Source organism: Rhinolophus ferrumequinum, chromosome 8 (genome assembly GCF_004115265.2).
Source record: "Rhinolophus ferrumequinum isolate MPI-CBG mRhiFer1 chromosome 8, mRhiFer1_v1.p, whole genome shotgun sequence".
In the NCBI taxonomy this organism is placed as follows: Eukaryota; Metazoa; Chordata; class Mammalia; order Chiroptera; family Rhinolophidae; genus Rhinolophus; species Rhinolophus ferrumequinum.
In genome coordinates, this window is record NC_046291.1 from 23,049,575 (window position 1) to 23,322,388 (window position 272,814).

At 36.3% G+C, this 272,814-nt stretch overlaps 2 protein-coding genes across 4 annotated transcripts; one reads left to right on the plus strand and one right to left on the minus strand.

The window, feature by feature from the left end:
- Positions 1–29,116: 29,116 nt before the first annotated feature.
- Positions 29,117–147,243, minus strand: CPS1 (carbamoyl-phosphate synthase 1). Its single transcript, XM_033111655.1, has 38 exons — positions 146,964–147,243; positions 130,633–130,742; positions 127,504–127,648; positions 126,452–126,541; positions 124,527–124,583; positions 121,590–121,682; positions 117,652–117,741; positions 115,681–115,809; positions 114,885–114,991; positions 113,885–114,023; positions 113,192–113,269; positions 111,007–111,105; positions 109,266–109,361; positions 105,485–105,674; positions 104,353–104,510; positions 102,704–102,832; positions 99,972–100,116; positions 98,269–98,479; positions 96,704–96,902; positions 92,971–93,147; positions 89,419–89,537; positions 70,300–70,441; positions 68,910–68,975; positions 68,103–68,166; positions 66,202–66,383; positions 59,117–59,311; positions 58,626–58,693; positions 56,822–56,897; positions 51,843–51,920; positions 49,253–49,360; positions 47,540–47,629; positions 45,992–46,162; positions 43,691–43,765; positions 40,736–40,834; positions 33,287–33,346; positions 32,431–32,543; positions 30,964–31,093; positions 29,117–30,222 (listed from the first exon to the last, which is right to left on the minus strand). The coding sequence occupies exons 1-38, from the start codon at positions 147,087–147,089 to the stop codon at positions 30,124–30,126; spliced, it is 4,503 nt and encodes a 1,500-aa protein (XP_032967546.1). The 5' UTR covers positions 147,090–147,243; the 3' UTR covers positions 29,117–30,123.
- A 74,153-nt stretch (positions 147,244–221,396) lies between these two features.
- LANCL1 (LanC like glutathione S-transferase 1) lies at positions 221,397–250,864 on the plus strand. 3 transcript variants are annotated; one of them, XM_033112387.1, is made up of 10 exons: positions 221,397–221,430; positions 221,741–221,837; positions 224,354–224,471; positions 239,650–239,857; positions 243,549–243,684; positions 244,228–244,374; positions 246,683–246,865; positions 248,736–248,912; positions 249,375–249,447; positions 250,049–250,864. In XM_033112387.1, exons 2-10 carry the CDS (start codon positions 221,757–221,759, stop codon positions 250,123–250,125), a joined length of 1,200 nt encoding a protein of 399 aa, XP_032968278.1. In that variant the 5' UTR covers positions 221,397–221,430; positions 221,741–221,756; the 3' UTR covers positions 250,126–250,864. The 3 variants fall into 3 exon arrangements, with proteins under 3 accessions (XP_032968278.1, XP_032968280.1, XP_032968279.1); XM_033112389.1 differs by lacking the exon at positions 221,397–221,430 and adding an exon at positions 221,441–221,626; XM_033112388.1 differs by lacking the exon at positions 221,397–221,430 and adding an exon at positions 221,446–221,532.
- The last annotated feature ends 21,950 nt before the right edge of the window (positions 250,865–272,814 follow it).

Below are 272,814 nucleotides of genomic sequence, written 5' to 3' on the forward strand. Positions count from 1 at the left end.
CAAATCAGTGACTGGCATAGACATATTAGAGGGTTGGCTAGAGTTAGGAGTTTTCAGTCTCTATTCAACATGCTTTTGAGCATTAGAGGCATGATTCTTTTAATACTATACTCTTGCCAATTTGACTACTGCACCACAAATACAATAAGTGCTGTAAATACTCTGCGATTTCTATTAAACTATAGCTTCAAGCACCACCTCTTATCTTGATCTCAAGATGTACATCAGCTGTTCCTCTCTTGGCTTATTGTCTGCATCTGTGTACTAACAACACCCCAAGCACCCATTAGAGTCAATTTTATTGGTAACTTCTGCTTACTTAGGAAGACCGTCATTAATCAGCTTCTGGAAATCAAAGCCAACTGCAGCCTCTGTGCTGACATATACTTGCAGTCCACCAAGTACTAAAACCATGTGGAAAGACAGAACAATTAAAACAAAAATCTTTACAGAGAAATAGCCTTTTTGTGTTGCATTGATAAGTCACTGGCTGCCTGAATAGTTCTTAGCCAGAATCACTGCTGACTCATTGTGTTAGTTAACCTTGAGTAATGCCTTATCCTTGAAAAATTCTCACACCTAAACTTTTGTGTTGTTTTGTTTTGGTTTGTTTTTTTTTAACATTTCATTAATTGATTAGCTGGAGGTTCAAAAAACTAGGTGTGTGAACAAACAACTGAGCTGATTTTATTCCTCTTTTGATTTGCTACTGAGCTATAAACAAGATTACAAAGTCTGCTCTTTTGTTCCATTGCTATTCCTATTTTTCCTTTTTCTCATGTATGCATCGATCTCCTCAAATCTTCCCCTTGGCTAACCCAGTCCTACTTCTTCACACCGTCTCCCAAAGTTTCTCCTCTACATTTTAAAGATAGAGTTTAGAACTACAAATTTGCAAGGATGTACCCTATCTGCTCCTTGGAAGCTGAAGCCACAGAACGTAAAGTAGAAATGGGAAATAAATAATGTATATTGTAATTTGATGTTATGATTTCCATCAGAGGCCACAGAGCCAATACATAAAGGTCGGGGCACTTCCCTGAGAGAAGAGAGTCTGCATCGGGAAGGTTTGGAAGGAAAATGTTTAGCTGGCTCTCTTTCTAAACTCATTGTTCCACTAGTAAAGCTCCACTGACTATTCTGAAATTAAACAAAAACTTTGTATACTGCTGTTCATTAAATATTCTATTAAACTGTTCCTAGAATGGAAAGATATGGTGGACACATCCTAAGGTGACCCCAGTGAGTCATGCTCTCATATAATTACCTCCCCTTCAGTGTGAGTGGAACCTGCAAGTGCTTCTAAAGGATAGATTATGGCCAAGGTGATAGGATGCCATGCCTTTGATTAGATTACGTTACATAACAAAAGTGATGCAAAGTCACTCCCATGATGATGTTACATTATATAAACTCTGACTCAGAAGACTGGAGAAAGAAACTCTCCTGCTGGCCCTGAAGTAAGCTGCCATGTTGTGAGAAGACCTATGAGGAAGCTCACACAGCAAAGAATTGTGGGAGGCCTCTGGCAGCTGAGAGCTGCCTCCAGCCAATAGTGAGTTTGGGCTAAACCTTGATTGCAGTCTGTGAAATCCTGAGCAGAAACCCCAGCTAAGTTCCTGCCCCATAGAAACTGTGAGATAATAACTAATGGGTTTATTTTCTTTTTTCCTTCAATATTTCAGTAATATTCCATTACCTTCTCACAATCAGATTTCTATTGCAAAATGTGTGACATAAAATTGTTTTTGGATCCTTTCTAGGTGAACTACTCTTGCCCTTTTGTAGTTGTTGGAATTTTCTTTTCAACTTAACCAAATTGATGTATAAACAGATTCCACATTCTTCTCAAGAGAACATGGCTAGAGACACTTTTAGAATGGCAACATGAGGAGTTCTGGTGAAGAGTTTTTACTTTGCAGATTTTTTTCAATAATAAAGGCTATGTTGCTATAAATGAACACATGGCCAGGAATTGAGAGGTTTAATATTGCTCAGTGATATGAGGTTTGCTCAGAAGATTCTGAGCCTTAGTAAATAGAATCCATATTGTTTATTCTGTTCCCAAATCAATGGGTTGTTTAATTCATTATTAGTGATTCTATTCAGGCATACAACGTGCTTCTATGCTGTGTTTTGAGTTTAGGAGAGCCAATCTATAAAATTAGACTTATTCACCACTTGAGAACACCGGACCTGCAATTTTAGTTCACTGCATCACATCTGTGCTTTTTCAGAAGGCAGAGTTTAGTCATTTATATTTTAAGAGATTAAACTATATCCTTTGGTACTGAAACATAACTCTTTATTAAAGCAAGTGTATATAAGTAATATTAGCCAATGAAACAATTCTTCTAGAGAAAGATTTCTTTCAGAAATAAAGACTTAAGACATATTTCTCAGTAATTACTTAAAAAAAAACCAAAAACCTCAGACATTTCTCTTTTAACACACATTACACATCTCAGCTTGTGGTTAAACGCCTCTATAGTAGCTTATTCTCCATTGTCATCAGCATTATTCAGTAAAAAAGTGTTAACTCTTCTCTCACAGTCATAGATTATTAATCAGAGTGCTCACGTTAATTAGGAAAAAAGCTGGTCACCTTTGTAACCTACTTGCTTTTGGAAGTTCTAAATCCTCCCCTGCATGTAGTAGAAAAGAGAAACTTCCACACCTTTCCTTCTATCTCCCACTTGGTCACGGTTACTCAGCAAGCCTGCTTTCCTAGGCTCCAGTGCCGCCCTTTTCTTTATATAGTCATTTTAACTCCTCCCTTCAAGCGGTGATTTGACTCCTAAATTGTAGCCAGGTGTAACTTAAGTGATGTAGACCTCTTTATATTTTGAATATACAGTAGCCCCCATCAATTAAAACAAAAAATCATAGAAACTATTCTAAAGCACCAATCTTTTCTAAACGATTATAATATTGTCAGAACTTCAACAGAACTTCTAAACAGAAATAATATTGTTGAGTATGGCAACATGCTGCACCATACTGGGTATTAGTGAGAAGCCTGCTTTTACCCAACCACATCCATTTCAGGAATTAGGCCCTCTCCTGGCGCAACGGAGAAACAATAAATTGATGGCAAAGATGGATCATTAAATTTGGTAATTAGTGGGATATTACTCCGTCTATAAAATTTGAAATATAATGGATTAATCCTTTAACTTTGAGATACGTTACATCAGTTTCTTTTGCTTGTCTCAACAGCAATCTTTCCATGTTCTTAACACAGTTATTTCAAAATTATAGATCAAGCAATCGATACATATTTACAAGTACCAAAAAGGTGTGAGTTATTGTGCTGGACTTTATGGGGCATAAAAGGATAGATAAAATCTCTTTTGGGAACTAAATAATTTAAAGATTTTTTTTTTTTTTTAAGCAGAGAGAGCGGGTGGGGAGAGAGAGAGACAAAGTATATACCAAATGAGTGTCTTGAATGTCTGTTATGCAATGACAATCATATTGGTCCTGAGATTATCTCTCACTGAGTTTCTTATTCATAGGGCTCACACAGACTGCCCGAATCCTTCCACTTAGTTGTAGAAATAAGAATATTCTCATTTCCTTCAAAAATGAAAACTACAAAACAGTCCGATTTTTGTTGAAAAAGGTATTTTTGTTTTGACTTGGTATTATAAAGTATTGTCCTTTAAATTCATGAGACTATTTCTAAAGCATTTTGGTAACCAATTATTGCTTTTGGCATTAGGGTATTTTTTTCATTAGTGAACAGTCTGATGACTATGGCATTAGACACATTTTTAAAAAGTCAATCTGCTAAAACAACTAATCTACGAGATGTAGAGCTGCCTCTACTTCATAGGCCAGGGAAGCAAAACAGTGACAATTTGGAAGAGTATTTTTTTAAAATATCAGGCCAAACTTTGACTGTATGTTCATGGCTTGAGTATTTTCATTTTTATTGTTCTTTTTTTAAAAAGAGAACCTTTCACACCAGATTATTTAATTAATGATGGATGTGTGACTCTGTATACATTTCAGTCCAATGTGACCCCTGGCTTCACAAACCATTCATATCAAGGAAACTGCTCATATACAGGAAAGTGAAGCACTGACCTATACAGATCCATTATCAGTTTCATCTCTAGTAGGTGTCATGTCTTCATTTCTTTTTCCATCTCCTTTTAAATTTGATTAAACAAAGAGCAAATATGTTACTGTTATGCAAGGGTGACACATTCATTAATCACAATACAATTTACAATTATGAGCTACATTTGTTTAGTACATTAAAATAATAGCTGCCATATGAGTAACTAATCTGATATTAAAATTCTATTAAGAGAATTCAACATTGCATTATAAATCTAAACTAGAAAGAGGATTCAGAGGGGTTGGAGTGTTATATTCTTCCAAAATTGAAGGTGTCATATTAACTATTGTCATGAGATGATCAATAAAAAATATATAAGCCACGAATTCTATTGTAAAGATACCTGTAAATAAACACAGAAAAGAAATCTTTTCTTTTATCCTTATGGCATCTTTCTTTCAGTTATAAAAAGAATTATTTGAAAAGTAGATGAAGGCTTGGGGTTATTAAAGTAATATGTTTTATGATATGTGCACAAAGATAAAAGAAACTACACGTCTGACTTCTAACTTATGTTGATAACTAGGAATTTTCTCTTTCTTACGAATTCATGTTTCGTGTAGATAACAAGCCACCCTGGGGGAAAAGGCCCTGGAGAGAAAAAGGTAGTAGCTGTTACTGGGAGTTTACAGATTGCTGTAGTCTCTTAACATTTCTCATTTCCTGGGTGCCTCTATCTGACAGCTCCCAAAGTTCAGCACTAACAGGTACATGATGGAAGGTTATACAGGCACTGTGGCATGCTGAAAATCATATAAATTTGGAATCAGATCTGGGTTCAGATTATGGCTGCTAACTACTGGCTACGTCGCCTTGGGCAGATGACAACTCCTCAGTTTCAAGTTTCTCTTACGCAAAATAAACAGAATATTATCTGCCGTCAACATAAAATGATGTAATGCATATAAATAGCTGGTAAATCACAGGTGTTCAATTGATTATAGGTAGTGTTTATTTGAAATATTTAAGGTCTACCATGGAGCAGACACTATGCTTGGAGACAGTGATGTATGAGACAGATGGTGACTGATAGTGGTCAACTGTCCTAGTTTGTCCATGACTTTGCTGGTTTCAGCAAAGTCCAACAGCACGGAAACTTTTAAGCCACAGGCAAACCAAGATAGCTCATCCTCTTACCAGAATATTCAACCTAACAAACTATATCTAGATGCCAGCAAGGATATGACCACAGTGTGAAACTGTCGTTTCAGAGAGTGGTCAAAAGGGAGAGCAAAATTATCATCCCACTCGCTGAATTGAAGTGAAAGTAAGAATTACAGGATTCTGAAAGGGTTTGTGAGTAGATGAAGAACACGATTACAAACAGGGAGTGCTAGGTGAATCAGGAGCGTAAACAGCTGACAGAGCCATACAAGATTCCTTTAAACTCTAAACTGTCCTTGAAGAAACCTTGTTTCTTCACAAGAGTGTTTGTGACCTGCATGTAGACATCCAAGAGAGGAAGAAGGTATATAGGAAGCCAAGCACGTGTGTAGGTAACCATACCACTAAGGGATGAGCCAAAGCATAGAATATTTTCTATGGAAAACACATGACTGGACTACATCCTTGAAGCATCACATAGTCTTGGATGATACTCCATAGAACCCTCATCTAGTAGTGATAGAAACTAAGTAGTGATAGACATGATTTTCAGCCTTATGTTCCTGAGCCATTGGTCCAAATGTAAGCTCCTCTGAGTGTTCTTCTTTGCCTAGACTTCTATCCCAATACTCTTCCAAGGTTTCTCCTTCCATTGCTTCCTCTTATGCCTGCCTTGCCAGTCATATCTTTCTATAGCCTCTGGAACCCACTATATTTATTGGGAACTCCCATCAGATTCTACCTACTTTATCAACATTTCTCTTGCTTATCCTCGCCTCTTCATTCCATTGGTGCTGTTTTAGTTCACGTGTGCATGGCTGTGTGTAAATCCCATAGTAGCGTCTAACTAGTCTCTCTGCCTCCATCTCACCCCTTTCTAATGTAGCCTCTGAAACTGGTAAACCTGGCAGCATCCGAAACTGCCAGAGAGAGTTCTAAAATAAAAATCTGATCATGTCTGTTCCCTGCTTTAAAATCATTCAGCTCAAGGTATTTTGTAATTCCCCTTTTGATTTCTTCTTTGACTCAGTGGTACCAAGAGTATGTTGTTTAAACTCCATGTATTTGTGAATTTCCCAGTTTTCTCTCTGCCGTTGAGTTTTAATTTTATTCCATATTGGTCAGTAAAGATACTTGATATGATTTCAGTCTTCTCAAAGTTGTTCAAACTTGTTTTGTGACCCAGCATATGATCTATCTTGAAGAAAGTTTCATGCACATTTGAGAAGAAAGTATATTCAGCTGCTGGAGGGTAGAATGTTCCATATATGTCTATTAGGTAGACTTGCCCAAAGTGTTGCTGAAGTCTTTTGTTTCCTTATTGATCATCGATATAAGAACTTTGTAATTAATATTCTGTATAATAATGGATGATATTTCCATTATTTTCAGTAGGATACTGAAGTGTCCTATATTAATGTCTTGCTGTCTATTCCTCCCTGCTGTCTGTCAATATTTGCTTTATATATTTAGGTGGTATGATGTTGGGTGCATGTACCGGGGGTGCCAAAAAAATGTATATAAGTGGACACTTTGGTCAATGTTGCTCAAGCAATAGTTCACTGTAATCAGAAGTATCTGAATGCTAACCACTGATGGTAACCACTTTGAATACCTCTTGTAATTGCAGAAGTCAAACGTGACTTGTATCCATCTTTTGTTATTGGTAATATTGAGTATTACAATTTTAAGACAGTTTCCCTTTCTTAAAATGTGTATACAGTTTTTTGGCACCCTCTGTATATTTATAATTGTTATATGTTCCTGTTAAATTTACTCTTTCTATTATTATATAATGTTATTCTTTGTCTTCTATGACAGTTTATGACTTAAAGTCTCTTGTTTAATTATAGCCACACCTGATCTCTGTTTGTTATCATTTGCATGGAATATATTTTTTATTTCTGTACTTTTAGCCTATGTGGGTCCTTAAGTATAAATTTTTTTGTAGACAACACATACTTGGGCCTTGTTTTTTCAAATCTATTCACCCACTCTCTGTCTTTTGATTGGGGAGTGTAATCCATTTATGTTTCAAGTAATTATTGATAGAGGATTTACTATTGCCATTTTGTTAACTTTTTCTGGTTTTGTTTTGTTTGCTTTTTCCCCCTTCCTCTGTATTCTTTGTATTTCTTGGTGAATTGATAAAATTTTTGTATACCTACATTATGACTGGGTGGGATTATCCCTGGGATGCAAAGATCATTCAACATACACAAATCAGTTAATACAATATATCACACTAACAGAATGAAGGATAAAATTCATGTGATGATCTCAAACACATTTTCATGAGAAAAACTCTGAACAAATCAAAACTTACCAGAACACAAACGTCATATATAAGAAGCCACACAGCTAATATAATACTCAATGGTAAAAAAATTGAAAGATTTTTCTTTAAGATCTGGAACAAGGCAAGGATACACAGTCTTGCCACTGTTATTCAACATAGTACTGGAATTCTTACCCAGAGCAATCAGGCAATAGAAATAAATAAAGGCATTGAAATAAGAAAAAGAAGAAGTACAATTATCTCTGCTGATGACATGCTCTTATATGTAGAAAATCTTAAAGACTGCACCAAAAATTGGTTAGAAATAATAAACAAATTCAACAAAGTTCCAGGATACAAAATCTATGTACAAAAATCAGTTGCATTTTTGTACACCACAATGTATTTTCTAAAAATAAAATTAAGAAAACATTTCCATTTACAAGTAGCATCACAATCAATAAACTGTTTAGTTATAAAGTTAACCAAAAAGGTGAAAGATTTGTGCACTATGAAACACTAATGAAAGAAATTAAAGCAGACACAAATAAATGGAAAGAACTTGCAAGTTCATAGACTAGAAGAATTAACATTGTTAAAAATGTCCACATTACCCCAAGCAATATACAGATTCAATGCAATTTCTATCACAATGGCATTCTTTTTACAGAAATAGAAAAAAACAAATCTAAAATTTATATGAAACCAAAGAAGACAGCAAATAACCAAAGCAATTTGAAGCAAGAAGAACATACCAGGACACATCACACTTACTATTATAATATAAAGGTACAGTAATCAAAACACTGATACTGGCATAAAAACAGACATATAGACAAACAAAACAGAATAGAGAGCCCAGAAATAAACCCACACATATACAGTCAACTGATCCTTGACAAAGTTTCCGAGAATACACAATGGGAAAAAGATAGTCTGTTCAGTAAATGTTGCTGAGAAAACTAGGTATCCATATGCAAAAGAACGAAATGGGGCCCTTATCTCACTTCATGCTCAAAAATCAACTTGAAGTCTATTAAAGATTTAAATATAAGACCTGAAACTAAAACTGCTAGAAGAAAACAAAATAAAATCTTCCACACATTGGCCTCAGTGATGATTTCTTGGATATGACACCAAAAGCACAGGCAACAGAAAACAAAATAGACAAGTGGGATTGTGTCAAACTACAAATCTACTGCACAGCAAAAGAAACCAACAACAAAAAGAAAAGTGAACGTATAGAATGAGGCAAAATATTTGCAAACCACATATCTGGTGAAGAATTAAATACAATATATATAAAAAACTCTACAATACAATAGCAAAAACCAAATAGCCAAATTAAATATGGGCTAAGGACTTGATAAATGTTTTCCTAAATAAGACATATAAATGACCAACAGGCATATTGAAAAGTGCTCAGCATCACTAATTATCAGAGAAATTCAAATCAAAACCATAAATAATAAGATATCACCTTACCCATGTTAAGATGGCTTTTATCAAAAGAACAAAACAAACAAACAAAAAAACCCAAAGAGAGCAAATGCTGGACAGGATGTTGAGTAAAGTGACCCCTTGTAAACAATTGGTGGAAATATAAATTGGTGTAGCCACCATGAAAAAAAGAATAAAAACGCCTCAAAAAGTTAAAAATACAATTACCATATGATCCAGCAATCCCACTTCTGGGTATATATTTAAAGGAATTGAAATAAGAATCTGGAAGAGATGTATCTATTCCCATATTCATTGAAATCTTATTCAGTATAGACATAGCAATAACTTAAATATCCATCAAAGGAGAAATGGATAAAGAAAATGTAATATATATACAGAGGGTATAATTTGGGGGTATATACATATATGTATATATATACATATATGTATATATATATATATATACATATATATATATACATATATATACATATATGTATATACAGTGGAATATTTTTAAGCCTAACAAAGGAAATCATATTTGTGACAACATGGATGAACTCAGAGCATATTATGTATGCTAAGTGAAATATGCTAGATGCAGAAGAACAAATTATAAATGCATGATACCACTTAGATGATGAATTTAAAATAGTCCAACTCATAGAAACAGAGGGTGGAAAGGTGGTTGACAGAAGCTGAGGGGAAGAATAAATGGGAGGGTATTAGGTAAAGGGTACAATGTGTCAGTTATACAAAATGAGTAAATCCTAGAGATTTACTGTATAGCCTAGTGTGCATAGTTAATATTGTATTATAAACTTAAAAATTTGCTAAGAAGATAGGATCTTACATAAAGTGTTATTACACACACAGGCACATACACACAAATAATGAAAGAGTAAGGGGAAACTTTTGGAAGTGTTGGATAGGTTTGTGGCACAGATTGTGGTGACAATTTCAAAGGGAATACACATCTCCAAACTCATCAAGTCATGTAATTATGCACAGCTTTTCATGTCAAAAATAGAAAACTTTTTTAAATTAAAAAAGCTTTAGAAGTTTATTACCAGGAGAATCACACAAGAGAAAAATTTAAAGGAAGTATTTTAGATTAAAAAATATATATGATTCTACATAAAAAGACTAATATGCAAGAAATAATAATAATAAAATATATTGCTAAATGTGCTGGGTTAATGTAAAAAAAAAAAGAAAAATCGTTCAACTGTCCCTCAGTGTGTTCAGGATAAAGGCTGAAGTTCTTGGTTTGGCTTAAAAACCAAACCATCACGGCCTTTTCTCCCATGTTACTTCCACATTTCCCAAAGTTGCGCAATTTCTGTATAGTGAAAGTATTGTGTTAAAACAAGAAGGGGCTTTGCTACAGCAAGTTTGGTACAAAATAAAGTTTCCTTAAAAAATACTACAGTATTTTTTTAAATGATACTATAATCATATCTTTCTGAATCTCCATGAGAAGGATATAATTTACTTTGTTTCCCCAAATCAACAGAGTCTGGAACCGTTTTTGCAGTGCTTCTATGTTAGGACTAATACTCCTCCAAAGCTATTTTGGAAAAGGTGCTGCAGCCTCACAGCTCACCATTCCCCTAGCTGGAGTGGCCAGGGCATATGGAACTCCTGTAACCCATCACACTCTTGACACCCTCTCATCTTTCACGTGATCTTTCCTCCTCGGACATACTCAGCTTTTACTTTTACTCCTAGTTAAGTTATACCACACCTTCAAGACGAAGTTCCCATTCACCTTCTTTGTCCCCCTGCATCTGGATTAAGGGCCTTTCCCCAAACTCCCAGGGCACCCACTTCACTTCGCTTAGCACTCTGTATTTTCACAAGGAGACAGGCCCTCTTATTTACCTTCGTTCCTTCAGTGATTAGTACAGTATCTGACATATACTAGATATTTGCTAACGGTCGAATAAATGGGACATTGAAGGTAATAGAGAAGAAATCACTGAACCAAAATGTAACGGGGTAAATTGGGTCAGCAGTATTCCAACTGCTTATATGCAAAGTTAATACGAAGAAACAAAGCTGTCTTTGTAGAGTTCTCTAAGTACAGGAAAATGAACTGCACAACCTCTGAGGTCCTCTACTTGTCTTTGGAATCTGTGAAGTTCTGGGAGAATAATACATATTCCTACCAGTTTGATCTACCGCCTTCAAATGGATTTACTGTGCTTTATTTAAATAATGTATGACTTACCCTTCCAGCTGAATATCAATAGGAAAAACAAATCTGATCTTAGATTTCCTAATGTCTTCAAGTTAGAATCACATTCATATTCAATAAGATTAAAAAGTCTTAGATAAAAATTATTAGGGATTTTTCCCCACTCTTTTAACTGTCTCACATGGTCTTTTTCATGTCTATTTTGACTTTCTAAATCCTCTTGTGGAGATTTTAAATTATCCTTTCTTGACTTGTTTAGTGAAAACACTAGACTCTACAGAGACAATTTGTTGCATTTATAACCATCTCTTTTTCCCTGTCAAAATTTTTTCCTTGTTCTTTTATGGCTTCTTTTTTCACTAATCCAGTCTGCCTAGGATTTTGGCAGCTAAAATATGTGATTAGTACCATTTTGCAACTCAATGTATGGACTTAAATTTAGTCACAATTGCTCTAGTTGAAGTTTTGATTGGTCAAAATATTTTCGTCTTAAAGAAAAGCTACCCCCGCATGCCTTTTATAAAAACAGTTCTTGCCCAAAAAAGATTTCCTGTATTCCTCCTTCTTAGTAATTCTGAATTGGTGACCAAAACTACCTGAAAACGGCAGGTTTCATTTCATTCTCTGTGTTTTGGGTTTGAATAAGCACAGGAAAATTTTTCATGCTTCCCAATACTTAAGACTCAATAAAGAAGTTAACTCTCTTGCATCCTGGAAAACAGTGTCCAATAAGTTTACTGCCTTCACTGCCTTTTTCACCCTTCAGTACACTCAAGTGTGGCCTGCAGTGTACCCCCTCATGAGAACATGATTTTAAGTGGTTCGTTTTGTTTTCTTTTGTTTTGCTTTGTTTTTACCCTTTTGACATTCCTCAGCATTGCTTGAGAGGTAGGGAAACATAAAGTCGTTTAAATTTGACACAGATAAGAAAAAAGAATTTTGGAAAATTGGAAATTGGTCTCTAATGAAATATATATATATATATATCTCCACATGTTAACCCCTTTACTTATGTTCTATAGTTTGTTTGTTGCTTTTTTTTAAGGAGAAATGTTACAAAACTACCAGCAAAACCAGAAATTTCTAAATCTGGTTTGTTAATAGAGACAATGTATTATAAAACTTAGTGCCCTGTAAATGATTTGTTTCTACTCTAAACACAGCTTTTATACATGTAAATTTAATATTTGAAGAATTAACACATTTTAAAAGTTTTCATAAGAATATTTAATAAAATAGCCTCTTAAAACTGTACTTAGAACACCATGAATTTTTTTTTGAAGGAAGGTCTAGATTCCATGCTGCTTTCTCTCTTATGTCTGCTACACAGCTAGGCACATGTTAGGATTTAAAAAACACTTTACATTGAATTTGAAGTGGAGAATTGAGGCAAATGACTACACAATCAATGAAAGGCAGACTTTAATTTCTTACTTCAAAATCTACCTGTTGGCCTTTCCAGTCACTTTTCCAGAAGAGATTTTATTGAAGAGAATAGAATTACTTTAAATGGTGTACGTAGCAGAAAAATTTCCTCAGTTAAGCAACAGAGGGAGTTACTCGACAGTAATCGAATGATCTTCCCTGTGGTCAAATATTAAGTACATAGGAGAGAGACAACAGAGAAACTCTTTCTGCCAGGCTGAGATACCAGATACCTTTAATCTTTCTTTTCTAGATAGTTCTAAATTGCTGGAGAAAAATAATACAGTGTGACCCATTTATGGTTTTTCAATTTATGAAGGAATTCAAGATTACCTGGCTTGCTTTCCAACTCTCCATAATGATCATTTCAAGACTTTTGCGTGATCCTTAAATCCTGACCCTTCTCTATCCTCTAGAATTTCAGTGAGTAATACTCTCTCTGGTGGTGATAATAATCAGAACAATCATAAGGGAACACGTATAATTGTCATCACTAAATACACAGACCTACTCACATAGGCACCTAGACACATCTTTTTCTAATTTGAAAATGGAGATATATCCCTCCTCCTAAAACGGGCCTTACCTGCCATCTTCTCATAACTCCATGAGTAGAAGTTATCTTCTTGGCCTCTATGCTGAATATTTCTCTCTATGAGATCCTCTCCTTTAGCACTTAAACATGCCTGTAGTCATTTCCTTAAAATAAATAAATAAATAAATAAATAAATAAATAAATAAGCCTTACCTTGGATTCCACATTCTCCTAAGTTATTCTTCTACCTCATTTTGCTCCTTATCTATAAGAGTTCTTTACCTTCACTATCTATATTGTCTATTGGCTCTTCAACCCATTCCAGCGTGGCTTCTGCTATAACACCAATGAAAACGTATTTAATAAAACTAACACTCTTTGTGACTCAAAAGAAATTTTTGATTATTCATTTTACAGAACTTCTTAACAGTATTTGACATAATTGGCCTCTCTCTCCTTTTTAAAATACTTTCTTCCTTGGGTTCTGTGACATCAGATACTCCGTGGTTTATTTCTACTTTCCTATGAACCAGCCCATCTCAATTTCCTTTGACAATTCGTTCTCCTCAACCCAGTCTTTAAATGCAAGTGCAGGATCGAGAACCCCAGGTTCTCCAGAGCATGTCTCAATTTGTATCTATTCCTAGCCAATCTCATTCAATTCCTACAGCTTCAATTGTCTTATATATGCTAATAACATCCAAAATTATGTCTCCAACTCAGACATTCCTTCTAAGCCTCAAATTGCCTGTCCTACTTCTTAAATGAGTCTCTACTTGGATATCTCATAGGTCCTGAAACCTCAATGCCAAAACTGAACTTGTGGTTTTCACTCCCAAACCTGATCCTCATCAAATATTCTTTGTGCAACATGAGCACTATATCCTTCATCTTATAGAGAAATGGTAGGATAGTCAAAGACAGGAAACATTTTTACTGGAAAATTAATTTTCCTCACCTAACAAAATATACATATGCCCTGATGTTAAGGGAGAGGGAAGTTATGAAGTATAGAGTACCCTTTTTCAGGGACTGTCAAATAGAGAGACAGAGAGAGAAAAAGAGAGAGAGAATCCAAAACACACACACACACACACACACACACACACACACACACAAAAGAGCTCCCATATTTCAAATAAGTTTGAAACTTCAGCTTCAAGTAAGGATTGAGGAATGGTGTGCTTAGTCTATCTTTTCCAAACACTGTGGAGGACATCACATGCATAGTCTTAGAGGTGACCAACAAAACTATACCCTTTCATATGCATAAAGAACATATCTCCTACGCTGTCTTGGAGGCATCAGTGCTTTTTAAGCTCTATTCACTCTCAAAGTCACAATATCTTTTTATGCTGCATCCTCTAGCAAGGTTGAGTCATTCCCTATCCATTTCCACTGCTACATGAAGGAAGAATATTTAGATCACCAAGTAGAAGGACATTGGGGAAGATTACATCGACTTGTTTATACTTTAGGAGGAAAATATACACATTTTTTGCTTGTCCTATTAAGGTTATAATCTTGTTGACTGACCTCCTTAATGAATAAAATATGTGTCAATTTTACATTATAAAAGAAGTAAGGTGAAGATAAACTCATTGTTGTAGAACCACTTTCTTAGCAGATAGAATCAGCATTCATATATATTCTCATGCCAGAAATATGGGAAACATCCATATCTCTCTCTTACCTCACCATGTCCAATCAATTTGGACTATTTTTGGAATTCATACACTTCTCAACATTTCTATAATTACCACCCAAATATAAGGCGTCGTCATCTATCACCTGGAATACTGCAATGGCCTCCCAAAAGGCATTTTCATGTCAAGTCTTGTGTTCTTGCAAACCTGTTGTCATACTGCATCCAAAATGATAACTGAAATAATCTCTTCCCTTTTATCGTGGAATCACCCAATATAACATGAGATGGGTTACACCCAATAGGTTACTAGCAAACATGATGCACACAGAGGCCTAAACATTAGGGCTTCTGTTTTTTGGGGGGTTTTTTTGTGGTTTTTTTTTTTTTTTGGTCCTTTTGAAACCTAGTCACCATATGGAAAAACACAGGCCAGACTGCACACTGCTAGAAACTAATGTCTCCATCATTTCCATTGACCCACCAACCTCCAAACATTTGAGTGAGGCCATCTAGGACCAAATAGCCATCAGCTGACTGCAGTCATGTGGAGAGACCCAGGCAAAACCAGCAGAACTGCCCAGCTGAGCCTATACCAATTGTTAACCTACAGAATCTTGAATTAATAAATGACTATTGTTTTATCCATTGATTTGATGGATGGCTTGTTACACAGCAAAGGGTAACTGATACAAATGGAAATCGGTACAGAGAGAAATTTGTCTATATCTATCAAAAATAACCTACAAATTCATTAATAAGGAATAATTAAACATAATATAGCTTTTTAAAATATTAGTATTTTACGAAATCATTAAAAAGAATGGGGCAACTCTCAATGTACAGATATGAAACAATATCTAAAATATATTCTTGAATGAAATAAAGCAAAGAATAGGACAGTAGACTGAGTTTAAAAGTATGTTGTGGTATATGTGTGTACCTTTGAACATTATCATAAAAAAAGCTGATCTGCAGAAGTGAAATGACTATCCTAGGGGACAGTTATTGGAGGATGACATCCTATTTCATCATATTCTCTGGTGGCATTTTAAATTTTGCACCATGTGCATAAATTACTGATCTTAAATCAACCCATTTTTAAAATCATGATTCTTTGCTTAAAACAGTATCTTCCCGTTGCTCTTGAGATATAATCTAAAACTTTATTATTGCCTGGCCTGATCTTCCTCTCAGCTAGCTTGGTGAGGCTGTCAATAGCTGGAGCCCTCTTATTTGCTGAAAACCTTTAGCTGGACTAGAATAATTATCTAACTCTTACTCCCAAGGAAGCCCTCTTTATCAAGAAGGCCCAACGACCCAGGTTATAGAAAGCAGATTTGTCTACTGGCTGACTTAATTGGTGAGAAAAATCAGTTTTCTCTCTACGCTAAGGAAAAGACCCAAAGTGTGTGTGTGTTGGGGGTGAAGGGGAGAATGTCTATATATGCTGATCATGTGTTTTATTGTCATCAACTAAGAGTGGCCTCCATGGATAACTGACCCTGTCACCTAATTACTGTCAGAAAGTATGGCTTAATAACATCTACTCAAAAGCTTTAATAATCATTTGGCAGACTTCCAAAGCTTAATTGACTTATAGTTAACAAGTTTATATCATAGGTCAATTCATTTAGTTACCTAAGAGTATATTTTTGTAACCCGTTTATGTTGGAGATGTACCAGAAAATGCCTTCAATTAATATTAGGCATTCTGTTGTTTCCTTATTGATATGTTTATGACTACCATGAAGAATTGGGAACACCTGCTCTGATTTTTTCATTATAGAATTATTATCACCATGTTATATAGTTCTCTGGCATAGAATTTTGGGAAATTGAGTGCCACTCTATTCATTTGTTGGAATAGACCTAACACTAAAAAATGCTTTGGAATCATGGGGCTTGCCAAATATTCTACCCGAATTCAAGGAACACCCCTGACCTTAACTGAATTTCTGATTTCCAATATTTTCAAATCATCTGATGTTCAATTTCTTTTTTAAATTGATGGATGAGAAATAAAACTCAAAGAGGATTTTAATTACCCATTTCTTTAGATATTCCAAATCATATCACCTATTTCCCATTGCCCTTAGAATAAAATCTACCCACCATAAATTAGTATGCCTACTTCTCATTTAATTCTTCTTCCTCCCATTCACTATATTCCACCCACACCAGCATTCCTGTTCTCTCTCCAACTCACCAAGATTCTTTTTACCTGTGGGATCTTGCAATGATTGTCCTCTCTGCCAGTAATATCTTTCCTCTTACTCTTGTTATGACTGGTTCCTTCTCATTTAAATGTGCCATAATTATCATCTTTCAGAGAGGACTTCCTCATTCTCTTAGTTACTCTCCATCACTTAATCCTATTGTGTAATTTCATAACATTTATCACTATCTGAAATGAGGAGTGATTTGTTTGCCGCCTATTTTCCAAGCAATATGTCACCTGTGAGACCCTATCCATCTTGTTCACCAGTCTATCTCCAGTGCTCAGAACAGTGTCATAGCAAGTGAACAATAAATATTTTAAATTTCTTAATTGACTACATAAATAAATGGAGCTAGATTAGCAGAGTAGTAACCTACATTGAGGGAAAAGTAGCCATAAAATCTACCTTTTATAATAAAATTTTGAAAATTTAATCCATCATGTCCCTCAGCATTTCTCTAAAGGATTCATAGGAGATAATCTTGCATATTTATATACAAGAGCAACAAACAACTTGTGTGCTGTGATGTGGGATCGTATATCTCTTATACTCTATCTTGTTTCTACTCCTGGCTGACCAAAAGCACAGGACCAACTCTGAGACCCATCTCCAAAAGATAGACAGAAGTCCATGGTGCACATTTGGAGACCTGAGCTCACTCTTGGAGTCCTTGCATAGTATCATTTTTATCCATCTCTTTATTTTATTTACCATGTAGAACTGTGTGCGTTTCAGTAACTTGTCTCAAATCCTATTTGGAATGAGATAACTTGGGGGAGGGAAATATATATACGTGGTGCATGCCTGCAGACAGCCTCACTCAGGATCTTCTCTAGAAATCCTTCAAGTATTTACCCTCCTCAGAACTAAGGTAGCTCTTAAAGTCCACTATAATTCAGCATTAGATCAAATACTCTCTTATAATATGCTCTAGTTTTTTTCTTAATATAGACCCCATAAGAATTTCCAGTCCCTATGTATTTATATATGTTCTCCACAGCACCCGAAATAGTACCTGTCACATAATAAACCTTTATTAAATTCAATAAACCTTTATTAAATTAATGAACCAATAGCTCAATATAATGTGTCACATGGCTCAATAAAGAGGGAATATTGTTTGTAAAACCTCTAAAAAAACATAAAATCAGTTCAGTCTTCCTAATATTCTGGAATCATACCTATCAAAGCAATGGGAAATTGGGGAATTTTTGTCTAGTAGGTTTACTACAAGACCAAAGAAAGTACTGATGATTTTCAACTACATAAATATTAAGAGACACAGTCTATGCCATGCTTTCAGGATACAGAATTTTACTAGATACAAATTCATCAAATATGCAGTGGTTTTGTATTGATTCTACGGTGCTTTTTGGATGAACTTTGAAAGCCATTTGCTGAGTGTGAGATTTTGTAGGCTTGGGGTTGTCAATAAATGTGTTTTGCTGTAATTAATAACTATATGTTCTTGCACCTGTGGGGAAGATGAAGCATCTTTCTAATTTCATGTTCAGCAATAAACATGAGCAACTGTCTGCATGATTCCTCTTTTGATTCCAGCTGCCAACAGCTTGGAATGCTTTGAGTCCAGCTAACTCTACATTCCCTCATTATCTGTTGTCCCCATTTATTTTTCTGCCGAAATGGGTAGAGATGTCATTTTGTTTAGCTCATTCGGATCTGTTGAGAAAGATACCAGCATATCAACACCTGTCATTTTTCAGTAAATCCTAAGAGGAACTGGAGTTTTATTGCAGATTTGCCTTGGCAGGAAACAAAATGCTGAAGAATTGCAATAAGTGACTGGATTCTATGAAACGGCCATCTCCTCCCTTAAACAGGGGAATAAGCAACAGTCTATCATGGACATAATTAATCCAAATCACTTATAAGACAATAAAATTTAATTATGAATTCTTAAAAACTAAGAATCCACCAATTATTGTTAATGGGCTTTTCCTTGATCATAGCTAGTGAGTTAAATTTGTTGAGGCTATTTTTCCAAACAGTTAATTTTTTTAAATATTATTTTAATTTTAACTAGGTAGTTTTTGTATAACAGTATTTTGTAGTGGTAGATCAAATACATCCATGACTTATTTTAGTTCTGTTCCTATATTTTGGAAAACAATTATTTAAGAAATAAATTCTTGGATGCGTCTTTATATAATTGGCATTCTCTTTACCTTAGAGACCTTCTATCTTTATTATCTGTTACTATAAAAGAAGTCTTTTCCTCTCATCTCTGAACAGCTGGATATTTGTCTCTACATTGATTTTTTTGGCACCTCTGTGCTTGATAGTGCAAACAGGGCAAAACATTTCAAAATTCATTCTGATTTTGTCAGAGTCTATAGGGGGTCAAATGTTGTTTGTAAATGAGAACTTCATCCATTAAAAGTGTATTAACAGGACATTATGGATTTAATGACCCTTCTATCCACAAAGGATTAAGCTGTTCCCAGAAATCAGCAGTTTATTCTTAAAAAGTAGTTATAAGAACTAATATTTATTGAATGTTTGCTATGTACCAGGTGCTTTTCTATAGCAGTCTTCAGGGATTATCTTATATACCTGTACTACAATCCATAAACTAGGTACTGTTAGTGCCCCATTTATTAACAAAAGGAAACTGAGGCACAAGAAATTTAGATATCTTGCCCAAAGTCACACAGCAAGTCAGTGGTTGAGACACACTGTAAACCCAAGAAATTCTGATTTTAATCATTATGCTCCAGTACGCCCACTTAACTAGAGGGTAGAAAAGAGTGTACACATATATGCGCGCTCATTTTTTAAAAGTTTACCGTGTGCTTACTGTTGCAAAACATTGTGATCAATACCATAAAATCTTATATGTGTATATACATATGTAGGTAGATTATGTCCAGATAGTTTTTGCCAAGCAGACGTAGTCTGTTCCTAGTTGTAGCTATGCAACTGCATCGGGACTCCCTGCCTGTCTGTTTTCTAAACCTCATCCAAATAGGTCTTTCCAGCAGATTTTGTTTCTCTATAGAGTCAGTCAAAATTACTATTATTACAGATCTTGACCCCAGTTAACTTTAAAGTACCACCTAGCCTTTAGCAGCAAAATGCTATTTTGTGCTGTGGGAGACCTAGGTACCTGTCCAAAGAAGAAAATGTTCCTACACTGCTGATGAGATTTGCACTGTGAATGGTGATTACAGCTGTGATGGTGACTGAACAGAAATCTTCAGACTTTTGGATCAATTGAAATATTTAACAAGTTATCTACTTAAAGTTAGGGGGGCATGATTAGTTAAATATGGCTGCAAATTCTTTGTTACTCCTTCCATTGAGAAGTGGAGTTTAATTTCTCTCCCCTTGAGTCTGTACTGGCTTTAATGATGTATTTGACCAATTTCAATGCAGAGGAAGTGGCATTCTAGGAATCCCAAGGAAAGGTCATAAGAGGACTTGAAGCTTCCACTTAGGTCTTTGTCATGCAGGGTTCAGGTGGGTCTCTCTTCCCGTTCCCCACTTAAGAATGCAGGATATGGTGAGGCCAAAAAGAAACACCCATGGAGCCATAGAGAGGGGAGTCGTACCACTATATTCTCGCTGGCAGCTGGGTTGGAGACACAGGAAACAGGAGCCACACTATCTGCAACCTGCCATCCACTTCTCTCTGCCAACCAACCCCACTTGCTAACGGCAATCCGCGCTTGCTAGCTCAGCCACCATCTTCTTGCTAGCCCCGATTTGCTGCCACGGCAGTTATATTAGTGGCCAATGGCTCACTGGTTACAGCTGAAAGCCAGCTAGCCACAGCTGATGGCCATCCAATCCCAGTTGATGGCCATTTACTACCCTAGTGAACACCTTTCCACATGAGGGCGAGAGCTTGGAAACTGCACTCCTGGCTCTGTCCCCACAGTCTTTCAAAATGCCAACTACCATGTTAGAAGTTTGACTGCCCTGAGACTACCATGTTGGAGAGGCCAAATGTAGGCACTTTGGTCAACAGTCTCAGCTGGGTCCATTCCTTCACTCATCCTTCCCAAGGTACTACACATGGGAGTGAAGCCATCTTGGACCTTCGAAACCAGTCCAACTACCAGCTGAGTACACAAAATGACCTCAACCAATACCACAAAAGCAGAAGAATTATGCAGCCAAGTCTAATCCAAAGTTTTAACCTATATAACTATGAGACACAATAAAATAGTTATTTTAGGCCACTAAGTTTTGGGGTCGTTTTTCATGCAGCAAGTAATGTGTAACCACACAGAGTATGATACATGGCTCTGCCACAAGGGACTCAAACCTGACATGCTAGTTTCTATCATCATATAATCCTAAAGTCCCCAGGTTCTAAAGATGTCATTTCATAATTATAAGCATATTTCACTTACATATTGGGATCCAGCTAAACACGGACCTCTGACTCTTCCCTATAAATTGCCCCTCTGAGTGCATCTCAAGCATATTCAGGAATGAGTCCATGAATGCTGGCTGCTCTCCAAGCAGACGTCTTTATCCTCTGGGTCCACTGAAAAGCCAACCGCTCCCACTGCTTTTGACTGTAACTCATGTTTTCATTAATAGCTTCACAACAATCCAAAAATCAGTTCATGTGACCAAACACATATGCAGACAACATCCAACTCTTCCTTTATCTCTCTGTCCATTCCTCCTGTCCTCCTCTCTCAACTCCTTTGATCTGCCCCTTGCTCTTGTTTACTGTCTCCCCTGCAACTCCATCTCCTTCTGAGACCTACTGCTTCTCTTACACCTCCTACCTCTGTATGACCTTGGGCAGTTTACCTCTCTCCATACCTGTAAATTAGGAATGGCATGAACATTAAAATGAGATCACATAATGTAAATGTTAGCATAACATGGGATACAGAGTAATGGCTCAAAATATGTTCACTATTATAATAATAACATTACCATTATCCTTTAGCCTAAAGCAATAGTGGCCCTAAGAGGCAACTCATACCAATAAATACCTGTCTGACCACCAACTACAACATGCCATCACTCCTTCCCATAAATATCTAAAATATATTTGGGCTTATTTTGGACCACTGCTACCATAATCAAAACGTCCAAACGAAAATTATAGCACATCATGTTGTGAAGAAGTATAACATCTAATCCCGTCACACAGAGAAACTGTCTGCCGAACTACAAATGAGGCCATTCCAGAAATCAAAATTTTGCAACTAAATTACTCTTTATAATGTTTTCAGTATAATTATATTATTTCTGATGGACATATCATATTTATTTTAAAGTGGATTAATCTTATCCTGCTATTAGAATATTAAAACTTTGTATCTTAGTCCAAGTAGTAATACATTTTCTAACATATCAACCAAAAGAAATACCATATACAATTTTGTCTGCCTAGAATATATTTTATTCAGCGATCTTTAAACATTTTAACAGTGCATAAATTTCACTTTTACATTGCTAACAGGTCAATAATGACTATTAGAACTTCCCTTCTTAGTACTAATTATTTTTCCAGAATATAATAGCTATTTAAAAAGACATGCACTTCTGATAATTTATCTCTTTCCAATCTTTAAAAATGAGTATACACTTGCCTACTAGACATCTCTATTTGGATGTTCCATAACAATATAACAAAAACAGCAACAATGGCTAACACTTAGCACTTGCTCAGTACCCAGCACTATTCCAAGTGCCTAATTCACATTTTCTCAGTCTAACCTTCACAACAATCCTGTAAGTAGGTATTATTATTCCCATTTTACAGAAGAAATTGAGATCTGGAAAATTTAAATAACCTACTCAAAAATCACACAGCTACTGAGTGTCAGAGCCTGGACTCAAACCCGAGAAGACTGGCTCTAGAGTCTGGATTTTAACCACTGACTACATACCATTTCCATTCTGCCTCTTACGAATACCTGAAACTAACATGTCTAAAAAAATTTTACCATTTTCAGCCATAAACCCCTCCTGGGTCTTCTAGCACCAAGAAACATCATGTGACATCTCACCTATTTGCCTAGGTTACTAGAACGTGGAGCTCTGAATCTCAGTATCCCTTCTCACTCATCCAAAATATCATGCGACTCTCTCTCTCTCTCTCTCTCTCTCTCTCTCTCTCTCTCTCTCTCTCTCATTCAAGCTCTCTCTTTCACTTTCCCTCTGTCTTGGATCACTGTGTAGTATTTTAATATCTCCTAACTAGTGCCTCAGCTTCCATCCTCCAATCCTGGTTGAGTCAATCCATTCTGTAGTCAAGTGACTTTTCCCAAAATGCAAAAGCAATTATGTCACCTTCTACCTTAAAACACTTCAACAGCTTCCTATTACCCTTCAGCAAAGTGTTCACATTCCTTACAGGGCTTACAGGGCTCTTATGATTTAGTGTGTTTTTTCCTTAGACTCTCCATCCACCCTGCACACATGATGCTCCGGTAATACTCAGCTTCCTTCACTTCTTCAAATACTTCTTCAAATAATATGTTTTCCTTGTCTTGTGATCTTCATGCATATTATTTCCACTGTGTGTACACATTGCAGAACACACCACAATTTCTTCACCCCACAAAATTTTACTTATCCCTCATGTTTCAGCTTAGATGTTACTTCCTTATGGAAGCCTGCCCTGATATGCCCCAGGCATGTGTTCATATAGTCCCTAAACTTCCCTTACTACAGCATTAATCACGCTCTATTATCATAATTAAAAAAAAAAAAACAACTCTGCATTGACCACTAAACTGTAAGCTTCATAAGTAGAAAACTCCTCTATTTTATTTAAAGTACCTACTCAATTAAATATTTGTGAAATTCAATAAAGTTTAAGGCACAAAGGGGTTAAAGAAAAGTGATACAGAGATATTATATATACAAGAAACTACATACTCTTAAATTGTCTATTTTCTATTAAAAATATATTTGCATTCATAGTCTGTGTGAAATATTCTATAATAAGAAATTAAAAGGAAGTAAAAGGAATGGTAAGTAGCCATGAAAAAACTACAATGGAGAAAGAATAAATCAAGGTATAGATAAAATATAACTTTCAGAGGTTGATAAATAAATATGCTTATTTAATATAATGGGCATGGAGATATACACAAACATTCACAAAATGACTGAAACAATAACTAAGATGGAAGATAGTTCTATTGACCTATGATAGTCTTGAAGAGAAAATAGATTAAAGATTTGGCAAAATTAATGTTTATCAGTGTTTCCTTTACAAACCACTCCAGCCTCTTGAATACATGAAGAGTGAAATTAAAACTGGAAGTCCTGTGTAATCTGGGTCAAGTTCCCTGTAGCCAAGAGAGAAAATAAAAACCTGTAATTAAAAGAGAGGACAGGAACGTAATCATTCTGATCAAACACTTCTCATCACGATCACTTCTTAGAATCAAAATTTTGAGGATTCAGTAGTTCTGAACACCTACTATAATTAGGTTCTAGGAACACAAAAATTAATAAACCAAATATGTCTGTACATTCCGTAGACCTAAGTACCAGAGACCTGTGACTGGTTCTCAGCTCCAAGTTTCAGGTTGAAGAAAAGGAATACTGAATGATTTGGAATTATTTTTAGTGGGGCGACCTCCATAGATCAACAAAAACCATCACTGATTAAAACCAACCCCATCATATGGCCCGTACAAGTACAGTATCCCAAGAACCTGTGTGTTTCATGTACTTCTGACAATATCAGTTTGAAATCAGCCTTCCAGAGAGATTAGCATAGCAAAACTAAAATAGGGTAAGACAGGGACCATTCCCTAATGAGTCAGTCTACAAAGTATCATTTCTTGGCGTTCAGAAGTCCCTGGGGCCACACACATCCACAGATTTCAACAGAACCAGGCACTAGAGTTAGTGAGCTACTTCTGAGGCAAACAGGATTTCACACAGTACCCTAAGGAGAGATAATAATAGATTTAGCACAAGGTGATTTTTTTCCTCTGGAGGCCCCCAATATTGGAAAAGTCAAGTCAGTGTTGCATTATCTTATTCTGATACAATGAATAAAGCATAAGTCTAATTTACATAAAATACTTATGCCTCATGGTTTTAAAAATCTCTAAAAACTGCGATTCACATTTTAACTGCAACTACCCCATTTTCCCCCTGCAGCTCCCTATATATTTTAATTATGACTGAGAAAGAAAGTACATCAAACCTGGCAAATGATGATATTATGTCTTCAATTTAATTAGAAAACATTTTTAAAAGAATTTATATGTAAATCCTCTTGAATGGAGAGATTAAAATAAGTATTACAGTCAAATTAAATTATTCCATAGAAATTTCATTTGCAGCATTCTATGTGGAAATTTGTAGAGTCATGGAAAACATTTAGCAGAATATTTCTGTTATGCTAAAGACCTCAAAGCCCTGCCAATATTTCATCCTTCAGGATCTCCCATAGGCAGGTAGAAAAGAGGCCATAAAAGATTCCTAAATACTGTTAAATTTCAGAAAGCAAAATATATTCATTTAGATACTGGATATTAGAATACATCTTTATTAATAAAATACATACATCTTTCAAGTTACTTCTCTCCTTTAATAACATATTTTGAGTTTGTTGGATTATCTCCCCTTTCTAGATATTGATATTTTATTTTGCCTGTCTTCATTTTGGCTGCCACCATCACTGAGCTTTGTGTGGCAAAGTGTTATTTGGAGATACAAGCATCTTTAACTTTTTTGTGAGACTCTTGGTGTTGCTTCCCTTTTAACTTCCCTTTTAACATTTTAACTGCAACTACCCCATTTTCCCCCTGCAGCTCCCTATATATTTTAATTATGACTGAGAAAGAAAGTACATCAAACCTGGCAAATGATGATATTATGTCTTCAATTTAATTAGAAAACATTTTTAAAAGAATTTATATGTTTTCTGTGAATTATATGTTTTATATAGAATTTATATGTTTTAGCACTTTTCTGTGGTTTGTGTGTTTCTTGTAGGGAACACCTGAAAGAAATAATTAGCTAGGCTGGCAATTTCAGGACAGAGAAAGTGGATCTTTACTGCTACCAGAAAAGCCTATTTTTTGTTTTGGTCAACAATCGATCATTTTCTTTGTGGATACAAGTCCTTTATAAAATGAAAGTTGTAAAGACTCAAAAATGATCGTTAAGCAACAAGAAACATGCACAAATGGTGCTAATTTTGACTTGCTAAGATTTTTGTTTTTTGTGTGTGTGTTTTTTTTTTCCATTACTGCATTGATCTCAACAGCTGTAAGTACTTAAACTCTCTTTCTGGAACCCTTGCACCCTGCATTATGCACAAGAGAAGAAGGGACAATTATTACCAGTTTTTCAAAGAGCCCAGGGAGCCACTCATGAGGACATTCTTCCTCGTGCTACATTACCTTCATACTCACCAGTGGCAACAGTTTCTTTGAAAATAGCATGGTAAAATTCATTAGGAAAAGCAGAATTTTTACATATAAAAACAAAGGGAATGCAACAGTAAGCGAAAGAAGGGAAAGAAAGTTGAGCGAGTTTTTTTTTTTTCAAGCTAAGGGTGCCTCAAATTATATGTAATGGAAGGTCTTTGTGGATTTGACTGGGTGTCTGTGAGCATTTATGGCACCTGTGCCTGCAGGGGGGCCGCACCAGCAGCCAAATGGTGATACTGGTGTGTAATTACAGAGCACTTAACTGAATTCAGCATGGTTTGTTTCTCTGATAATTTCCACTTTCATTGTTCAAGAGGCTGTGGACACTGCAGAAGCTGAGGTTCAAGTACCTGCAGCTGTTGAGATAAATGAATGTTGTAGCTGTTTTCAAAAGTTTCCAGTAGGAATGCTGTTTAAGAGGAAAGTTTGACAAAAGTACAGTTAAAATATTTGACTTACCTTTCCAAAGCCAGAAAAAATCCTAAATCTATAGCTGGATCATTCTTTATTCCTCTTCTTCATTTCACAAGCTGGCTGAGCTCCTTTTCACCCCACCCAGTGGAGCCAGGCCTCCTGGCCTGCTATTAAATTCTCAGGATGGAAAAAGCGACTTCGATTTTCTACTCAGTTCTACAGACATAGTCCTTATGTTGTCTTCACTAGTGATATATAACAAATTAAGACATTTAAATATGGGTTAGGCTGTTTATATGAAAGAATAAAAATGTTCCAAAAGGACATAGTCATGCCAAATCTGAACACAAATCTGCTTCCATTTTCTTGCATTTCTCTTCTCCAACCAAAGTTCTTCAATACATTGTTTACTTGTCTTTAAGTCTTCTTAAAGTTTGGAACGTTAGAAAACAAGACATTCACAAAACCAAACCAAAAATTAATGTAATTTAATTTTCAGCACCATGGAGAGTGTATATATTTTCTGTTTTTCTAAAGACCCTTTATTTCAGCAACAAAAATGTAGGGTTTATTTAGAAACAATGGTGCTTGATTAATGATTGTAACTCTTGTCATCTTAGTATATTTTACAAATAGCCTGTTCAGATTAATATAAAAATTGAGAAACTTTATTAAATTCCCACTACATAAAACTTAACTATTGCTTTGAACTTTTACTAATTTCAGCAAGAAATTCTGTTTGTTTCAAAGTATGAGTTACATTTCTAAATGGGTCATCTGCAGCCTGCTTACTTTTTGTCAATGTGTATTTTTCCTCTTCCTGTGTGTGTGTGAGTGTGTGTGTTTAGATAGCGAGATAGATGGTAGATAGATGACATAGATTAGACAGATAGATAGATGATAGATAGATAATGATTGATAGAACAAGTGATAATAAATCAAATAGAGTAAAATATTACCAAAAGGTAAATCTGGATAAAAACTATACTATACTTTTTTGTATTTTAAGTCAAAAATTATTTCCAAATAAAAAGTCTTAAAACTTCCATGTGCTTTAATCATGCAAAATTAAGAATGTAGTCTCAACTTCTGCCCCTAGAACTCTCTCTTCACATATACCCTGAGCTCCAGTTATGCAAAACTACTAACACTTTCCTCAAATGAATCCCCTTATCCTTTAGTCTGCCCAGGGAACTATAACACACTGTTCAAAACAACGCATGAGGCCATCTCCCCAGAAAAGCCTTCGCTGATCTCTTCAGGCAAGTTAAGTACTTTCTTCAATATGAGAAATTATTTTTCACATGTCTTTCTTCATTAGAATATAAGACGTAAAAAAATGAGACTACATTTTGTGTGCCCTTGGGCATGTTTCTTAACTTCTATATGCCTCAGTTTCTTTATTTATAATATGGAGATGACAGCACCTGCTCAGAGGGATATATGAGGATTAAATGGGTTAACTCGTATAAAATACACCATTTAGAACAGCCTGAGGAACAAATTACAGGTGCTTCTAATGTTATGGTGGTACTGGTATTGCGATGGTGACAAGTTGCAGAGTATCAGAAAAATACTAGAAGAATAGGAGTAGGAGGGATAATGTTATATCCTATACCAAATATTGCAGAAATTCATTGAATATTTTCAGGTGAACAAATGGATGATCAGGGAGTACATTATTATAATGCAGGAAAAAAGTCTGAAGGTCTCAACCACAGTGATAACAAGGGGGAGAGAAGGAGAAACTGCATTTGAAAAGCCTTCATGCAGATTTATATCAAGTAGCAAGCCCTTAATTTTGGGTGAGAGGGAAGGATATACGCGATGAAGTCCTCATTGTCTTAGGACCTTCACCAAGTTGCATTTTCAGCAGTATTTCTAGGATATGGTGGCACTGTGGCCGCTGGCACTCTCTCCATTAGGCAATATGGATCATCCTCTGATGGAGTTCAAGTATTTTTCTCCGTATTAATCTAGATGTTTGTTTAAAAGCTTATTATATATGTTTGGCAATCATTAGTCAATATGTGATTGTAACTCTATATCCGAAAGGATCCAAATCAAAGGTGGTACACAACCACATAACCACATAGTAAAAATTTTAATCAGACTTAAAAACAATGAGGGGAGGGGCAAGAAAAAAATGTAACAACTGAAGCTTCATTATTTGTAATATTACTTTCCCCCTACCCTGTACATCTTTGCATAGAGAAAAGATACAGTGATGTCATATTGGCCCTAAACCTTGTTTTGTCAGAGAAGTAGAGTGATGTTGTATATCCATGTAAAATAAATAAATAAATGCAAGAATACAATGGCATTACCTCTTAACAGGATTTTATTTAAAAGGTCACAATTAGAGCACTTGTAAGAACACAAAAAGTTTAAAGATACAAAGGCCGCCCTGTAGAAAGGACTTTTCTTACATGCAGAAGGAATGAGGACCTTGAGCTTAAAACGTGTGGAACTCACAGGGCAGTGCGGGCCCCAGTAGATCATCAGAACTCATAATCTGAAGGAAATGAGCATGACTTCCAAGTTATTCTAAAATTGGCAGGAAGGGGGCAGGGCAGGGAGACGGCATAAATCTGAAGATTTCACTTGGCTCAGGTTAAAAAATCCAAAGAACAACAGGAATAAAACCACCTCAGCGGGATCTACCATCTGCTGACATACTCCAAAACACAAAACTGCAAACCAGTGTCCTTTAAAGAAATCCATTCTTTAAAGACCTCTGTCACAATTCTCAAGTTCACTACGGTGGTAAGGAATAATGATATTCCTGGATGAGCCAGATAGAATGAGTATTAAAAAGAAGCAATAAACAAACATTATGCTGAAGGGCTTCATAAATTAAATTCATATTTCATTTTAACAAATCTTTATAGCATTCTGCCTTGTTAAAATGTCCTGAGTGTGGCAGATGCTATTTAAACATGATGGCAATAGTGTCTGTGAAGTATATATAGAAAGAGTTCAGAAGATAGAGCAGCAACTTTTTCTACTTCGATTATCATTAGTCAGCACCATAAAATGTTAGTTAGCTGCAAGTAAGCACGCGGATAAGCTTCGTCCCCCAAATATAAGGCACTAGTAAAGAGATGAATTCTCATGAAGAACAAGTTACTTTGGAAGGACTCCCTATGTACGGTTTTTAAAAGTGACTGACAAGAATTTAATTGTGAAAGAAAAGAACATTAAGGTGTGAGTGAACTGAAATAAGGTTTGGTATCAATATTCATCTCTGGGAAAGGAAGTTGAGATCCATTCCTTTAGATAAAACGTGGCTTAGGCTGGTTTAAGAATGGAGTTGGAGCATCCATCTCTCTACGCCGCTTTTCCAGCACTGTACTGCCTGTAGTGGAAAAGACTCTTGGAGTCCACAGTGCGAGATTTCTGCACAGCTTCAGCAAAAAGTTTGGTCACCTGAAAATATACAGGGAGGAATCTTAGCAACCCACATGACGTGAAAGTGAATGTTCAATGTAGCAGGAGTGAAAAGTCACAGTTTCTGTTCCCAGTTTTCAAAGGGATATTGGATGAAAGAAAAAAAAAATTAATGGGGACTTGCTCATACATCTCAGAGCTCACCATGAAAAAGCTTATCACACTCCTACTACCCTCCCCACCCCTTAGGGATTAAAAGTGACTCAGGGACAAAATAGGATGGGCAGAAAATTAATGAGTCTTGAACAACAGTTCTTCTCCCTGTGATACAGAACTCGGTGAGCCACGTCCAAGTGGAACTGAATATATCTCATGTGATATTTTCTGTGAATTGGACAAATGCTTGCATTACCTCTGATACTCCATTATCATTAACCTGTTGCTTTTATGTGGTGGCTTTTACTTAGGAAAAATGGAATCAAAGCTTGTCTCTTCATTCCATGCCACACCACACTTTTTATTTGAAGGAAGATTGTATGGGTGACGCAGGGCCGTGGCTCTCCGTGGCTTTTGATTATTTCAATTGCTTGATCACCAACTGTCTCAGGCTATGACCTACCATAATGTCACAATTGTTTTAGATTCTGTCTAGAAACTCTTCTCCATTCTGAATGTTACCAGAAAGGGAGGAAAGAGATGTACATAGATCGATGAACCTTCTTCGGGAAGGCAGAGAAATAAAACTCCTCATGCAGCCCGGACTTGAGAAAAAGAGCGTACCTGGAAATTAGTGAGGAGAGCAATGCCACTGTCGACAGCCGTCCGCCGAATCACATAATTATCATGGACAAACTTGGTGTTGTTGTTGGGGAGATTAATCACCAGGTCAATGCTGCCGTCTCTAATCAGTCTGGAGGAATAAACAACATACACAAAAGCTTGCAGGCGGCCATGTATATGTTATTGTTAGTTTCTCAGATACAAATGTAAACGACTCTCGTAGCCATTTAAGTCAACGCTATACTGAGTTGACTGCCATTTGCCCATCTCTGCCCCTAAGTAAATGTTCAAATTGCACCATTTGGGGCTTATTCTTTTTCTTGTGTTCTTGAAAGAATTCTGGTGAAAGTCTAATGGAATAAAAGTCTTGTTTTCTCTTTAACATGCTGTCTATCCATAGGGAGGGTTGGTAAGTTGATCGATTTTTACAAGGAGGTGGTTCCTCCAGCATTGAAGTCCATTCCACCCCAAACCCCCAGCCCCAGATTAACTTTACTTCACTGCCTGCTTCCCAGGGCCTCTCATCTGATGGTAAGAGCATACAGGTCACCTGATTTTGAATTAAAGTATTTCACATTCTTTGGCTAGGCTGCTGCACACACTTGAAGACATTTAAGTGTCAAAAGCATGAAGTAATGCTAATTGTTGTTTCACAGAACTCTAAGAAAGGGCTTATTGCATCATTGGAAGTTTACTAAGGTCTCAAAAACGTGCCCTTCATTTATTAATTTGATAATGATTACAGGTTATCATCTTAAGAGATCTAACAGTATATTGCATAGAATTTGGTATGACTTAACCATTCAATAAGCTGTAATATCGTGGAACAACCGAGAATTATCTCCTATGTACCTGTGCCACATAGTTCTGTGAGAGTTTATGTAATGGTGTTCCTGAAGGGTCATGTAGTGTGCTAAAATGTTTCACAAATCTAATGACGACATAGCCTAAGGCATAATAATAACTAACCAGATCAAAGAATGGCAAATTAATTAACCCAATGGATGACATTATCATAGCTCTCACCATAGTTTCCTACACATAGCAAGTGCTCAATAAATCGATTCACTGATGCATAACCTCAGTGAAAGGCATCTGGTCAATCTTATACTTGATATATACACATACACACACAATATAAAGTGATGCATTGCATTCTTCATACCCATGATTCTCACCACTGAGATCTTGGTGTCCGTCAAGGAAAACGCCCTGACTAGGAACTATTGTGACAGATGCTACATATCACTATGTGCACATTTGGCATTATGTGTTCATAGTAATAGCAAAGTTCATCAGAATGAAGCTTTACTAATCATCAATAAATGTACTCATTTTAAATTGTTTGACTAGGAGGACTTTTAGAGTCTTACAATAGGGTATGGTGAAGTATTCATATCATACTAATTCCCAAAGTTAATTTCCTATCTGTGCTGTTTAGCTCAGACAACTCTGCCCAGTTCTTACTTTCTGATGGAAGAGAGGCTGGGATTCTGTCCTTCCTGAGATGGCCATGCCACTGGGGTGGCAGGGACATTGTTCGCATTGAGCCAGTCCGATGTGGCTTCTGTGGCAAAGAGCTGTGTTTAAAATGGAAAAGTCAGTTACTGTATCACAGGGAAGGCTTTCCTGAAGCAAAGGAGTCTACTGGGTCACACTTGGCATTTAAAACATAAAATAGAAGAAACTGGTGAATATGAGAAGCAATACGATGCCATGAACAGAGATCTGGAGTGAGTATCTTGAGTCATGGGAGTCAATATTTTTAAATTACTTTCAGTGACAAAAAATTCAATAACCTCAGTTGTAACTGCTTCTATAGAGGAAAGGGAAAAAAGTTATTCATGACTGAGAATTTATTGTTATTACATCAACAAAGCCTCATCACCAAAGGCCCACCCTGGGCCTTGGGAGTTATTTTGTTTTACTGAACAAGGCTTTGTGTATAGGTTTCACGGCAATGAAGTTTTCCATGAAACTGTAACAACTGGAAACTATGACTTCATATAGAAACATGAGAAATAAAAAGGGAAAATATATGGCAATGCACTGGAATTTTGCCTGTGTAAAATACACAGAAGGTTATCTGTGTAAGATAAACTTTCTAAGTTTTTAGCTGGCAACTTCTACTGAGTTTGTGATAACTATGTTAAAACTAGTCTTTCTAATTATTTTATTCCATGGAAGCTTTGAAACTATCAAGTTAGTCACACCTTTCAGGTTGAAAGGATGTATTTTGAGCTCTTTCATTCCCTAAGGTTCTTTTGTGGATAGATTTCAATGCTGACAGAAAACAACTTGAAAAAAAATTAATATCACATACCTTGAAACCTTCATTGTGTAATTGTTCAGCCACACCAAGGAATTTTGGACGGAATGATTGCTGAAATTAAGGAAATTAAAAAAGATTCACTTCTAGATATACATGTTCTTTATTAAGTCATATGCAATGTCGTATTCTCTCATGCCATCATAAGAGGCAGTCAGTGAGAGTTGTCAGGTGTTTAGGTGTTTTATACTTAAAGATGACAAGTTTTATCCTTCTATAGTGAGTATGAGTTCTTATTTTCCAATATAGATGAAATTCTATCCACACTATCTTACTCTCTGCTGTCTTACTTTTCATCTTCCTCTCAAATTCCTTCAGTCCATACTTAATCCACTTAGTTTTTGTGTGTGGATGCAGACAGACCCCAGTTTTGCATGAACCCTGTTCCTCGTCAGGGAGTATTTAAAGACACCTGGACGAGGAGCTCAACACCTAGTCAGCCTTGCTGGATGTTTTGCCTGTTCCACCTGTCCTACTTGCTGAATTCAAACATTGTACTGCCCTTCAGTAACTAGGCCCTGTCCTAGTAACTCATGCACAGCGCCCTGCAGTAAGTCAATTATTTAGAACTCAGTTTTGCATTTACTCTGAGGAAAAGAGTAAAAGAATGGGCTCTGGAGCCACTAAACTTGTTTTCCTGTTTTGGCTTCACCACTCATTTGCAGTGTGTGCCCACAAAAGTTAATGTCTTTGAGCTTCCATTTCTTCATTTTTAAAACAGCAACAAGAATAATAGTGTATCTTCTTCTTGGGGCTCCACAATAAACCATGACCTTGAGTAACTTACTAAACTGCTCTACGATGCTCTTTCCTCCCTGTTAAATGGGAATAGTACCAGTATCGGAGTCATAGGTCATTGCGAGTAGTCAAGGAATGAATTTAGAAGCACTACTTGCGTATAATACAGCAACTTAGCATAATTACTGCCCTATTAATAGTTCTCATTAAATATTCATTATTATTAACAAAAATGATTGTTTTTTAACCTTCCCAGAGACTAGATTCATGCCCCAGCACCTTAGTTCCCAATCCTGGGTTCTTCCATTGGCTGTCAAACTTACAACACAAACTAACTTACTCCTCACACATATTTAACTTCCAGACAGTCTTCCTTAACGTTCCATCTGACTGCTCAGATATTTCCTTAGAGTCCACTGCTGTGACCTCCGTAAAGCCCCAGCTGAATCCATCTACTTTCCAGGTCCTGCCTTCCCTGGACTCCTGCCCACAGCCATCAGGGTTCCCCAGTTCTGAACATACCTCCTTCCTGTGGCCAAACGCCAATATTTGCAAGACAGTGTTCAGGATGGAAGAAAGCAAAACTAAATGGCTAACCCAAAGATCAGCCCTGACCTTGACTTCATTAATGTGAGTATATGAATCACCGAGCTGAATCAAATATAAACAATCATACAAAGTTAAAAACATCCATTCTGCTTTAAAGGAGAATATTTAGGCTGTTGTAAAAAGTTTGCACACAGATGACAGAATGTGGTTACTTTAGCAAATGTTTTGTTATCTAGTTAGAAACCATATTAGTAATGGTTGAAAAAAAATAATAGATATGATCTTATTTCAGTTTCAGAGAAATTACAAATCTTGATAAAACATATCAAGGTCCTTGCACAATTTGAATACTGTTCAACCCGTTAAACCTCCTAAAACTTACTTACAGAGGCTTTCTGAGAACAGATCTAAATCCTAGGAAAAGACCCCAAAGACTATGTTCAAATATAAAATCCTTTCAGATTCAGGCCTTCTCAATCCCAGAACTGCAGTTTTATGAGAGAAAACTATTGGCAAATAGAAAAGATAAATGCAACTGGATGAGTCTTGGCTAACCCCCGCACTCAGGAGTTATTAATGACAGTCTTCTAGAACACGAGTTGTAACCATGCCCAGGAAAGTAGCTTTCCATTCTTGCTTAGGACCAAACAGGAAGAAAGGGGCTTAGCTGCAAGAAGCTCATGGTCAGATATAAAAACTAAAATAAGTAAGTATAAAATCAGAGCGTAACTCAGTGACATTATGGCAATTTAACGAGATATGTTCCAATCTCTTTAAGACTAACTTAGACAAAAGAACAGGACAATCATTGTTCAAGTTTGATTCTGCTTGGAAAGCAAGGGATTCAAGTAGACAGCATTTTCTTCATGTTTTAAGGTTTCTTAAATACAGTAAATATACGTGAAATAGTCTAAATTAACTTGTGAATTTTGTCAAACACCCCTAATATGGAACAGCACATTGCGATCTTCTGCTAAACACAAAACAAACTTAAGTAAGCACCAAAGTACATTAGAAATTTCAACATAAAAGTGCCCAATAAACACTTATTGACTAATTGATAAATTAATCACCTACTCTTAATTTTCCCCTAGAAAAAAAATCACTAATAATATATGGCCATGTGATAACAAAATGTTGACCTGGTTTTCTAAAATACCACTTCACAAGTACGGTGGTTCTCAACATGTGGTTCTCTGGGAAATCAGCATCACCTGGAAATTTGCTGAAATATGAAAATGTGGGCCCCACCCCAGATCAGGATCTGAGAGTGAATCCCAGTAATCTTCATTTTAGCAAAACCCCCTGAAGATTCTAACACACATGTGAGTCTAGAAATAGGAGGCAATAGTGAGAGATAGGAGGGCCATCCGTCTCGCATTTTATAATTTGAGGTGAAGGTGCACTAACCTTGGCTAAAGACAGTGAAAAATGTGGAGGGAGGAGTACTAGGATGTAATTTTTGTCTTTGCCATTTTAAAGTAAAATAAGTCAGCAAGTCCTCAAAGACCTGTAGACACCAGTCAGAACCTCATGATGGAGCTATTTCAGGGCTGTCCGCCAAGTGGAAAAGATAAATATCTGACATGACAGTACTGGCAGTTCCCAGCCAGGGAACCACTCCGCCTTCTGGTCTGGGGTGTTGGCTTTCACAGCCACATTATAAGTTTCTATCACATACGTATTGAACACTTGTGACACATAAAACAGCCTCTCTACAAAAAGAAATTACAGCTGTCAGCTTGCATCTGAGTAGCCCCAGATTTAATAGCTGATTGAAAATACCTGGGTAAGAAACCATTTGTAACGAGAGGTGAAAAGTACAAGCTGATTTATTTCCTGGAAAATGTTTATAGAAAGAAAGTCCTTTAAAAATGAAAAAAAAAATCTATATTTATTTCCTCCGATTATCATTTTCACATTACTCTGGCTTCTGGCTGCAGAACAGAGAGCCATCTTAATATTGTGTGATGCCTGTGGACTCTCCAGGGACGTCTAGATTGACAACTCTATGGTTGCTCCTAATGCTTCTGTATTGAAGATAAAAGGTTATTCATGTCACTAGGAGTTGTCTTTGTCAAATAAAATGCTTGCTTTGTGTTTCTGAGCAATGCTGAAGTGCAGATGTCAGGATGGCGCCTCCTCTCCACCAGCATCCCTGAATAGCCCAATCAGAGGGGAACAAACAGTGCATGCTCTTGATCTACTCTAGAGTAAATCGTTCATTGTTAAAGGGTGTTCCAGAAAACTTCAAAATGAGGCAGATTGCCTACTCATAGCCACTAAAAATAAATGCTGATGGGATGAAAGGAGGCTGGAAACATTGCAGGAGAATCAATGATGATTTTGTTGCCATACAAACCTGCATTCAACTTTTCTTATATTATTATAGTATCAATGTCTGTGGAAAGCCTCCTGGTAGACACAGTGTATGTAATACTGTGCTTCCCCGAAAATAACACCTAGCCATACCATCAGTTCTAATGTGTCTTTTAGAGCAAAAATTACTATTAAGACCCGGTCTTATGTTACTATAAGATAATATAATATAATACATAATATTATATAATACCCAGTCTAATATAATATAATATAATATAATACCAGTTTTCATATTAATTTTTGCTCCAAAAGACACATTAGAGCTGATGGTCCTAGTAGGTCTTATTTTCGGGAAACACGGTAGTTAAGCTGACAAGGATCCTTTAGCAAAATCTAAATCTTGATTTTTGTTTTTCCTAAGTCCTAGTTACATACAAGATTGATGTTATGAATATTTCAAACTTCCCATGTAATTTGACCTATAGGATTTAACGTTGGGAGAGCAGACACAGAGGGTCTGTGTGAGTAAAGGACTAGGGTGGGAAAGAGAAATGAAAAGGAGACTGCAGTATAACCAATGAGTGCATGCATAGCCCCCCACACACACACTTATATGATATCTATTTACTAAATGTTGAAACATGGATGATATTTGCTAGTAATAATTACTATTTAAAATATGTGTTAAACTGCCAACAATAAGGAAAAATCTTTCCTGCCTCAGAATCACTTTTACCTCTCCTCCATAGTTCTTTTTCCCCCAATTTTCTCCTGTAACTTGTTGTGAAAAATTAAGTTAAGGTATCTTCAATTAAATCCTTCTACTCATACCAGGCACATCAGTCAGAGTGGGAAAGTAAAGAGAAAACCGTGTTTCCCCAAAAATAAGACCTAGCCGCACAATCAACTGTAATACATGTTTTGGAGCAAAAATTAATATAAGACCTTGTATTATATTATATTATATTATACTATATTATATTATATTATATTATATCATACTATACTATATTATATTATATTATACCGGGTATTGTATTATATTATATTATGTTATATTAGACCTGGTCTTATATTACAGTAAAATAAGATTGGGTCTTATATTAATGTTTGCTCCAAAAGATGCATTAGAGTTAATTGGCTAGGTCTTATTTTCAGGGAAACACAGTATACCTCGAATAAATGGGATAGATATTGACCATCCTCCCTATTTACACACAAAGTAATAATAAGGCGAATTAACTGCAATAATGCTAGCAATCAGGACTCTCCTGTGAGTAAATTCTATACAGCATCATACTAAAGGAATGATTATATTAAGAAATAAAAATGAAATTCTGGACTCTCTTTCTTACAACTTTATTACATAACTCAACTAAACGCCTCCCCTTGTATTTACTGGACCTAACCCCCATTTGTATATTAGCAGTAATATTTTAGGTCCTTTTTCAGTTCTGATTCTATATAGACAAATAAGTGTATATGAATTCTTCTGATCTAGTGGAATAATGTTAAATAAAATGATTTTTGAAAAGTACAATGTATCCTGAAATATGGGACCCTAATTACTTTGTCCACAGTTGCTATGAAGCTTGGGGAGAAAGTTAAGATTAGATCTGGTCCCATTCTAATTAAAAAGATGCCCAGTGAGTTTCACAGCTAGTAACTCTCTAGTTAGTATATTCTGTCATATTGTTCATTTAAATTTATGACTATATATTTTTAAAAATAGTTGTAAATGAAAAGTCTTCATATCATAATGGCAAGACTACACATTAACTATTGGTGAAGTCAGCTTTTCCTTGCCTCCCATATAAAGTAGTTCAGAAAATGATTCTTGTATTTCTCTGAAGGCTTGGAGTCATTCCAATCAAATTTACTACAGCTACAAATATGTTATTAAATGTAATTTTATTAAATATTTATTTAAATATACTTTTTTAAACTTTGTAATTAAAATACATATATGTTTAAACACCTAAAATTATGCACCCACGCACAGGGAGAACATTCTTTGTCACAACTCCTGTAACTGCTAGAACATTGCTTTCTTTAAAAAAGAATACATTGAAAACTAGAACCTCAATGAACAGAACCTCACTGCTCTAAGAAAACTCTTTTCACCCCCAAAACCCTTTTTGTTCCTACAGAGCAAAACTTCTGTGCACTAATGCCAAAATACACAAACATTTCATGGGGATCAAATTAATTTTTGCTTCACATTTCCCTGCAGCACTGAAACCAAACAAAGCACAATTTTATACATCACTGCCTTTTTAAACTGGTATTTTACAATGTGAGCGCTAGTATGATTAGTTTTAAAGATGAGAACTAAGGGCATGGTCTCCTCTGAATGCCCCCAGGTCTCACATTAAACTTTAAGCCATAACTGGAAGTCGGGCAAATACTCTCATACTCGTGACTTAATAATACTTAATTCCCATTTATAATGTAATGAGTCTCTCATATGGTGTGATGTGTCTCTAAACTGCCATTAAGCTTCGCAATTGCAAGTCATCTTGTTAGCCTCGGCTCTAACTGTTCACCATCACCCTTTTGGCACCTTTATAAAGACAAATCCCAAGTTACTCTTTGCAGAAACTTCTTCAAAGCCACTACCCACGCAGTCTCCAGAGTCTAATTTGCTGATATTAAGACACCCTAATGAGATGGCATCTATAATAATCACCCACTGGCTTGAGGATACCTGGTACTGTTCTAATTATGTTTTAATGATTTTTATGTAACCATGCAGGGTTAGAGTTTATTAAAAGTACGGCAGGGGTGATATATAACACCATCTATGGTTTTCATAGGAGCCAAGAATTACTAATCTCAAATGAAAGTGAATGGCCAGTTGGAAGCATCTAATATTTTTCAGGAAATTTATAAACAGAACAGTCAGACATTTTTGCAATAATTATTCCAACTAACAAATGTTTACTGGCTACCATTTTGCACTGATTTACATTTGACTTGCAATAATAAACCAATAACGCCCTTTTCATTATATGAAGATATTCACTTATAATTATTTCACCCTGTTTTGATTTAGAAGACTTACCAAATGGTATTTCAAGAACCTGCACAGTATACTGTGGAATATACTGCCTCTCATAAGACCATTAAAGTCACTGCCCTTCAAGAATTTTCAATTAGTCATAGAGTGTCAGACTGACCAAATTTCTCAAATCATGCCCATGTCTTCTTCAAATTTGAATCTTTGACATTGAGTAGAAATTGAAATGTGAATGAATGACTATAAGAAGGTCAGGAGGGGATAACATGACTTCAGCTTGCAATGTGTTGGGTTCGAGACATCCAGATAGAGGTAGCCAACAGATTGTTGGAAATATGAGATGGCTGAGAATTAAGATTTAAGAGTGATAGTTACAGATAGGAGAGTGGATACTATGACATGGATGAGCTGGTAAAGGGGAAAGTTGAAAAAGAGAGAGAGAGAGAGAGAGAGAGAGAGAGAGAGAGAGAGAGAGAGAGGAAACAAAGTAAGAGCAAAACATAGAAAGATGTAACCAAGGAATAGAAGAGATTTCTTTATAAGATACCCCGACTATCTTTCAGAACAAGTACCCTTCCACTGGAGATTTTTTCTTTCTTTTTTATTTATTCACTTACTCATATTGGCCACTGCAATGGAAAAAGGCAAAAATCAGGGAATATATAGAGAACAAATGATCATTCTTTCTATAAGTTGGTGGTTTCTTTAGAAGAAGTTAAAAAAAATTTCTCCTGTTATATACCACAGTTGAGGATCTTTCCCACAACCATTCCAGCATGTACCCATGGGCATGCACATAACCACACACTGCGTACCTGTATTCCAATCAAGATGCCTTTCTGGGGTATCTTAAATCCTGTGGAAAGCATCGCCTTTAGGAAAGCTGTATGAATACCTTCACCAAAGCAAGCCACCTGTTTAGAATAAATGAAAAAAATAAAATAAAAGGAAGCAAATAATAGTCAACTACCCTTACCAAAAAAAAATACAAATGGCAAGCACTTTACTCATTTACTCCTTGCCAGATTTTATTGAGTCGCCCATACAAGCTGAATCCAGGGATGAAAAGACTGGCCAGGGCAGATGTATCTTATGTTTTTAATTAAGCATAATGAATGAATAAGCAATTCTTTCTCTGTCCAACAACACTCCATGGAACAACATAACTGGATTCTACTGTGAGTTATTTGGATACAAATCACAGCTTCTGGTTCATAATGTGGTTAGTTACCAAATGTTAATATGACATAATGTTTAAATAACAGTGTATATCATGTGTGCTATGCAGCAGTGCATGAATTCACAGGTCAGTAGCACAAATGCATAACTGCTGATCAATTGCTTAGGAGTCGTTTCATATAGCTTATGGAAAACCTTCTGCGAAATTCAATAAACGCATGAAAATCTCAAAGGAGCTTGTTTTCTTTTTATAATATTCATAAAATGAACAAAAATATACTGCTACTAGTTCGAATACCACAGCCATCAATAAAAAAAAAATTGCAAACTAATACATAATGTTAGGAAATACAAAAGCTTCACGGAGGGTAATGTGCTACAATGTAACTACGAGTCAAATGGCCGCCATAACTATAGAACAAGTGGTGGATGTGAGCATGATGGGAGTAGATTCTGCCCTGCACACCATCGTTTGGCACAGGTACAGAACCACCATTATAGTAAATAACACTGATGGTTAAAGTCATTCTTCAAGCAAATGACTTTCTTACTGTGAAAGGAAAGTTGTCATCACTATGACCTTCAGTCCACCACCAGTATATACTCCACAGTGAATGTTTTCTTTGGTCAAGTACTGACCAACTAACTTAAGTAAAGTCAACCTAAGTTAATGGGACCCAAATTCTAATTTGGAAATCTAATTCTAAGGGCCATCTCATCAAAAGTGCAGATACAACAACACATAGAGATTTCAGCAGTTTTATACCCCTCCCCCCCAAAAAAAAAACAAATGAAAAAAATAAAATAACGTAGTCAGATATTCAAGTAAAATTTAGGACTAACACTCCCACCTCACTGCTAGGAAAATAAAATGCCCCATACCTGGATTAGGAGCTAATGGTTCATTCAGTCCCACCACAAGCCATTCAAATAATGAAAATGTCTTTTTGATGCATAATTGAGATTTCACTAAGCTAGATTATTATTCTGATTTCAGTTATAAAATAGACCTTGTAATATCACACTTAGTGACACTTGGAAATATGACTCTAATAACGGAAGAAGCATTCTCTCTCTTTACATTTCTAAAACAGCTACAACAAAAGGGGAGTCAAATTTCTAAGTCTTTCATATTTCAATAACTCCAATAATGTATGCCTGGAGACAGAATAGACTTAGGCCCTGAAAATACGTTTGCCACACTAGAGCAAACAGCGTGAAGAAAAAGAGCTCTTTCTCTGATCTGAACCTTGGACCAGCTGAAAACAGCCCCGTTACTGAGTGATCATGGGACCAAGACGAACCCAGAGAGCACCTCCTTCAACAGCTGAGAAACATAATGGAGGTCGCTCGTCTTAAAGTTGGGTGTTCTCACCTATTAAATTATAAGAAGCAGCAAAAAGGCTAGACAAGGCAATCATCAGTCCAAACACAAACAAGATAGCCATTTATTTCTCACTGCTTGCCTTCCTGTCTCACTTGGCTTCTTATCACAGATCTTGCTTGTAACCAGGCAATCATATAAAACCTCACATCTTGGTTGCAATTAAACATTTTCCCCTTTCAGGTTTTCCTTAATACCAAGAGGAAACAATGATGCCTCCCAGTCTGATGTTGACACTCCGATGTGCACTGATGAGAATTTGAAGGTTGGATCTAGTAAGTCTGTCAAGGCTAGGTGATTCATAAAATGTCCTGACACTGACATGTAGGGAACTTTCTAGGATCTGACAGCTCTCTACAAGGAACACATTTCGCATTCTTAAAGAAACCTCCCGCTGACAAGAGTCCCAACACAAGTGAAGAGGGACATCCAGTGGCCAATCCCATTATAGTTTCTAGATAATCCCCAGGAAGTTAAAGCAGCTTTGAAAGGGGTTCTGGGATTCTGCATTTATCTGCACATTACACAACGTTTAGGTCCATGAGCTTTCTAATGCTGTACATTCAGTCTACATATTGCTGGTAAAAATCCAATGATCTAATTAGAGGGTGCTATTGCAGAGGGACCTGAGAACCTTAAAATAAAAAGAATGACCAGAAGATATTTACTTGTCTAGAGGAGTATCTGAAAGATGCTCTCAATGTGTAATATGGAAATGAATTAGGAACACATGTGTTATAGTCACATGTTCAAATAAGTGAGAATTTAGACTCTGGTCCACAAAAGACTTTTATGTATATATACATATATATACATATATATATATGTAAATATATATATGTATATATACACATATATATGTACATATACATATATATGTGTGTGTGTATATATATATATATATATATATATTCATTTTAGGTGTATGAAACAATGTAATAGTTAGACATTTACACCCCTCGCAAAGTGATAACCCTCCTTCCCCAATCTACTACCCCTCTGACATCGTACAGCTGTAACAGTTCCACCGACTAAAATATTTTTCTTTAGCTCAAAATTCTTAAGCCCTTTCAGATTTACTCTGATAGCAGAAGTTTGTGTCTCCATTACTACTTACCAACTTACTTGACTATATTCAGACTATATATAAAACCATATATTTCAAAGTAGATTTAATGAAAGTGTTCATGGATCATTAACTAGTTACCTCTCCAGTGGAAGCCATCTCACATCGCAGAATGGGGTCAGCATCCCTCAACCGGGGCCAGGAAAACATTGGAGCCTGTCAGAAATAATGGGGGGGGGGAGATATGTGAGAAAAGGTATACAGGAACTAAGAGAGGACAAATATATGATTTGGTGAATTATCTCTCACATGATTTATTTAGTCTACGGTAGACATGTAAAAAATCTCTTTGGTCCAAGCATCTGATTTGAAAAACAGCCTTAAAACTCTGTTCCAAGAATTTCTTGAGTTCTTGGCCAAAATCTTGGGTTAAATAATCACAAATTATTTCTGTAAATAGGGCCCCTGTGACCAGTCTAGGCCAGTGTTTCTAATCTGGCCTATGCAGATTCTTACTGGAGTGATTTCAAACAAAGTTTAAAATTGGCCTCTCCAATCACAGATTTCAAACACATTTTTTCCTTGGTTGGCTTTTGAAACATTCCTCTTCTTGTTCTGATCATTTGAACTTGCAACAAACAAGCCACCTTGCCAGAAATTTCTGTCTGTAAACTGACTTCTGAGACATTAAACTGTTGTTGACACCTCTTAAAAAGCTTTTAAAAAAAACATTCTACTTAGAGACACTTTTACTCAGAACTTTCATATGAACCAGAACATAGATAGGAATGCTTCTTTTTCATTTATTTTAATCAGTGGAACTCACTAAGAATCGAATTTTTGTTTCTTGCTTGTATACATTTATCTAGTCTAGACTGTTGCTCCTTTGATTTTTGGCATGCCTCTAAGTTTTCATGGGAATTCTAGCATGAAGTCATTTCACTGGGTTCTCTTAGTCAAGTTATTATACATTCCTGAACTCCAGCTTCTCAATACCTTCATCTGTTGATATGTATCGACCTCACGAGAGCTATATTAAGATTAACTATGAATAAGAAATTTGAAAAATGTCAAGATTCATATACAATGATAACTAGGAAAGAGGTAAACTGAAAGATACAGTGTATTTTGAAAAATGTATATTGTTTTTAGTTGGAAATTGTCTCACACACATGTCAGTGCATGTGTGCATGTATGTATATATTCCTCGATCTATGAACAAAGAAACATGAATTTGAAACTTATCTATAGAATCTCCAGGGAGAAAATGTTTTTCGGGGCCTTCTACTTGTTGGTCTCAAACAAACAAACAAACAAATAAACAAAAATTGTGTATATATATCTCACTGAGAGCTTTAACAATTTATGTTTTGTTATAGTCTCCGGGAATAAAATGTCACCCTCCTCCAACATAAAAAGTGACATTCCATTTTAATGCGCTATAAAATCCAATGCATCCTATATTACTAACTTAAATAAGATTAATACATATTTTTTGATTTATACCTTCAACTAAACCTTCCACTGCAAAAGTCAGAAGTCAGAGTCTCAGCTGTAACACAATTATGGTTGAGGTCACTAGTACATATAGGAATGGAAATCTTTTGAAAGCATCCAAAATACATAAATGCCACATAACTATATCACAAAATATAAATTAATTTCATTGTGCTCTTCACGTAAAATTTTAAATATATTTATATAATATCTCACTAATCATCATGCCTGTCCCAAAAAGTTGTCATAGTTATATATACTCTGTGCATGGATACACTGAGGCAGCTAGAGGAAAACACTGGCTTTATTATAAGGTACTGTTAGAGATATACAAATATAGTATTGGAAATTAGTGAACAATCCCCTAAATTTTCCTGGTCACTTGTCATAAATGTGCTGGCAATTGCATCACCCTCACAACACCACTGTGAACAGCAACTGCTATCTCAACTTCTTAAGTGGAAAAAATGTGCCCGTGAAGAAACAGAACTAAGTGAAGGTAGCCAACATGGCAAGAATTTAACCAACATCCCAGGGTAAAAACTCTTCCAAGATTCATGCATCCCTGAAGTCTTGGCACAATTCAAAAGTGGTATAATTCAAGTCTTATCCTAACAAAATGTGTCCATGATTTCTAATTACCAACTAAACTGGCACCAATTACATCAGTTGCATAAACATAGTTTATGATTTACTCAGCTAGTTAGTTTTGAAGTTATACAGTTCTAAATAATTAAAAACATTTTTTATGAAATGTACAGTAGTTCACATAAAGTTGACTGTAGTGCAACTGCATTACATTAGTCAAAGGAAATATCAGAAGTCCCAGGTTCAGCCCTTTAGTTGGAAGTTTCATAGAATATCAAGATTATTTTGATGAAAAATTGTTCGTTTAATTTCCTTGGAATTTACAATAATGACTAATAGAATTTTTTCAAATGTTACCTTGATTGCAACATAGTCAGCAGGAATGATGGGATGCTCCAGTGTTGGAAGAGGTTTCTCATCAATGTTCTCTCCAATCATTACCTTTGTGGCCACATCAATGAAGTCTACCCCGAGTGTCTTGGAAACAAAGGGGAATGATCGAGAAGCTCTCAGGTTACACTCAATCACCTGGAGAGAAGATTCAAAAGAGAAAGAATGGTGAGAGCCAATGACAACAATATTAATATTCTCCCTGCCACTTGGGGTCCAGCTGTTATTGACTGGGGATTAGCTCTTGTTTTGTCGGCCTCTCCCTTTTTTCCCCACTGTTCTCCCACTTTTGCTACCTGGTTTTCGTCAGTCAGTATCTTTGAACTCTGGCTGTCTTCCATCCCCTTTCCATAATTCATCCCCATATACTACTGACAGGTTGATGTCAATGCAGAGTTCAGGTAATGCCACATCCCTACCAGAAGCCTTCACTGGATTTCCACTGGCCATCAGATCAGTCAAGTCCTTGACGGCCTTCTACCCTCTTGTCTCAACATGCCTCTCTGTGTCCTTGTATTACCTTGGGCCACTTTCTTGGCCCCAGTCTTATTTTCCATGTTACCTTCCACTATTTCCTGAGAAAAATGATCTTGCTAAACCAAAGTAGTCAGTATCTCCTAAAATGTGCCAAGTTTTCTCATAGATGTTCCATGTGTAATGTACTCTCTACCTTCCTTCCAGCCAATCTTTCAGATCCAGTTCAATACAAGATCTTCATTGGAATCTTTTATGATTTATCCCAATCTAGATAAGCAGACATATGACACACAAATGCATGCTCATGTACATATGTACGTGCATGTGTGCAGAAACACACACACACACACACACACACACACATTCTCACACTAGCATGGTCACTCTATGCTATGACTCCAATATCATTTTATTTGTGCATTCCTTCTAGCAGCTATTATACTCTAGCTTGTGCGATGCTTATCTACAAATTCCTTTCCAGTCCTCACCAAACTGAAGATCTCTAGGAGCAGTGACTGCTTTATAAATCTTTGTATTCACCATATTACTTTGCATAGCAGATGCCGAATCCATATTGGTTACTGATGGGTTAAATTACACAGACTAAATTAATTAAGACTAAGCTAGCTGACTTAACACTTCTCTATTTTTTTGGTAAATAGTATACAAAATATAGCTTCCTGCTCTCGGAAAAGAATAAAGCAACACTACAGTGCATGCAATTTATAACTGCTATACATGTTCAGATTACTTTATGATAGTCACGGTATCCATCTGTACTATACTGGAGATGGCAGACTGTGATCTCCTTTCCAGCAGATCGGAGTCTTTTACAAAGTTGTGACTATCAGTACCGCCGAGCCCGTGCCTTCAAACAAGGCAGGCATTCTCCGCTGTGCAAAATCCCATACTCAGATACGAAGAGCTGCAGAGTCTCAGCCGCTCTGTATCTGTGCTCACAGAGATTACCAGAGGGACACAAATCAACATGACCTAACACAGCAGTGGTGTCCTCTCAAACACCTTGTCATTTCTTACCAAGACATCATTTCCTTTGACAAGAAATTGGACGTTGAATGGGCCAGAGATGGCAAAAGCCTTTGCGATCTTTCGGGTAGCATCCTTCACCTAGATCAAAAGGACAATGATATAATGCTATAAAAAACATACCTTAGTTAAAGAACAAACAAACAAAAAAGTTACAGAACCTTACATTTAGATTTCTGTAATTTCTCTTTACAGAGAGTTACATTTCTAATAACGACAACAACAACAACAATAATAAAAGCCATGGTTAGGCTTCTGTTAACAAAATGATAAATACTAAATATTTATAACAGGATTGCAGGGAAAAGAACAAATAATTTTATAGGATTATCTCTGCCAGATGCCCCTATCTACCTACGATTATATATCCTGGTTTTACTTTGAGAGAGAGAGTCCTTTCAGTTTAGTTCCTTCAGGACCAGAAACTGAAGACCAAACTCTTTATCAATCTAATGACCCACCTGCTGAGAGGTGCAGGCCCCCAAAATTACATGGTAGTGGAAAGAGACCAGGGAGATTACTTTTATGTGCTTTTCTGCTGCCCTGGACTCTACATGAATACATATTATGGTCAGAAAGAAATGGTGTTTCCTTGCAGGGAGGCTCCACATGTCACATATAGGAATTTTGTGTCCTATAACCAGAGGCAGAAGGGGGCACTGACTGCAAGAGCTCCTCATTCATTAGACTTACAAGAGTGGTTCAGCAACTAAATTGGTTATCAAACGAAGTAGAGCCTGTGGCACATTGAGCTCTGAGAGATCTGGAAAAACCTGAGCTCTTGAAGCCATTTATCTTGATATGAGAAACTGAAGCACATTTGAAATCTGGGATGTTGTTCTTTCATGCTACAGACATTACAAAGCATCTTGCTACCGTCACATTCTAGAAGAAGGTCAAACTATCAGAATTCAACTAAGTGTATAGATAGACAGATAGACCTTCCTTGAACCTGATGGCAGGATTATTGAAAAGGCTCACTAAAAAAGCCAAGCCTGACCGAATATAGTTGAAGACTAAAGGAACAGCCACAGGCGTTAGTTAAGATAAGAGTTGCTAGTATACCTAGCAGTACATACTGCCTACTGAGGCCTAGTCGTTATTCAGGGGAAGGTCTTTAGAACATTGGTTCTAAAAGAGGAGTAGAAAGAGACACATCAGAAACTTCTGGTTTGAAGTAAAGTTACGGGTGGATAGCAAAAGCATCAGTTCCAGAAGATTCCCGTGTGACTGCTGCAAACCTGCTTCTAACTGAGAAGCATTGCTTTATATGATGAGCACCTGCAAGTAGCTCTCAAATATTAGCATCACGAGCAGCACTGTTCTCCCAATGTGGTCCCCAGGCCAGGAGCAGCAGCATCACTTGGGAACTTGTTAAAAATGCAAATTCTGGTGCCCCACCCAGAACAGAATCAGAAACTGGGGCTGGAGTCTCGGGATCTGTACTTGAACAGATTCCCCAGGTGGTTTTCATACACCCTGAAATTAGAGACCCACTGCACTAGCATACATCCAAACAGGCTCTAAAGGGCAGTGAAGGAACGTGTTACCTTTAAAATATCCAGCAGACTCAGAGCAAGGAAGTTTCCCTCATAATTAAATTTTACCTGAGGCATGTCCTACATTGCTACTAGTTTTAAAAAAACAAAACCATGTTTTTATCTTTGCTTTTTTTCTCTTCCACTTTTATTTATAAAGAATGACCTTTTCAATGGCTCCTTGGCTGATGGTTTGTGTGGGCAGCATCAGAGTCGCATCTCCTGAGTGGACACCTGCATCTTCCACATGTTCAGAGATGGCATGAGAGATCACCTGGCCAAAAGAGGATTTTAGAAAGAGTCATCAGGCACCTACTTCAATGAAACGGTTGCCTTGCCCACCCCTTTGAATCTGACAGATGCCTTGAGCATTGACCGGTTCCTTTGCTAAGCCCCTGATGAGAGGAGAAGAAATAGCTGCACACATAGACTTGTCAAGGTTCCCTGTGCAGTGACAGATTGCTTCTAGGGGAACCTGAGAGCAGCTGAGAGCTTACCTCCCTCTTCCATTGATTGGGGTGGGTATAAATAATAGGAAAAGAGGACAACTAAACCCAACTCATATTGACATTTAAGAACACATAGAAAAGTAAAGCATGGGGAAGGCACTGGAGATAATCTTTACCGTTTCCTTCCAGGTTAAGTTTTAGACACTGAAAAAGAAAAGATGGGAAAGGCGAGTATCTAGCTAGGTAAGTGTCATAACTTAGGTGGACCCGAAAGAAGACTTCAGATCTAAAGATCAAGAAACCTTTAAATTGAAACTGGAGAGAGGAGGGAAACAAAAGGAAAATATCCTTATCCTGTTATATGGGTAAGGAAACTAAGGTAATACAAGAAAAATAACTCAAGTACATGCGACTACTATGTGGCATGTACTTGTCACATAGTGTACTTGTACTATGTGAGTCAGGATTTTGAACTCTTATCTGTCATATTCCAAAGTGTATGGTTTCTCTCGGTCACTATATCCTGAATGTTAATAACAAGTATGTCTTGGGAAATAAAAAAGCTTAGGGTGGGGGAGAATAATTGGGTGACTGTAAAAGACTTAAATTATGGAAACAATTTGCTTATCAGATTCATAGATGACTTAAAGCAGAGTGACATTTGAGACTCAGTCTTCCTGCTGTGACCTGGGCAAAATACTTTATCTGCTCAGTCTTGTTCTCTGATAAGATGTGAATAACAATGGTATCTGTCTCATAGAATGTTTGTAAGGAGAAAAGAGAACAAGTATACAGTGTTTGGCATGATATTTAGTGTATAGTAAGCACTTAAATTTTTTTTATATTGTCTAGAATGGGGAGGTAATAATCCCATTGAGCTCTGAAAATATCAGAATATATCCAAAGTACTGTGTCCATTTATGAGTGTGACTAGTCAGAAATTATGTGAATAACCTGGAATATTTCCAAAAGAAGGAGCCCAGGATGATAAGCAGTAGTTGATGTCTGAGAAAGGCTCAGGGCAAGAGCTTATTTTACAACTTGGAGCCAAATCAGACTAATTTTACTTTACCAGCACAAAATTTGAAAAAAATATGAATATTTCTAGACCAGTTTTTCATTCTCCACTTCTACATTGGTATGATTACATTTCTCTTATTTTATACCGCAGTCTCCAATAGTTAAAATGTTGAAAAAGCAGAAACACTAAACTTATGCCCTGCAACTCCGGAAGTTAGGAAGTCAGGGAGGAAAATTCTAGGGAAGAAGACCTTAGTTCAAAAGAAGGAATATGTGAGATGTCCGAAAAGAAACCATCCAAAATAAAATATATATAATCTTATTAATTTTTGTGCTCTGTATCACCAAAAGAGTTAAACCGAAAACAAATGACCACCTTCCATGGATGCTGTGAAAAAATTTTTCATCATTGGAGGGCAGGGGGTTGAAATACATGATTTCTAAGGGTGCTTCAACTCAAGATTACATGATTCTGTGGAGTGTTTTTTTTTAAAAAAAAAAAACCTCACTTTGAACTATGAATTTGGAAGACAAAAAAAAACAGGAAAAAAATTAACATCCTCAGTGGTTTGAAATATCTGCAAAGTAAAAGATAAAAGTCAACCTTTTATATTTCCTTAAAGGAAATAAATAGACATGGACTTCCTAAAACATAACTTCCTATATTTCAAAAAAAGATCATAAATGCCTGATTACACATCTAGGAAACTAAAGGAAAACATTCTTCACATTTTCGTTTTTCCCTGAAGTTGAATGCATTCATTGCATTAGGAATCAAGATGTGATATAAGCCGATTTTATGTTATTATCATTATCTACCCTACTCTGTTTGGTTTGGCCTTCATTAACCCAATAAAAAGGGGGTAGTTGAGAAATCAAGGGAGAAGAAAAACTAGGGATTCAATTAGGAACTTCAGAAAGAAAAGCTTTGGATGTTTTTATAATATCCACTGAAACATAAAAGGAAACTCATAGACAAAAGAAAACGAGAGAGAAAATGTATTCACAAAGAATGATGAGTACAGGATGATAATTAATTTTGAATATCATCAAAGAGAAATTCTAACAGTGAGATTCCAACATAAAACACAGGAAATATGGTACCCATGACACATAACTGAAATGTCAGTGAATTTGAAAATTTTTTTGACTGAGCAGCTTATCCATTATTATTAGAGACCTGTTTTGTAGAAATCATGAGCTCTAATCTGTTGTATTTCAAAACTGCCGAGAAAAAAAAAATTGATGGGAAGACAGAGATGGGAGAGATGGGAATAAAGCACTTACTCTTCCTTCTTTGCCGACAGCATCCATTTCTACTTCCCTGGCTCCCTCAATAAATTTCGTCAGTACCACTGGGTGTTCCTGTCACCAAGGAAAACAGAAGGACAGAACCTTTAGCTGAAATTATGTGTGCAGTGTCAAGTAAATAGTGTACCTGAAGTAAATACCAGGGCAATACTTGCAAAAAAGCTTAAATGCTAAACACACTACACAAACTCATTAGCCAATTTGTTTTATAAAAACAAGGTCATTCTCTGCTTATAGTGAGGCAGAAGGTGTTTCTCTCATTTTAAATACTCAGTGAATTGAACATGAGTTCTAAAATTCAAATATAGACCACTAGGTGAGGGAAAAGAGGGCGCTAAATGAGAGGAAAGAATGGGGGTTCCTTTTCTGTTTCCAGAGTTATGGATAACTTATGGAATAAAATATCTCTCTATCTTATTTATAATTATATATTATTATCGATTCAGGTTCTTTCTCTTTTCTTACACTTTTCCACGCACTACAATTTCCTAAATCAGTTCTCTATATGAGAATTGTGAAAGAAATCAGAATAGCATTTTGTATCAGTTTTATTAAGCCAAAGATGGAATCCTTTACCTGAAATTGATATGCCTTAAACCACCTCTAAAGTATGACATTTGCAACTGCAACATCAAACATTTTTTTCTTTATTTATTTGAAAATGTCCTTCCTTTCTCAGCTGTTTCAGACCCTTTAACATTCTTGAAGTTCTTTCCACACTCAGTTCCTTCATGATTGTGTTGTGATGCCCTCCGCAACCTGACCACTGCTTGCTTTTTCCAGACTAAAGGAAGAGGTTGAATGAAGAGCTCCAGGGTAGAGGCAAGTCTGCACTATATCCTAGGCACAAACAACCTGTACAACTTGCTGTTTTTTTTAAAAAAACAAGAAGACCCTGCTGTTTCTTGTCTCCATGCCGCTCTTCCCCAAATGCACTCCACCTTCACTCCTCAGCCTCTTTGAATATCTTTCAAATTTCAAACCATCCTCTAGGACCTAGCTCAAATGCTACCTCCTCCCTTACGCCTTCTCTGAACATCTCTTTCTCCTCTGACCACCTATCCCTTTTCGCCATTGTCATGGAATTCATCATCTAATGCATATGTGTTAAATTTAATATACCTTATCTCCTTTGAGAGAACACTTTAAATAGAATTGAATTTTGTGGAAAACCAACGTTTTATGTCACAAATAAGCTTCTCTCTTCTTAAAATTTAGTACCATGTTTTCCCGACAATGAGACCTAGCAGGACCATTAGCTCTAATGCATCTTTTGGAGCAAAAATTAATATAAGACCTGGTATTATATTACATTATATTATATTACATTACATTACATTACATTACATTACATTATATTATATTATATTATATTATACTATATTAAAGACCCGGTCTTATATCAAAATAAGACTGGGTCTTATACTAATTTTTGCTCCAAAAGACACATTAGAGCTAATGGTTCGGCTAGGTCTTATTCTGGGGTAAACACGGTATTAAATGAAGTAAATTTCCACACTTCTTTTTCTTCAAATACCTACTGGGCATGCAACTGTGTATTAGCCAAAAAACAAACAAACAAACAAACAAACAAAAACACAAAGTCCTCTCCATCTCTAGTCCCTCTTTTAAAATTATTGGATGTTTACTGCAGCAGTCCTGGTCAAGTTGAATGGAGACCTACATGGTTGCTGTTTCTTTCTTTTCTATATTATGGTGATAACACTATTACTTCAAAAGAAGATAAAGTTTACCAGCTGTCTCAGTTACCCTAGCCAAGCCTGAGACAGGGATTCCTGTTCAAGTGATTTCTTGAGGGAGTTGGAAAAGCAGGATGGGGCAGCAGGACAAAGCTAGTAAGCCTGTGGTCTCAGTGGGAGCTGGGTTCAGCCTTACATACCCCCTCTACCCCCCCCCCCCCCGCCCAAGGAGCATGAACTGCAGCACAGAGTAAGTCCCAAGGCAAAGGTTGGTCACTCTCTAGGGTTTTGAGGGTGGTCGTGAGGTGAAGGATCTTGCCTCCCATGGAAGAGTTTCCCATTTGACTGAGAATAGTTACCCAGAGAAGTGCTGCTGGGAGGTTATTATCAGCCAACACAGAAGTTGGGGGATGGATGCTCCCAGAAATAAAGGAATCTGAGTGGGACGACAAAGTATCTACCCTCCAGAACAACTGAAGAAATTTATGAAATAGTCTTTACTACGTTGAGAAAGAGAACATCTCAATAAATTTCCATTTTCCAACAGCATTATACATTTTTGGCTTTCTTAAAACACTTTTTTCCTTTGGTCTCCATGGACTAGCTTCTTATGTTTCTTTCTCAGGCTCTTTCTCAGGTTCTTCTCTTAAATGCTGGTATTGCTCTTTTCTATGCCTTAAGCGTTCCTTTTCCTCTATATTCTCTCCTTAGCGATTGCTTCCATTCTCAAAGCCTCAATGAAAATGATGCGCTATTTATTTTCCAAGTCTATATTTACATCTCTGTCTTTGGCCATGATCTTGATCCACAATTTCAAATCTATATAACCCTCTGTTTCAAAATATGTCCTTTCGGACACCTCATGGGCACCTCATATTTAAAAGGTCAAAAATTAAATACATAACTTCCCCTTCTAAAATTTCTTTCTCTGGTAATCCCTGTCTCAATAAGTGATACCACCACCCATTCAGTTGTCCAAGGCAGAAACTCAGGAGTCATCCTTCGTCCTCTCTCTCACCCTCCACCTCCATCCAGTCACTAACTGCCTTCAATGCACAGCCTCAATATTTCTACGAGTTTGGTGCAAAGGTAATTGCAGTATAAAAGGTTAAGAATAATTGCAAAAACCGCAATTACTTTTGCACCAACCTAATAGAATGCGTGTCCTTCTCTCCATCTTTACTATCATTACTCTGATCCAAGGCACTGTTATCTCAACCCTGAGCTACAGCAACAGCCCCCTGACCTCTTTCCATGAAGTCAGTCTTGGCCCAGAATTCACTCTCTGTAATACAACCGAGCGATCTTTTTAAAATAGAAAATATGACTAAAATCCAAACTTATTATACTGACTGACAAGCTTGTTTTTATCTACTTCGGATCTATGTACTTCTTCTCCATGATTATAATCAACACTTCCCACCTGTTTGGTATCCTACCCATTCATAGAGTGAATGCTTGATCAGTTTCTAGAAACTCCACGCTTTTTCTCAGCTTCAGACCTTTGTACCTGCTGTTCTTTCTTCCTACATACTTCCATTATGTAAACCTTTTCAACTATGAATCAACCATCTTAAATCTATTCAGAAGTCCCTTCTTCAGAGACTGGACTCTAATACTTTCATCTTCTGCCTCAACATCACATATTTTCTGCAATGCTCATATTGTTTAATTGTAATGATCTGATGTCTGATGTCCCTAGCAAAGAGAGTTCTCTGTGAGAGCAGAGATTTCATCTATCTTTTCATGAGTGTAACCTGTGATACTGAGAACAAGGCAGGTTCTAATATGAATGAATACATAGATAGATGAATGACAAATGTCCTCTAGATTCCCAGCTTCTGCTGAACTTTGATGGGGAGACTTGAACCAGAAAGTACTCAATCAGACATCTCTATTATAGAACTTTGGTCCTATGAGGGCTCTATTCAGATGCTAGCTGAAAAAAAAAAAACACAAAAAAAACAAAAAACAAAAAATATTCTTAAAAATAATCTACCAGGTAGAGGCTCTATGAGATCCATTGTTCCCAGCCAAAAAGAGAGGATTCCTGCTGCATCACCCACATAAGACCAGCTACGTCCAGCAGCCAGGTTCTCAAGATGGGAGAGAGACAGGACTGCTGGAAGGGAATGAGATAGAGAAGAGGGCAGCCAGTGTCTCACTCCAGAGCACATTAATGAAAACTGGCCCATTGGAGAGATTCCCTCCTTAATTATCAGTTATGCAAAAGTGAATTCTAAATCTACTTGGCTTTCTTTATTTTACCCTCTTTGTCTCTTCTCACTCTTTATCATTATCCACTCTCTTCACTGCCCAAATATCCTTGGGAAGCAACTATCACACAGAAGGGAGGTCCTGGTTCACTTGTGCAGGAACAATGCATGTTCTTTACTCCTCTTTGAATGCCTCTGATTTCACTCTTCAGTTCCCTCCAAATTCTACTTGCCTAACATCAAACTCTTTTCTCAGTTGTGCTTTCTCTCTCTCTCCCTCTCTCTCTACATATATAAATATATATATATATATATATATATATATATATATATATATATGTATATTTTTAACCACAACTAGCTTGTGAAAGCTTTTAAAAGGGAAACATTACTTTCATCCTCGACAGTACAAGATCTGCAGATCAATAACCCACTGGGTAAATCTTAAATAGATCACATTGAGGTAACGCCAAAGGAGAAAGTAAAATCTGGGGCAGTGGAGGAAGGTGGTTAAATTGCCACAAAATTATAAACATTTATTATTAACTGACAAATGGAATGTACCAAAATGGGAAGAAAAAAAAAATCAATAGGTGAGCAAGGGAATTTACGATAAAATTGCAGGGTTGACTAAGGCCAAGTCTCTCCAGGTGTGAGAATAAAAATCAGGGAAACCTTCACTGGTTCATGATGAGCATGGGTGGACAGCCTTTGAGGCTGGAGATCCCAGGGATAAGTTAACCAGCATCTCACTCATGATCAGATAGGATGCTTATTCAACCTGGCTCCTGGAGTCTAAAGTCACATAAGTCTCTGTTGTGATCAGCTATGCACTGGTCCTCCTCTTCTGCACAATCCCTAAGGATCTAAATATAATTATGCAATTGGGTTTTCTCATTTCCACATGTGGGAGACTAGTGGGTAGAAGAAAAAAGGAAAACCATCCTAACAACATCCTGTGAAAAGAAAATCAACAATACGAAATAAAGTAGCAATTAACAAAAGAGGTAAATGTCACCAGTAGGAAATTGAACACTACCTGAGAGACTCTGGTGGCTTCCTCTAGGAATCTTTTCATCTCATCCTCGGAGAATACCACATTCATGGCAGACCCACTGGGAAAGGAGGGGGAAAAAAAACAGGTCAGTTTCTTTACCAGTTCAGAAGTAAAGCATCCTAGACTTGATGGCTTCTCAGAACAGTTTCAGGCAACCTCTAGGTTGGTCTAGGCTAAGTAAAAAGGTGCCTTTTTATTTATTTATTTATTTATTTATTTATTTATTTATTTATTTATTTATTTATTTATTTTAGGTTGAGACTTTACTCCATTTAATCAACGGGATAGTCAACCAAAGTAAAAACTCTCCCAAGTTGGGGATAAGGATGGGGGTGAGACCTGTGATAAAGCGTAAATAAAACCATGGTAGTTCTAAAGATGGTATGTCTCCAAGGTTTGTCCTTTCTGATTTATGTTTTAATGCCCTTCTGATTGCAGGTAATTCTTAAACCTTAACAGGAGTCATCACAGGACGTAGTTTCTCTACCTCTGTTTCTGCAGAGTTCAATACCAACGGCTGATCTTAATCCACAGGTTCCCAGTCAAAGCAGGTCATTCTACTACTTCAATCAGGTTACAAAACAATCCATTTTTTAAGTAACATTTGCGAATATAATGTGTAGTATCTGACTGAAATGTATTCAAGTCTGTCCTGTCTAAATACCTGAGAAGAAATGCTATGTGAAATCAATTTACTCTGAATTTTGATATTGTCAAAGTAGAATGGAAGGAGGTGAAAGAAGAAGGAACAAGAGGAAGGAAATAAACAAGAAAAAAACAAAAAAAATTACTTTCCACTTCCTTTAAAAAGTTTTTTTTTTTTTCCTTTTCTACTCTATTACAAAATTCTGCATAATATGAGCTTTCAACTTCTTCATCTATTTAAGATAGGAAGGCTAGGGCTATAATTTTGATAATTCATAGAACAGGAACCCAGAACAAAGATACAAAGATGAAAAAGGAAGCACAATAGTCAAAGCTACTGTCTGAGATCCTCCCTTCAATATCTGTGTATTGTTTAAATTAACTTACATTAATACCTCAAAGAAGTAGTATTATTAGACTATGGTTTATACAAAAGTCATCTACATGAAAAGGAAAGTTTTCCACCTCATTTGAAATTTTTCGTTATTTTAAAGAATCCCGTCTCAGATTCCATTTACACTTTCAAATTGTGCACAGCAAATTGTGTTTCTCTTATTATCCCCTGTTCACTGAAGTAGTTCCTTACATGTAGTAACATCTGAAGAGAGTTAGCGATAATTCACAACTTCTCCTTTGATGATAGAACTTGGTTTCAACGTTTAATATAAAAGATCCTCACTGTTCATGTCCTTCACCATTATAATTTACCTATTAAAAATGTGATCTCAAAAACTCAAAAATTCAAAACAGAGGCATCATCAGAAAGCGTTGACAATAGTCAAAGATAAGCTGTCATTTCTTGGTATTAAAAAACAGATATCCCAAGTCTATTTTGTTTTGGGTTTGCATTTTGTCATTTTTAATTGTCCTCTCCTCTACTGTAAAACTATCCTCCCTCAGTTTGGCCAGGAGATGCCCTGCGCCATGTTTCTAAGATATAGGACTACAGTGTCTTTCCATCGCCACTTACAGAAGGAAAAGCGTTAAACTGAAGGACTGTGCATAGGTCCTCAATCTGACTGTGTTTGTTTGGGGATCACTGATGGAGGTACAAATTACTACACGTCAAAGCCTAATGCTATTAGTATACAGCATACAGTTCTCAATTTTTCAATCATTGTTTTGGAAAACAGTATGTTACCTCAAAACATAGGAAGGTCTCAACAAGCAGGGGTAGCCCACTGACTTCGAAAATTCCAATGCTTCATTCTAATTAATAGAAACAATAACAACAAACAAGAATGAATGGTGTAAAATAGTCAATAAAAATGCAGAACTGTATCATTAGAACAAGTGGCAACCCAACTCCTTTTATTCCTTCTCTCAAAACACACCATTAACATGTAAATTGGATATCGAAATACATAAACTTCCCAGCTTCTCATTCTAAATATCAAATCTGATTCAAGCATAGTATGAACTTCTTTTCATTGTCTGAATCTTAATGAGAATACTCCTATCAATTTACAACCAACATTTAACCACAATCAGGAAAATACAGCAACTTTCAAGTAAATTCCCTGAGCACAGTACATTCTATCTGCCTTGCAGTTAACACCTGCAGTAGTTACCATTCAGGTTATGACTCTTCAAAAGAGAACATTAAAAACAGACACATGGTTCTCTCCTTACCAAAGTGTTCACTGCTTTCCAGGGTGCCTGAGCCACCTTCAGCTCATCCAAGACAGCGGAGAAGATGGAGCGATCCTCCGCCCTGTCGATCTGCAGAGGGCTGGTGCCCATGATCTTGACACCATTCTTGTACAGAGGGACTGCCAGGTTGTTTGGAATCTGGCCTCCTACTGAGATGATGCAGCCACTACATGCCTGGAAAAAAAACATTCACAATCTCAGCCCGTGGGATACCTTCATCATGAATGAACAACTGTGCTGTTACTGCCTCCATTTCCTCACTGAAAATGCTTAACCTGACTGTGATATTTTCATTTCTCCTGTCAGTGGATAGTATTAGGTTGTGCCGCAAAGAGATAAAGGGACTTAGTTCTGACTTTCCAGGCACTTACCTGCTAAAATCTACATAAGATCCCATACAACTACACATGATTACCATGTAAGAATTCCATACAACTACACATAAATATTACATTTGCATGTGTGACAATGAGAAAAAGAAAATCAAGTCAATACATATTTTCATCCTATGCTCTACCCTTAGGTCAATTAATTCTTGGACTACCCTTGTAATTTCCTAAATGGATACAGATCTGTCCTTCAACCAGACACCTTTCCTGTTCCCCTCCACCCCAGCACTTCACATTCAGATTAATCATCCCACAAGACTGTTACAACAAATTGCTCCTACACTCAGAGTTTTCCAAAGGTTCCTGTCTCCTAAAGGTAAAGTATAAACTCATCACCATCAAGGCAATTAAGACTTGCTAATCTTATCTATCACCACTTCCCTCAGCCCCAGGCAGAGGACGCTACTGTCCCCAGCTATGGGCATTCCCCCTGGCAAGCTTTCTTCATTTACCATTTCATCTTCCCCTGCCATTATTTCCTTTCTCCTTTTCTCCTCTCCTTTATCTAAACTCTAATCATCCCTGAAGTCCAGTCTAAATCCTACCTCACATTTTAACATCCTCTCTCCTTTTCTGTTACCTTGGCACCTGTCTTCAGGACCCAATTACTGATTTTAGTTTCTATTTCCTTACTATTTATTTTACAAGCATTCCCTGAACCTTTGACCTTAGTCTCCTATTAGCAGTAAAACTTCAAGATTAAAACACACAGACACACACACACACACACTCAAATTTTCTCGACTCTGGTGTTCTAATGCTAGGGTGAGCCAATGTGGAATGTTGGGAACTGGATTTGGAGTCAGAAATCCCTTCATCTTGGTTCCCTCTGTGAAACTCCCCCTGAGGTTCAGACTTCCAGTCCGTAAAATTAGGGTAATAATGCCTGCCTATTTCACAAGGTCACTATAAAGATTAAATAAGATAGTAAACATTAAAGGTCTTACAGAAATATATAAATAAGACAAATATTATATTTTCTACTATTAATAATAATAACAGGCCATTGATCTTGGTGTACTTTGTTTGCTTGATGACCTACTAATGAATGTTAGAATTGCTGAAGTAATAGATATGTGCCAAATGTATTTTATCATTATTTGAAATCATTCTGAAATACTCTTAAAAGAGATGAAGCTAATTTCTCTCTGATGAGAGAAATTATAGTACTGCCTAAGCAAACACCTGCAATTGCATGCTTAAATGCATTATAAACAGTATTGAAAATAATACTCCATAATTCTGCATATTTATAAAGTACTTAAGCTACTTTTATCATCATTTTTATATTCAATATACATATTTTTCAAAACACTTAAGAAGATTTATTCTCTTTACTATAATATTTGTATTTGCTTATTTTTAATTAGTGGTGCTAATATTTTAGAGGCTTAAAAACTAATTTCTCAATTAAATACATACAAAAAGTTTTATGTGAAAACTTCAAAATGATTTCTGAAATTAAAGGAGGGCTAGCAACCTAAGAGAAAAATTTGGAGTCAATTGGACTAAATAGGAGATTAAACTTGAATTAAAAGACTTTAATTAATAAATATACCAATATTTTTCAAAATAGCTCTGTGAAATTGATTTTCATTTTTCAAGAGATTAACAACCTTGAAAACAATAATAACATAAACTGCTACTATTTACTATGATGTTACTACATACCTTAGACTAATCTGTTTGACCTCTGAGGCAGTTATTACTCTCCCCGTTTTACAGCTAAAGCAACTGAGGCTTGGTGAAGGTGAAATGACTTGGCCATATTTCTTTCTAACAAATACAGAGCCAGTACTTGAACTCAATTCTACATATTGTAAAGGTATGCTTAACAAATATACCAAATATTTGAATCTTAAGCTATTTTTCTGGCCAGTTTCAGAGGTGGTTGATGTTAGAGAAGACGAGAAAAGCTATTTCTAAAACATTCTTTTTGAAAAGTGCTAGATAGAAAAACTTTCACTGTAAAACCCTACTCTCATCAGTGACCTCCAAAAATAAAGATCATCACTGGGAAAACAAATCACCCGCACCGGAATGGTTTAGAGAAACAGTGTGATGGTATAGTGCAAGTTCTGCTCATACAGCAAAAGGAATTCAGTAGAAGAGAACATGTTTGTAGGACAAAGTTAATATAGGAAAGTTTTGTAGAAGAATTCTATCTTCAAATGACCCCAACACCAAGCACAGAACTTGTAGGGAGTTAGGGAAGAGAACCTGGTATCTCACACAGGTAAATTATCTTCATCATAATCACTGACCACCTAAATCGTTTCAAGTAATTTACCTGAAGATGTGGTATATATAAACAATGGAATATTACTCTGCCATAAGAAAATATGAAAGACACTATTTGTGATAACATGAGTGGATCTTGAGATTATTATGCTAAGTGAAATAAGTCAGACAAAGTCGAAAACCACATGATTTCACTCATATGTGGGATATAAAACTGAAAGCAACAAGACAAACAAATAAAGAAACAAAAACTTGTAGATACAGACGACAGTTTAGTGGTTACCAGAAAGTAAGGGGCGGGGGGATGGTAGAAGAGGATAAAGGGGGTCAAATATATGGTGATGGAAGGAGAACTGACTCTGGGTGGTGAGTATACAATGTGTTAATATAGATGATGTATTATAGAATTGTACACCTGAAACCTATGTAATTTTACTATCGTCACCCTCAATAAATTTAATTTTTAAAAAAGCATTTTACACAAAATTTTTAAAAAATAAAATAACATATTCTAAAATTCAGATATTGTTTTATAGATATCTAAAATCTTTAAACTAAACTAATTCCACCAGATTCCCAATGTGCCATTGATCTTACTTACAGTTGTTTGTATCTTTTTTACCCAGCTCAGTTTCTTACTATTTTAAATCTGATAAGCTAACATAATACCACACAAGAATAATTCTGAAACAATGTTCAAGCTGCAATCATACCACAAATTAAGGAATTAAAAGAAAATAATTCAAATTTATTTAAGAACATCTTCATTTTTTAGAGAGTAATCACTTTGCTCAGTCCTTATTTTAACCAAAAAATTAAATTCTGTATTATAGACAGAGTGCAAGAAAATTTGCCTAACAGAAATAGCATTTACTTCATTAAAAAGTGGCCCGGGGGGTGGGGGGCGGATGGCTCAGTTGGTTAGAGCACAAGCTCTCAACAACAAGGTTACTGGTTCAATTCCCGCACGGGATGGTGGGCTGCGCCCCCCGCAACTAAAGATTGAAAATGGCGACTGGACTTGGAGCTGAGCTACACCCTCCACAACTAGATTGAAGGACAGCGCCTTGACTTGGAGCTGATGGGCCCTGGAAAAACACACCATTCCCCAATATTTCCCATCCTCACCCCACCCCCAAAAAAGTGGTCCTGAGTTTTGCAATTTCATGTATTATCTCCAATTTATAAAACTCCACTATTTAGACATTTGTCAGTGAGAATGCTCATGCTCTGTATTTTAGTAATTCACATTTCAGTAAAACATATTTTACATTTTAGGCAGACCTTTGGGTTATATTTAATTACAACTAAACCAATGCTAGGAATAAACCCCAAGTCTAGTTTTGAGTCATGCATTCCCTAATGGGTTTTGCCTATTACTAATTAATGTCTGGCACTCATTCCTTCATTTAACTCAAGCTGAGTTACAGAACGTACCAATGTCTATATATACATATACTGTCAGGTATTAAAAATAGGATAATTAAGTCATTAATCAGAGTACTTTTTATGGGGTATGATCTAGTAAGTTACTGATTGTAAAAGCAAAAAAAATAATTTAAGCAGGACTCAAACCAGACAGGGACATCATAAGGTATCAGATATGTTGCCTGGTATTTTTAGACTCAATCTGTTTTTTAATGAACAAGTACCAAGAGAATTCAGAAATAGGTCCTAAATAGGGCTTGGATGCAGAAGAAAACAAATCTTGTTTGTTCCTATAACTTTTCAGACCATGAGTCTCCAAAGAAAGGAGAAATGTAAATTTAAGACAGGATCTGTGTGATTCTTATTCATTGCTGTATTCTGTAAAGATTATTGCATAATTCACCCCCCGCCCCGGTAGTAGATCTAATAATGGATCTAATAAAAGAAAAGTACAGTGTCGCAATCTCTATAAACAATGCAATAATTTTCAACTCATATACCTCTAAATAACTTGAGAACATCTTTTCTCTTACAAGGAGTATCCTAAATGAAACTGTAAACTAGGCAAAATACCATCTATCAAATCCTTGTACATGGCAGACACCAACTTTTCACTTTCACTTTCCTAACCCTTGCCCATACTCACACCTCCTCCAATCCCCCCCAAAAAAAGGTAATCAGAAAGTAAATCTTTTCAGGAAGCAGAACCCATGTACACAATCACAAGGAATGAATGGCAACTTTAAAGTTTGCCCTTTATAAAGTATATTTTAAAAGTCTGCAGCCAAAGGAATATATCATTAAAACATTTTCTATTCAAAAATGTTCATATATATGAACAAGTAGGAAGGATATTTCAGCCCTCCTAGTGTCCCCGCTTGCTAAACCTCTGATCAAGACTTCCCTTCAAAGCAACCAGCTTTAGTTACAGGGCATGTCACCTTTTTGACTTCCCCTTAATATTTTCTTTAGAAGTGCTTCCTTGATGCCATGGAAACAGCTTTGGTCGTAGACCAAGAGACCTGGACCAGGAGACACATCATACTTTCTATCATCCCAGGTAGTGATGTATCCTTGGGAAAGCCCATTGCCCTTCTAGATGACTCAAATGTGTGCTTTTCAATAAGTTTACATGTGCTTCCAATTTTCTGCAAATTTACTACTGAATGCCTCAGTGCCTTCAGCATCACTAGAGGCATCCAAGGTCAGAAAAGTGTAGTTCCCTGAAGGTTGAAACACCCATTACGAAAGACAGTGAAGCCTGTAAAGCCTGCTACGAGGAGATGCACAAAAACCTCATGAAAAGAAACTAACATACACATATATGTACATGTGTGTATGATTTGTGTATATGATCTATAACATTTCCTGTGGGACAGTCTAAATAATACATCGATAGAATTTTGTTCTTATGTTCTCTAACATAACATTTAAAATTACCTTATAATATATAGTAGCACTATAATTGCCAATTAGCTTCAAAGAAGGGCCAATTTATTTATTTCTATTATACTGAATTCAGTTATTGTAAAAGGATCTCATTAATATCCATGTGTAACTATATCCAAAGGCAGTTGTAGACATTTTTAATCTTGCCTTAAACCATGTCATGGGGAAATAATTAATTATGTGTAAAAGGCCTGCTGCTATTTCCTGCAATGGTTGTTAATATTTTTAAACAATTATGTAATTTTTCACATATTTATGTCATAAATCCCAGTTTTATTTTAATGCCTTGAAGGTAGAGACCTGGTTTTATAGCTCTCTATCCTGCTGAACCTGGCATTTTAAAGCTACTCAAGAAATATTTGTAGAATGCATTTATTTTGATCCCTATGTATATGAAATGAATACTAAGGAATCATTAGAAAAAAACATGTCAGAGAGAAAACTGAAAATTATGCATGTTCTCCCTAATGGTTCAGTTTTGTTATATAAAAAGATTAGTAGGCCAGGTATAAATAGTCAACTTCGATGATACATTCATCCTAAATTTGCCTATTTTTCTTTACAATAATAAAATCATCACATTGTTCTACCACTGTACTTTATATTTTACAATGTGGTTTCAACCACAAATCTCATTTTACCTTCATAGTACCTGCATGTAGCACCTCATATGATTCATTAACAAGAAGAGATGAAGCACAGAGAATTTAAGTAACGAGTTCTCAAGATAAAACTAGAATTGAAATATTGTGCCTCCAATTCAGTATTATTTTTCCTAAGTCACTATGATTTTCCGGGGGTGAAGCATTAACTGTAACAACATCAAAAAGCACAACTACTAAACAACACTTTGAAATTTTCCGGAAGTTATATTTTGAATGGTAAGATAATTTAACTTGTTCTATAGACATATAGTAAACTATGATCATCTCAATCCAGCATGAAGATGCCCTCAATGTTATTGGACTGGAGGTGGAAGAGCAACTGTGAGAAAACACGACAAAGGTGCCCAAATCATACAGAATGGACTCGTTGATCTTAAATGGAAGACTAATGGCTTCATCAGATAGCACAAAGAATTAACAGGTCCTTGGTGAACAACTGACTTCTCTCCTCTGGGACCTGTTCATCATTAAACCGGAGCAGCACATGAACTAGAGAGAGGCTCCCTATTGTATGTCAAGATAACCAATTGAATCATTCTGCAAAATATTTATTGGGGTTGTCTTGTACTAGTTAACGTATGCCTGGCGCATGTTACCAAGGAGTGTTTTTGGTATAGCAGAATGCTTAGAAAGAAAAAGTGAATTTTACTTCAAAAACAATCACTCTGTGCCAGGGCCTCAAGAATCTAAGTCTGGAGCAATTTTTGTCTTAGAGTTTTCCTACAAAATTAGACACTAGAAGACACCGGCAGTTCTTTTTCCGGAAGGGGATTACAATATAAATCTACATACAGAATACACACATGTAAAGTGTGCACTACATATATTTTTCTTCTGTTTTTTTCTTTCCATTTTCTTTCTTTCTTTTTTTTTTTTTTTTTTTTTTTTTTACCTCCTGCTGGTAGATATCTAGGATTCTCTCCAAAGACAGCTCTTCAAAGTACAGTTTGTCGCACTCATCAAAATCTGTGCTCACAGTCTCAGGGTTGCAATTCACCACCACTGTCTTCTTGCCAAGTTGACGCAGTGTGCGGATACTGGAGACAGCACACCAATCAAATTCCACACTGCTGCCTGCAGAGACAAGGAGATTGGGAAAAGGGGTAAGAGAAGCAGAAACGTGACACTACAACACAGAGGGAAGCAGACATATATTGCCAGCCAGTTCAAGCTAAAGAAGCTAATGCCCTTTCAATTCAGTTTTTAAAACTCCAAAATATAAATTTCAGGTCCCTTATGTACGGTATATTCATAGTAGGAAAAAACAGGGACTAATTAAACAACAGTGCCATGTTGGCTTGTTTTATATGCTAAGTTCTGCAACAGGTAATAATATCCCTATTTGAAACATTCAGAACCTCACAGTTAACGGAAGATAATTGTAAGGATAAAAAATAGCCCTCGTCTACTGAGAAGAAATTCAAAGTGAACATATTGACCTTAGTACACAAAAGTAGTTAAGTTAGCAATCAGAACACCTGCATTCTTATTTCAGTCCTTCCACTTACCCTGCTATCTGAAGGCTAAACCCAATGATCCCTGAGGTACCTTGTAGCTCTGACATGTTTTGATTGATTGGAAAGTCCTATACTTTCCAAGCATATCCTTTTAAGCTTGGCAAGGCCACTCCGTGCAGAGTGAATGACCTTCTAAGAAGTAATTTGAAGTATAATAATGGCCTAAATGCCTCAAAATATCACCTCTACTGGGATGCCATAGAACTGAAAGTTCGGGGATTTGTACTAATCCTTTGCATTAGGACTTTGTCTTCTAAAAATTTTTGTCAGAATAATAAGCTATCCAAATTTAGTAGCATACTAATTCTTACTATCAATTAAGTATAGACATGATTGTCATCTCAGCTAATCTTCCCTGGGCCCCAAAGTAATGCAGAATTGTTGAATAAATTAGGTACAATTTGAAGAGGAAGAAAGAAAGGTCTTGAAAAGAGAAGGGGAGGTTCCTGGTAAAGGTGTTCAGGCCAGTTAGCCATAAGAAACTAAAGTGATCAAGGTATAAAAACACTTTTATCCTTCTTTGGCCAAAAAATTGGTAAACTAGCATATCCTGAAGCACTTAGTTAGTTGTAAAAGCTAAAATAAACTATGCTTAAAGTAACAAGACTACATACAATTAAATCATATATTTCATCATTTCCATTTTAGAATACTTTAAAGAGACTAATGGTTAATACACTTGTGTCTAAACATATACTTAGTAACTATAATAGATCTTGATTCATTATTAAATATCTAATTTTAAGTGACTTAGAGGGATATATAACAATTTCTGGTGAGAGTATTTTAATTAAATCATATAATACTCTATGCACTAATGAGAAAACTTCCTTGCGTTTGATGTCAGCAAAGACCATATGTTAGGTCAGAGACTGCATCTATACATGTAATTCTGGCCGATGTATAAATTTCTTGAGCAAATATAGAGCTTTGAAATACTATGCTAAAAGAAAAAAAGGCAAAGAATGTAATTCATTCATTCCTCAGTCCCAGTGAGAATCTCAATTTAGTTCATGAAGATGAAAATGATAAAGGGATGACATGATGAAATGAAAGGAGATAGAATTTGTAATTGAGACTGCATTTGAGACCCACTTCTACACTTAATAGCTGTATAAGTTTGGGCTTCATTTCTCTGAACCTCAGTTTCCTAGTTTGCAAAATATTTATTATGACAGCATTTGTTTTACATAGTTTTTAGAATAATAAAATTAACATGTGTGAAAAGTACTGTATAAACTGTAAAGTCCTATGTAAATATAACTTATCACTTTACCAATGTGATATGGACCACAACCCAGCACCATCATTCCATGGTCATCGAATTTGATATCATGCTCCTGAGGGGGGAACAAAAATAGAAGATGTGAAAATTATATGTTATTCTTCTATCGAATTAAACTATGTGTCCTATCTTTGAGCGTGCCTTTCTCATTCTTTTTCTTGTTGACATGCATCTTCTCTTAGTCTCTGGGAACCTATAAGTATAAAGTGTTATATAAGCTCTACTTTGTGTAAAAAAAATTAGTTCAATATTTTTTAATTAAACAATCATTAGAATATGGCATAATTGTATGGCTCATGTAACCAATGTTCTTCCCTTTTCACTTTGTGATTTTACCACCTTAAGGCAGTTCTTAAAAGATCAGTACAGAAAGACATCATCACATCTGATCCACAGGATATCATTTTTATTACCAAGATCACTACTAGATAACCAAAGACTCTCTCTCTCTCTCTCTCTCTCTCTCTCTCTCTCTCTCTCTCTATATATATATATATATATATATATATATATATATAGATATATATATAGATATATATATATAGATATATATATAGATATATATATAGATATATATATACCATGTTTTCCCAAAAATAAGAGTGGGTATTATATTAATTTTTGCTCCAAAAGATACATTAGAGCTTATGTTCAGGGGATGCCATCCTGAAAAATCATGCGAGGGCTTATTTTCCAGTTAGGTCTTATTTTCGGGGAAACACGGTATACATATGTAGCCCCATGTGGAGTATCTACAAAGTCTAGAGGTTTTTGATATGGCAGTTCGGCAGTTCCTACCTGACCATTGTAGGTAATATAGAGGTAGTTTGTAACTGATGGGTATTCTGCAGCCAGCGTATCAATCTGCAAGAGAAATCAATAAATAAATAATAAAATTATTTTACTCCCTTTGTTATCTATTTTTTCAAGAATGATTGTAGATTTTTCCTTTTTTGTGCTGCATTTCTATTCCTTTAATGCCTATTACTGTGAAAAATAAAGACAAGAAAAAGGTACAATCCAATTGCTTTCTAATTCTGAAAGTGAGAGGGAGAAAGAAACCCAGTGACAAAATCCAGTTATCACTTGAGCAATAAATGATGATACCCATTCCAGAGCATTATTGTATCTTATGGTGGTACCTCTCATAAACACAACAAAGTGATCATACGAACAACTGGTTACCAAGACTTACTCAGCCAGCTGTCTAAAGCAGCTGCAAATAAAATCTGAAATCAGAGCAAAATGAATGACCTCTATGAAAGGATGCCTTTGGGTTGCAAATTAATGCATAAGATTTAAGTTACCTAGGCAATGAGCAATTAGATGACACACATTCCATAAAGCATAGGGATGAGGGGAAGGAGACAAGATCTCACTGAATGAGAAAGTAAAGGAATTCAGCTCTCAAGGGCCAGGAGCTCAGCTTAGAGAGCAAGAATTTGGGGGCCAACAGGGCAACCTATTGTAAAGCAAGTGAGAAGGAAGAAAGGTAACAGTTACTGAGTAGAAAATATTTGGCATCAAGCCTGAGTCCTAAGGGTATGCATGTGCCCCCTGAGCACACTGGGAAAAGTCAATGCTTTTAAAAGACAAAAACCAGCTGGTGGTACTTTAAGCCAAGCCATCTCTTCCACTAAAGACCAAAAAAAAAAAAAAAAAAAAATCACAATGGCATACTATGGAAAGTTCTTGTGTGATTGTCATGAATACTAGATGAGCTCATTATGCCCAACCCTATCACAATGAATACTAAATGAACCATAATGACGGGGCACTTAAAATAAAGTATTTCCTTGTAAAAAGTTAGTGCCAGAAGAGATAACTATTCTTTCCAAGAGCATCGGCCACTGTGCTAGCGTATTTCAAGTCCTTCTATTACACTGAGGAGTTCTCTTTTACAGATATATATGTATATGGTCAAAAAGTAGAGGAGAGATCATTTTGATTTTGTTTGCCTTTAGGCCAAGAGATTCATATACTCATTCTTACCTTTACATCCCAGCACCCCTCCATCCTTTTCAAGCCTAAATAAAGACTGTGCTGAATAAAATTGGAGACATCCTGGGCATAGACTGGACAAGTAGAGTCACTTTTAAATCCCACCTGTCTTTTTATTGACAATGACTATGAGTTGGTGCCTACATTTCACTTGAGGAATCTTGAGAAGAGAACAAAACTACTTTACCTGTTTAACCCAAGGGTGGATGTTTTTCTTTAACCTCAGTTCCCTGGTCTGGGCCTCCGTCAGCCTGAGGCATTTTGAAATCTGCTTGTCTGAGAACCCAATCTCCTTTGCCTTTCTCAGAGTTTCTTCTGTAACAGACTCACTAGGATTGAATGAAAAAGAGAGATTCAAGTTTAAACCAAACACAATAAAAAGCAGTAATGTATTCAACTTCAAAAACACCAAAGCCTCCTTATTTCCTATCTTCAACGTGTTTAGATCTTTTATCTTTCAAAAATACACAAGTAAGCCACTAAAGCCTCTATGAAATCTACTATTTGCAATGCTGACCTCAAACATGCAGATTCCTATTTTGCACCTTCTCATTTGCTGAAAAATGGATTCTGCATTTACCGTCCAAATGAATTTCTTCTTTTAAAAATAGACGCCTCCCTCTTACTAAATCGAGGAGCCCTTTCTTAATTTTCATCTCCTGAACCTGTTTGGTGTGCTGTTCTTTAAAGATATCATCCCCTGGCTTCTGGTAAGTTGCTTCTACTTTATTACTCACAACAACCATGCACTGTTTTGTTTTGTTTTGTTTTTTCCCCAAGGCAATAATCTCTGTTACGTGTTTTAGTGTGGCTACTTTCTCTCCCTCTCTAAATGTAGTCACTGTCATCAGCTCACGTAGCATAAGTAGTCAATAACGCCCAAATCTGTAGCCCTGTCTCTGGTGTCTGACCTGTGCTCCAGGCCTTTATGCATGCTAACTTGTTGAGAATCATCTTCACCTGGGCACCCCGACATTGCATTAGACTGGCGATGCCCCCCATTAATTGCCTCTATTTACTAATATTACATATCTATCTATGTTGAGAAGATTGTTTCGTGGTTTGATGATTATTTTCTACTGAAACCAGATGTATTTCTTTACTTTCCCCACTCTCATTTCCAGAGTGTAGACTGCATTCATGTTGTTTCTCTCACCTGCAAGACCTTTGACATTCTAGCTATCTACCCAGCTGCTCTCCAACTCCCAGCCACCCTTCTGAGGTCTGAGAAAGCCAAGCCTCATCCACAAAGCCTTCTCAGTCTGCCCTCATTGGGCTCTTAACTGACTCTTATATTTGGAACCCGGGGCATAGTAGGAAGCATGTTGCTTAATATGTCAACATCACCTGCTGCTTTTCATGTATCTTAGTTTTTATTCACCAATCAGACTTTTTTTTCCTACTACATTCAAGTTGCATAAGAGCAGAAAATACATTTGGCTCATTTACCAGATTATTCCCAAAGCCTAGCATATTGTTTGTTATTCAGTAAACATTCATTAAGTAAATGAAGGAAAATACTTCTATAGCTTTTTATTTTATAGAAAAGACACAGAAGCTATTGAAATCAACTTGTAACTAGAATTCAAAATGTACACAAAAATAATTTTAAAAGGCCCACAGTTCAGAAAAATAAAATACTACTGTAAAAGCATCTTCAACCAAATAGCTGTGGGCTACCTATTTCAAACAATAGTCAATACAATAAAATTCAATTATGACAGTCTGCTAGTCAATTCAACAAAATTAAGATATAACTGTGCTGTCAGAAGATCTATAATAAATAAAATATTTCACTGAAATTCTGCAGTTGAATGAAATCTATTGCATTTTGGTCATTCTATTCTTCAATCCTCTTTATTTAATTAATTCATATTCTGAGTTTAGAGAAGAGAGAATCATGCTGGTAATAGCTATTTCTCTGGCTTTTTGATATCAGCATTAGTCTGAATTTTTTGCAGTTACAGCTTGTCCTAATCAATACACTTTTTCTATGGCACCTAAATTCCCTTCTGTGTCTTAAATCAATTTGTTATTTTTCCCATTGAATTTAATTTCTTCTTTTTGTATTCCCCTTTTGACTTTTTAAATCTTACCAAGTATTTGATAAGCATTCTCCCAAAGCCACACATTTTCCTGTCAAATTCTTGAACACAATCTGATTATTAAGTTTTATTAGTTACTTACTAGGTGAGTCAAGCATTGTGCTACATGCTCTAGAACTATGTTGTCCAATATGGTAGCCACTAGCCACATGTCACTATTTAAATTTAAATGTCAATTAATGAAATGTTTTTAAAATTAAAAATTTAGATCCACTAGCCACATTTCAAGTGCTCAATAGCCACATACGGCCAGTGGCTTCTGTACTGGACAGTGCAGATTATAGAATGTTTTCTCATCACAGAAATTTCTACTAGACAGTGCTACTCAAGAAGCTACAAAACAATATTTGAGACAATGAAATGATAAAGTGATTCAACACATTTTATAGAGAGATAAGCTAGGTGGTACAGTGTGAGGGCAGAGAAAAGATAACAATGTGAGTGGTTATAATTGAGAAATACTATAGCAGTAGAGGGATGAGAATAGAATTATAAAGAAAATTCAGCTTAATATAGATCAAGGAGTTGACAGATGTACTAGAGGCAAGGGTAACTGCGTTCCCAATAATTTGAGGCAGCAATGGGCACGGCGGGTATAGAAAATATACTGAGGATTTATAGTCGGAAACAGTAGGAAATTGTGGATGGTAAAGGTGGGGCTACATGCATTGTCATTCTTTCATTAGTGCTTCAACACAGTGAACATGTGCTATGTGTCAGGTGCTGTACTACCTATTTTAAGGATGGAGAGATACAATATTGAATCTATACATTCAAGGAGGTCATCGTATATTAGGAGGTAAATAAACAGCCATAGATGTGTCTACACTGTGAGAGATGCTCTGAGAGAATGCCATATATTTCTGTGTGCCCAGCTTCTGCTGGGGAAGTTTGAAAAGGCTTTATCCAAGAGGTGACTGCTGAGCTTCTGCAGGTCTTTGAAACACCCAAGTTTATCTTTAGCTTTGGGGGAAAAAAAGAAAAATCTGAGACAAAAACAGAGAAGACATTTGTTGTTGCTATTTGTTTTAGTAATATATATTTCCACTTTATTTGCCAAGACTATGTTCCTAAACCAATTGCTCATTTGTTTATGTGCAAGTGTGCATTCAGCCTCAAATTGGAAGTGCTTGACAAATAAGCTATTTCTCTAAATTAGAACATTGGGTGATGTTCTTTTTGAATAAATATCTTTAACTGCGAGTTTCGTGAGTGCTCTCAAGTCATATTAATGTTTACCTGCATGGGGAAAAGCTATACATTTTTTCTGTGATCTGCAATTATACTAAAAACATAGACATGTGAGTTGAGTTAGGTAGAGAAATATTGTACATATAACATTGAGCCAATTCTTACCTACAGATTTTTCTAGCTACTTGCTAGAACATTTTCCTATCATGTGGGACAGCAGTAAAAGAAAAGACAAGGAAAGAATAAATAGATCTTCAATAAGACATTTTATTATTGCAAAAACTATCTGAACTAAAACCCATATTATGTTAGTATATTGACAATCACACTAACCTAAATGATTAAACCGTAACCCTGAAACACAGCACTCCAGATACACTTAAGAAACATGCCTTGAAAAGAACTATCATGGCTCTAATTTTGACTCTGGACTAGCATAAATGCAAGTTCTTTAAGTCCAGAGATAACCAGAAGTGATATATTTATCTTTAGCTCTTTGGGTATGTTTTTTCTTTCTTTCTTTATCTCTTCCTTCCTTCCTTCCTTCCTTCCTTCCTTCCTTCCTTCCTTACTTCCTTCCTTTCTTTCTTTCTTTCTTTCTTGTCTTGAATGATTTATTTTTATTTCTGCTGAAATGGAATATTAATCAATTCTTCAAAGGTTCTATATTGCTTTGAATGAAAATTTTAAATAATGGTATTAAACAAACAAACAAGAAGCCATTTAGATTCCTCACATTTCTATTAGGGATGGAATACATTTGCATTTGTTTTGTCCCCATTCAGCAATGCAGTCTTTTCTGTTGCTGAAATATGCATAATTCCTCTTATTCTTTTCCACCAAAAAAAGTTCAATAGAGCTTATAAAGACATTTCCAGCAAATTTACAAAGTCTTCCTCCTCCACACACCAAATAAAATTGGATTCTTACCAACAAACAAATTTTAAAAAAGAAAAGAAAGAAAGAAAAAGAAAGACTGATTGAAAAAAACTGGCCTTATGCATAAAAAAGTAAGGTGAATTAATTTTGTGCTCAGCTCTGGTGGCAAAAAATAGCTATCTGTCATAGGACTAACTCAGTCATTACTGCTCCTCATAGTATATCCACCCCAGAGAGTTTTCATTATTTAAATGGGATGCCTGAGAAGAACAACAGTAATGTAAAATAATGAATCATGAATGATAGAATTTTAGAATGGGGCTGAAAATTATTTCTCCATAGGTGCCCCCCTCATATCACACCAGGGGAGAATTCTGAAATGGATGCATCAAGCTAAACCTGCAGAGTGCATGTTTTAAGCTGACAACCTGATTCTCAGGATATTTCCTTGGTGAGCCAAAAACTGCTTTAACTTTTGCCCAATATTCAAATAATTATATCAATAGCATGATATGATATTTTTAAACATCTTGAAAATTAGGATGTATTAAATTGGAATAACATGAATATATTCATGTTCACCTATCTTAACTTGAATGCAAATATTGGGTGGTATGTTCATATAAAGTTCAAAGTGATGTATCTTCTATAGCATTTCATTCATGATCTCTCTGGTTATTAATATCTAGTCTTTAGACACATTCATGAAATAATGCAAAACAGTTTGCAATTCTCCTCACTGAGAACCAGATGTTGGCCTGACCCACTATGACAATTACAAGGACAGTGACAAGTTATATCCCTTCCCGTGTTCAGTGGGGCCCTAAATTGGTGAGGCACCCCGAACTCTAAGACAGGGAGCAGGTTGCCTCTCTCTCTCTATTTCCCTCTTTTGCTCTCTCTGCTGTTTTTGTATAACACAAGGCTGGCTGGCATATCATTACACACAGAAGAAAACCGACTTTATTCCCTACTTGTTCTGATACAAAATTTTATTTTGAGTACCATTATGATAAAAAAAGAGACAGTATGAAGACACGATTCATTAGCTTTGGACTAGTGGTTCGGACAAGGTTAAACCTCTTCAGAGTCAAATACAAGATGAATAATCTTAAGTTAACATAAAGCTCATTTAACAACATGGAGATTCAAATCCATGCACCTCATCTTTATCTGCCCCTATAGGGCTGCCTTCCATTTTGTCTGCTAAAAAAATCTTCCATCAGAATGAGAGTTTTTATTATTTTTTTTTAAATCAAGCTAGATGAAAGCTTATTTTAGGGACAAGGTTATAATATTTCTATTTTTCCAATAGAAAATGAAAACCTTTACTTGGAACAAACTCAAAACAGAATAATTACTAAAAGAAATATAAACACTGAATTTGTTATTCAAAATTGCTCTTTGAAACCTCAATAGGGAATGTCCCATTTATATTATATTGTAAATCAAGGGAGCATTACACCAAGGGAGAAATGTGATCAGCTGAATGGAGCCTATTGAACTAAAGCACACAGTTTTAAAATATGCATAATAAATAAATTACACTTCTGTTATTTAATATGAATTTGTGTGTAGTAATATGTTTATCTTTACTTTTTGAACATGAACACATTAAATCTATACATTAGCACTGTATCCTCTATATATCCAAATTTTCTTTCCCCTACCAGCTTTCCTTCCTTTCAAAGTACAAGGACAAACTCTTCATACGTTACACTTTTATCATTGTATAACAGAATCTAAAGAATAAAACAAAGAAACACCAAACAGCTATGATGCTGGCCTTTTCATAATCTTCAGTTTCACTCTACTTAGCAGCACAAAATGACAGTCTGAAATTTTAGAGGGGGGAAAAAAAACATCTTAAAAGCAGACAATCAGACTTTTACACACGCTGCCATAATCTTTTAATGGTTAGACAGCACAGTTCAGCTTCTATAGGGGGAAGTCTCTCGAGTGTTCTCTGGTTTTATAAACAATACAAGCCTTTCTCGTTTCTCTCGTAGACTTCCAATTTAGATTCTGTTGTTGTTTAAAATTCTACCCTGTCATCTCCGAAACATCCTCCACTCACACTTAGTCTTCAATAATAAATGATAAAAGGAAATGGAATAAATTCCCCTTAATGAGGGAATTTTCACCTGGAATAGAGGAACTGGGGAAATCTATTAACCGACTGGAGGAACGCCTGCAGCATTGCAATTACCAGGGGAGCCAGCGTACTTCACACAGTCCTCTCTTCCACTTGACTGGCTTTTATCTGATCCACCAACTCACAAGTAATACTAAACAAATTTCCCTCCAGATTGCAAAGCTCTAATGTGAAAATGAGCACTCCACTTGGCCTGCAATTATGGGATGGGCTTGCAATTTTATTATTATCTTCTTTTTAAAAATGCCCCAAAAGGCAGAAGCTGAGACAAAACCCTAGGCCTGATGCTCAGTAATGATACCTGCTTTAATGAGAAAAGAGAACTGAGTAAGAAGATGTATGTTCTCTGCCCTGAGACCCTCACCAGCCTCTCCCCTGAATTTCTCATGACTTCACTGATTATTTTTGGCATTTCGCAGGTTCAAGACCACGCCACAATCACAATAATGCAATCAGTGGAGAAGTTATTTGTCTTCTCATCTTTTCTTTCAAGGAGACAGGTGGTTACCACTTTCCTTAAGAGAAATGCAAAAGACGTTTTTCAAAAGCTGTAGTAGCATTTAGGAAAAGCAAAGGATAAAACCCAGACAGTTGGGTAAATAGTACTCTTTGAATTTCTGAGAGCACCATGCCTTGATTATGTAAAGCAATGAGGTCTTTGAAGGAATTAAAGAAAACCTCCATCTTTATCTCTCATGTACACGAGAAACAATATCCAGATCCATGTTTTTGTGAAAGCCCGCCATGGTGAAAATTATCTATTAGGATCTCAGTCCATTTAGCACTGTCATAATAATGCTGTAATATCACAAGTGTGGATTTTCAAAAGACAGCACACTTAAAACTATATTCTACCTTAAATGCTATTAACAACAACAAACTCAACCTTATGAGAAATCGATACTGCAGATATTTTAAAGTATGCAATTTTTAATACCTGAATCCTATGTTCATTTTTTACCAATCTTTAGCGAGCCCAATATTTCAGAAATATTGTTATATTACTTTCAATCTGGTAAAGCAACATATGTATTATTGATTATAATATCATAATCATATTCTATGAATACCAAGTAATAATAATAGAGAAAACAACCTAATATAGGTTAATTGTAATTTTGAGCTTTAGTGAATCGCGATTTGTTTCTCAGTGAGTTTTTATTGAAAATGCTATGATTCTCTCTTGCTCTGCCCTTGAATTGGTAACAATAAAAAACAAATGGAAACCATCTGATCATAGTAGTAAATTATTTCTATTAGTGTATAAAAAAGTGTTCGGTTACATTCCAAAAAGCACACTTCTACAAATCAATTAGTTTTCACATGATCACTTGAACTAAAGGGCAAAGTCCATACTATGAAATATTGCTTTGGTGACTTCTGATTAATACATTCATTTTAAATCCATTTAATATATTCTGTCCCAAAAAGTAAAAGGATGTAGTCAGTAAGCAAAATCCTGGGTTTTGCCATGAATATAGGTTTGTTGTATGTCTGAAAGTTAAATCCAACAGATCTAAATAAATATTGTATGAGGACTTTGTAGAAAACTGAGGTTGAATGAGTATTCTTTGATGTTTTAAAATCTGTTTTTTCACAAATAAACTTACTTGTCCTACATTAAAACCTCTCTTTGTTTAAAGCAAATCATGTTTCCACAAAGTAGTTTTCCAAATATCACATATATTGTCCCAAGCAACAAATGTATAACTTTCAATATGTAACCTTCTTTGATTTCTAAAAATTATTACTTACAATCTTATTAAAAATGAATTACATAACTGAATCCTATCTACTAACTGCTGCATAGATTTTTTCTTGCTAAATGTAACATACATAGAAATAACTTTTGACCAAATGTTTTTAGATCTTGATTGAGAAACTATACGCCTTTTTTAGAAAGGGAAAAAATTAGAAGCCATTTCTAAGAGGATGTGGGAAAATTCTAGACTTAAATTCTTGGTGGCATATCACTTTAGATCTATGTTAACTTGAGAATTACTACCTATACAGAAATCAAAAATCTTTATCACTGAGTTGTTGTTTTTTCAGAAGAAGACATATAAAATGCACATTAAAAACCTTATAGCAAACATTCTCATGAACTTCATACTAATGACTTCATACTCAAGAAAAAATGGAGTAGCTCATTCTTCAAGCTGTCTAAAGTACAGTCAATTAAATTAGTCATTGGCTAAAGAGTAGGGGGTGAGGGTATGAGGTAGTATGTGCAATATCAACATGGCCACTTTGACATTGATGTGATGGCCATTACATTATCATTATATTTACATAGACAAATAGTGCCTAACTGCCGATTTCAACCTTAGATAGGCAAACACCACCAGCCACATCTAGAGGGGAAAAAAAAATGACCAATCAGATGAAATGATAAAAGTGTAAAGTGGTCATAAGTAGCTACTAAGTGCTTCATAAGTGCAAATACCAGAAAACAAGGAAGAGGGGAGGAGCAGGCACAAGAGAAGAGGGAAAGGAAAAGGAGGAGTTAGCAGAACAAAAATGACAAGTCACCTATCTGGCCCCAGCACCTCAGCTCCTCTCAGTCTTACTTCTCTTCTATAGCATTCCTGTCTCCATACCTTGAGGTGGTGAGGGCCACTTCCTTTGAACTCCCTGAAAATCACACATGAACTTCTGGAGAGAATGTGCCCCAGGCGTTTACTCTGCCATCAGGAGGCATAGCCACTGCCTTATCCTCCTTAGGATAGAAATCACACACCTCATCTCCAGCGGCAGACTCGGAGGCTCTGCCCCCATAAAGACATCTCAGGTATGAATACGTGAAAAAATTCCGGGAGTCAGTGAGTGATTACCTAGTTTCTGTAATTATAGCTCAGGGAGCCTATGTGGCTTAAATTTAATTTTCATTGTACACTTCAGATGTTTGTTTCTGTGTTTTGGGTTTTTTTTACTCACACCTGCATTAACATTTAAGATAAGGTATTTGCATTTTATTTAAAGAAAAAATATATGTATATGTATATGTATGTATGCATGTATACATACAGTCTTTAATATATATAAACACAGATAATTTTAAAAATTCTTATCCTAGCTCCTTGTACCCTTGAAAAATCTGTTTACATCTTTTAAAGGTGACTCGCTGAGGCTTCCTCCCTGCCAGGCCCCCGTGTTTTCCCCACAAGAGTTCTAGAGAAGGGCACATCTCTTACAATGTTTCTGCACTAACTGGGGTCAACAATTCAGGCAGGAAAACACACAGCTCACAACTTGACAGCTAAGGAGAAAGTGATCTCCAGCTGTCTGATTTAAAAGTCATATCTCTAAAAAGAAGCTTTTGAAAAGGGTTAGTGACTACAACCACAGGCAGAAGCCCTGGGCTAGCTTTCTTGCTTTCCTTTGACATAAAGTATGACACACATCTCACTGTGACTCAGTTTCACCATTCACAAAAATAAAATAGTGATTATTTTCTATCTGTATTACAACAGAAGTGAACTTAAAGTCACCAGAAAAATGTAAATCTCTTTATGGTAAATACTATAACTATATATGTATATTTTTTTGCCTTAACCTCCTTTGCTGGTTAATGAAATCAGAGCCTTTGCTATAACTGTGAATATTTATGAATACTTCTCAGAAAAACTCTAAAAATTTCCAATTTTGAAAGCCTGAATAATTTTTTAAATCAAAACTATACAACTGTTGCCTTGTTCTCAAAAGGCAATAAGATTTCACATCCATAAAGTATTATAATGCGTACAATGCATATAATTCCTATCTGACAAGATAAAACAATTATATAAATTCCCTTTTATTATGGAAAAGTTTACTAAGAGCCTTCAGCTAATTAGTAGCCACTTAAAAAAAATGAAAACCTCGAGATGCTAATTTATAATATCTTTCACTACAGAATGACTTTACATCTTGGACTATACATTTCTCAATTAATAATTTTGTGGGTCCCTTTGAGCAACCAGGAATTTTAATGCATTTTCCTCCACTTCAATTTCCATTCTTTGCCATGAAGAAATTCTGATTTTCACTTCCTACCAAGAATAGTTCTTCATTTATTTAATGGGCACAATATCATGGAAATATTATTGAGTACTTACTCTATGGAAAGCCAATTTCCAAGAAAATATGTGGTAAATAAAGAATTGGAAGCCAGTCATATCTGTTTCAGAACTGACACTATACTTTAGAATGGTAAACTCTATCCTGCATATACACAAATTAGCAAAAGCTCTTAAGAAAAGCTTATAATAAAAATATATTAAGACATGGTATTTAGAATTTGTCCTCATGGGATTTACAGTTTAATTGGAGGGTGCTACTACCATACATGAATAATGACAGAACAATGAAATGAAACTGTGTGGCTCCAAATGTACACATTGAGCAAATATATAATATCCACCTTAATTTCTGTTCCTAGATTCATTTCTTTATAAAAAGATTCTCATTTTTGTGAAACAGAAGAAATACAACAAAACAAGAGCAAACACAATTCGTCATGTCCTAAGTAGAATTCATCCATTTATCTATTCCTCTTTCTCATTGCATATTTGGTCCTTATAGTCTAGCTACTACTACTACCTCTCTATAATCATATTTGGTGCACTTGCTCAATTCTCTTCCTTTCTGCTCCCCTTAAATCATGCAATATTCTTGAAAGTGTCATCCTATTTTGTTTGTTTTGATTTAAATTCTCTCTTCCTTTGGCCCCTATGTCACCGGGATATATTGAAGGAAAAATACTGTCCTTGGATTCCGAAAGTCCTGAACTCAAATCCTGGCTCAAACATGTACTACCTCTGAAATCTTAAAAGTTTACTTAAACATTCTGAGCTACTGTTTCATCTATTAAATATGGGGTAGAAATGCATACCTTCTATACACTCTTAAATTGAGACTTATGTGAGATAACATACGTAAAGGTCTTAGAGCTTTTGTTTTTTGCCTCCATTAAGTTTTCATGGCTTTGAGTTTTGGCCTTTTGTTGGTCCATTAACAACATCCTGTCTTATGTATAGCTACATGTATATACTTCATCTGCAAAAATATATTACAAACCCATTGAAGGTATGTTAATAACTACCAATTACTCATCAGCAAATGGCACTGGACCTAGTACCATGTCTAGCACGTAGTAGGTACCCATTAAATGTTAATGGCTAAACAGATGAATATGTAGCATTTTGTCTAAAGAGAAATGTCATCAAATAAATAATAACCCATCATGCTGATATCAGAGCTATTGACATAGGTACAATCTATTAATTCTTGACTATTAATAGACACATACATACAAGTTACGAGTGTATGTTATTTAAATCCACTTAAAATTTTTGGAACAATCGAACACCTAAGAATCAATACTAAGAAAATATATGAGTCATTACATGAACGATCTGAATATCACTCTAGAAACATTTTAAGTGCAACATTCATCTTACCCATGCCAGAATCAAGTACTCTCTCACTTTCAAAATGCACATTTGTTAAAACTATGAAAAAAATGATTTAAATAGTGCATTCAAAGAAGGTTCTCAGAACATTAAACATTTGATGTACAATTTTGTTATATCTGATTCAACAAATTAGTTAAAAAATTAATGGAGGTCTATCAAATCTATGACATCACCTACAATATCCTATCTTATCACATAAAGCATAAAATCAAATTTAAAATAAAACGTATTTTTGGCATGAGTTCACAGAGTCATGGAAATTCCCACAGCAATCCTCCTCTTTTATATAGAAAAAATAACTTTTATGTAGGCCTCAATTTTTAGTATTCTTGAAGACGTTCATTAGATAAGTGGTTTAGGGTATGAAGACTACAACCATAGAATGATAATATGTAGTAACTGACAAAAGTGTTTTACTTTAGAGTTAATCACTTCACACATAATATATATTCATCTAGCTGCATGGATGCCTCATAAAATAAGAAAAGAGTATTTTTCTTCTTTGCTAGAGTAAAACTGAGACTTAGAAATACTGTATGAGTTGGTATTGAGGTCAAAGGACATAACCTATTTTCTGCAAATCAAATCAATGGGTTCCACTAAGTATCCAACCATCTCCATTCCTATTCTACATTCAAAATAATAAATGCTCATGTATTTAGTATATATTTGAATGTCCACAGACTAAAGTGAAGAAAACAATAACATATGCCACAAGCAAACTATCATAAAAATTATAATATGCAGTATGTTATATATAGGAAATATCTGTATTTCTTCCCCTACATTACTTCTACATTTAATACACTTTAAAAAGTTCTTCATTGTTAATTTTTTCCTACCAGAAAGTATAAGTTATCATTAGAAAGAAACCCACTGGCTCTTCTGTGTCTTATATCTAAGTTCAACAACTTTTAGGTGACATTTTCCCCCAAAAAAACTTAAATCAAATATAAGCATAAAATGTTCTTGTCTGCTTTTGTCAAGCTTCATGAACAAGTTAAATAAAAAGTCAATAGAAACTAACATGTGTAGGAGATGACTTTCAAAGGGAGTGTTCCAGCTAAGGTGACATCTGCATTATTACATCTGCCAGAAGTTTGTGACTGCAGGGAAATGGCCAACTTTACTGAGCTCAATTTAGCACTTGAATGCCCAAGTGGAACTCACCAGGCTTGCCCTAAATTGTTTCCCTAAGCCATAAGTACACCTATGATTTTTCAGCACTAACCAATGGATGTAGTTTATCACATTGAACACAGTGCTAGTCCTATGAAAATTAGGTCCTTTGAAAGTACACTTACTCTTTTTTACTACATTAAATCTAGCAGTAAGTGGCAGTGAAGGGGGAAGAGAATGTTATTATCAGAATTAAAATAGTGAAAAAGAAAGGAAGGAAGGAAGGAAGGAAGGAAGGAAGGAAGGAAGGAAGGAAGGAAGGAAGGAAGGAAGGAAGGAAAGCCTATAGAATATTGAAAAAAGCAATTCAGGGATAATTTGTACAATCGTCCATAGTAAATTAAGTTTATACTTAAAAATTAATAGAGAAATTGATCCAAATCTTAGCCTACTATATTTACATGGGATGAACTGGATCACAATGGTCATGTCCCCTACTTTTGAACATCTGAAATGGATGAAACTAGATTTTTAAAAAAATAGTTATCCACAATGTTAACATAAGTAGCAGCACTGTACAAAAACAAAACAAAAACAGAGACAAAAAGGGACCATTCCAGGAAAATTGTCCAAATGGAATGAAATGCAAAAGAATACGCAATCATCATAAATGACGGGAATCTTCCATTTGATAATTTAACATGGTACAGCACAAGCAGAGTCTGGTTGTCTTATTTAAGCAAGAAACTTGAAGGAAGAATTCAAAACTTAATTCAATTTAGTTTTATCCAGGAAAAGAACAAAATTATACAATTAAGCAGGTATAATAAAATCCTTGAGCTAGGCATGTCAGTCAGAAATAGCTAAATACCCAGAAAAATCAAAAGAAGGAAATGAAAAAATTAAAAAGAATCACAGGCAGAAGATAATCAGATGCCCGAGACTGGTAATTGGCTTTCTCACTTTTTTTTTTTTCTTGCTTGTTCACTTTTTTTTTAAGTATCTTGATTGCCTCTCAATCTAAAATCCTTAGTCCAACTTGATATAAATAAAAATATTTGGAGCGTAATGTCCTGAAATAGTTCCTGCTCACAAACAAGCCTTAATATAGTTGACTTCCTTTCTTACTTATAACAAGAGGGGTTAAGCTGAAAGTTCCTTGTGCCTGTGCTTATCAATTAATTACTAATATAAGTGAAACTTTATAATATGTGCTGTTCTGTGGTAATAAGACTATCATCTTTTTATTGTCTACTGTTATTATACTGAAAGTGTCTGTTATATATAGTCTTACTTCCTCCAGATGTTATATATAATTTGCCTTTCCACACACCTAAACATATATGTATGTGTATATTCATATATACGTATACATATGGATATACATATATATGGATATACATTTATGTATATGTATATATATATGTATTTATCTGTGTATACATATATACACATACATATGTGTATATATATATATACACACATACACACATATATCATATAGAGATTAAATATCAAATATCTTAGGCTCTGGAGTACTACTCAGGTTTGATCTCAGTTCTGTTGTTTATTAGCATGTGATGTCAAGGAAGTTTCTAAATATCTCAGTGCCTCAGTTTACTATCTATAAAATCAGGATAATTATTACCTTTCGTAGGTTGTATTAAATGAAATAATGTGCTTAGAAATGTGCCTAATATGTAGTTGATAAATTTGGTGGTTATTATTTTACACTTGGAAGGCATTCAGAATTGTTTGATTGATTCAAATTTAATTCTCTGTATTAACAGATAGAATTGTGAATTATTTTGTTACTTTCAGGAATCAGCTATATCAGGAGAACCTAGCTGATGAAGACATTTCACATATTTATTTGATTTATGGTACTTGCAATTCTTCCTTCCAGGCCAGATTGATTTGCATGACCAAAGTTGAATCTGTCAATGTAGTAATGGAGGAAAGGACTATAGGTAAGATTTTTGTAGTTTTTGATAGAGAAAAATAAGCATATTTCCTTCGGGTAAGTATTGATGAAAATGCTATGTATGATGAGACTTTATGTGTGAATCGGTGTTGGTAGGGTAAGTAAATATGGAGAAAATAGGAATATTAAAGTTTGGCTAGCTCAGTAGTGAAGCCTAATGGATAAGGTTTATGCAAATGTACCTCCACTAAAAATTCTGACAGACTTAACTTTTCTTAACTTCTTGCAAAGTGATCTGGTAGCATGATGTTAATAGATCCAACATCTAAATCCCAATGCCTATACATAACAAGCATTGGAATCTCACATGATACATCTCACGTCATACTGAGTAAAGAAAAACTTTGCAAATCCTAAAGAAATCTACTGTAAAATATATTATCACTCTAGGTCGATTAATACCACTATATCAGCTTATAAATTGGGGGAACTGCCTAGAACAGTCAACTTTCCTAGCATGCCCTTGGGCAGCAATAAATTGTTTAAGAGGAAAAGGAGAAAGTCAGTGAACTCAAGTGGGAAAGAAAAATTTTTTGTTGAAACTGTCTGAATAATGGCTATCAAACTAACTTGGTAAGGATGGAGATTGCTCTGGGAGTCTCTAGGGGGTTGCCATTTCTATGCTCATGTATTGAGGATGGCAAACTGAGTTCTAATGGGTGCACATACTCAGAGCCAGGATGCTGTGTGGTTTACTCTAACAGCCATCTAATTTGTCTCATCGCCCTAAAGAAGGCTGGGATTGCATTCATCATCCTCAGCGTGATACATGTTTATCTCCACCCTTCAAGAAAAGGGATTTCTTACAGTAATTTCCACTTTCTCAAAGTCATGGAAAACTCATCAGTTATTTCTTTAATGCTGACCTTGTTACAATCATTGTTTTGTTTTCCCCACTCCAGTCTGTGAACATTGACATATAGACTAAATACGTGGGTATGTTCAATTTGGGAGTCAAGTTCTACACTTCATTTCAGGTAAATACAAGTTATAGACCACCTGTCAATTTGAGTGATATTCTCATCCTCTGCTAGTGAATGTGTTTATTACATATTAGAAGAATTTTAGCATGATTAACAACTGTAGAGTGAGAATTTGTGTTTATTAGCCTAATGGAGTGCTATCGATCTTATCATGAGAATAGCATTTGCATCATGAGTTATCATTGCTTCCTTTAAAACAGTAAGTCTGGTATTAACACAAGTAACCATTCATTATAAAGAAGATTAAGAAATGATACATTGCAAAATATATAAGCAGATGCAAATCATGACTGAAAATGAGTCTTTAAATGCATCTATGTAAAATCACAAAATACTCTTCATTATAACAAGTAGCATTTTCATTTTCGGGGGAAAGAAGGAAAACCTTCTTGGGCACTCAGCACATGCCAGATTTCCTTTACACTCATATCATTTAAGCTTCACAAATGATAAAGTAGTAGCAGGAAGAATATGAGGCTAGAGAAGCCAATCTATCTGATTGGGTTCACAGTCTGCTCCTTCCAGCGCACAAAGAAGGAACCAGGTAAAACTTAATGCACATCTAGCATTCTATACTTTATCCTCTCTTTAAGTTTCTCCTTATCTCCCAGTTGAGATTCTCATTGCCTATTTTCCCGGGAACCTATAAGAAAAGTGCAAAGGGACCTGGGCACATTGGCACCAGAGATATGTTGAGGCAAGAGAATGTTGGGGTCCTTCCAAATCACACCAAATAAATAGCTACCTCCTAGGCCTATACCTAAAGCCAACATTTCCAATACTGAAGCAGTTGAGACCTTGAAACAAAGTGCACCACAAACAAATGCAAGTGAAAAAGAACAAGTGATCTTAACCTATATCCAAACTGGCAATACAGAATTCAGCCATGTAATGCTAACTCTTAATAGAGAGATACCATCACTATTGGAGCTATATATGACTTGATGAGTAAGCCTCCCTGGATATTTAGAGACTGAGCAAACGCAGACATCATCAAAAAAGCAGAAGCTGCTAATGGTGAAGATAATCAAAATAGGGCAAGAAAGTTCAAGTCCTACACACACGCCATCAGCTGTGATGTTCTTTCAACTTCAGACCCCTACGTGCCACAGAATGATTGACACAGGTAGCTTCAGTGGCCATCTATTTTTATTTTGTTTTGCTTTTTTGTTTTGGTTTTGGTTTTCATTTCATTTTTTAATTAGTTTCAGGTCTGCAAAACAATGTAATAGACATTTATACCCCTCACAAAGTGGTAGCCCCCCAGCCCCAATCTACTACCCCTCTGATATCGTACACAGCTATTCCAATTCCACTGACTCTATTCCCTATGCTGTACTCCACATCCTGTGACTATATATGTATATATATACATATATATATATATATATTAAATTATAGTCAACATTCATTATTATTCAGCTTCAGCTTCAGGTGCACTGCAGTGGTCAGGCATCTACACCGTCCATGAAGTGGCCATCTATTTTGATTTTATTTATTGAACACCTCTAAATAACAATCATTATCGAATTGCCATGTGTGCGTCTAGGACACTCCACAAAGAAATAAATCAAACAGTAAAGTATCACTCAGAGAACAATAAATTCAGGGTTTAGGTTTACTAACACAATGACTCTGTTGAGTTCTTAAAAAAAGAGAAAATTTTAAGTATAATTTCTTAGAATCTTTTAAATTATTAATAGCTTTATATAAAAAGGGTTTAATGTAGATAATTATAAACAATAGGAAATAGACTTACAAATATACTTATGCAAGAAAATGAAGACTGAAAATGACAAATTATCAGCAAATAAATGCAACAGGATATGGAAATCAGAAAGATATAAGTGACCTGTAACAGTGACTTGTTCTAATCCTCCAAGGACCTTTATCACTATAAATATACAGTTATTTCTGCTTAGCTAGAATCTCAACCTGCCTTCTGGTTGTAACAAAAAAAAACTATTCAATTAAAACATCGAATTTGTCCAAAAATCAGAATGTTTATCAAGTGGAAATTTAAATCACAATAACATCTGCTATTTTTCACCCCAGGTCTCTTCCATTGCTACAACTGGCATACTGTATGTTTCTAGCACCCTCATGTGGTTTAATTGGAGCAGTTTCATAGACATTTAAAAATCAGTTTTCTGAAACTGAAACTGGTGGAACAGACTATATAATTCAACATGGAAGTTCTGCGGGCATCATAAACCAAGAAAGGAAACCCCAAGTCAGCAAAATTGTAAGATGAATGTATAGGCTTGACTCTTAACTAACTTGCTATCTACTGTTCATTTTATGTGAGCGCTAGAAAGGATGACTTACAAGCAAGATTGGAAAATGCCAGTTTTTACAACCAAGCATTTGTTGTAGGCAATTGTTGAATATATGAAAAAGAACCTCATTTTTCTCAAAAACAAAAGCAAATGTTTTTAGTGCCCAGTTTGTATGCATCTTGTTTAGATAAACAAAACAACCCAAGTATATGTCGCAGTCACTAAATAGTTGAGAAATCAAGGCTTTGAGACCTTCCACTGTCCTCAACCACATTTTTAATGATTACTTTTTCCACATTTTCTCAAATCACTTGAGAACAATTTATACAAACAAAAATTTCCCCCCTCTCTAAATATATGCCTAGGCTTATAGGTGAGACTTCTTTCCAATAGTACTATATTTCAGAGCCCTCTTAAAGGGAAGAAGCTAAAGAGGATTATACTTTGTCCCTTATATTGATAATAAATGCTCCTCTTATAAAAAATACATTTTTAAAACCTACCTGTGATTTCATAACCCAAGATGCCCCAACAGTCTTTTCACAAAAAATTAGAAAGTAGATCTTAAACCACTGACATTATCAGAATAGTCGGAACATGAAATGAAATTTTTAAAATAATTGGCCATGAAGGAGATAAAAATGTAAATTAGTAAGAGGTAAAGAGTCCTCCAACAGAAACTTGAATGTAGCTTATTTGTATGCTGAACTGGAAGTCCAAATGTTAAAAATATCAGTAGAATGCAAGAGAAATACATATGTTCATCAATATACAGCAATGTGTAGGTTGATATTAAAAAAGAGAAGTCATCTTTAGAACTCAGAAAATGTATAGAAAACAGGAATATTACTTTATTGATTATTCAGTTTAAATCCAGGTATTGTTGGATAATTAAATAGCACATGAATTCATAAATGTGGACTGATTTTCATTGCAAGGGTGGGGGTAAAAGACAGTTCAAATAGTAATAGATACCTTTCAATAGGTAAGCATTTAAAGACTACCATTTCTTCTGGTTATGGCTACTGCGTTCCAACTTTGGCACCACTTACCTCGTTGAAGCATAATTTTGGTTGAATGCTTAAGGATAAGAGGAAGACTATTCAAGAATTGCGTGGAAGATATCGGAGTTTAGCCAGAGTCATACTGCCTTACCTGTTGAGCCCCTTCAGTGTTTTTTCCATGTTTAAAATGTCACGCATCTTATACAAAAACCACTTGTCAATGTATGTGAGCTTCATAACCTCTTCAAGGGACATGTTGTCTTCCAAGGCCTGCCAAAGGGAAAAAAGATACTTTTCTTTGGCAAATATTTTATAAACGTCTATGTGATTGAAAACATCCAGCAGCCATTCCCCTCCATGTCATTCACAGAGCCTGAGGCTACAGACTGAAACATGGAACTGATAAAATATCATTGATGTCGTTCCCAATAAACCTACAGATACTGTCAACTATATCCATAATGGCAACACAGAGGAGGTGCCCATAGTTAATCAGAGCCGTGTGTGCTCAGAAAACCCCCCTAACAAGCTCGGCTTCCTGCTCTTTATAGGACCAGGTTACCAGTTATATCCTAAATTTGGGACATCTCTTTGGAACTAAAAGGAATCTCTTGAAACTACAGTTAAACCAAATAGGTAAGAAAATCTAGAATCATTATAATGATCATTTAATTTGTATTTTGGATAATTACCCATTAGCAAATAGCATACTTGCATCACCTCATTCCACATTAACACAAACTAGTCAGTGAAAATGGATGGATCAAATCTGGACTTACGTTATTTCTCTAGAATACACAATCACAGAAGACTTCAAACAAAAGCTATTTGCATCAGTTACTATGACTTTTGTGCTAAGCGAGGCATTTTACAAAATCCTAATATAGTCCAAAACAATGTAATAATAACCTCAGTATTTTTCTGAAGCTTACTTTAGCAATTTCTGAAAAGCAAAATTACAGCTGTGAGTCATTAGGCTGCGTAGATAAGGCAACCGAAAGAAGAGGTAAATTTTCAAAACCAAAACCTTCATCTTTAAAAGACTTCTACTCTTATTACTTATTTTATATAATATAAATATATATATAATATAAAATATATATAATATAAAATAAAGAATATATATGTTATATATATATTCCTTGTTATAAATTTAATCTATATTTTATATATACATATGTACATATATATACATATATACACATATATATCAAATGAAAAACAATGATGAGATAATATTTCAAATCAGCATATTTTAGAATGGCACACTATATTTTTATATCCCATTAAAAACTATATGTAATTAGTAACTCTGTTGTTATGTGTCAACCTAGGGATCTTAATTTTTTTTTTTTAATTTTTACTTAGATCTAGTATCAGAGAGATCATAATTATAGGTGTTGAGATATAGCATAGCTCATAATTTTTTGACTAGAATAAGATGATATCTAATGGAAATACTCAAAGGCATGTTCACTTCATAAGTCTACTTATGTTTCTTTTGTTTAATTATCCCTATAGTTATAGCCTGGTCCCCAAGTACTTAATATTCTGTCTTATTTTCCAAGTGATTAAGACACAATCAAATGTTGGCCATCAACACTGTGAGTGGGACAGAACCTGAAATTAGTGCACTTTTGACAGACCAAAGGACATTTTCACACAATCACACCTAGTAATCGCCTTGCAATTGACAGAGGACCTAAAATCCTGTAACCATTTTACAGTGAGGAAGGACAAATATAGTCACATCTGCAATCTCAAACAGAAAACAAGATGCTGCCCATCTTGGGACTTCATCTTCAAACATTGCAGCCTCACCATGACACACGGCTGTAATGAAGTTCATGATGACTCCAAGCAAGTTTGAGGTGACTCTAATGTTCCCCAAATAAAAAATAATGCCCTGTTTTCTCCCCAAATCAAAAGAGGTGATGATCCAGTCATCCTGAAATAAGACTGCTGCAAAAAGAAGGCCTCAGAGCAAGTTGCCCTTTTCTAAGAATTATGAAAGCAAGCGAAGATTTACACACTCCCTTCACTCTTTTTCGCCTTCAGCCCTCCACAGTTCTTACACTCTTTGTCAAAATCACCAAGCTCTTGGTTGCTGTGGAAATGAACAGTAATGATGACCTCTAACAAACAGAAATCAGTTCCTTCTCCCGGCACTCTGGCAGACAATAACTTATATCTCAGACCCTGTACCTCTTGCTTTTATATAGGGTACTCTGTGCAAGAAAGAATCTCCACACATTTTCCCTGAATTCACATCCTTTATAAGTCTGTTAGAAAAGAATGAGAGATTTGTTTGAGTTTTACAGCCTTGCTGAGAACTTGGAAATACTTCCCTTTTTCATCTGCCTCAAAATGGCAGAAGCGTGATAACTAGACTTAAAGAAAAAATCTATTTACTGCCCTTTGTCTGGAAAAAATATATATGTATATAGCCATACACATATGCATATGGATGTGGTAGCTTTTTAAACAAAAGACTGAAACAGGAACAATAAAGAAGGTGAAATGGCTTTCTCTAGTAACCTTTCATTACTACTCTCTACCACCCCCACCACCACAGAAAAATGTTAATTCTCTATTACCTGGAAATTCAATACTGAGAAATGTCTATCAACAGATACTAGCATATCCCAGAATTTCAACTGGAATTAAATATTCTGCATTTAGAAACCATAAAGGTGAGGAGTGTATACATTGTATGTAATGAAGGAAATATGCTCTCCTTTTCTTCCTCTCTGGAGGACTCTGAATATACGGACGTAAAAGTTGCAGTGAGTTCAGAATCTCTAACAGCATTTTTCTATTGTGACAAACGCAAATTACAAAGACAGATTCCCCTTTTAAAGACAAAATTCATATTTTCACTCACTCATCCCACATATGCACACGCACATATAAAATGGGCAGTGGGGCTTTGTAGCTCCAGTGTGGTGTGACACTGTTGGAGGATTAATGCCTAAGCTTCCTTAAATGTCAAAAAGCCATTCAGGGATTTCTGATCAGACAGATCCCAGCTGCCCAAGTCACCTTTTATAAAATCAGATAAGCTGAAACTTCAAAACTCTAAGCATAGTAAACATGAAAGGAGATTAATATGGCATTTAATTTGCATAAAAGGGAACTAGTGAGTGGAAGTGAAAAATGTGGGCTTTTTTGTTCTAAAAGTAAGACCAATAAAATAATTACAGAGAAAAGCCTATAATCATGGAAGTTCTTTGTAGTCTGTTGTTGCTTAAACACAGACAAAGAAGCAAATAAGTAAAAGAGTATTCTAGAGTCTTAGATCACCCGTAATAAGTGATAATATTTTATGCATCCTTCTTTTTAAAATACAATTTTACACATTTTCAAGGAACAAGTAATGAGAGTGATAGGAAGTGACAAGCCAATATTACCAAATCTACTTAACAGTATTGATACTCTATATACTAAACAGGAGGAACATTCTATCTATGTGATCATCCCTTAAAACCACAATGTGTCCTGAAGTCCTGCCTTCAAGTCAAATAAAAAAGGGTAATTTTTCATTAATTAGAGAAGTCTTCAGTTTCATATTATTGAAGATAATTAAAATTTTTCCAAAAATCCCTGAATTCAAGATCACTTTGTGATTCAGTTTTATTTTAAAGTCCAGGCTGACTATATTTTGAAAAAAAATAGTAGCTCTGGGCCCCTTGTCATATATTACCTTGGCAATGGCATAGATGCGGGTGCTGGATGGCTCAGCCAGCTCTCTTCTGAGATCTAGGTTCGATGGCCATTCTTTGTTCATGGGGAGTTGGGAAGTGAAACCATTTATAGAAGGGTGACACATCCTTAAAGCCTTCTGGAAACTCTCCTCGAAGGTGCGACCAATAGCCATGACCTGTAATACACATTTAAGAGCTCCGATTTAAAGAAAGAACTTACTTTCTTTTTTCTAATTTGTAACAGACCTAGAAAAGGAATGTTTTTCGGAAAAGATTTAGGAATAAGACATGTATCAAAAGAACACTACTTAAATTTAGGTGTTATTTTTCTTCCTCTCTCCTTCTCTTTATGGTTTTGATATAACGAGTCTTCAATATTAGGTCAGTCTTCTACCACTTAGGCAATTTAGCTATATTTGCGGAGACTGATGTGGAAATCACCTGTACCTAACTTGGACCTTAGTATTAAAATAAGGAATCTGTGGCAGAGCATATAGACTTTTGTGCAGATATCTGTTTAGAATAGAAAGCAAATGAAGAGAAACCAGACATATATTAGCACAAAAATTGAACTACTTCTAAACAGGTATCAGTCAGTGTCCAAGACAGGTTGGCTTTTTATATAACTAAGCATCAATATTAATAGAACCTTGAGAATAGTAACAAATACCAAATACTGACAGATTCAGATTTTGAGTGTAGGTAGAAACTAAATTCCCCGTGACAAATTCAAAACATCTTCCCACAATCTTTACAGCTGATTGTACACTAATCAATTAGAAAAACCATGCAGAGATTTACTTTGGACAAGTTACAAGTCAAAACTAAACTTAAATTGACTTTGAAGCCTACCCAGTTATTTTCAGCGGATAAACACAATCTTTGAATCTTTCCATAAAATAATAGATTGCTATGCATTTTGGGTCTCCAATATAAAATAATAACAGTCATAACCCTGTCACCAGTAAACTTTCATGATTCCTCAAATAGACCTGAATTCTGATGAATGTCAATTTAGTAAACTTTCATGTCAATTGTGTGACAAGATACATATTCAAAGATTACAAAAGCCAAACAGGTAACCTTTTCACACTGCTCCAAATTTAATTAGAAGTAAGGTAAGATTCTCAAAAGCCAGAATAAATAAAATGTTAGTCCAATTCAGACATGCAATTTTACAGGCATAGTGGTGTTTGAAGATTTAGACATATCTTTATAGCTTTGCTAGCCTAGGCATGGGAGAGAGTGCCAGAAATAAGATGTTTTATGGCACTGTCAAATTAAGAAAATATTTTTGTAATATTTAATAAAATATGTAAGTATTACATTTTTAAAAGTTGGCCCTAAAGTATTAATAACTAGTTCTATAAGTGACTCACCATAAATTTGTATTATTATTTAAGTACACTGTCCATGATGCTATATGGAATAAATGCAATAAAAGAGAAGAAAACATGCCTATATATTAATAAAGGAATATGTAACTGTGTTTGCTCAAATTTCTGCTTTTTAATGCTTTATATTATTAAAATTCACATTCATTAAGTAAAAATGTCACCATTTTTTTTAGTGGAATAGCTATTATGCATCCCCTTTGTATAAAAATAAATTTCATTGTATTCTAACAGCATCTGTATATAAATAGTACTATATTTTGACTTTTACCACAGTTTAATTCATATTATATTTGGTTCAGTTTATATATTCTGAACTTATCAACTACCAAGAATGTCTCACAATTAACATCTGATTCACTGTTTTATCCTTCCAGTGCCTTGCATGAAGTAAGATCTCAGGAAATGTTTACTAACTTGAGTTGAACTAAATGTAAGGTGTTAAAATTAACTGACAACAAAAATCCCTCAGGTAATGAACTTTAAATAAAAACATACAAAATTGTCTCATATTCTTTGGCCTACAAATTTTACTGTGAACATTTGAAAAGGGATACTTCACACAAAAAGTAAACTAAATAACAGCTGTTTATTTGACAGAAACACTACCAACAAGACTTTTCATGGCATTTAAGTTCTAATTCTATTATGTACTTTGAAGCATGATGGAAAAAAATAAGACTTAAAACAACTATGAAGGAAGAAAAACTACCACTTGTCTTTTATAACTAGTAAGACATTTTCATTTAAAAGGTCAAGTTGTTCCTTACCTATCATTACTGTAAAATATTCCCTTAATATCTTGGAAAATAAGGAAACCAAAATAGTAATAGTTCAGCCTTTCACATGTGAATATGGTTAATCAGTAAAATGTCTTTTTTTTCTCCCTTTTCCCCTGCATTGGTGATGGATTTAAGCTGTATTTCCTGTGATTAGTGGCGTGCATTTCTGAAATGGCCAGTCTGAGTTTAGGCTATGTCATGGGACAAATGAAGTCCAATATAGAAAAATAGGTTGTAAATAGTTTTTGCTCTTGCTTAAACACCTAGACATAGAGCTTCTACATTGATCATAAAGAGACAGAGATGAAATAAAGTTAAAGAGATAGATAGATGATAGATTGATAGATAGATAGATGATAGATGATAGATAGATAGATAGATAGATAGATAGATAGATAGATAGATAGATGGATGGATGGATGGATGGATGGATGGATGGATGGATGGATGGATGGATAGATAGATAGATAGATAGATATTGAGATTCGTGCATACTGCTGGTATTCAAAAATTCTACCCATAAACAATGGAAATAATACCGACTCAATACTTTTATTGGAAGTGTGCTATGAATCTACCTTAAAAGATGTTACAAAACATTTACATGTATTAATCCTAAACATTATAAGAACCCCACAAAGTAGGTATTACCATCTCCATTTTTCAGATGGAGGACCTGAGACTCAGTGTTTTGCATGAGTGTTTCTAGATAGTAAGTGGCAACACCAAAAGTAAAACCAAGTTCGTCTGGTTCCAAGGCTCATGTTCTCTCTACTATGCTAAGCCTCCTGTTTGCAAAGTGAAATGACCCCTCAGTGGGTGAGGCAAGAGACTGAATTTCAGAGGTAGGGATCTGAATTCATTTCTTTACTCCTGCACAAGGAGCATTGTTTCTTTGAAGATGGAATAATCAAAAGCTAACTTTAACTTAAAATAGAATGTTATGTAAAATTGAAAAATCCTAAAAGCTTAGAACATTTCAGAACAATAAAAGGGGACTGAATATTCCAACGTGCTCTTCTCAATTTGAGCTACAATGGCCATGAGAGATCTTCTAGTCCAGCTCCTTTCTTTTCTTTTATAGATGTGAAAAGTGAGGTCTGCAGAGGTTACAGCCACAACTGGCATAAATGGACTAAAGTTGAATTCTTAACCTCAGTTCAGTGATCTTTTTGGTACACCATCTTGTCTTTTATATCATTTTATTTTCTTGAATTGGTTATGACATATATAACAATTCAGTTACATAAATATAAATGTGTTTTTACATACGTGTATATATTATATACCCACATATATAGTCTCTCCTTTTTAATGCTCTTAGAATGCTAGAATGTGTAGATGCTCTTACAATCCATTAAACAGTCATTTAGCAAGTACCTTATGTTAACAGTCCAATAGAGAGATGTTGAAACACTAGGAAGAAAATGAAATTTCTATATATCATCCAATCAAGAACCCAGTATCCAGGCAAACTCAAGACTTTCAGCGATGTCAAAAATTTGACAAAATAACTGAGAACACGGATGAAATAAAGGAATAAACCAAGGACTCACCTCTCCTACACTTTTCATAGAGCTACCAATTCGGCTAGATGTTCCATGGAAGCGATCGAGATCCCAGCGAGGAATCTTAGTCACCATGTAATCCAGGCTAGGTTCAAAGCAGGCTGATGTCTTCCCTGATACAACGTTCTTGATTTCTGGAAGTGGAATTCCTAGGGCAATCTTTGCAGCAATGAATGCCAATGGGTAGCTATAAAGGAGAAGACAAATTTATTTATTTTTTTATTGTCTCAACAATAAGAATTAAGAACAGTTGAAAACATAAATTCATCCTTCTTAGTCATTCTGGTATTATTCCACATCAGGGTAAAAAACACACCTGATTCTTTGTTTTGTATGAATATTTAAATAACATGAGCCATAATAAAGTATAGAGGCACAGATCCTAAGAGAATTCTTTCTCTATGTCTGACATACAGTGCTACAATGCCAAACTTTCACTTCTTCAATCCAGAATCAATAGCTTCCTTCATAAGTAAAGAACTCACTTGTTAAAACTTCCACTAAGATAAGAATCTACAAAATATTCTTTTGAAAAAAATATATATGTGTCTGCACCTGGGAAAACAGTGAAGTTAGCTGATACTATGGGGTATGTAGTTATCGAAAATGTAAGCATTGCAAGTTTAGGTCCTTGCTCTGTCTCCAAATTATCTTTGAATTTTGGATTCTTCACAAATTGTCTGGGAACATGACAATTCTCTTCTGGAATGTCAGTTTTGGTAATCGTATTTGATTAAATAATTCATAGAACTGTAGAATTACATCTGAGTCCTTTCGTACAACGCCCCCATCTAATGGGTGAGGGAACTGATAAAGACATAAGTGATGTGTTCAAAGTCACAGTCAGTAGAAGAAACCGAAGGAGAACTTGGGTCTCCTGACTCTTGCCTGGGGCGACATACCTTCTACCACTCCATGCAACACTGTGTAGCTACATAAAAAAATCTTTCGTGGTAAATATTTTATTCATTTAAACACCATACAACTTAAATGCCAGATGCTAAATATATTAATAGAAACAAAAGGTATTCCCTCCAGTTATGCTTGCTAGCAGTTGTTAAATGGATAGCAAATGTATTTGGTTGCAACATTCACCTATAGGAAAAAACCCTACATTATTTGGTCTTGTGGAGCTTTGCTAAAATAAAATAATGTGTATTGAATGCTTGAGTGGAGTGAACTATATTATTTGTCTACCATTTGCTACACCTGAAGAAGTCAGTTGAGAACTAAATTTAAGGATTAATTTGCACTTTTTAACAACATCTGCAAAGTTTAATTAAGAAGCAGATTTTTCTCAGCCTCCTTTGACCACCCAGATTTTGATTAGCTTATGATTAGCCAGCAAACAAAGCCAGCTAGCAATGCCATTTGCCTCAATCTGGCAGCAAGCTCATTAATAACCATGTCCTTAGAGTCCTAAATGATTTAGAGCCAACACACAGAAATGGGGATGATAGTTTGTAAATGTAGCACAGTATTCACTAGCTGTCAATTTTCCAGTTTTCTCTGTGAAGAATCTGCAAACCCATGGACTATCATTCTGGTCTTACCCAGTGGCCTTTGAGGCCAAGGCAGAGCTTCGGGACAGTCTGGCATTCACTTCAATGATGCAGTACTCCATTGAGGTAGGATGAAGGGCAAATTGAATGTTGCATTCACCCACAATGCCCAAGTGGCGAACGACATTGACTGAAGTACGTCTCAACATCTGAAACTCCGCATTGGAGAGTGTCTGGGCAGGGGCCACAACAACTGAATCACCTGTACATCCAAGCAGCACTTGTTATTTGGTAGCATATTTAAACAACCAACTTCAGCGACTTAACCTATTTGTGTGATACAAGACACAAAACTGTCTAATGCGAAAGAATTATTTTAAGGTAATAGAATTACCTTAAGGTATAGAAGGAGTATCAGGTAGAATTTCCTCTGATTCTTGTTTCACCTGTACTATTCTGATACATTATTTACAGAAACCCCATTTAACCTTTCCCAAACTCATCTAGTTGTCAAGGCCTCAGTCATCTACTTACTAGATTGACATTAACTTCTTCCATTTTTTTTTCTTCATCTCAAATTATCTCTCTCTCCCTCAAGTTCCTCCTTCCATAAAATATCATCTCTTCTCAGACTTGCTCATCTGTTTTCAAAATCTCATCCTTTTTCATTTTCTCACTCCTCTCCAATTATACTGCCTTGTATCTTCAATCTTAGTCCTTAGTCACCATCCTTTCTGCCTACAAATATAATCAGATCTCTGTAGGCTCAAGAAGCCCTTCCTCTAACATTGCCAGAAAATTTTAAGAACCATCTGTCTTTCTTTACATGGCTGAGTTTCTTGAATGTCTACCACTTCTGCTTATCACTCACTGCCATATAATTCCTTTCAATATGGCTCACATAACCAAAAATGTGGTACTTTTGAACATCCAAAAGCCATATTAAAACTTCATTCTTGATCTTTCATAGCATTTAATACATCAAAAACTAAAGTTCTTACATTGGTTTACTTGGTACTGTACTCCCCTGATTTTCTTCCTAAACATCACTCCCTTCTTTTTCTTCAACACCAATTCTTCCTCTTTCTCCTGCCCTGTAAATCTAAATGTTTCTCAAGGTTCAATCTCTAACCCTACTCTCTTTCTTTCTATGCCTATGCCCTTCAATACTTAGTGTATTCTTCCAGCTTCAATTATTTCCTTTATACCAATGACTTCCAATGACTTGGAATCAAATTGTTTCTATCCCCTTTTCTTGAATTCCTGTTCCACATTCTTAATCCTCTTCTTGAGAATTCCACCCATATGTCAAATTTAGCATTTCTAAATCCTAAGTCATCATGTTTGCCCTCTAGTCTAATTAGTTCCCCTTCCTGGGAAATCATTTCTATTATTCGTGGCTATTTTTGTTTTGTTCACTTGGTGACTAACCCCAGTCTGCTTTAAGCCTTCTTAGCCTCACTCCTTACTTCTCAATACCAAGTCTTATAGATTTTACCTTTACTATATTGCTTATATTTGACCACTTTCTCAAATAAAATCAGGATAATAATATCTGCCTTACTTCATAGGAGATCAAATTACATGTGAGAGTATTTTCAATACTGTAAAATACTATAGGTATATAAAAGTTTATCACTAGACTGTCAGCTAAGAGTAGTAATTTAAAGAAAAGAACTTAACGAAGACTGCTATGGGCCATCCGAGACATGAACTGAAGGCATTACTGTGATTCTTGAGGATTCTTTGCCTACCTGTATGAACACCCATGGCATCAACATTTTCCATGTTACAGACAGTGACACAATTGTCATCAGAATCTCGGACCACTTCATATTCTATTTCTTTCCAACCTGTCACTGACCTCTCCACCAGAATCTGGTTGGTCATAGCAAAAGCCTGAAAATTGGTGACAAAATATGTCAAAGAGTAAGAAAAGGCACTGATTTAAACATGGATGTTATACAAAATGCTCTGACCTATGTCCTGGTCAGTACTGAGGTCGCAAGCCTAGTCTCCATCCTCCTCTACTCTCCAGAAGGCACGATGCATCAGAAAATCAGTGATGTACCAGGAATAGCATCATGCAGTGAATATGCTTGATTTACATTATTGAGGCTTGCCATTCCAAGTGCTGATATGACATTAAATCAAACTAATTTAGGAAAAAAAGAAAATAATTGAGCAATCAGGCAGAGGGAAATGAAATTATTTCAGCAGCTAGGTTTCTGTGAAACCAGAAAATGTGATAAGTGTGAATAAATATAGAAAAATAAGTCTAAAGACTCTGGCTTTCGCTAAAATAGCTGAGGGTGCTTCATACAGTGACATTCACAATAAAAGTCAGTTGCTGTTGATGAGGAGAAGAAAAGAGATAATGATGGTTCTAAATACTTAGCCAAGATGGCATATGAAACTTGGGAATTAGAAGAATCATATGCAACTATTATTATGGTTAATCACTGACTAAGTGCGTAAGTACTCTGAGTCATATATCATGTGTGCCTGATTAAACAGATATGAATTAGTATAATTATCATTTCATATTTACTGAGTACCCACCAGTAGGTAGAACTGAACTCAAAATATGAAAGAGGCAGTCTCTGTCCTTAGGATATTTAGTGGCTGAAAATCCAAGACAGAAGTACCCCTTATCTCTTAATAGAGTTGATATGCAATGGCAGTGAAAAGAAGAGAATGCAACGGGGGAAAGTAATTTGAATTTTTTTCAAATTTTCGCAGGTAGTGAGATGAAATAACTCAGTATACGTTTTTTTTTCATAATGTGTCTCAACACTATTTTTTTTAACCTCAGTCAACACCACAAGCTCCTTCATGTGCAATTGAAAATATAACACATTAGTCCCCACAGCTGCCCGTGATGGGTTTTCAAAGTGGTTAGGAAACTCTGCAGCCATAATACTGATTAATTTGTCATTAGAATTGCCTCCTAAAAGACGAAATCTGGGAAACAGAGGGTATGAATTTGGGAAAACTTTTTGCATTCTATTGGGGTATACTGGATATTTGGGCACAAGGACCATTGAGATCATCTTCACCTGTTGCCTCACCTTCTTTTTTTTCTTTCTTTCAAATATCAGATTTTATACAAAAGATTAATTCAGGGACCTGGGTGAGTTAATGCAGTTTCTAATGGTACACAATATAATCTCTAGAGAATAGGGGTAGTTTAGAATATAATGAAACAAGTAATTATTCTCAAGGGGAAAGCTAGGTTTTTCAACAAAGAAAACCATTCAGCAGACTGCTGATTGTTTTAAAGGAATGTAAATAATTAAAATCAATCCCATTCCAAAATTATCTTCATTATAAATGTTTTTAGACAATTCAGTATTCAGAATGGTTTTTTATACTGTAAAATGTATATATATATATATATATATATATATATATATATATATATATATATATTAATAGAGAAGAAATACAAATTTTCACTGCTGGCGGTAATGATAATATTAATGCTAATGTTAAAAACATTGAGAACATCGAATATGCTAGAAGGGATAAAAGTCTTACACCTCCATAAACATGTTCTTTTTTTTAAATACATGATTCAGAAGTCCATAATGGAAACAAGAAACATATATGTTAGATTTGTTTCCCTTTTTTGGTTTGTTTCGGCAACTTTAGAAAAACTAAATCTAAGTTGTTTACGTGTGAGTATGTCATTGTAGTTATTTAAATATAGTGCTTTTATTTACTTGTTCTCAAAACCCTACATCAACAATTGAAGGGACTCATTTTGTTTCACTTCAGAAAGTAAGTACTGATAAAGCTATAGGTTGTGCTTAGGTTATATACTCAGCACTCTCCAAAATAACCTCACAATAATTCTGTCAGATTCACTTTCATGACTGCCATCCATGGACTTTACATGGGCCTCTTGGCTGCACATGCATTCATTCATTCAAAGAGCAATCATGGAGCCCCACTACTGATTTCCAGACAATCTTCTATTCTGTGGGAATACAGTACAGGCGAATCTCTTTGCTTTCATGTTTTCTATGTTAATCACTAATTTATTTCTTGGAGCATAGCTTAACTTTCTTCAGATTTTCTCTTTAATACTTACATTATATTCCTATTTTATTTAACCACTAAAGTATATTTTAGCATTATGGACTTTTTGGAGCAGATTTGGAAGCAGAGGGAGGTAAAATTGGATTGACTTCATAGCATTGAAATCAAAAGACGGCACAATAAAGGTGGACATTCAGGTAGAGTCACCATCCATTTACCAAGGACTGTCTGGTTAATGCTGTGTTCCAGTGCAAATAATTGAATTGCACTGTATTTCCCTTTCAATGGCGTCATCTTTTGTACAACACATTTAGAGAATGTGACAGGGATTTAATAAATGGAGAAAAGGTTGTTTCTTATCTATATAACTTTCTCTAATTGAAAGGTCATGTCAAGTCAAGTTTTCTTAGTTGGTACAAATTTGGTCTATGGACATACATACCTTTGTGCTGAGGTCCACTAAGGTATCTTTATTAGGACAGATGCCTGAGCCTAACCCACCCAGGGCATAGGCAGAACGGATCATCACTGGGTAGCCAATGGTGTCTGCTGCTTTCAGTGCATCCTCAATCTGTCAACAAAAACAAGGACTCAAAGTTTCAAAGCTGACCACACTAGCAGAAAAGATCATACCAGTAGAGTCTGGCAAGTAAGGTCAATTCATTTATTTGAGGAGAATGACTATGGAAATGTTCTATTATTTCTCCATCTCCTTCTGAAAAACAAGTGTTGTTTTACAAATTTGAAGTATAATTCTAGAATTTCTTTTTGTAAATATACAGTGAAAGCTCTTTTTCTATCCTTTTGTGCTAAATTTTATTTTGGCATAAAAATGAAAAAAGAAAGAAAACAATGGCCAAAGCTGAAACAATAATCATGAATTTGAGAATGGAAGCCATATTGAATCTTTAAATTCCGTTTAAAAGTCTTCATCTCTTAATGAAACAAGGTTTTCTACTGCTGAAACTAACTTGGTATTACTGTCATAAGCCATTAGGAATATTATCTAGAGAGATCTCTCATTTTACAAGTTCAGTCAGAAAACAGTCTCAGAAGCTTGGAATTTTTTTTTTTTTAGCTTACAGAATACAACATATGGTGGCTATATTTTTCTGTCATGGAATATTATTACACTACCAATGGGAATGTAATTACACCTTTCCCATATGCCTGTTTCTCATCCTGAGGAAGCAAGGATATAATTAAATCTGGCAATGAAAGAATAAAGGATGGCAGCAGCTTTCCAAACGTTCAGCAGAGCTATCCTGGGATTATTACTGATTGACAGATTTGTAACATAGTACGTACTTGACAGCACTCTTTTCTGAAACATACATAGCCCCTTTTTAGTTGGCCGAGCAGTACTTGCCTTATCCCTAAGTATTTGTCTATTTCTTTAATGGGAAGTTACAATAAAAACTGCCTCCAGCACTCCCACTCCACTGACTATATGCGTGAAATCAGGAATAAAGTCCGGGGTAAAAACAGATGTACAGAAAGCTGACTTTTTCTTGGTACCTATAAATAGGCACAGGATACAGTGGGAAATGATTAACAGAAATGCAAAATAATCTATCCTCTTCCAACATCTAAACCACAGATTTCTCATTCGCAAATCTTACTGATTAGACTCAATGGCATTTTTTCTAGATAATTTAATTTTAAAATGTTTATTCCATTTTAATAAGAAAATTTAAATACAGTCATTTCACCTTTGCAGATCATTCACACATACAAGATGTGTGACTGATCAGGGGAAGAAGGTAAAAATTATTTTGACATTGCAACTTGGTATGATTCTTAGTTTCAATTCAGGAAATTTGAGATTCAGTGGCATTGTTAAATCAATTCTTCTCCAGGTTTATGCTTCTTTTTTCATAAAATAAAATACTAATACCTATCCCTAACATTTGAGTATTGAATGTTGAAATTAATATGCAATGTCTCTGAGGTAATAATACATTTCTGGAAGAACATATATGCAATATAATAATTTTAACTATTATTTTTAGTCATGACAAACCACTTTCCCTATAATGTGAGACAAATAATAGTTTTCTGGTTTTTTTCTCCAGAACAAAGATTTCTTACTGATTCCACTGCAAAGCTTGGAGCAATCTTTTCATTAATCTCATTTAGTTTGTCCGAGAACAGTTGCCTGTCTTCTGTGGCCATAATGGATTCAACTGAGGTCCCCAGGACTTTCACACCATATTCCTTGAGCACACCTCTCTTGAATAATTCCACTCCTATGAAAGAATCAAATATAATCAGGTTTTAAAATCTCAAACTCTTATATCTTCCTTAATACAAAATTCTTTAATCTTTAACTCCAAGAAGCTACCACAGTCCACAATTAAATTGCACTTAGGGTAAAAAAAAGAAAGGAAATAAAAATTATGAAGACATTCTAATAAAATATTTTACTGATGCTAGTGTTACTTATACTACCACCTTCTCCAAATGATTTTCATTATCCTCATTAATAAAAACCATAGGACTAGAGTGAGCCATAAGATTTTAGTGTATTTCCTTTCCTTCTAAGGTCCAGTCCTATAATGACATTCTTTTATTTACATAATCCCAGTGATGTGGGTATCTATCTGGGTTAAAAAATCATCAGTTTTTTTGTGTGTTTTCACTAATTTGCCATCGAACTTTAGCTAAGTCTTTTATATTAGTCTTATAAATTACATCACCAACTGCTTACCCAACTAGCCAATGATATTCTCATTAATGATCTAGTTCAAAGGTTTGAAGCATTTTTAAAGAGGACAGAGCACTGGACCCAGCAGACGCATGATGGATAGAAGGGAAATTGATCTATGTTATTATGAAAACATACGTGAAGGTGAAATGCTGCAGGGCCAAGACATAAGAGTACGGCGGCACCTAATCAATGTTAATTCTCACTTTTCATTCCTAATAGTTCTCAGGGCTTCACTGGTAACAAGAAAAGCAATATCCTAGGATAGAGGAGGGAGACCCAAGGAACCTACATGGCTACCCTGGAGCATTAAAGCAAAAGGTTTCTTTATGTCCTTCAGCTAGTCTGTAATATTCATCATATGACATTTTCAGGCTGCTGTTCGCTAACTGCTTCCTCACACATTAGAGAAAAACTTTTATAAACACAGGCAGCACAATTATTAGGTGGATCCAAACAAAAAATATACTTAAGTATATGGGCCAAAACCCTACAATTAAACTTAAAAGAACTCACCACAGTTGAGAGCTGTCTGGCCACCCATGCCTAGAATTAACCCATCTGGCCGTTCCGCCTTAATGACCTCTGTGACAAACTGAGGGGTGATGGGGAGAAAGTAGACGCTATCTGCTTGCTTTACGCCCACCTCATTGGTCTGTACTGAGGCAATGTTTGGGTTCATCAGGACTGTTTTGACATTTTCTTCCTGGAAGAAACAAAAGTTTCCAGACTCTGAATATATGGTCTAAAACAGAGAATTACCATATTCCAATGAAGGGCATTCTTGGGTAACAACAGTTATTCTGTGGGCTTTAGAGATCAGTAATAGGATTAGTGAATGGAAGTTAAAGGGAAACAAACATTTGGTGAAAGGAAGGATGAAATTGCTTGAAAATAAAACTATCCATAAAGAACCGCCTGCCTCATAAGGATCATCCTGAACTCCTTGCCACTGATGGTATCAAGCAAAGCTGGAGATGAACTCTAGAGAATTTGATTTCTACACAATTAGAAGTCCACAAACACAGCAGGTTCTCAAATTGTTTCATTCAAGTTGTATTATTATATCATTAATGAGAAAAAAAAAATCAATTCCTGGCTGGGGCCACTGTCTGTGTAGAGTATGCATGTTCTCCCCATGTTTGAGTGGGTTTTCTCTGGGTACAATGGATTCCTCCCACATCCCAAAAATGTGCACATGAGATCAACTGGTGTGTCTAAATGGTCCCAATGTGAGTGATAATGGGTGTGGGTGTGGGTGGCCCTGCAATGAATGGAAGGGAGTCCTGTCCAGGGTTGAGTCCTGCCTTGGACCCTGAGCTGCTGGGAGAGGCTCTGGCCACCCATGACCCTGAAGTAGAATAAGTGGATTGGGAAATAATTATCTTACTTGTTTTTATTAATCTTTCTTAAATGTCTATATAGAGTACATTTATTTCAATGTTTAATATTAAAAGTGTTTAGGGTCTTTATTTATAAGTTTGATGATGCTTTTATGACCAGAAAGATGCCATAGGAACTTAACTCGTGTTTATATCAATCAGCTGTAGTAAAATAGGTTTCATTATACATTGTTTTGCTTAAAGCCACAGTTTCCAAGAACGTATTGATAACATTAAGTGAGGACTTACAGTACTCCTGAACTTTACAGTTCAATTGACCTTAAAAGAACATTACAAAAATTTTTAAATGAGTAAAATATAAAATGGAACTAGAGGCAACATCAAAGCTGCTTCCCTTTATAATGTTTGTTGGAGAACAACATTGAGTGTACATTTAAAATGCAGGATAATGTGTTCCCTTCTTGCTGGAAGCACTGAGAGCCTTCTGCTGGTTTCTATTCCTTTTTTTTTTTTTTTTTTTTTTTAGATTTTCATGCCTGCTGTAGTGCTTCAACAAAGAGCATTATACAACTGTTTTATACACATTGTATAAAAAGAAAATGACCATATGGCAAAATAAAATAAAAATTTATGTGTGTATGTGTGTGTATGAAGGTATTCATAGCCCAATCTATTCCTGACATCTGGAGAGACCACCAAAATAATACTTCATATAGGCTGCTAAGGATAATAGCTTTATAAACCAGGATGAGGGTGACACTGGCAAAATAACGATTATAAAACGTGGCCAGATGGTTCTTATTATTTTATCTATTAGCATGTCAATTCTGAACTCTTCTAAAAAGTCAGCAAAACATTCAGATAAAAGTATAGAAATCATCCTTGAAGTCCCCACATATCCTTGGGGGAATATCTGAATGAAAAATTAAATGTATTTCATACTACTTTAAATTTAAACGGTGCCTTAAAACTTATAATGTACTTTTTTATTAATTTATTCGATTTTTATACCAAGACTACGGGAGAAATTTCCACTGTACAGATGAAAAAAATTGAGATTCAATAAAGTTAAATGACTTGCCAAAGAACATATAGCTGATAAAACCCAAAATTAAGACTCTAATTCAAGTCTTATGACTCAAATCCTATGCCCTTTTCTCAATGTGAGTTATCTCTCAAGATTTTAAGGAAATGTTTTAAAAAGAATTTACGTGTATTAGCAGAATATTAAATAGATACATACAGATAAGCAAATGCATTTAAAATATGGGTTGGAATTGAAATAACTAAGTCCAAAACAGAGAACACATCATAAACAGAAGTTATAGAAGATCTTGCAACTACAGAAAAGTACCAACAGACTTAAACATATTTGTATTTCCCTGAATGTGCTTTATAATGGATATAGGTGTTTTTATAAATCAAATTCCATAGAAAACGGTCCCATATATGCATGTGATGGGTATCCATTCATTTTAAAACTTTGGAATAATTTCAAACAATTTTAATACATTTTACATCATTTTTTCTAACATAGGTCTGTCTATAATACATTCACAATCTAGTTATTTTAAAATATTTAGTTCATAAGTTCGTCTCTATTAACCTCTGAATTAACTATAATGCTATATCTAATAATTCCTATTCTTCAGTTAAAATATATAACTTCACCTATTAGATGTTAAAGCACATTAAAGATACAAGGTATGGAAATATTAATTCTTTATAAAACTACTAAACAGAATTTAAAAATCGTACGCTAGTGAAATGTGTTCTAAACCCAAAACAAACTTACACTGTGTTCTAACCAATATAAACCACTGGACATCCACTAAACTGTCTATCTAAAGATAAATTAAATCATAAGTATGCTTTGAAAACGTACATGAAAAACGTGTGCATGTGTGTGAACACCCAGGACTATGGAGAAGAGTATTAAAAATAAAAACAAATGGGAAAAAGAGTCAGGTAATTGGGGGCTGTGTTCTGCATTTTTTCAATAGGCATCTATCAGACGAAAATCTTGTACATAGAATACTGAATAAAACGAAAAGTAAAAAAAATAAAATTGTCCAACTCTTTTCTGTGTTTGTATTTCTAGTCTCCTGCTGTCTGCTGCCTTCTGTCCTAGCAAGGTCTCTGATGAATGGCTTTCCACTGCAAAGCCTGGGGCAAGGTCACAGAGAGCTGACCTTGCCTCCAATGGCCTGATTAGCACCAAAATGGGGACGGCCAGGGAAATCAGGACATCCAAGAGAAGCCAAGTTAGTTTTTTAATAGAAATACCTTACATGTACGGTGGAATTTTTACTCTGATAAGCGTTGCAGAGTTCTCAAGAGACTTTGAAGAAATAGGGAGGATGTTTTTCCCAACGTGGGTATCAAATCCTCTTTTCCACTTGAAAATCCAACCATACCACCCTGATAGGTTATCCAACCCAAGTCACAGTTGGGTCCCCTAGTGACAGGTAGACACTTCTAAAGCTTGAACAAAAGGCATTGTATTTTTGGCTGCCCCAACTGGTTTCCCATTTCAAACATCACACCGAGATGCCTGAAGCATACTGTAGAACATTTGAAGGACTTGAGAGCACCAAGGATGCCCAAATTCCCTGTTTCACACAAAAGACAAGTATATTTTAAAAGCTCACTGTCTCAAAAGGAATGAGCAACATCTATGCAGGTGTCTTTATATGTTTTCAATATAAATAGGTGATAACGTAGATTACTTTGAAGATCAGTCTAACCTTAAGTTGCAGGTGTGCACATTTGAGAAAGTTAAAATATCTTGTCTGTGATCTAACTTCTTTTAATATAAGACATGTAAGAAATAGTTAAGGAAATTAATTATAATGACTTTGAAAAGAGGTAGTATCATAAATCTAAATTACACAATACTAATTAGGCTCATTAAAGGGAGTATATTAATTCTAGCAAAGATCATATTCTCTCACCTTCATGGCTTTTACAGCTTGAGACCCTGAGTAATCAAATTCACCTGCCTGACCAATGGACAGACCTCCCGATCCTAGGATAAGGACTTTGGAAACCTGTAAGAAATAAGAAAATGGAATTGCTTTTATTATTAAGATGGGGAAATAAGGCATTTTCAAGAGTGGGGAAGACAAACTATATTGTCTGGGTTATGTGGTGATTTAAAGTACAATGTTTTGAAAATATATGAGTAAAAAGATTCAGAATTTAAACATCTCTAATTTCAAAGCAATTTACAAAGATCATGAAGATTTTTTCACTGAAGTGAAAAAGTATTGGAAGAGGTCTACATTTTATTTAAACACATACAAATATCTAAAAATAACTACATAAATACATGTATGTGAATACTTATATAGGTATTAATATATATTTAGATAAGGATGGATAGATAGATAAATAGATAGATAGACAGATAAGGAATCCCTCAAAATTTAATTGACTAAGTATATTCCATTCAATATTCCATGGGTTTCTTCTGGACAAAGGATTGGCATAAAAACAAACAAGCCCCCTGGCCTTCTTTAACTGATGAAAAGAAAATGCAGGAGGCAAGAGGACATGGGTATACCTTCATGTTTACAGTTCAGTGTCAGAAATACAGAAAACGTAAAATGAAAATGATCATGTCTTGACAACATATCAAAATTCATACATATTGTATATATGATTTCAAGCAAATAATAATACTGCTTATTTTTTAGCCACAACTAACAAGCTCTTCAGAGAAGTAAGATATTCTTGGTCACTGCAAAAGACAATGACTTGGGAAACTTGGTTTGCTTCAACAAATATTTATTAGGTGCCTCCTCTATGCAAGTCAATGTGGAATCCCAAATTATACATTTCCTCTCACCGTTTAAAAAAAGAAAAGCATCTGAAGACCATAAATTGATATTCTGAGAAAAACACTGTACAGTAAATGGCTTCTCTCACTCCTGAAAACCCACAGTTTGACTCCACATTGAACAGCTGGATTACTTCCAATCTCTTCACTTCAGGAAAAGCGGCTGCCATGGAAATCCTTACACCACCTCACTCAACTTACTTCATGTAAACTTATAAATCAATTCTTTTTCACAAAGTGTAACATATACTTGAAAATACAAATACATCCTTCTAAATTTTATGTAATAATGGTGTAGGTATGTGTGTGGTTTAACTATGAAAGAAATGGGTAGACACTTTATATTAACATACACATTCTGACAAATAAGGATTGAAGTCCTATGCTGTACTACTCCTTATCCATTTGCTCTTTAAAGGCAAATAATATCATTCCATTCACGATGTTGAATAATATTCCTTCTCATTGAAACAAAAACAATCTATCATCTATAATGATTCTGTAGTCTGAACTGTATCTCAAGCATAGATAGGGCTATGGTTTATTGAGCAATGGAAAATATATCAAATTCAAAACTAAATTAAACCTTATTTTTATTACATTATTTTAGTACAAATATTCTAGAAGAAGTACACTTTAAAAAGTGTGATCTTAAATCAAAACCTAAAAATGCCAATGAACATCATCAAGAACAGACCAGACAATTAGATGCTAAAATGATGGGAGGTTGCAATATGACCAATCATCTTTCATAGACATTAAGAAAAAGTTTACATATTCAGTTTAAAAAATTTAATCACATGATGGAGGAAATCCAAAATACATAAATCCAAAAGAAGCCCACTTATACTGACCTCAATTCGAGATGCAACTAGGGCTGGCTTTGGTAGAACTGATGTAACGGTAGTACCTTTCCCTTTCTTCATCAGTGAGAAAAAGGAATCAAACAGATACTAGAAAAAAATATAGCCAACAAGTTAGAAGCTTCAAAACTCATAAGGCTGCCAGATAAAATACATATGCCCTGTTAAATTTGAACTTTAGTTTTTTAGAATAAGTATTTCTATGAATTTTTTTTTGCCAAGTCTGACAAAACTAAATATTTACTACTATAAGAAATAGATCAAATAAACTTCAAACTGTATATGTCAAATCCTATCAACAGAAAGTTTTCAGCAGACAATAGACATTTCAGAGGATGCTTTCTGAGAATATGAAGTTTTCAGCCCCTTAATTATGAACCATTTTCTTCTTCTAAATAAAATTCTGGTTATACAAAAAAATTAAATTAAATTAAAAAGCTGAAGCTATATTATATACTTATGCATCCTAAAGTTAGAAATGACAAGATTTTTAAAATTTCTATCAGCTCTAAAATTATCTCTAAAGATTTTTCTTAAACTTTACCAAGGAACTTACTTGTGTTTTTGCAATAGACATAACATATTTCAATAAAGATATTAATTTTGCAACTATTTGGCAGGACAATTAAAAAAAGGATTAAGTGGTACTGGATATTACATATCTTAATTTCAATGTTTCTAATCTGAAGTACTAATATAGGAAAAGAATACATATTTTAAATTTTAAAAAGTATTTAGCATGCCTTAGGCAACATATATGCAACTAAATTTTGAGTTTCATTGTGTGTAATGTTATACTAACTTTGGCTATTAAAAACTATCAATTCTTAGTATTAAAACAAGAAAAAAAAACAAATATCTGAAAAGGCAATTCAAGGTTTACAAAGCAGAGTTTACAGACAGAAAATTTTTATTTTCTTCCTCATTTTACGTAGATGTCTTTTCTGAGAATATCTGTTGACAAAGAAGAATTGTCAGCATTACTATCAGAGGCCCTACGGTGAGAGAGATGGAGTCACACCAGACTTCCCAGACTTTTCTGAGTGTCACTGCAAGCTCTTGTTTGGCAAAGATGTCCCTGAACATTGAACCAACAGCTTTCTTAAGCTGTTCCACAGGCAGAAAGAATAGAGCCAAGGGGAGAAAGGGGAGGAAGAGAAGGAAGAAGTGCCGGAAAACAAAGGAGGGAGGAGATAAGATTATCCCTAAGAAAAAGTGCAACTACCAGACCAGCCAAAACTAGATTACAGTGGCCCAGTGCAGGATGCCATCTTGTCCCTCAAGGTGAACTTTAATTATAATGGATGTTATTATTATTAGCATTGCAGACAGGGAAAATCTCCACCATCTGTACTGCCATGACAGTTCTGACTAGAGGCAAATAAAGAAAAGAGAATCTCAAATCCCACCAGGAAGGAGCAGTCAGTGAGGACCCACCTGGGAAAACCTATAACAACGCCCCTAAAACTTGAATGTTTTGTGCTCTCATTTTAGAATAAGATCCTAAGCCTCTTTGTTCTTTGACACAGTCGCTTTTCTCCTGGCCTGTCCACTCCCGCTATTTTGGAGTGTACTATCCTCTCCTCCTTTGAATAAAGCCACTGCTTGCTTGGCTTACTCAGTGTGTCTTTGAATTCCTTCCTGTGGCGTATACCAAGAACCCATTTTTCAACAACAAAGCCATGTGACTCATATGTATGTGTGTATGCCCTCTCGTTTCCCCCACACTCCTGCCCTTCTTCCTTCTGCTGCTGTTTATTCTCCCTTTGTGGCTACACAACTAGTTGCCATAGGGATTTTGTGAAGTCACAGATGGGGGATTAAAATTTCATTTCAGTTATGAGAATGAGAGAGCAAGAGGGAATTCATTTGCATAGTACAACTGTAAATTTCAGAACTAAATATATTAGAATGATAATGATTTAAATAAAAATAGCATTGCATCAGGTTTCTTAAGGGTTTTTCCCATTTTAAATTTATAAAAATGATAGACATTTTCTCCACAACATTTATGGGGAAATTTTTAATACGATGTGTGTGTTACCACAGCGCCCTTGAGAATGTTCTATACCAAGATCAGCTGGAGTGATTATTTTGGTTTTTCAAGTTTTCACATAAATACATTTCTAATTAAAAAGAAAAAAAGTATATAATAGGCCTCATCTTTCTGACATACCTCCGTGTCTGTTGGTCCTGGGCTGACTTCTGGGTGGAACTGCACACCAAAGAAGGGTTTGCTCTCATGCATAATCCCCTAAAGGAATAAGAAATGGGAAGAAATTCTTTCTGCAACAATGAATGTCAACCGTTATGTATTATTCAGTGGACAATAAAGTTCAAATTAAAAAACTGAGTTAAATGCTTAAGAACATTCAAAGAACTAACAGTACTAATAAAAATAGGCCAATAAAGACTCAATTGAATGTTGTTCCCTTAATAAAAACAATTGATTTGGTTTATAGCCTTTGGAGCCCCTCTAAGCTCTGTTCAGAATGAACCCAAATCCTCTTCTTATCTTCAACTCCTAAATTACTTCTCCAAGGGTCTTCTCAAAGGCTACTGAAGTGCTTAGCCCCAGAGGCCCCCACAGACTAGGTCCAAACAGATCTCCACCTATCCCCCATTAAAAATGAATCTGTAAGACAGTCACTGAATGGATCTTAATGAGGCAACTAATAAGAGAATAAGACAGACAGAAATGACTTTTTAAAAAGCAGAGAGTTATGGGAAATAACCTATAAAAAGAGTTTTTTTCTACCCACATACCCCAAATAGCTCACATAAACAAGGGAAAGTTATCTGTATAACAGAGTACTAAAAGCTCTGCATTTCTCATCACCAACTAAACAGGTTTTTTGAGAGCACTTACCTCATTTGTTTGATCATTGACATTCACAAAAAGTGGCTTCCAGCCAGCAGGAAGGGTGTTGTCCAGGGCATAGCCATGATTCTGAGCAGTAATGAAAGCCTGTCTGTTGGTCACATTCAAAACAGGCTGATTCTGCCCTCTGGAGAGAAAGGGAGAAAAAGAAGAGGGAAAAGGAACAGTGAAGAGAAGAATATAAATGCATTCGTTGTAAAAGAGTGAACAAGAAAAAAACTGTTAAAATTCAAAAGCTTCAACTGCTTAGTGAAAATTGCTCTGTGAGAAAAGTCACAGATTGTTAATCCCAATAATTTTTGCAACAAAAATCAATTCAGGAAGCTTTGTTGTGTGTTAAATATCAGGTCTATTAAACTTCGATAGTCCATTTTAGAAAAGGGGGAATTGCACTGATAACAAAAAGTTAAGAGTTGCTCACTAGCTTAACAGACAAATATAAGTGACTTTATTTAAGGGAATTACAGTAATTTTAAAACCAGAGAAGAATTCATGGGGGGTAATAAAGAAATGACTATTCAGTCCTCAATCATTTTGAATTATGCTTTCTGTGTTAGGTGGGCTTTGGGGGCAGCTCCATGTTGAATAAATTAACATCATTTGCAGTAAGGAAGTAAAACAGAGAGGATCTGAAGATTTCTCCCGTTCTGAAGTCACACAGTCTTACAATGTTATCCATGCTCTGAAATCAAGCTTGAAATCAGAACTTCCCTTGGAATATTATTTGATTGAATATTATAACCTCAATTTATGCTGAGGGAGGGAAAATAACTTTAAACTACAGCAAAGTTATTGTTAGAGAAGGCTGACTTCCATAAAAGCAGTAAAAGTGGCATCACGTAGTCAGACAACTGTGAACCATGTAATAGCGTAGTTATCTATTCATTCTGAAGAAAATGGCATGTAAGTTCTCTAAGTCTTTTGGATTTAGTTACTAATAGTAAGTCAGAGCTAATTCGATCTGCAGACAAAAATATAACTGCCTTACCTGTTAGCCATGGACATCTTATAGGATTTGGCACCAGCAGCTAATCCTGTTATTATATTGCCTGTACTGATTCCAAACAATGGCTCCTTACGGTCACTCTCCAAAACCTAAATCCGGGAAAGTTTTAATTAACCCAGAAGTACAGTTGCAAAAAATGCTGTCTCTGAAGGAATAAAAATGAAGCACTCTTTTTTTATTTAATTAACAAAGTAAAGAGACTAGCAGTTGAATAAAAAGTTACATTATAAATAAGAAAATGACTGACGAATTTGTAGCATTAGATTTTAATAAAGTATACTTAATATTCTGACTAAACTAAATCTAATTTAATATTTGTTTACAAACGTGAGGGTCTTATAAGACTCTAGGTTATGGTGAGGAACATGAGTTGTCATTTCACAAGTGTATGGAAAGACACATTTGGAGATTCGACTCTGAACTCGAGGATACAAGCCTAGTTACTTTGCCTAAAGAAAGGCTCTCTTTCTTCTGGTACTCTCTCTTCATACATATCTTGCTGACATTGTCTCAGAGGTCACAAGTAGGAGTCATAAAAAGTTCCTGAATAAATAAAATACCAAGGGTGCCAAAAAAAAGGTATACACATGACTTGTATTCATCTTTTGTTATTGGTGTATATTGAATATTACAATTTCAAAACATTTTTTTTTCCTATCTTAAAATGTGTATACGTTTTTTTTGGCGCCTTCTGTATAGTACAGCCTTTTCAGCAGTACAGACCAGCAGTACAGACCACTTCTCACACATGTACACACCACCCCCAGGTTCACTGCACCTTTTTGACATTCTGAATTAGTGGTTGTGCAAGAGCTGGGTTCCCAGGTCCTCCGGCAATTAAAAGCCCATCATACTCCATCTTGGTGAAATCATGATTCCAGGGAACTAAATGCACTTCAGCTCCTCGCTAGAAGAGAAACGTTATCAGAAATGTTATCAGAATTTAATAACATTTTTCTTTGCCAAAGTGTAATTTTACTAGACCTTCTTTTGACTACTCCCTAAAGGGAATGGGAAAATAGCAGGTGACTCCAATAAATAAAGCAAAGCAAAAAATTCTTTGGTGGCTCACTGTATTTTGTGTGATGTAAATGGAGCCAGTGGTCAATAGAAAGTGGAGGGAAAAAGACCATTAACGTTTCGATCCTGAAAAAAGAGATAACCCATTTTCCTGCATTTTGGAAAGTTTCAGAGCTTAAAGGCTTCATGACTAGGCATACAGGAATACAGGTTATCTTACCTAGAAGTATGGGAGAAAGAGTTAATAAATAAATCAAAAAATACAACAAACAAATAATAAATAAAACAAAAATAAATAAATAAACAAAACAAAAATAAATAAATAAATCTGTTTTCTGCAAAGCTTGTCAGCCCACGTTTCACCTTTTTCAATTTTGCCTTTTTCTGCCTGACCAAATTTTAATCACCCTTCTTTCCTAAGGTTCTCTCATATTGTCTATCATATTTATATTCTGACAGAAAAATTAGTACTTTTCTATATAAGGGTGGATAGGAAGATATCTTTGATGACTTCCTAGAAGCATTTCCTGAGAGATTCGAGAGAAAGAAGTTTATTTTGAAGAGTTTCCAAGATAGATCAATAGAAAGTGACACTGTGAGGTACCCTGATAAACTATACATTCCAAATAGTTACCAGTCTGGACAAATGGAGCTTCAGCCCACTAGGGAACTCGAAGAGCCAGTGCAGAATATCCATCTTAAAGACAGCCTAGCCATAGGGCAAAGGAGCTGGGATATTTAGTCATTGGTTGGGGTTGCAGCAGGGATCATTCATTCTATGGCATTTCTGCATGCCAGCAGGCTCCAACCAACCATAGAGAGCCCTCAGGCAATGAGATTCAGACACTTGCATTTGGAAGCTGGGCAAAATGCCTTAGTGGTAAAAGTGGTAAAAAAAAAAAAAATAGAGGAAGATATAGATAGGCCATTCACAGCATCTGCTACTAAAGAGTCCATGCACATTTTTGTTTAAACTTGAACAGAATTTGAAATAATGATTTGGATATTTATGATATTCTCTAACAAAGAATTGAAGAATTCCCCTATACCCATACTAATTTGGTATTACGCAAATGTGTGTGTGTGTGTATGTGTCTGTGTGTGTGTGTGTGTGTGTGTGTGGGAAACAGAGACAGAGACATTGAAAGACAGAGACAGAAAGAGAATGAGAGAGGAGGGAGGAGAAGGAGAAATCACAACAAAAATATTTAAGAAAACACTGTAATAATGGTTAAATTATCCTTAAGGATTTAAGGTTTAATTTTAATTGGTTGACTAAGAGTTGATGTAAAGCAATGTGAAAATCTGCATTGTATCAGGGCATGACCCCTACATACATGTGGTACACAATAAATGTCTCCCGAAAGAGTTCTCCAACTGAATCTAGCTATTTGGTTATCTTTAAACCCCAAGAAAGTGAATGGGGCCCTTTCTCAGAAGGTCAGTCAATAGGTGATAAGAACAGTCATCATTTTCTTCTCTGTTTTTGTGGCTTCCAGGTGTTTTTTTGTTTTGTTTTGTTTTGTTTTTTAAACATAGTAGTCTACATCTCTAATTTTAACAGGGATAAATGTATTATGTTGTAGATCAAAGGCCACAAGAAGAGAGTAGATTCCCTGATGTACTGAGAGAATGCACAAGCATTCTCTGAAACAGATAGAGGAAAACAGCTTAACACTAACGACCAATATTACAAACCCTCACCCTTGAGACGAAACAATTTACTTACCTTTACTAGTAGGCGGATTACATTGTTTTTTATCCCACAGTCTACAGCTACCACTTTTGTGGGGTTTCCTTTGCCGTACACCTTGACATCCTGCCATTTTAAAAACCAAAGTGAGAGAGAACTTCCAGCTATGAGCAACAAACACATCACTGTCATAAACATATGTGAGCATGCTTTGCACTTAGATTGGTGACAGAATGATTGCTAACTACTGGGGAGTGATTGGCAATTAATAATCAATTTGCAAGAAAGGCTCAGCAAGTGCCACAGACTATGTTTTTTATGAGACAACAAAGAACTTTGCTGTTTTATGTAAAATGTTGAATAGAGTAATAACAATGATCCCTAAGAAATTGGTTGCTTCCCTAGTTATCGACCATCTTACCCATATTTGCCTCACTAACAACCAGTGGCAATGGAATTTTCAAGTATTATTGCCTGATTCAGCACTAGATAGATGTGGTAATACATACATCGTGCTTTAAATACCATTTGATCCTCAACTTGCAATATACTATGAATGGGGTAGAGCTATTGTGCATTAGGCTTATGCAGTGGGGCTAAGGGATAAAATCAGTATAAGAGTCAGAGGAATTGCGAAGCTAGTGTACACCACTGGTCTCTCCAGGTTACTGAGCAATCATTTGCATTTAAATGGTAGACTTCATAAAAGGATCCCAGGGCATATCATAATCATTACCTACATCTTAAGCACTGCTTGGAGTCAGATCCATTTTCACAGGCATTTACCCAAGAAGCAGTTCCCCAAAATCATAAAAGGAAAAATGATACAAATATAGGGAGATAAGGCCTAGAGAGCTGTGTGCCCATACTATGCTAAAATTCTATCAGCTTTGAGAGTAAGCTAACTCATTCTGAATTTAGGATGATTTCAACGATGACAAAAGGTTTCAGATGAAAGTTGCAATCTGGATGTTTGAAAGAGCATTTTACTTGAACTGAAATGTCTATCTCTTCACAAAGTCTATAGAATGTGGAAAAATTTCTAAAGGAATGTGAGGAAAATCCTAAAAGAACTCAAGGAAAAAAAATCTAAAAGTTTATCATTTTTTTCTCTTGTTGATTACTCTAAAGAATAAATACCCCAGTTCTTCCATGATCTGGGGGAATTATTGCTGAACTGATCCGTAAATGTTACAGTAATCTCTTTCATCAGATAATTTGGAAAAGTATATGTTTATTCTTAACCTCAGGCTCTGCTACAAAATAAAGTGCTACTACCATTAGTTGTAGCTACCTCAAATTGCAATTACAAGACAATGAATTAAGTTACCAACCACACCCCAACAAAACTCACAGAATAAATACAATCTGATAAAACTATACATTTTATCTCAGCTAAAATTAAATCATTTAATTGCACTGGCATTAAGAAACAGAGTCAGCTTTCACCATTGCAATCTCTCCCTTGATTTAATATTGATAAAAATACAGGTAGGCTCCTTTTGATGGTATCTACACAAACTTATTATATATTCTCTATATAGAATGACAGGAGTTAAGCAAGACTCATAGACACTTGAATATATAAATTTGCATTAGGATTCTCCAAGAGAACAATATATTATACAGTGTTTTTCACCCTTATTTGACTATAGAATTTTTTAATGTGAATTTCTCCAGGACCAATGTTCCTCACATTCAGAAAATGCTAGACTAAATCTCCAAGGTAGTTCTGAATGCTAAAATTCTATCATTCTAAAAGGAAAAATAGTCCTCCCTCATGCTGTGTCTCTAAATCATTAAATCACTTCACAGAAAAGTGTGTAGAAACCAATAGAAGGAAAACAGTTCCAGGTCATGTGAATGGACCAATTTTAGAAATAAAAACAAGTGACTATCACATATGAACAAATTCCAAATATGTAAAAAAAACTACAAAGTCAACTTAAACTTCTCTTTAACAACTTGTATTTCTTATGCTTCAACATGATGTGAATGCATGTGCATGTCCAACGTAAGCATCAAGGCCATATAATCAGATACGTGGCACCAAGGTAGAGACACAGATAATACTAGTGTGTGTTTTCTGAGTTTTGCATGATACTATTCAGGCTATTTTATTCTTTTAATAACCCTTTCTTAAAAAAAAAAAAAAGCCCTGGTGCAGTAACATTCTCGTGGCTGGAATTTTTCATGAAGTGTTGTTCTCCATAATCACTCTGACTGGTGCTAGGTCACAATACGTATTATTTCACAAATGAACAGGTAGCAGTAAAGTGTGTAGGGAGTGGGGGCGGAAGGGAGCATCCTTTCTAAAGACTATCAATGAGAAAGTTTTGTCTCCCGAGGGTGTATAATACTCCATACAACCAGTGTCAGTTCACTATTTCATTACCCACTGTCCCATCATATGTTTTGCAGCTTCTGATTAGATGTCCTTGAATCTTCACTTTACAAAGGTATAAAGTAGATGGTGTCAAACTATTGAAACATCTTTGAATATTATTCCGTGATAGTGTTTCTATGGTTATTAATAGTTATTATTTCTAGTATGTTGGAAGGCCGTATGACAAAATGTTTCAGAGGTAGACACTGGAACAATCCTTCCTAGGTAAAAATTTTGGTAGCTGTTCACCCTGAGAAGGGGATTTAATCTCTCTATACCTCAGTTTCTCCTTTGGTAAAATGAAATACTAATAGTACCTATCCCATAGAATTGCTCTGAGGATTGAAAAAGTTAATCAGTGTAAAGCGTTTAGAAAAATGTGTGGTACATACTAGGTACTTAATACAACTAGCCTATTATTAATTTTACTAATAAAATCCATAATAGTTATTGGTAATAATAAATTTTATATTAGTAATGGAGATAATAAAACCATCAGAAACACTGACTAAAGTAATCAAGGTTTGAAGAAAGAATCTGTAACATCTTTACCACCAACTCTGACTACTTTCACTGCCTTTGTTCATTCCTTTATTCATTCATTTACTATTTATTGAGTATGTATTCTGTGAACGGCGCTATGGTAAGTGCTGGGGATTCAGATAAGTAAACCATGGCCTTTTTTCTCAAAGAGCTAACCATAGACAAGTGAAAGAGACAATCCATGAAAAGAACTAACACAATTTATTTATTTATTTTTTTAATAATAAAGCTACTTATAAAATGACATGGGATATAAAGGAGGAGTAAGTCAGGAAAGGCTTCACAGAGGAAAAAATGTGCTGACCCTTTAAACTGACTTCTTGAAGGTAAGCAAAAGAGAGAGCGACAAGGAGGGAGACCCCAGGCAGAAGAGCATAATATGCAAACATGTTCTGATCCTGCCAGATGTGGTCGAGAAGAATCTAAATTCAATCAAAACCAACAGACGTCTTCCTAAATTGTATTCTATTACCGTCTTGTAATTATGCCCTAAATAGATCTCACTTTGGGGTCACACAGTCATTATTATGAACACTAATCTTAATTGAGTTATAATACAATAAATCTTCAATGTGTGAAGGAATACTTTTCCCTGCACAAAATGACCCCAGACTCTGATTATTGTGTCTGAGTGCTTTAAAGTGTTCTTGGCTCTTTGGCAAGCAATTAGCTCTGACTCCTGATTGTCACTATGCCTATCTCTGGCAATTCCAGAGATGGCCTTTTTATTTGACATTGTTAAAATTTTGACCTAGGGAACCAGAAACAGTAAAAAACAAAACAAAAAAAGTTAAAATAATACTAAACAATTTCTAAATCAAGGCATGAAGGTATGAAGGTTTCCCTGTAAGTAAAAGTTACTAACTTTAGATGCACTGATTTGTAATAAATATTTTAGCTGTTTTGAGACCCTTTTTTCTCCTCAACTCTAGTACTTCTAAAAGATGACCTCTGCCTAAACAAAGATTTTGATATTACAAGAAAGGAAGATCTAAAGGGAATAAAAACAAAACTATAAAATAGAAAATAAAAAAAAATCACTTACCTTAGTTGAAACCTCAGCAATCAAATTCTGCTTATTTGGATCCACAAAATTCACAGATTGACCTTCAAATTCAATCTTCCCAAGCATGGTGCCCTATCGAATTAAAAAATTAGACAGTTAAAAGGGAGAAATGATGAAAGTGATGACAGGATAAATCCACAGGGACTTACACAGCTGCTCTGAGCTTTCGATGTCTTTATAACTACTCATAACCAAAAGCAGATCTTCATCTTCTCAACCTGGAAAGGTGAAGTAATTTGCACAGCACATTCTGGGAAGCTCTCTGAGAAGTTGTTTTAGGGGTGAGACAAATATCTGGGGTAAGCAAAGTCAAAAGCATCAGAATTTGGGTCTCCAGTTTCCAGCCTAGTTACAAACTGGAGTAGTTAGAGTACCTGCTCCTTAGTGTATCTGACCTAAAGATATTTCATGAGAGATGTGGACAAAACAATCTACCAAGAAAGAAAGAAAAAGAAATGTAAAATTTTTCAGAAAATTAAAAAGAATGGAAATTTATTATATTGTGATAGTAAAGTTCATTCACAAAAAATGTGAAATGCTATATAAGTCATAAACTTTGACAACTGGCATTGAAAATATTCACTGCTTCAGACATGCTAATGTCTAGGTATACTGAAGGGCCTGAACTTTGAAAAAAAAATATTTAGCCTCCTGTGAAGTTTTCACAAATCAGCCTTGCTAGTTTGAACATGGCAAATGTTTTCTCCTTATTATTAGCTGTGTCTTGAGATTTACTTGTTAGTGAGTCTTGTTTGACCTATTTAGGAAAATGGCATATTATATTTAGTAAGTAAGACTTTATTGAGGGGGTTACAAAAAGTCAAAATAATTAATTGATTTGCCTTTTCCCAAAGAAATCATTGCATTGAAGGAAATAGAAGGAAGTCTGTACTTCCCTTTGAAAACTTATTCTTTAGGGGAAGAATTCAGACAGAAAAAGTCAAGAACCATGTGTCTTTACCCACATGTGGAATATAAAACTGAAAGCAACAAAGGAACACAACAAACAAATAAAGAAACAAAAACTCATAGACACAGACAACAGTTGAGTGGTTACCAGAGTGTAAGGGGGAGAAGGGACAGTGGAAGAAGGTAAACGGGGTCAAATATATGGTGATGGAGAACTGACTCTGGATGGTAAACACACAATGTCATATATAGATGATGTGTTATAGAATTGTACAATTGAAACCTGTGTAATTTTACTAACCAACGTCACCCCAATAAATTTAATTTTAAAAAAAGTTGTCACCTGGGAGTGAGTGAGGGTAGAAAGTGCCACATACCATTCAAATATGATGGTGATTTCAGTATGTTTACTAAAACCAGAGTGGGAAACTATGGTGAAAAATAACCAAAAAGTATCTTTCACTCCAACTGGATTATTAATTTTCATGATGGTCTCTACTTACTTTAATAATCCAAATCACAAATCACATGACTATATTTATGGACCCTTAATTTTGAAATTTGTTAGTGTTCTCATTCTCTTTTTCTTAAAGCATGCTGAATGAAATTCAATCTTACTTTTCAACTGAAGATTAATAGACTGAAAACTACAACATACATTTTTAATATGAACCAGCATCACTCATAATTAAATATAAGTGACACTAAAATTTTGTCTGCGCTAGCATATTCAGCCAAATTTTGAAATTATAATTGCCCCTGATAAAAGAAGTGTTCGTTTTAAAGTAGCGTGAACACTGTATGGTCTTGTAAAATATTTTCCCAAATTGATAGACCTGACTACATTCTATTCAACCTGCCAATTCTGCAGTCCAAATTGAATTTCCCAATTTTATTTCCTTCCCATTCTGGTAGCTTCATCATTGTTTACTGCTACAGAATATCACTGGACTAAGAAAACATCATCGCGCTAACAAAACACCAGAATCCAGTGGGATATATAATCTCACTAACATCTATTTTGAGGAAAATCATGGAGGAGAGAATAAAATCAGAGTTGGAGTAGAAGGATCTCATAAACTCTCACTGTCTTCCTTCTGGTCATGATTATGTAGCCATGTTCGTATTTTTCAAAGCTATTCTTTCCTTTTGTTTACAGACATCCTGTGTCAGTATATATGCTAACAAGAAATGTACAGCACATTTTCTTGAAGAATCTCTTTCACTTTGAAATTGCATCATTTTTTTATGTAGTATTATTCAACGAGACCATTTTATTGGCATTGGGGAATAACTTTAGTGAGATAAAGTTTCCTTCTGGTCTGGGATATAAGGTTTCATGTAGGGGGAAAAATAGTGTCTAACTCTTAGAACAAGATGAAGAAAGCCAATGGTGAGGAGATATTCTCAGAGGAGGGGTCAGATGATTTACCAACCAGATATGAAAGCAAAAGATAAACTTGCCTGTTATCATCTTGTTCATTGGTACAGCCTCAAGAAAGAGTATGTAATTGATGTAACACATGCAGGCTCAGTTGGCACACTCATGAAACTATATAACTCACTAATTTCACAGACAACTCCCCCGAGAGGACTAAACAAAGAACGGCCCCAATGCTGTACACTTCCTGGTTTGCAGTTTCCAGCACGTAGGTATTCAGTTTCGGTAAATTGTTATACACCTAGTCAACATTCTCCACTTGGTTCACTAGTCCTGTCCCATGAGCTGACTTATAAGAGCCTTGACTTGTTGGGATAGTGAACACATAATAGGAACTCAATAAACTGCTGCTGAGTGAATTAATCTCAAGTCTATTCAGTAATAAACATCCCAATCATACATTCAGTCTTAAAAATACATCAGAAATAGTAAAACAAGATGACAGAAACCCAAATGGCAGAAATTGGCCAGATTTGTTCTCTTACATACTAATGGATTCCTTGCGCACTGAGGAAAAAAATATATATGCAATGAAACATACATTTGGCTAAAGATGATGATCATACCTTATCCCGAATTATTTTAGTCAGCATTCTTGTATCCACTCCATAAATTGCAGGGACCTATAAAAAAAAATTGTAGTGACAGTGAAATTGGAGGAAATTAGATCCAGCGTATTGTTTTCAAGTTACAAACTTAGCATCATCTATCTTCTTGAGCAGTAAATAATTTCCCTCTTCTTTTCTCTGACCCAGGGTGACTGTGTTGTCAGAACACGGTAAATTGCTGTTCCAGTTGGGCACAGGACTCTAAATACCCAGGCTTTTACTCAGAATAAAAAATGAGAAATTCTAAGCATCAATCTTCTGCTATAGTTTTTTTGTTGCCTTTAACACAGGATGCTATATATATATATATATATATATATATATATATATATATATATATATACACACACACACAAACATAATATATATATTTTGAAATAATGGAATATGTGAACTTCATAAGCAATGATATGTAAATAATATGCAAATCCATATTTTCAGCCAAATATTCCTGGCACATGGTAGGCACTCAACACATTTTTCTGAAGGTGCTTGTTAAGTAGTCAGGCTGTAATAACATTTGTCCATCTTTTTATTAGATCAGGCAATACCACCATTTGTTTTATTTTCTTTGACTAGGTTGGATAGAGACAGATGTGGTATAATGAGAGAGCAATGAGTCAGGAATCAGGAAAACCAGTTGTAATTGCTTTTTTCCCACCAATTATCTGAGTGATGTTTTGAGCAGGCTGTTTTTCCTCACCTGTACACTGAAGGAGGCAAACTGTTTTTATCTTATACCTTCTTCTATTCTCTGTTTTCGTGATCATGGAAGAAGAGTGAAAGTGCACTTATAAAACAAACTAACAAGCCATCGATAAAGCTTATATTTAAAGTTCTGACACAGAGGAGCTGTACTATCAACTGCCCTAAATAACACAAAGGAAACATGGAAGGTGGAATGGGGGTTGGAGGGAGTCTCCTGAATGATCCTCACAAAAATTAGCTCTCTGGAAGTAATTTCAGATGGTTGAGAAGAAAAGCGTAATGATCTGGGAGATGATACAGATGCTTTCTTCTCTCTTTTAATATTTAGAAAGAATGAGAACAAGGAAGCCAAGATCAAGATTTTTTGATTTGTCAGAAAGAAGCAACATTTAGCCCCAATTGGTAGACACTCATAGGAGAGGCAGAGCTTTAGTAGAATAATATTCTGTCCATTACAAACCAGCAGCAATTCAACAAAAAGCAGCTATAGCAACACCAAAGATAAAGCTAAATATATAGCAGGTCCATTAACTTTAAATATGTCTGACATTCAACCCAGGAGAATCCTCTTATTTGATTAGAAAATAATAGTTAAAATTAAGGAAAAATAAGATAAGGCTTATAATCTTTTTCATTTATTACTTCAAATGAGATTATTTCTAACTCTATGTTAAAGACTCATAATGTTTAAACCCAAAGAGACTCAATGGCAATCTGTTTACACTTATTAAGAATTAAAAATGAAAATGTGGCATGATCATATAACCTGCACAAAGTCACACAGCTAGCTAATGGCAGAGCTTGTACTAGAACCCAAGACACATGTTGTGTATCTAGACCCTAGATAAAAAATGAGGGAGAGGTTAAGTTACTTGAAAGAACAGAAAATTCTAAAAATTTCTCTAACCCTTTTTCAGGATGAGAAATGCTTCCAAGTATGTATGACTGCCACCTAGTGAATAAACTGAAAATATGTGGTGCTAGGTGTTTAGAAGGTAATGAGTCCAGACAGTTCAGCCTGGAGTAACAACAGAAGGAATTGCTCTCTGAAATAAAAAAGATCCCAAACTGTATGATCTACTTCATCTGCTTGGTCCTTTCAATTACATACACATTTCCACAGATCCTACCTATCGTCCTTAGGTGATGCTGGATGCCCTGATCATATTTCTCACCTTTTCCTCCTGTAGCCATTGCCCTAAACTCTTGGTAGCCAGCCAGTGGTTATAGTCCTCACTGTAATTCAGCACCAGCAAACCTGCAACCTAGAAAGATAGGCAGTCGTTTTAAAGGGGTGATCACAAAATATTATCCAACTCTTGTGACCTTTCTTAAGAGTCAGTTTGCATTTTCTAAAAAAGCTTTATTACATCCATTGATATGAGACTTAGATTTTTGGAAAGTTGAAGAAAAAAAAGATGATCAACACTTTTCTCTTAAAATATGTCATTATTACCTTAATTATCTCTCATGTGGGGGAACAGTCTTACCTGATTTGCCAAATCTTGAGACTCCTTCTCGGCACCTTCCATTTTTCCTCAATGGCATTTATCAACAATCTAATTAACACTTACTTAATGTACATGAAGAATAAAACTATTTTTAATCTATATTTAAAGGTGACTGAGAAATTTTGGTAAAATTATCAGAAATATAGCTAAACTAAATGATCAGACCAAGTCATTCAAAAGTGGAATGGTGAGAGAAAAAGAAAAAATAGCGTGGTGAATTTAGTATGTAAATTTTTGAATTTTTTATATGGTCCACATTCCTAAGGTATTTTCCAAATTTACCATGAATAGAGCATTTTAATGTGTTTACTTTTAGACTGGCATATAAGCTAACTTTCATTCATCTCCTGAAAAGGATAGATTAAAAGGCAAAAAGTTAACACAGAGTTGATCATGAAAATCCTTTTAAAAGGTGATTCATCACTACTTCTTGTATCATAGTTATCACTTGGATTTATAATGACATTTTCCCCCCCAAATAAAGCCAAGTTTCATCCAAGGCATTAAAGAACAAATCCAAAGTACCCTGAGAAATAAATCTCAAAACAGTATCATGCTAAAGATTTTTCTCATATACCTAGGAAGAGGTTGAAAACATGAATTTAATGGTTTGTACTATTAAAATCATTGAGGAAGAAACTTTGCCTAACCTAGAATCTTAAATTAACTACATCTCTTCAAATTGAGACTTTTTAAATAGTCATTAATGGTACTACCTTAATTCCATCAGACTCCATATATTTGCTAAGTCCCAGTTCATCCAGTGCAGTAGTGTCAGGGGCTCCACCATTCCCAATAATAGGATTGGCCATGGTGAGAATCTGTCCCTTGTAGGCGGGGTCAGTAATAGCTTCCGGGTACCTGGGCAAAGGTGACAAAAAATTACAAACAAATCAAAAAAATGTATTTAACTACAATCTACATACATGCTCTAAATTATTGAACCCTTGAAAATTAGAGAACATAAAATTAAAACCCTACAAACCTGTCTCTAGATTTTAGCAAATCTAGGGCAATTTCATTACAGAATATGGAAATTTATTTCATGATATGATTGATATGAAAAAAACTGGCATAAGTATTAAGGCATAGTCTCATACGATTTTCATTCCCTCGATTTCTTAAAATTTTTAAGTCCTTATCGGGCCTTAATTTTGAAAATATTGCTCTAAAGTTTGCATATCCTAGAGATTCCCTACTAGACATGAGTGAGTCCAAACTGATATTTACTGTTAAGGGCTGCCAGTTTTACCAAAATATTACCTGTCAAAAATTGAAAGTTTTCTTTAAAATATCTTTTAGGATACTGAAGAGTATCCTGATTGTTAGTGGTGGTTGCATGGGTGCACATGTGTTTTAAAATTTATTGGACATGTAAAACATTGAGCTAATTTCTATGAAATATGTATTTAATATAGTTGATTTTAAAAATAGTTTAGTTTTAGAAAGAGGTATATATTTAAGAGTTATTATATTAGAAAAAACTCAATTGACCTGAAGCATTTCTGACTTCTAAATTAAAAGATTCCAAATAACTGTTTTGAAGTACTGATGTGGAATTAGGGAGTAATGCAAGAGGGCTTAATTTTAATGTTTGCCGAAGGAAAAAAATAAGAATACCTGTATTCTTATTATATCTATATCTATAGATAAGCTTTTTATTATATATATATATGCTATCTATGTATATCCATGTATATGTATAGACATTTAGATATTTATTATATATATAATAAAAAGCTTATGTATAGATATAGACATAGATTAAATATAGGTAGAAAGGTAGATACCTTATTCTTAATAATAAGGAACATTATTCCCATAAATGCCAGGAGCTATCGATAGCTTTTCCACACATTGGAAAACATTGTAATGAGGTTCCCCGCCCCCGGCTCCCCCGACACACACCTCTTATTTCGCTTTCTGCAGAAAGAGTTAAACCAAATCTTTCTTGTAGATTACTACTGAAAGTGAACTTAGGTGCTCAGAGGGACAGAATCTACAACCTTGAAACCAATAAAGTTCAGTTCAGCCAGTAGTCAACATAGATTCTTCAACCCCCATCCACACTAACTACTCCTAGAACTACCTTTGTTAGCAGAACACTTAGTCTTTCAGCTCAGCAAGCCCAGGTGACTAAAATGCTGTGAAATTTATCCACACCCCCATCAGTTAATTTCTCAAATGCCTCTCACTTGTCAGGAACTGATAATTTTTTAGCCAAGTCTTACATACAATATAAATGCATTTCTTAAAGATGAAAAACAAAATACCCCCCCTTAATTATCAACCACCTTACTGAGAGAAGCACACAATGAATGAAAACAGCATTTCTCAATGAAAAATAGGGTTTGTGGACTAACTTCATTAATGAGTGTTTTTTCCTACATCAAGAAAAAATGTTTAATTTAATTTTACTTCCCTTTCTTCCTTCTCTCTGTAAAAGAACTGGCTGTTTTCTTTAAACATATGCTTACAATACTCCCTCCAGTAAATGAATAAATACAGCTTGTCCTAGAGAACTGCAGTGTCGGAAGCAAATTAATCTATCAGTTCCTGTTTGACTTTTGTGATGTGACAAGATTTATTACCCGTAATCTATCACACAGAAGAAAACTCTAGTGCCCTCCATCACTCTGATCTATATTAAACAGTTGTTTGTTGGCAGGTATATTAACACAGCTAGTAATTAGTGCTGTCAAAAAGCTTAAATAATTGCCTGGTGAAGCAAAACTTTGCAAACAGTTTTCATACACTGTAATTTAATGTTCTCACCAGTGGAACTATTTTAAAAAACCATTTAATATTCTTCATTCCAGAGAGCCAAGAGTTTAGAGAAGAACAGGCATTAATAATATAATAGAAGTTTGGTAAATCAATGTCTTCAATATCAGTTAAGGCAATGTCCCCTTGTCTTTATAAGGCTAACTGAATTTACCGAAAGAATGTATCAAATATTTTATAGTTTAGTCTAGTGAATCTCTAATGGAAACCTCTTGAAACCACCTAGTCATTATATATATATATTTCCCAGATATAAATTATTATCTAATACAGCCCCATTACTGTTTGTATGTGGATTCAGAAAGCATGTGATTTTCTCAATATTAAATAATCAGTTATCATTAGAACTGAGGTCAGAAATTTCAGCTCCTGGTTCTCAGTGAACAAACGTTTGTCAACTAGATAAGAACAGCTACAGGATTTCTGTAGCAACTCTTACCTTCATTGCAGTACGTTTCTTAGCAGATCGTAAATACTAAGTTGGGTCTCAATTGATAAATTTTGAAAATATCACACCTGCGCACCTGCTCTCCCATACATTAAGATGATGAAATGTATCTGTTATTTCGCCTTATTTATTAAAGTGCAAAATTGCACAAAATACCTAAGGACTTTCTCAGTTCCTTATAGTAGTTCATATTAGATGTGCAAGGTTGATTCTTAACTTCACTAATGGAATGGCACTAGAGTGTGCTAACCATCCTTTTCCCTGCTCCAATTTTCACCTTAATCAGACCTTGCCTGACAGAAGCCATTGGTCATTTGGTATTCTCACAGAAGCTGTGATCTTGCACCCTACATTTCTGGAATACATTGTGGTTTTTTTTGCAAGGGAATACCACTGTCCATGTTCTTGTTCATTTACAGCAAAAGGAAGGAGGCTGTGTCTGTGCCTCTTTTCAGGGGTGACTGCAGTAGTATACACACAGCACAGTGCACTTCAGGACAACATATAGTATTATTACGATGCAGTAATTTTAACTTCCCAGTATTAGTAAGATCATCCTGTTATTCCTCTATATAGAAGAAGAATAAAGCCTTGGAATAGAAACATTACTTACCCTCCCAGGCCAGTATTAAAAACCACTTCACCAGCAACAGAGGATGGATGGCCAAAAGAGTAACCTTTCATCTTCGTTCCATCTTCCAGGACAATGTGTGCTGTCTGTGCCTAAAGAAACAGATTCATAATTCTTAGCAGAATACAGAACATGAAACATGACTAGTTGAAAAAAATCCAAAGATACAATATACTAACTTATTAAATAAATACACAATATAGTTGATGAAACCCCACTGCCTAGATTCGGAGTTGCTCTTCTGTTACTTGTCACTTTTCTTTAAATATATGGCTCTTGTCACTGGCAGGTGTTTTATTTTATTTTGCCTAAAAGAGAAACTGACGCATGTCAGTACATTGTCTATTCTACTTGTAGAATTATTGATAATCTAGAAATACTTCAATTTAGCTACGTGTCTATCTTTTCCCTTTAAATATTCCCTAGATTTTCTCAAGTATCGCTTTAAGGGAAGTTCATGAGTTTGCAGAAACATTGTGAATTGTATCATACAGCTCATCATCACGCTGAGGTTTAGAGATAGAAAAAATCTTTAAGGTTATCTATTAAATTTTGTTCCACAGAGCTCTTGTGTTTGATGGAGTTATCCCAAGGGCTGCCCCCTCCATCAGCTTTATCATCATAAAGAAGCTGAAACTTTATTCTGTGTTAATACCGATACAAAAGCAAGTACTAGGGAACATCTAAAAATATATTGTATTCTGCGTCATAGTTGAGTTAATGATACCTATGTCTGGTTCTCTCTTTAAACTACAAGGCATTCTGAATTTGATTACTTTACCGTACTAATCTTTGAATCATCTTCTATAAAATTCTTGGCTTAGAAGGGGGGCAGTTAGAGAAACTTATCTAGGAAGGAGGCATCAGTCAGTGCTCACAAATACTCTAAATTTCACTGTTGAAAACATTTAAATCTTAATATCCATAAAATTCATGAGAGAGAGAGAAATACGTTAAACTACATACCTTGGGGTACAAAAGCTAGACTCTAAGAAAGTGTATAGGAGAAAATAATTGGAACATGGTGAAAAAAATAAACTATAAGATAACTACAATAATTGAGAAAATCTGCATAATAAATTTACATTTTATTATGTTTGGTATAATATTTTTTAGGATTGAAGATGATATTGTGGTTATATTTTTAAGAGCCCTTGTATTTTGAAAGATACACACTGAAGTATTGAAATACTTAAGGACAAAATAATATGATATCTGAGATTTGTTTCAGAAGAATCAGGGATTGGGGGAATGAGCAAGAGTATAGGTGAAACAAGTTTGGCCATAAATTGATTGAAGCAAGGCAGATCATTGTGCTGTTCTCTCTGCCAGGATTAAACGTGATCATTAAAGACTGACACATACTAATGCTCTGCTTTCCTTGCCTTACCATTTTAGGACTGGATCCACAGTGTGTAATCCTTTTGTATCCTGCCACCAACCTCTACTCCCACCACACACACACACACACACACACACACACACACACACACACACACCCAGACACACACACACCTCGGTCTGTAGCAGGAACTCAATAAATAATTTCTAAACCTCTGTTTCTATGATCTTCTACCTTTTTAACATGCATTCAACTCTTGAAGTGTTAAAATGAAAAAAAATATCATTCTTCTGTAGTAATCTTCTCTGTAGAAATATAATGTCTCTTTTAGATGCAAAGTACACAAGTCTCTTGACATTGGAATGGATGCTCTTCAATGTAAAGTAATGTTTGATTGTCTTTAAACCAACATACATGGGCCTAAATATTGTTTATGTGTGAGTGTGCATACACATTAACTTATATATGCACAAAACTATTTTAGAATTTCCTATTAAAAATGATATGTATAAGGTACTCCTTTCAACAGGTGAGTTTATTTTCTTTAATCTGAGGTACAATGCATAGACTTTATGTTTATATTTCTGACAAAGATTGGACAAAGTGCTGTACTGCCCATTTTATATGTGTTTGTGTGTGGGAGTATGTATATGTGTGTGCACACATGGGCAGAGTTAGCCAAAAGAATTTTGCCCTCTTCGTGGCATATCAAATTACCTTTGAGGTAAAGTTTTGTTTTATCTATAGCCTTGGAATCAGTGTTTGAGACCTCAAGCTTGACATTTATCTTTAAATAGTTATGGTTTTTCTTCTCAGTTACTAAACTAAACAAGCTTTTTTAATTACTCAGCACAAAGGTAACACAGTAATTCGTTGATGTAACTTGAGTGGTGACAAGACTTCCCTGGCAGAGATCAGCTTAACACACAAGTTCTCAATTCTGCTCCTATATCCAAGAAATCAATCACCTTTGCACGTCACTTGTTCTACTGACATGCTATTCTTATTTTAGACTTTATTTTGTCAACTGTTGTTTGTTTATTTATAATTCAAGACAGAGGTTAACGATTTTAGGGAGTAAGAGTGAAAATGCTCAATATATTTCCAAAGACTCTCATAAGCTCTTCAAATATCTGTAGGGTATGTGTGTTGAGAAAATTCCCCCGGTAACTCTGATATGTTTCACTAGGTGAAACTCTTTGGTCCAAGTAATGGAAATTCACTGTCAAAAAATATTTTCTACTGAAAGTATTATTTTCTGTTCTCAAGGAAGTCATGAGTAACCTAAATGCTATCACAAAATGGAAGGAAAAAAGGAAACGTTTTTCTTAAATAATATGTAACTTTAGCACCTAAAATAACTGTATTTAGTTCACAAAACTTGTGTGTGAACTGTAAATTTCAATTGTTTTCTATATACCAGTTTATCCACCCTACTCTGAGCTATACCTGCCTAAAATATCACCTCTCTTTATATTTTTCTTTTACTTTTCTCTATCCTCTACTCATCTAAGAATTTCAAATTGGCTGATCTATGGGTTAGCTACCATGCAATTATTTTAAAGAAAGGTAAAAATTAACATAAGCAAATCCAACTCCTGTTAGCCTGTTTCTAAAATTCTATTTGGTATTTTTCTTCCTCTCTCCATGGGATTAGTTTTCAACTTTGCTTTCCACCTTTTAAAGATATATTTGAGGAGACATTTACTGTTGCTGAAATAGTCCCTGAGATTGTGTTCAATATGTCTTTTTGCTCCTTTAATTATGTTTTCTGTTCTTTTTTGGCAGCTTTTATAGATCTTCCAATCCTCTTTCCCACTACACATTATATTGTTACAAGGTTTCTGTTTATTGCCTATAGTATCCTTTATATTCCACTTAACTACACTGGCCTCCAATGAGTTTAAAATGATGAGTGCCAATTGACTTATCTATGAATTGATGGAGGAACTCTGAACAAAGGGCTATTATTTGGAATCCCTTCTTCTTGCTAACAGTTCCCCAAATGCTATTTCATTCCAATGGTTCCAAAAGAAATCACCTTGTTACTATTGTAAGATATTGTAGTAGCCTCAGCCCTAGTAGAAAGAGGCCCATAGCCTAGGAATTAGACAATGATATTGAGTTATAATTTAAGTGCCTACTGCTAGAGCACTGTAGCCAAACAATTATATATAAATATGAGTTCTACAAAATAAAGGACCTCTATCATGACATGGCCCCTAAGTATTTAATAAAAATGTATATGCAATAAGACAGTTTAGACATTCAAGTTACAACATGTGCCAAGTACCATGTTAGGCTCTGGAAATACATGGGTAAATGTCTCCAGTCCCTCAATGTGGTAAAAGGGATAGATAGGTGCATGGATGATAAAAACAGAGGAAACCTCAAGAAGAATTATCACTGAAGCACCTGAAGATACAAAGATACATAAAATATCATTATCTTTGGGAGATTTCATTTTAATAAAATAACCCATCCTTTCTTTTCCATCCATGCATTAAACAATAAAAATAAAAATTTTAAGAGAGAAAGTCATGTCATATTTTAAATTTTAAGTCCAAAATTAAAAGATTCCTTCAAGTCATTGCTCAAATGTCATCCATTTTCTTGGCAAGACCTACCTTGACCCCTATTTAAAATGATAATATGCTCCCCACACTGTATCTCCTTAGTCTGCTCTTTTCTCATAACACTCATGTCATCCAATGTCTTATTTTTTTTTTTAAATCTGTCTTATCCCACTAGAAAATGAACTTCACATGGGCAGAGTATTGAGTCAGCTTTGTTTGCTGATGTGCCTCCTGGGCCCACACCAGTGCCCGGACCATTAAAAAGATGGGTAGACCATCTTTTAATTTTTGTTGGATAAAGAATCATTGAGGATCAGTCTGAAGAAAATAACATTAAAAATCCTGAAAAGTATTATAACACTTTTAGTGTTTAGTTTGTTCTAGGTACAAATTTAAAAATAAGCAAATGCTTGTTTTGAGTTGCCTTTTCATCATGTTTAACTATGTGTCTTTCTATGTTTAACAGTGTCTTTCTATAATATCTTAAATGCAGTCTCATAATGCAAAGCTATTATGGCGGGAAAAAGATGTGTCTTTGAGGGTAAAGGACTGAAGAAGATAAAGGTCAGTGGATGGCTACACAAGGATATGCCTGTTAAGTATACTATATATGAGAGTTCAGATACATTCTATGCAGAATTAAGCCAAATAATCGGAAATTCAAAACAAAAGCATTATTTATATCAATTTACTATGTATTTCACATGAAAGAGGTGACAGTGTCTGAAATACATAACAAACTGTTTCATCCCTTATTTCATCTTGCAAAATAGACAAAGAATAAGAAAGTTCCCCTTCCCTAGTGTATTCTAAAATGTAAGAGTAAGAGGGGGGGAAATCCTGTATCGTTCTACTTAGTTTTAGAATAATTCACACAGAGGAATCCTGAAGAAAATTTATTTTACATTTCTCATATTATTCTCACATATTTTTGCCATAACAAATTCAAATGAAAGGTCTAAATCGAGTTCAAAGTGATCCAAGAAAAGTTATTTTGAATTCTGAAAGTTATTTACTTTTTATCACCAAAATTATCTGAACAAACATGTATTATTCACCTTGCTTAATTTGAAATGTGACTCTAAATTGCTGCTGTCTATCTCTTGGTCAATGATTACAGAAAAATACAAGTAAGCAACAAATTCTAAGGTGAGTTTAATCTTGGTAGACTGAGAAAATTTTTTACTTTTATTTACTCTCACTAGATATGGAGAACAACTTTTCTTCTTCCGAAATATGAATAGTTATAGGACTGTTATTTGCACCTGTCTAGCTTGGGATTTTTTCTTTTGTTTTATTTTATTTAATATGTCCTTACAGCTCTTCGTTTTACTTTTTCTTCTTTGAGTCTTTCACTAATATTTGAATAACTTTTCTTAGTAAAACTTTCATGTAAATTAAATCCCATGTGTGACAGGATCCACTTAGTGGCTTAATTTTAACTGAATACTCATTTTCATTAGAGTATAATTCTTCATTGCTAATTAAATGCATATAAAATCATATAAATATTCTTCAAATCTCAAACTCATAGCCATTAAATAATTTAACTTTTAATTCATTATCTAAGTTTAGATTCAAGTGCCTCAAAGTCAAAGGACTATTTAGATGCTGTCAGTGTTGCATTTATTCATATTGACTCAATCAAATTGACGATAAAAGACTGAAATATAACAAAGAAGTTTTGGGTTGTATGTATTAGTCTTCAGCTTAGCAGTTAAGAGATATTTAAATGGCTTTATTAACCAAATGTAAAGCAATCCTTTTCTTCCACTTACTATTATTTATCAACCCAAACATACATAGTCCACTACTAAAGGTAAAAATGAGAGGAACCTTACCACAAAGGGCAACAGAACATGAAGTTTCTATTTGGAAATCTTATTTTGGTGCAGTCAGGCACACTGGGTTTGGCAAATGCTTAGATCACAGATTTTGAAAAATAAAACAACTATCCATTGGAGGGGAATACATATTGAAGGGGTATATATATATATATATATATATATATATATATATATATACATATATTTATAAATATATATATATATATATATGTATATATACAGTTCCCTAAATAACGATTATGGAAATGTGCTTATATACTCATAATCTAAATTGAAACTAGTTCACAAAGATATTTTAGGGTAAGAGTACAGTATCATTTTCTATCCATTCAGGGGAGAAATTATTTTAAGTATAGAGAAGGCAGACTTCTGGAGAAAAGCAGTGAGAAGAGCAGAGGCTTTAGGGGAGAAAAAAATTATAGACTCCCCTGGCCCTATCTATTATAATCCTTGCATAGCTCTACCCTTGGGGACTAGCTGAAATCCTGCTCTGTGGAAGGGAAAAAGAGAGAATATAAGTGAGGTTGGGCTGGAGAGAATGATTTTGACCATCTCTTCCACTTTTTACCATTTGGCCTCTGTCCTCCCATATCCTGCCTGGTGAAATGGGGATTTCACTAGTTTTTTGGTTTGTTTCTTTGTTTATTTGCTTACTTTTGGTTTTGGTGTTATACTCTTGATCAAATATTTATTAAAGATCAATTCTTCACATGCCTCTGAAGACTTCTCAGATAAACAAGCCTTGAAGTGCCACTAGGCATAATAACTCAGATTTCAACCTCATTCCTGCCCTCTCTTCCTTCCTCCTATCTAAGTTCTACCTTTTGTTAGAAATCCAGGCTTGATCATCTTTGGACACTAATCACACAAACAGTGAAGGACTTGTTCCTTCCAAAGTTAAGGTTAAACAAAACTTGGCACTTCTAATTCACTGCCCTATATTCAAGTATGTGACTAATTTATCCAGTAAGATTATAGGCAACATCAGAGTCAAGGAGAGAGGGCCTGCCTTCTCCGTCCAACACAGTATCACCAGCACATAATACAGCATCTGGGACATAGTGGGTGATTGGGCAAAACATGTTGCACCTCTCTGAATTCATACCTGGGTCCACAAAGCTAATTTTCAGGGTCTTTGGAAAGGTCATTTAACCTAACCCCTGGTCCACACAGGACAAGTAATAGGAGTGATTGGTGACTTTGGGAAATGGAATTGAGCAAAACTGGCTCAGCCCTTCTTAACTCTCTTTTCATTGAAAGCTGTTTTCAGTTGTACACTGAGGCAGTAAAGCTGCAGTTGTGAATGAATACATTGGACTCAGGGAATGGGAGTTCTAAGAAGCTCATTTGGTTACAGATCTCAGCCCTGTGTTCCCAACAGGTGTAGCAGTACTAAAGCTGATACTCAGATCTCTATGTGGATATGTTTGAATACCATGTTTTATTTCTTAATTGATTCTAAATTTAGAAGTTGATGGAAAGGTGTGATGAATTATCACCCCTAAAATCTTACCAGTAGTAAATACCTAGCAAATATGAATTGGTTGAATGAATAAGTGAATGGTTATCAGGTGGCAAAAATGTTGCATAATTCTATTTTTGTTTCTCTGGGACATACAGGCTGCCTTGCAAATCATACTCCGACTTTGTTCCCAGTCATATTCAGACTATCCCTCCTACGCTCTGTTCACAAAGATGAGAAGTGATGGGCAATTTATAGCTGTATTTAATACCATGTGATCTGTTTCCCGGGAGACTAAGGGAATAAAGAACACCTGCTTCAATCGTATTTTCTCTTCCATATTCCACCAAGTAGAGATGTCAGTGTGTACAGCAATTCCTTTTTATAAAGCCATTACATCATAATTAAGCTTTATTCACACTCTAGTAAAATTGCTTCAGTCAGATAATTTACTAACTGTTTAGCAGAGTACTGCTAAATGATTAAATAATGAGATCATTAAAAGAGGGAAAGTTACAACAGAAAATGATATAAGCATGCCCTCTCTTCCACACACATCTTCCCCATTATTTCTTTAAATACTGAAAATATTAAACATTTATTTTTTCACTTGTACTTGATTTTTTTTCCTTTTAATCAGATTTTAAATTCTTTATCTTATTTTTGATGGAACGGTTTTCTAAAACGTAGATTACTAATTCAATATTTTTCTAGTAGTAGTTAGTCTGACAAATCTTTTGAATCCCAAGATATTAAGTCAAATAGTGGGAGATTGGAGTTTCAGTCTCTCTCTCATTGGCATCTTTTCCTAACATCTCTTGGGAGTAACAACTTTCAAATCACATCTGGTCCTAAGAATCCAAAGTCTGGATAAGAATCAAAGGCTTTTAACAGCCTTAAAAAATGAAGTCTGTTATTTATGGGGTTTCTAACTCAGAAACTACTAGATGTATGTAGGCCACTGCCGGACACCTGAATGCTTTCCTTTCGTCACCAATCCCTACAACATAGGAATTAGCCAAGGCTTCAAGTGAAATTGACACAGTCCCTAAACATTAATCAAGGTCCAAGGTCCTTAGTCCATAGCTAATGGTGCCCTCAGTTTGCTCAGTGTTCAACAGCAGACATTTACTTTTGGGGACCCACTAAGTACATGGTTAGCATGCAACTACCTAAAATGAAATTCAGAGAGAGAGAGAGAGAGAGAGAGAGAGAGAGAGAAAGAAAGAGAGAGAGAGAGAGAGACAGATCTATACCTTCTAAAAAACCTGATTGACCTTGAAACACTGTATAAATTGTATCTGCAATTAATACTTCCACCTCTTGAGAATTATATTTTTCTCCCGTCCATGTAATTATGTGGCAAAACATATAAATAAGCTCCCCTCAAAAAAATAGGTCAAGGATTTGTAATCAATACGGATAGCAAGGAAAATGTATTGAAATGAGTTAATACTAATAGTTTGATTTCTTTTAGCCTGGAGCATAAAGATATTGGGGGTCTGAAAGCCAGTTACATTATAAAATAAATAATCAAAAGTTGTGTTTCCTGTGACATTACATAATTTTGAAGGTTAAAGATTGAAATTAGTCATCTCCATGTCCTAGTAATACTAAGTATTACTTTTATCTGCAAATTTAAAAGAGGAACATCCGTAAGATTGTAGATTTTTTTCACACATAATATTTAAATGGACAAAAGTGAAATTTTCCTGTGCACATGTAATTAGTCCATCTTTAAATCTTTATTTTCCAATCTTATTTTTCTCTATATAAATTTATATAAATTTCTATATGATCCCTATTATATTACTTTTTAAACGAGCATTTTAATAAACTGAGCAGTCCTTAAATGTCGTACATTCTAACATTTGTGAAACCTGGAAATTCTTTCACAAATTTTAAGTAATTTTTGATGAAAATACATTTTTGTGAGGGAGGTTGCATGTATGTTAAAAGTCCTATAAATTCTCAATATTTATGTTCTGGTTTGTCTGCAATGGATTTTGGTATCATTGTTTTACTATATCATACTTATTATTTTTTTTTTTTGTAATGCTTACAAAATGTGATACCGCAAGCAGAACTGATATTTCCCCTAAACATCTCCATCTCTTTAGGGCTTTTAATTTTCCTTAAAAATAAATTTCACTGTAAACCTACATGTATGGGTCCATTTTCATCTCCTAGTAAGATTAGCATTATGGAACCACAAATAACTGACTGGAATTTTGCACTGTAATACTCTCAGTTTGAGATCAAGTTTAAAAGGGTAGATGTTTCAAAGTATTTTCCGGGATAAGAACAACATAACAATTATTAATGGAAGTCACATAGCTAACCTTCCCATCAAAAAGCTTTGAAAATGTGTCCCTGGTGCTATGCTCAGCTAATTTACAGGGCTTAGTTTTAGGAAGTAACAGTCAAAATTTAAACATAATTTATTTTTTAACCTATAAAAGTTTTTGAAACAGCCTGGTGTTTGTGATTGTTGTTAGGCTTTTCCTTTGCATTCAGAATCAAGTTATTAAAAATCATCCGCCCATTGTTTATTTATCGTTTCGCATCCCAGCATCATTCCGGGCTAACTCTGAGAATATTGATTCTTTACTTTGCACCAGTTTTCTTTTGATCCTTTTGTTCAAGACACTGGAAACCAGTCAAAATGAGACTTTTCTTCCACTCTAACATTGCTTATGGTGAATACCTACCACATTAGACTTGTGCATATGTGGAGCTTACAGGACTATATGGGAAAGAAACAAATTGAAAATTGAAAAACAACATGTTTGTGACAAACACATGACAATATTTTGATTGACGTGGAAGAAATATGTCAACTTGAAATAGCACTACCCTAAAATATCCATTTATAGAATTACTAATGACCATAAAAAGCAAGAATCCTTACTGATTCTTTGATTTCAATAATCCATTCTCAAAATGCAACCAAAAAAAAGGAAAGGAAAAAATTTAATTTATTTTATATTACAATAAAGTTCAGTATACATATAGGCTCTAAAGTAAGCAATATAATTACAACAGGAGAACTGATGTAGAGTATTCTAAAGCCAGCTTAAACAACTATGGCTTCAGATATATAAGCACAGTAACAATAATGCCAAATTCAAAATAGCCATATGGTGTGTGAGGCCTAATTATAATTCTAACAGGATTTGCTACACGTATATTTCACTTTGTATACAAAAGCAGACATATATGTGTCCTTGTGCCAACTACAGCACTTACCCATCTGTGAAATGGGAAGAAGAGCATTGTTTCGTCCCCTGAGAGTGAGAGTTTACTAGTAAAATGTTCTGGATGTAAAGCCTCAAGCTAATTTAGCAATAAGTTTCATAAAAGATTTGAATATAAAACATTATAACTACAATAATCCTCTTATCTAATTGTGAAAATGAAAAATGATTTACTCAGGGAATCTGTACTGCTGTTAAATCATTTGGCTATATAAATTATTAATATTTGCATATCAGAAAAAGTAGAAGCCCCATATGTTTATTTCCATTTTCACCAAGGCCTAAAGCTATATAACACATTTGATATCTAGCTTGCCTGATGACTCTTAGCTATTAGTTCATGTCATTACTCATCCTCTTAAGAAATAAAAAATCTGATCCAACTTTTGGAAAGAAGGAAGTTTAAAGCAAGAATTTATTTCAGTTTATCATTGAATAGATAACATGGTAAAAAGTTAAAATCTTGTAATGTTCTTTACTGATAGATGATATCTTATTTTTCATTCTTGGAGTTATGCTATCAAAATATGCATATTTAAATTCAGAATTACAGCAAAATTTGTTATATCTAGAATATTTAATGAGACTTCTCTGCAGTCATAATGTTAACATTTCAAGATTTCAACGTACTATAACAGCAGTAATCAATTAACCCTTACAACATCCTAAATTAATATTAAGTCATCAGCTTTTGGTTAAACATATGCCAGTGTTGGGGGAAAAAAAATCACAAAGTTGAATACTTTCCTTGAATACTTCTATGTTCTGGACATTTATAAACAAATGAGTCCAGTTTATAAGTAATTTTATTTTAGTTATGTTTCTCACTATAAATAAAATATAACATTTAGAACAATTTTTATTACAAAATATGTTCATAAAGTGTAGGTTTATTAACAAGCAGGTAATGGGCATATGCTATGTCGTAAAGTGTTCTGAATCTGAGAGTCATGTCCAATATTGTAAGCTAATTTTTACTACTATATGGTAAAAAACAAACTAAAATGGTCTTTTATTCTACATCATAGAAGAAGCTTATTCAATAAAATTCTTAGTGATACAGCAACCCTATTGATTCATTTGTAAGAACTTTACATTAGCCAATAATCTCCCTATGAGAGTTAAAAGATCAATATGTGGCATTTATTAAGTTGGAAAAATTCAAAGAAAAAGAATAAAGGAATCTTGAAAACATTTTCATGAGTTGAACTCATTGAGACCAGGCGAAGAAAATCAAGTGTAAGCTCGAGATCACTAGGGCTGTGTTGTCTAACACCAAATTTGCCCCGGCCCACGTAGCTTTCTTCAATTCTCGGTCATTGTAGTGACCCTGGGGAACACTGGTCACATCAAGGACATTCAACGTTCCATAGCAAACTCCTGAAGCCTTTGGCGTGCACTCTGGCATGACGAGTGCTTACGAGATATCGGAAACCCACTACTACACCCCCAACCTCTGGTACAAGTTGGATATATGAAGAAAGTCTAATGAAGATGTGAGGGCAGAGGAATGTTCTCTGTTTTCCACAGCATGGGAACCTAAATTCACCTTGAAACCATCAGTAAGTCTGGGTAAGCTTGAGGCATCTTCAGCAAGAGAGGGGAACATGCAGCCAAGGCTAGGGTCAGTTCTTTTGGCATTTCCCCTGACTAAATTCTTCGTGTCTGACCCAGGGCTGGGACCAGGGTGATGTGAGGGAGATGCCCAGGGTCCAACCTGGAAGGAGGCACACATGGCCCTGGTGGTGAGAGCCTTTTTCCGTGCTGCGCCTGAGGTGTTTCACTCACCCACCCTAGGCCAGGTTCTGCTCAACTATAGCTTTTCAAAGGGTTTTATGGAAAGAAGCTTAAAATGTCAAGGCATTACTGGTGACAAACAAATGAGTCTATACTTTAGAAAGGGGAGGATATAAAAAATGAAGTACATACACAAAAATGTTTAAAAGACAGGCCAACTCCCAATTAAAGAAATATTGTCCACCAATTAGGTAAAGTGCTAATCTAGTCAAACGATTTCTGCAACAGCTCTTTTGGGACTGGAATATAATTTATTAGTTCAAAAATTGGGGTTACCATGGATGAAACCCCTAAAACATACCTATATGCGGTAAAAGTCTACTACAATAGTTACTCTTGAAAGTGTGTGACCCAACCCCTACTTCTAACATGGACAGAAGCTCCAATATAATAACAAACTATTTCCTGTGCATGTCTTTAAAGCTACCACAATATAACTAAACGATTCTAATTGTAGGAGTTTTTGTAGTTGTTAGTTCTAATCAAATCATAATAGCTCCTCAAGACTGAGCTAAATAGATACTTCTATGTTACAATCAGAGTATAACGTCTTACAAAATGAAAATCTTTCAAAAGGAATAATGATTCCTGGGACTCATTTGCATCTGAAGTGCCAGAGAGAAGGACACGTGGACTGTTAGGTTCCTGTCTTAACTGTAACACAAGTCACCATTTTAAAAAATAAGTGGATTAATGTTAGAAGCAGTACTTATTGACCCCTTTTCTATTCATAGGGAATTTAAACTTTTTAATTTAATACCTTTGATTTCCAAATTCATTTGCAAATAAAAAGAAAACTATTTAGTCTTGGTGACTTTCCCAGACTTGTGAACCCAGTTTTTAAATATGTAAGTTTCTTGAAGTAAGAGACTATCCACTAATTACCCATTTATTTCCAATTATTATTCTCCCTGTATACTCTCAGGTTAGAAGTTTTATGTTTATTTGTTAAATAATGAGTTAATTAATTAATGAAATAGGATATTAGGATGTACATCCTGACTTTTGGAATTGAATTCACTGTAGTAGAAAAAAAGATTGTTTGCTTCATAATACTTGAATCTATTTCATTTTAAGCAATATTTTCCTAGAGATAGGTTTAATATTAATGCTGAGGTGAAAAAAATCATTATTATAAATATTTGAGAAAGTTTCTCAGAGTCCTTGTCATTTTAATAATTTGTAGTCCATGAATGACATGAAGAAACTCTTCTCTAAATCTCCACTAAGTCCTTCTGCTAAAATGCACAGAACAGAAATTTTTTAAGTATCCAGTTTTTGCTTTTAAAGAATTCTATAGATTTTTAAGCATAGGCCATGTATGACGATCACTCAGTTCTTTGAGTAAAGCAAGAATCATTTCCCCACTACAGGTGACAAAATGTAGATTTAGAGAGACTATGTGACTTGACCAAATTCAGAACATTAATAAATACATTAAGTGGGATTAGAATCCAGATCTTTCTTTTCCTATCCAACGTGCTTTCTACTGCACAGTAACAACTGGGCAAATGTAATAATGAGCACTGAACATTTTCAATACTAATAGAAAAAGATTATGGTCTCTAAAACTTTTATATTTTACACTGATTGATCATGTATACGACTGATATCTAACTTCTTTAAAATGTAGAGCACCTTGAAATTCTTTCCTCTTCCCTATAAGTGAAATATAACTGTGTCTGTTGGTAAGATACACTCTATAAATATTAGCTACAAACAAACATGCAAGGAAGGGCCATATACAAATATGTCACTGCTGTCATCAAACCTACTGTTTCTGTTTGTCACTAAAGGGAGAGGAAAAGTGACCTTTAAAGACTTTCAATAGGCAACCAGTTTACAGAACAGTACTTACAGACTTGATCACAGCTTATCTTCTGCAATCCATTTACTATCTATAACTAGCTGTAATACTACTAAGTTTTAGTGACTATCCGCATTACTCTTCACTAACCATTATGTAACTACATCCTAATGATTTTAACTAGCTTTAAAATATGATGCCCATCTAAAAAGAGTAAATTAGGATATATTTTTCTAAGAGAATTGAGTTTTAAAAGTAAAGTCAGGAAGAAAAGTAGGTAGAAGACTGTTTCAAAAGAAGTAAATAACACAAGTCCCCTTGGGCTGCTGTATAGGATTTTAATTCACTATGGTGAAGTTCAAGAACTTCTATTTCCTTCAAAACTCTGGCTAGAAATGGTTGAGTGTGAGTAATAGCTTTAACACCATGAAATGATGGCTTTTTTCTCCTACAAATTTGTCATTCTTACCTATGAACTTTGGCAGAACCTTAAAACAGATCAGCCATCATGAGCTAGAAGAACTACTTTCACAGTAGTCCATCCACATAATTAAACAGTTCTGTTGTAGTTGTGTGGAGCACTTATTATGATCTTGGAGAACTGGCTTCCTATCTCAGTCACATCTCCACCATTTTAAGTAGTCACTCAATTTCTCTGTCTCTGATGCTTGTTGAAGATACACCTGTGCCTATCTACCTATTTTTGTGAGGGGGGGAAAAAAGATACTTCGAGAGACACAACTTTGAAATCTCAGAAGACGCATCTTACTCTAGGTGATATTTTTCATTACAATTTATTCTCTCTGAAGCTGTACATAAGTACTTTTGAGATATTACTAACATTAAACTGAAACAACATAATCACTCTCATAGTTTGTACCTAATCACTGTATCTTTAATGATGGTTTAGAACATATATCCTTTCCGCTCTCTTGTTACAATTAAACTGAATCCAAAAAACTGTTGTTTTCTGGGTTTCTTAATTTAAAATGGTAGTTTTTTAATACTTTCTCCGGAGATCTTGAGTTACTTCTCTCTCTCTCCCTCTCTCTCTTTCTCTCTCTCTCTCTCTCTCTCTCTCTCTCTCTCTCTCTCTCTCTCTCTCTCTCTCTCTCCTATTCTTTTTCCATCCTTATCAGTGGAGATCATGAGAATATATGGGCATTGCTGAGCTCTGCAGATATCACAAAGGGTTAAAACCATATTGAATTCTGACTGGAGCAACCTAAGCAGTAGAATTTGTAGAAGCATTTGGAGGATTTTTAGGCAACTCAAGTGAGCATGCAAAGTATACACAGAACACTCAAAACTATTAGAACCTATTTTTATATCAACAAATAGAGGTTGTTCTATGTCTTTTTACTACTTCACTTTTTACAGCTCTTACTACTAAGGAACTACAGTGATTATTTAAACTTTATATTCACTAAAGGTGATTTTTATTGACAGATTTCCCATGGAGTGATTTCAATCTTCTCTGGTAATAAATGTCTTCTATAGGAAGACAGAAGCTATAGGAAGGAACAGAGGTTCCTACTGGAAATTCATAATTCTATGATGGGGGCAGAGGAAGGTCACTGAATGTTCCTCTCCTGGACCTGCTCCTCAGTTATAGATACGCTCAGAGGGACAGAGTTATCAGCTGCTAATTGTCTCAGTGTCTTAACCTGCAAAATAAAAATCATAAATTTGGCCTTCTAAAGAAGGGCTAAGAGAGAAAAGGAAAAATCAATGTCTACATGATGATCTGCCAATATGAAAATTTTATAGATACTGACCTTCAATTTTTTTCTCTCAAAATATAACATTTCCAAAGAGAAAACTTTAGAGTGAGTCAATACAGAATAGGGATTTAACACACTGCCTACTACGATGTGGCCCAAGAACTTATAAGCACCTCCATGTTTCAATCCAAATAATAAGCCATAGTGTCTGGGCCCAAACAGAGCCCTTACAGTTTTGTTTTGTTTCCTAAGTGTTTTGTTTTCTAAACAGAACACTTACATTTTGCATGTTAACAGGAATTGTGACCATTCTTTTATGTTGGGTGAAAATTACTGTATTTTTAGTCAGAGCAGATAAAAATGAGCATCAGACAAATCAGTAGGTTGTGTAGTCAATATTAATAAATTAACATTTCAGAACTACATTCAAAACTGTATGTGCTGCACACTAAACTATACCCCATACAATTTGATCAGAAACAATGAATATGGGAACATTACCTTGACAGAAAGGAGCCTGATGCCAGGTCTTGAAAATTTCCATTGATGTTGTGCAGTCACATTGGTAAAGCCAAAGCCAGTCTTCAAGGCCTTCACCACTTTGCAAGCTGTCAAAATCCTCGTCATTTTGAAGATGTTGATTTATGACTAAAATTAAATTACATATACTTTAGGAGAATTTTGATATAATATGTTTTTAATTAATGTGAAAGAAAGCTGGGGAGAGGGGAGTGCAGTCAGGAGTTTGAGGCTGGCTGCACAGTGATCTTTGACTTTCCATTCATTCTGGCATTAAATGGCTTCAGCACAGCTCCTCCTTCTCTTAACCCCTCCTCCTGAGGTAATGTCCAGAGATGTTCTATGGACATGTAATACATATTGCAACACATCAAACACTACCTTCTCCTGCTGAAATAATGCTAGTGTTGGAGAAAACCAGTCACCCATCAAAGGAATTGCTTATGCAGCTGAATAGAATGACCTAGACACCGTGGACAACCTTAGGAATTTCACTTACCCTGAAGAGTAACAACTTTCTAGTAAAAATGGTAAAGATCAAAGGCTTTTATTTGTATTAGATGTAATGCCTAATTTGCCTCAAAAGAGATTTGGATTCCCAAAGAAACCAGAAGATGTGGCATGTTTTGCTTGGGAAAAGACAGTGGAAATCACATATAGTAAAAAGGACATCAGAATAAACTTTTCTCCACAAATACAGAGTAAACCAATCAATATCGTTTTTGTTTTGAGTTAATAAAATAGTCTATTATATCCTTTCTATTTCACTGTTCTGGGTTCCAACTTTTAATGCAATCAGTAATATGAAGTAAAACAACTGGAGCACATATGAAACAATGTCAAACATTAATTTTAATACAACTACTATCCATAAGTCAATAATTTTTAAGTTATTAAAATGCTATATAAAAATTCTCGAAACTTGAGGGTTTGTGTTTTAATCTCAGGTGAAATTGATCCCTTGAGCCCTTCAGTCTTGTAGTTAATTAGGCAAATGGTCTCCTTGGCTGACGGAAGCTCTCACTTAAGTCATGTGTCTATGTAAACCAGGAAATACTGCTGCATTTTCCTTTGCTATCCTTGTAAAGTAGGCCAAGAAATGAAGGCTCCCTCCTAAGGCCTCCCAAAACAGAAAAGATGGCATAGAATGACACAGAGATTGTAAACGTCACTGATGGGATGAGTGCTAGAATTGAGGGTCAGGAGATGAGAATGGTTAAAAAATAAACAAGAAGAACAAAGTTAAAGTTCAATCTTCTGTCTTACTTGCTGGATTCATGTATAAACATTTTCTGAGGCCAAACTGTTACATGGCTCCTGGTCATAGAAAACTGAAAAAAAAAAAAAAAAAAAAAAAGATAGTCTAACCTGGTGTGTATAAGTAATTAATAAAATAAATAATGTTATGGTAGTGTATCCAAATACAATGGAAAAAATCAATGACTCAACTCCCTTGTGCATATGCAGTAAAATTTCAGTGTGGGATTGTGTTGAACCATGTTATTTTGAAAGATGCATAAGAATATACCAAGTATATTGGGATGAAAGAAACCAGAAGGGATGGCATGAACAACAATACAGACACATGAAATCATATGGCACATTAAAAAAAAAAAAAACCTGAAACAGTCCAATAAAGTCTAGGTGAAGAAGTGACACATGAGGAATCATAACATGGAAGACTTTGTATGCTTTAAAATCGTTGGTGTTAATCCATAGTGTTCATGGTAGCCATGGAAGTGTTTTAAACAAAGGTGGAATTTGTGTGAAAGAAAGATGATGAAAAATGAATTGGAGGAGAATGAAGTTATCAGAAGGAAAACTCCCAACTTAGGTAATTAAGGACTTAGAAACAGTACTTACTAGCTTAGTCCAAATCTAGGTTAAGCCTTGCTCTTATCCCTTGCCTATATTTATACATAAAATACTGAGGCTTGCCTTTCCCTAGTCAGAAAAATGACATATACATACCATGGAAAAATTTTAATTTTAAATTTATTTTAAAATAAATTTTAATCAGTCATAGTCCCATTCCCCAGAGGTACCAATGCAGTGAACACTGTAGTATATTTCCTCCCTCTATTCCCTGCGCTTTAATTAAATATGATAGTTGTGGTACTGAGGAGTTCAGAGCTTGAACAAGGAAAATACATTAGTAGATAGTTTCATAACCATTTATATCAATTGACCAAAAAACATGATGAACTAAACATGGTTTTCAAGAGAGGTGTCAGCAACTTTAGTATATAATTCCATGACTCTAGAACCTAAAGAAAAATGTAGGCCTGAGAGTTGTAGTGGGCTTTCATTTTTGTCAGTAAGAGGTCCTGGATATAGGCTATGGTCCATATTTCTAGTCACCAGAATGAAGGGGAAGAGACAGAAGATTTGGAAAATTTGGTTAAACATTCTGAATTAGAGACCTAGAAAATTCAGCCATCATGATTCTATAAATCATGTTGGGGATTGGACAGGCCAATCAATCAAATGAAGAGTAGTTTTAAATTTGAGTGTTCAAGATAGATTGAAATCTACAAACAAATTGGAAAAAAAAATATTACATTAATGAGGAAGTTTACATTAAGATAGACCAAAGGGGTGAAGTGATAAGAGTTGATTGGTAGAGAACATTAAAATCGGATATGAAAAATTTAGTGGAAATATGTCACCTTTATGAAAAGACATTTTTAAAAATCATTTTAAAAGAAAGTGTTTTCCAGGTTGGGATGATTATTTTTTTCTCTGATCACGTTTACATGGCCCTCCCCTCACCTATGCAGGGTGACAGGTATGCACCCACAAACAAACAAGGGGTTGGGGGAATCTGTATTTGAGATGTCATTTCAAATTTCAGGTCATTAAGGGTTCTCTAATCCTAAGTTACTCACTCAAAAAAGCAAAATATTATATATGAATTCAGCCCTTCCTTATTTGAGCACAGAAAATGGTAGTTTCCATTTAAATTTTAATTGCTCGTGAAGTCAAATACTTTCTTCCATATGCTTTTAATTAGTACTATTTCTTCTTGTTTTTACATCTTTTTGTTCCCATGAATCTATTCATATTAACAGTCAAAAAAAAAAACCTCTTAAAAGGAACCATAAAGCAACCTGACTGACAGCAGGTATTTGTACTAATTTCAAGTATCCTCTCCATTTAGGCAATCTATTGACATAAGCAAAGAGAAGCCTGATACCAATTGGGGAAAATGAGACTAGCTTATCCTGGAGAATAAAGGCTTCAGGTTTGGGAATAAAGAGAAAATAATGATGTTAGTCATTCCTTTTAGAAAGGTACAGAAACTGCCAACTGCCCTCTTGAAATGTGTCTTGCTAGGTAATGAATCAGAGACAACTCTAAGAAAGAGTTGCATCTATTGAAAAGTCTTTAATATAGCAAACAGGCAAGAGGTGTTTCTGCAAAAATGATTGAAGGAATGAATGAATTCCTGTGTACTGAATTCCTGCCTGATCGATGATGTTTATTTAAGCAGAAACAGGTAAAACTATGTCAGAGGAACGTAAGAGCAAATAACCATGTTTAGGAATATAAAAAGAGAAGAGTCAATTAAGAATTCAATGAAAGGCTATTTTGAAGAGATAAATTTAAAGCAAGAAGCAAGGAATGTCTGGAGAGGAAATAAATTCAGAGTAAAAGAAGATGAAGCAAACCTCCAAAAATGAAAGTTCTATTTTGTAATTAAGCAGAGATGCATGAAAATAGAATATAAAAGGTGAAAGTGATTAGTATGGTTCAATTCTGATTTTTATTAGTCTAATACACCAAGGAATACTCACAGGTGAGGATATGGACAAAAGAAAAGGCTACTCTTTGAAGGAAAGAGGTGTGGATTTGTACCCACATGAAAGGCATATACTTTGTCCCATCACAGAACCTAAGACAAACTGGTAGAAGGATTCCTCAAATGAAGTTTGGCCAGGGAGAAGATTTATTAATAATAACAATAGGCAGATAGGTTCTTAGATGGTGGAGTTTTTAAATAACAAGAAGTCTTTGGAAATCCAACCAAGTAAGACACATTTATTAAGATCCAGTTGGCACTTTGAGGGACAGAAAGTGAGGAAACAATTTTCATGAATGTCCGATAACATACAAAAAGGTTGAAGTGATACAAAGAAAGGTAAAAAATGAAGCTGGAAAACAGACTTCGTAAAAATAGTTTCCCACATTAAAATCCAAGGCACATATGATTTATATCCTAAGATAATTTTTAAAAGCTATCATTAATAAGAACCCATTTGGAAACACCTTAAAGAGAACAGGTTATCTGGTACAAGCAGCATGTATTTGTAAAGAATCAATCTTTTCATACTAATTCTGCCTTCAGAAAAGAGACATGATTGGACAAAGTAGAAATGTGAGATGCAATCTACCTTAATTCAAGAGCATTGAGTGCATATTCTGGGCCATTATAGGAACATACACGTTTCCTGGAGAATGTGTATAAAAGTAAGAGGACACAGTGAATTAGCCAGTGAGTAAACCAAACTTGTTATGTATGTGTAGGATGAGAACAAAGTGGACAATCACCTAGAAAGTTGATTCAGAATTCACCATGGCATTGGCAAACTGAAGACATACTCAAAAACACACAGAGTAAAGTACAAGCAAACTGAGGTCAAGTGTAAATTAGTCCAAAAAAGAGGAAGAAAAATAAGCTGCAAATATATGTGGAAAAAATATATGTGCAAAAAAATATGTGGAGGTCTGAATATAATGGAAATAAGCCAAAACTCATATGTAGCAGTCCTAAAGTGTAACAAGCTGCCCCAAGTTACTCATAGTAAGTTAAAGCCATCCATGGAAAGCAGAATTTAGAGTGAAATTTAAGAAAAAGAAACTCAAAGTTTACTATAAAGTTAAATACTGAATAACAATTTGACCATGAAAAGACTATTAAATTTAAAATCATGTCCTGTAGGATCCCTAACAAATCTTTCAATCTTCCTGAAAGTGCAAAAAAACAAGGGAATTCTTGGGTAATAAATAAGAAAAATCCTACAATAGAAGCTAAAAAGTTGAAATTTATAATTACAACATATTAGCATGTGTGTGTATGTACCACTTGCTCTAATGCCAGTTAGTGCAAATAGGTATTTAATCAATTTTAAAGTTTCCAGTGATGATAAATATGATCCCTCCTGAAAACTGAGGTACTTGACATTTGTTGATCACCTACAGAGTGCCAGCTGTTGAGCGAGGCAATTGGCATGACCTATTTGCTAATCTTAAAAGGAATCCCTGAACTGCACATAGCTAATACTATCCCTATTTCACAGATAAAATTGGTGAGTGAGTTTCAAATCAAGATCACACAACGAATAAGTTGCAAAGCCAAGATCAGAACTCAACTCTTAGCCAACATCCATCCTCTTTCCAGCATGTCAAAGGCTGGTTAACATCCAATTTGATAGGAAGAATATATAATTGTACAGGTAGCAATGCTAAGAAATATATTACCTGGAAATGAGTAAAATGTAACCAATAAAAATTAAATAATGAAAGAGAAGAAAGAATATACAACTTCCTTGATTTATTATTATGTTTAAAAGCAAGATAATATAAGAAATGAAAAATAATAAAGAAATAAAACTGCAGACTTTTTTTTATATTAATCTACCTAGTAGAACTAATTGGCCTGGGAGCCATACTTCCAGCTGGCAACTGATTCAATTGAAATTACCCAAATATAGCAAAGGATATTTTATATTTTTCTATTTTGCATACTATTGCTTTTCTATTTTACATACTATCACTTATTCCAGAATCTGTATAAATGAATGCCATTGGATTATTGCGATTGCTCATAAAGTCTACAATTACTAAAAAAACAAATAACCAATTCAGAGAGTATTTATTGAGTATTTTCTATATATCAGGCATTGTGTATCAGGAAATGGTTGTTTTCTGGTGAAAGATGGTTTGCAGGAAATTGAAAAACTGTTTTAATGTATTGCTTAAATTTTCATCACATAAACAGAGAATATAAAAAATATGTAGCTTTACAAAACTGAAAGGAATCTTTAAAATCATCTTTTCTAATTCCTTTGTTTTATTGATATAGGAAACATATTTAAATGAGGCAAAGTTATCTCATTATTCTTGAGTTATTTAATACTAATCTAAAGCCTTTAGTAAAATACATGTAGAAACATAAGTTCTGAAAACTTACTACACTTCAAATAAAAACAATTTTTAAATGATGGAACAGTTAGTTAAAGAAACTAACAATTAACGGAAATCAAACTCTACAATTTAATGTTAACCTAAGCATTAAAATTTGGCCTAAAGATGCCCACAACTTAAGCTTCATAAAATGGAATAACTAAATCATTAGGCCCCTGTCATTCTAAATAGTAAAATATTTCTAAGGAAAAGTTTTAAAAATTTAATTCATCATCAGCCTTTTTTGCTGAATGATTATCACTGCAAAAAAAAAAAAAAAAAAAACATCTTCTAATGTGCTGAAGAAAACAAATAGCTTTGATGGGCTGTTTTTTTAGCTTTCGTAGAGAGATAACACAAATGATTTTGCAAGGCTCTAAAGAGCAATTCTGGCCATGAGGAGGGGTTATCTATGGTAATCTAGGTCATGTGCTAGAAGAGTATTGGACCCTCATTAAATTAAACATATTTGAGGATCACAGAGAAGCAACTTGTGCAATGTGTCTTGAAGTTACCGACGTCGTGAAGTAAAGGGCAACAGGTTATACTGGAATGACGTAGAAGACTTTTTTTTTAATTAAAAATAGGTCACCCACGCACATTCCTATTCTACCCCTTTTTAATGGTGTATTTGTTATACTAAACCTGATTTCTTCTATGGCCTTCTATTTTCAGGGGAACATGGTGTAGAAACATGTATTCCACCCTCCTAGCAATCAGACCACTACTCTCACAAACAGTAAAGTTTTATCTTCCAGATTTGGAGATTTTTGAGTTGAGTCATTGAAAGGCAGGGTAACTTCTTAAATTTTATTAAGGTTAAAATTTTTTGAGCAAATGAATGCTCTAAAAGGGAAAAAAAGGAAAAACAAAAAGGAGACAGCGATAGAGAGGGAGAAGAGGAGAAAAAAGAAAAAGAAGCCAATACCCTGGGTCCTTGAATTTTACAAACTTCTAAAAACAGTCAAAAGTGTTGACTTGGATTTCAACTCCTGACATCCGCTTGGGTGCTGAAGAATTAAATGTTTTATTCTGATATTGTTCACTTAATGTGATTTGTTGCCAAGCTATATTTGACCTCATTAAGATCATCCTCAACTCATAAGAAGAAGAAAATATGTAATATTGTTTGCTTATTGAACCTGGTTTAGGAAATTAATTATTTCCATAGAATATTCTGGAGAACTCTGTGAACAGAAAAAGCAAAGGATTAAGCATTAAAGAGAACTGGGTCTAGTTTTCAAAAATTTGTTTTTAAAAGTAAATTGACTGGAGTTAAAAGTTAAGGTCAAACAGTAATAATAAAACTCTTACAAAAAGAATGATTAGACATACTGTAAAAAAGTAACACAAATGAAAGAAACAAAGATTAATATAAGAGAAGTATTATTACAATGTTACTTTGGATGGTACACCAATATGAAACTTGGAAAAAGCAAGTTTTATCAGGTTAGAATAATATTTGTACTAAAAATGGTGACTGAATTCGTCAAATCATTAAAGACCAAGACTCAAAAAACCACTGATTCATAAATGTCATTTTTTCTACCATTAACAGGATTAATTAGTACTTGATTAATTAATCAATATTTTCCATTATAACAAAACAAAGAAAGCGACAGGGTTTTCAGGGACAATAGGTTAGTTATAAAATGTCACTTCTTCCAACACAAACCAAGAAATTTCTCAAAAATATATCTACTTCCCCAAATTCTCAAATAGATAGAATTGCACATCCTCTAGAAAAATTGATTGTGTGATAAGTGTTTAAATAAAACACAGGTCTTTTATTACAATATATTTTTCTTACTTTTTATTTATATATTTTAAATACTTAAAACCTGATGGAAGTTACTGAAACTTTCAATTAAAGTCCTTTCAAGAGTACAGATTATATCCAGTCAAGATGGTGGAACAGATAAACGCAGTGCTTACCACCTCTCATGACCATATAAAATCTATAACTAAACTACAGAAGACTCATCATTGATAATCACCTGAAGTCTAGCTGAACTGAAGCCCTATACCTAAGGATGTATAAAAGCCACCTCGAGACTGGTAGGAGAGGCAGAGACATGGAATAGGCTGGTCCCATACCTTTGGATGATCGTTAAAAATCAGGAGGGATAACTGGGCTGTGGAGGTCCCCCCCAGAGGAGCAAAGGATTTCATCCACATACCAGGATCCCCAGCCCAGGGTTTCAGTGATGGGGAACAAAGTCCCCCTAACTTCTGGCTGTGAAAACCAGCAGAGACTGTGGCTGACTGAGAGGGAGAGTGGCTGGAGTCCCAGGAGCTCCTTTTAAAGGGCCTGCACATGGACTTACTCACTGATTAAATCACTCTGAGCTCCAGTACTGGTGCAGCAGGTCTGATGGCACCAGGGACATGTGGGGGCTGGGAGGGGAATTGAATTGTCTGCCTTCAGAGTGAGGACTGGAGGGGCAGTTTTCTTCAGGACTGAGGCGGTGGCAGGCCATTATTTCTTTTTTAACCCCACCTCCCAGCATGCAGATGCAGGCAGCCACAATATCTGAGCTTCCATCAACCTGGCTAACATGGTTTGTTCATTCTAATTCTCTGAGACCCCACCCCACCCAACTTTTGGACCCACCCAAGGCACTTCCAGTGACTTTTCTGTGTAAACAGCTGGCCTTGGCTCATACTGAAGACTTTCCTAAAATTTCACAAAGGTTCACGAAACGCAAACAAGCAGTATCTGGCTTTGGCATGTCTTGTATCTCTGGTTGAGCAGCCCTAAGCCCAGCACTAGTAACAGATGGCCTCAGTTCACAGGTTGGCCTTTGAAGGCACCTCCAAGCACAGCACCAGTGGCAGCCATCTATGGATTGCTTTGTGGCTGGGCAGGGCACAGGCTGCAGCTGAACTTGGTCTTTGGTGGGGCCCCTTCCAGGAGGCCCCAATGCTGGCACACCCAGTGCTGAGCTTTAAACTCAGCCAGAGAGCATCATGCAGCCACCTCTGGAAATGACACACCCAAAGGACACACTGGGCAGGCACTAGAGCCCTGCTAAGGTGAATCCTGCCCTGTAGGGTGACTCCCTGCACAGCAGCTCATCCACTGTACTCCCAACCAGTCCTCAAAACCAGTAAGACTGAGAATTAACCCCTCCTGCTGATACCCAAACACCAACCAAGGCTCAACTACAACAGGAGGGCACACACAACCCACACAACACCCAGAGTGCACACCTCATGTACCAGGGAGACAGCACCACTGAGCCTCACAGCACACTTACCACATAAGACCACTCTACTAAGACTGGGAGACATACCGTGTTTCCCTGAAAATAAGACCTAGTCGGACAATCAGCTCTAATGTGTCTTTTGAAACAAAAGTTAATATAAGACTTGGTATTTATATTATATTATATTATATTATATTATATTATATTATATTATATTATATTACATTATATTATAAAGACCAGGTCTTATATTATAGTAAAATAAGACTGGGTCTTATATTAATTTTTGCTCCAAAAGACGCATTAGAGCTGATTGTCTGGCTAGGTCTTATTTTCGTGAAAACACAGTAGCAGACCAACCTAATACATAGAAACAAACACAAGGAGGCAGCCAAAATAGGGAGACAAAAAACTATGCCCCAAATAAAAGAACAAAACAAAGATCCAGAAAAAGAACTAAACAAAATGGAGATAAGCTATCTACCAGATGCAGAATTTCAAACACTGGCTATAATCTCAATAATCTCAAGGAGAATTTCAACATAAAGATAGGAAACATAAAAATGAAGATAGAAAACATAAAAAGGAACCAGTCACAAATAAAGAATACAATACTGAAGTGAAGAGTACTTTACAGGAAATCAACAGTTGGTTAGATGAAGCAGAGGATTGAATCAGTGATGTAGAAAATAAGGTAACAGAAAACACCCAATCAGAAGAGAAAAAAAAGAAGAAAGAATCCAAAAAAATGAAGATCGTTTAAGGGGCATCTGGGACAACATTAAGCAAACCAACGTTCACATCATTGGAATACCAGAAAGAGAAGAGACAGAACAAGGAATTAAAAACATATTTGAAAAAATAATAATGGAAAACTTTACTAACCTGGCAAAGGAAATAAATATACAAGCGTAGAAAGTGCAGAGAGTTCCAAACAAGATGAAACCAAAGAGGCCCACACCAAGAGATATCATAATTAAAATACCAAAAGTTAAAGACAAAGAGAGAATCTTAAAAACAGCAAGAGAAAAGCAGTTCGTTACCAACAAGGGAGCACCCATAAGATTATCCACTGATTTTTCAACAGAAACTTTGAAGGCCAGCAGAGATTGGCAAAAAATATTCAACATGATGAAAAGCAAGGACCTGCAACAAAGATTACTCTACCCAGCAAAGCTATCATTTAGAATTGAATGGCCGAAAAAGAGCTTCCCAGACAAGAAAAAGCTAAAGGAGTTCATCACCACCAAACAAGGAATCTCAGAGGGACTTCTTTAAGATGGAAAACAAGATAAAAAATATGAATAATAAAACTACATATCAATCAACAATTACGTTAAATGTAAATAGATTAAATTCCCAATCTAAAGACAGGGTGGCTGAATGGATAATAAAACAAGACCCTTACATATGCTGCCTCCAAGAGACTCACATTACATGGAAAGACACACACAGACTGAAAGTAAAAGGATGGCAAAATGATATTTCACGAAAATGGAAACAAACAAACAAAAACGCTGGGGTAGCAATACTTAGACCAGAAAAAAATAAACTTTAAAAGAAAGATTATAATAAGAGACAAAGAATGACCCAGTAATCCCACTTCTGGGTATTTATCTGAAGAAACCCAAAATGCTACTTGCTACTGCAAGGGAACATGTGCATCCCTATGTTCATTGCATCGTTTTTCACAATGGCCAAGAGATAGAGGTAGCCTGGGTCTGTCAATGGATACGTGGATAAAGAGGAGGTGATATATGTATATGTATATGCACATATATATGTGTGTATATATATATATATATGTATATACATATATATGTATATGTGTGTATATACATATATATATACATATATATGTACATATATGGCTTAGCCATGGAAGAGAATGGGTTCTTGCCATCTGCAGAGACGTGGATGGACCTGGAGGGTGTTGTGCTAACTGGAGTGTCAGACAGAGAGAGACACATGCAAAATGATTTTGCGTTTATGTGGAATCTAAAGAACAAAATAAACAAGCTAACAAAACAGAAACAAACTCATAGATACAGAGAATATTTCGATGGTTGCCAGATGGGAGGGGACTTGGGAGTTGGTGAAAATGGGAAAGTACAAATTGGTAGTTACAAAATAGTCATGGAATGTAAAGTATAGGGAATATAATCAATAATATGGTAATAACTATGTATAATGTCAGGTGGGTACTAGTCACGGGAATCACTTCATAAATTATATAAATGTCTGACCACTATGCTATACACCTAAAATTAATATAAAATAATATTGAATGTCAATTGTAATTGAAAAATTAAAAAGGGGGGGAAAGACGAAGGAGAATAAGATGTTCGAATTCCCAGGTATGGAACAAATAAATCATGGGGATGTAATGTACAGCTTTGGGTATATTGTCAATAATATTGTGATAGCATGGTACAGTGTCAGATGGTTGCTGGACTTATCATGGTGATCACTTCCTTAGGTATATAAATGTTGAATAACTATTGTGTATACCTGAAACTAATATAATATTGTATGTTAGCTATATTTTAGTAAAAATCCTTTTTTAAAAATATAGATTAATTTCTTCATTAACATGCAAATCAGAAATAATCTAATGCTCATTCTGTGAACTAGTGGATAGAAAAAGAATTGCCATCCACTAGACTATACAGCTCTCATTTTATTTTCATTTTTAATACACAGGGTAAGAAAAAATGGAAATATTGTGAAGATATCCCAATACTTATCTTGATGATAAATAAAAGTAATTGAAATATCACAGCAAACTAAGAAAACAGAACTCAATTCTTAGAATAAACATTTTTAATAACCCTAAATTAAAGTCCTGAATTGTCTGCCTTTTTTGCAAAGTGTCTTTGCAGCTAACTCCCTGTTGTGAGGCCAGAATCAATTTCAATGAAAATCAGTCTTCTAAAGAGGAAGTGCTATTTTAACATAATGTTTATATTTAAATAACAGTTGTTTATCATACTATCTGACAAAAAAATCAGCAAATATGTTCATTGAGAGCCATCATTTTTTTTAAAAACTGTCATTTTCACTTCTTCGGGTTTATAAGAAGTCTCCGGCTCAGCTTCTAGGCAGATAAATGGTATGGGGCTGGGAATGTAACAGGCTGAGATGGGTTTTGAACTGAAGGTAGGACATACAGCTAGTTCACAACGACATTATAAGAAATCAAGGCATGTTGTAAAGATTTTGTAGGATGTCAGATGGACACATGTCTTATTAGGGAGACCACTTCATGGACAGTGTAGACGCTTGACTACAATGCTGTACACCTGAAGCTGAAGCTGAATAATATTGTATGTCAACTATAATTTTATATATAGTTACAGGATAGGGAGCACAGCATAGGGAACAGAGTCAATGGAATTGTAATAGATACATACGATGCCAGAGGGGCAATAGATTAGGGGAGGGGGTTACCACTTTGTGAGGGGTGAAATATCTAAATATTGCACTATTTTGTACACCAGAAACTAATTTTTTTTAAAAAGAAAGAAATCAAGCCAGAGACCTATGCAAATCTAAAAAATAAAAATAACATTGAAGGTCAAGCCTGATTCCTGGCAGAGACTAGAGTCATTCAATCCGAGGGTCCTTTTTCTACTGGGGTGTTCTTTTACCACCCGACAGCTACTACCACTGTCTAGAATAAAGTATCTTAGTACTCTCCACTCTACTTTTTTCTCTTCTCTTCCTCATCCTGCCACACAAATTTCACCCGAGAAAATACTTAGAACACAATAGAAGGGGTACAAGAAAAGAGAGGAGTCAAAGGAAGAATGTGAGACTATAAAACAATACATTTAAAATATGTGAATGAATCTCACATGGCTTGACACATTGCCAACAGGGTCAAAGACCACACAGTGTCTGCCTACTGAAGTTTTCTCTTTATAAAATGAGTGAATTAAAAAAAAAAAAAAGCCCATGTGGAATAATTACTAAAACAGATTGTGAATCATTTAGCCAATATTAATTGACGCAATATTTTACCTGATGAAGAAATTTGAGGCCAAACATTTGTCAGATTAATTTTTTCCGTATGTCTATATCCTATCAATCCTTCAAAGCCATGTATGTGAAATCATACTTTCTTTCGAATTTTATGCACAGTTTGTTTGTACCAGACAATTAAGTTGCTATTCACATACACTTATTTCATACACTGCTACTTCACTGATTAAAATCATTAAATAGCTCCATACTACCTATTGACTACCGTGCAAAGTTAAAAATACAATATATACATTTTTCCACAGTTTGGGCTCTTTTATGCCTCATTCATGCTGTGTGATCCTAAATCAGTTTCTTCCTTGTCTCTGTTTTATATTAACAAATTGGAAATAGTAGCAACTGTGACCTCTCATAGGCCATAAGTGATCATTAATTCTCTAATTCTTTCTTTCAAAATTTATTGAAGGCCTTTTATGTGACAAGCACTGTGCTAAATCCTAGAATAGAAATAAGACTCAAACACAGACTTGTCCCCCAAAAAGTTGCTCTCGAAAAGCCTTTCAAATTTAGTCTTATAAAAGACATGATATAAATTTCCTACTCTCAAGATTAAACAATAAAGAATAACAAAAATTACTGAAGGCTTAAGAAACTCAAAACCCATAAGATCCAGCCATAACAGGCCAAATCGATATTCCTCTCCAGTAGCTCTCTCAGGATGAAATGTGATCATCTGTTAGTGTTCTTTACAAACTAAATAGCTCTCATGTCCCAAAGGTGTTGACCTACACCTTAGGAGGCACTTCTCAATAAGAATCACACTTTTTCACCAGCCAATTTTGGCTACAGGACCTAGAGAGCAACACTGATCATGTTAACTAGAGTAAAACTGTAAATATCCACTGCATGTGTCACTATATAGACAAGATACAAGCCATGAAAACTCACATTAAATGTGTCTAAATGTTTTTTGAAAAACACATGAAAGATAGAGAAATTCATGAGAAAAGGTATTTTTAGAATGAGTTTAGATTAATAATGAATGCTATAAACACAGAAGGCAATATAAACAACCGCAAGCCTTAAAATAAATAAAACCCCAAGCACCCATGAACTTATAAATCTAGAGCTACTATCACACCGAATAGAAATACCAAAATATAATTACTAAATTGTAGAGAGAAAAGTAGAGGCTCATACCAAAGTTATATTAAGTTATAAGTGTCTAAAACTCAGGAATAATAAAAGTTCTCAAGAACTTCTCATCAGAATCCAATGAATTACTCAGCTCACCACTGCTTCTTCTTTTCCAAATCTTGAATATGAGCAGCTAAGAAAAGATGAGCCACATCAAAATCAAAGCAAATAAACTTTTGACTGTTAAAGCTTATACACAGGATGTCTGGAAACAGCATTGCCATGTCCAGGCCCAAATTAGCAAAGTCCTCCTTTATGGAGATTAATTTTTTTTCTTCAGGCTTGAAAACACTGTGCTATGTCTGGGAAAGTAACTACTCCACTACTTTGATACTGAACTCTGTTTCTTTTAGACCTAAGTTAAGGCACTTTTCCTTATCTCCTCCAAAGAAAAGGCATGGATCCAAAGTCCAGTAGACAGGTAACATTTCAATGCCAATAGGATTAGAAGCCTTGTCAGGTCACCTGACTTAGTATGGGGCAAAAAATGTACTAGACACTTCAATTCAATAAGAAAAAAATCTCTATGTTAACATATTTTCTCACTAAACACATGTTCTAAATATCTTAATAAATTTCAGGACGAAATATGACAACCATTCTTTTGCTCACTTAATGTATTACACTTCAAAATGGCACATCACACTTTGAATTAACTGGTAGAAATATTCTCCAAATTTTATTTGCAATTATATTTCAAGCCTGATGTAATTTCTTATTTCAAGGAATATCTATACACTCAAACAAGCATGGGGAAATTCTAATTAAAGCCAGTTGAAAATAATTCAGCTTAAAAAATGTCTTACATAACATTTACATGTATGAACAGTATAAAAAGAGTTAAGTAAAATGTTATACGAAATGTTTCCCTAGAACTCAAAGCATAATGGTTCCTATTAATCTTCCTTTGATATGTTTAAGTCGTAGCTCTCATCAGAACTAGGATTTTTAATATTAAAGGTATAAACTGTGCTTCAAATGATGATGAAAAACATAGCTGTGAGTTTATACAAGTCAATTCAAAATCCCAAAATGGAGAGTTGACATGAATTCGTTCTTTTACAATGGCTGAGTTATTTAACCTTTGTCTGCATCACTTTCTCATAAGGAAATTGACAAAGATTAATGATCATGAAAGAAAAGTATTTGGCATAAAGGTGTATCTCATCAAATGTGTTCTGTGCAGAGGAGGGATATTTACAGTACGTAATACATTTCAGAAGGAAGTTTCCAGTTTTCAAACCTATTGATGTGGAATTATTCCCAATACATTCTCTTTAACTACTAACAAGTGTACAGCATGCTATACTAGTAAAAAGTAGATGCAAAGTCTAGTCCTGGCTCTGTCATTAACATGTTCTATGCTTAGCCAAGTCAATTAACCTTTCTATATCCCAGCTTCTCTAAAAACTGGGCAAGTCAACACCATATAAATGACAAGGATATGTAAGAGTTAATGAGATAATACAATATAGACCAGGTGCTATGATCTCAGAAGAGAACACCAAAAGATACCACTTTGATTAAATATCAAATGGCCTTATATTGATAGCCTTAGCAGAATTGTTAAGGGATACTTGGGGGGGTAAAAGTGTTTTCTGATCCCTCAATTTTGTGTGTTTAATTTATTCATCATGTATCCATTCATTTATTTATTCATTCAATAGGTTGAGTAACTTCTCCTACAAACCAGATATCCATTAGGCAATGGTGAAACAAATTGACATGTCCCCAAACCTCATGATACCTCATAGGAGATGTTTAACAAATATGAATAAATCAAGACTTTCAGTGCATGAAGACAGCTTATATGATTATACCATATATGATTACAAATTATATTACAATGCATAATTACAACTCTGCAGGGGGGAAAAGCATGGTATTTAGCTGGAAAATAATAGTAGGGAACAAACTTTAGATTGGATGATTAGGGACAGTCCCTCTGAGGAAGTGATTTAAGTTGAAATGTGAATAATACATACTAATTAAATGTGTAATGTGGGAGGAAGAGCATCCTAGCCAGAGGCAACACCATTCATGAAGGCTTTAAGTTGGGAATTAATGATACCTTCTAGGAACTGATTGGTGGGACAAGAGGATGGTGAACAAGGGAGAAGTATGACTAGGAGAGATCTGAGAGTCAGACTCCAGATCCTATAGGGGTGGTTAGAACACGTTATAATACAGATTTGTCATTCACAGTACAATAGAAAGCCATCAAAGAGTTTTAAGTTGGTATCAGTCTGGTCGGGCTGCTAAAATAAATAATAAGGATTGAGTGATTTAAACAATAACATTTATTTCTCATAGTTCTGGAGGCTGGAAATTCCAAAATCAGGGTACCAGCATGTTCAGGTTCTGATGAGCACCCTCCTCTTAGTTTCTTCACATTGCAGAGAAAGAGAGGACTTAAGCTCTCTCTTGTCCTGTCTCTTCTTACAAGGGCACTAATCCCATCATGAAAGCTCCACCCTCATGACCTAATTACCTCCTAAGGGGTGCATTTCCAAATACCATCACATTGGAGAGAGAGTTTCAACACATGAATTTGTGGGGGGACATAAACATTCAGTCTATAGAATAGAAAGTGAAATTACTGTATTTATGTTATAAAAAAACATTGTTCCAATTGCTGTAGAGAAAGTGCATTGCCTGTGAGGTGCGTTCATATAAGAATCTAATTATGGTAGACCTATTCAGTGCCCTGCCCAGATTCACTTTACTGTACAAGCATACCCACCTCCCAGCCACTGTGAGGACTGGCTACTAATCAGTCACACCTGACACCTTTTCCAAAAACTGCCCTGGCCGATGGGTGTTGCTTTGTTCCATCACAGGGTCATGAGAGACCAAACTCCTTTCCCCCAAGTGTGGACAAGTCTGCCATGTGATTTGTGCTCCATAGCCCTCCCCTGTGGATCAGGCCAAGACTAGAATTTACTTGTTTTAAGTGATGGAGGGAGAGGTCAGATGGAATTTGTTAAAGAGTGAATGAGATGCAAACAGGTGGCGGCAACATGGTGGGGGCGGGGAAGCAGTTAAGTAAAATGAGAGAAATTGGATGAGAATGTGAAGCAAGGAAAGGTTTTATTTGCAGTTGTTGTTGTTGTTTAAATGAATAGTGACCACTGCATATTTGAAATTGATGAGGCTGCTCTATCTGAAAGGAAAGGGTGAATTTCCATGATAGAAAGAGTATTGCCCCAAAGTGAAGACTTTGAGAAAGAGGGGAAAGATGGAACCTAGAGGACCTGGAGAAGGACTGGCTTCTGAAAGGAGGGCAAACACTTCCACCATTGTAACAGGAGAACAGTAGGAGCACATCCCTTCTCTAGCTGAAAGTTTGTTGACTTGGTAGTGTGAAGATGACAGTATGGTCACATACTGTGACCATGTGGTCACATCCTTTATAATTAAGTAGGATGTATGGTTTTCAACTGAGGATGGAAAGGTTTAATTCCTGTGAAGAATAGGACACACTCTCATTAAAGAGCCATAGCAGGAGATCCAGTAGAATGAGATTCTCATTTGAAATTGGTCATGAAGGGTGACACCAGAGTGTCCATGTATGTGGTTTTCTCCAGCCATGTTCAAATGGGTGCAGGCATAGAGATGGAGGATTGCTCACCAAAGGTTTGGGTTTTGCCAGGCCAGTTAGAGAGAAACAGGGGTGTGGAAGTTGAGGGTATCTGCAAAGCAATAGTTAAAATGGTAGACCCTGGACTCAGCTAGATAAGAAAAGATGCTCAAAAAACTGTCAGCAATGGAAATACTTGAGTATATAGGTCAAAGAATAAGGGAAAGGGTACCTGGGAAGTGAGATGTTTGAATTTTGGAGGTGGTGGAATTTCTGGTAAAGAGAGGTCTAAGTGTGGCCACAGGAGTTGGTAGCTGAAGTCCAAGTTGTGGCATAAGAGTGGGATGATTTACTAAAATTGATTTGCATCATACCATTTGGTTCACTCAACTCCAGTCCTCTGGGGTCAACCAACATCTGCCAAATGACATGAATTCTCTTTATAAAATTCATTAACCATCATTACATGACGAGGCAATCTGGATGAATAAATTATACTAAGTGAAACACAAATATTTTCCCTTTGGGGAAATCTAAAACTTCACCTCTCAGAAATATTGGTTTAAATAAAATTCTAAGAACGTTCTTGTTGTTGTTTTTCAGGGGTTAATAGTATTAACGTGGCCTTGGACTTCTCTAAGTCAGCACAACTGATCAATCAGCATTTCACTGATTGCTTAATTCCTCCTTCTCTACATAAAAGGGGGGGAAAAGCCCTTGCAAAATGTGTTTGTTCTATTTGTTATTCTGGACAAAGCCGATAACAAGTTGCAGCTGCTGTACAGAATGTACTGCTTGCCGAGGCCATTGCTGTAACTTATAGATAGAAGTGGAACAGCCAGAGATGAGCCACAGGCTGAAGTGGGTGCTGTAAATAGGACAGCACTCTCCAGCTACAGTATACGCATTTAATTATCCAACAATTTGTTCTGCGAAGACAGTTTGATTGGCCAAGCAAGAGACTCAAAAAGAGAGATTTTTAAATATCATGACACAGCTGGAAGAGCTCTGTTTTCTGACCTGAGGAATTTGCTTCTGTCCATCTCAATAAAGATACGTGTAATAGTAGGTGATTTAGACTCTGAAGGTGTGTGTCCCTCTGGACACAGTGCACCCCTGATGATCGTAGTCTTTGGGGCTATGCCTCGGGCCTCACAATTCCTAGTGCTAAAGCTACCTGCAGATCCAGCCCTTCATCCAACTGAGTTGTGTTCTTTGCCCGTGTAATTAATGACTCTAAATCAAAAAGTTGTAAGGTCAACTATTTGCCCTTGACCAGTAAATCGGTGTTAAACTGAGCTAACTAGTGAAATAGCATCTTTTGTCATTATTTGTGATATCATTTTCTATTTTATCCTAGATTATTAACGAGGACATGAAGAAAACAATAGTAATGAATATTATAAAGGTGAACCCAAAATAGACACAGATTTCTGGTCATGGAGGGATAAAATAGTAGGCTTCTTATGCTTTGCTTGAAAGGATTCCCAAATTATCCACTTATTATCTGTGTGGCCTTGAGCAAGTTGCTTTAACTCTTTGAACTTCAGTCTCTTTATATATAAAAGGGCAATAAAAATTCCTGTTGTGGAGGATTATTGAGAGAATTTAAGTGGAAAAAGTTATGTAAAATATCTCACACTGATGAGTAAAGGATACTCTCAGTCACTCATAGCTTGAGTATAAATTGGTCTAGTCACTCTGTAACACAATTTGTCATTATATAGTAAAATGCATAATGTAAAATGTGCCTACCCTATGGCAATTACATTTCGCAGTATGTAACTTAGAGAAATACTAAAACATGCAAAAAATAAAATAGATATTCATTGTAGCAGAAATGAACCAGTCGGAATAATATTTAAATGTATTAATGTTCTTTTCTCTTTTGAAATTCTTTTTGCTGACCTTCACTACATACAAACCCCATTTGCTCTGGGATAGTTTAAGATTACTACAGCAGGAATACAAAGAGAAAGTTAATATTTATCTTCCGGCATTCTAATGTATTTTGCAGTAAGACAATAGTCCTAAAAATAAGATTTGTCCAAGGAAAAAAGATATTTGAAAATCTTTAAACTCTTATTAACTTATCAGACCTGGCCTGTAGGACTCAGATTACACAGCATTCTTTCCTATTACAAAGAGGCCAACCCTTTCTCTGATGACCACTGGGCACTGAAGTAGAAGAGAGAAGGAAGAAATGCCATAGAGGAAGCAGACAATCCAAAGTCCACTTCTAGGCTGAGAAGGGGTGGGAAGAAGAATGAAACACTGGGGAAGCAAAGAGGTAAGATCAGGATCCCTTTTTCCCACTCCCACACCTGGCTCTTCACCCCAGACCATTCTTCAAAGAAGTAAAGAAGTCATAGAGTGGAAATGACAGTAGCAGGCCAGCTACATACATGAACCTGAAACAGAGATCATGGCATTCCAGACCTGGAAAATTGGAGACCCAGAATCGACCAAGTCCTTGCTGTGGCAACACAGAGGTTTTGAAAGTACCACAGAAATAACAAGGCCTAGGGTTGAGATGAAAAGACCACTGCAAGCAGATCATTTCAGACAAGGGGCAAAGAGCTAAAGACAGTATCACGCCAAAGAGATGAGCCATAACACCACTGCAGGGACCAGCCCAGAGAGCGACCCAGCTCAGCCCCTCTGCAGTTATCAGCAAGGATCCAGAGGACCTACATGAATCTGAGCACCCTTTTCTTCTCCACCACCGAATAAGTAAGCCAAACAACCAGGTGCCATTTTGACAAGGAATAGGGTGACTATTTGGAACTTGGAAAAACTGAGTATCTACGTTGGTCAATAAAGCAGAGACAGAATTATTAAGGAGAGTATTTGAATTGCAGCATTGGACTCAAGATAAAGTGTACTGGATTGGACGAAAGTTTAATTTTGAGTAGGCAACATAGATTGGGTCAAATATATATATATAAGTAAGCTGTATTTTCTTTGTACATTTGAGCCTCTGAGGGTAATTTCAAAACTTGCTTCAAAATAATCAATGAATATGACTAAACAAAACATAGTCTGCTAATTCTGTGGAATATTTTGCAGCAGATTAAAAGATTAAAGTAGATTTCTATATACACAGAGTAGTCAAACAACTGACATAAAGTTCATTCTCATGTTAGTTCTGTTCTAAGTGTTCTACAAATGTTAACCTATTTTATCTTCCAACAACCCTGTGAGGCAGGACCTTTTGTTACTCTCATTTTGCATCTGAGGAAACTGAGGCACAAAACTTAATTTGTCTTCCCAAGGTTCCCCTACTAATTAATAGTAAGTCCTAGATAAGAAAAATCTCTAAAGCATACTGACAAGTAAGAAAGGCAATTTACAGAATGATACATACAACATAACATTAATAAAACATGCATACATGCACTAAAAAACACACAATTTTTATCTGTAAATGACTGGATAAAGGTCTGAAAGGATATTATCAGTTGGGTAATAATAGTCTGTGGTACAGGAAGAAGTTTTCCATGTGGAGGAGTGTTGTTGAATAAAATTTTAACCTTTTCCATAATGTTTTTTTCACATTGACAATAGAGCAATGTACTACTCATATTGTTAAAAGTTGACAATCTACTGGGGGTGCCAAAAAAATGTGTACACATTTTAAAAGATGTTATCTACACTCAAGCAGTAGTTCACCGTAATTGGAAGTGTCTGGATGCTGATGGTAACCACTTTGAGCATCTCTTGTAACTGTAGAAGTCAAACGTGACTTGTATTCATCTTTTATCGATATATATTATTACAATTAGTACAGTTCCTTCCTTTCTTAAAATGTGTGTATTTTTGGGGGGCATTGTCTGTATATTAATACTAAAAATGGTGGTCTGAAAGCAGGATGTAAATAATATTTTTATTGTCTACTTTATAATATGCTTGTATAATATTACAGAAAATTATTAAAAATGAAAGCATATGTTAGGATAGTGTTGAAAGTTAATAAATTGCACATTGTTCATCCTACCATCTCCATTGGATGTCAATGGACTGATCTTTTCATCATGCAATAGTAATTAAATAGGGATTAATGGTATTCTCTCAAGAACACCAACATAAAAATACTTACTTGAGACAACATCATTTCTAAAAAAATAAAAGAATATGAAGTAAATTATTGAAATTCAAATGAATACCTTTACTTAAATGTGTAAGGATATCTCATTTTAATATATTGAAAAGTTTAGCCTCTTTAAAATTCTGTTTTCCTGATTTTTTTCAAAGACCAACTGAACTCTCACTCTGGGCTATATTGTACAATATGTAACATACAAAAATAGAACATTTCAAATGCGGCACCATTATGTATAATAATGGAAAATATGTATAAATATGGAAAAAAATGAGGACACAGGCTTCATTATAATAGGAAAGATAGGCCCCTATAAAATTATGTCTTTTAAGTCTTGAATACTATATTGGGACAAGACAGGAAATCTGAAAAAGTCACCTTAATAATTTGAAAGATAATTTTATTATATACTTATATAATCTCTATTCTTATTTCAAATCCTGCCACAAACAAAAATGGCTACTGTAGAAAACATAATTAACACTGCTGCTCTCCCCAAGGCCAGGAGGATCAAAGCACTCATCCTCTAGGGGAAGAGAATTTATTGCTTGTTACCACAGAAATACAGTTAACTGAGAGTTAAAGACTTCAGTTTTAACCTTATACTTGGTTTGTACAGCAGAGACCCAGTGTGTGTGTGTGTGTGTGTGTGTGTGTGTGTGTGTGTGTGTGTGTGTAAAATATTATCTGTAGTTCTAATATAGTACTGTTCTTTCAGCCTGAAAAGGTTAGTAGTTCTGGGGAGTAGTGGGGAAGAAGAAATGCCACATGTGTTGTAGGGTAACGACTACTTTAGCCCTGTGCAAACCCAGACTAAGCACAAGCACATCCTCTGTCGATAGTACCTGATAAATCACATCATCACTGATCCTAAAAGAATCACAGCTGTCTTATAATTTCCATATAAATGACACACTCTTCAGGGAAATGTGGTAGCTTACTACAAATCGATGGTATAAGATCCACCTCGGAATCAGGGTATCATGTTTGATTATGACTACAATGGAATAGCAATTGAATGTAGCTGTTGTAACACCTAGAGAACATTCAGGTATGTCAGTGCTCAATACCTCAGAGGGCTGTTTTGGCAGGTGCTGCTTGTTATTTTTGTGTGGCAGGCTCACCATGGGAGGAGGATGGTAGCTTCACGCTAGAAAACTCACCATTCTGTACATAAACTCTTTACTAGTCCCATGCTAATTACTCCAACCAGACTGAATTAGGCAATTGTCATTCCTTCCATAACACACAGCGAATGAAAGAAAAAAAAAACAGAAAAAAATATTCACATGGAAAAAATGTTACTGATTATATTGCCTTTTCCCTTCCTTTATCACTGGCCACTCTCACCACTCATTGGTTTGAAAATTAACCCCTTAGCAATGGACCGTACCTGAACCTGGTGAGGCTTTGAGGAAATGGAAATCCAAAACCAATTAATGCATCTTTAGATAATATATGATACACCTCTGCAGTTTATCAGCATTTCAAAGTACAAAAGTTTAAGAAATTCCTATTTAAAAGCATCTAGTATCATTAAGGAAGAGAATGGTGAACTTTATATCTCTAACCTGTCTCTATCGACTCACCTACCACCCCTAAGATTAAAATCCCTGAATAGAAAAGCAATTAAAACACCCAGAGCAGCATGTAAATGCTTTGTTTCTCAAACATTGCAAGCTCTTAGGAAAACCCCTTATTCAGCATGGCACCAAAACCATATAGCACAAAGGCCACCACAATGGCTGGGGAAGGGTCTAGACAGATGAAACACAGGAAACCCCCTAGAGTGCCACGAGTCCCCTTTCTACATGGAAAGCAGCCATGAGTACTTCAGCATCCTCAAAGGTAAAACAGAGATGTGCTCAGAGGTCCTGTGGCCTGAAGAGAGCCAAAGTTAGGGCATGGGGCCTAGAGTCTGGACCTCTAGACCAGAGGCTTAGCCAGGCTTCATTCTATTAACACCAGATGCTGCATATGAGGCCCAGGGCTAGAATAGACCTGCTATACCTCACTGGAAGCCAGAAAGAACCAGAAAAGACCCAAGAAACAAGATATTCTTCTCCCAGTACTAGAATGGCCTATAAGTCACACAACAATTTAGATCATCTCTAATAGACATCTCATCTAGATAATCGAAGAAGGGGACAGAAAGATAATCTCAGAATTGCATTGAATAAACTGCAAGTAACTCAACCGAGTTGAAGTGTCAATAGCAAATAGAGGTTTGAGCTAAACGAGGTTCAGGAATAGAAAAAATAAACAATCATTTCTGTACATCTAACTTATGACTGTACATTTGTAAACCCACTATATTGTCTTATCATTGTATATTTCCATGTAAAACAGATCCACTGAGACTTCTAGGGAACTTACTGCCTATTTCTTCTAAGACACTTTCAAGCTAACAAAAGCATGCAATCAACGTTATATACAGAGGTCAAGAACGGCCACCGTGGAACAATCCTAGAAATGTACAAATCCTACCCACAGCAATATATATTAATTTTTTTGCTAATTGTTACAAGAGTGAACAGTCATTTATCTTTCCAGAATGAGTTAGCATTAGCAGAAGAAAGATGAAGTGATTATGCAAGTTCCCTCCTCCTTCAAAGGTGCCCTTCATCCCTTTCACAGCACAAGGGAAAGAAAACACCTGAAGGGAACAGCATACCCACCAGTCACTGGAGGGCTGGCTGTGGACCTACGCAATGTGTGCCTCTGGAGGCAGCTCCTTCACCAGCAGCATGTTTGCCATTGAAAACATTGCTTATTTCCCCACAGGATATTCTAATGCTTCTTTATGAAGCTGTGTGATAGCAGCAGCCAAGTGCTAACTCATCAGAACATGTGGCATGAACATTCAACATGGCTCTATCAGTCACACTACACTTGGACTAATCAAGGGGCAGCCAACAAAGGGCAGCTGAGGACACTGGCGTGATTCAACAGATTACTGTCTGATTAAACCAGGCAGAGGGGTTCTAGCCGTTGGTTTCCCTGTTCCCCGACTGCTTTCCTTTGAAAAGGAAGAGGAACAAAGGATCATTTTTGATTCCTCTGAAATGAACTTGTTCCCGTGGTGTTTATTAATGATCATTTGATTGCTTTCCCTTGATAGGCCACTGTCTGGTGCATGATCCCTCAGGTGCCTCCCAGAAATAGATATAGAAACCATCTAAGAAGTCCCTAACTTGCAAATCTGGGAAATACTCAAAGTGATTCCTTTACAGAAAACAAATGAACTTTTATTGTTTTAAAAAGCCAGATATATGGCCTGTTACCACTGCTTCCAGCTCTACGAATCTAGACACGCATCGTTAAATTAATGGGTGTGTATTTTAGGAATTTCATTCTTTGTACAGGTTATAACTAAAAATGCAGACTCAGGAGCCTGACTACCTATTTTAGATCCTAGCTCCACCACCTACTAAATGTGTGAACTTGGGAAAATTGCCTACATACCTTCCTTGTGCCTCAATTTCCCATCTTTATAATTAGAATAATGGCATTGACTGCTTTGTAGGGTTGTAGTAAAAAGTAAATGAGTGATTTATAGGTGGAGTACTTACAATAGTATCTAGCATACAGTAAGTGCCATGAAAGTGTTAGCTATTATATATTATTGTTGTTACTGTTATTTTTGCAATCTCAAGACCATCTACTCTTGAGAAGTTTCAGTTTTCCAACACTCTGCCAGAAATTTAAGCCTTCAGAAAACCAGAAACGCTTTTTATCCTTAGGGTCTTCTTTGAGTCCATAAGACGCCATCGATTTGAGGAACAATGATGGCAGGCTGCCAAGTGCTAGTTAGTACCCTGTCCTTCATGGTCAAGCCACTGGCCAGGAAAATCTTATCCCTTAAAACTAACTCTCTTCCCTTCTCAACACTGCTCTTCCTTACCTTTCTCAGCGTCATTTGACACTCACTCTCTGGGTTGCCCACTTTAGCTTGATAATAACTAAGATTAGGTTTTGCAGGATCGTCTTCTTGAAGACCTATTTAACTTGGAAGATTCAATTAACTACAATCAAAGAACATAATTTTTAAGGCAGAATACTGTGTCCTATTCCTCCCACCCCACCCCCCCCAAAAAAATCTTCTCATTTGGACTGTGAGTCAGGCTGGTGATCAGGTTGCTAGAACTGCTTACCAGGTATAAGGCATCATATATAAGAATCATTTTATTAGTACTTAACTCACAGGTATACACATCTATTTACGTAGCTATTTCTAAATAGCTATCTCCTAAACCAAAAGAATAATTCAGAATTCTGAGCATCAGAATATATACCACTACATAAAAATCTAAAGCAGCTAGTTATCATTCTTGACCTGACAAACTTCAATCTTAAAAGCCAGACATAATTATTAGTTAGTTATTGCTTGTCCTCAAGTCTCCCTTTCTAGTAACCACCCTGGTCCACAAGAAACAGTGGACAAACACAAGAACATACATCCACATGAGTTTTATGTAAGACTATTTCAAAACAAGAGAGTAATTCAGAATTCATGACTAGGTAGAAAACCATTCACTTAGCTGTTTATCAGGTTCTCTCTACAGTCTTTGAATAATTTCTAATCTAATACTTTCCAAGTGACATATTCCCCTTCAAAACGACTCTAAGGTCAAACAGTAATGAACCTTTTTCTCTTAAATCTGTCAATGATACAGACCTTGTTGCCTTATTTTAAAGTTTGGAGCTGTCTTATAACCCTCCAAAATTAATTACACATTTTCTAAAATGCCTCAGAGATCTTTGTGATCTAGCTAAATGAAATTCTTAAACTTTCACCCCAGGGGCCCTAAATGAAAACTGGATGCAAGAACATAGTGTTAATCAGAGATTTAACTAAATAAGATTACTAGAGAACTGTGGATTTTCAGAATTAACAAAACCCTGCACCCCTGGAGGAGAGCATCACATGTACCAATCAGAAATCCTTGCTCTCCTCACTGATTTAGGGTCCTTAAGCTGATAAATTAATGTGTGAGTTTACATTTTTTTTTCAGTAATTAAATAGGGGAAATTATATTCTGGGTCTCCATCTTACAAAAGAAGCAGTCTAGAAAACCATATGCCACATAGAGGAAGAGAAATATGGGTTATAACAATCTAGTTGTACTTAAATCTTAACATTCAGGACATAAAACAATGTGGCTAAAGTTTAACCTCATATCAAGGCCAAATTAGAATCTTGTTCCCAAATCCTTTTTTGTAGTGAATTGTAAACAATTTAAGCAAACCATCTGTTCAAAGATCATTCTATTATAAACTCCTCCCCATAAATGACCTTTTTTTTTTCTGTACTTCAAAGTTACCAGAAATTCTCTAACATTTTTTGGTCTTTTCTCATTCATTAGGCCAAATAAAACAGAGCTGGGAGGCATAACCTGCTCAAATTTGAAGAACTACTTAAATGCAAAGCTTTGGGTTGGATTGGCTCGTTAAAATGTTCCAAATTGATTACTTTAATTGTTCACTTTTTCAAGTAGTCATGGAATGATAAGTACCAAAGATATAGAAATCCTAAAATAACTGGTAAATCACTAGACAATTGAGAGACCATTATACAATGCTACATAGAAACCACAGGAGCTAACGGCTGGCACAGAATTCTGTTCAAAATTGCGAGTTGAACATACAATTATTGTTCTGCAGAGTTGAAACTTTTTTTCTCTGTCTTTGCCAGCTATGGCTAAAATTAATTCCCTAGGGCGTTCAGCCCCAAGGCCATGAACTTTCAACTTGCATGTAAGTTGCTCTTTCTATATCAGAAACCAGCATTTTTTTTTCCTATATCAGAAACCAGACATGTTTTTCCTATATCAGAAACCAGAAATTTTAAGTCATGTTCTGGAGAGTTTTCAAGCCTTGCGGTTTCACTCATCTGGTGACATGGCAAGAGTTTTTAGGACATATTAGCAGTTGTTTTTCAAAATTTAAAAATAATTGACGCATAAAATCCAGAAACGGAGAAAATGGCGGCAGGGGTCAAAGAGGAGGCCTAGGTCTCAGGGGCGAAGCCCAAATCGCCAGAGGAGAGCGGTGCTGCTGGCGCGCCCAGCAGCAACAAGGCTCTAGGCTCCAAAGCAGGTGGATTTTACATCGTTTGTCTGGCCACTCACTTCCAAACTTTCAGTCCTGCTTGGAGCTCTGTCTTGGATCCTTGGTCTTAAAATTTTCCTTAAAGCATCCTCTTGTGTCTCCATGAAACCCACTCATTCTGATTACGGTCACCTGAAAGAAACATTTTGGCGCTGACCAGCAGCTAAGGGATGGAAAGGCTGGGCATACATCGGATTTCCCACAAATGTTTTTTTTCTTAGATTGTGGTGACATATGCTTAATATGAAATCTACAATTTAAAGAAAATATCAAAAATCAGTATCTCTCTCATAAACGTTTTCCTAATATTAACCAAGACAATTGTGCTCCAAGCTTATTGTGCATAATGACTGCAAGGGATGATTGTTAAAAATGCAGATTCTTGGTCCACACACTAGATCTACTCAATCTGAACTGCTACACTTGGAACTGGGGAGCTAAATTTTTAACAAGCACTGCAGTTGATTCTGAAGTAGCTGGTTGTCAGCTACATACATACCAGACCTAGAGAATGAATGTAGGTGGGGTGAAAAAAGAATAGGCAGTATTTGTGATAGTCCAGGAAAATTCTGGAACTTGGCTTAACTACTGACTTTACCATTACCTTTCACAATTACTGCCTTAAGTTAGCTACACAATCTTCCTCAGACTCAGTTTCCTTATCTGAAGAATGAAAATACTAACATAGTACTAAGTTGCAGCACTATTGTTATCAGGATGAGTTTACAGTACTGAAAACACCCAATAAAATATAGCTACTAAAATTAACTACCCTACGGTGGCACATTTCTCACAGAAAGCCAATCGGAAAATCTTTGCTTTAGGAACTGTGATGTTTATCTTCATGTCTTTCATGTGTATACCAAAGACAAGTGTGTCTGGTGGCAATAGCGGCCAAAAATGCAGGTTCTGGAGTTAAACCACCTGAATTTAAATGTGAATTCTACCACTAAATGAGAAAATAATTAACATTTATGTGCCCTGGTTTCTTCCTCTGTAAAATCAGCATAACGAGTACCTATCTCAGGTAAAATGGTTAGACTTCCAGTCAATGCTCATTATTATTGTAACACGGAAGAGGATCTGATGAAGAAGAGTGAATACTTTTATTTTATCATTGAGGATAGAAGAAAAAAGGTGCAAATTGTTTTATTATGGACCAGTGACATTTAGAACGGCAAATTGTTGGCATTTTCCACAAACATGACTCCATGTCAGAAGAGATTAATCCATTTAAAGAGTTAATAACTCCATCCACCAAAATTTGTATTTTACTTGATAATATAACAACACACTTTGTAAGGGACTTAACTTTTAGATACGTGATCCAACTTTTAGATAAGTGAACTTATGCCTTCATGCAGGTCACTAAATTGTCTTCAGTATCAATCTTCCTATCATGGAAATAATTATAAAGTAGTAACCCTTACCAAAATATAATCATATTATACTTTTAATAAAATAAAACAATCTACAAATTAAAAAAAAAAGGAGCTTAAAATAACTAAAATTCATTATAGGAAATTTGAAATCCATGAGGAGAGAAGATTTAGCTGATGACAAGATCTGAAAATGCTTTTGAGTGAAAATGCCTTATATTGTGGGTATATCTCACAAGATGAAATGGCATAGAATTGAACTGACATGGAGCAATGAATGGGCAATAAAATGGGACTAGAATAAAAGCAGTTAAGATGAAATAAAATAAAATCTATATTTTTCCCATCCCCATCCATCTCTACAATACTGTCACTTATTATCAGCGTGTCTAACTTAGCTTCTACTTCCAAGTAAAGGAAGACATTCTGCTCTTGCTGTTGGTGGAAGTATTGATTAAGTAGTGAAGAGTAAGGAAAAATATTCTGGAATGCTATTTTTTCAGATTTTTTTTTTCTTTTTGGTCAGAATCAAACGAAAAGGTCTCATTCCTTTCTCTCAAGATGCTAATGTTTAGGGCATAAGCATCTAGAATGCAATAAACCCCACAACCAAGAAAAGGCAAATGAAAAAATCCATCCCTAGTCCTATAAATCTGACTGGAGGAAATAATGCTACAGATGGAGTCTCTGGTTATCAAAAGAGGTTTATTCTCTAAAATAGGTTTAGTCTGGGCAAAGCCTTAAAAAGTGGAGATGAAATTTTGAACTTGTTCTAAGAGAAAGTGAAAAATTTTTAGTACTTTGCTCTTTTCTCTGTAGACTTCAATCTAATGTCACAGTGACTTCTTTTGTGCCTACTAAATGCTAAACCTTAGAAGATTGAAAGATAATTAAGACATGGTTCCTATGTTCAAGGAAATGAGAAGAGTCAGAGATATACAAAATTAACTTCAGGGAGAGTTATTCTGTTCCAATAGCTATACCAACACCTGACTATATTTCCAGTCCTATATTCACTATAACTCCCTTTAAAAAGTTTAACTTGAACTTCTTACCATCATGATAAACTCAAATATGCATAGAGTCAAGCATATAATAATTCCCTCCCTTTACCTCCCCCCAAAAAATACTCTACATTTTAAATTTTCTCATAGCATCACTATTTTCTCAATCACCCCAGGCTATAAAAGTTAACATTTTCTTTGATTAATCCTTTTCTCTCCTGCCCCATATTCAGTTAGCCACAATATCCTGTCCAATTTTCCTGAGAAAGTTAACCCATAACAATAGTGTCCTCTCAATTCCTACTACTAACTATACCTTATTGTAGGTTCCCTTGACCTATTATAGCCAGAAATAATTAGGATTACAGAAATCTGCCTCACTCGCACCCATGAACTTGGAACTAAAGGAAGAGTGTACCGTGTTTCCCCGAAAATAAGACCTAACCGGAAAATAAGCCCTACCATGACTTCAGGATGACATCTCCTGAACATAAGCCTTAATGTGTCTTTTGGAGCAAAAATTAATATAAGACCCGGTCTTCTTTTGGGGGAAACATGGTAGAAGATACAGAAGGAATGGCTATGGAAGATTCCCCACTGAGGTGTCCAGAGTCAACACTATTCTGAAGCACTATTGTTTTGCACATCCTTTCCTTTTTTGAGCTAACTTCGTGTATCTCCAATAAATACTATTTTTTTTTCTTTTTTACCTTATTGATTTCTGTTGCTTGCAAGCAGAAGAACCTTAACCGATACAAAGGAAAATAAGACTGAGTTAAATCGACAATAATAAAAGGAGGTAGAATGTCTCCCAGATCTATAATATTTTACAAAAGATTAATTGATACTTTTGACATAAATATAGTATTGGTAAATGTTAAGTGGAAGCCATGGTTGAAACATTTTTAAGGGAGCTAAAGTAGTACTGTGTTCATCAGAGAGATGGCAGTCAGGTCACTAAAAAGGTTTCTGTTTTTCTGCTGTGGAGTAAAAATATTTTATATGATCATATGGCAACTTGGATAAAATATGCCTGGGAATCATCACCTCCTTTTTCCTCCATTTATATGCCCACTAAACAATCAACGGACTATGACTTACAGTCCCCACATACCTCAACACTGACAACAGGGTGACCTGTGCTGAGAGTGTAAGCACTTTCAAGGGACAGCCGCTATTTTAAATGAACAATATCCCTACACATTTGGTTACCATGAATCTTTTACCAAGAGTCAAATTATTTCCTAGGGGACCAACAAAGGCCAGCTTATTGTCCTACAATGTTAAGGACTGTAACCTTTTCTGCCATGAATTCACAAGGAAAACATCAGTCTCTGAGTCCTTGATGCAAGCTTCTTGTCTCTGACTTCACCTCCCACTCATACTCCACTGCATCAAATTTCAACAGCTGTATAACTGCTCCCCCACCCCCTTCACAATCCCCTGCTCATTCATTCATTTCTAAGTTGTTTCATTTTTATCTGTCAAGGACTATATTACGTAATGAAGATATAACAGACACAAAATATGGACAATGACTAGTTTATTAACAATTAATAATTTATTAATATTGTGACAGTAATTATAAGAAAGAACAAATAGAAGATTCTATGAGAACATATATGAGTAAGAGGGTGATTTATCCTAGTCAGGGGTATCAGGGAACATTTCCCTGAGGAAATAACATTAAAGTTGAGACCTGGAAGATGGTCGCAGACACCTCCCTCCAATCCTTTATTCCCCATCACTGCTAGACTAATTTTTAAAGATTTTTCAACACTTTTCATGTTCAAAATCTCTGCCTGCTAGGAAAATAATTGCACTGGGTAGACTTATCTTTGGGAACCACTAAACTAGTTGATCTCCTAGGTCCTTTATAGATCAAACGTTGCTATAACTATTTTTCAGTGTGTGTATAACGTTCCATATTATGGGAGTCCCGCAATTAGCTGGGTGTCCCTGATATATTTTTATGTAAGAAATGTAAGTTATTTCATTTTTTAGGAAAATGAACAAACTTAATATAGGTGTTTTTGTTTATATACAGTTCTATGAACATAAAGAAATGTATGGAAGGAAGCACATCTAATTATTAACAATGATTTCCTAAGAGGAATAAAGAAGGTAGGAAGAAGTAACTAAAAATGACTATCGAATAACTGAAAAATATCATGGCTTAATTTTAAGTAAAAGTTCAAATGTAAATATCCCACCTGTACTATTTCTGCAAGTCTATAAAAATTGAAAATAGAGATTTGAGGGTCTTTACCAAGTAGAAATGTCACAGATAAACGACAGTATTGATTAATTAGGTGACAAGATAGTAGCAATTTGTATTATTGGTTTCTGTCTTCATTTTAACACTAAACTTCTAGTTAAATAATGTTTGAGCTTGTGATTTTCACTCACAAAAGCGTCTACCTAGTTTCAAAGCCTCTCTTTAATCCAGCTTCATCCTCTTTCTTTAATCAATTTCCCACTCCTTCTCAAATGCATCCACCGAGCACTTTTTATCAGTAACCTTCAGCTTTATGGCTTCTGTGATAAATTTCAGGGCGTGTGGAGGAGGGGAGAGAAAAATTTCTTGAATTCTGTGTGTGTCAGACACCAGTACTAGGTACAGTAAGTCCTAACTTAACGTTATTGATAGGTTCTGGAAAACTGGAACTTCAAACAAAATGAGTATAATGAAACCAATTTTACCACAGGCTTGATCAAAACAAGACTTAAATCCCTACAGCATATTTCTGGTAACAAAAACATCACCAAACTTCTAAGTAAACACCGCAAATACTTGTAATATTTTCTAATACTAAACATTGAAATAAACGTGAGCTATACGAGCTCATATATACATTTAGAAAGATTAATCAAAAGAAGTCAGATGATTATTTTCCAACCTGCTCTTCCAAGGGTAGCTGGAGCCTATCCTGGTAGCTTCCTCTGTGCTCCCGTTATGCATTTTTTATACCTCTATCATGGCATTTATCAACGCCATAATTATATGATTATTTATCCACCACCTCACTAACCAACCCTCCTTACAATGACTATGAGTCATTGTTGGGCAGAAACTATAGTAGTCTCTTCTGTGTAATTCTATTGCCTCATACAGGACCTGGGACAAAGCAAAAACTTAATCAATGCATGCTAAATAAATAAGTAAATGAATTGTTCCCTAGAGTTAAGTACACAAATCAGGGTCATTTATAGGAGACAGGTGAATGAATAAGACAGAATGCACATGATAGTTTGCCCTCTGTTCTTAGAAGACAGAATAGGCTCTCAGATAAGTTAACTGTCTGAGGGAGGTTTTGCATCAGAATAATTTGTACTGGAGAGTAAGTTTCAGACAAATTATATATACTTACATACATAAGTTTTACATGGTGCATCTATATAGAAACTGAAACCTAACTTAGGGGTGTCCAGACATAAAAAAGATTCCCTTGTCCCTGATCTGATGTGATATAGATGCTGGGATAGTGGATATTTCAGCAATGACACACGTAGAAAAGTGACTGATGACAACAGAAGGCTCCTTATTTCTTATCCTTACAGAGATGGCAGACTCCAATAAAATTAAATTTAATTTTCTGCCAGCCTAGCGGATGAGCCTTGGAGTTGAATTTAAATTAATAAATACAGATTTTTTTTTATTGTGATATGTCTTGCTTAACCAATTTAGTACAGTAAGATTACTGGGTTCCAAGCAACACAAAACTCAATAACTTAAACAAGGACCATTGAAGGAGATTTTGCACAGAAGGAACAGTCTAGAATAAGGCCTTTAGAACCAACAAGAATTAGAGAAGCTATGAGGTTCTAGGTAACAGGAATTAATGGAATTTGTCAGAGTGCCATCTTTGAGCTGAATTCACTCCAATAATTTTCAGTTATTTTGTAACTCAATCTGACAGAGCATCTGATTGATCCAGCAAGGTCACGTGCCCACAGATTGGCTAAGGGAGATTGGTGTAACTTGAGGGACAGTTTGACCAAGACTCCAATCAAAGGAGGATGACACGTTTTCCATAGAAATATTGGGGTGAAGTTGCCAGCAAACAAGAAAATAGGCAAATGAATTTTGGAACATCAAAAACAACATATCCACTACTGATTCTTATCTTTACTTTTCACTGTTTAGAATGTAAGTTCCATGGAGACAGGAACTTTTATCTGTGTTGTTTCCTAATATAGCCTCATCACTACACTGTTGCTTAGCATGTAGTAGGCATTCAATAAATATGAGTTAATTTAATACTTCTTCTGTAAATAAATCGCCCTTTGGTTCTACTAGCTAGCTATCTAGTGGGTCTAAGAAGGAAAAATACATACAGTGGGTAAATTTTGAGTAACAGCAAAAGTGTGACAAAGAATCAAAGACTTAGGCAGACTCTAATTGAGAATCCGGAATAAACAGAGAACCATATTAAAGTTCCAGAAGTTTATGAAAGATAAACATCACAGTTTATCAAATGTTAGGTGGCAAGGTATAAGGAAGATAGAGGAAGAGAAATAATATTCAGTGAGTGGCTACCTTCTGACAGTTATTGTGGTAGGCACTTTTGCATATGCCGTCTCACTAAATATGGTGTTCCAAAATTTCAAAGGATATACAAAAAGTAATGACTACTGCAGAATGCAGCTCCATTTGCTTCATAATTGTGTGTACGACTTGCTCGTGGCCTGAAGTACCCTCCATTCAGCACACATTTGTTTTGCACAATGGGGCTCTGACAAAGAGCAAAGGTTCAACATCCCTGGTCAGAGGAACAACGATCTTTCCAGCCCATCTTTGCCCCACTCTCGAGCACACCCACTGCAGGAAATAATGCCAAGCACTTCATACGTGCCTACATGAGCTTTCTTTCCTGTAACACATGCAGACACAATAGTCAGCTCAGGTTATTAGAAAGTTCCTTCTCCTCTGGCCCCTAAAGTAGAGAGAATCCAGCTCCCTCTGTCCTAAAATAAAGATGGATGATTTGAGGTAGAAAAGAAAATGTTTCCAGATGGTTATCTATACTGACAGCTAGATCTAGAAGAGGCCTAAGAAACTCTGCAATATTTAGTCCATGCTTAACTTACAGATGACAAACAGACGCTCAGATAAGAAAAGCAAACTGCTCAATATTTCAGAACTAGTTAATCTTAGGGCAAGGGCTTGAACCTGCTTCTCCCATCTCCTAATTCAGTTATCTTCTTATATTGTCAGAGTTTGCTCAGATATTGGGATTCCATAGTAGCTTTATATTGCTTACAATAAGAAAAGATGACTTCACTAGCTTAATTGTTGATTAAATAGTGTTTTTTCACTTGATTGAATTATTCACCTCTATCTCTCGGAATTGTTTTTCTCAATCCAAATGATGACTAATGAAAGAACACCAGCTTTTCTTAAAAACAATAGAGACCCAAATCATGGATTTGTCACAGGAGGTTTAAACTGTGGGGTGCTCTTTTTCTATCTCAGCCCTCACAAAAACATCGTAATATGCTCTTTCTTTCTATTTAAGACTGTGATAAGATCCATGGACTCAAGAAACAACATAAAATTTCCATTATGATCTCTGGAGTGTCTTAGATCAAAATAGCTTCAACCATCCAGATTAGGAAGTCCCTTGGTAACTGAGCCAATAGCACCCTCTGGTTGACAGCCGCAAAGGCAAGCAACAAAAATTATAACTGTCCAAAATAAAGTTTTGTGATTCCAATTATCTTGCCCCCATTTTGGATTCAAAATTTCTGGGATAGAAATATAATTCTTTTGGTTTCCTTCCTGAATTATTATATCAATCAAAGTTCCTGTTTATAAACAACAAAATACACACTGGCTAGTTTAAGTAGAAAAAAAATTGTTTTAATTATAACACCCTTAGCTATACCAAAATATCATCTATAACATTTGCAAATGATGAGTTGGACTTCATAAAAATTAGAAACATTTGTACTTCAAAGTTACCATTAAGAAAGTGAAAAGATAGGACCCAGACTGGTAGAAAATATTTGCAAATCATATTACTGAAAAAGAACTTGTGTCCAGATATATTAAGAACTATTACAGCTCAATAATAATAAGACAAATAACCCAATTTTAAATGGATAAAAGTAGTTATGCAGATGCTTTATCAAAAAAAAAAAAAACATGGCTAATAAGTATGTGAAAAGATGTTCAACATCACTGGTCACTAGGGAAATAAATATTAAAACCTCAGTGAAATACCCACTTGATGTCCACTAAATAAGCTATAATCAAAAGACAGACAATAACAAGTGTTGATGAGGAGGCAAAGAAACTGGAAATTTTATACACTGCAGGTGAGAAAGGAAACTGGTACAACTGCTTTGAAATCAGTTTGCCAGTTTCTGAAAAATGTAAACATAAATTTATTATATGACCCAGCAATTTCACTCCTAGGTATCTGTTCAAGAGAAATGAAATATATCCACATAAAGACTTATACAGAGATATTCATAGAAACGTTATTCATAATAACCCAAAAGAGGAAACAATGCAGATGTTCATCAATTTGGTAAATGGATAAAGAAAGTGTAATATATCCACACAAAGGGATACTATTCAATATAAAAGAACAAATTACTAACAAATATTACCATGTGGAGAATCCTCAAGAACCATATCCTAACTAAAAGAAGCCATTGCAAATATTTCTGATTCCATTTAGATAAAATGTCCAGAAAAGGCAATTCTATGGGACAGACTGTAGATTAGTTGTCTGAGCCGAGGGTGGGAAGAAAGGAGATTGATGGGTATGAGATCTTTATGAATTGATGGAAATGTTCTAAAACTAGATGGTGGTGGTGGTTGCACAATTCTGAGAATTTACTGAAGATCATTGAATTATATGCAAAAATGAGTGAATTTTATGGTATATAAATAACAATTGCATAATGTTCTTTGAAGACTTTCATTTTGGGGCAAAAATAGAGTAAGAGGAACTGGACACACCTTCCCACATAAAACAATCAAAAAAGACCAAATAGTATATGTGCAACAACTGCTTTTCAAGACTCAGGAAATAGGCAGTCAGAGGTCCTAGACAGACTGGATAGAAATGAAATGAGCCCTGTGATTGTCCCAGCTTACTATCTTTAAGATTTTTGAGCTTTGAGTCAAGTAAAGGGGCCTGAGGTAAAAACTCTCTAAAATGAAACATGGACAGAAAAAAAGAAAATTTTAACAAGATAAACAAAGCGTTAGTGGGATGTTGGACAACTTCTAATGGTCTAATTATGAGTAATTGGAGTCCCCAAAGGAGAATAACAGGAAAAACAAAAAAAATTTGATAAATAAGGATGACATTTTCTAAATTTTACGAAAACTATAAACCCATAGATTAAATAAGCTCAACAATATTCAAACACTAGCAATGGAAAGAAAGGAACTATTGATACATACAACAACATAGATGAATCTCAAAATAATTACGTTTGTGAAAGAAGCTAGACAAAAAAGTTCACACTGTCTGATTCCATTTATAAAATTCTAGAAATGCAAATAAACCTACAGTGACTGAAACAATCAAAAATGACAGGAAAGATAGGCAGGACAGAGAAAATACAAAAGGGTGTGAGGAAATTTGGGAGGTGATGGATATATTCACTATCTTGATTTTGGTGACAGTGTCACAGATGTATACATAGGTAAACATCTATCAAATTAAACCCTTTAAGTATAGTTTATTACATGTCAATTATATCTCAATGAAATACATAAATATGTTAAAAGTATTAATATACTAAATATATGTTTTTATACGTATATATCAAGAGTCTATAAACTTAGCCAAAATCAATACCAAAGCACATATTTCTATCTTAAAATGAACTAGAATATAAGAATAAATGAGGAATCTGCGTAAGTAAGTAAATAAATAACAATTTGTATTTCTCAGAACTGTTTTGAGGGATATAACAATAAACATATGAACGTGCTTCCAGGAACAAGACAAAGACTTGAGCTCATAAGGAAACCACAGCTGCCACTGCTGCCTCTGAGCACTGCACGCTAGATCTCAGATCTGATGATATCACTACAGCCACCAGCACCAAGGCCACCTTTTCATTGGGAACTTTGTAAAAAATCATTGCTCATTCTTGAAGCCAAGTATCTCTGCCAGCACTTTCCTCCAAAAATTACCAACTTCACTTAATGCCTCATGCTGCCCATTTTTGAATTGAAGTCTCATTCAGATTCATGTGACTGGTGAGGCCTGGGTCAGCTGCAAACAAGTCTAGAAATCTGATTTCAAAATACATGTAAAGCAAGGAATACTTATGATATATTAATTTCTCCATAGACAGAAAGGTAATTTAGAAGACACTGGGCAGCTACAGATAAAGATTAATGTCCACCACAATCATTATTCAGAATTAGACCAAAGCTAAATTACTAACATTTACTTAAATATCATTTCCTAGAAAAGGAAATTTTGTAAACTTCAATACTTTAAGCTTTAGATATGACAATTTTCTTGATTTAATGTGTAGAAGTGATGCTAGAGAGATGGATTGTGTAGTTTTACTTTCAGAATTACATCAAAAGAATATGAAATATATGAGGAATAACTTAGCTGCATATACTCTTTACATTTTGAGGGCTTTTCTCATAACTTATCTGAAATTTTGAAAGCAGTAGCCACACCTTATGCAAAATGCAATCAGGTATCCAGAAATTGAATTGAAGTGTTAAATGGCAACTCTGTCTAATAAGGCAGAATTAACAATCAATAATGCAAAAAGATGGGGTAGATATACAAAGCATAAGAAACAACTTGGCACTTGATAAATATATTTAATTTTCTATAGAAATCGACCAAGAAACTCAATCAAGAATGTATTGTGATGGGGAGAAAAGTGAACCCTCATACACTGTTGGTGGGATTGCAAATTGGTACAGCCACTATGGAAAACAGTATGGAGGTTCCTCAATAAATTAAAAATTGAACTATCTTATGACCCAGCAATTCCATTTCTGGGTATTTATCCAAATAAATCCAAAACACTAATTCGAAAAAATACATGCACCCTATGCTCATTGCAGCATTTTTACAATGGCCAAAATAAAGACACAACATAAGTGCCCATCAATAGACAATTGAATAAAGATGTATATATGTACAATGGAATATTACTTGGCCATAAAAAAATGAAATCTTACCATTTCCAACAATATGGATGGACCTGGAAGGTATTATGCTAAGTGAAACAAGTCAGAGAAAAAGAAATACCACATGATCTCACTTATCTGTGGCGTCTAAATGACAAAATAAATGAACAAACAAAACACAAACAGACTCATAAATACAGAGAATAAACTGATGGTTGCCAGATGAAAGGGGATTTCAGGATATGGGTAAAAAAGGTGAGGGATTGAGAAGTACAAATTGGTAGTTATGAAATAGTCAAGGGGATGTAAAGTAAAGCATAGGGAATATAGTCAATAATGTTCTAATAACTATATATAGCGTCAGATGGATACTAGACTTATCAGGGGGGATTACTTCATAAATTATATAAATGGCTAACTGCTATGCTGTCCACCTAAAACTAATGTGAAATAATATTGAATATCAACTGTAATTGAAAGTAAAAAATATATATTAAAGGCAAACAAACAGTGGTGTACAATGCAGAACACATAGTCAATATTTAATAAATATTTGTTTTAAAATTTAAAAAAAAAATGTTCTCTGATTTTGAAGACCACTTCAGGGAGAAAATATTCTTGACTGTCATGTATTCTCTCATAATAGTGAAAGAAAAGAAACTGGAGACATTTTCAAGGTTTTAGCTGGAATTAACATAATAGGAGCAAACACGGAGGGAAAGGTAATGAATGAGTTAAATTTGACAAAAGTTAGAGTTGAAGAGCCTGTGTGTCATCCATGTGGAAAAGTTCAGAAATCAGAAATTTTGGTCTGGTATTTAGGAATCACAGAATAAGTACTTGCAGTTCTAAACTTTTATTTTTTTTGGATCTTGTAATAAGGAGAATTAGATTCAGAAAGAAAAAATAGTTGAAGTTTAAACAAGATAGAAACATCGTTCTCTCTTACATCCATTAAGTCCAGAAGTTAAGTTGGTAGTAGGCTCCACAGAATCAGGGACCCAGCTCTTCTTCTTATGTGGCTTCCTTTCTCAAAGTTATGTCATGGTGCAAGAGGGTTGCTGGAGTTTCAGCCTTCATATCCATATTCCAATCATCAGAAAAGGGAATGAAAGAAAAACAGCCCTTTCCATTTAGACATACTTCCTATAAATTGCACATACCACTTCCACCTTCATCCCATTGGCCAGCACTTAGTCAATGGCCACACCTATCTACAATAATGGCTGGTAAATATAGTCTTTATTCTAACCACATATGTATCCAGCTAAAAATCATGACTTCTTTTACTAAGGAAAAGGAGGAAAACAGATAGTGGATAATAATCAGCATTTAGCACAGTAATCTAGGACAAATGTCTCTAGCAGTACTATTTCTACCAGTAAAGAAAGTAAGTGGCACTAAGAGCATCATCATTGGAATCACTGTGAATGCAGTCTAATTTGTAAAACAGAAAATCATTCACAATCTATGGTACCTTAATTAATAGTGACCAGTTACTTGAAAGATACAACAGATCACAATAAACCAAAGTGTAAGGGCATCATGAATACACAGAGCCACATCGATCGCAATAAAACTATCATAGCAGAACCTTCTGAGGTTACCTATCACAAAACACTTTTCATAGGAGCAAATGAACAAATCCCAGTCACATGAGTAGCATATACAATGCCACCAGTCATGATATGAAATTATAAAAGATGGCTTGCAGTCATCAGAAATACAAAACTTTCATTTTGGATAACCACTTGGTTGACCAGTTCAAAATATTAATATGAGATAGCCAGAATGAGTTTTAACCAAAAAAATAATTAAGACATTTTTTCTAATTAAGAACTATACTCTGTTTTGTATCACATGTTTCTCTAGAAAAGACTCAAAAGCTATATGTTCCCATTAGTCCGATACAAAAAGAAAAAAAAAAGGAAAGAAAACTGGAAGAAACATCAATGATAAAGAAAAAAGACTAAACTGTGTAAACGGAATAACTGCTATCATTTTTCTTTGCCATTACCTTGACAATAAAAGGTGTATATGGTAACTCCTGATTTATGGTCCTTTCAAGCAGACACTGCTGAACAAAGCCACATTGATTTCCCAGGACCCAAGGTGGGGCAGTTCAAGGCCACTAACAATTGCAACTCACACTTGTATTTAGTGAATATCTATCAATTGGATCTGACCCAGACCAAATTTATGAATGGGGCCACTCTTGGCCTACCTGTCTTATCGCCGACAAAAGGAAACCTCTACAGTACCATAAGTCATACACATGAGCACGCCCTGGACTTCTGATCCATCTCTGTGCTGGCTCTCTTGTTCAAAAACCTTAAGACTCTCTTTGAAGATTATGCACCAATCAAGTATATTAGTCTTTGATAAACCGGACTTTAAACTGCTAAGTACAGAATTATTACAGCAAAAAAAGATTAACTTCAAGGAATTAGGTAGAAAAGTTCAATGCATTTGTTCTTGGGTTTTCCTTAGGTTCGTGTCATTAACAAAGTGGGACTGAAAAATTCCTTTATGAAATATTTCCTCTTTTGCAAAGCATTACAAGTTTAAACAGAAAAGTAAAAGGATCAGAGATGCATTTTAGGAAAACCACTGAACTAAACAGAAGGACACAGGGGAATGTGGTCAAAGAGGAGACAGAAAGGCAATTATAGAAATGAGAAGCGACAAGATCTTGAACTTCAAGACATTTGGAAAGAGGAAAAGTAGATAGATTCAAAGAGCTATTCGGAGATAAAAATTATGGACCTTGTAGATTGATTGGATGAGGGGTGAGAGAGTAGTGTAAAATGGTACCATCCATATTTCAGGTGTGAGCAACTAGGTAGCTGGTTCTGTCATCCTCTGAAATATAGTTTCCAGGAGAAGGAAAAGGTCTAGGGGAAAGAGGCTGAGTTCTGTTTTGATAATGTTCAATTTGAGCTGCCTATAGATTATCAGAAGATGTCAGGAGGCAATTGATTGTAAAGCTGAAATTGCATACTTCATGGTGCAATGATTCACAGAGACTGAAACTTAGAGAAATTATTTAACTAGAGAATTATACTGACATGAATAAATTTGTTGAGAGTCATTGAAACTACAATGTATAAATGAAAAAAATAAATATACAAGATATTATATATGCCCAAAACTGTAAAATTGGTCAGTTTTGAGTTTAGGCTATAGTCCTTCCTCACTAGGGATTTGGTATTGACCTTCACCCCGTGCAGCTCAGGCTAATAACCTTTCGAAAAGCCTTTCTATGTTTTTCTACGCATGCACCATATTACACTTGTCCTATTAAGTTTGACTCACAGTGTGATGGGAGCTTATGTCTAAGCCTCAAGCTTTGCTTATGGAGTCATGAAAGTCTTTGAACACTGAGCCTCTCTTTGTCAACTCCCATGGATGTGTGCACAGTGATGCTGACTCTTGGATTCTTCCACCGAGGTTATCATTCTTCAATAGCAATGCTGGCTATGCTCTTTTTCTGTTTAGTGGCTACGCTTTCTTCATAATATATCAATTAAACAGATTTCAAAGCCCCTTATAGATTCCCATTCAAAATACTATTATATGCCTCTGGAAGTAGCTTGTTCAGAATACTACCGCCTGCTCTCTTGATGTCGAAAATTACATGAATCACACCAAGAAAGCGCTCTTCTAAGCTCTTTGATGAGCGGTTGTGTCTTTTATCTAGACTTCTTTGACCTAAAGAAGGTAATGCATGGCTAGTAGCGAAAAGCTCCCAAATGCCCTCTGTTAGTTTTGTATATATCGGTCTCTATCTTCTGCCCCCTCTCAAGTGTCTCAGAAGTGAGTCAGCAAGAAACAAACAAAGATCATCCTCCCAATTACTGATTTTCTAACTTATTTAGGTTTGTGTAGACACACTGAACAATGCCAATCACAATTAAGAAGGAAGTTTCCCTCCTCTTGATTGCCTTACCAATAGGAAGTAGACCTACCAGAATGCACTTAGGTCCTCCAGAATGGCAAAAAGCTGGGTTTTGAGCATCTGTTCTATTTTATATCAAAGGAAATATAGCTACATTAACAAGGAATACATCCTTTCCTAGTGACTATCCAATTGGAGATTACATCCTTTAGAATCTGGAGGGAGGGTTGAGAGTATGATCTCTGGTGTCAGATTGCCTGAGATCACAGCTTCGCTCAGCTACTTATCAGCCGTGTGGCCTTGAGCAATTTTCTTAACTCTGCTTTTACTCAGCTTCCTCATCTGTAAAATGGGGATAATAATAGAACCTAGGTCATGATGTTGATGTGAGGGTTAAATAATGTGATATATATCAAGTGCTTAAAATGTACTTGGCATACAGTAAGCAATAAATAACATTAGCAATTAATTTAAAGAAAGGTTTCTTCTTGCATTTTTTGCTTGTTTTTGCATTGTTTGGGATTGGGGGGGGGTGGTTGTCGTTTTGTTTTGTTTTTTAATGAAGATTGGTATCTAATGCTGCCAGATGGAAACAAGAGGAGAGTAAATAACAAGGGATCTTCATGGATGGACACACACCATGCTTTGCTCCACTGTTTCAGGCAGTGACCCATCAGTATATGTCAGTCAGGGAAGAAGAAAGCATCATGGTATTTCCTGGCACCATAGCATCTCCCTGAATGACAAGCAGCTGGGCTAGAACAAAGCCAGGGAAGAAACGCAATCTTTTTGAAAAATAAAAGCACAACACATCTTCCATTTTGACAGCCTAGGGAACAGAGGCAGCTATATAGAAAAAAGCAGTGTTTTGAGATCTTTCAATGAAAAGCAGCCAAAAAGCATACCCAATTATTGTGCAAAACCTTTACTTACATGTACACCCAGAGCTTTGGCCATTACCTGAATTGTACTGGAAAAAAGGAGAGGATTTTGACTGTTTTTCCCTGGTAGTGTATAATTTTTTTTTTCTTTTCTTCCTGGATTTAGCTGGTATTGCCACAGCTGTTGCTGAAGTGGCCCTGAATAAGAATTTTCCCATTGTAATGTGAATATGTTCACCCTCCTCAACATGCTGTGTCTGAATAATTTTTAGATTCCTAAAATTTTTATCAACCACAAAGGTAGCAAAGTAAAATCTAATCCATTATTAGTTATTATAACCAGATTATAGTGCTTAGAGGCAGAAACCAAGAAAAGGGGAGAGAGAAAGAAAAAGAGAGGCCACCAACAGAGAAAAAGAGAGAAAAATACAGAGGGAAGAAGTGCACACCTGCTGGAAATAATAAGAAAAATGCAAGCTAATATTTATGCAGGGGCTCACTTTCTGCCTTCAGACGATAGCACGTTTATTTAATGAGTCTCTCTCTCTCAACTTGTCAAGCAAAACAGCTGCACCTTCTGTGCCTCTAGCTCAGGGAAAGGAACTAAAGTGTCATGTCCTCACAAAGCTTCCTAAGCTAGGTGTCTCAAGGATATTGCTCAGGGAAAGCAAAAATCCCAAATTACCAGGATCTCTTCCATCCCAAGAATTGCCTGTGCCATCTAGTGGCAGCGAGTAACATAACCTCCAAAAGGTTATCAATAGAATCACTAGAGCTTCTGATTTTATTTTCTATAGAGTTAGAAATACCTAAATTATCCTCCCAGTCACAGGGTGTCAATGCTGGGAGAGACCTCAGCGAGACAATGGTCTCCACTCTGGCTGTGCAAAGGAATCACATGGAGAGCTTTTTAAAAAGATGTTAGTATTTGGGTCTCATGCCCAAAGAATTATTACAATACAAAATAATTTCTTAAAGTAAAGCCATTTATTTTGTTCAAATATAATGAATAAGAATTTCTAGAACTAAGGCCCAGGAAATTGGTATTTTTTTAAAGCTCTTCAGGTCACTTAAGCTGAATCCAGCCTTAGAACCACTGAGCTAACCTAACCCTTCTTTGTTTCAAAGTATGCACCGGACGAATGAGTTACCCTTCGTCGTCATCATTCAGTTGCAGGAGGAGCAAATATGGGAACTGAGACCCTCACCCAAATTGTGAGGTCTTGTTAGACCACGGTGAAAGTCACTACCAGACTGAAGGACCAAGGCAACAAGTATCATCCGAACTGGAATTATGACTTCTTTTTAGAGTGGATTCGATTTGTTCTTTTACTTTTTCTCTCCTCTGTCCTAAAATGCACCCCAAATATGTTCAAATTAAATCAACAAATGCCGACATAAAGAACATTGTACTCATTTGAAAAGATGCTTTTTACAATAAAAAAGTGTAAACCTCCAAAAACAAATAGAATGTAGGGTTTTTTAAAACCATTTTATTACATTTATTAAACTTTTCAATGATGTCTACATGCACAAGTTTTGCTGGCATTAGGAGGTATAAAGATAAATTCTTCTTTATAACTTGCCTCACTTCAAAAAGATTTGTAACAAAAATAGATATAAAACAGTAATTTTTAAATTTAAAGTTTAAATAAATCAGAGTGAAAGGTAACGAACACCAAATAGTAAGACAAAATCAGAGTCAGTACACAGTTCCTTAATTAGATCTTACATGAATTCTTCTGAGATTGTTAGATCTAATAAAAAAGGTGGGGAAGGAATATGATCCGTTACAATATTCCCATTCCCTATTTGATAAAAAAGGCCAATTATCCAGAATAAAAGTAGGGTTTTGGGGGTTTCTTTTTCTTTCTTTCTTTCTTTCTTTCTTTCTTTCTTTCTTTCTTTCTTTCTTTCTTTCTTTTTGACAGAAAATAAAGCAATAACACATATTAGATGGTGATAAGTGCTATGAAAAAAAAAAGAGAGCACAGAAGAAGGATAGGAGTTAAATATTAAATGGCCTGGCCTGGAAAGATGTTGCTGAAAAGTTGAGGCACAGAGTCATGCATTTATCTACACAATAAATTTATTTCTTACTCACTTGAAGTCCAATGCAGGTTGATATAATGGTTCTGATCCATAGAGTAATTCAGGGCCCCAGGTCTTTTCCATCTTGCAGCCTTATTGTCCCTCAGATCCTTTGGGTTCTTCTCTCCATTCAGCTGGATAATGTGGGAAGAGAAAGTGTGAAAAGAGCAAACACTCTTCCCACCTTAGGAAACAGGCATCATCCCCTCTCATTCCAATGGTGATAACCAATCATACAACTTTACCTTGATGCCACAGGTCTGGAAAATGTAGACAAGAGGTGTGCCAAAGAAGAAAGAATATGTACGTAGATGAGGATTAGCAGTTTCTGCCCACAACCAGTTAGGAAGCGACTGCAGTTATCTAAAGGGAAGATCATGCTGATTGGGACCAGGGACAGAACTACTGAAAACTGAAGAAAAAAAAAAAAAAGGAAAGAAAAAATCTGGATATATCCTGAGTTAGAGCTGAGAAAATTTTCTCAGAAATCAAGTGAGTGTGAGAGAATGAGAAGAGTCAAGCTTAAAGCGAAGATTAAAAGAACTGCTGATGTTCAGACATTCCTGCACAGGGGCATCTTGAGAGGATTCAGTTTGCCTCAGTTAATTCCTGTGTGCATCTTATTTGCAGAAAAAGGAGGAAAATTTTATTCAAGAATACCCAGGTAAGGTGGTGAACACACAGTGTGATTTATGGATGATGTGATACAGAATTGCACACCTGAAATCTATGTAATTTTACTAACAATTGGCACCCCAATAAATTAAAAAATAAAAAAAATAAAATAAATAAAAAAAAAGAATACCCAGGTAACAGAGGAGTTCCGGTCAAGATAGCAGAATAAGCAAACACTGTGCTTACCTTCTCTCATAACCACATCAAAACTACAACCAAACTACAAAACAATCATCATTGAGAATTGCCTGAAATCTTGCTGAACCAAAGCCCTACAACTAAGGACATACAGAAGCCACCTCAAGACTGGTAGGGTGGGCAGAGATACAGAACGGGCTGGTCCCACACCTGCAGGTGACCATTACAAATTGGGAGGGATATCTCAGATGCAGAGGTCCTTCCAAATAAGCATGGGAGTCCCAGGCACTCCTCTTAACAGGACAGTGCACAGACTTACCGACAGAATCACTGCCTCTTCGCTCCAGCGTTGGGGCAGCAGCTGGAGAGGCAACAAAGACAAGGCCTGGAGGGGCAGCTGTCTCCAGGATAAAGGAGCTGGTGGAAGCCATTGTTTCTTTGTTGAGCCCTCCCCCTTCTCAGGGTGCAGACGCAGGTGGCTGCAATATCTGAGTCTCCATAAGCTGGCTAACACCATTTGTTTGCCATGCCCTGGTGATTCTGAGACCCTGCCTCACCCAACTTTTAGGCACACCCAAGCCACTTCCAGTGGCTTTTTCTTACAACCCCCATGTCTTGGCTCATGCTGCAGACTTTCCTAGGGTCTCTCAAAGGTCTATGGAGCCCAGACAAGCAGCATATGGCTTGAGCGTGTCCTGTACCTCTGGTTGAGCAGCCCTAAGCCTGGCATTAGTGGAAGCCAGCCTTAGTTTGCAGGTTGGCCTTTTGAGGCACCTTCAAGCACAGCGTGGGTGGCAGCCATCTGTGGATTGCTTTGTGGCTCTTGCCAGGTGGCCCCAGGTGGGGCATGCATTGCAGCTGAACTTCACCTGAAGGGAGTCTCCTCCCAGGTGTCCCTGGGGCTGACATGCCCAGTGGCCATCTTTCAAACAAGCTGGAGCATCACCCAGCTGTCTCCAAGGATGACACACCCAAGAGATGGATTGGGCAGGCACCAGAGTCCACTGAGGCAGATCCTGCTCTGTAGTGTAAGCCCCTGTTCCACAACTCCTCCACTATAGTCATAGCCAGTCTTCACAACCAATAAGGCTGAGGGTCAATCCCTCCCACTGACATACAAACAGCAACCAAAGCTCAACTACAAGAAATGAGCACACACAACCCACAAAATGAACCCAGCTGGAATGCACAGCTCAGGTGACCAGGAACACTGTGACACTGAGCCCCAAAGCACACCTATTAAATAAGTCCACACTATTAATACCAGGAGACATAGCAGCCCTACCCAATATGTAGAAACAAACACATGGAGGCATCCATAACGGGGAGTAAAGAAACTTATCCCAAATAAAAGAACAGAACAAAGATCCAGAAAAAGAACGAAACAAAATGGAGACAAGCAATCTACCAGACGCAGTGTTATAAGGATGCTCAACTATCTCAGGGAGAACTTCAACAAAGAGATAGGAAACATAAAAAAGAACCAGTCAGAAATAAAGAATACAATAACAGAAATGAAGAATACATTAGAGGGAATCAACAGATTAGATGAAGCAGAGGATTGAATCAGTGATTTAGAAGATAAGATAACAGAAAACACCAAATCAGAACAGAAAAACAAATCCAAAAAAAATAAGGAGAGTTTAAGCGGTCTCTGGGACAACATCAAGCATTATAGGGGTACTAGAAGTAGAGAAAGCAAAGAATTAAAAACCACTTTGAAGAAATGATGAAAAACTTCCATAATCTGGTGAAGGAAATAGATATAGAAGCTCAGGAAGTGCAGAGAGTCACAAATAAGATGAATCCAAAAAGGCCAACACCAAGACACATCATAATTAAAATGACAAAGGTTAAAAACAAAGAGGGAATCTTAAATCATCAAGAAAAAAGCAGTTAGTTACCTACAGGGGAGCTCTCATAAGATTGTCAGCTGATTTCTCAACAGAAACTTTGTAGGCCAGAGGAACTGGCAGGAAATATTCAAAATGATGAGAAGCGAGGTCCTACAACCAAGATCATTCTACCTGGCAAAGCTATCATTTAGAATTGAAGGACAGATAAAGAGCTTCTGATGAGATAAAGCTAAAGGAGTTCAGCTAAAGAGCTTCAGACGAGATAAAGCTAAAGGAGTTCACAACCACCAAAATCCAGTATTACAAGGAATGTTAGAGGGACTTCTTTAAGACTATATATATATATATCTATATATATCTATATATATAGATATATATAGATATATATAGATATATATACACACACACACATACATATATATATATACAGACTATATATATATATATGTATATATGTACACATATACACACATATATAATAAAATAGCTACAACAATTACTTTCTTTTTTTTTTTTAATTTTATTTTTTAAATTTATTGGGGTGACAATTGTTAGTAAAATTACATAAATTTCAGGTGTGCAATTCTGTATCACATCATCCATAAATCACACTGTGTGTTCACCACCCAGAGTCAGCTCCCCTTCCATCACCATACATTTGATCCCCCTCACCCTCATCCCCCACCCCCCAACCCCCTTACCCTCTGGTAACCACCAAATTACGTTCCCCAGATTAATTTTCAAACCCGTAGCCATCCTGTGGTCACCGACTGCCCTCCAATCCCCTCACCCTCCCCCCCACCCCCCACCCCTCCCGCCCATCTAGCAACCCTCAGTTTTTCCTCTTTGTCTCCAAAACTGTTTCTGATTAGTTCATTCACTTATTCTTTTCTTTAGATTCCGCAAATAAGTGAGATCATATGGTACTTATCTTTCTCTGTCTGACTTATTTCACTTAACATAATGTTCTCTAGGTCCATCCATGTTGTTGCAAATGGTAAGATTTCTTTCTTCTTTATGGCTGCGTAATACTCCATTGTATAAATGTACCACAGTTTCTTAATCCAGTCATCTACCGATGGGCATTTTGGTTGTTTCCATGTCTTAGCTATTGTGTATAGTGCTGCAATAAACATAGGAGTGCATAAAGATTTTTGAATTGAAGTTTGGATTTCTCCGGATAGATACCTAGGAGTGGAATTACTGGATCATAGGGTAGTTCCATTTTCAGATTTTTGAGATACCTCCATACTGTTTTCCATAGTGGCTGCACCAATCTGCAATCCCACCAACAGTGCACAAGCGTTCCCTTTTCTCCACATCCGCGCCAGCACTCAACAATTACTTTCAATGTAAATATGTAAATGGACTAAATGTTCCAATCAAAAGATAGAGGGCTGAATGGATAACGAAAGAAGACCCTCACATATGCTGCCTACAAGAGACTCACTTCAGATTGAAAGACACACACAAACTGAAAGTAAAGGGATGGAAAAAGCTATTTCATGAAAATGGAAACAAACCAACAAAAAAGCTGAGGTAGAAATATTTATACCAGTCAAAATAGACTTCATAACAAGAGATAAAGAAGGATCTAGTAATCCTACTTCTGGGTATTTATCCAAAAAAATCCAAAATGCTACTTTGAGGAGACGTTCTTATCTATATATTCATTGCAGCATAATTTACAATAGCTAAGATATGAAGGCAACCTGGGTGTCCCTGAATGGATGAATGGATAAAGAAGAGGTGGTACATATATACAATGGAATATTACTCAGCCGTAAAATAGAATGAAATCCTGCCATCTGTGACAACATGGATGGACCTAGAGGGTATTATTGTGCTGAGTGTAGTAAGTCAGACAACGAAAGACAAATGTCATATGACTTCAGTTATAAGTAGAATCTAAAAAACAGAATGAACATACAAAACAGAAACACCTCATAGATACAGAGAACATTTTGATGGTTGCCAGATGGGAGGGGGATTGGGAGTGGGTGAAAAGAGGGAAGGGATTAAGAAGCATAAATTGGTTGTTACACAGTAGTCATGGGGATGTAGATATAGCATCAGGAATATAGTCAAGAATATTTCAATAATTATAATGGCATCAGGTGGGTACTAGATTTGTTGGGGTGATAGATGGGAGGGGTTTGGGGGCAGGGTGAAATGGTGAAGGGATTAAGAAATACAAATTGATAGTTATAAAATAGTCATGGGGATGTAAAGCATAGGGGATGTAATTAATAAGATGGTAATAACTCTGTATAGTGCCAGGTGGGTACTAGTTAGGGGGATCACTTCGTAAATTATATAGATATCTAACCACTATGCTGTACACCTGAAATTAATATAAACTAATATTGAATGTCAACTGTAACTGAAAACTAAAAAAATGGGGGTGGGGAACATAAAGGGGAATAAGAGGTTCAAAGTCCCTGATATAGTACAAGTCTTGGGGATGTAATATACAGCATAGAAAATATAGTCAATAATATTGTGATAGTCTGGTATGGTTTCAGATGGTTGCTGGACTTACCATGGTGATCACTTCTTTAGCATAGGGAATATAAATAATAATATGGAAATAACTATGTATAATGCCCACTGGGTACTATTGAATAACTATGATGCTTACTCAAAACTAATATAATATTATATGTTAGCTATATTTTAGTAAAAAGCTTTAGGGAAAAAAAAAGAATACCCAGGTAACAGAGGCAGAAAACACTGATAACTATAATAGAAGCAGAAAATATTGATAAATATTGATAAGATATTCATGGCTCTTTCCAGGCCATGAAGTTCTTCTGAGTGATAGATGGATGATATGTTTCTACATAGGGCTCTGGAGACATAGATATACACAGTTAAAAAAAAAATTCCTCAAAAAGCAAAATGGGACGTTGGAAAGTTGAGCTTTCTGTCATGTAAATCACAGCACCTGAGGGGGCAGCAGATGCCATAGACACTTCTAATACATCAGCAGTGCCCTGCGGGGTTGAACTTTTTGGTGAGGAACCTATGAAAGACATACTTCATATAGGAAACAGGCTATTTTGGTGACAATAAGGATCAGAATTTTTGAGAAATAATAAAAATGTTTTGTGTCCACTACCACTTTTCCTTTATTTAAGAGAAAAAGGAAGAGAGGAAGGAAGGAAGAAAGGGAAGGAGGGAGGGAGAAATGAAGGGAGGGAGGGAGGGAGGGAGGGAGGGAGGGAGGAAGGAAAGGAAGGAAGGAAGGAAGGAAGGAAGGAAGGAAGGAAGGAAGGAAGGAAGGAAGGAAGAAAGAAAGAAAGAAAGAAAGAAAGAAAGAAAGAAAGAAAGAAAGAAAGAAAGAAAGAAAGAAAGAAAGAAAGAAAGAAAGAAAGAAAGAAAAGGAAACTGATGGCATTCTGTTTCCCCATATACACACACAATCACATGCACATATACACAAACACACTATACACATACACGCACATAGCACAAGTTGTGAATTCTGTACTCAGTGACAAAGAAAAATGGTGTGACAAATTGATTTAAAAGGGGTGGGGGAGGGAATTGGCTGCTAAATACTTTTTTCATATATTTTGCTTCCAAAAGTCTAAGCCCATTTTGGGGACAAGAATAAGAGAAAAGACTCCTGAACAGATCACACATGAAAGCCAAATACAGAAAAATGAATGCAAAATAATTTTTCTTGGATTAAACCCGTTTTTCCTCAAGTAGAAGGGAGAGGCAGAAAAAAATGCAGTATTGTTAGAAAGGCTGTGTTTTCCACAAGGAGAGGGGCTGGTGATGGAGGCTGTACAAATCCTGTCTTTCTCTAAAACGTTGACATATTATTAATCATGGATTTTTTGCATTAATTTAGATATTTTGAATTTTGCATTAAAATATGATTTAAGTGATAGTGAGTTTTGTGGTGCCCCCCTTAGTCCTAGTCCTAGTGCCACATCACAGAAAGATGCCAAGGCTCCAAGCATGTCACACCACTAGACCCAAAGTGCCATGCTAACGGTACAATGGACGCCCAATGGTAACCTTAGTGATTAGGTGGTCTACAAATAAAAAGGCTCCCCCGATTCCCCCAAAGTTTGCACTATCTAAGAACTTTGAACTATAGGATTAAGTAAGCCATATGAAAAAAAATGAGGTTAATAGTAAAATTGAGGTCAGGAATGAAAAATAAATTGAGTTCTGATTCTTGCCCATTTGAGTTCATGGACCGTTTACATCCGTTTTACCAATAATTCTCAACACTGGCTGCATATTAGAATCACCTAGAGTGCGTTTAATACATACCAAAGACAAAGCCCCACCTATGGAAGTTCTGATATAAATGGTATGTTTTAAAAGCTCCCCAAGTTATTCTAACATGCAGCCAGGGCTGAAAGCCACTGCTTTATACCATCAAGCATCAATGGTGTGTACCGAGTACACACTGACAGCTGGGCCTAGTAGAGGTCAAAATGACAGCTTTCTCCTCTTTGTCTTCTTATCTTCCCTTCTTATGTGGTTTCCAAACAAATCTCATTGCATTCTGCAGTGAAGCATAAAAGAAAACCAAGCTCACCACAAAAAGTAAGAGAGCTTTGGCACATAATTAAAACAGCCAATTTAAAAGCATCCCTTCACCTCAATCTCATAGAGTGTCAATTCTTTAAAAAGTGTGTTTGGATCTATGTGATCATTTCTTTCAAGATGTCAAAGCTGTTAGACAGTTAGAGAAGTTAGGAAATAAGAAAACACATTAAGAATAAAATGGCACAAAAATTATTTTAGTTTTTTATGAAATTGATTTATTGTCACAGCTTAAATAATTTCTCTGTGGTACATGACAGTAATATACACCTTTACCTTTTAAAGCCTAAAAGCAAAGCATACCTCTCTACTCTGTGTTGATAAGAACCTGGTTTAGATGAGGTTTAACCCTGGTTTTCAAGGTGCTTATACTCTAATAGACTATTGGTAGGTCAGCATTCAGCATCACGACACCACGACGAATGTCCCTGAAATAGCTTGTGAAGCAGGTTACAACTCCAGACAGCTTTATTAACTTATCTGTTCACTGATATGAATGAAATCATTCCTCTACAAACTATAAATGCCTATCACATCAAATGACAGCACTGCAAATGAGACGTTCAACTTGAAGGAGTATTTTCCTGCCCTTAGGGAAATGCTACTGCCAGGACAAGTAGAACCAAGAGCAAACTGAAAAAGAACTACTTCCTCTGTTTGCCATATAAAACCGACAACTGGCTTATGAGTAGGCAAGAGAAATAATCAAGAACAAGAAGACTGAAAGGAACCAGTAATATCCCTTGACCCATCTACCCAGGTGCAAAAGAACCCAGAAATCCATGATTGGCACTAGATTCATCTGGATCAAATAGTGTCTTCTTCCTGTAGACTATATGTCAATGTACATACTTAATACATCCATGTAAAGGCTAAAGCATTGTCACTAATGATTACATCTAATTGAATTGGTCATATCACTCAGAAGCACTGAGCACCTGACTCAGGGGAAGCTTATGCAGAAAGGATAATGAATGGGACAGGAAAAAAACAATTGTTACTTTATAATTTGATCTAGGATTCACCCAGCCTGTATTCTTACTGCAGTCTTCTGCTGAGTCCCCACAATTCTCCTCCAATGAAGCAAGAAGTTTGCCCCCTGTTTGCAACCACTCTTTGAACACCATCTTGGAGAAGGAAGTGATGAAAAACGACTTGGAAACCCAACAGAGAAGGACTTTTTCATCTTGAACCCATAGAGAGGGGTCTGGGGGTAGAATTCAAAGGATCCATAAAATTGAATTGAAAAAAACAAAATTACATCATTTATTGTCACCACCATCTAACTGAAATTTAGTCTAGCATTCAAATATAAATGCAAGTACCAAACCACAATCATATCCACAGTACCTGTAACTTTGTCACATAGAATTTACTCATTTTGTTTTCTCACTGCAGTTTTTGTAGATATATTGAAATACTGTATATTGTCATTACCTCGGATTTATGATGATTATTAGGCCAGCCATTAGAGTCTGCTTTTTAATGTGTACATAAGAAACATACATATTATTATAGCACATTTTAAAAATTATTTTGATAGCTGTATTTCAATGTGATATATTTTCTTTGAATTCTTTGTATTTTATGTTGTACATTTCAAAACATTATTCTGAGGAAGAGTAACAAGCGTCACCAGACTGCCAAAGCAGTCATGACACAAAAAAGTTTAAGAACCCCTGAAATAGAGAAACTTCTCCTTTCATGGCAGTTATTAGATTTTTGTGTATTCTTACCTCATATCCCAAATATATAATCCTGAAGTTCACATCAGCAAGGAAGGCAAGAAACAAAATATCCTCTATTTGATTCTTTGCTACCAGTGGCCCTCTTGCTTCATGGTAAAGAAGGCAGGTATCCTCTATGCTTCATTCCAAATAACACACTAAAAGTTCTGCTTCTGCAGATGATCAAACTTCGGTGATATGAAAATGCTCCCACTACCCAGTCATGCTAGCTGTGCTATTTCTGACTTCTGTAGTGACTGGCTAGAAGACGACAGCAATGAACTTAACCTTTTGGAATTTCTACTTCTCTATATGTAAAAAGCATAAAGCTGCAGGTCATTAAACTATATAACTGTGTCTAAAGGTTTCTAGCCATCACATGCTGCTATGATATGATCATAAAATGGTATAGCACAGAAAAAGAATTCTGGAAGGACAGTGAAGCTTAACTCTTGTTGATTGGTATAATACGGGGTTGGCCTCAACCTAAGACCGTAGCACTCATTTTGTTGGCTTCAGCCCTGCCACCAGGTTCTCGGTTAGCAGCAACTCGCCATATGATAGTGTTGGTTGCTGCCAATGGCTCAGTTGTACTCTCACCAGCTTTGTTACCACCACCAGTTTGTTATCTCCACTGAAGCCCCTGCCAAGTCAAGGAGGAAAAACTGAGAGAGTGGAATGATACGACTATTCCTCAGGTTAATAGGCTCGAGGGAAGGCCTGGTCCTTCAACTGGCAAGGGCCACCCGGCAGAAGATACCTCTTAGAAGAGGGGCATCCTCAACTCCCCGGTCCTGACAGATCTGCTTCAGGTGATCTTGCATCTCTTTTTATGGGGAACTTGGTAAAGACTTGGTGCATTAATGGTGGTGGCAAGGTAATAACTGCCCATTGTCACAGGACACTCAGAACATCAGAGAGAACTAAACAAATGCACAAATATCAAATGCATACTTTCACAACGAATGCAATTCAAATTCATCCAATATTTATATCATTCCTGCAGGAAGTCAACACAGGCAGTAATTACTTCATCCAAAGAAACAAAGTACTCTCTATAACCAATTATACTCATTCAAGTCAATTATTCAAACAATTCCTGCCAATACGTAATTCACCTTCAATACTAATCACCTCCAGAAATTAGCTCCCTGGAAATATTATAAAGCATCCCAGGCCAGAGCAGCCCACAAGGGGATTTTCCAGCTTTGCCCCTACAACATTCTGTATCTTATAAATGTAGATTCCAGAAACCATGAAGTTTTAAGAAACTTCTCTGAGGCAAGAGACTTCTGAGCTCTCTAGATTCCCAAGCTGCACCTCTGTGGACAATAAATTACATTAACAGACCAACAAGTTCAATTGGGTACATGTGTATTATGTGGCCCAAATTTTAGATGATAGTTCAATGGTATCAATGTCAAACAATCTCACTTCCAATTTTCTATGGAATCTAGCTTTTGTTAAATATACCCATGGCTCACCATTGTAAGAAAGAGAGCCTTTTTTCTCACTTTTGACATACCCTGTCACCATTAATTAGGCCAATAAATGCCTTTGCCCATATTCCCACTATGTTCCGCAAGTATCCTGGAATCCTCTATCTACAGAACCATTGCACTAAACTCCACAACCAGAACAGGAGTTCATGTTGCGATGAGTAAATTTAGATATTAACGTGCATCATTTCAAAATGTTCAAATCTGGAGTTAACATGCTATTGTGAAGTTGCTTAGGACCTAATTCTTGATTTATTTATTATAATCATATACACGTATTAGTTGCAAAATTATTTCATTCAACCAAAGCTGAAATTGATCTACTAAGGTCACGTGAACCCACATAGAGAAAGCCACCACGACTGTGCATAAGAGGAAAGACAGCACTGTGCACAATTACAACCTGTCCTGGGGACAGTTTGTGGGTCAGAGGTTAATTCTATAAATATACATACACCCCCAGAACCTGAGCAGAATAATGCCAATACCATTGTTATATGCTGATAACGTAATGCAGAGAATACTGTCATATTTGAATCATTCTCCAACTGAAGAAAGGCTATATATAAATTTATACAGTAAAATTTCTTTCTCTCTCTCCCTTCCTTCATTTCTTTCTTCCATCCCTCTTCCCTTCCTTCTTCCCTTCCTTTCATTCTTATGATAGTACAGAGAAAATAAAGTATGACTACATTCTGAATGACTGGTTTACGGCCCTATCTCCCCATTTTGTGATGCTTGGCTCAAACTAGACTTCCGTATCTTTGATTGCTCCTTACCTAATATTTATTTACTTGTTCCTATAATCTCCAAATTGGTAATGTCAAAGGGCTAGCAGATAAATGTACCAGGAAAGGAAAGAGTCTCTCCTACTCACATGTAAAAGTAGAGCAGCTCTATTTCTGGGTCGCTCTGCTGGTGTTCAAGTCAACATGCAGGGAGGAAAGTATTCATTCCTGAAATGTGACAGGGAGCGAACCAGTACCAACATATTACCACCTAGATTGCACCCAACGAGATATTTGGTCTGTCCTCTGAAAAGTTCTGTAGTCAAAAGTTCAGAGCGAAGTCAGCAGCAATTGAATACTTCACTTGTCAAGTCAAACTAACCCTAGGTGCGAAGAGTGTCAGCTGGGAGAGAGAAGGGAAGACCCCTTTCCCTTTGAACCCTGCGATATGTATTCTCCAGTCCTAAAAGGTAAATCAAACTAAAGGTATCCTTCTGCAGAGTTGCTTGCACTATTTCCAGCCTTAGTGGTAACAAAGCTGGTGACAGTGCAACTGAGCCATCATCTAGAAATTTGCAGTGTAGACCAAATAATTTTTTAAGTGTTAAAATAATAAGTAATTTTCTTACTAAGCTCTACAGTGAACAAATTGCAATGATCCTTAACCTGTTGTATCTTTAATTTGCAATGATCCAAATTGCAATGTATCCAAATTGCAATGATCCAAATTGCAAATGTATCCAAATTGCAATGATCCTTAACCTGTTGTATCTTTAATTTCCCAGATTTGTATGAAAGTAAGAATTAGAGGGATATTCATAAAAAGTATCAATATTCAGTCTATTAAGACTTCTCTTAGATTGGCTAGAAAAATCTCAGTAGGCCTACTTGGGGAAAATTTTTCACGTTTTTCTTCTATAGAATATTAAATATTTCTTCTATAGAATGTTAACCTTTCTACTATTTTTTCTGACTATAAAATGCAATTAATTATAAATAAAAAAGTAAAAGATAGGAGGGAGTGGGAAAGGAGATATAGGCACAGTTTGTAAACATATTTTTAAACCACAGTTCCCAAAGGAAAACATTACTTTCCCAAGAGCAATGTTTCAGTTATTGTCCAAAAGATGGGTGAAATTTGTCCAGTCACTGATAAACCCACTGGTTTATTTCTGCTCACAATCTCTCAAGGCAATGGTACCAATATACACAGAACAATCACTATCACAGCAGGTGCAGCAGGAATAGAGATGGAACAGGCAGCATGCTAATAAGGAGACAGTTGGAAAACCACAGTCTGTCAAACCTTGGAAAAGAAATGTGGGCATGAGCAAATTCAGCCTGCAATCAGCGGCAGAGTTTTTATGGTGCAGGGCTGAATGATAATGATAGGCCCACACATAAATTGTCATCTCGCCTCAATTTTCAAATAAGAAGGATGTTTTTGCTTCAACTATGGCATTGCTAACGTGATAATAGTACTTTGTATTGACAACTAGCTGTCTCCCCTCTAAACCAGAGGAGATGTGTCCTTTTCTCTAACACAAAGGGAGAAGTGATCTCAGTATGATTCAATCCTGATTTTTCTTTTTCTTTCTTCTCTTTCAACCTTGGAGAATAGCCAATTTGTGCAGCTAAAAAAGAATAATGCAAGCAAGCCAAAGAAAAAGGTTGTAGAGCAAATCAGATATTTAATAAAGAAAGGAAAAGGCCATTTCAATGCAGATTTCAATTAGTTTCAAGTCCAAAGGTTTCCCACAGGTCCCAGCACAGACCTGTGAATTATACTGAATGAGGTTCAAATGCCCTTTTTTTAAAAAAAGAACTAGGACATATCCCTATGGTCCCTGACACAGGCAGGAAAACTGACTTAGTGGCCTAATTCCATTCTCAAAATTTGAAACTCCAGTATTGAATTGGTGCCTTCTGGGCATTTCCCTGACATTTCAGTGATGCTAAGCTGTTCTCCATTTGGCTCTTTACAAATTGATATGTATAGCTGGGAGCACAAACATGTGTAAAGGTAAATTTACTATCCAAACACTTGAATGAGGAAGAACAAACTGTGGGGAAAAGAAAACTATAGAGAGATCAGACTTAGTTTGAAAAGGCTTGTGTGTATGTGCTTGGGGATCGGGGGTGTATCACAATGTACTAAACAACACCAAAATAATCTTAAATTTGCTTTCACTCAAAGCAAGTCATTCAAAAAATGCCAGTGCCAAGGAATGGCTTGGAGGAACATTACTGTAATTTCCATCAACCTCCTTATTCCTCTTTCTTTAATATGCACAACTGATGCTTTTTCTGTCTTGTGTAAAGTGTTTTTGCAAATGCAGGTTCAGACAAATTCATTCTGTGCCCCACCTCATGAGGCAGCTACCTGAGCCACTTCCATGTATAAATTATGGAGCTGCCACAAAATTCAGAGGACTCATATGGAATCTGTTATATAGCAGGGTCCATCTATCATTTGCACCAGCTAGTTGTAAAATGCCAGAGTTTAAATCCCTCTAGTAAATATGTAAATGGCTAAGATCAGAGGGCAGGAGAGAGGAGGCTACCAGGGAAGAGGTTAGGGGCAGGGGGCACACTACAGCTAGAGCCACAGGAAAGGCAAGCAGAGCAGTATGATATTCAGCAGCTACTTCTGAGAAAGAAACATACAGATTCTTTCAGTAAAGGAGAGGGTAGAAGATTCAGAATATTCTTCAATTAGACTTCATTTCCAGAATTGTAACTAGAGACAAAGATGTGCTTCAATGTATATTTTTCTACGTAGGACTCATTTACAGTGTAAAGATTTACAGCAAGCAAAAACAGTCAGGGGTCTCGTTTTAGGCTTGGTTCCTGGAAATTGACTCTGAGATGGAGACTTCCACATGAGAGGTTACGATAGAGTACCTTCTAGAATTAAAGTTTTGGGAAAATGAGACTGCTGATTGAGCAGATGGAGAAGCTGCCCCACAATATAGTTGCAACAGAGGACCCTACCCATCCCAAAGGGATATCTGGATCTGAGCTGTCCCTTCAGAGTGGTCCCAGATTGAAGCAAAGGTTCTGGGCGCTTGACTCCCCAAAATGACCAGTCATTAGATACTCTTCAAAGACACTGTTAAGAAAATAAAAAGACAAGCCACAGCCTGGGAGAAAACATTTACAAATCACACATAAAGAACTTGTTCAGAAGATATAAAGAAATCTCAAAGCTATTAATAAAACAAATACTCTAATAAAAACAAGAGCAAAGGATTTGAACAGACACATCTCATACACACACACATACACACACACACAATATATGATTTGCAAATAAGCAGATTAAAAGATGTTCAACAGCGTTAGTAACTAGAGAAATGAAAATTAAAACCACAATGAGTTACTTCTACAAATTCACTAGGATGGCTAAAATTCAAAAGTCTGAACACGCCAACTATTAGTGAAAATATGGAGGAACTGGAATTTTCATACACTGTTGGTGGGAATGTGGAATGATACAAACGTTTTGGTAAGCAGGTTATTAGTTTCTTCACGTGAAACATATACTTAATATACTACCCAAACATTCCACTTCTGGGTATACCCATGAGAGAAATGAAAGTATATACCCCTACAAAGACTTGTACATGTTACTAGCCACTTTATTTGTAATAACCAATAACTGGAAACAACCCAAGAAGTGAATGGGGAACCAAATTGTGGTATATCCACAGAATAGAACAAAACCAATCAATAAACAGGACTATTGATATAAGCAATATGGATAAATCTCAAAATAATTAGGCTAAGTAAAGAAAGGGAGAGTACATACTCTATAATTCTATTTCTAGAAAATATACAGGTTCTGGTGAAGATGGCAGAGTAAGTAAATGTTGTTGCTTACCTTTTCTCATGACCATATCAAAATTACAACTAAACTACAAAACAACCATTATTGAGAATTACCAGAAATCTTGCTGAACCGAAGACCTACAACTGAAAACATACAGAAAAAGCCACAACAAGATGGGTAGGAGGGACAGAGAAAGCAGGCTTGTCCCACACCCATGTGTGACCATTAAAAACAGGGAGGGATATCTTGACTGCAGAGGTCCCCCCCAGAGGAGGGAGGGGTCACAGTCCCTCCCTAATCCAGGGTTCCAGTGTCAGGAAGAGAAGTCCCCATAATTTCTGGTTGAGAAACCCAGTGGAGATTGTGGCTGAGTGAGACGGAGGGCGGCTGGAGTCCCAGCCACTCCTTGTAAAGACCTCGCCAAATTGATTTACTCACCAATACAGTTGCTGACTCTAAGCTCCAGCACTGGGGCAGCAGCTGGAAAGGCAGCAGGGGCATATAGTGGGGAACCGAGTTGTCTGAATTTGGGACAGGGGCTGAGGGGCAGCTTCTCCCAGACGGAGGAGCTGGTGGAGGCCATTTTTCCTTGTTGACACTTCTCCCTTCCTAGTGTGCAGATGCAGGTGACTGCAATATCTGAGTCTCTATCAAGCTAGCTAACTCCATTCATTCATCATGCCTTGATGATTCTGAGGTCCCATCCTGCCCAACTTTCAGGCACACCAAAGCCATTTCCAGTGGCTTTTTCATACAAATCACCTGCCTTGACTCATGCTACAGACTTCCCTAGGGTCTCTCAAAGGTTCACAGAAACCAAACAAGTAGCACCTAGTGTTTCTTGTACCTTTGGCTGAGCAGCCCTAAGCCCAGCACTAGCGTCAGCTGGCCTTGGTTCATGGCTTGGCCTCTCGAGGCACCTCCAAGCACAGTGCGGGTGGCAGCCATCTGCAGACTGCTTTGTGGCTCCTGCTGGGTGGTCCCAGGTGGGGCACGGGCTGCAGCTGAACTTTACCTGCAGTGGGTCTCCTCTCAGGTGGCACTGAAGATGGTGTGTCAGTGGCCAGTTTTGAATGAGTTGGAGCATCACCCAGCTGCCTCCAAAGACAACACACCTAAGGGGTGGATTGGGCAAGCATCAGAGCCCTGCTGAGGCAGATCCTGCTCTGTAGGGTCAGCCTCTGAACCACAACACCTCCCCTGTAGTTGTAGCTTACAACCAATGAGCTTGAGGGTCAGTTCTTCCCATTGATGTACAAACAGCAACCAAAGTTCAACTACAAGAGGAGGACACACCCAACACACACACCAGACAAACCTGGAGTGCACAGCTCAGGTGACAAGGAACACTGCACCACTGAGCCCCAGAGCACACCTACTACATAAGTCCACACTACTAAGGTCCACACTACTAAGACCAAGAGACATAACAGCCCTACCTAATGCATAGAAACAAACACAGTGAGGCAGCCAAAATGGGGAGAAAAAACAAAAATGTCCCAAATGAAAGGACAGAACAGAGGTCCAGAAAAAGAACTAAAGAAAATGGAGACAAGTAATCCACCAGATGCAGAGTTTCAAACACTGGTTATAAGGATGCTCAATGAGCTCAGGGAGAACTTTAACAAAGAGGTAGGAAGCATTAAAATGGAAATAGAAAACATAAAAAAGAACCAGTCAGAAATAAAGAACACAATAACAGAAATGAAGAATACATTACAGGGAGTCAACAGTAGATTAGATAAAGCAAAGGATCAAATCAGCGATTTAGAAGATAAGCAGAAAACACCCAATCAGAACATCAAAAAAAAAAAAAAAAAAAAAAAAAAGAGAGAGACTCCAGAAAAATGAGGAGAGTTTAAGGGGCTGCTGGGACAATATCAAGCATACCAACATTCACATTATAGGTGTACCAGAAGGAGAAGAGAGAGAGGAAGGAATTTAAAATCTATTTGATAAAATAATGATGAAAAACTTCCCTAACTTTGCAAAGGAAATAGAGATACAAGCCCAGGCAGTGCAGAGAGGCACAAACAAGATGAACCCAGAGAGGCCAACACCAAGACACAGAGAAAAGTAGTTAGTTACCTATAAGGGAGCTCCCATAAGATTGTCAGCTGATTTCTCAACAGAAATTTTGCAGGCCAGGACTGGCAGGAAATATTCAAAGTGATGAGAAGCAAGGAACTACAACCAAAATTACTCCACCCAGGAAAGCTATCAGTTAGAATTGAAGGACCGATAAAGAGCTTCCCAGACAAGAAAAGGCTAAAAGCTAAAAGAAATACACCAACCCAGTATTGCAAGGAATCTTCGAGGGACTTCTTTAAATGAAAACAAAAAATCAAAAATGTGAATAATAAAATAGGAATAACTACATACTTATCAATAATTACTTTCAATGTAAATGAATTAAATGCTACAATCAAAAGATAGGGTGTCTGAATGGATAACAAAACAAGACCTTTACATGTACTGCCTATAAGACACTTCAGATTGAAAGACACACACAGACTGAAAGTAAAGGGATGGAAAAAGATATTTCATGAAAATGGAAACCAACAAACACACACACAAAAAGCTGAAGTAGCATACTTATATCACACAAAATAGACTTTAAAACAAAGACTATAACAAGAGACAAAGAAAGACTTAGTCCGAAGAAATCCAAAATGCTACTTCGAGAGGACATGCTCATCCCCATGTTCATTGCAACACTATTTACAATAGCCAAGATATGAAGACAACCTGGATGTCCCTGAATGGATGAATGGATAAAGAAGAGGTGGTACATATATACAATGGAATGTTACTCATCCATAAAAAAGAATGAAATCTTGTCATCTGCGACAACATGGATGGACCTAGAGAGTATTGTGCTAAGTGTAGTAAGTCAAACAGCAAAGACAGATGTCATATGGATTTCACTTATAAGTGGAATCTAAAAAACAAAATAAAATCAAATGAAACAGAAACAAACATAGATTCAGAGAACATTTTGATGATTGCCACACGGAAGGAGGTCTGGGGATGGGTGTAAAAGCTGAAGGGGTTAAGAAGTACAAATTGGTTGTTACACACTAGTCACAGGTATGTAGAATATAGCATAAAGAATATAGTCAATTATATTGTAATAACTATGTATGGTGTCAAATGGGTACTAGATTTGTTCGGGTGATAGATGGGAGGGGTTTGGGGGCAGGGTGAAAAAGATGATGGAATTAAGAAATACAAATTGGTAGCTACAAGATATTCATGGTGATGTAAAGCATAGGAAATATAATCAATAATATGGTAGGTGGGTACTTGTTAATAACTATGACATACACCTGAAACTGATATAATATTGTATGTTACCTTTATTTTAAATTAAAATCTTTTAAAAAGAAAAAGAAAGAAAGAAAGAAAGAAAACAAAGAAATAGAGAAAGGAAAAGCGAAAAGGAAAAAAAGAGAAGGAAGAAGAAAAAAAAAAGAAAAAAAGAAAAAAGAAAGAAAAAAAAAAAAGAAAAAAAAAAGAAAAAAAAAAAAAAAAAAAGAAAGAAAGAAAGAAAGAAAGAAAGAAGGAAAGAAAAAAGAAAGAAAGAAAGAAAAGAAAGAAAGAAAAGAAGAAAAGAAAGAAAGAAAGAAAGAAAAGAAAGAAAAGAAAAGAAAGAAAGGACAGAAGAAGAAAGAAAAGAAAGAAAAGAAAAAGAAAGAAAGAAAGAAAATGTACTACTTCCCAGTCATGAGTGATTCACAGCCCTGCTCACCTTTTATTTATTCTCACTGTTCGGCTTCCTTACCAGACTCAGCTCAGATATCACGTGCCAAGAAACCATCCTGACTGCCCCAGGTCAGGTTAGGGTGCCTTTTGCTACGAGTTCCCTAGTTTCCTGAGCATCTTATCGCATATATATTTACTCATTCATCCTCTGGTTAGCCTGTAAGATGCTTTAGATCAAAACAGCTTTTTAGTTTTGTATTCTCAAAATCTAGAACATAATAGCTGCTCCATAAACATCTATTTGAAATCCTATTGGAAGAAAAAGTAAATGGGTGAATGAGTACACAAAAGAACGAACAATTGAATCAGAGAATATCATTTGGAGGCATGTTAGAGGCCTAAGCCTTACATATCCAGGAAAGAACAAACTTGTATATAAACAAAATACGTGGAAACAGATAAAATGTGATTTTTGCAGGCAAATATAAAAGGTTTGTCTCCCCCCACATACATTTGCATCAGATTATTTGAACTCTACTCTTAAATATTCAGAGCAATAAAAATACAGGGTTGGAGCAGAAAGGATAAATTAGGAATTTTAATGGTGGATTGGGGTTCTGAGAGGGTCTGAGTAGCCAAAGGACAGCACTGGAGCCCTAATGCCAGCAAGGGGCCTGGAGGGGGCAGAGGTACTGAGAGCTGGGGCTGCCTGGGTGGAGGTAGAGGGTAGTGTGTGGTTGAGCATACTGGCTCTCCAATCAGGAGGTGTCAAGTCACCGTTTGCTTAATGGTGACCTTGGAAAAGTGACTTAACTCTGTAAGTCTTGGTTTGCTCATCTGTAAAAGTGGGATATTGATAGCAGTGGCTACTCACAATCAAAGGAAATAACTGAAGTGACTGGCACACAATAAAGACCCCATAAACAGTAGCTGTTATCAGGAAGGGGCTGTGACCCAATCTCTCCTTCCTGGCCTTTTTGTAGTCCCACCAACACCCCCAAATGCTCTTGAAGTTTTATGAGCCTTTACACACTGAGTGACAGCAAACCATCTGGTCCCCTCAGCATTATTGCGCCTGGCCCTTGGCCTGACGGTGTGAAGCTTTATTAAAGAGCTCTAGATTAGGCTCCACGATGAAAGCTGTAAAATAGAATTATTCTGCCTGAAGAAAGTCAAGGTAAAGTTTTTAAACTTAGTAAAGATTTGTCTTGACTAGCTGCTCTCCATCTTGCTCAAAACAGGTTTGAGGTCTGGTGGAGAGAGATTTAGATTAGATCTAAGAAAGAACTCCTGGAATATGAGAATCTTACAAACCCTAATTGACTGCCAAAAGAAAGTAAACAGACATTGCTGTTTCCTTTCTTCCTTTCTCCCACCCTCCTTTCCTCCTTCCTACTTTCTTTCCCTTTCTCCTTCCTTCCTTCCTTCCTTCCTTCCTTCCTTCCTTCCTTCCTTCCTCTTCCTTCCTTCCTTCTTTCAACATTAGCCCAGGAAATACTCCTAAAGCTATGATGTATCAAATATAAATTTGATGGTATAGATAATCCACAGAATTTCACAATCTACTTGTTACCATTTAGCACCATACTTTTTGTACTAGTCTTCATACACACACACACGTGCGCACACACACACCTCTCTCTCTCTCTCTCTCTCTCTCTCTAGCATTTCTTAAACTTTACTCTGCAAAAGGATTACGTGAAGAACTCGTTTCTAAAAATGCAGATTCAACCCAACCCTCCTGAATCAAAATATCTGGCAGTAAAATCTGAGATCTTACATTTTGAATAAACTCCTCGGCTGATACAATGCATAAGAATGACTGCTCTAGAATTCGAAGTTATCCTGGGAAAATAATTTTTTTACAACTCCTTGGACTTCAAGTTCTGCCCCTCGGGAGTCAGGAAATTAGCCTGAGGATCTGATCCTCTCTTTCTCAGACAACTCGAGAGAAGCAGCTCTGCACCCAGGTTTTGAGGCCCAGCCCAGGTGTTGTGAAAAGGTCGAAGGAGCCAGCTCCTCCCTGCAGTTTGGGCCCTGGTTCTCACAGCCTCTTTTCTCTGCACCACAGCCATTGGCTGCCCAGTAACATGGTCGATTCCAGATGATCCTACATGACAGTAGTAGGATGAACCAGATGAATTCTTGAGGTTTCCTTCTAGGTCTGTAAGTTACACTGCTAAATTCATATGGAACTGAAGTAGCAGCTTCTCCAACCTCTTTATAAACTCCACTCACATAGTTACTCACCTATACATTTGAACTCTTGCCTCTTTGGGGAAATAGAAAGGAAAAATGAAGTACAAAAAAACGTGGCTACCAGGCAAGTCAGAAAATTTTGAAGTTTCTCTTTCAACTGATTGAAAAATACCTGCTGGGAGGCACTTCGGAAGCTTAAAAGAGAGACTGTATGGGCCAGAATGTCTCTGTTGATTACCTTCCCCACCAGGGAGTAGGGCTGCCAGATATGCCAAAAGAACTCCTCAAAATGGGACAGTGTTTTACAGGGCTTTTGTTATACGCCACCTCATTCCATAGGTGAGCTGTGTATGCTTCAGTGGGGATGGAAGCAAATGTAGTCCTGCTGAATGACGATTCAGTGTTGCAAGAACGCCGGGCCCGCATGGTACGCCTTCCATCTCTACCTTCATTATTCATTTTAACCGTATAGAGAAATGGGGACCTGCATAATTTTCACAACACAATATTGCTACATATTTTCAACAATAAAGAGGAAAGCCTCTTTTTCATTTTGCTTGTAAAGCTACGGACTAACACTGGCGATCAAGATCCCTTCTCAAATGTTTTCTCAAAAACCAGTTTAAATGTTTGTAGATTTTTACCAACTTTCTCTACTCACAGTCTTTAATCTCCCACGGAAACCCCAGCACACCTGTGCTTCACATAATAGTGGCTCTCACTCAGCAGGTACATTTCAAGAAAGGAATCTGTCAGCACACTAATAACAGTCCTGACAAGAAGAGAGGAAATGCTGCCAGCACCATAGGAAATACTATCTCTGGGAAATTGAAAGTGTACCATAGTGTGCATGGTGCATGTCTGTTACGTTCTTCTTTCCTCTACTGGCAATAGCTTCTGTCAATCCATGAATTCTGTACTGTGAACAAAACAGAAAATTGCTTCAGTGTTACACAGTCCCAGCTGTATGTTAAACCAACAGCTCGGCGATATTAAACTGAAGGTTAAATAACTCTTGCATTACACTTCTTTGCGCTGAAAAGGAAACAGGATATTCTCTTTAAAAAGATGGCCTGATTGTGTGTGTGTGTGTGTGTGTGTGTGTGTGTGTGTGTGGTGTTGTTTTGTTTTTGTTTTTGAGGGGAAAATTTTCTTAAAAAAAAAAAAAGAAATATGGAGTCTTAAAATCTATCCTCTACCATATAGGTCAATGACCCAGTTGCCAAGAATGTTTAAGGGAATATGTAGGAGGAATCAGAGACAACAAGGTTGCTAGGAGGTCAGAGGCAAGGGAACACCACAGAAACTTAAGCACATTACCCATTTGATGGGAGACACATAGAATAAGCTACTAGAACTTCCATTATGTATGGGAGACCACTAACTATCCACTAAACTCAGTCTTCCCCTTCTTTCATTGTAGCTGGGCACACAGCAGCTCAGCAGAAGACTTCATTTCACAGCCTCCTGGGCAACTAGAGGTGGCGATAGGACTAAATTCTCACCAATGGCATAATGTGGGATGTGATGGATTCCACTTCCTGGTCTGGGGCTAATGCATCGGATGTGCACTCCTCTGTTTTCCTGACCTTCCTTCAAGCTGGAATACAAGCAAGCCTACGACCAGCATGGATCTTGCAGACGAGGATAACACACTGAGGGAAGAAAGAACAACAAGATGGAAAGAATCTGTGACCCTGAGTGCCCACTTGGAGGAAAGCTGACCTGAAGTAGGAGAAAAATACATTTCTATTTATTTCAGCAATTATGTTTTTAAGCTTAGCCTGCACTCTAAATATGACACATTATAATGTTTGAAGTTTAGCTCTTAGCATGGAACTAAAGAGCCCTGAAATGCCACCTGTTTTCTCTATTTAATATACACCTTCCCTGATTTCTAGAGGTATTCTACTTTAAAGACTATCATATAATGATTGTTTCCAGAGAGTTCACATAAGACAGATCAGCAAATTAAAAAAAAAACAAATCACTGTAATATTTTTTGCAAAAAAATTATTCTAGATTTATCAAAAGTGAAATGGCCTTTGAAAAGTCATCAACAATCAAATCTGTATGAACCACAATCAGTCACTCTAGCCATAGGTGAAAACATAGGTACAGTTATGGGCTGAATTGTGCCCCCCACCCCCAATTCACATGTTAAAGGTCCTAACTTCCGGTACCTTAGCATGTGGCTGTATTTGGAGACATAGGGTCTTTAATAAGGTAATTAAAGTGAAATGAGATTATTAGGATGGGTCCTAATCCAATATGACTGATGTCCTCATAAGAAGAGGCTATAGAACACAGACACACACACACACACACACAGAATACTGTGTGAAGACACAGAGACGATGGCTGTGTACAAGATAAGGAGAGAGGCTTCAGAAGAAATCAACCCTGCCGACATATCCATCTTACTTCTAGCCTTCAGAACTATGAAACAATAACTTTCAGTTGTTTAAGCCACACAGACTACGGTACTTTATCATGGCAGCCCTAGAAGACTAATACAGGTACTAAATGTCAAGCATTTTTTTCTTTGGAGCCAGAACCAAGGAGGAATTATTTGGGATGGTTCTCTAACAAAATAAAATGAACAAAAGAAGGTGAGGGGATTAGAAAGCACAGTCAGTAACCACAAGATTGCCACAGGGTTACGAAAGTTTATTTGGGGAATGTAATCAATAATGTTGTAAAGATTTTGTAGGGTATCCGATGGACACTTGTCTCGTTAGGGAGACCACCTCAGGGAAGACGTAGATGCCTGATCACTGCACTATACACCTGAAGCTGAGCTGAACAATAATGAATGTCAACTACAAGTTAATACATATATATATATATATATGTGTGTGTATATATATATATATATATGTATATTGTTACAAGAAGCGGAGTACAGCATTAAGAATAGAGACAGTGGAAATGTAATGGCTGTGTGCGATGTCAGAGGGATAGTGGCTGGGGGGAGGGGGTTGACACAGTGTGAGGGATATAAATGATAAATGTCTATTACTTTGTTTTGTGCACCTGAAACTAATTATAAAAAAAGAAATATTCTCAATAAAGAAAAAGAAATCAGTTCTATACAATTTCCACTAATTCAAATCTTTGGGTTTTTCCAACTAACAAATTGTTCATGCTTTGATAATTCTGAGCCTTCCTCAAAATAAGCTTGGATCCATGACTTATGCTATATTCAAAAGTGAACTCCAGATAGACCAAAGACCTAAATGTGAAAAGTAAAAAGCTAACAAATTAAGTGTAGGAAGTCATCCTTGCAGTCTATGAGTGGATAAAGAATCTTTGAACATGAAACTAAATCTTTAAATCACAATATCAAAATTGGATGGGTTAACTCATCAAAACAAAGAAGTGTGGTTCAATGAAGGCTACCTTAGAAAAAGTTAACACTCTAGAAAAGATATCAACGGCATCTAAAGCCAAAGGAGATTAATATCTAGACTATCCTTCTCCCAAAACAAACAAAAAACAACTTCTGCAAATCAACAAGAAAATAATGCAATACCCAGTAGAAAAATGGCCAAAGGATATGAACAGATAAACCTCAGGGAAGGGTCAGATGTCTACCAAGTATATGAAGAAAAGCTCAACACCATTAGCAACAAAGATACTGGAAGTTTAAGTATCAATAAAATTTCACATTGCCCATTAGAATTGCAAAAACTAGAACACTAGATAATATCAAGTGTTGGAGAGGACATGGGAATGACAGAAACTTAGATACTGTGCAGAGAATATAAACTAGTCCAGTAGTTCTGGAAAGCAATCTAACGGTACTGGAGAAATTAGGTACCAGGATGTCCTATGATCCAGCAATCCACTTCCGGGTGTGTATCTCAGAAATTCTCACAGTCAGATCCTTTTGAGAACATCTACCTAAATACTCTTGGCTGTATCATTTGTAATGTGGAAATTAGAAACAGTACCCATCCTTGGGGGAAAGGATAAGTAAAATGAAGTGGAGCTGTACTATGAAAATATTGTATGGTTATCTAAAACAACCAACTGTACACAGAGCAACACATCTAAAACATGAGTTGTTGAGTATTTATAGCACTTGTCCACTAATTAAAAATACATAGCTACACAACCCGTGATGAAATTACCAAAGGATATACAGCAGACCCGTGAATAACTTGGGGGTTAGGAGTGCCAATAACCCCACTCTCAGTGGCGCCACCCCCACTCCAACGTCCTTCAGTAGAAAATCCTCCTATAACTTTTTAATCCCCAAAAACTCAATTATAGTCATCTCTTGGTATTCTCTGGAGGTTGGTTCCAGGACCCGCACCCTTGCCCCTGCCCGCAGCAGATACCAAACTCCACAGATTCTCATGTCCCTTACACAAAATGGTGCAGATCAATGTATATAGTTGGCCCTCCACATCTGTACATGCCTAACCATGGATCATAAATTGTGTTTGCATCTGCAGTTTGTTGAATCTGCAGATATGAAACCAGGAGATACGGAGGTCTGACTGTATATGTATTAAAAAAAAAAATCACATAGAAGTGGACCCACACAATTCAAATTTCTGTCATCCAAGGGTCAACTCTATACATTTAACATATCATGGTGATTGTCTTCTGGAGGACAGGGAAATAGGGATTAAGGGGAAAAAATAAAATAGAATAGGATCTTGCATGCACTGATGATGCTGTACTGAAAACCAAGGAGCATAAGTAGCTCAGTTCTGCACCTGAGATTTAAACACACACACATACACACACATACACACCTTACCTCCCCAAGTTCCTTCTGAATTTCTTTCAGCACATTATCCTAGCACCCCATATCTGCAGTGAGAACACTTGAGTAAAACTGCCTCATTGTATTAAGCTTTTTTGTTTACACTCTCACTGTTTCACAACCAGGGGTATTTTTGTCCCCCACCCCACCCCCCAAGGACATTTGGCGCTTGGCAATGTCTGTAAACATTTTTTGGTTGTCACTTGGGAGAGGGATACTACTGGCATCTATTGGATAGAGGCCAGGGATGCTGCTAAACATATACAATGAACAGGACAGCTTCCACAACAAAGACGCATCCCTTCCAAAACGCCAGGAGTGCTGAGGTTGAGAACCCCCACACCATCTCACTACGTTATCCACTTACTTCTTAGGTATTTGGGAGGCTGCCCTGCAAGCTGACCAAAATGTTCCTTTCTTCTTTCCCATGTTGCTCTTCCACCTATTCACCTTCCATCTTCCCCTTCCACTCTTCTTTCATTTCTGTTCGAGCACAATATACTGTCTATGATGAGTGGCTTCCTGTAGTAGTCATTAATCTACTTAAATATTACACGGATTTTAATTGCTCGTCTAAACACAGTGAATGGGATAAAGCGATAGTAACCCTTAAACAGTTTAAAAAAAAATCCTAAAATACCTTTTACTCCTTTTCTCTCTCATGAGTTGCTCCTCCACACACCCATCTATTAAAATAGGAAGGGTATCTAATTGAAGGTTCACTGAGGGCCTCTACTAAATCTTCATGAATTTGGTGAGGGAGATTAAGTGTCCTAGGAAGACAACAATTAAAAAGAACAAACTGAGCCAGAGGAGAATCAGAAATAGCGTGAGAAGGCAGCCACAGATGGACAAGCTTGGGCCAGCATGAAGGTGGGACGGACTGAGCTTCAGCAGTTGGAGGTTTGGGGCTAAGGTCCTTCATGGAAACAAGAGGGAAGGAAAGAGAAGAGAGAGTGACTCTTTCTGACTTTTTTTTTTATTGGGGTGACAATTGTTAGTAAAATTACATAGATTTCAGGTGTACAATTCTGTATTACATCATTTATAAATCCCATTGTGTGTTCACCATCCAGGGTCAGTTCTCTTTCTGACTTTTAAACTGATCTCCCAAACTCTCTGAGCAACAGCATGGGCCTGATGTGTACCAGGTGAGATTTTAAGTTTAAATGAAAGGAAAAGTTTTCAGATAATGGAGTGTAGTAAACATTGAAATTGAATGTTGTGGATGTCCTACTCTGTTGGAGCAGGACTGTTGTCCTGCTGTTATTTTTTTTAAGGGGTTTGGGTATACAGCATTATAGTCCAATTTAGGCTAAGGAGCAGATTAAAGTTCTTAAGAGTTGTGATTTGTGTTTTAATGTATTTTCCCTGAAGTTTTATCAATCGCCATTTGATACCTTGTCCCTCAGGCACTCACATTGCCTTTTGAGTGCCTTTGAGGTTAAATATGTCCAAAGGACACCTTATTGGCCCTTCAATATAACATGGTTTTTGTAGTTTTTGTTGCTAATTGTGGTGGTAGTGTTTTGTTTCTTTTTGCTTATATTCCTTGCAAACAAAGAACTGGAAAGTCTGTGGAGAGACATTTCTTCCCCAATTCTATTCAGTCTGAGCAGTAGGAATATGAATATGTTCATTTCTCAAAGCAGTCTTTTTCCTTCTCCAGATTAAAAAAAAAAAAAAAATTCCAATACTTATGAATTATCTGCACTTGAATTAGTTTTCTTAAAAATAAAAATAAATTAAAAGAGAACACAGATAGGACATATTGGGCACATTTGCACGTTATTTTAAGATATGCCCCCAATCCAGCTACCCAGGTTTTAAACCATCCTGTATTATCCTTTAGAAATCACTCCTGTCTCTTTAACAAACTGATAGCAAGAAGGGGCGGGCCTCCATAGTGACGAAAGTTCTGATTGGTCCGATTGTCAGGAAGTGGGCGGTGAAAGCGTCGCTTCTGTTGTCCGGAGGCTGCGGGTGAGAGGCCGGGCCTGGGCAGGGCTTCTGGACACTGCACTGGCAGTTGCTTCAAGTCGCGGGAGTGGGAGCGGGGGTGCAAAACGGGTTCCCTTCATCGCGGTGGGTTCGGGGCCCTGGCAGCCTTTTCGCGGAGGTGCCACGCCCTAGCGGCCCGGCCTCAGTGGGCCCGGCGTCCTCGCGGAACGCCGAGAGGGTGCGGTGGCCCAGACGCTCGAAGGAAAGCGTTGCCCGGCCTCTGGCCACCGCCGGGGCAGCTCGGCCGAGCCCCCTATCTCAACCTAGGTTCTCTTTTTCCCCTGTTCTGCAGGCTCGCTTCCGGCGTCATGGCTCAAAGGGCCTTCCCGAATCCTTATGCCGATTATAACAAATCCCTGGCCGATGGCTACTTTGATCCTGCTGGGAGGGTGAGTTTGGGATAGATCTGCCTGAATCCCTTCCTCCAAACCCTAGTAGTACTTGGAAAAGAGCTCAGTTTAGCCTGAAAGAAAGGGATGTGCATCCCTTTTTTAAAAGTATATAATTTGAAGATGACTATATAAAATATATTTTAAATCTATAAAATACACGTTAAAATACACAATTTGAGCTCTAACATGTTGAATACCTATAAGGAATAGTTAATAGTAATAATAAAATAACCTCATTGATATTTTCAATGATAAAAACTGGCAATATGACGTTTACCACATAATTTTGCATTTTTGATCATTTTTGGTTTGCTTTTTAAAGAGGTGAAAATGCTGATGGTATTTCACATGTGCCATATCATTGCTTTATGATTGTACACATATATAGGCAGGGCGATGATAAGAGTAAACCAGAATAAGTGGTAAAGACATCTTTAAACTTAAAGGGCTAAGAAATATTTGTGACATAGGCCTGAAATTCTCTGTATCATTTCCACCCTTTGCGTTTGCAGGACATGCCAACAGCCGGAAAAAAAAAAATAATAATAAAACTAGTAAATTAAACTGGTTTGTACCTCAAACTACTGTGCAAAAGAGAAGCTGGATGTGAGTTACCAGAGGCCTGTGTTTTCTCATGTCCTTTTGGGTGAACATAATTGTTAAGAAAGAATACAGTTCTTTTTAAGAATACCTTTAGAAATCCTAAGAGTGAGTTAGATTGGAAGAGTGGCCTCTTTTAAGTGCACACACTTTTTTATTTTTTTTTTTATTTTACCAGTTTATTTCAGTAATAGGAAGAGCATTTCACATGTGATATAATAGCCTTAGAGATTTCATATCTGCCAGGCTAATTCTGTTGGTCTTAAAACACTCATCACGATGAACTTGGGTCAGTAATACAGGTAGGAGGGATGAGAGATGGAGAAGAGTTATAGGATGGAAGGGCACCAAAGGGTGCATAGAGCTAGAATCAATCCTTTCTTTGAAGACCAAGCTTGAGCTGCCCAAACAAAACTTCTTATAATTATCTTGAGGTCACATGGCTTCCTTTTGGCCATTTGGACTTGCATTCGGCCTAACTCTGCAGATCGTGAAGCTGAAGTATTTGTCTTGCTGGAAGAAGACATGCTGCTTCATGATTACTTGGCAAAGAGAATACTTGAGGATGTACGAGGAGAGAAGCCTTCAATCAAATGTAGCTTACTGTTCAGACTATAAATTTAATGTTTTTTTACAAAATTACCTCTATTTCTAAGAGAAAAAAAGGTAGTCAAAAATGTAAACGCAGGTCCAAAAATAACAATGTAATTTATTGCCTAACACATGGTTTTTGGACAAATCCCAGAAAGAAACTTATCATGCAAGTTCTAAAATTGTTTACTGTTGAACACCAAGGATCAGGCCCTGGAGATCGGCCTTTCTTCATTTATTAACAAACATTTCAATAAGGAACTGGTCTGTTTTCTGGTATCTATCAGAAAAAAAGGGGGGGGGTCTTTTAGAGACTCTTCTAATTATCACTAGAGTTTGAATAATTTTGTGATTTGCCACAGTAATCACCATTCTCAGGCAGGTCACCTTTATTAAATACAGTTATGTGCCACATAGAAAGTAAATTCCCTTCCTGAGGATGAGGCATTCTCATTATTCTTGGTCTCTTAAAGTAAGGCCAAGCAAGATGATAAATTATCCATGATCTATGAACAGAACATGACATGTTCTCATGTAGATGCCCTCTTCTATCTAGTTGAGATTTACAGACCTTTTCTATTAATATCGAAGTATATTTTATCTTACTAAATGTATTTTCAGGACTTGTTGAAATCTTAACCTCTTGGCAGAAATTGTTAAATAACGGGAGTATGTCCTTCAAACAGTGTGGTTTCTTCTTCAGAGTGTGAAACAAGGATCATAAAGGTTCTTCGGAATACAAATTATCCAGACATGGTTGATAGTCTGATTTGCCTTATCAGAGATGCTCTTCAGTAGTAAAATTTAATATCTTTTATTGTTGTTATTAATAATTCTATACTGCCTTCTTGCTTCCAGGTTGAGTGTTAGGTGTGGCCGGAGCCTCTCCTGGCAGCTCACCGCGCAGGGCAGGGACCCACCCTGGACAGGACGCCCTTCCATCGTAGGCTGCACTCACATGCACACCCGCACTCACTCAGATGGAGATAAATTAGATGCCAGTTCACCTCACGTGCATATCTTTGGGATGTGGGAGGAAACCAGAGAAAACCCACATACACATGGGGAGAACCTTCAGATTTCATACAGACAGTGGCCCCCGTGGGAACTGATTTTTTTCTTTTTTTCTCATCAATGTTATAAAGAAACAACATTGAACAAATGTCATTATTGGAGGACCTGTTGTAATTGTTCAATTCTCCCAGGCAGAAAAATGTGGCCTAACTGAAAATAAAATACCATCCTATTTTTTGATAGCCCATAGTCCAGGAAATCGAGTGCCTCCTATATTTTGATGTTTGTTTTCCCTTTAACATCTTCAGCTGACTCCTGAGTTCTCACAACGTTTGAACAATAAGATTCGAGAGCTTCTTCAGCAAATGGAGAGAGGTCTAAAGTCAGCAGACCCTCGGGATGGCACTGCTTACACTGGCTGGACAGGTATGACGTACTGACCATGAGCTGACATCAGCACTGTAGAAGGAGCCAAAGCATTACCTGTTGAGAGCAGTCTCACTCAATGTACCTTAAATGCTTCCTACAGCTACATGAGTAATTGCTTCTGGGAGACTGCTGTGCTGTCAGTCTGGCCTTGGTGTCATCGGGATATTCAAGAGTGCTCTGAATTTAGGGCAGGGTAAGCGTATTCATGGAATTCCTGTCTGACACAAATTTGGAGAAAAATTGAGGTTCAGCATTACACAGTTAATTTGGAGATGAAATTTCAGTGGGAAAAGCTCTAAATACAGAGCATGAAATAGAGGTAAGAAGTATTTATCTACAGGAAATAAAATATGTCCAGCAGCTTCGTTTTTTTATAAAAGTTAGCACAATACAGGGAGCCATACAGAATACACAGTATAGATTCTGTGAACTAATCCTTCCATATCGTCACTGCTGGTTGGTTTGCGTTCACTGTTTTGTCAGTGAGAGGCTGGAGAAAGTTTGGGAAGAAACAGTACATGGGTGTCAAAAAGGTAAGAGAGAGAAACCAAAATTGAAGCACTGCAGTTAGTTTACTAATGTGAAACAGAAAGACAGCTTTATAATCCTGGAGAAAGCATGATTTAGAGACTCAGCGTTTCCCTTTCACTCTGAAAAGTAGACAAGGAGGAACAGTTTTTCAGCTTAGGGATTTGAATTTGGTTTTAAAGCGTGGTGCTTGTCATAAAAATGCAATTCCTGGGCCTCTTGGCAGAGATTCTAGTTTAATAGGTCTTGAGCAGGGCCCAGAAATGTGCATTTTGCAAGCCTCAGTGGTCATGATGCACAAGGTCATCTATGGACTTTGAGGGCTTTTTTATGACAGGAATTTTCTAATAGCAATCTCTCAGCAATACTCTTTTATTAATGGCCAGTGATTCCATCTGTCCTTATAAGGATGGGAAGGCAGATAAAATCAGTAAAAATTGTAATCTCTCAGGGATGTTTAAAGTCAAAATTTTATAAAATAAGAGAAATGGACTATATATAATGATGGGCCCTCCCTCTTATAGTTTTATGATTTTTGTGAATTTTAGAAGTTTAACACAAGAAATGTTCAGATGAGAATAAAATGGAAGTGTTTTGCTTCAAAAGGGAAGTTATAACAACACTTGTCATTTATTGAGTATCTACTGTGTTCCAGGTATGTTTTAATTGATAGATTAATCTCATTAATGAACATTACTCTTCTTTATTTAAAATTATGCGGATTTGAACAAAACAGGATAAGAAAGGCATGGTTATCTTTAGCTTTCCTCTTGATTTTCACATTGTAATAAGGCACAGACTTACAGATCTTTTCCTAACAACATTTGGACTTTATTATTTTGCTATTATTGGCAAAAAAGAAGACTTAAGATAGAGGCTAGATTTAATTCCATAACTGATTACCGAGAGAAGGTCTTAAACCTCTAACTCACCCTTTCAGGTGAGCTTATATTATTACATGTTATAAGGTACCTTGCTTTAAGGGGAAAGCAAGTGAGGGTTGATTTCAGGTTTGAATTAGTAGTTTGATCATGTTAAGAAAAGCCATCAGTCAGGCCCCTCCGTTGCCAGGGCCAGTTGGCAAACTAAAAGTTATTATTTTCCTTGGAAATAGATTTCACTCCAAAGTAAAATGCAAGTTTGTTTAAATTTGTTGCCAGTATGAGGTTTCCGGCATCATCTCCTTTCAATTGCTTATATCCTTCAAGTTTTTATCCTTAAGTATCTATAATACTCATTGCTGGCTCCTGGAAGCAGCTTATCTGGCAAGTGTCTAAGGCAAATTGTCATACCAAGCAGTTCAATGCCAAGCAGTTTAGGACATCTTCAGTTGCTGGTGGTTTTGTGATGTAGCATACAGTCTTCTAGATAAATTTGCTAATGGCTTTTGAGGCAGGGTTCCTAATGTGTCCTAATCGAGCACTGTTAAAAAGCCATTATTTCCGCATGAAGTGGATAACTAAAATGCTTTCCTATGCCAGTGTTCAATCTGAATAATAGCATAAAACTGAGTTGCATAAGAAACTAAAGCTGATTTGACCACAGAAAATCATTGTCTTACCAAGGCTCTTCTGTTCACAACTACAATTTTAATACCAAAAAATGCATTTGTAAACATCTTAACACAATAAAAATACTTGGTGTTGTGTGTCAAAGCATCATTTGCATAATTATGTGTAGATTTGTATGTTATTTTGTTTGTGCCCTGTGTTATCTTTCAGATAACAGGGATTATATTTCTTTAACTTTGTTCAGCAACAAATTTAGGGTCATATGTTATAATATTTACTGTTTGCTCTTGTTGCTAACTTGTCTAAACTTGTGTTACTTTGGGAAACGCTAATTCATTGTAGAAAACCTTTAAAACTTTCTTCAATGTTGATATTTATCGAGTATTTTTTTCAGTTTACAATGAAAACTTTTGTGAGGTATCATAGTATTCATTACATAGTTTGTATGAGAAATCATAACGATGATTACAGTTAGTTAGAACTTGAACTTACCATCCTAGTATTGTGTTAAGTTTCATTCCCCCATAGAAGTATGATTTGATAGTTAATTTTGATTTAGGTAGGATTAGGATTTGGAATAGGATTAGGCTCCGCTGTATATACCCAGAAGAATCAAAATTGCAGTGGCTTAAATAAGACGGAAGTTCATTTTTCTCTCATGTAAAAGAAGGCCAGAGGCAGGCATTCCGGGGCTGATATAGTGGCCTCAGTATGTCAAATAGAAACCCTATCTCCTTTCTTTCTGCTCCATAATCCCTCAGCCACTAGCTTCTATCTTTTGGCCAGATAGCTACTGAAGATCCAGCCATTACAACAGCTTTTCAGGATGCAGGAAGATGAAGCAAAGAAGAAGGCATTCATTCCCTTTCAAAAGGCTTCTTCTAGAAGCCCCACTCAACATTTTGATTCTACTTACTCTGCATTGGCTGGAACATACTCACATGGTCATACCTGTTAGCAAGGATGGATAGTAAATGTAGTTTGTTAGCTGGGGTTCTGCTAATAAAGGAAAGAGGAGAGTGGGTTTTGGGAGAAGACACAGCAATCTTTGTAATAAGTCCTGTATAATAAGAAAAATGACCCTTTATTTCTGCGTTTGCACAGGCATTTGGACATTGAGCCTCAGTGTTTTCATCTGCAAAAGGACTTCTAAATTCTGGCCACTTTGGGGGAATTTTTGTCCATAAAATATTTATTTTGAAATTTGCTAAGCAATATTTTGCCTGTTCTGTTTCTAAGGAGACTCATATTTGGATTTGGATTCAAAACACCTTTATGCATTTTGAATTTTCTTTCAATAAGTAACAGTCTTTTCATAAAGTCTGCCATAGAAATGAAGTATTATAGGAATGCCATATCATAAATAATTTTTCTCAAGCCTTGTGTTAAATCTAGAAAGAGACTGCAACTAAACGTAATTCTGTGAAACAGTAATATTTTCTCAGCTTGATTAAACAGTTCTCTGCCTCCCCTTTTCACTTCCTCTCAAACGCTTGTTTGCTTGTCACAAGATTACAAAGTCCTTAATTTGTTTGTGCCGTGCATCAGTCTGTAGTAAACTCCATAGTCATATATATGTGTGTGCTTCTGCTGCATGACTCTAAAGAAAGCTACAAAGCTTGGCTGCCCAACTTCATAATACTTCATTCATGCTCTGCCTAGACCTGTCTCAGTTGCTCACTTAATCTTGAAAATGAGAGTTTTAATAGAGGGAAGAAGCACTCCTGTGTTTTCAATGTTGCATATATATATAAAACTGAAAAACTGGACTCCCATCATTTTTTCCCATTTTCTGTCTTTTCAGGGAAAAAAATAATAAATAAGACTAATGACGACAGGGTACTTATTAGAATTTCTGCTAGAGCACCTCTGTATTTTGTGTACTTCAGAAAACACTATGTGTTTGGTAAGCGTGATATATACAGGTTTAAGTAGAAATTTAAAAGAAGCAAATCATTGCTTTAGAAAGTACTTTACATTCCCTTTACAAACTATTTTACAATTGAAATACTTTGGCTTTTATTTTAAAATGGAAGCTGAGGATATAATATAGTTATGAGAGTATTAACATAGATTTTAATAGAATTCAGGCGTCCTTTTCACCAAAGCCTACATATTTACACCTGTGGGTTGTCATAGTGCAGTTTTACAAGCTGTATTCCTAACTTTTACCTTTTTTATTCGCAACAGAGACATAAAATGCCTTGACCCTAGGAAAGAAAGGAGGAAAGAGTTTGAAAAACTTCACAACCGTCTCAGATTGGCAAATGAGGCAGTTATTATCATAAATCCCTCTGGTCTATCTCATGCTTATCCAACAATGAAGTGTCATGAATAATCAATTTTTCAGGAATTAATTGAGAGTTAACAAGTGATTACTATTCATTAATGTTCAAAAACAAGAATTCAATACTTTGTTGGTTCCCAAGGGAATGAAAATCATCAATATGCAGTTTTGTGATCATTTGACCGTTGAAGGGCAGGAGTGAAGATTAAAACAGATTTTTGTTAATAAACTATTACTAGGGTTGACATTTGAATGACAGGAGTCAGAATGTGTGTGCATGTATGCCAATAACTAACATTACGTGCCAGCACTTTGCATCAATTAACTAATCTAAATGTCAAAAGAACTCCATGGCATGGCTACTATTCATACCCCCATTTCACAGATGAGAAAAGTGAAGCAAAGCGTGACTGAGTACCTGTTCAAGGTTACACAGCTAGTAAGTGACAAAGTTAGGATTCAATCCAGCAAGTCTATTTAGAGCACCTGCTCTTTACTGAGAGAGAGAGAGAAAGAGAGAGAATATGAGTGTGTGTGTGTGTGTGTGTGTGTGTGTATGTATAAATTCTCCATTTCTACATTTGGGTTTACTCCATACATTTTGCAAGTGAAGATCTGCACATCAGCTCTAAGGAGGAGTAATTTGAGAAATCACATGATGATATGCTGTATAAACTTTTTATAAATGGCAAGTGACTAGTCAGTTTTAAGTGTTTTAGAAAAACATCAGAATAAGCCCTGATAAAATATGAAAGCAATTTGGAAAGACAAAGGGAGATGTCTTGTTAGAGAAGCAAGAGTGCTTACTACTTAAAAGTCTATAGGAAAAAATTATTTGGGATTGGACATAAAAACCCTGGAAAGAGTTATGGGCATTTGCTACTAGAAATATGAAATCTCCAGCGTTGTTCTGTAGAAGATGTTTTCCCCTTTCCTAATCCTGAATTAATATATTCAGTTCGGTTTCAGGATAGAAAATTAACTGGGCCAAAACAGAAGCTTTTCCTCATAATTGCTTGTATTTGAAAGGGCTTATTGAGGATATTCTCATGTGAAATATCACCCATGTCTGAAATGAATCGGTAGCTCCTACAGCTGTTAATAAGTGATATTTGAAATGAACAGCCTTGGCTCTTTTCACCAAAACCCTCCTTTATAAAATCGGCACATTGAAGTATAATGCATCATAATATTCATATGTGACAAAAACCAGCAACAAGCATTAAGTTGTTCGTTTCTACCCTTAATCCCTTTCTGGTACATTTACAAGAGTTCTCTGCAGTATGTGCTCCCAGCTTGGGAAGCAAGGGAAGCATTTAGGTTCTTTTAAGTACCCCATCAAGAACCACTGTATATATCTGTGCACAAAGCAGCAGACAGCACAGGAAACAGCAGGCAGGAGGCCACTGACGGCCAGCTACTAAGTGGTCCTAGGTGGGTCCCAGGAGTCTGCGGGGGCCACCAGAGAGCATAACGCCACCTGCCATTAGGCTGTTTTGGGCTTTGTTCCAGGTAGGTGGTAGATTCTAGGGAGGAGAAGATTCTAAAGTGCCTTATGAAATGGAAAGCACAAAACACTGCTGAGGGATTGTTATTACAAGGGATTAAATGAGCAGATGAATTATTCTTGTGTTAGAAATAAGCATTTGGTAGAAAAGATTGCTTCCCTTGCAGATAACATAGTAGAAAGGTTAAGTAAACCCAAGGGATGGCTGATCTCACTAGTGCCTTTAAGAGAGAATGAGGGAAAGTGCTAGCCCTCATTTAATTTCATTTTTTCCCCACTCTTAACTGTGATGATTCCTAAGGGAAATGAGGATCAGCTCACACTCTGAAAAGAAACACACACACGACTCTAGGGGCTTTAGTTCTAAGACATGACCCACTCTTCTATAACCAACTCACAACGTTAATGAGGCTAAGATCAGCACATATTTCCTCTTTTCAAATATTAGATAACATTTTAAATACGAGGATATGCAGCATAATCCCTCGAGTAATATTAACTTGCTCTCTAAATGTAAGTCATTAAAGTGTTTCAAGATGCTTTTCCTCTGATCTGCGAAATGAATAGCCTTTGAACTACAGCTTTAGCCTGTGGGTCTTAGTTTCTGCTGAGACCAGGCTTATTGGAAAGACATCACTCCGGCCAGGTGTCTTCTTTGCAATTGGATCTCCTTATTAAGTAGCTCTCTTCATCAGCGCCAGCATTCAGTGTCTAATTTGAGCCCTGAGCAAGTGTCCTTCACCTTCATGAGAAGCACCTAAGCGGGTTCCAGCCGAGGCTGGTCAGACAAGCAGGAGGAATCAAGGGCGTGGCTCTACACCGGGTGTATTAGAGCCTTTCAGTGACCACTGGATAGATGGCTGCACCAAGTGTCGCCTGCTTTCTTTGCCTGCACTTCCGATGATGTTGGTGTCATTGTACTGTAGGTTATCTTAAGTTGCTAAGACACAGGGTTGAAACAACTGTAAGGGTTAGATGTCACCAGTGTGCTTGGGTAAGGCACAGAGAGAGCAGGAAGAGTGTTTCTAAATAGATCAGAAAAAATGGCAGGAGGGAAAGAAAGAAGATACACCTAACCAACTTGATTTTTACAGAGAATACCAAGGAGGTGGGGGCTGTGTCTTGTCGTTTTCATTGCAGTAACTTCCACACTTAACATAATGCCAGGTCCACAGGTGGTGCTTAGTAAATATGTTGGATGGATGGATGGATGGACGGATGCAGAGTGCCCTGCCATTATTATTCTAACTACCACCTCTGCAAACTAAAAACAATAACTTAAAAGTAGGTAGAACAGGGAAACGGTGCAAATTCAACTTATTTCATACCTGTTAGTCTGTGAATCACATTTCTTTCCCTTCTATCTCTGATCCAATTGAGAAATGAATTCAGAAATTAGATAGAGCTCGTAATACCCACTTTATAATTGGTAAAGCTAGATAGTGAGCATATTGTTTGGATCTGGACGTTAAGTGGGCTTGTTCCCTGATTTGAACTTACCTCCTCAGACTCAAACAGAGCATCTGGACAGCCCAAGTTATGGATGACCACATAAGAAACAGGGGAGAGGAGAAGACAAAGAGCCTGAAGACAGAGAAGACTTCCAAACAGTTCAAGAGTGAGGCCAGATGGCACCTGTGTAGGGAACACGTTTCCAACCTCCCCAGTCAGAGGAGCCAGTGAGAGTGGATAGAGGCAAGAAATGGGGTGAGGGAGAATATAGTTTGCTGTGTACTTTCTGTCCCTGTAGATCAGGCATCAGAAGTGAGACAAAGTGACTCATTCAGCACATTGAGGTTCACACTGGGCCCTTGGGGTTGGGCGTTTATTGTGCAGTTACTAAGCACTGTTGTCATTATTAGCATGATTCACGGTAACTATGGAGTAGCTACTCTTGTTTCATTTTATAGATGAAGATACTTGAGCACAGAAAAGTTTAGTAAGTGGGTTAAGATCACACAACTAATAAGTGGCAGAGCCAGGCTTCAGTCATAGACAGTGGTTCCTGAGCTCATGCTCTTTGTGACTAGTACGCCGAAGGATTTATCACCCAAATGGCAGTCTGAATAAGAGAGTAGGAGTACTTACTAACTTCACAATTACAAAGTAACACACTGCAAGGCACCAAGAGAGAGGAAAGTACAATGTCTTCTTTTTTCTTTTTTTTTTTTTAATCTCTTTTCCTATTGGAGAGTCAATTCTGGAAACATACAGGAGAAAAGACACATCTTCAGAGTGCTCATTTCGCCCTCTTTAATTTGTCTTCCGCACATTCATTTGGAGCAATATTATTAAAGTCAGGGTGTGGAGTCCCCGCGACTTTCACCCCAGATTACCTATATTAAAGTATGGAGTACTCGGAAAGCCAGCAGCTTACAGAGTTTGGCTTTAACCAGACAACTGAGAGAATGTGCTGGTCAGTGCAGTGTTTACATATAGGCTTTGTGGAGAGCAGTATGCAAAGTAACTACAGTGACTCAACGTGGGAATCCTGCCCTAAAGATAACTCATTTTGTTCAAGAAATGAAAAGGCACATACTGAGACACAAAATTGAGAAACAGTTATAAATCAATGCATTAGAAAGTACTAACCTGATATAGAAAGACAGATGATCGTATTGTATGGGGTTAATCAGAGAAACTTCACTTCTGATGTTTTCACAAATCTGAAAAAAAATATATATATAGTAATTGAAGAGCATTTAAACTTTCAGCTAGGGAACAGTTAATTTGAAACTTAGAACAACCCATCACCCCTCCTTTAGGGAGTTCATGTCTCCATATCACTCAGAACCGTAGTGGCCCATTCTTGGGTGCTGGCTGAGTACTTCTAGTGATTGCAGCAGTATCTGTAAATCTGAACATGATTTTTCCTACCAGAGTCCATGAAGAGAGTTTTTTAAAGCCCCTGGCCTGTAAGGAAATACCTTATAAGAGCTGAAGTACCATGGAAACGACTTGTACATCATTGTAGCCTGATTGTACATAAACGAATAATGTTAAGGAGTAATCTCTGAAATGCAGAATGACAGAGAAGTGCTTTGAGAAGTTCATACGTCTGTGGAGATTTTTATCATCTCCATATACATTTGCGACATGCCAGGTCTTGATTGGTCAAGATGAATAGGACTAATGATCCCTCAGAAATTCAAAGGCTTGGTATTAATTACTTCTCAACAGCTGGCTATATTTATAGTACTCCTGGAGCAAGTAGCTGAGGAAGGAAATGGCAGATTTAGAAATGTCCCTAAGCAGTTTACCCTCCCTTCCCAGAGTAGTAGCTACAGAAGGAAACAGAATAGAAAAATCTAGTTCAGAGTTTCCATATTGAAAGCCAGGATGGGTTCCTGTTACAGCAAAATTTGATTTGGTATTCACAGTATATATATTTTTCTCTCAACTTGTTGTCAACATTTCAAAAAGAGATGTCTTGGATGAGCTGTGAGGCAAGGCCAGGCTTCTTGAACTTCTTAGACAAAACAACATCTACGCTTCTGTTCAGAGCAGTGGTGTTCTTAGAACTTGCTGTGGTGACAGCAATGTTACTTTGCTGTCCATTACAGCAGCCACGAGCCACGAGTGGCTATCGAGCATTTGAAATGTGGCATGTCTGTCTGAGGAACAGAATTTTAAATTTTGTTTACTTTTAGTTAAGTTTCCAAAGAGGCTGTCATATTGAACACCACGGTTCTGACAACCAAACAGGCTCCGGGAGTTATAAGATCACAATAATACATGTCTGGGTTTTTTCTGGCCCCTCAGACAACAAAGAGGTGATAAGCATGGTTTTGGTTTTGGTTTTTTAATCAAAGCAACTTCCACGTGCACTGGATTAATGAGTCTTCTACTCCAGCTGCTCCTGAAATGCATCAGGGAATTTATCGGCCACTTTGGTTAACACATTGCCCACACATTTGGAGGACATTTGTCTAACCTCTCGTTCCTCCAGACTCGTATATCCAGCTACCTACCGTGTTTCCCCGAAAATAAGACCTAATCGGACAATCAGCTCTATTGTGTCCTTTGGAGCAAAAATTAATAGAAGACCCCGTCTTACATTATAGTAAAATAAGACCTGGTCTTATATTAATTTTTGTTCCAAAAGATGCATTAGAGCTGATTGTCTGGCTAGGTCTTATTTTCGGGGAAACACAGTACTACTTGACCTTTCTGTTTGGATAGCTAATAAACATCTCACACCTCACCTGTCCGAGATTTGGCTTTTCTCTGCCTCCTCCCCACCGGGCCCCATATTAGACACCTCTAATGCTCACCCATATCTGGTGACTCTCTCCTTCTGGGCTATTGGGAAGATTAGACCTCTCAACTTCTTTGTAGTTAGGTGAAGCTACCGGTAGAACTGGGGCTGCAGGTGGAAGTGGCACGTGTCATTTCCAAACCAAAGCATGTAATTGCTGGAGCGATACCGTGTAGCACTCTTCATGAGGTATGTGTCTAGGATCCGTTTCCTAGGTAAACAGACTTTCCTAGATAGACTTCCCTAATAAAGTCCTGCAGTACCATCCTGGAAGGCCTGGGCTCACACACATGGCCAAATTTATCTTTTAAAAATACTTTTTTTAAGTACTATTACTTTACATGAATTGACAGTGGGTTAGCATCAAATCTAAATTTCTCATTTGGTTTTTAATAATGTGAACCCCCAGGAGCCCAACCTTACTAACCAGGTCATCCCCGAGGCTTCCTGTCCAGAGGAATTTGCTCAGATAATTCCACTTGCTGGGAGTACTCTCTGCATCTGCTCCATTTCAGCCTTTCCACATACGCAGCTCCCCTTTCAGTCTACACTTCCCCCTCCCCACCCACCCACCCCTTCTTCCTTCTCTTTGATGGTGTGTTGTTTTTTTTTAATCCTGTGATAAATGGCTACTCTGCTGATCTCTGTCCATTCTTTTTCCACCAAGTCAGCTTCCAAGGGTATGAACAACTAATGAATTAACATGCCAGTTCTGAAAAGATTACTGGGTTCATATATTTGATTCTGAAAGTCACTTTATTGGTCGATTGTTACTGATGCTACTTAAATTTATCTGGATTTGCAGGTAAAATAGAGGTGGTATCCCTATAACATCTTTCTTACGCTCTTTGGCAAATGAAGTAAGACCATCCAGAATGGGAATAATCACTTGTTACTAAAGGAAATTACTCATCACCTGACAGAATTAGGATATTACCCCAAATATTTTACTGATCACCTTTAATGATTTTAGGATTAATAGGACAATAATGGATTAGAGTGGATTATGCTTTTATTCATTTTATTAATAATGGATTATGCTTTTATTCATTTTTCAGCATATCTCTCTTCATATGGATATTTTCTCTTTTAAAATATGTCAATATGTTTAAGTCATCTATATGAGCAAATCTAACAAGATAGTAAAATTAAGACCAAAAAGCATTAGTTTTCATAGCTTAATGACAGCACTTATCATGGAGTGGACCAGCTAAGAAATAGAAGAATATTTAACTTAATTTTATATCAATGAAAATGTCAAAATTTATTCAGATTCAAAACAGAGAGGAGGGGGAAGTCTTTTATTTTTAAATAAAATAATTCTAAAATTTAATTTAAAAATTTGGAGCATATTTCTATAGTTAAATGCAATCAAAATTTAAATCTCATTTCAATTTTTTATGGTATGGAAGAAAAGATGAAAGGATAGAAGGAAGCAAATCTCCTTTTTTTTTTTTTTTGGAGGTTTTTATTTAAAACCTTAGCAAACGATAGAGAAGGATATTTTATCTGCTTTTCCTTAGCAAACAATAGAGAAGAAAAATTTTATCTGCTACTCAAATTTAAGCCCAAGAATCCTCTTAATTAACTAGTATGCACTGTGATAAAAAGAAAAAACATTAAAAAGATTAAACTCCAGACATCATCCTTTGTGGAGCCTCACGACCAGTTTTGATGGTGGTTATCCTAGAAGTGTTCTTTCTCATTATGTTAAATGTCCTGTAGAGAATGGAATCATTTGCGGCTAAGTTTGTGATTGGACACAACGGTAGTCTTCCCTCCCAAGCCTGGCCCTCCACCAGAGGTGTTTGCCATCTCGGTGTCTGGCACCATTGCCCATCTAGCTGTTGACATTACACATGTGGGGGTCATCTTGGCATCTCCCTGTCATTCCCCACCAGGTTCCATTGGTTTTACCTTCCAGACGGATATCTTTCCAGCACAGTCTCACTTTATCTCTACTGTAGCTGCCCTGTCTCTCGTATGTACTCCTGAAGCATCCTCCTAACTGCTCCTCCTGCATCCACTGTCCCAAACCTTACAGTGAACTTTTAAAAACACAAATCTAATTATGTTCTTCCAGTGCTTAAAGTGGTGCTTTTCAAATAAAACCCAAACCCTGAAATGACTTATGTGATCTACCTTCTGCCTACATTTCCACTTTCAAAAACGGCTGTATCCTTTAGCATGAGGTTTACCAGCATGGGGGTATACACCAAAAATAACAGTGGCTTTAACACGACAGAATTTCTCTTTTGTAAATAGGAGATCCAGGGAGTGTGTGGCAGCTTCACAGTCCTCCAGGCTCTAGACTTTGATCTTGATGCTTTACCATTCTCATGACAGACCTGCTAACTCATGGTCTAAGATGACCGCTTCAGCTATACCATCACATCTGCATTCCAGCCAGGAGGAAATAAATGGCAAGTCCCCTTCCTTCAAGATCATTTTCTGAAGTTAACCCCATTACTCCCACTATGTCTCATTGGTCAGAACTTAGTCACATGGTCATACCCAGCTGCAAAGAAGACTGCTAGGGGCAGCCCTCTGCCGAGCTAAAATCCAGGGCATTATTGTTGAGAGGAAAGGAAGATACATTTTGGGAGCCCACTTAGCAGTCTCTATCTCAAGAACTAAATCCTTATCTCCCAGAGTAGCATGTGATTCAAAAATATCTGATACAGAAAAATCAAGAGATAGCACATAGCACATTATTAGAAATATGGAGGCAGATACTAGAGGAAATGGCTAAAGTTATTGAAAGTTGTTGCCTCCGGGATATAGGAATAGAGTGGGGCAGGGGACTGGATATGCATACTAAGCCTTGCAGTCCTACGTATTTTTTTTCCCATGAAGAACGTATTTGTTTTGATCAAAATTACAGTTTTTAAAGCCTAGGGATGTGAGTATATATATAAGGACTGGGTGAGTTTTCCCTGCAGAGCCCTTGAGGCTGTGTCTTTATTTCCCACCTTGCCAGTTATCTCAGTCTTTGGTATTTCAGCAAAGGTGATATACGTATGAGTATTGTCAGAGGTTGGAAGATTATAAGAATCAGATTCAAGACATTTGGCCATAGGCAGTTCCCCCATTTTTTTCTCTCATTAAATTAGGACACCTGTGTATAAAATATTGCTGAAGCATTAAATGTCTTTGACTTACGCATTTTGTTCTATTTTCCTGACCTAGACTGATTTATAAGAAGCTTGTTCAAGAACATTTTTCTAATTGGCAGCACTACTCCTCACTTGAAACCCTTTTCACCTGAGTGTTTTGCGACAGGGAAGGTAAATTGCAACCTGAAGGAGATTGCTTAATCAAAATATGCAGACACTGAGGCCCAGAATGAGAAAAAGGAGAAAAATAGAAGCTGCGGTTGTGAAATCCCATAGGCTGGCAAGATAATTCTCTGTTGATCCAAAAGAAAAAAAAAAATATATTTCATCTGAATGGAATATTGTGAAACTTGAGAAACAATTACCTGTTTTTCATGAGAAATACATCAACTCTTACAATTGCATACCTCAGTGGGTTTTGTTTGTTAAATATTTAGGACAAGAGGAGTTGTTGATGAGACAAAGATCTGAAAAGGAAAGCAATCATTGGGCTTGTATTTAATCACTTTTTATTTTCTCAGATCTCAATCATGTCATTATCTGGCTTTGGTGCTTACATAACTTAATTAGGGGAGTTCAGGCAGCGAAAGGAATAGAAGGGCAAATGAAACGCTGGCAATTTAAATGGATTGCCTGCAGATGCCAGATATGGATAGAGGTGAAGCCTATTAAGGACCTAATCCTAGAAGAAGCTCTTGACATTGATTATTTGTGAAAAGGAGATTTTTTTCTTACCCACATATGTGGTTTTATACACTTATGTCTGCAAACCTTAAACATTGGTACATCTCATCATCAGCTTGTGGAATTACTAAAACCAAGCTACTTTGAAAGAGTAGACAACATTATTAACTTTGGCAGAAAATGAAAATTTGGTCTTAATACACATGTGAAATTGAATTGTCTGTAGCACAAAGCTTTGGAGATTACCCATGCAAAATGAGAAAACTATTACATTTGAAATTGTCCTCTGTACAGTGAAAAGTAATTCTGCAGACTGCATTTTTACTACATTGAAATCCATGAAGAGATTGGCTCTATTAATTTAGATTTAAAGAGAGGCTCTGTATCTTCGAAAAATGGTAAATGAGATGGAAAATGTACTTTAAGGGGGGAAATGAGTTTCTGAAAATGCTGCAGCCAGGCTTCCTACTCCACGTCTTTGAGTCCGCCCTGAGACCAGGCAGCTTCAGAGGGAAGGCTCTATCTCCTGTGACAGGCATTTGGAACAAAAACATGCAGACAACGCCTCAATTACATATAACAGGCTTCGAGAGTAGGATAAGAAGCAAATGGAGTAAGGCCCAAAGCAAAAGCCATTGGCAGCTTTTACAGTATAGTTCCTAAAGTGGCTGGGTTCTTGACAGAAAGAAAAAAAAAAATCAGGCATTGAATCTGTTCTTTCAGATCTCAAATAACTTAATGATTTTCTTATAATCCGTGCCTGGAATGATCCGGTTACTCGACCTACTTCTTACACGAAAAATTATCTTCTATGTGAAGAGAAATGAATTTTACATTCTCTAGTCTTTGAATGTCTTTGGCTCACAGAAACAAACATTTCTTGTTTATTATTAAGTAAATTATTATTTGTGAAATAAACAAGTGACTAATCGGAACCATGTTTTATGACCTGTCATTTAACCATCAGGAAGAATACATGAACACAATAGCCAGAGTGCAACAAAGATTAATAATAAACGGGTTTAGAGTTCTTAGGGGGTCCCAGCGGTCCTATGATTTAGAGTTGTCGTGATGAGGAAACTAAGGACAAGTAAATGTTTGCCTACGTCTGGTTCTCAGAGCAGTTTGGTAGTAAAGCTGAGTCTAGAATAAAAATCAGCTGAACTGCCAGATGGTTAATCTATTTGTGGTGGCTTCTCAAAAACCAGTACCACTGAGAAGACAACACACCAAAATAACAGTCAGCTGTTCTTTCCTCATTTTTACATTATTTTTCCTTTTCAGGAATTGCTCTGCTTTACTTACATCTCCATGATGTGTTCGGGGACCCTGCCTACCTGCAGATGGCGCATAGCTACGTAAAGCAAGGTCTGAACTGCTTGTCCAAGCGTTCCATCACCTTCCTGTGTGGGGATGCAGGCCCACTGGCCGTGGCTGCTGTGGTGTATCACAGGATGAACAACGAGAAGCAGGCAGAAGATTGCATCACCCGGTAATCATGTTGCTTTTTTGAGGATTGTTATCTAGCCATCCTTGTGCATTAATTCTGTGTGTGTTAGCAAAAGAACATTTTAGTTCATTTCCTTTCCTCTAAGCAATAAATCTTAGTACTGTCATTTAGTCAATTCTCACATTATTCCTATGTTGCAGTTAAAGAATAACAATTATAATCCCTGTTTTATTGCAAGAGGTGATGACACTGACATGTTCCAGATCAAACATCCGTTTCAGTAACAAAAATGAGATCAGAAGCCTAATCATGTGATTACTAAGCCAAATTGCTATCCAAGATCAATACTTCGAAAAAATATGGTTCACTTCCTGCGGTGGGGTAAGAAAGGACTCCTAAGGGTACACAGACTGATTCAAAACAGCTTGTCTTAAGGACAAATGATACGCAAGTCCAGATTTTCATGTTTAATATAAATTAGGGCGGCCTACTAGAAGCTTGTAAATTATGAAAAATTACCAAACTTTTGTACTAATAAATTACAATTACTGCTTTACTAGAGCTTATTGAACACTCTGTCAGAATTCTTGTAAGAGATCTGGCTGCCACACAGCGCTGCACACGGTGGTGTTCGGTTCCCACTGAGCACACTAACATGCACAGTTACAATTCCTGCGTGGTTTTTGGTTTTGTTTTGCTTTTTAACAGACGTTACTTTTTAAAGCAGTTTTCAGTTCCCAGCAAAATTGAGAGGAAGGTATGGAGATTCCCTATGTGCCCCTTGTCCCCACACATGCACAGCCTCCCCCATTATCAGCATCCCCCAGCAGAGTGGGACAGTTGTTACGATCAATGACCCTATATTGACACGTCATTATCGCCCAGAGTCCAGAGTTGACAGTAGGGTTCACTCTTGGTGTACATTCTGTGGGGCGCACAACTTTATAACGACGTTTCCCGTCATTATGGTTTCCTGCAGAATAGTGTCACTGCCCTCCAAAGCCTCTGTGCTCTGCCTATCAATGCTCTTTTCCCTCCTCCCTCACCCCTGAAAACCGTTGATTTTTCTACTGTCTCTATAGTTTTGCCTTTTCCAGAATGTATCATTGGAATCATACAATATGTAGCCTTTTCGGATTGGCGTCCGTTCCCTTAGTAATATACTGGGTTCCTCCGTGTCTTTTCATGGCTTGATAGCTCATTTCCTTTTAACTCTGAATAATATTCCATTATGTACCACAGTTTATTTATCCGTTCACCTACTGAAGGACATCTTGGTAGCTTTCAGGTTTTGTCAGTGATAAGCTGCCCTAAACATCCATGTACAGCTTTTTATGTGGACACAAGTTTCCAACTCCTTTGGGTGAATACCAAGGAGTATGATCGCAGAATTGTACCGTTAGAGTAAGTTTAATTTTATCTTGAGAATATAGCATATAAAACACGCAGTTAAAAGTCTTACCTTTAGTAATCATCAGACCCAGCTAATGGTTTTAATGGTGAATTCAAATCCAGAAAAAATTAAAAAATGGAATACTTACTGTCTTACCCTAAAATGTAAAGTATTATTTTAAAGAGATGCTTTGAGCAATACTTGATTTTCAAGTATTTGAAAGATATTTGTTGCCTACTTTGAACTTCCCAAATTCAGGTAAGTTTGGCTGCAAAATAATTGGAATGCTAATCACCACCTTGTGTTAATGCAGGTCATAATGGAGGCAAAAAAAGGAAAGGTATTTTCTAAGACAGTGGTTCAAACATATTTTAATAATTGACAACACTGGAGTTAATGCAGTAATTGCTGTGCGTAACTTCCATAGAGCGGTGTTTGGTTAAAAAACTCATGGTAGAACTTCTCATTTCGAATAGTTTCCTTTTCAAAAGTAAAAGTTCTCTTTTTATATCTAAATTCTATACAATTTGATACACTTATTTAAAATTTGATAATAAATTCTTATCTGAGATATTCATTCTGTTTACTACAAGTGAGTTAGTATATAGTAAACATATTTTATTTTCTGAAGGTCTCAGTGTTTACTAAGGTTCCAGTTCTGCTATTTTAAAAAAGCTAATTTTTCTTAAATGTTTTTAAGTTCTTTAAAACTATTAGGAGTGTATGTGTATGATACTGAAGTAGAAAACAAAATGGCCCATAAGTGTTATCATCCAGATAACCCTATTGATATTGGGGGGGAAAAAGTCAAGCAAGATAGTACAAGAAAAGTAAAATCAATCTCTTACCACTGTGTCCCTGTCGTGCGGGAGATCCTGCTCGCTGCGCCATTTGTCACGCGGGGCGGCCTGCGGGGTCTGTACTCCCATTCCCCACATAAGAACGCAGGATGTGGCTAGGCCGAAAAGGAACATCGTCACCACTCATTCCACCAATGAAAAGCCATTTTCTAACATTCATTACTACACTTATTAGCAAATCCTCTGGTGAAGATTTCAATAAAGTTATTTAAAGGCCTAGTACATCTGAATGTTGGTTAGAGTACTGCAAATATAACCAATCAGTCCAGGGGGTGTGATTTTTGATACTTCAAATGTTAATTAACCCTTCCTAGTGTATAAAGTTAGATGAGATACATGCACAGGCACTGTTTATACTTAACTACTTTAAAAATAAATTTCCACAAAGACAAGAGAATTTTGTAATCAGAAGGGACTGTTCATTTTATAGATGAAAATTTTAAAATACAGAGATTAAAATACAAGTTTAGTGAGGGTTTAATGTCATAAGCTACCTGATGACGAGGGCCATTATTTGGTAGGGCTAATATCCTTTCATAATTACTCTTTTCTAGAAAACTCCCTGGCTCTTGCGTTATATTTTTTCAGTTTACTAATAATTATTTTGTCAAGTTTCACAAAAAAGTTTTAATACATTAAATGGTGTAGCATTTAATTTATAGGATAATTTAGGAATAACTGAGATGTGCTTTCAAAATTTCATATGGTAACAAAATCTAAAATTTTGGGCAAGAACATTTTTCCTACCTATCATATCTGCTGCTTCCCCCCACCCCCCAAAAGAAATAAAGGGAAAAATGGTTCATTCTCAGAGTTCAGACTAACAATATTGTTGCTTTCCTGTGCTCATCTCCCTCTGTGAACTCCACTTACTTCCTGGTTACCTGGGGCTTCCCTCTTTGGTCCTCTGGACAGAAATCTGCAGCTTTGGTTACCCCACTGTGCCATGTCCTTTCCACAATAGTGCCTGCATCTGGGGCCAAATGATGGGGCAGCTAGAAAGAGAAGTGAAGCAATGGGGGTTCACTGCACCTTCCTCGGACCACAGCTTCTTTGATCTGTGAGGAAAGGTCCCTCCATCAGAGTTTTGGCTCTTGTGGGCTACTGTTGACTTCACTTCTGCAGCCACCATGCTATTGCTGTGGCCTGGGGCATGAGAGAAGAGAGAATAGAAAAAGGAAAATAAAGAAAAACAAGGTGCTTTACCCACTCTCTTTGATATTAGGAGTTTCCTCTCCCATTCTTTCTTAAGACAGAACTAAAGGACTTCTGGAGCTCTCTTTCAGCCCGTTGGTGCCTTTATTATATAATAATATGTAGTAATAGTAGGTACAATATATTAAAATTTTAAAATAATATGAGATATATATATACATATATATATATTTGTGTGTGTGTGGTTTTTAAATGTACCATTTTTAAGTATATACAACTACTCGATCCCTTTCAAATTATCTTAGGCATGTGTTTTTCTTTTCAGGCTAATTCACCTAAATAAGATTGATCCCCATGCTCCAAATGAAATGCTCTATGGACGAGTGGGCTACATCTATGCTCTTCTCTTTGTGAATAAGAACTTTGGAGTGGAAAAAATTCCTCAAAACCATATTCAGCAGGTACCACGTTTGTGTGCTTTTTGGAGTCTTTTTAGGATCTCATTTACTATCTGCCTGAACTATTGGTTTTTATTTCTCCAGTTAGCACATCCCAAGTAGCTGGAAGGTGCATCTTGACCTCTGAAGGTCAGGCATGATCAGAGAACCAACAGCTTCGTGCTGAGTGCTGTTGGAAACACTGTAGAGAGTGACTCAGTAAGTAGTGCAGCCTGCCCCATTTGAGAGTTTAGAGACCCTTTCAGAGGAAGATGAAGGCCAGATTTCACCTTCCAGGTGCAGATGTCTCCTGCGGTACCTGAAGGAGTTTACGTTTTCCTTAGACAAGTGAATTCTTGTAAATTCTAGTGAAAAGAGTTCAAGATCCTTTATAGATAGATTACAGTCACACCTGCTTCTTAGAGTGCGGAATTAAACTGTGCCCTTCCATGACCTAAGACGGTGTCTGATTTGCTACATTCCCCAGGATATCTCAGCAAAAAGTTTCCCATCTCTGTCAGGACGGTTTTTACTCTGATTCTCTCCTTATTTTGGTTATTTTGGTAGATTTGTGAAACAGTCTTAACATCTGGAGAAAACCTAGCTAGAAAGAGAAACTTCACAGCGAAGACTCCACTGATGTATGAATGGTACCAGGAGTATTACGTGGGGGCTGCTCATGGCCTGGCAGGAATTTATTACTTCCTGATGCAGGTAAGAGGCGATGATGGCGAGATTTCAAAATATGCTTCCTGACTGGACAGCCTGGGGTCGGAAGACACAGGCTGATTCCATTGGCATAGTATTATCTATTTTTTCATCCCTCTGGACCACTGCATCATTCTCTTTGTAATCACGTGGCCTAGACAAACAAGGGTGATGTTTGCCAAGGCACTGTACTTTGAGATGCTTTTTGATTTGTAAGTGACTATACTTGCCTACTTGTCCAGACTAAAGTGTTTTGACCTGTATTTCTATATGAAATACTTTCTGTGCTTGTCTTCTCTTTCAGCAAATGCCTTGAATTAAGAAAATTATTCTACATTATAAGGCACAACCCAATGAAACAAATTCCAGGAATAGGAACAAAATCAATAGAAAACAAATGAGCATATATTGCCTAAGGCTCACTTAGAGAGCAAAGCTATGGAGCCTTTCCAATGGATTTTGTGTAACCTACCCGAAAAATAGCTGAATAGGCTACGCTCAACAGTTCTTAAGATCTAATACTATTGGGGGACATTAGCTAAAGTCAAATGGACTAAGGACAAATGGAATTTACTGAAGCCAGCATAATCAGAAGGGAGGTCAGAAGAGCACTTCTCACGAGGGCATCATTTCTGGGTCTTATTTAGCTCTCTTTATGGAGAAATTGGCACTTGTGAATAAAAAGAATTCATGGCAAAAGAAAATTGATTTTTAATGGTAGCACGGTGTCCCCCTCACCTTCTCAAAGTACGATGTGGCATAAAGAAAAGTGTTTCATTAATGTGTTCAACATGAGTGCTTGGACATGCATACTATTGCTCACTGGTTGAATAGCTGGCTGTAATAATACAAAATCAATGTCAGATCTGCCCTCTCACCATAGCTAAACAACGACAATAACGCTGAAAAACTCAAGGTTATTATTGCTTTTGAATGCAGAGTCACACTTTGAGGGTCAGTGGCAGTAAGAGACCAACTATTGTGTTTATTCTGCACTTCTCAATTAAGAGTTTTATAGTTAGAGGTTTTGATAATTTAAATTCCTTTATTTTTCTGGCATTTCCCCTCATTGGCTCTCTGTTTCCAGAAATAAATACAGATTCTTAAAAGTTTTCAGGAAAGGAGTGTTCAGTCTTTTGAAGTTTTGAGGTGAGTTAGAATCATACGTGTCAGTGACTGGATAAGCACATGACCTTGCATTGAAACAGGTCATCAGGAGGCATTGTACCTCTGCGTTCTTTTGTTCTCTGTAGTAAGAAATCTGGAAACCCAACTACTAAGTTTTCCATTGGCAGATTATTATCTATTTAAAATGATTTAATTTTTAATCCTAAAAGTCCGTTCCAGAAGGTACCTGTGTATCAGTAAAAACCACAACCTTTTTTGGCCATTTTGGATAATTCCTGCAATTTTTGAGGAAAATCCACTCATTCTACGCTAGCATTTTAAACTGAGCTTGACCAATATTCTTTGGATAAAGTGAAATCTATATGTGCCCTAAAGAACATAGCACACGTTCAGTGTCTGAGAGTCTTCCTGTAAGAATCGCCTAATTTCCTGCCACCTCAGCCTCCTGCCTATGCTTCACACCACTGCCCCGCCTCAGGCCCACAAGCCCACCCCCCACCTGGCAAAGACAGTACTGCTTTGAGTTTGTCGTTTAAAGAAGTGAGCAGTGCTTCAAATTAAGAACAGAACCAAAAGGAGAAACTAAAACTTATATCAAAAATGGAGGCTCATATGCCTTATGTCACAGTGTGCCCTATAAATCTGTACGTTTCTGGATCACAATCACCCTGCGAGTATCAGCCCCAAATCCTCTTCCAAAAGGTTTGCTCTAGAGTCGTGCCACAGTTTGGGGTCGTGATCCCAGGTCTCCTAACTCGTTAGCATCCTTTTCCATGGGAAACGTCACTTACTGCTTCTCGAAATGTAATAATGAAAGTTGCACTTGGTTTGTCTAATGCATCTCTTTGTGGCCATTCAAGTATGTTAAGGTATTAAAAACCTTAGAAAACTTCTCTTACTCTCACCTTCTCGAGCACTGACTTAGGAAGAGTATTTATGTGTATATAGATAACAGATATTGAAAAATAATGTGTACATACAGTCCCAAGATTTAACTGACCGCCTAATTTTAGCTTGTTCCAGTAAGTGAAAAAATTGGATTGGAATCCACTTCTTCATGATTTCCAGTTCCTTTCGGTCATGTTTTCTTTAAACCATGGTTTAAACATGGTTTAAAACTCATTCCTGAGGCTTAGGAAGATCTCTTTGCTTCAGCAGAACTAATAATGCCCTTTCTCATTTCTAGCCCAGCCTTCAAGTGAGCCCTGCAAAGTTACATAATTTGGTCAAGCCCAGTGTAAACTATGTCTGCCAGCTGAAATTCCCTTCCGGCAATTATCCTCCTTGTGTGGGCGACACTCGAGATCTGCTAGTCCATTGGTGCCATGGTTCCCCTGGCGTAATCTACATGCTCATCCAGGCCTATAAGGTACTGTGGATTTTCTTGTTTTATAAATTGGAAAACATACCAATAAATTCTTTAATTTAAAATTAGTTTTATACATAATCCTTAAAGGAGCAATAGATAAGTCACTTGTTGGACCTAAGATCACTTTTGCTAAATGGATTATACCTCATTCTTACAGTATCAGTCTGTATTAGAGCGGACGGGATTTCACAGAGCAGAAGACTGCTTCACCGACAAGCAGAGTAGCCAGCATTATAGCATCAGTAGCAGGGCCATGATGAGTATCCCAGGAGCTCAATTAAAAATAGAAAGAATTGGCCTCATGCACTGCTGGCGGGAATATAAAATGGTGCAGCTGCCATAGAAAAGAGTTTGGCAGTTCCCCCCCAAAATTAAAACAGAATTAACACATGATCCAGCAATTCCACTCCTAGGTATTTACCCAAAATAATTAAAATCGAGGATTCAGATACTTGTTCCACAGCAGCATTATTCACAACAGCCAAAAGGTGGAAACAGTCCCAGTGTCCATCAGCAAATGAATGGATAGACAAAATGTGGTGTATACATACAATGGAAGAGTATCAGCCATACTAAAGAATGAACTTTGATCCACACTACAACGTGCATGATCCTTGAACACATTATACGTTAAATAAGCCAGCTACAAAAGAACAAATATTATATGATGTGATGGTTAATATGAGGTATCTAGAATAGGCAAATTCACACAGGGAGAAAGTAGAGTAGAAGTTACCAGGTGCTGGTGCTGGAGGAGGTGGCGAGGAAGGAGGTGCAGATTTAACACTTAATGGGTACAGAGTTTCAGTTTGGGATGATCAAAAAGTTTTAGAAATAGATAGTGGTGATAGTTGTACGACATTGTGAATTTAATGTCACTGAATTTTACACTTTAAATGATCAAAATATTAACTTTTATATGATGTATATTTTACTATAATAAAAAAAATACCAGTGTCACTTATAAAAATACCTGCTATGGTAGAGTCATAATCAAAGAAGAAAAGGTTTTTATTTGAGGGGAAAAAATAGAAGTTAACCAAGATATCTATGTCTTTTGGTGCCAAATCTACAAGTTACAAATCTACAGACTGTAAATAGGCACTAGCCTCTAGTAGTCTAAATAAGCTTTTATTAGGTTTGTGCAAAAGTAATTGTGGTTTTTGCAATTATTTTTAACCTTTTAAACCACAATTACTTTTGCACCAACCTAATAGTATACAAATTTCACTTTGAGAAAGTTGGCTATAATGGAAAAACTTCTAGAACTGCCTCATTCTACTTTTAAGGACACTTAGTTTGCAATGAGATATTTAAACTGTCTGTTCAGAATATTTCTCAAGTCTTTCATCAAGATATAGAAGGCCACAAAAGATTGTAAAGGTGTATCTCTATTTTTCTGACCAAGTATAGTGCTTTATAACCAAATCAGTCTTCATAATCAGTTCTATAAACAGTTTCTTCTCCGGCATGTAAAGAAACTTTCTCATAGTGAAGGGCGTCGTTGTTACTGAGGAAGATAGCATGTGTTCTTTGAAAAGTGACTAACAATAACAGCAAGTTATTATCTAATGCAATGTCTAATGCAAGAAGAATGCTGCTTCACCAATAACACCCGCATGCACAAACACACATACACATGAAACTTAGACCATGCAGACAAGGTCAGGACCAGTTATGTAGGGGAGAAAACAAAAAAGCTAGTGAAGTTTTATAATTTCCCCCACCTATATAACTGGGAACAGTTGGCTCTGAATCTGTCTGGCTCGGAATCCCTTATCCTTTCTTGCCAAGTCACCTCCCTCTCTCCTCCCGTCAGGAAGATATGTCAATATCCTTTCTAATAAGACCACGTCCCTCGTCTCTACAGGTGTTCAGAGAGGAGCAGTATCTCAATGATGCCTATCAGTGTGCCGATGTGATCTGGCAGTACGGGTTGCTGAAGAAAGGGTATGGGCTGTGCCATGGCACCGCAGGAAATGCCTATGCCTTCCTGACGCTGTACAACCTCACGCAGGATATGAAGTACTTGTATAGGGCCTGTAAGGTAGGGATCAGAACTGCCGAAAAGAAAGCACCTTCTCCCGGGAGGTTATAGAAAGGTCTCTAGTTAATTTGATTTAATTAATTTCTTTTTTAAACCATAGGTCTATAGAAAAATAACTGTTATTTAAGAAAAACCTTCAAAAGCCATTCAATTGAACTAGCATTTTTTAAAAGAGGACATATTGCTACCCAACAGCATTTATGAGGGGAAAAGAAGGATGTAGGGTGGTTTTATTCCTTCCTTTCTTCTATGCTAACCTTGGAGATATGTACCTCAGAAGCTCATTAAATTCCCCCCATATTTTGTACTCTTGCAGGCCATCTGTTTCTCTGCATTAACGCCTTTTCTCTGCCTCAAAGATAGTTTTTGATTTTTCAGAGTAATTTTTAGGGACAACTCTATCAACTTCTGGGGGTCTGTGGAATTAATCACTATAGTAATTTAACATGTTCTCATTTTCAGTTCGCTGAATGGTGCTTAGATTACGGAGAACATGGATGCAGAACACCGGACACCCCCTTCTCCCTCTTTGAAGGTATTTTTCACACATTACTTATTTGCCTTATAATTGCAGCATCTACTTCTCTGCTTGATAATTAATATATTTGAATTGAAGCTTCATCAACAAATTAATTTTATAGTCATTTCTTAAACTACTTCTTTATTTCCTAATACAACAACTCAATATTAAAAATCAATCAACACACGGACTACAACAGTTGTAATACCAATAGTCATAAAGGTGACTACCACTTATGGAGCTAGGCACATGCTGAGCGTTTTGTACATGCCATCTCAGCCAAAACATACAGATGTCATCCTCATGTCACAGATGAGAAGACCGGGGCTCAGACTGCTGAGTGGCCCGTGGTGCTGACACATGGTAAATGGCAGGGCTGCGCCTTGGACTGATCTGGCTTCTTCTCTCCCTCCTGTCTTCTACCTAGACGAAGAGGCTGTACACCTCACTAGTGATCCCCTCTGATACTGAACTTCAGGGAATATAAATAGAGGCAGATGCCCATTTCATTTAAATCATTGCCATTATTATCATAATGTTGATGCTACAACAGGAAGCCACTCTGTAAAATGGAGTCATTTGGTGCAATAACTTTCATCTCTTTCTCTTCCTTCAGGAATGGCTGGAACGATATATTTCCTGGCTGACCTCCTAGTGCCTTCGAAAGCCAGGTTCCCTGCATTTGAACTGTAAAAGGAAAGCCTGCTCCCTGCAACTTACTGCATGACCCTTTCTGTGTATCAAACCTGAGCTAAGTGCTATCATTGCTTTTCAAGGAAAGAGTCAAATTATGTACTTGATTTAGTTGGTTTTTTTTTCTAGAATTTGTCTTTAGTTCAGATCCTTTTCTTTATCGTTTACTTTTTATTTTAAAATATCCAAGGGAATTTTTTAACTTCAGTTTCTTCCTAAATGGAGGTGGTCAATATGTACAGTATTTTGAGGGCATATGTGTATATATATTTCAGAACTTGGAAGAAATCTTATCTCTAAGCTTATGAATATAACCATCTGTTACTGTTCTAAAATGCTTAAAGGAAACTAAATACAGATAAATGAAGATAAATATATGATTATTGTTGGACATTGCCCTCTACCTCTGCTCTTTAGTATTTTTTCTCCAATAGGACAATTTTATGAGTTTGCTTTTCTCTAAGTGGTTGATTATGAAAGGGGACAAAAGTATAATTATATGCTTCTAGGATAAAAACTGCAAGAGTTGCAAACTGGGCTAGGGACCTAAATACCGTTTTTTCAAACGCACAATGCTTATTTAAACCAGAGATAAACATACTTTCAAATTTTCCTCTTTTTGCTAGGAAAGCATCCAGGCTCTAGCCAACATTTTTATCAAGATTAAAAAAGATAAGCTAACAATAATAGTTTACTGTTTTCTCTAAAATAACCTAGTGTGTTTTGGAACTGGTATAAGTAACTAGGATTAGAGTCCATCCACCCTGTCTGACTGGCCTTCTCTACTTTGACTTACTTATTTTGTAATAACTATGCTTTAGTGCTGACTGTTTGATGCAAGCCATATTTTCCTTCCTGTTAATCTCTGGACAGTGGTCTTTTCACTAAATAATACAGCACTCTACTTCTCTTTAAAAGGAAGGAAGGTTGATGATGATGATATATATATATATATATATATATATATATATATATATAATATATATATATATATATATATGTAATCAATTGACTTGAACAAAAACACTAAGCTTTTGATTGAAATCCAGTGATGTTTGGAAACAATGGAGTCTGCCTGTTTGCATGTGTTAGGCTTAACATTCATCAGTTTCTCAGCCCTCAGAATCCAGTGTTTACATAGTAGATGTAGAATCCCTGTGCTTCAAATTCTGTACAAATGTTTTGACTCGGCAGCTCACACTCCTCCTCCTTCCATCAATGCCCTTCCAGGCTTGTTTTGTCTTTTCTGTATGTTTTCACTGATTTTAGAACATTTTACAGCTTTCAAAAACGGTCTAAGACTGTAAAATGTGCCTATTTTATGGCTCTCTCAGTCACAAAATGTGCTATTTTTATTGGAACTCTGAACCAAATGCTCACTAAGTATATGTTGGTTCCTGTGTGTAGCAGTCCCCTGTTATGTTCTACTTGGCATCAAAATCGCTAATCCTATTGGAAATTGACCGTGTTAAGGCTACCAACAATAGGATGGAACAAAACAGCTCACTGCTCAAATCCTAGGATTTACTTGTTCCTCTGTGACTTGTGCTAGTGGGAGACAACCTGGTACCTCTCCGAGTCTGAAGTGCTGCTGATAAGCCGTGTACAAGCTCTGCCTTTCTCGTGAACGGTGTCAGCTTTCTCAGGAAAGCTCATTTGCCTTCGGCTATGAAACAATAAAACCCATTTGGTTTAGTTAAATGTCTTAACTGTACTGTGCCAGTACTTTTAGCTCCTGTAGTTCCTAACTAAGGGGAAAAGAAGAAAACACATGTTCTTTTAGCCAGAGGAGACCTGCTCATACAGTGTGTCTCCAAACACATCTGGATTAATTTAACCGCAGGAAGTCTTCAAGGGAGGGAGAAGAACATTTTTAACAAGATTCTTGTTAATATTTGGATTACAATTTGGCTACTGTCATCCATTAACAGATTCATCGATTAAAACACAATTCAGGTTCCATTTTGTCTTTGGCTTTAGGACTTACTAAATTGGCAGGATTTTATATTTATACCGTTGTTGGGGTTTATTTTTATGCTTAAGAGCTAAGAAAGTTTGATAGAATTTTAAGCTTAGGCAAAGGCCAAGACCAGTGCCCTAACACCATTGTAGAAACTGAAAGAAACTTTCACACTACCTTTCTTAGTTTTACAAAGAAGAGGCATCATTTCAGTTCTAGTTCTGTTGTTTCATTTTTCCCTCATATTTTTCTTTTTGGTAAAAAAAAAAAACAACTTTGTCTCTCAGAAAACTCAGTAGTTTCTCTCATCTCCATACAAAGACTAGATAGTAAAACCTTAACAGCTTCTTGCAGTGTTCATTTATCCTGTCATATGTTTCTGTTCATGTAGTTATGAAAAATTGCAGTAGTTAACTTTTCATCATAGAAAAAATATGAACATTATCAGAACTATTTTCATCAGTCTCATTGGGCTTTGGTCTCATTCGAGTTGTCAGTCTTTAATCCTTAGAGTCATTTGGCTTCTTTTTCTTCTTTGATGTCAATTCCAATTATTTGGCATCAAAAGCCTTCATGGTAGGCAGAGTGTCCGTTGAAAGTGGATCCAAGGCCATTTTATCTCCTTATTACCACTTCCCTATGTAACCAAATTGAGAGAGCTCCTCTGCTCCTATGTCCTCAGGCTAATTTGTGTCTGGTCTTATGATGCCCTGCCTTCTGCTAGGTGACTTTGAAATACAAAATGTGAAGAGTGAACATTTAGTCTCCTACTTCTTTGGCTACTAGTACTCAACTACAGTCCTTTATTACTCATACTGAATTCTGATTCCACTTCTGCTTCTCCTAAATAGGTCAGAGCACCCCATTTCTGTATTGCTAAGCTGTAAAACTGTTTCTCCCCTATAGGGATAAAACAAAGTGTTTGGGATATTCAGGGAACCCACCCAATGTTATATTACCATTTTTTGGGAAGGGTTGGGATCATATGTATTTCTGTGCTCCGTAAAGGATTTGACTTACTGGTTTTCAATAAAATTTATTAGGACTATACATTGTCATGTGCTTTTTGTTTGCTTTGTTTTAAACTTAAGAAATATTGGCTTTCAACAGTCAATGATGGCTCTTTCTCTATACACTTATTCCCTAGGGTTTGTTCCTGTCTTTTTCTTCATTGTTGGGTCAAACAAAATTTGTGGTACTTTGTGAAAATAGAGATGTATTAGAGGAAAATATTTTTAAATCTGATCATTATAGAATTAGGAAGAATCTACCAGGCTTCAAGCCGAACAATATATTATACATATAAGAATCCACCCTGTGGTTAATAACTAAAGGCCTAATTCCAGAAATTGATTTCCCCACTGACCAATTCTGAGTGGAATTTTGAAAAGAGGAGGAGATGAAATGAGGCATAATTATAAAATGTATGTGCAAAGGTTGGAAAGGAGTTCTGCTGAATCACCTGGCATGGCTTTGTATCTCTTATTTTCATGACACAGCTATGTACTATCACTTAGCACATCAGAGATCTGCCAAATTATAATATAAAGTACTTGTTTTCATCCCTGAATTAGATTTTGTCCTCTGGTGCATATGATTAAAATGCTCTTTATACCCTTCGTCTGTTGTCTGAATGGCTCATAATACTGCGAATAAATGCACATTTTTATTTTGCTCCTTTCACTGGATGAAGGTAGAGATGGTGGTATTACATCGTTAGACGTGGGCAGTGAGGCACAGAGAGGACTGTGCCTTGCAGAGGCCACCCAGACTCCAAAGGGATGCCTGCAGGTACCCCTACTCACTCTGCATGAGCTTACATTCCAGTCGGGAAGACCAGCTAGCCCTGTCCTCTGATTTACCACTCCCTGGCTCACCTTCCTACTGGAAGAAATATAATGACAAGCACATTAAATCGCACCACAGTTGTAATTTCGTGAACAAACAAAACTTGAAGAAGTCATTTGTCTCCTGTGACTTATCCGTACTAGTTTGATTTATTTTTTCCTGACTCTCTTCTTCTCATTCTCTGTGAATAGAATAATAATTTTTGTGTCATTTCTATTTCCCTAGGTAGTTCCCACTGTGGAGTCGGTGTCATTAAAAGTCTCATGTATTCTCTACTCTTATAACCATCATTTAAACTGAGAACAGCTTAACAGTCAGTCCCCTGATAATTTGCTTTCTCATTCTGTTTCTCATGCAGACTCACCCTCTTCCTTCTAAAGCTGAGGGTCAATTAACAAAACGAGAGAACCTTGGCTTTTTTACAATGGAGAACACATTGGCTTCATCAGTCATATTACGTGAACTATTGAAACACTATTTTCCAGAAAGCCTGTGCTAGTACATCCTCGGGGACTTACTGGGCAATTCTGTGAGTAATGGGAGAAAGCAGCGAACACAGTAAACCACGAGGTGAAATCATGAGAAGAGAGAAACGGATCTTAGCAGGACGGCTGCTCGTAGTCAACCAGTTTAATTTCACATTTCTACATTATGTTAACTTTTCATCCACATGCAGATTACTACCACGGTGACATTAAATCTGCAACTAATGTCCTATCAGTCTACAAATAAGTGTTAGAGAAAGCATTTGTGAAGCATGTAGTCATTACGTGGAGAAAGGCGGGATTCTTGAGAAATCAGTTTATAAAGTAATGGCACAGTTGCCTAATTTCTCTTCTCTGATGGAGCTGGGATATTAAGAAAGGCATGTGTAACCCCCAAAATACTGATGTGGCTCATTGTGAAAGTTGATGGTCAATATTGATCTCTGAGGATTCAGCCTTCAGGAGTTAACATATACCCGCTGGCTGGTATAATCCAGACTGCTGGCACTGTCTGTTTCTGTGGCTGCAGACATGCCATTTTATTTCATCATGCCATGAGCAATGCTTTAAACCCGTTTTATCCCTGAAATTCATTGAGCACATGTATTTGTGTATGCAAGGTGTTTGGTGAGCACTGTGTGTGTGAGATGGACATACTTATTCTGACAACTCAGAGTCTGGTGAAGAGAGGTGATGAGATGAGCAATTACAAGGAAATGTAGTCTAATATTACTGGTAACCCCCCCACACACACACCTACTCTTTTCCTTGTTCCACAAATTTCAACAATGCCCAGGGCTCTTGTGTGACCTGCGGTTTCTAGCTATATTGGCGTTTGGAGATATTGGCGTTTATAATTCTACAGGGAGGAGACTTTAAAAGCCACTCAGCCAGCCCAGAAGCACTCAGTTCTTTCATTTGGGCCACCTTAATGATGGACGAGGTGCAGGAAAATTTGAGGACAAAAAGTCATTTTCCCCCAAAATTATTTCCACTCAGTTGGCTCACTTCTTAAAAACTCCCAGCATTAGCATTATTAATGACGATCCATTTCCTTCAGGAATCCTGTTAAAATACATATATTTTCAAAGAGAGAGTTCATCAGCCTTCTGTTAGTCATTCGCACCTTAATGACTGGTTCATGGTGCACATAGCAATTAATTAGAAAAACTTCAATCCAAACAATATTAATTGTGCTGCTAGAGTATGTTAGGTATGGCATATCACTAGCTTAGGTAGATAAGATGATTTCTGCTCACAAAAGACTGTTTAAATTTGGAGATAAATATGAATAGGTAATTTCAATATGATACGGAACCTTACCAGGACTGGCTTTTGGTAATGGAAGGGAAAAGAAGTGTATGAGAGTCAAGGAAACTAGTTAAGAAAAAAAAAAAAATTGAGGCCAGGGCTTCTCAAGCGTTATGTGCATACACATCACCTGGTGATCTGGTTAAAATGAATCTAAAAGGCTGTCCGGTGGGGCCCGAGATGCTGCATTTCCAACAAGCTCCCAGACAATGCCTGTGCTGCTGTCCACAGAGCCTACTTTGTGTGCGGTAGGTCTAGATAAGCAATCCAGCATGGAATCCTGGCTCAGTGGAGAAGAAGGCAGGAAAGTCAGGAGTTGGCTGATGAGTCGAAAGGACTGACTGATGTATGTGAATCAAAGCACAAGCTCTAGGAGCAAGGGATCTATCAGCTGGAGTCATTGGAGTCTGCTTTCTGAAGACATATGTGGGGACAGAGTCCCAGAGAGCAGTTTCCAGGCTGTTGACCTCAGGTGAAAAGGTGCTGGCTCGGGTAGTAGATGGCTGTCAGCTGTGGCTAGTTGGCCATCAGCTGTAACCAGTTAGCCAATTAGCCACTGATATAACTGCCGTGGCTGCATTGGTTGGTCAGTCGGTTGGTTGGCAGGCAGAGAAGCGGACAACAGGTTGCAGGTCGTGTGGATCCAGCCTCCAGTGAGACTGTAGTGCCACCAGTGAGATGATAGTGGTATGACTCCCCTATCTATGGCTCCGTAGCTGTTCCTCTTTGGCCTAGCCATATCCTGCGTTCTTATGTGGGGAGCGGGAGCAGAGACCCCACAGGCCGCCCTGCATGACACATGGCGCAGCAAGCAGGGTCTCCCGCAGGACAAATGGCACAGCAAACAGCATCTCCCGCACGACAAATGGCGCAGCGAGCAGGGTCTCCTGCACGACACATAATTCCCTATAATGTCAAGGCAATACGGTCTGGAGGTGATCAGTTTCCTGAGGTGGTGCTTGTAGTGAGTGAAAGAAATGGACTTGGAACAAATATGTGTTTCTAATCTTAATGGGAAATTGCCAAGGGTTTGGAACCTTTTGCAATCTGAAGTGACATAAGCTTCTGGTAATATGAGAATCAAATGGAAGATATCTATACTAAGTAATTAATTTGAGTCATCTGGAACCATCAAGTCTTGTATGAGGAAAATTAGAACCCTCGGTCCCTTGTTTAGAATTTATAAGAAGCCATGAAGCCATGATTAACCAGCCAACTTTTTAAAGGTCTTTAAAAAACAAAAACAAAAAAAAAAACACAACAGTAGATCAATCTCACTTCTTTTTCCAATTATGTTTTCTTAGAATTTTCTGAGTTATACATGTACACTAGCTGTGTCATTTGCCCTCATTGGCCATCATCTGTCATTTGCCATGTTTCCTAAATGAGAATTTCATAAAGTGATATGGGTCAAGAGTTCCTCAGAGGTCATTTATCCATGAACACCAGTGCTTACAAACTGGGCTGACCCAGGAAGCTTGGAAACTTCATTAGAAGTAGGAAAAACCCATTCGTTCTCCTAACTTGAAAGGCGGCTACAAGTGAGTGCGGTCATACTCCCACTCACTTAAGTCTGTGCCTGGGTGTTCTGTCCTGGGAATCAATCCATGTTGAGATGACCGACATAACCAGTGCCTTTTCTACCACTTCTAACAGGGGATGCAATGCACGTACGAGTATTATTCTATCTTTCACTAGTTCATACCTGCCCAGTTAAAAATTGTGTTACATTCATATATTATTAAAATATATTAAAAGACCTTCTTGTAGGTCTGGCTTTAATGGCCTTTTGTTTCCTTGACAAAAGCCAAATTTATCATCTTTGTTACTTCTCCCTCCCTCAAGTTGCCACTTCACCTGAATTTCACCTGAATTTCTTTTTTGTTGTTGTTTTTGCCTACAGAATTTTTATTTCTTTTTCTGACAGCACTTGAAATGAACCTTTTTGTGTCCCTGTATTACAACTACTATGGGGAAGACAAAATAATATCTAGATATATACAGTCGCTGCAATAGTGTCTTAAATATAGAAAGATTTAAAGAAATGTCATAAGAAAGAAAATCCTGAGTGTCTTAATTCAGTGAACGGTGTTGCCGACTACCTTGGGTGTTGCCCAAGCCCGGAAAGGTAAATTCACATTCTCAGACTGTTCTCGGCGTGCAGTTTCTGGTGCAGCATCATTTACGAGCTTTGCCTGGAACTTGTTAGAAATGCAAATTCTGGGGCCCACTCAAGACCTACTAAGTCAGAAACTCGGCTTTAACAGTCAGTCCTCCAAATGATTCTGATCACAGTCAAGTTTGAGAATTCAAAAACAGTGAGGTTAACATTGTATGTTCTGTAGACATTTCAAATTGGCTGATTTCAATTTACTGTTTTCCTGTTATATTTTATAACACACACACACACACATTTTTGTAGGCCCATAAAAAAATTCCCTAGTACAAATATAAAAATACTATGTGGTGCTTAATGGGTAAATGATACTGCTCTGGTGTAATCCCTCCACAAAGATCTTCTAGGAACAATGAGTACAGCATAGTCCTGTTGCTGCTGAAAAAAGAAGCACTATGCATAGAATACTTCCCAAAATAACCTGTTTAGATACATGCCTTCCCCACCAGACCTGTGTTCCTTGTAGGGGCCCTGTTCCAGTACTGGACCACTGTGTCTATAGTGTCTAACGCCTAGAGGGCGTTCAGAAAAGTGGTTAAACCACCAAACTGAAACACGGTTCCACTAGCTAGAGCAATGGACGTAGGAACCTTTACTTAGATTTATTATATGCTGGTTAATGATCTGATGTTTAGCTTAGTTCTGTTCTCTATTTCATTTACTACAGTTTGGCTTGATTGGTTTAATTAATAGTAACCACCTAGTTAGTAAAACCTGAGCATTACTGAATTGGTAATATAATGAAAAACAGATTTTGTCCAGCAGATGTCAGTAGAGCTCAGTTTAATAATTTCAATTGTTAACGAACTTGAAAAATTAATAAAGATGATGGGAGGGAAAATACTGGCACCCAAAATAGCATTTCTCTGTTGACATTTTAGGAAATGGCATATACATCAAAAAATCCACGTAGTAATTCAGATATATTGGAAATGATGCAAGTATTGACTTCAAAACAAACATGGCATTAAATGGTCAATTTCTTCCACTTAAAACTTTAGAGCAATTGAAACTGGATGTCAGGTTATTGTTAACTAAAGCGAAAATCGTAAGAGATGAGGGGAGTGCAAGACTGGATATATAAGACTATTCAAATAGGTATTGTGATGCCAGTTGAGACTGTTTTCTGAAAACTAGAACTTTTATTGACTTTACCACTTATTTAGACCTCTCTTCTTTCTCAGGAGTAATATTAAACTATACTTTCATGGTTTTAAAAATACAGAGATCTTTCCCTGGCTTTACAAGGGGAGAGGGCAAAATAAAGGGGAGCTCAAAAGTGTTATGGTTTTGGTTTTATTGAAAGAAAATTCACTTAAAATTCACCAAGCCTGAAGTGTTTTGAAAAACACTGGTGAAGCCATCACACTGGAAAATTATTATAATTATCGTTAGTATTATTAGGTTTTTCCCAGTTCTGAATATCTAATTTGTACCTAAGAAAACTTAGCTCTTTCTAACAAGCCTGGAAAGGCATATCTTTAGCTGGAAGAGTGTCCTGGAATCAGGCCTTCTCTGTCTGTCCTCTCTCTCTAGGCTCCTACCCCCTCAACCCCCAGTGTTCTCTCTGCACTCCCAACCACAACAACCACACACCTTCCACTCAGTGCCTTGAGGACACATACATGAAATCCCACCAAAGGACTTTGGTGGTGGGGTCCCTGCCTAGAGGTCTCACGGGGCTGCTGCAAGGATAGGGCAACAGTATGGACACAAGATGGATTATCAAAAGGCCTTCAGGTTTCCTGCCACATTTTAACTAGGGCAGGTCCATTTTCATCGAGAGGCTATCAGCCGGAAGTAAATGAAATGGCTCTTTTGATGTTCAGTCCCCTCCAACATACACATACACATACACACACACACACACACATACACACACACACCTCAATCTCAAAGCTCTATTACAGTCTTCATGTCCTCCTTTACTCTGTCCCGTCCTCACTCCCACCAAACCACCCCTTGCCTTAAGAGTCCCCAATGCACCATTCACAGTGGATAAGAACTTTTATAAAAATCACCTTCCTCTGCAGCAGCCCATTTACTGTACTTTGAAATTACCATATCTTAATGAGGAGAAAAGAAGTTTATATTCTCAGCAATATTAGAGGATTAAAAAAAAAAGACAAGAAGCAACTGACTTTTATTAATAACTTTGCTGGGAAGTGGCAAGGCAACATCTGGAATACTTATTATCCATTTGGCATGCTGTTCATCTCCATGGGTAAGATTCAACATGACAAGCTCTGTCAAAAGGAAATAAGCTCCATCTAGTTAAATTAGAATGATTAGGGTCATTTAGACGGAGGAAGTCTAATCTGTGTGGCTCTGGAAATTTTATACAAACTGGAATACCTAAGTATTTAATCTTCCCTGAAGCTCAATTTAAAATTGCATAGAAGAGACTATTGCATAGATCTATAATGAGATGAGACATATTAGAAATTAATTTAACTATTACGGCACCATGAGCATGTAGCCCAAGAAATCCAAGAATGTTTCATTTGCAGTTTGTACACAGTAATAGAAGAAAATGCTTTGCTGCAACTCATTAACCATTCTAGTGTTGTATGAACTCTGTAAAGGGAAACTGGAGTATCCACAGAGAACTTGAATTTTTCCTACTGCTTTTGAAAAATTCTCCTACCAAACTTACACTGTAAAGTAAATGTTGACAGAATTCAATTCTAACCTTACCTTCTACAATGTGAGAACTCAACCTTTCTGGTGTCATGGACCCCTTTACTAGCCTGTTGATGGCTATGGATCCCTTCTCTGAATAATGTTTTATATATAAAATAAAGTACATAGCATTTTTGTTTTAAATATGTAAATAACTTCAATATGTAGCATTATAAAGGAAATCAACTGTATTAAAATATAGATATCAAAGTAGGTTAAATGTGTGTAGTATGTATGTTTCTTAGCACATATAATAATAAAATCTAGTGATACATTATGGAATCTAAAAAATAAAATAAATGAACAAACAAAACAGAAACAGACTCCTAGATACAGAGAACAAACTGACGGTTGCCAAAGGGGTGTCGGGTTGGGGGCTGGGTGAAAAAGGTGAAGGGATTAAGAAATACAAATTGGTAGTTACAAAATAGTCGTGGGGATGTAAGAGACAGCATAGAGAACATGGTCGCTAATGTTGTAACAACTATGTATAGTGCCTGGTGGGTACCGGACTAATCTGGGTATCACTGCATAAATTATGTAAATGTCTATCCACTATACTGAACACCTGAAACTATTATAATATTGAATGTCAACAGTAACTGAAAAATAAATAAATAATTTTTTTAAATCTAGTGGTATATCTGATAACAACCATAATTTGCAGTAATGATGAAAAGAAGTAACTGCTGTCATGTGGTATAAAAATATGGATGATTTCTATGGATAAAGTCTCAGGCAGTGCAGATACAGCGGTTTGTTGCCTATGTTAGTAACTGAGGGAAATGCTTAATTTCAGTTAGAATTTGGTAAAAATTAATGTGATTGTTTTCCATCCATGTTTATAGACCACCAAACCTATGTAACATCCCCCAAGGGTTGGTTAAGCATTCTAGTTCTATAGTTAAGTAGAGGGTATGATGCTATTAAGACTAAGGGTGGTCACTGTAGCATCTGGCAGGTTTTGACAACAAAAGTAGGATGCAAAGGGCGACTGGCGATTTCTTCGTTAGCTGACTGACAGACCAGACACCTAGGGGGACTGGATTGTTCATCTGGATCACAGCAGAACTACCTAACATCCACTTCACTTTGTGCCGTGCTGCCAGACACATAGGCCCATCCCCGACTTGTGAGAGGACACTGATTCTAATTACCTGGTTTAAAGAACTGATCAGAGTCCCCAAGTCATTTGGATAATTCGGTATCTTAGGGTACTCTCTTATTCGAAATATCATTTTCCCCTGTAATGTAACAGTAATAAATCTTATAGTTTCTTATAAATGCTTTATGACATTCTTTAGCATAAAGAGCATAGCACTTTCCTTGGAAAGGTTGTGTTTCAACTCAACATTTTTTCAGTGCTTATTCTGTGCCAATGCCATGAGGGCTGGGTGCTGGGGAGCCCAAGCTGAGTAAGACTTTGGCACTGTCCTGCCTTTAGAGAACTCATAAACTACTGTGAGAATCAAATGAGTAAACAACTAAATCCCACATCAAGCTGTCATAGTATTACCAAGTAATGGGACTGCAGAAGAAACCGTCCTTCTGAGGCTGGAGGAATAAAGATTGCAGAGAGGAGAGCCAGGGTAGTCATCCTTAAAATAAAGAAAAATGTGGAAAACAAGGAGGAAAGGCCAGACCAGTCAGGGGGGGTTGGTACATGCAGAGTCCTGCAAAGACATGAAAAGGGTTGGCATGTTTGAGGAAAAGGTATAGAGAGATGGGAGGTAAGTGAAAGGACATAGTTATGAGAGGGGCTTGGGTTTCTTGTTCAGCAGTTTGGATATTCTCTGCCTGGGCATGGGTTATCTAACCCCGCATCGTCAGAATCACCTGGGAACCTACTGCGGGTACATAGTCTCTGACCCCCTACCAAACCCGTACTGACTGAAATCTGGGGATGCAGCCCATCAATGTGTGTTGTAAGAATTCTGATTTATGCTAAAATTTGAGAACCACTGTTGTCCATCATGGGGAGCCATGTCACAAATGATAGGTTCAAAAAAACCATCAAACTGTAGAAAAACCCTCCTATCTTTGGCAGAGTGAACTGATAAGGCTGGGTTTGCAAATGGAAAGATTACTTGTGCATCCACATGGAAGACAGGTTGGAGAAAGGAAAGTCTAGATGCAAGAAGACCATTGGTAGGCCATGCCATATCTCAGGAAAGCCCTGGCAAGGACCAGAACCCAAGAAGTGGCAATAAGGATGAACAGAGGGGATGAACTTGTGAGAATGGGGGAGGGGAGGCAGTTGTGCGTGGGAATGAGGGAGGGGTAATGTCAAGAATGCCCTATTGCTTCAGCAGCTGCCTTGAAAGGCTTGCTTAGAAGTCCTTTAGCATGTCCAGCCCTTGATAGTACAACCAGAACTCACATTCCAGGCTCTTTCACAATTGCAGTTTAGAAAAGGAAGACATAGGCCCACTCTTAGTGATTCATAGCGCATGTGTTTGAGTTGTTTTAGGAAATAACCTATCCAAGAACCAGGATTTTAGGAACAAAGAGAAGAACACACTAACAGAGAAGGCCTGACAGTGGGCTTCTTGTGAAAGTGACTGATGTCAGGGCTGGGGAAGGGGAAACACAAGATGAGCTCGGAACATCTTTTCATACACAAAGTAAAGAAATGCTAGGAAAAGTTTGAGGGAATGTTGAAACGACACCGGAGCTGGCCTGAAGCAGCTCTGAGGGCCAAATACTGAAACACTTTGGCAAGAAGATAAATACACATTACTGGATTACGAACCAGGAACACAGCATCACTTCTGTAGAATTCCTGACAAAAATGCATAACCTCAGTCTAATCATGAGAAAACATCCGAGAACACGAATTAAGAAACATTCTAAAACACCTGAGCAGCCCTCTGTTCAAAAGTGTCAAAATTACAAAAGTGAAAGTGACCCTAAGGGACTGTCACAAATGGGAAGACTGAGACATAACAAAATGCAGTGTGGGATCCTGAATTGGATCCTAAAACAAATAGACTAGTGGTGAAAATTGGGAGAAAAACTATAATATTTAAATAAAGTCTATAAACTAGTTAATAGCATCGTAAAAATGTTAGTTTCCTGCTGTCAGTAACTGTACATTATAAGGTGTTAATGTTAAGAGAAGTGAAGAACATATGGGCAACTTACATACTATTTTTGCAACCTTTCTGTCAGTCTAAATTTATTTCAAAATTAAAATTTAAATAACATAAATAATTGCCATCACTTGAATCCTTTTGCTGGCCTGTGGAACTGTTCCAGGTAGATGAACCACCACCAGGGAAGTCTAATAGCTACAATACACTGTCACTATCTTGAGACTGGGGATTTTATCTTACGTGTCTTGATTCCCTACAGGACTTAGAGGATGATTTACTTTGAAGCCTCATGAAGCTGAAACTTCAGAGCTGCTCACTCAAACAGGCCCTAATGAGTGCTAGGAGTTGCTGGGAGCTGCAGATTGTTCTATCTAGCTAAGGAGCAGAAGGCAGATTTCAATCAGAAGCATCTCTATGTAAGGGATGCTGGTAAATTGCCTACAGAGAACTCAGAAGCTAGGAATTTAAATCTCTAAGCCTCTGGTGACTTACAATTTCTTTTCTCATTCTGAATAATTATTCAGTTTAGCACCTGTTTGTATTTGTCCTTGTCTTTTTTGTGAAAAAGAGGGTCCCTTAAATCATGTAAGATTCAGTTCCAACATACTGGGATAAACTTCTGCACTCAGCACAGGTGCTCAATATACATTTCAATTAAAGTACTAGAAAACTAATCCCTACTTCTGTAAAATGGAGTTGATGACAGTGATCAGTCACCTAACAGCAGAGTTTGATAGGACTAATTTGGGGAGGATTTTTATATAACAATTCTCTATACAGCACCTTTAATCTTTAAAAGTACTTTTACATTTATACTCGTAGCATGTTAGCAGCTTCGAGATCCTTAGAGATTTTCAGACGGTTCCTTTTGACAATAGTAAGTAGTCCCAATGAGGTTAAGTAATTCAAGAACACATAGCTGGTGGCATATTGATGAGGGGGTGGGGGGTGGAGGGTGAGGGGAGACACAGGCCTACCGATTTGGGAAAGGTCACGGAAGGATTGTCAGGATTTTTAAACACTGCCCTAGAACAAAGTCTTCTACGTTTTTCTCTGACTGGTAACTACTATCCAACCCAGAAAACCAAAAGATAGCTTTCTCCCTCTTTTGTACCCTTTATAGCAACATAGCACAATTTTAAGAGGCAATGATGAAACACTAAGGTAGCCTACTACACATTCACCAAACTCAGTAGTCTTAAGTCTAAGCAACCTGGCTTCTGCATTAAAAGAATATAACAAAGTAATACAGGATTGGAGTTGGGTTGGTTTGGGATTGGGGTTAGAAGAATGTTCCGAGGGGCTGAGGAATCTCCTTCAGGCAGGTATGTGCTCCAGAGAACACTTAATGCCCACAGACTTTTGCAGTGACTGCAGTCTGTCACCATTTCTCAGTGATTCCAAGCTGAAACCAAATCCCCTGTTAGTTCATCCCCCATTAATCTGGAGGCAAGCCTAGAAATAGTTCCACTGCTACTTTAATGGCATTTGCGATGGGAGCAAATGTTCTACACGGTGGCGCCTGTTGGCTCTAATCAGATAAATTAAGGAGTTGAGTATGTTTCCACCATTTGGTTCAGTTTTATTTTAGTCCCCAGGTCCCTTTGCTCTCATTTGAAGGCCTGGCGCTTTCTCACTGGTAAAGCCCATATTGCCTTATCACTAAGAGAAGCTTCCTCAAGTAGAAAACCCACATGCCGTATCCGTCCTGAGGGACACCCAGAGCCCAGTTGTTCTGTAACATCACAGAGGCCACCTCTTGATCTTGACGTACTTAAAGTCATCTCTCTTTAGAAATAAATTAATGGAGTCTTCCTGGGAGTGTATACTAGGTGATTTTTTAGAGTGAAAAGGGTACTTTTCAAGCTCAAGATGTAAAGTCTAGGCAAATAGACTTGGCTTTGTTTACAGAGACAGTGTCAGGTTTAGAATTAAAGAATAATACCTAATTTCATCTTTGAAGAGAGCTACTATTAAAATCGCAAATTTTCTTCTTCTGCAGTAATATTCAGTTGAATCATATTACCTTGCTGATATTGTTTTTGACCTACAAAATTATTTTATGTGGTTCACGTAAGTGTTTTTTTTATATCTCCAGATAATTGATTCAACTCTCTCTTTTTACTTCCCAGTGTAGACATCCTTTGGAATTCCTAATAGCAGGAGAAATCTCCTAACCATAATAACTGCAAGTGACATAGTTCTGGGATTCCTAGAAATCTCTCATAGTTAGAGTTGGTTCAGTGCTGACCTGAAACAGCTTCTCTTTGCAAGTTAATATGTTGCCCTCAAAAATGTAAAAGAGTAAAAGAAGGCAAGGCTAATTGCTATTAGCTTTGTTCTTTCCCTTTTCCTATGTGCCTAACTAGCTGTAAACTGCAAATCAGTGGTATTGACTGGAAAAAAATCTTTGCCAATCAAGTTATTTAACCAATGATAAGTCCATCTTCTATTTCATAGATAAGTTAACACTAGAATAGCATTTACACATGTAGCCAAAGATAGTTATGTTGGCAGAAAAGATTTGAATCATGGTTCCAATACTTACAAGTTATGTGATTTGGGTAAATCTCTTAACATATCTGGAATTTCAGATCCCTCAAGTGTCAAATGGAGACAAAGATGCTGGTCTGCACTTTATAGCGTGGTTGTGAAGGTTTGACAAGATAATGTACATCAAGTGTCTAGTATGACGCTTGCCTCCCAGGCTCCTAGTGAGCACTCAATAAATTATAATTCTTCTCCTTGTTTTATTTTTTGAAGGCATGGAATTAAAGATGCAGACAGCTAGCTGTTTATCTTTTCTGGAAGGAGTGTGGAGAAAGAAGAGCAGAGTGTATTCTTCTATGTTTCTCTTACTATCTTTCTGTTTGCTCCTTTCCCATTCCACTTTTTCCTTCCTTCCTTGGAGTCATGGTAAGAATTTACCCATCCCTGCTGTTAGATCAGTTTCCCAAGCCTTTGAATTCATAGGGCTTGAGACTAAATATAAAACTTAACAACAAATCTTGAATATCAGTTTTAGTCATTCAAAATGACTTCCCAAGGAGGCATAGGAGGCCTTTTGAGATGTAGAGAGTGTTCTAGATCTCGATCTCCATGGAAGTGAAAATTCATTGTGCACTTGATGTAAGTTAAACCTCAATAAAAAAGAAAATTAGAGAAATGACTTCCCTCCTTTGTATTTGTCTTAGAAACTTTTCATTTTTTAAGTAACTGAAGAAATGGATACATGTTAGAAACTCTAGGTTCTAACTCTTGTTGCCATTTAACAGAATTGATATTTTTAAATGAATTGGGGCAAATATTTCAAAGATTAGTAAAGACTTCACCAGGGTAGGAATAGAGTAGGGCCCAGAAAAATAATGTTTCTCAGGCCTCCTATTTCGACTGAAAATGTCTGGTAGAGTAAATGGGAGTTTTGGAATTGAATGAAGTAAAAATAGAAATTACATTCTGCTGGGCAATTTTATCTCACCATCCCCAGTCAGGTATAAATGCAAATATATTCACTTTTTAATCCTTCAGACTTAGCACAGTAATAGACACATAGGATCTCAAGAAGTTGGATGAACACTCATCCCAGTAGTGTCCTGATTTTATGTCTATTTTTCTGGCTTAGTTGTTAATTGTGCCCCTTTTCACTTCAAAATTTGAAAAATAAATCATATGGTCATCCTATCAAGAAGTGCTAGGGTTTACTTCTTTTGTGCCTTATTTTATCACTACCCTTCTTGATATTGCAAAGTGACCTAAGCCAATTTGAGCTTCATGATCAGTAGGTCCTTTTGGTAGATATCAGTAAGCCTCTAACAATAAGAGAGAGTGATGAGAGCTATAGCTCCTTGTAATCTGGCTACCAGTTTGGCATATTATCTAGGAAAGCAAATCTCAGACAGAATTCAGTCATTCATACAAAAATCTATTAATCAGCAGTCACAGAAGCATTCATATAGGCATACAGCCCGTTCTGGGAAGCTCTGTGAAGACCAGCGCTGTCCTTTAGACACTTGTATGAGCACCTTGCACAAGTGGTGTCCCAATGCAGATATGATGGTGCTCTAGCAGCAAGAACATCAATTTTCTGGTCAGGGAAGTCAGCTCACTTCCTGGTTAATTTGTGGGGACTGGGAACAAATAGGTCCTAGGAATAGAACACCTTTTTAAAGCGTATTGGGTTGTTGATTTCTCCATATTCATAAATCCCTTTCTAGAGGTGCCTGTTCTATATTTCTAGCCAAGCCACATATCTTTAACGTCACTCAATTCACCATCAAAAAACCATCTTTCACTTCCTTCATGAAACTTAAAGCACTCTCTAAGGAAGGTTCAAACAGCAACATGTAAAAGTACTTATTATCTCTGGAATGTGGACTCCAGAAGAGGGTTTTTCAAAAGCTAAAGAACCAGTGATGTAAAAGAAAACTACAGGCCGATATCCCTAACGAACACGGATGCAAAAATCCTCAACAAAATGTTAGCAAACAGAATTCAGCAATATGTTAAGAAGATCATACACTACAATCAAGCGGGATTCATTTCTGGTATGCAAGGTTGGTTCAATATCCACACATCAATTAATGTGATACACCATATTAACAAAATGAAAAATAAAAGTCATATGGTCATATCAATAAATGCAGAAGCATTTGATAAAATCCAGCAGCCATTTATGATAAAAACTCTTAGCAAAGCGGGAATAGAGGGATCATATCTCAACATAATAAAGGTCATATATGATAAACTCACAGCTAACATCATACTCAAAGGGGAAAAGCTAAAACCATTCCTCTTAAGATCTGGAACAAGACAAGATGGCACACTTCCTCCACTTTTATTCAACATAGTTCTGGAACTTCTAGCCACAGCAATCAGACAAGAAAAACAAATAAAAGGCATCCAAATTGGTAAGGAGGAAGTAAAATTTTCATTATATGCAGATGACATGATACTACAGGGAACCCCAAAGACTCCACCAAAAAAACTATTAGAACTGATAAATGAATTTAGTAAAGTAGAATACAAAATTAATATTCAGAAATCAGTTGTATTTGTGTACACCAGTAATAAACTATCAAAAGGTGAAATTAAGAAAACAGTCCCATTTACAATTGCTTCAAAAACTATAAAAAACTTAGGAATAAATTTAACCAAAGAAGTAAAAGACCTGTACTCAGAAAATTATAAGACACTGAAGAGAGAAATTAAAGAATATACAAATAAAGGGAAACACACACCATGCTCATGGGTAGGAAAAATTAATATAGTTAAAATGTCCATACTGCCTAAGGCAATATATAGATTCAATGAAATTCCTATCAAACCACCAAGAATATTTTTCACAGAAATAGAACATATAATCCTAAAATTTATATGGAACCATATAAGACCCCAAATAGTCATGGCAATCTTGAGAAATAAGAACAAAGTGGGAGGTATCACAATACCTGACATCAACTCATACTATGAGTCTATAGTAATCAAAACAGCATGGTACTGGCATAAAAAACAGACAAATAGATCAATGGAACAGAGTAGAGAGCCCAGAAATAAATCCATGCCTATATGGTCATTTAATCTATGAAAATAGAAGCAACAATTTACACTGGGGAAGACAGTCTATTCAATAAATGGTGCTGGGAAACCTGGATTGACACATGCAAAAAAATGAAGCTGGATCACCTCCTTACAACATATACAAGAATAAATTCAAAATGGATTAAAGACTTTAATGTAACATCTGAAACCATAAAATTCCTAGATGAAAATATAGGAAGTAAATTTGCAGTAAATAGTAGTATGTGTACTGATATATCCCCTCAGGCAAGGGAAGTAAGAGAGAAAATAAACATATGGGATTACATCAAACTAAAAAGTTTTTTTCACATCAAAGGAAATCATCAATAAAACAAAAAGGCATCCTACTGAATGGGAGAAGATTTTTGTCAATGGTACATCTGATAAGGGGTTAATATCAAAAATTTATTAAAAAAAAAACTCATTCAACTCAACACACACAAAAAACAAATAAGCCAATTAAAAATGGGTAGAGGACATGAAGAGACATTTTCTAACAAGGACAAACAGATGACAAACAGACATATGAAAAAAATGCTCACCCTCACTAATCATTAGAGAAGTACAAATAAAAACCACAATGAGATACCACCTCACTCCAGTCAGAATGGCTATCTATAAATCAACAAACAACAAGTGCTGGCAAGGATGTGGAGAACAGGGATCACTCGTGCACTACTGGTGGGATAGCAGATTGGGGCAGCCAGTATGGAAATCAGTATGGAGGTATCTCAGAAAACTGGAAATGGAACTACCTTATGACCAAGCAATTCCACTCTTTGGTATCTATCCAGAGAAATCCAAAATGCTAATTCAAAAAAATTTATGCACCCCTATGTTTACTGCAGTGCTATTTACAATAGCCAAGACATGGAAAAAAACAAAATGCCCATCGGTATGACTGGATTAAGACATGGTGGTACATTTATACAATGGAGTATTACTCGGCCCTAAGGAAGAACAGAATCTTACCATCTGCAACGATATGGATGGACCTAGAGAACATTATGCTAAGTGAAATAAGTCGGACGCAGAAAGACAAATACCATATGATCTCACTTATATGTGGAATCTAAAAAATAGAATAAATGAACAAACTAATCAGAAACAGTCTCCGAGATATAGAGGAAAAAACTGAGGTTTGCTAGATGGGAAGAAGGTGGGGATGAGGGAGAAGGTGAGGGGATTAGAAAGCACAACTGGTAACCACAAGATTGCCACAGTTTGAGGAATATAATCAATAACGTTGTAAAGATTTTGTAGGATATTTGATGGATACTTGTCTTACTGGGGAGACCACTTCATGGAAGATGTAGGTGCCTGACCACTGCAGTGTACACCTGAAGCTAAAGCTGAATAATAATGAATGTCACCTATAATTTATATATGTAAACATATTATATATTATATACATACATAAAATATATATTATAGTCAGAGGATGTGGAGTACAGCATAGGGAATAGAGTCAGTGGAATTGTAACAGGTATATCAGAGAGGTAGTAGATTGGGGGGAGGGGGGTTATCACTTTGTAGGGGTATAAATGTCTAACTATTACATTGTTATGTATACCTGAAACAAAACAACAACAACAACAAAAAGAACCAGTGAAGTAGTAAGCATTCTTATTCTTAGGGAATATGGTAAGTAAACTATCTACATACACATCATACTCTCCATGTTTTAAAGTTTTAAGTATTTAAAATTAAATTACAGGCAATAATGTACTTGTTATATGTTCTGCATTACATATTTAAATACTCAGCTTGGATTGGTGAAACAGCAGTAGAAGTACCCCTCCAAGGATCAACACTGAACTCCCCTCTCCCTTCCTCCACCTTTCTCCCCAGAAGCAAAAGCTAAGATATAATAAGCTTTGGAGAAAATGGAGTCTTAAGAGACATACACATGAACCCCTGTAGTAAGTCACAAAGATTTACTGAAAAAGTGGTAGGGTAAACACTTCCTCATAGAACTCTGTTCCTCGCAGGACTCTCCCTTATATGGTGTTCTTTCTTCAACTTTCTCTCCCTTGCAGTTGGCCGATATGGTAATTGCGGCCCAGAAGTGTCTCTCATCCACTTTTGGATGTCAGGAAAGACCTGGATAGAACCACATAAAGGGAAACCGAGATTCGGGGCAATTTTGTTTGGGGAATTTAAAAAGTTTCCCTGTTGGGTTTTTTTTTTCTGTATTTTTCCTTACCTCTTTCTCTAGCTATGAAAGGTAAGCTCTAAAGCCTCATAAAGACCTTGACAAAAGGGAAAAAGAAGTAGGTCCTTTTTACCTGCCTCAAATCTAGACCTTAAGTTAAAAGAGTAAAAGAGTCATCAAAAGTCACATTAATCTGACAAAGCAAAGTAAGGTAAAAGACCAGAAGGGATTCAGGGTCAAATCCCTAGAGGGTAATAAGTGATGTGGCTGCTTAAAACATCCCTCAGGGTTCTCCCAAGGTGGCCATGCAGTGGTTGTCCAATCCAAGTTTGCACCTGTAGCCTCGTGGTGTGCCCCACACACCTTAGACACTCATTCCTGTCCGTGACTAATAGTTCTTGCCATTTAGATATCTGTCTGAGCAATAATTAAGACAGAGAAGAGAGAAAGAAAATGAACTGGTACATATGCTGATAAAACTCATACTCAAACTTAACCCAGGCAAGTACAAAATGCTACAAATTCTACAAGTATATCACAATTGCATTTATTAAAATGATGATTAAATAGGTGACACCAGCTTTCAAAAGATATTAGTTAATTGCATTGAGATCAGAGAGTTACTAGCTTCCACACTGACAAGTACTAAAGAAATAAAACACCATAATTTCTGAGCCATCTAGATTATCTAGATGTCTTATTGTTATAAACATTTCCCAGCATCATTTCTTGGACTGTTCCCTTCACTCATTTTATTCTGAGCTGCTTAAAAGGAAAGAACATTGCTCACATAATCTCTAAAAGCAGAGAATAAGTAGACACAGGAAAGGGAGTTCAGAAATATTCTGCTTGTGTTTGTTTTCATACCATAGCTGAAGCTTTGCTGCTTTGCCCCTTTTCCCTTTGAATCGCTCACACAGTAAACAAGATGCATTTTAGAACTACACAAAGAGCAGTTTAAGCCCATTGCATTCTCCAATAGCTTTCAACTAAATGTAATAGTACTGTATTTGAAAGAGCACTTTACCCTGTCTCAAAAGGTCCAATTGCAAAGAGAATATGCATGTCTAGAGGATTCCATGCTACATGTTAAATATTAATGCTTTCAAAAAGAACTTCACATTTTTACAAACATTTGTCATTAAATTTAGTTATTAAAACCACTTACGAGGTGTTCTAAAAATATTTAAGTGACTGTGGATGCAAATTAATTCTTACTACAAGTTATCTATATTGATTAGCATCATTTTACTAAATAAACTGATTTCAACTAAAGAAAAAACCCTGCCACTGTTGGATATGAGATCACTATGAAATTAAGTAAGAAAACACTAGGAATTCTTAACTAGAAACCTGTCAACAAGGGAAGTAGCAACGACGAATTGAGGCATTTCTCATGA

What these genes read in the sequence shown, in the direction of transcription:
- LANCL1 (XM_033112387.1), top strand. Translation starts at nt 221,757, where the DNA reads ATGGCTCAAAGGGCCTTCCCGAATCCTTATGCCGATTATAACAAATCC. An exon ending in GCAGAAGATTGCATCACCCG is followed by an intron (nt 239,858 to 243,548) that starts GTAATCATGTTG and finishes TTTTCTTTTCAG; the next exon opens with GCTAATTCACCTAAATAAGA. An exon ending in ACTTGTATAGGGCCTGTAAG is followed by an intron (nt 248,913 to 249,374) that starts GTAGGGATCAGA and finishes TCTCATTTTCAG; the next exon opens with TTCGCTGAATGGTGCTTAGA.
- CPS1 (XM_033111655.1), bottom strand. Translation starts at nt 147,089, where the DNA reads ATGACGAGGATTTTGACAGCTTGCAAAGTGGTGAAGGCCTTGAAGACT. An exon ending in TTGGCCTCAAAGGCCACTGG is followed by an intron (nt 96,903 to 98,268) that starts GTAAGACCAGAA and finishes TCTCCTTTATAG; the next exon opens with CTACCCATTGGCATTCATTG. An exon ending in CTGACTATGTTGCAATCAAG is followed by an intron (nt 43,766 to 45,991) that starts GTAACATTTGAA and finishes TATTTCTGACAG; the next exon opens with GCTCCAATGTTTTCCTGGCC.